Genomic DNA, 288,358 nt, shown 5'->3' with positions numbered 1-288,358 from the left:
ATCTTGGAGAAACCTTCAATCCAAATGTCACAACATATCAAGCCGTTGTATGTCAAAGCACAGATGAATGGTAGGCCGATTGATAGAGTTTTGGTAGACAACGGTTCTGCAGTCAATACCATCCTACGATAAGTTCTCAAGCTGTTGGATAAGAAAGAAGATGATTTAATTCCAACTGATGTGACTATGGCAGGCTTTATAGGAGAAGTTACTAAGGCAGTTGGTATACTGTCAGTGGAGCTGACTGTCGGGCAAAAATCTTCTGTGACTGTCTTCTTTGTCATTGACAGTCAGGCCAAATACCAAGCTTTATTGGGAAGAGATTGGATTCATTCCAATTGGTGCATTCCATCTGCACTACATCAACTTTTGGTGTGCTGGAGAGGAAATGATATAGAAATCATTTGGGCAGACAACCAGCCATTCAAGACTACATCAGACCAGGTGGAAGCTCGCTATTACCATGTCCAATGTGGAACAATCCAGTTCGAAACCAAGAAAGAAGAGATGCAGAAAATTACAAGACAATTATTGCAACCAACGACCATTGTTCCTTATAGGCCGAGGAGGTCAGAACCAATCATTGAAGAAGTCCCATGATGTTGTCGAAGAAAGAAGAGAAGATAGTGGTGGGTGCAATAAATAAGATTATAGTACAAGATGCCATTGATAGAATTGTAACAGAAGAAATTAGTGAAAAAGAGATGATAGTAGAAGATGATGGTTGTTTAGCCACGAATAATAAAGAGGAGTTGAATTGGAATGATTTGCAAATAGTACCAGGAAAATTAGATGATTTGAAGGCCGAAACCCAAGATCCTTTAGAGGAAGTGAACTTGGGGGGGCAAGAAGAGTCCAGAGTTACTTACATAAGTTCTACCTTGGATCCATCTATCAAGGTAAAACTAATAGCTTTACTTCACGAGTTTCATGATTGTTTTGCTTGGGATTATCAGGAAATGTCAAGATTGAATAGAAAGGTGGTAGAACACAGACTGCCTATCAAGCCAGGATACAAACCATACCAGCAACCATCTAGAAGAATGTCTTCAAAAGTGGAGTTGCGTGTCAAAGAAGAAATATAGAAGTTGGTTAAGGCCGGCTTCATACGGCCAACTAGGTATGCTGAATGGTTATTTAATATTGTACCGTTAGTTAAGAAAAATGGTAAAATTCGTATCTGTGTCGATTTTCGTGATTTAAACACTGCTACACCTAAAGATGTGTATATTATGTCAATTGCTGATATGCTAATAGATAGTGTGTCTCAACATGAGCTACTATCTATGATGGATGGTTATTCTGGATACAACCAGATATTTATTGCAGCAGAAGATGTTTCAAAAACAGCATTTAGATGTCCAGAAGCATTGGGTACCTATGAGTGGGTAATGATGCCCTTTGGCCTAAAAAATGCCGGAGCCACCTACCAACGGGCAGTGAATGCTATCTTCTATGACATGATAGGCAGGAAACTGGATGTTTATATTGATGATATCATTGTCAAGTCAGTCAAGGCCAATGACCATGTGGCCGATCTCAAACTTGCATTTGAAAGGATGAGGCAGTACCAACTAAAGCTCAATCCTTTGAAATGTGCATTTAGAGTTAAAGCTGGAAACTTTCCGGGATTTTTGGTCCATCAAAGAGGCATGGAGGTTGACCAAAATAAAGCCAAACCTATATGCCAAGATCAACCACCGAATAACAAACAACAGCTCCAAAGTTTCCTTGGTCAGGTAAATTACCTTAGAAGATTTATTTCTAATCTTGCAGGTAAGACCAAGGTATTCTCAGAATTGTTGAAGTTAATGAAGGAGAAGACATTCAGATGGGAGTCAAAACACGAAGAGGCCTTTCAAACCATCAAGGCCTACCTAAGCAAACATCCAGTTCTCATGCCACCCATGAGACACAAACCATTGAAGTTGTATATATCAGCTACTGATGATTCCATTGGGTGCTTACTGGCCCAGGATGATGATGTTGGAAGAGAAAGAGCAGTCTACTACTTGAGTAGATTACCGACAGATACTGAGGACGATATTCTGTGGTGGAGAAGCTCTGCCTTGCATTATATTTTGCATGTACCAAGTTGAGGCATTAATTGCTTCAAACTATGGTGTACGTGATCTCAAAAATGGATTTGATCAAGCACATGCTGACCAAGTCATTGCTAACAGGAAGGATAGGTCGATGGTCATTGGCCTTGACAGAATTCAACCTCAAATGGAGACCACAACAGACAGTCAAAGGGCAAGCACTTGCTGATTTCCTTGCTGACCACCCATGCCTGGAAATTCCTGAGACCTTACAAGGCATGATAGATTCGCACACTACACCAATCTTTGAAGATGAAGGTGAATGGGTGCTAAAATTTGATGGGTCTAGTACAGAGATGGCTGCTGGAGCTAGGGTAGTCATTCAATCACCAAGAGGTACAAAAACCACCTTAGCTTTTAATTTGGATTTTGATTGTACTAATAACCAGGCAGAATATGAAGCACTGATTATTGGCTTGGAGATTTCGCTTGAACTAAAAGCCAAAAATATTCTAGTGGTTGGACATTCTCAATTGGTGCTAAAACAACTAGCTGGAGAATACAAATGTGCTAGTTTCACATTGGCGCCATACAACAGTACAGTCTTGCAATTGCTTGATGATTTCCAGGAGGTGGAGTTGAAGCACATTCCACGAGAACAAAATCATGAGGCCAACGGATTGGCCCAACTAGTTTCTGGTTTAATACTTCCAGAAAGTTTGATACAACAAATCATCACGGTGGAAAGACGATCTCATCCATCTATCAGAGAAAGAGGCATGGCAGTTGAATGCCTAGCTCTTGACGATCAGATGGAAGATTGGAGGAGAGATATCATTAACCATTTGTCATATCCCAATGATCCAGCATCCAGAAAGGTCAAAGTGATGGCACAAAGCTATGTAATGATCGAGGGTGAACTCTTCAGAAAAGGAGCTGATGGTTTGTTACTCCGATGCCCTATTTTTATTGAAAGTATGAAAATAATGCAACAGGTACACGAAGGTATCTATGGTGCACATCAAGCCGGTCCAAAGATGAGATGGTTAATCAGGAGGCACGGCTATTATTGGCCAACCATCTTGAAAGATTGTATTAAATATGCAAAAGGCTTCATATTCTGCCTGGTTATTAGTACAATCAAAATCCAAATTAAAAGCTATGGTGGTTTTTGTACCTCTTGGTGATTGAATGACTACCCCAGCTCCAGCAGCCATCTCTGTACTAGACCCATCAAATTTTAGCACCCATTCACCTTCATCTTCAAAGATTGGTGTAGTGTGCGCATCTATCATGCCTTGTAAGGTCTCAGGAATTTCCAGACATGGGTGGTCAGCAAGGAAATCAGCAAGTGCTTGCCCTTTGACTACCTGTTGTGGTCTCCATTTGAGGTTGAATTCTGTCAAGGCCAATGCAGCCTATCAAAAAGCACCAGGAGTGGACATGCAGCCTATCATTAAACCATGGCCATTCAGAGGATGGGCACTTGATATCATTGGAAAAATCTTTCCTGCCTCATCTAAGGGTCATCATTTTATCTTGGTGGCTACTGACTATTTTACAAAATGGGTAGAGACAATACCCCTGAAAAAGGTCGAACAGGCTGAGGTGGTAAATTTCATCAAAGAACACCTTATTTTGAGGTTTGGCATTCCAGAAACCATCACAACTGATCAGGGGACAATGTTCACTGGAGGGGAGGTCAAAGCATGTCTGGAAGACTATGGAGTCAAATTGCTCACATCTACTCCATACTATGCTCAGGCCAATGGGCAGGCAGAGGCTTCAAATAAGGTGATCATTTCTATCTTGCAGAAAACTATTGAGGATAATCCTAGAGCATGGCACAAGATACTACCAGAGATATTATGGGTTTACCGCATATCCAAGAGAACAAATACAGCAACCAGTCCTTTTGCTCTCACTTATGAGCATGATGCAGTACTACCTATCGAGCTGGTAGTTCCATCTTTGAGGATCATGAAACAACATGGTCTATCTGCTGGAGAATATTCAGAAACCATGAACATGGAGCTGGAACAGTTGGATGAAAGCAGGATGGAGGCTCTGAACAGAATGATAATTCAAAAGAAGAAGATATCAAAGGCCTACAACAAAAAAGTAAAGAATAAAGTGTTCCATGAAGGCCAAATGGTGTGGAAGGTGATCCTACCACCAGGAATCAAAGATAGAGAGTTGGACAAATGGTCTCCAAATTGGGAAGGACCCTTCAAGGTCCACAGAATTCTCAAAGGCAATGCATATAGGTTGACAGACCTAGATGGTCAGCCACATAAAAGATTTATCAATGGCAAATACTTAAAGCCATATTTCCCAAGCATTTGGGAATCTACATCTGTAATGGTATAAAGAATGTAAAAGCAGGCTATTCCGCCGCAGCCATGAGCTGGCCTTAGCGGGCGGAGATTATGAATAAAAACAGTAGATGGCCACAGGCCACACAAAAGAAAATGTGAGAGCTTTCTCAAACTATTGTAGGAATGAAAAGGCTTGCGGGAGTTAGAGAAGCCCTAGAAGCAGCAGCTAATCAAATTAAATGAGGTAAGAGAAGAGTTTGAATTTTAAATGGATTTTATTTGGTGGTAACTAACATTTGAGAAGGAGGCGCGACAAATTAGCTTGAAATCCAACTTTGAACAGTTGAAATTCAAGCTAGGGGGCAATTGTTGGCACCAAAAATATTATGGGCTAAGCCTAGTTCATGCACAAGGCTCATTGTGCTACCTATTATGATTTGGATTGTCACAACCCATAAGCCCATATTGTTGTCGAAGAGAAGCCCAGTTGTAGTAACTGCCCATGTGGAGTTATGCTGGAAGTGGCCCATGAAAAGAGGAAGAAGTGGTGGTAGTTATAACAAGATGGTCCAGGTGACAGCACATGAGAGAAATGAGGAAAATTATTGTGAGAAGATGGCAGTAACTTCCAACTTACAGAACATGGAGTAAATCAAGGATAACTGCAGTAGGATCATGGTTTATGGAGGAGGATTTCGTGCAAAGCAAAAGGTATAAAAGATGGTAGACAGACAGAGATCGGGACACACACACACACAACCAGTCAAACAGACAACAAAAACTCAAGCCTAAAGGCAATTTCAAGCTTTCTAGCATTTTGGCATTTCAATTACATTTCCAAATTCGTGTCAATTTCAAGCAAGTATTATGTCATTCATTCCAAATTCTCTTGTATTTGTTTCTTGTCAAGTTTCAATGCCAACCATCGTCGTGTAAATTGTTCTTAGTGTCTATTTATGTTTCTTCATTTCAATCTCAACAAAGCGCACTTCAGTGGAGTTGGGGAACCTAGAACTATTGAGGTCCCAAGATAGTTCGTTCAATTGTCTAGATAGAAGTCTTATTTACATTTGGTGCATTTTATTCAAATTAGTGTAGGAAACTATAAGCTTTGGCACACCTACAAATCATCATCACCTTGGGTCACTTTTTGGTGACAACAATTATATATGACTGTGTAGGTAATATTTACATTTATTTACTCTTATGTGACTTTCATGGAAGAGTTGTTTTTACAGTTTATAATAATTATTCATTTCTTAAATTAATTTTTAATGCATATATATATATATATGTATGTATGTATTTATTTATTTATATGAATTCTTTACCCGCACTTAAAATGACGGCCACTTCTTGAGAGTGTTGAAAAGTGAAATGATAAATGTGACCTACTGCATGCATTAGGCCCCACTTGTTTACATAAACAACCGAGCACTTTTAATTCCGCACTAGAGAATTCTTGTATATATATATATATATATAGAATAATTCTCCTATGTGAACCAAAAGTGTGAACCAACTTTGTGAACCTACTTTTCAACCATATATGTGATGGGTCCCACAAAAAATTTATGATCCCCACTTTTGTTTTGTTTTATTACAACCATTGGATTTGAAGTTCACAAAGTTGGTGCACACTTTTGGTTCACATAGGAGAATTATTCTATATATATATATATATATATATATATATATATATAACAACAATTGTTAACAATTTCAACAAAATAATTTGATAACATTCAAATCCATGACAAAGACGTAACACAAGTTTTTTCCAATATCCAAATTCATCATTTGTAATTATCCAATATCTAATTTCAAGCATATAAAACATAACACATAAGTTTTTTCCAATATCCAAATTCAAGCAAACCAAGCATAGCACATAAGTTTTTTTCAAACATCCAAATTTAAGCAAATTAAATGTAGCACATAAGTTTTTCCTCCAGAGAATCACTAAATCAAACCCAGCACCATTTTCACATAAAGGGTTTTCTCCTCCACAGAATCCATAGCATAGAAGTTTTCAATATCTTCAAGAGTCATCTTCTTCATTGCCTGCACCACTTGCAATGTCTGTAGACCTGGTAATTGTCCAATATCATATTTCAATTGTGCCCTATCTACAGGTTTTGAACCAGTAGTAATGGCAGCTAGAATTTGAGAGAGCTGCTCATTCCCAGTAGAAAAGGCCGCCTCCACCTTGGTAGAAAGTTCAGCTTGTGAACTTTCTATCTCTTCTAACTTTCTCTTGTAAGCTGGTTTTCTTGTTGAACTAGAAGTTGTAGTGGTTGCGGAAACTTCTTCATTGGGTGTAGCAATAGATTGAGAAACACGATCAGTAGCAGTGGCTGCATTAGTCCCTATAGCCCTATCTTTGGCAAAAATCTCCTCAAACTTATCATACAATGGCCATGATTTCATATACAACCCCTTTGCAAAAGGATGACTCTACAAAGAACAAAAATCAACATTATTCTAAACAATTCCCTGCAAAATTACAAAAGAAAGCACTGCTAAACAAATTAATCGTGTGTAATCACGAATACTATTATCAAACCACTATAACCAAGCTTTTTCAAACAACTATAAATAATTATAACCAAAGAATAGAAGTGTACTCAATTATCAAATAATGAACTTCAAACAAAGACCAAAATTATAGAACTCAAGACAAAAATTAATAAAGGAAGTACCTTGACCCATTCATCAAAACAGTCTTATCACAGGTCACCATCTTCCTTTCATCATTCCACCCAAGCCACTTCCCTTTTCTTTGATTTCATGTATAGTAGTAAATTGTCTTTTTAAGTAGCCTAGTCTAGAATCAATGTTCTTCTCTGTAACATCGATGCTAGAAATTTTCTTCCTCATCTCTTGAAGCAAGTAAGCTGGATACCCATTCTTGAACCCGCCTTCCCCCTTTGAACTTGTTTTCTAGATGCATGGTGATCAATGCATTAGTCAAACATTGATCCTCTTCTGAATTTCATCTTTTCTTTGATCCTTTATCCGCACTCCTGGTGGCCATTCTTTGATCAATTAATTGAATGAATGAAGAAAGCAATAATAAAAGAAGCCATTGACTAACAAATTATAAACTAAAACAATGAAAATTGAAAACTACTCCACAAAGACTCTAGTGCATGTGAAAAGAGTCTCTTTATGTTTTTCCCACTTCGGATTAGTTGAAACAAGATAACATGTGGAATGGAACACATATATAAGAGCATCTCCAATGGGTTACCTAAACCTTATTTATTTTTGATTTTTGCTTTTTGCTTTTCGATAACTCAAATCTAAAATATGACTCATGTTACCCAAATCAACTTTATTAAGTTTATATTCATTATTTCTCTCCTCTCTTCCTTGATTGATTAAATAGGTTAAAATTGAAGGTAGTTAAAGATAATTATGTTAAAAGGTATCAAAATATTTAACGTGACGTTTAAAGGGATATATGGTTGAAGTGGTGTATAAAAATTGGTAACCTAAAATAGATTTTTACTTAAAACAGGAAAAACTACGTACTCAAAATAGGATACAAGGTTGGACATACTCCCATCCAAGAGTAGTCTCACATACAGAAATAATGCACGGCAAGTCATTGGGAACGAGTGCTGCAGATGTGGAGACTAGAGACTAAGTATAAAGAGGGGTTTCCCTCATGTAAAGAGGCTGTTTACATACATTGAACATGTAATCTTTAAATTGCATCCGTAAAATTCTACCACTATGTCACTTATTCACCCATAAAGAGAGTAAGGAAAAAAAATACCAGAAAAGAAGCGGTCTAAAATTGTACTTCAATACCTCTCTTGCTAATCATTTCCATGGATTTGCATCCAACATTTAAGTTAATCAACTGTAATATACATTACGGCAAAAATAAGAGCCACTCTTGCTTATCAAAAAAAAAAAAAAACAGAGCCACTCATACAACAATATATCAAAAATGAGAAATCTCATTGTCTAGTATGAGCAGCATATGACAAAATTGATTTGATGTGAAAAAAAGGCTCTTTAAGTGTGTCCATTTGGTCTCTCTACACTCCGAGACGATCTCTTCTGCAAGTCTGCATCATGGTGTTGGATAGCAGCATCTAGTGCCTGCACCAAAGCAGTTTTTCTCCATCAGTCCCAGCCACAACCAACAAATATACCCAAAATAATCATTTGAGAACTCAAAGAGAATCACAAACCATGACCACAAGGCTTTGGACTGTACAAGACCTGGGGGTTGAAGGGGGATGAAGATTAAGGGGTTCAACAATAGCACAAGTCATAATAAGACTCTGAATAAATGAATAAACATCAGTCTGCAACCATGATACGTTACCTACAATATTGTTTTTTGAGAAGAGAGAAATTTGCTGAAAAAGGCACCAGGGGGATTCCACCCAACAGCACACAAAAAAGGATAGACTATAGCAGTAAATGATATAACATACAATATTACCGAACTCAATTCCCCCTGCTAAGTATTGCATTAAAATATCTGTAGTACACATACATAAGGACTAGATGCGTATCTATGATTAAAACAAGAGTAGATCCTTAAGAGGCTACACACCAAACAGACTGGGTGAAGTTTAGGGTTGAAGTGGCCATGGATGCATAAGAAACCTAAAATCTAAGCTGAGTACTAAAACAGTTACGGACTGTTGACAGTTTTTGAGTTTTGGTTAGGCACAAAGTTGCGAATTAAGCAAGCAAGATTGGCTGCAGAGAAATCAAAACAAAAACCAAAGCAAACATTCTTAAACAATCAATGAAAAACATACTGAACTTACTCGGTTCGGTTCAGGTTGGTTAGTTTAGAATGGAGTAAATGTTTTGCATAAACTGTATCCATTGTTCAGAAAAATAGGTGGTTAAATTGTTCAGTCAAACCTAACCCAACTAAACACCCCATTTATTTCCAAATCATAAGAAATAAAAAATAACAAACCAAAGAAACCAATATAAACTGAACAGTACTTGCTGCATTGGACGAACTAGTAGGGAAACCTGATGCCTGAGATCTGACTGCACAGATTTCTTCATATCCTGCAATTTCATAACAAGAAAAAAGGTACATAGAAAAGATTGATATGCAAAAGTAGTAGCCAAAAGCCTTGGGCAACTGCCTGGGCAGAGAATAAATGACATGACCATCAAGAACATGAATCCCAGCCAAAGTTGATAAAATAAATGCACAAAGATGCCATTAAAAATCAAAAGAAACAATTTGAATACACGAAAAAATTAGTATATTTTCTCCACATAGTACTTTTTTTCGGGATTCTAACCTCATTCCAATAATCTACCGACACAAAAGCTCCATGAGACAAAAATATCATGTATTAATAAGCTTCCCCACAGAACAGAGGCCAACTGTTTTGTTATGTAAAATTTGAATGCTTCTAACCTTTAAAATATCATTTATTTTCCCATTCAAAATATTTTAGATACAGATTCACCAATTCTGATGACATTAAGGTGAGTAAAGCGTGAAACACAGTTATCAGTGGCTGAATTAGTCGAACTCAGTATTATTCTCGAATTGCTTCAATTTGACAATCTAAAAGAGATACAAGGAGTTCTATTAACAACATTAGCTGCTCCAAGTCAAGTAGCAGCAAACGGATACAGAAACCTCAGAAAGCATATATGGAAATAAAAGTCATAAACAAATGCTGGGGAAAGGAAACTTTAGTTGAAAACATACCTCAAGCTGTGAATATATTTGGGACATAGCATCCTTCAATCTGCTTACCTGCATACCATAAATGGATGGGAAATTAGGAAGCAATATTCAAAAAATCAAAGAGGAGGCCCATAAAAGACTCAATCCTTAATAGGAAAATTAAACAAAAAAGGAAAAAGATTAAAGTCATGTTGCAACATCTATTGTCACTTTGAACATTAATGTATTTTCACCAATATCTTAATTTTTCAAGAACACAAAGTTGTTAACCAGGGTTGCACATTGACAGAGCTTCTTTCTTGGAAATTGATTCATTGCTCATTCTTTACGTTCCTGGTGTGCCATCAAGACAAGGTAGAGTGGTACAGACTCCAGGGGCTGTCCTGAGCTCAGCCAATCCCTTCAACTAATAGACACTAGTTGGGGGCAATAAATTCAAAAAACAATGTGAAAATAATCATTATTTTCAACCACAAAGAACAGACCCTAGCGTACACCTAGAAACAAAGCTTCCCCTCTTCCAAATAATGCAAAATTTTCACCAATTTGGGAGAAGTATGTTTCCTTGAGAAATGAACCCTTCAGAAAAAAAGGATTTTATAAAACTAACAAATTACACCAACCTGTAATTTCAATAACTGGACATGAAAGGAACTCACTATAAAAGAAGAGTGGCAATACCTTATTAAATAGATACGAAGTTGTTATAGGATATGATGACCAGAAATGCTTCAGTAACTCTTGAATACACGTCGATTGCTGGAGAAAATAAAAGTTTTGCTGACAACATGACAAAAATGAAAGTAGCCAAAATCTACGAAATAAAATAACATAATTAAGGGAAAAGGAAAAAATAAAATTCAGTTTAATCTGCAGTAATATTGATTGAATTTTGTGCTCCATCCACAATCAGATAAACAAAGATGTGACACAGCTAAAATTCTTTTTCTTTTTCTCTAAAACAGCAGTAATTTATGTGACAAAAACTAATTCAACTCACATGAAGCAGTTCCTCCTTAGTTGAGTTTGGCAACATGTCTAAAACACTCCCTCCGGGATTTTTCCCCATATGATACTTGGTACTTGAGATATTATGGGTCAATGCATTGAACACCTATATCATGAAATCAAATGCAGTTAAGATCCACACTGACAACTAATACCTGTGATCTATTCCACTCAAAGACAAGAAACACCATGGACTAAAGTCATAACTACCTTTGCAGCGACTTCAGAATTCACTATGGGAATACTCAATCCCACAGACTTGAAGTTAGAGATAGAGTCTCTGAGAGATCCATACGCGTCCTGAGTGCTCAAGCTACATTTCAGTGGTTCAGTTCCACCCAGTGTATCTCTGGAAGTTCGTAGCAGGCTAGCTTGTTGAGAATCAAAGTAGTCTCTAGGATCCTGCTCCCACGAACACATCATCAGTTATCTACAGCTGAAAACTAGTAGCAGCACATTCAAAATCAGAAAGTCGACCTTAATGCAAAGTGGTGCTAAAGGAAGATCTTTTGGTGGTTGAAGATCCTCTATTTCTGTTGTTGGGTAGATTCTGTTCAATTTTTCCTTGCTTGTATCAGCTTTCCCATAAGCTACATCGAGTGTCAACAAATCAAACCTGAGTAAACATTTTATTCCAGAGTTGGCAGAATGAGGAGAAACTGAAACGGATATTGGAGTGAATAAAATGCTTCTTTTTACTGATCGCAAAAAGAGAAAAGAAAAAGTAATAAGAAACAACATCTAACCCTGCTTTGACTGAGCAAGAGCCTCTGCTAGGGTCCGTGCATCATCCAACTCCACATCTACATCAAATGTAAAAAAGCGGGAAGGAAAAAATAAAAATTAATGATAATAATCACCTGAAATTTTTTATAAATGTAAAAGGGAGCAGTACCTATAGGTCTTCCCTCAAGAACAACAGAAGCATGCCGGTTGAGATCCTGCGCTAGAGTTCTTTTGTACAGTTCATCTTGCTGTTCAGTTACATGTAAGCTGTCATCATGCAAAATCCCATGACCCTGCATAGTCACGGAAGCAAGCACAATTAATAATTCATACATACAACTTTCATTGGGATAAAATATCTGACATGCACGTACATAAGAAGTTATTGCACCTCTCAAGCACAGCTTCATAGACAAAAGCAAGCAAAATATGCACCAAAAAAGTGTTAAATACAGAAGGAACTACGGATTTTAGTAAAACAAATTATCACATCAATCCAAAGTATCCATGTTAATTACCAAGAATCACCTAAATTTCTTTTCTTTTTTTCTTCTTCTTGTTTTTTTTTTTTTTGAATGTGAAAGAAACTTTATTAAGGGGAACAAAGGGCGTGCAACCCAAGGAAACAAGAAGCAAAAGAAACATTACAGGACAAAAAAAAAACATGAAGCCAAAAAAAGAGAGATCCAACAAACTAAGAATATACAAGAATAAACACCCTTGCATAAGGTGCAGGGTCCGACTCTCCCTCCCTCAAAAAAAATAAGAATATAAATCCATAAATTATCAAGCAAAAAATAGAGATCTCAACATAAACTCCAAGGACCTAGAATCAGGCCACCCCTAAACTGATGTCATGAAAGAAATAATTACAATTCCCAGATAACCAAAGTTTTACAGTAACAAGCCAATTTTCCGCAAAGTGGTTTTCCAAAAAATACTCTGTTGTTCCATTCCACCATTTAAGGCAGCGGTGATTATATGTCAGCTTTGTAGAAATCTTCTTGTAGCTATTTTTATAACAAGAGAAGCTTTGCCTAATGATAAGATTTGCTTCCCCGTAACTTAGAGGTCACGGGTCCAAATCCTGGAAACAGCCTCTCACAATGCTGAGTAAGATAGGGTATACCTTGCCTTCCCTAGCCCAGCCTCCATTGCGGACCATTGTGTATGGAAGTTGTTTACCCTCTTACGCATGACTCACATCTATCTGACATCTGGTAAAGAGCCATGAGTCATCTCAGAGAAGAGACATCAATATCATCCTATGTCCTTATACCCTTGGAAGCTCATCAAAAGGTACATATTGGCAAAGTGAGATTTGCAAATTGGAGTTCAAGACTAAAAACTAAGTCGTCTTATTGCATTCTCGGAACCTAAAGAACGCCCAACTCAAATATTGCACAACAATTCAGTTTGGCTTCTACACAACTCTGCAAAATCTAGAGAGATTATTTTCGAATCAATAAAAATTTGCCTTCTCCAGAACTGCTACAAAACCTATAGGTATTTTCTCAAAACCTATAGTTTGGCTTCTCAACTGCAATCTAGGGGTCTTTTTTTCGAATTGATACAAATTTGGTTTCCACCATCAGGGAGCACAAGGAAGCTAAACTAATTGCCTCCTCAAGCAGATTTTTATAAGAATGGGACACCAAAGAGGTTATAAGTGAGAAAATATATTGTAGAATCCATTTTTTCGAAAAGTTCTACTAACCCTGTTTCCATATGGTCCAAAGACTCAACGAGTAACCATATTGACCATTGGTAGAGCCGGCTCTTTGCGTCGTTACTAGGAAGGTAACTCAAGGCTATTAACTAATCTTTCAAAGAACAGTGGGTAGCCCTACAAGGCTACAACCAACAAGGTTCAGGATAATACTGCCTCGAGAACAAGGCCAGTACAGCAGGATATAATTTATAGATTCAGAATTTGAAATGTAGGTTTACAATGTGAATTCGATTCCGCAGATTATCGTAAGCTAATTTCCCAAAACAACTTCCTAGTGGAAAAAAACCACCATTAGAGGGACTTTACACTCCTAAATATAAGACCAGGGGTAGTTTGGGTTTCCATGGAGGCCGTTTGCCAAAAGGAGGGAGATGTTTAGAGAAGGATTTGATATTGCAGCATTTATCCTTTGTCAGCAATCTGTCTTCCACATTGGGGTTGAACTTGAATCTGTAAATTGGTTCCCAGATTTTGAAAAAACAGTATCAAGGATTCCCTTGACATTCATGTGAAACAAAATGTTCCAACCGCTACCTGTATTAGATAAGTTGATCAAATCTATAATGCCTGCTCCTCTTTGAAAGTGTGAAGGCTAAAAATGTTAGAGAAATGCCTTTTCAGAGGAAAATTACAAATCCAAAGAACCTCCCAGAACTAATGAAATTAATCTTCCTGGTCTGATTAAGAGAACCAAATTTCATCCTTTTCTAATATACTTTCATAGCCCACAACTGTCAGTATCTTGGTGAGTCAGAAATCCACCTTCTCCAACCAAGCCATACTTGACAAAGATTAATTTTCTCCACGGATGGTCTATGAAGGAGCTGACTCTCCATCACTTTCTCATATGCGTCCTTTTTTATGGCCAAGTAAGTGCCTCGTTGAAGATGAACAGAGAGATAATGGCCAAACAACCTCCCGGCTCCCTAGGAAGTTTGATGGCGTCTGACTGTACCAAATAGACTATTATAATGGGTGGGGTCTTTGAATTTAGCACCTAAAGTAAACCCACATAACGAATAGGAAAAGGACTAAGCCCACAGCCTAATCTAGCAGCAAAAGACTTCAAAGTTGTTGACAGGACTACTTGGAATGATGCTACTCTTCCTAAGGTTTACTTTCAACCTGGGGACAGCTTCAAATCCAAAAAGAATAGCTCTAGGACATCTTAAGCAAAATTAATGAATATTATCTATCCCACTTACTGGAAGGTGCATGTAATCATCCGCTTCGGTAGCCAGGATGTCCAAAGTTGGATGAACCTGTTTGATCTGAGTAGAAAAGCCACATATTACACAGAGGATATGAATGACAACAGCAGGAAAAAAAAATATTAAAGAAGTAAAAAAATGCATCATGCAAGAAGACCTTCTTCGAAGCTTCGCTAGCAACTATATCGTCCTGCTTCAAAAAAATAGCGAGCTCCTCATCCTCAGCAGCCTCTGCTGCTGCTGCGATGGTGTTTTTGGTACTGTGGAGGTATCCAGCCCTAAAATATTTGGTCCAGAAATCCATTTCTGTCATCTGAAATTCAAGAGTTCAGCAAAGTAATACACAAATTAAAAACCCTTTATATCAATGACACTTAAAGATAATGGTAATAACAGACATGACAACCAATGTAGAGCAAGTTGTTTCAGTATTCTTAGTACCTTATTTGGAACCAAGTTCAAAAATGCCCGATGAACTGCTGGTTTCTCTGCAAAAATCTGAACAAAAGTTTTACCATCACTTGAAAGATAACTAGAAGGCTAGAAGGGAATGAATGCAAAAAACCAACAAACAAACACTTTTTATGGAGCCTGATACCATGCATATACATCCTTTTAATTTTGTCATGTTAAACACTACAGTTCCATACAGTTTCTGTATTAATATTCCATCACAGATGGAAATTTGTGTTGCCATTTCAGCAGAAAGTACTCAAAGAAGTCAATAACATAAGTGACAAGCTCAGGAAAGCAAACCGCCTTTTCTTTCAAAAAAATTTGTGAGGGAATCAACAAGTGTATGGATGAGGAAACACTAGACCTGAAATATGATCTCCCGATTCAAATTAAACTTGACCCTGTTTGTCTGTAAATACAACAAAATAATGCCAATAAATTTTAATCAGATCAATACCCAATGAAAAATCACCGTAGAACATATCAACAATAAAGGCCATAATACACAAACTCTCGCTTTGAAAATACACACACAGATGACAATAATTTTACTCTATACCCGGCCATCAGTAGATGGTTTGATGTCCGAAATCATTACACTGTTAAACCCTACTCGTTGTTTTGACTTACTGCGGGAGTCTGTGTCAAGTAACTTCTGCAATTAGAATCAAACAACAGAGAACAGTTACCATGCAGATCACATCACTAGAGAACATAGAAAAGTTTCATCGAATCGGAAATTTGATCAACAAATAATGTCGCAGTGAGCAACTTCTCAAGTGTCCAAACAAACCAACCTTTCGATTCGCCCAAAATTCAGCTTCTGTCAAAACACGACCTATCACCAATTGCTTATGAAGCCTCTGCAACTCACTGCGAGAGAATATTATGCAATATGCATCAATGTTAGAACAGCCTATGACTGAGAAACTACTGACTTCATGAAAGGACAGGAAAAATATATACTGTATACATATAAAAACACATCTGCTCTTGTTCTGGGATGCGAATTAATCAATTGTCCTCCAAAGATGTATAAACTTTGTACAAATTCAACTAGAAGTAGGAAAATGCTGGCAGCTCAAGTGACTGGCCAGTTTACATACCTTTAACCCCTTGCCGTAAAGCTGGTTGAAATTTTTTTTTATAATTTCTGTAATAAATTCTCATTTGAACGCAAACTTTAACGAATTTTTTATATTAAGGTGTTCCTAAAATCATTATCGTATACAGTTTAATAATAGAATCCCATTACACTTGAAGTATTTGCTTTGTTTAATGGACACAAGATTGAAACACAAGAATCCAAAGAAATATAAGATCAAAAAACTGGCAAATTAGGTGAAGCATTTGTACACAAAAAAAAAGTTAAAAAAGCACAACGCACTCGTAAAAACCACACAGGATCCAAGCATGCAACCTTTTATCCAAGTACAGTATATTTTAAGCATACTTGAAAATGAGTTGAAACCACACAAAAATTAACTTAGATGACCATTAGTGTGTTCTTCTCCTTACACAGATAGATTATGATTTAGTTTTGAGCACTACGGATGTAGATTTTGTTGAGGATTGAGAAAACCGGAAACCCTAACCCCAAAATCAAGAACCCTAGAACAGAAATTCCCCATTCCTCGATTTCTTAAAACTGAAAACAAAATAATCACCATGAAACTCTCAGGCGGGGTTGGATAAACTCACCTTCAGCCTGTCACCGAGCGTGCATAAGGAATGTATCCTTTTGTAACTTTGCATAAAAACTCTCAATATTATTCATTCCTCATCCTTGATAAATTACATACATATATATAGACATCTAGTAATCCACTAATCCTAATTATACAAAACTTCCTTCAAATAATACTAGGATTCCTAAAAGTAAACTAATAGGACTCCAACAATAACTATGACTTGACTTAGGTCAAAAACCTAACGAAAAACTAACAGAAATATTTTAAATTTGAAATTCCCACCCCCGAAATTCCGACAAAACCCTTACTCTAAAAGAAACAGAGTTAAAATTAGACCACCAATAAACCAACTTATGAAAACATGAAATTAGATAAATATTAGACAGAACTAATGGCTTCCTGCATCAGATTAAAGTGGTAATATACCCATTCTCCCTCAGTAGCTTAATCCTTAATTCCATTTCTGCTGTACTTAGTTGTTCTTCAGGACGTGTGGTAACACTAGGTGTTTCTTTCTCAGGAGCAGGTTTTGAAGCCTCTACAGCCTTCGTGAGGGCTTGGCCTGTTCACAGGACATCAGGGAAAACAATTGACATCTGTATCAAATAAGAATACATATATCGAAACAAAGCAACTAGTAGTAAGGGTATCTAGCAGCAAACACCACAATAATAAGTAAAACATAATCTGCCTAAGCACCCATTAAACACATTTTTAAAAAAAATAGTAAGCAAACTACAGAATCAATGCATATAGGGTATTAGGTCAATGACCACCGGACTCAATCCTCAAAGAAGACATTAGAGATATATTTTCACATTCTTAGTGTTGGAAAACAAAAGAAAAAGACTCAAAACAAAGTTAATTTCTTTCATCTTCTTAAATTGAAGGCTCTGTAATCATTATCTTCCTCGTCTTTAAATCACTCATCGCATGAAGCAAGGAATAGCATATTGCATTTGAATCATGTCAAAAGTTTCACCTCTATTTTTAAAGAAACTAAAAAAAATTCAGACCAGTCAAAAACAAATACAACCATGCAACACAATAAATAAAAGTGGTAGGTACCAATGAGAATACGTTAAATTTCAATATGACGCCATTCACAATGAACAACATATCAAAAAACTGTGCCTTATGAGCAATTGCACTATCTAACACATTAGCGATGGAGTAGCATTTTTATGCAATTAAAGCAAAAGTAATGATCCAATGTATTTCATGACAAAGCAATGCCCAAAACTTACTCAAATACTCTCGACAAACATGGAGATCAGAGTAATTATCAAATTCGAAAATGTGGCTTCCACCCTATTCAACCAAGAAAACAAGCCATATTATAATATAAAAAAAAGGGGCAAACAAAAGGTTATAGTGCAATCATAATAAAATGCAAATACATACTAACCTGATCAAGGGATAGATTGAGCCATGGTGGTTTATTGGATCCATCTTTAGTGTACTTATGAGCTGCATATTTATGATGTCCAAATACATAATTGCAAAGTAAAAAGAAAAGAACAAATGTGCCCACCAACAAACCAAACTACTTAATATCATCAAAAAGCAGAAGAAAGATGCACCTTTAATGAATTGAAAATCTATGTTCATCTTTGAAGAAGCTGACTGAGGGTTATTAGGCATGAATATAAACTTCTCTTCCTGTATTAAAAAAAAACCAAATATTCATCAAAACAATATATCAAACTTTGTGATGCTACATTCAATTCTATCAATCATTTTTTTTTTAAATGACATTTTTACCAATTTTAGGACACCGGGAGTGCCAGGGTCTTTCGTGGTAGACTTGTGCTTTGCTCGCAGAACAACACTCCCACTCGCCATTGATAACAAGTACTCAAAAGCTACGTTGCTGGTATGGGATCTGTGTCCGATCCGGCAAAATTCATCTGGACACGGCTGCGGTTGAGACGACGTTGTAGGAGTTACGAACTTCGCTGCATCTCCGCCATTATTTCTCAGTAGCTTCGCGTCTGATGGGTCTTCGCCGTGCCTTTGCTGGTTCTTCGTCGTTCGTCTTCGTCGTCTCTGTATTTGGGTTTGACCTAGTCAGGCAATTTGGGGATGTTTCGTGTACCTTGCTTGACTCAAGTGAAGAAATTGACTTGTTAAGCTATGAAGGCTTGAAGGTCGTCGTCTTCAGCAGCCTGGTTGTCTTCTTCAGATTTGATTTCTTCGCTTTGGTTCGGAGTTTATCTCGTGCAGTCGTGCTCGAATAATATGAGGCTTCTTTGGTGGGCTTTGGATTGTCGCAGCCTTAGCTTGTTACTGGATCTCTCAGATTGAATATTATTTCATGTGGCCCAATTGGTCTAATGAATGAAACGGCACCGCTTTGTAAACATAAACAAATTACATTATTATTTTATTATTCAAAACAAATGATAAATTGATAAGTCAAAAGTTAGTAGAGTTTTCACTTTTCACTTATGATTTGTTTCAATATTATCAATTTGTGGATCTTGAATGTCGACTATAAAAGTATTTTCTATATTTGTCTCCTGCTACACTTCCATGAATTTTTTTATTCAAATAAAACAAGAAAAAAATTACACATTAATCCATGAATCAAATCAAATTAAATGTGTGAATATTAACGTGCAAAATTTTAATTGTTGTTATCAACATTGCATTATTTTTTTATAATCCTAATCCATTATTGTTTTCATGTATTTGAAGCCTTAATTAAGAAATTTACTTCGTAATTTGAATTTCGAAAACAGAAACTATGGATTAAAAGAGCAATAAGTGACAGATTTGAATGATTTAATGTGGATTTAATATAGATATATATATATATAAATTCTCCTATAAAGTACACAAAGTAAGGACATAAAATAAATACAGCTTTTTGACCATTGATTTAAGTGAAATGATTAGTGGAGCCTACTGTTTTGATCCCACATATCAATCTATATATATATAACTGAGGATCCACAAGGCTTCTCCTTAATTTATGGTGCCACGTGGACGTCTTTACAAAAAAGCCAACATAGACAAAAGAAAACTTAAAAATATATTAGAAAACTTTAAGACTCACAACCACACACATAAATATATTGCAAAACTTTAATACTCACAACCATATTCATACACTTTAAGACCTGTAACCACACTCATACAGTTAATAGTATTCAAATAATTTTAAAATTATATTGAATTGTATGGGAATTTAATGTTTCATAAGAGTGGTTTGATGTTGTTTTGGTTTCTCAAAGGTCATGTATTGCTAATTATGAGAGTCTTTTGATATTACTCAATTAATGAAATTCATTTGTAGTATTTAGTTTGAAAACATTTTGTGTGTTTTTTGCATTAATTACCATCATTTTGTGGGAATTTTTGTGTGTTTTTATCATTTTGTGTGTTTTTCATGTATTTTGTGTGTTTTTGTAGTATTTAGTTGATGTATTGTGCATGTTTAGAATTTGGTCAGGTTTAGTAGTCTGTTTGGATTGCAACATACACAACATGAGAGGCTTTTCTCATGCTATATTGTTCTAATGTGTAAGTAAATTCAGCCCATTTGGTATTGGAACATGTAAGTGGTGACAGGAAAGCATAGTAGAATTCAATGAGTTGTTGAAGGTCAAAGTGATTATAGGCACAAATCTACCAGTCATACATAACATTTCAAAAATATAAATTCAAAAATCTTATTCTAAAAATATTAAGAATTTTATTCCAAAAATATCATTTCAAAAAAACTACTTATGCTACATTGTACTTCTCGATATTAAATGTCACTTTGTAGAGATTGTTGTACTAACCATACAATATTGTCTCATAAACATGTCTTTGGTGACCTATAACACTTTGTATATACTAGCGACGCAAATAAAAATTGATAAACTCTTAGCATACTTATTCCTTATGCATCAAATTTCTTACACCCTATTAGAAAAAAATTTTCTTAGCAAATTAAAAAACAAGTATTGTACATATTTTATCTTCATCTCACAATCATCTCTATTTTTTACAATTAAAGCTCTACTGCTCTTCATGTTAACAAATTATCGAAAAACTTCCACACATCTCTATTTTCCAATCAAAATATGTATCGCGCGAGCCGCGCGAAGCGCGGGCATGCAACTAGTTTTAAATCAATTGTGAAAACATGTGTACTTATTTTATGTCCTTACTTTGTGTACTTTTATATAAATTCTCCTATGTGAACTAAAAGTGTGAACCAACTCTATGATAGAGTTTATAGTTTTTGAGTATAGACTTATATGATTCATTTGGTAAATCAATCCAACCTAACTTATAAGATGGCGCATACAATTTACCAAATAGACCCATTATGATTAAAAAAACAAAAAACAAAATATGTTATGTGCATGGAGAGTCCTTATCAAATACGTCGGATAACTTTAACTACAAGTAGGATAACTTTATCACATGCCTTATTATCTATCTATCTATATTATATATATATAATTATATAACTATAGGAGAGGAAAGATCACATGTCCACATTTATCTATTTAAAACATTCCCATCAGAATCTCTAAACTCATGTCGATAGCTATAATAGAGATCAAATATACGCATCTAAGCAAAAAAGTCATATGCACCAATGTCTCTTAACGTATAGAGACTGAAAAAGTGAGTCCTACTCAAATAATAAAATATTTTATTTATATTTTTATAAAAATATTATATATTAATTAACATATATATTTTATTGAGATGTGGTTTATTATTGGTTAATATATTTTATTAAATTATTTAAGGGTAATATTAATTTTATAAATATATTATGGTACATTATATTCCAAAAGTATTTGTTAAGCTTGATCTTTCAACTTAATGAATGCAACGATCAGTAGCGATTCGAAGGGGTAGTGGAGAAGATTCTGACTACGAAGCTTTGTCTGAATGAGGATGATAATGCAATTTGATAAATTAGAAGCTCACGGGAGATCTTATATAACCTTATGTTTCATTATTCTTCTTAGACTTCTAATAGTGTTGCCTATTGCGTTGCAAAGTTTGCTCTCAGTTGTCCTAACCTACTTGTATAGACCGACCAAGTCTTTTGAGCCTTCTTAGCTTCAAGAGTTGTATGAGCACATTATTTGCTCACTAATTCTTAATAATATGCAATTTTAAAAAATATTCGTTAACATACTATGTTAATTAATTTTTATAATATATAGCTATAATGTGTGTCGTAAATATTTATTTTTACTTAAAATTAATTAATATATACAAGTAATAATAAAATAATATGAAACTATTATTTCGATGATGTACAAATTAGAATAGAGACTCGGATGCATTTGTTATTGGCTAAAGATGTTTTCAATTGTGAAAGGTGGTATCTTAGTAGGTAAAATAGAGGCTCGATTAAGAGACTAATGTGAATACTCTTAGATGTGATATGGTTTACTACCATCAATCTCATTTGTTTCACTCGGCGAGTATGATGATATAATTTTATAATCGTTAGTTCGGGGAGTTCAACATATTTTGTAGATGAGGTTGTTGTAGTAATTTCACAGTGTGTGAATGTGTTGGTTAAACATGTTATCTTTAGTGAAAATGCTATGATTTGGGATTCAAAATTGTGGGCTAGATTTTGGGGAGAGGATTCCATTTTGTCTATAAGAAGTTTTCTCCATGTTAATATCTTCATCGTCTTTCTCTCTGTTATGAACTAGTTCGAAGTCTAAGATTTACGAACAAGAGCTGAACAACAAAACAAACTCTTTCTCCTACCACGAGTCCGTGGAGTAATGAACCTCTTCCTTGTACGAGGTGGAGGAGAACTCTAGAGCTCGTCATCAGCATGTGCAACATATTCTGGATCAGTGGAGTCGTCAACTTGCGAGAACTTGAGATCATCGATACCTACATGTCCTTGTGCTGGAGGCTATGATTCAGCAATCACTTGATCAGGAGGTGCACTAGCTGTTGGACTGATCGAATGCGTAAAGGCCCGTGGCTCTCTCACCTCCAAAAAGGAATTGAAATGCCTCTGTATTATCCAAGCCCTAGTTGCGGAATCTTGCAAATCTCTTATCTTGCTGAAAAAAAAACCATGTAAAGAAGGGTTATGTTAGTGAAAACATTTTGAAAATAATTCATATACCTGCACAAATCATGCTCCTAGCTCATCTGATGTAATTTGATGCTGAAAATAAATTCAGATAATGAAAATCACCCCACACATACCTAATCAGATACTAAAAGATTTAAAAGGACTAATGTTTACCTTAATTTTCCTTTCTCACCATTCATTCTTCGCAAGCACAGTTCCACGAGTATTATCCTAGCCAAGCCCCATGTCTCCAATCACCATCTTCTCCCACAGATGCCATTCTTTCCATAGATCATTCCGTTTGTTCTTCAACTCAAGTGCAATCAATTCTCCACATGGAGTTTATTAAAACCTCACTCCAACTACATACTTTATCCTTGTAAGCCACATTAGTTGGAAAATCAAAGCCACGCATTAGAATTCAAGCTATCCGATATTATTCACCTGCATACAATGCTTCAAGCACAAGGTAATTCTTGGTGCAACAAGATGTCATGTTATTTCGGTGTTGTTATGACTCAAACCATCCCGCATGGGTTGGGACAAGAACCACCATGTGATTTATATGGGCAAAGGCCCACCCTCAACATGCAACAATGTCTTTTTCCAAGCCTAGTGAGTTGGGCTTTGTCCCATTAGTAGTTGGTCTTTGACTCAATGAGTTTGTGGCTTTGGCCTATAGTAGTTGGATTTGGGAGAAAAAAAGTTGTGTGAGCCCGATGTATCCTCAGGAACCGGACAACCCAAAGCGGACAATATTTTCTAATAGGCGTGAAATGGCAAGATAGCATGCTCATGTATACGAACCAACGATGCAATTATGGACATTGAAAGCATTGGTGGATTTGAAGCCAAAGCAATGAGTGACCAGTGAAAGCAATGGTGCACTTATGTAGCCCCCAATGGCAAAACTTTAACAATGAAGATTCCTCCCCATAAGCAAATATTATCAAAGTTTTCACCATATAGCCCAAGATGGTGCTGCCTTCGACCCATGGAAATAATTTTATATGATTGTATTTTATAGCATGGCTTATGAAAAGCCTATGAACCCATTTGAGATGTTGTTCTTGTTGTCGATCCCAGCCCTCTCCCCCAACACACCACAAAACCCCATAATCCCCTCGGCCCGTGACCAAAAGAAAGAAAAGAAAAGAAGACGGCAATAGTTCTGTAGGAAAAGTCACGCATAAAGAAGACATCTACTTAAAAGAACCCATTTAGGCCTTTACCAATTACAAAACAACCCAGGTTCTAACAAAAAAATTCGGGGTTGGGGTTGGGGTTGGGGTGGAGTGGGAAAGAGGGGGAAGAAGAAAAAGGCAGTTCAACATTTGGTCACTAAATTTGAGTTCACTGATATACCTAATTTTTCCTCACCATGGAACAAAGAAATCAAAGACATCCTAAAAGTTTAAAACGAAAAATCGTGGAGTTCTGAAGTTCTTTTCCATATTTCAAGCAAATTAAGGTATGAAAAAAGCAATTAAGAATTTTATGGAGTCACAAATTGTCAAATGTTTAAAGAAATGTTCTTCAATCGGAACACTCTGTGTTTTCTGTCTTGCAATCATCATTGACCCTCTCAAATTCCATGCCAGTTTATTCATTATAAGAAGAGACAAATTTTCTAAGAGTATTAATTTATTACTGCTATTGCTAGGTAAATATCAAAAGTAAGACGACTAAAATTATTGGACTGGTACCTATCACCCCCAATGTGTTTGATATAATGCCTGAAAGATGTCATTCCTCGTTGAGGTTGAGCACAGAACGTTAAACAGTAGCACAGAATGAAAGAACAAAATAAAAGCCATTCTCCATTTTTAACATTCATGGTTCTACTGCGAAAATCAAAAGCCTAAACACATTGTTTTCTACTAGACAGTCCTCAATCTTTATCCTCCCCTTCTTCATCGTCGCCCGCACCATCATTACCATCGCCTTCAAACCCACCACCGAGTTCGCAGACCCTCTCCCAAATCTCCGTTGGAACCGGCACCACCGACAGCCTAGGCTGCCTAAAGAGCACAAAACCTTTCATATTCTCATCGCCCTTCATCTCCTTCAAGTCCACCTGCCTCCTCATCTCCCCAACCGCCTTCACATCCACCGACACGCCATCTGCATCCTCGTAGCACTCACGAATTACTGTGACCACGCCTACGATACGGCGGGCCGAAGCGCCGGAGCCGGAGTGGTAGAAGAGGCAAAGATCGTTGAGTGACATTGCCTTGAGGTTCTTCTGGGCCTGCTTGTTCTTGACGCCGTCCCACTTGCTGATGCCTCCATTGGCTTCCTGGTCGTTCCAAGACCACTCTCCTGGCTCTGTTTTCAAAAGCCAGAATCTTCTTTCCTTCCCCATTTTTTTACGCCTCGAAATTTTGCGAGTTGCGTCGGTTAGGTTACGATGACAGTTTAGCGCCAAATAAACTGATTAGCATTGCTTTCTGTTCTGATTTTTGTGGGTAAGAAAAGCTGGGCTGAAGCCCACAAATCACATATTTGCCCTAATTTCTTCTTAAAAATATCCTGCCCCAATTTATTGATAGAAAAGCATCTTGACAGCCTAAGAATAAGGAAACATGTATCAAAGGCTCATTTAAACTCTAGGTATGTTTCTACTTCCCTAAAGATTTTTAACAAGTCGTAATAATGGTTTCGTTTGGTAGAATTTATTTGTTGTCAAAATAAATTAGTTTATAAGTTATGAAAAATAAGCTAACTGATAAGTTGTTTATAGGTGACAGTTGTTTATAAACTTTGAAATATTCTATAAACTGTGAAAAATATCTTTTTAAGTTTAGTTTAAAAGATATTTTTATATAAATAAAGTTAATATTAATATTTAAAAAGTTTATAATATTATACATACAATATTATCTTAATATAAGAAATGAAGAAATGAAAAGAAAAAAAAAGAGAAAAGAAAAGAAAACAAACATAAACTTCAATTTGAAACTTTTTTTGGAACTTATTAGAGTTATAAGCTACCTTATATAAAGTGTTTGGAACATGTTATTTTGAAACTTATAAGCTAGACAAGCACATTGACATGGAAAGTGGAATTTAAATCTTCCCATTTAAAAACTGAAGTGGAACTTTGTAGTTTGTACTGTGGATATGCTATTTCTGACATTAGGTATAGTCCACTCTTTTTTTTTTAACTTATTAGAGTTTAAAAGCCACATATAAAGTGTTTTGGAATAGGTTATTTTGAAACTTATAAGCTAGACAAGCACATTGACGTGAAAAGTGAAATTTAAATCTTCCCATTAAATTTATATCTTCCCATTAAAAAATTGAAGTGGAACTATGTAGTTTGTACTGTGGATATGCTATTTCCGACATTTAAACATTCTACTCTAAGGAATCTCTACAAGAGTTATTACCCTCCCTTCATGGTTTTATTTGAAAAATATTCTTATTTTTCTTATTTTCTTGTCTCCCTCACTACTAAAACCTATAATCTCTTTAGTTATGGAAAGTGAGCACACATCTTACTATTAGACTAGATGGTAAGATGTGTTCTCACTTTCCATAATTGTTGGATATTGGTTTAGTAATGGGCCTACATTGGACACAATTAAATATGGAACCCACACATCCATTGGGACGGGTTCAAGGTTGAGTATGTATTTCTCCGAGTGTAGATGAGCATAGTGCATTTGCATTACAAAAATCAATATCAGGTGAATGAAAAATTGATCTCAAAAATGTGTACATAAAATGATGTGAGTTGGTGTTTGCGAACCTAATCCCACATTGGAAAATTATGAACTCAAGAGTGAGTTTATGAACTTAAGCCCAAGAACATTCGAGATTTTGTGGTAGAAAGTCATACATAGGCTTTGATTTGGGTTGGGCCAAAACACACGTGTGGTTCGCTTGGCCCATTGACCTTTTGGGTCAACTTTTGACCAACTTTGTTTTGTGAAAGAAAGTCATACATAGACTTTGATTTGGGTTGAGTCAAAACACACATGTGGGGTTCGCTAGGTCCATTGACGGGTGGCAGGGGTCTGTTGTAGTAAAGACTACAGCAGACCCCGTTGTAGGTGATTTGGATCACAAAATTTTTTTATTTTATTTTGAAAAAATTATAGATGTGTAGTTTATGTTCTAACAAATCCAATGATATATTTTTTGTTCAAAACAAAAATCAAATTCATCATGATCCAGACACCGAATGTTTTGAGTTTATATATGATGGTCTAAAATTGTTAAGCATTTTTCATGTAGCATATGATTTTTGTTTTGAACAAAAAATATATCGTTGAATTCGTTAGACCATAAACTACACACCTATAATTTTTTTAAAATAAAATAAAAAAAATTTCACCCTCAAATAGGTATTACAGCAGAGCCTGCTATAATTTTATTATAGCAGAGCCCCGACACTCGTCCATTGACCTTTTGGATCAACTTTTGATCAACTTTGTTTTTTGAAACAGGGATTTGGGGAGGGTAAGATTTGAACCCAATACCTAATGGGTGAGTGATCTCTTATATGTAATGTGATTGTCGTTTCATTAACGTGCAACTTTGTTAGACAAATGTGTTCAGATTATTTGGTGTACGAAGTCAAGTCCATGATTTATAGGAAATCATGAAAATATGGTTCAGTTATATGAGCCAGTACGTAACTGAACCCAATTCTTGCTAACAGCCGTATTCTTTACCCACTAATTTTTACTTGGTGGATGTCTCTTTATAAAGAATTTTCTACTGGGAAAAAAAGAAAAGACTTTTCTTCCTTAGTTCCTCGTCCTTTCTAGAAGCTTTTAATTTTCTCTAATCTGTCTTGTCTTCCTCCCTTTCTTCTTCTTCAATTTTCGTGTCAAATTCGGAGAGAGAGAGTCCTCGATTCTTTCACCGTTATGTTAACGATGTGCTTATGTTAACGTGTTATCCGTGACGGATCCAGGAATTGAAATTATCGGGGGCACAAAAGTGTTGCAGGGGTCTGAGGACAGAAAAACACAATAATAATAATTCAAAGCAATAAAAAACTATATTGTAATTAACACAATTATTCTTTATGAATTTTCATATTTTGAAAACACGATATTACAACATCATTAATAATAGTTCCAAGCAACTTTTTTTCTATATTATGGACTTAGGGATTAGGGCTCTGTTAAATATTGAGAGAGGGAGAGAGATGGTTGAGAAATTGAGAGGATTTGGGGGACTTGGCATTGACAAGTGGGCTTGACAACTTAGGAGTGTTGGCTTGGACTTTACAATTTATGAGTGTTATTTAGTGGGCTTGATTACAATTAGTTGATTGGGGCCTAATTTTTTTTGGTTGGGGGCCTTAATCTCAATTTGTCAAGTGCATCTAGAATATTTAAGTGTAAAAAAAAAATTGACTGGGGGCCCGTGGCCCCAGTGCGTATACGCTCAATCCGTCACTGCATGTTATCAAGGAGGTCTGGGAGGTGAAATTGTTGGGACTGCAAGTACAGAGGCATAACAATTAATCACTTTAAGGTCAGAGGTGAACACCTCGACTTGGTTTGTTTTTCGTTATTGGTTCTTGTCTCTGATTTATATATTTATATTGTCTCAACATTGCTAACGTGTTTATTTTCTTGAGCACATAAAATAGGTTATCTGAAGTACCGATCCAACTTGTACACATGGTAATTAAGAAGAATATACTCTTGTGGTTACGCATTGGATTTTGGCCTAATTTATCCCGTTGTTAGGTAGAGAATTTTTATACGAACAGGTTTGTCGGCCTGAGTTTAGACGCATATCAAATGTGCAAAATTAAAAGACAAATTTATATGATGTCATTATCGGTTATAAAAAAACTGATAATAGGACAAAATCTTAGACACCCTTATTAATATATATTAATTAAATGGCCCAACTTGTACGGTACGCGGTATGCTCGATGTCAAACCAACCTGGAAGCATTTGTAGAATTGTAGATAAAGTCATATACCCATTCACACGTTTTATCCAACCAAATTAAGAAAGAAGCCAAGTGATGATATATATATATACATACATTCTGGTCTTAGTGACTTGGTCAGAGATATATAGTAATGGCATCATGTACACACACCAAACTTCCAAACCCAACAACACTCAAAACTTCAAGAAAAAAAAAAAGGGTCCAAAATTGAGTGCCATTCTTTATCACACATTAGAATATTGGAAAACATTGACTACCCCCAAAACCAGTATATACGTATGGTCATTGGGGTTTGAACATTGATAACTAGGTTGACAATTCTTCATATGTAAGTGGCCCACTACTTTGAATAATGTTACAATGCTAGATTGTCTTTTGTGGAATAATATTATGAGTTTGAGGTGGGTTTGGTACGACATGAAAGTACAATACACTTGGTTATAGTCAACACATATGATCATGCAAGAGCATAATTAAGTAATTAAACATTATACGAAATTCTCATATGCGGACGTCTGTATATGGAATTCCGCATCCAACGACTGTAAAAATGGGTTAAAATTGTGGGTTCGGTCTTATATTAAAGTAGTAGTCCTTGATTTGTTATGAAAAAAGGAGTCTTATGGACGTCCCATGTGTGAAACCCTATATATATATATATATATATATAGGGTTTCACATGTATGAAGAAAGTCATTATTAGAAGTTTCTAATTGGGAATAATATAATGTTTTGCCAAGTCAACTTGCTTTCAAATATTGTAAATGTTGTGAAAGCTTTCAAACACACATCAAATAACCAATTTCATGAATTTAATTATTATAATCACCATCAAGATCTCATTGAACTGATGATGTCAGGCTCATATAAGGGAAGATTTTTTTGTTGATCATCTGTATCTGAAAGAAACACCATCTCTTAACTTGATTCAGATAATTTCAAAGTCAAAATTGTTTCCAATTTCTAATCTTTTTATTTATAAAAGGATTAAGACCTTGGATCAATTAATTTATTGATTGATTGAATCAAACTCCAAATCAAACCTTTATTAATTAAATCTATAGGACACATATACAAATAAATTGTGTCTAAAAATCCACCCAGAACACACACACACACATATGTGTATATGTTCTACAAGAAATTAAGAGGAAATAATTAATAGTAGGATATATCTCTTACAAAATCAGAGAAAATATAATTAACTACAAAAAAGAAAGCAACATAAGATAATAAGATATGCTAAGGATAGCATTTATATGTATGAATAGATATCTATATATATATGTATATGTATATATATATTATAAGATTTTTATGGCTTGTGTTTCTGGGTGTAGATGTAATCAATGTGAGCTGCAAGTGTTCTTCTCATCAGGCAATCCTCTTCTCCAATTCCTTCACAACTCTCTTCTATATCTACTTTCTCCACATCTATATTCTTCTGTAAGAAAACAGAAAGAAAGAATGAATACATTTGGAGAAAATTAAAAAAACAAATTAAAGAGGATTACATTCAAGATCGTTTGATGTACAGTTACCTCATGCTGTTGGGTTTTCATTGGCGTAATATCAGCGAATTCAGGCTCCGGCCGGCCTGCAGTACTGGTTATGGTGAAGAAGAAGAGGAGGAGAGCCACCATGCAGAGGGTGCTGACCTTAATAGAAGACATTTTTCTAAGTGTCAATATAGAAGCTTTAAGACATGAATGCATAGGAGATGACTTTTATAGAAGACTGCAGGGGCAAATATGGAATTATGTTACATATAGTCGATGACATGAACAATATTTAATTAAGCAAGCACAAAATTGGTGGAAAAGTTTACAGGTGAAGAAGTTCTAGAACGTAGTAGTTTTAACTTTTAATAGTTTGCGCCCGGTTGCAATAAACTTTTGCTTCTCTTTTCGGATAAGTATCACAGGAATCTTAAACTTAATAAAAATTGTCCATTCAGTCCTCATGATTAAATTGCAAGGCTTAATTGAACTATAACGAATACTTTAAGGGCTTCATAGATTCTAACATAACATTTCAAAAATTAATGAAAATGATTAAACTCACTAATTGTATATAAATTTAATTTTGACAGGTGGCGTCTTTTCATTGGATATTTTTCACGTGTCTGCCTTGTGGAAATTGTCAGCAGTTGATTGCCACGTCTGTCACGTTATGACGAAATAGTGCTCCAAGGGTTTTTTTGGACCGTTTGTTGAAATCAAGGGATTGATTTGACATGAATAAAAGTACAAGGGCTGAATTGACCCCTTTTTGATAAGTTTAAGGGCTTTTATGATACTTAACCTTTTTTTTTTGTGTGAGTATTTAGTCCATATAAATTTGGAAAATTGAACTTGAATTTTCCAAATGGAAGAATTCATTCTGAACCGATCCATTGGATTTAAATTGTAAACTCTAGCTCCTATTCTAAATAAATTGCGGAGCTCCAGGATCTCCTTCAATACTTGTACAGATATACTTACTTAATTACATGGTTTTAGCACCACTTTAAAAAAGATATTCAATTTAAAGAGAAATTAAAAACTTGTGTTTTATGTCCTTATATTAGGAGACAAAAATCTTCACGTAAATACGTAATAATAATAAAATTAACTATAAGCATTTGGCAGCAAAGGAAGTTGCTGAGAATTTACATGTTCCAATGGCAGTCATTGTCAACGGGTGTTAAAAAAAATCAATTAAGTCTCTGCAAAACACACGGCTGTATAATTGTGATTTCACATGGAGGATACATCCTCCATGCATGCTAGCATATGGTATTTGTTAATCATCAGTTGACCATAAATCTTAATTAGTCATAATTATGACCTAATATAACTTTTCTCCATTGAATGAACCATATTTACGACTTGTCAACACCGAATTACACTAACATCGGACAATACCGAATTATAACGTACTACATCAGAATATACCGAAATATACCTTGTAAAATAGTTATATATATGTGGGAATCCTTTTATTATCTAATTAAATAAGTCACTAAATTTCTTAACCACCAAAACCTGGTTGAGTAGGTTGGAACAAATCCTTCAAGTTGAAAGAAAAAAGTCTATAGACTTTTCATAATTGACATCCTACCAAGCAAGTACTATCAAATAATGGAGTACTTGGAAAGAATGAGATGATTCAAGTACACGATTTTCTTTTTCCTTTTCTTTTAATTTGCAAACTCATAGAGAATAATTTTAATATTCATTTGTGAGTAGGTTGCAGGAATGCTTGATAGTATTTAGTTGAAATTTTATTGGTAACATTTATGCTTATAGGGGTATTATGCATTTTAGTTATAACATAGGCATAGAAATGTATATATAAAAAATTAAGTTATAAAATGAAGATAATTAATTAAAATAAAATGAAGATAATTAATTAAAATAAAATAAAGATAATTTATTTTTTATAAAATAAAGGCAATTAATTAATTTATAAAATAAAGATTATTAATTAAAGATAATTAATCAAGTAATGGAGTGAGGAATAGAATGAAAGTCCAAATATCGATATATGAAGAATAAGGAAGCCGGCCTCTAGAGACACTATTATAAATAGGTTAGGTCCAAACTAATTACTCATCAAAAATGGTTGTTGGAAGGTTGAAAAGTTGGAATATCTAATCTTTAAGTAATTAATGAAGGAAGGAGGATAAGCTTCTTCTTCTATATATGGTCAGCGTTTGAAGTTGCAAACTGACCTCTCAATGTCCACTTCACGGGTTTCTTGTTTCGTTGCAAACGATAATAATAACTGTGCATTGCATTGCCATCCACAGTTACATAATTACACAGTTGGTGGTTATATATATATATATATATATATATATATATATGTCATCCAGCACGTCAGGCTTATCACAATCTCATTGAATTTTAACCACCTCATTGCATTTCCACCAACAATACTCTTTTATGCATCCCTCTACGTTTTGTTATTTTGTTAGATAAAGTGGTTGATATTAGAAGAATTACTTAATACTTAAAAACTCTAGAAAATTAGAAGTTGTGCGAGATGGGAGCTAAACGTACCAATAGTAGTTAAATAGTTCGTTTCTATTAGTGGGGACCCGGGGTATGGTACGGTGTTACTGATGAGTGTCGATTATTTTTAGTATGAGTGTATATATAGTTATATTTTGGGATAAATATCACAAGAGCCCCTAAACTTATCAAAAAGGGTCAATTGAGCCCTCAAGCTTTTTTTCGTACCAAATGAACCCCTCGACTTCAACAGATGGTTCACGTTTGCCCTTCCATCCATTAACCGTTAAAAATCGCTGACATGGACATTATTTTCTGACGTGTCATTTAATTTATTAAATACTATTAATATGTGGACTTATTGACATGGATTTTGATAAACCAAATTTTCAAAAAAACAAAATTTAAAAAATAAAAATCAAACAAAAAATCCCCTTGAGATCTACAACCTTGGTCGATTAGGTCATTCTTCAAAGATCCTTCTTCTCCTTGATGAAGCCACGAGTTCTCTGTCTCCACTTCTTCCACCATTCACAAGTTTTTTGTCTCCACTTCTTCCACCATCGAATTCCTCCTCTTTGCTCATTAACTTTTCTCTCTGTCTCCACTTCTTCCACCATTCACAAGTTTTTTGTCTCCACTTCTTCCACCATCGAATTCCTCCTCTTTGCTCATTAACTTTTCTCTCTGTCTCCACTTCTTCCACTCGCCGATTTCTTCATCTTTTTGGGCAATTTTGTGGGCATCTCCCCTGAAGTCGGCTTGGTGTCTGAGTGATTCATGTGCCCCTTCAGCTTGCTGTTTATCTCGTCAATGGTGAGCTGAGGCTGCGGTGGTGTTTCTTGAAATGGCAAAATGGGTCTCAGTTTCTTGATGGGTTTGGTTATGGAAGGTACGAGTTGTGGATTCTGTTATCTTTCCGAGCAAAGTCCATCTTCGGCAATGAAGGACGACCAACGTTGTTGCGGTATAGAGATTCCGGCCTTGGATCCTAACCCGCCTTGGGTCGTACTCGATTGCGATGGAAATTAGGGATTTTTTATAATTGATTTTGTTTTAGTTTTAGTTTTAGTTTTAGTTTTGATTTTCTGTTTTTTTTAAATATTTTTTATGGCACGTGGCATCTTTTTATTGGACATTTTTACAAGTGGAATTTGATTTAAAAATAAAAAAATTACACCTCAGCAGTTAACTACCACATCAACCACGTTATGACGGAATAGTGCTTCAAGGGCTTGTTTGAACCGCCTATTGAAATCGAAGGGTTCATTTGACACGAAAAAAAGCTTAAGGGCTGAGTTGATCCTTTTTGGTTAGTTGAAGGGCTTTTCTGATACTTATCCCTTATATTTTTGGGTACCCAAGTAGTTTGTTCTAAAAGGGGAAAACCCTAACTCAATTGTACTACTATGACTCTTATAGTGAAAATAGCCATAGACTCCGTGGACGTAGACACTCTTATCAAACCATATAAATATTGTGTTTTTCTTTTTTTCTCTCTGTTTCGATTGTTTTGTTAATCTATTTTCTGTGTGTTGTATGCAAGGTTTATTTACAACCATGATTACAAGGGTTGTTTAATAATCTCTTACTAGTCTTGCTGCTTCTAGAATTGCTGATTAATTAAGATAGGTTAAATTAGTTCAACAAAAAAAAGAGTCCACTTTGATTAATTAGTCAATTACGGAAACATTACAATCATAATAATAATAATAATAATAATAAAACACAAAAAGGAGGAAAAAATACTATGCATAAGCTTCTGGTCGAAGCAGTTTCCTTGGTAATGTTTTTTTATTTAATATGATGTTGAATTTTTTTTTTGGTGCAAGATGGTTGGATTTCTCTTTGTTGGAAAATCTATTTCTCAAAAACTTACACCAGTTGAATAACATCCTATTAATTGTAAGAGGATGTATGCATCAAAATTGTTAACACAAGCTGAATTTCACTAACAAGCCCAAAATTACACACTCTTTGGTCTTAGGTTTTGGAAACTCTCACTTTGAGGGAAGAAGCTTTCTCTCTTAAAAATTCTTTTTTCGTATTGGGGACAGAAGCTTTCTCTAAGAAATTCTTTTTCATCCGTTTTTGTTCTAGAGTGCTGTTGAATTCAAGAGTGTCCGAAAGAAACCTGAATCCACGTAGTGCTGCACCGATCATGTTAAAGATGTTGTATCTTGGAAGATGAAGCTCAGAAACCCGCTAAGCACTATATATTACAGAAGCTATTGCCTTAAGGAGATCATTCAGATTCCACATACATCACCTTATAAAATCAGATTATAGGATTTGTTTCTGTTATGCTTCTGTTTTATGTCATCTAAAATTTCTTCTTTACATCGTTTTTATCTTCTGCAACAACTTCTTTTTGTATTACAACAACATAAAGGTACATCAAATTTTTTTAATGTAAGTTGATGCCCACAGATTAATTGTTGCCTTACAATCTCACAACTGATGAAAAATCACAACTGATGAAAATTGCATCAAAGAAGTAAAAGTCGGGTGAAAGTTGAAACCTTGACTTTGGGGAATAGGAGCAGTAACAGGCTTCTTGTCAATATTAGGCTTCCCATCTTGAGCGCTTGAGTCTTTCTTACAGACAAGAAGTGTTGATTCTTTTACACAGAGAATTAGCTAACCAATTCAAAAAAATTAAAACTCACAAGAAAGTAAGAGGTATAATACCAATAGTAGATGTTACTGATAAATTCTTGTGAAAAAATGACACCAAATTTAGGGGTTGTAAAACTCTGTCCGACTATTCGGTCCGAATGACAAAAATTGTTCCACCAGAATTAAATTAAGTTTAGAATAAGTTACATGTCTAAAATCCAAGTCCAAACATAAAATTTGTGTCTTTACACATATATATGATATGTATTGCATATATATATATTTTTTAATTAAAAAAACTCAAAACGGTTAATCCGATTAATCCCCGACTAGCCCCGATTAATCCCTAGTCCCTGAGAACCGCCTCATGGTCGACTGGCGATTTTTGCAACCATGCTCTACCAAAAGACAAACAAATTAACATAAGAATTGAAGGAAGGAATTTACAATGCATGGGAATCTAAAAAACCAACACAATCTTATTCCCCGAGATCTCTCTTTTCAATTCAAAAATACGTGAAAGAATTCAAACGACTAAGAGTGCGTTTGGTTTAGAAAATATTTTCTATTTTATGTTTCCTGTTTTCTATTTTCTATTTTCTATTTTCATTTTCAGTTTCTATTTTCTAAGAATAAAAAACATGTTTGGTTTGAATAGAAAATATTGACGTTTCCGAATAGGGATGGCAATTCGTGCCCGACCCGCCCCAATCTACCCTGACCCACACGGATTTTCCTCGATCCGAGAATTGTGCAAGGCGGGGACGGGGGCAAAAATTTTCAACCAGCACGAGGGCGGGTATGCCTCCCGCTCCAACCCGACCCGCCCCGCAATACATGTTTATATACATAATATATATATAAGATTTCTTTTATAATATATTTGTTTATCTAAACATATATTAATTTGATATTATTATTAAAATCAAAGTAACCCTTAAACTTCTTTAATAAGTCTTAAACCTAAGTACTTAAACATTAAAATCCTATACATAATATTACAATACTCCTATACACTTAATTAGATTGATTATTGAATAAGACCTTAAATCTTAAATCTTAAATTAAATATAGTCTACTCCTAATTCAATTGAAATACTTAAATTTAAGATCCCTAAACCCTAACTTAAATTGACCTGATTTGAAGACATTGATTCTAATATAGTAATAAACTAATAATGTCAAAATAGAGATTTGAATGCTTAGTTTTAATCCAATATAATAATCCATGAACCCTAAACCTAAGTACTAAATAATTCATAAACCCTAATCCCTAAACTTGAGCGCTAAACCCTAAACCCTATAATTAATCACTAGACCTTAAGCACTAAATAATCCATGAACCCTAAACTCTAAACCTAAGCCCTAAATAATCCATAAACCCTAAACCCTAAACCTAAGCACTAAACCCTAAATCCTAGTTTTAATCTTTTTAAATCCAATATAAATAATCCCTAACGGTCTAAACCCTAAGAGCTAAATAATCCATAAATCCTAAACTCTAAACCTAAGCACTAAATCCTAAACTCTAGTTTTAATCCAATATAAATAAATAAATAATCCCTAAACCCTAAAACACTAAGCCCTAAGCACTAAATAATCCATAAACCCTAAACCTAAGCACTAAACCCTAAATAGTAAACCCTAATTTTAATCCAATATAAATAATCCTTAATCCCTGAGCCCTAAGTCATTAATTCATATATTAAAATTATAAATCAAAACATTACTCACCTAAGTGGTAAGTATAAAATAAAAAATCAAACCTTATTAAGTCATTATTAAATAATATTAATCCAATGATGAATTTATTGAATTCATTCAATTAAATCAAAACATTAAAAAAAAAAAACCCATACTGGCCAGCTCACCTATGAACTGACACCTAAGTGGCTAAGGCATTAAGAGAGTAAGAGACTAAAGAAGTAAGAACCCTAAACCTTAAGTACCCAAACCGTCTCTCACTCTCTCTTGGTCTCTCACCAGTCTCACGCCGCTGCCGCTGCCGCTTCATCACGTCGACTCACCTGCGGGCTGCGGGTTATGATGTGATTAGCTCTCTCTTGCACACATATCGTCTACTACTACACGCCTACGGGTCAGTTTTATCGTTGTTTTCCTTGTTGTTTGAGTTCTTGTTCAAGCATTTGAATTCATGTTCATATATAAACTCCTGCTTATAGATGATTTCTGTAGTTCATTGCACCTTACCACAATACCTTTAATATGGATCCGTACACATTTGTTTCAAACAATTGAACTCTTTTTTCATTAAAACCCTTTAAAAATCTAATACCTGGAATCCATGCAATTAATAATGAATCTACTTGCAAACATTTTTTCTTTGCTTCATTTGTGGAACAGCGATAATGCCATTTTCAGAGAACATTGAAGTGAGGGATGGAATCAAAATCCAATGAATTCAAACTAACTGGTAACTTTAATCTACATAAGTTTTGTACTTTAATCTTTATCATTATTCTTGTTGTATTGTTTGCTGATGTCTTTGAAATGTCCGGCTACGCGTTGCTGCAGCTCCTCCTTTATAAATGTCCTGCTACATGTTACTAATATATGTACTATATTTTGTGTTTAAATGTCTGAGATCATTTATATATATAATATATTTGTCTTACTTATCATGTTTTTAATAATTGATTGCAGGTAGTGTGAAGAAAATGTCTTCAGCATCTTCTCATGGAATTATTGAACTTTGGATGATTATAGTAGTTTTGTTTGAATGTTTATTTTGGATGTTTGGATTAAGTAAATGATTATTTTGGATGTTTCAATTATAGTAACTTTGATTGTATGTTTATTGAGGATTTTAAGTGTTTATTTCATTATTTGAATATGTTAAATCGGGTCGGGTCGGGTCGGGTTCGATCGAATTTGTGTGGCCTTTAATGGGGGCGGAGGCCCGCGGATTATAACGGGGCAGGGACAGGTGGAAAAAGTTCCCCCGATGTGCGGGGCGGGGCGGGGGCTCCCATTGAGGTGCGGGGAGGGGGCGGGGCAGCCATGATCCGCCCCCGCCCCGCCCCATTGACATCCCTGTTTCCGAAATTTGTTTTGAGTCTTTTAACAAGTCAATTTTGCTTGATTAGGTAAAAACCGTAAAATACATAGAGTCAACGAATTACTAAACTACCCATAAAATCTATCAGAGTTTCCTGCCTTGCTCCCTCTCCCATTTTCCCTTCCCTCAAATTTCTCGCTTTCCAATCAACAATCATATACCAGCGAATTAGGGTTTAATAGTTTGCATCACCCCTGATCGGTCGACATCAAAGCCGCCTAATCTTTGGTTTCCACTCGATTGCATAGGTAAAAATTTGTGTATACACTTGGATTACCAATTATTCTTTGTCGTTTGCCAATGGAATTAGGGCTTTAGATTTCCTGATTTTCTTTATTAGGACGGTTTTGATTCGGTTCTTATTACATGAAATTGAAAACCATCTCTTATTTCCGATGCAGGATGGCTACTGGAAATGAAGATTTATCTCAAGTTGATCTGTCTACAGAGATATCTATTTTTTCTATGGTGGAAGATTTTGTATGATTTAGTTCATAATTTGTGGAGTTTTTTTAATTTTATTTTATTTTTGTAACAGGAGAAAGACAAGCTTGTGGCAGAAGCAATCCATTATGTAATTGTAATTATAAGGTTAGTTTGGAGACCATACTGCCCTTCCGGCAATTTATGATTAGTTTTACAAGTCATTCTTACAAAATATAGGACTGTTTGTTCTCTGTATGCATTATGTGATGGAATCTATTCAGTATTCACCTCACGGGCATAGTGCATGCATCCCTAGATAGCGCATCCCTAGATAGCATATCCCTTGATAAAATTGGACAAGCATCAAATCAAGAGAAGCATGATAGATAATGTTGAGGTCGAAAGCTGCCCTTTCTTTTGGGGAAAGATCTCCAGTGAATTTGCTTAGGCAGGAGACCTACTTGGTCAGTTGGCCACGGCTTTTGTGATTGCTTTACCTAGTCTCTCCTAAGCTCCTCCTGTTATTTGCCCAATTTGTTTGGAGACGGCGATCACTTGCAAGCGCCAAAATCACTTTCAGGGTGGAGCAATGAATGCTAGAGTATGGGCGTCAAAATCACTTGCAAGTTGCAACAAACAGTCTCTATTGGGGATGCAAGCGCTGGTAGGTCTGGACCGGTAGATGAATGTTCTTTACAACCTTTCAGGAAATGGGAACAAATTATTTAGATAATCCTTTGAAAGGTTTTGATGAATATTTCTTTTCAATGTATGTAGTTTGCTTTTAGAATCATCTGTGAGGTATAACATGAAATTGCATTCTATGTAGCAAAGTGAAATGTTACTTTGTTCTCAACTGTAGTAATCCATTTCCTTCTTGTTCATACATAATTGGACTCAATTTGAATTTGTTCCAAGCTTTTCGATTTCCTTCATCGTCCAAGTGGTTTAAACTACTCCATAGCTATTTATGGGCTGTACTTTGTGCTGCATGTTATGAACGCAACTTATATTTTATAAGGTTCTCTCCCTCTCTGCAATTAAGGGGACGTTAGTTGGTGCATGAAAACTCAAAATCACATTATCTTTAACGCTCATATTTACACAACACTGGTCAAGAGATCCATAGATAGCCACCGACCCAGGCAATTGATACACATGACAATCTACTGTGCGTAGCTAGGCGTCTTGCAAAAATAAGTACATGATCTGATGTTGGCAATGTCTATTATTGCCATGCACAATCGGCTTCCGGCAAATAATGTCACGCACAGGACCACTCCCTTGTATACTGCTAATCGATATCCACAGCAGCAACATCTTTCTTGACAACCTGCCAATAAAAAATTCCTTCACATCTCAGGTGCCATGTTGTGAAAATGTTAATCAGCTTCAATTCAATGAATATATGGAAAGAATGAGTTACATATCAGTAGCAGTTTGCAGTTGAATACAATACCACCGATAGGGAACAATTTTTTACGGTTTACAAGGGAATGGGATGGAGTGGGAGCTAGATTTTCCGGTGACATGTCTGCTACCAAAAAGGTTCAAAAGAAAATTTTCTATTAAGATATTTTCAAACAGTTGAATGTAGCAAACTGAATATTCTACTTTGGGCTAGGAGCTGAAAATCTAGAAAGTGTAATGGCTCTAAGAGTTGGGTTCATAATCATTTAATAGCCAAATGTGAAGAATTTTGTTAACATATTTTCTTTCTCATCAAGCAGACGATATAATACCTTTCATGAGAAAATATAGCCATAAGAAGGAAACAAAAACACAAAACCATGGACACCGAAAGTTCTAAACAATACCTTTGATACATAATCTTTAATTCTGTCACTAACTGGCCCATCTAGAGCTCTCTCGGCTAGCTCATAACCAGAAGTATTGCCTTCAGGACCACTAAGTTTGCCTTTCTGTAAATATCTATATACGGAAATTTAAGACTGGGGATGAGTAAAAATAATCGTGCACAGGGCAACTGATATTCACAACTCCGAGCACTACATAGAACACGTCCTAGAGAAAATTCTAACCTTTGCTGCACCAGGGTCTCCAATGCCTGCTTGATGTTTCCTAGAACTGGATGACTTTCATCAGTTTCATGCAATCCCATCCTATGCAGATGACGCCAAAGAGTTTCTGTATAATGGAAGAATTGTATAAGCATTAAAAGACATGCCAAGATGGTATGGCTTCAAATAAAATATCTGGCTCTCATAAATTGCTTTAATTTAATGCAAAAGCCAACCTCCTCCAGTGGTTGTAAGACAGATTTGTAATACTTATATTAAATAATTAAAATTACGAGTTGAAAGTTTGAAAGAGCAGACAGAAAACGTTAAGATATGGAAGTTGACAACAAGTTTATTTTCTGGCTCCAATCTAAAATCATTTACCATCTGTTGGGTACTCTACATATTGTCCACTAAATGGTGGTTGCTAAACAATTCAACTATGGACTGTACCTTCCAGGATTTTTCCACCAGAAAGGTGCACAATACTAATTACAACAAAAGTAAATCCAGTCAGATGAGCTGTATTTACATCCTCAACATATTTCCCGTATATTTCAGCAGGGAGTTGACTTATGATAACATAAGATTTTGCATCAGCATTACCTGGAAAAGTCAGAAGAACTACTGTTAAGTCAAAAGAAAAAAGAGTAGATCAGTAATTATGAGTTCCAAGATGCGTTTCCACATTTTGTGTGAATATTACGTTAAAGTAAATGACATAGTAGTTTCTTCAATGGTTTATGAGTGACTAGCTACGAAATGGTGACTAAGTGATGTGGGATGGAAAGGAGCACATACAAAGAAGTAGATAGTTTAATTTGCGCCAGAATAAAAGGTGAGTCAAAGGAAAACTATGTGCAAGAAGCCACAAATTGGAGCAATCAGCAGTCGTTTGGAATTTCGCTAAATGGTCTGAAGCTCACAAGCTTCAATCGAATATGTCAGAAATCAAAACATTTTATTAGTTGTGCATCAGGTGCATAAGTAGATATGTACTTAATATGCTCAACACTGGGATGTAACAAAGGCAGAAGATAGATGATCTAGCCTATGCATGACAGGCTCTATTATTCCTTGTGCTAAACAATCCATCACAATAGAATTCAGAAGAAAAACAATTGATCAAACAATAGAAATGAACCAATATCTTAAATCCATCAAATAAATGTTCAATCATACTATGAACAAGTTCACAAGAAAAATAGTCAATGCTTAAAACAAAAGAAAGAATCCAATATCTTAAAATCCCTCAAAACCATGATTGATCACAGATTTGAACTTCAATAACCCGATGTGATTCAGGTCAAATAAATATGAACCACAAGCCTTTGTGACATGGAAGCATGTAAATAATTCTTTCTTAAAAGATACTGTCATTAATTTGACATGTTTAATTCTGAAGGATTCCTGCCAATTGTGCAACAATAATAGTCAACAGAATTTAACAAGTAAACCAATTAAAAACCATGAATCCTCAAAGTTGATGTTAAATCAATCCATAAAAATATTGATGTATCATACAATAGCAGTTCACACATCATGTCAAAACCTTTTTCTAGAGCGGACAAAAAAGGGTTCATGATCAATTTGGTGTTAGTCAGCACACTTAAGACATACTCTACAACAAGCTTAAAGCTATTCACAAATTGAAAAGCAGCAACTGCTTACTTTGTTGGGAAGAGTGACCCTGAGCCGCAGTGGAAGGGCGGGACCTTTGAAGCTCCCTCATTTCATAGCCAAAGATGCTGGAGAGTTTCTTTATGGCCTCATTTATCACAAGAGCAGGAAGACTCCGCTGACGGTAGTTTTTGGTAACAATCTGAGTAAGCTCCTCTCTTTTAATTGGACAACCCGAATTCTGGTGAGTCTTAAAAAGAACATAACGGATTACTTCGGCCACAAGCTTGTCTTTCTCCTGTTACATAAAAAAAAAAAAAACAAAACTCCACAAATTATGAACTAAATCATACAAAATCTTCCACTGTAGAAAGAATAGATACCTCTGTAGACAGATCAACTTGAGATAAATCTTCATTTCCAGTAGCCATCCTACATCAGAAACAAGAGATGGTTTCCAATTTCATGTAATACGAACCGAATCAAAACCGCCCTGATCAAGAAAATCAAAAAATCTAAAGCCCCAATTCCATCGGCGCAAACGACAAAGAACAATTGGTAATCCAAGCATATACACAAATTTTTACCTACGCAGTCACGCGGAAAACAAAGATTAGGCGGCTTTGATGTTTTTGTCGGCCGATCAGGGGTAACGCGATTGTTAAACCTTAATTCGCTGGTATATGATTGTTGATTGGAAAGCGATAAATTTGAGGGAAGGGAAAATGGGAGAGGGAGCAAGGCCGGAAACTCGGATAGATTTTACGGGTAGTTTAGTAATTTCGTCAACTTTAGTAATTTCGTCGACTTTATATAAGATGTAGATGGCGACCATTTGAGGGCGCCATTGAATACATTTTCTTCTATTTCATATTATTCTATCCAAGTAAGTGCGAGAGTGAAGCAGAGGCTAAGGCCTTGTAAAAAGAAAAAACCATATAAAAATACCAAGGCCTTATTATGCGATAAAATTGCTTTCTAATAGATAAGAGTGTTGAAACACCAAGCACTGGTGTGACCATATTTGGCTCTGCTGTTGAATTAACACGGTAGACAGGTGTTAAAATTAATTTTAACCCAAATGGGACATCACTGTAGGTTAATGCCCTAAAACAGTTGTTATAGGATGATGAGATGAAAGGCTACACAAGCATCCTCCGTCGTTGATTGGGTATACAAAACACAGAAATACCAACAACTATAACAATCATAGATCTGCCATGTCAGTTTTCATGGCATATACTACAGTCTATAGAGACTGGATTATTCCAAGATATAAAATAAAAAATATTAACATGATTAATTCACCAACCCCCACCACATACTTCAAATATAAATTCACACAAACCCTGTTTACATAGCCTCAAAACTATGACACAGAGCCCACAAAACAAAAGCTGCTGTCTTCCACGACAACCCTATTTAAAACAGTGACTTGTACAATGCAAACCATGTTACTATATATCTGCAATTGTAAAAATGTGAGAATCACTAAGTAATGAACAGAAAAATACATTATATTCGACATGATGCATTAAGCTTACAGGACTGTGAGTTATGCAAAAATCTGAACCTAGGTTTATTCAAAGTTCAAGAGAAAAGTTGCAAAAAAAGTATAGATATGCATGCCAAGTAAAACTGTAGCCCATCATTAATTGTGCATTTAAATAAAAGTTTGTGAATACTACTAGCTTTCCTTGAATGAGAGTCTGATTGCCAGTTATATTGCAATAGTTTTTGTAACATAGGCTTTAGGAGACACCAGCTTTGAACTTAAGGAGAGTCAAACAATATGACTCTCAGTAAGCATGTGCATAAGCAAAGCATTTTGTTCAAGAACTGGGAAATTAAATGGATGTGCATAAAGTTTGGAACTAAGTAGGCAAGAGTAAAGAGCTACAACACATAATGAAAGCCTTATTTCTGTTGGAATCATATCAGATGTATCCACTTTTTTTTTAAAAAAAAATCCAAGTAGAATGAGACTTAGTTGCAGCTGCTTTTCATTCAAGAACACCAAAAACTCTAACCAATGACATTTAAATGAATAAAGAGAAATTTAATCGTAGGAGATGATCATACTTGTAGCATACAAGAGATCCCAAAATTAATGAACCCACTGGCTTATTTACAATATGTAATTCTGCACCCCCCCCTCAGGAACCTCATTTGACCTTAGCATTGCACCTGGTTAGATTTCTTGGGTTGTTGGTGGACCAATCTTTCTTCGATTGTCCTTTTATTTGACACTTAACTAATTAACAACTCAATAACAAGATTCCGCGGCAACATGTTGATGTGGGATTATCCCACATCGTTAAAACTGGAGTACCAAATCTAGCTTATAAATAGATCCCTGAGCAAGTTGTGAGATTATACTCGCGAGTCTCAAGCAGCAAACAATTCAACCAAAATCATGCTGTAAAATAGGCAATGGTACAAACCAAAACCCCAATATCACCAGACAATTCAACCAAAACCCCTCTATCAACCCTGTCTACCATCTCTTAAACCCAACAGAATCAATGTCAAATTTCACTTATGCAAACATTCAAAAACCTAATTCGAGTTCATAAACAAAAAAACCTAGGACCGAAGATAAGGACCAATACGTTCAAGTTAGAGCCTCAATTGCAACGCAAATACATATCATGCCTGAAGGAAGGGCAAAATCAGAGAGCGGAACCGCATACCAGTAGTGGAGTAGTTAGGTTAACCAGAGAAACAGGAACGAACCGAACAATCGAATTTCTACCAGTCTCTACTTCGTAGCTCTCTGCTCTCCAACATGATTTTAACAACAAACAAAGAAGGAGTATCTTACCTATCGTAGATGATGACAGGTTGCTGCAGGAGTAGGGTTTGCTGCAGGAGGAATCGAAATAGCACAAGGAGTCTCACAGCAGACTGAGAAGAGAGGAGAAGAGAGGATACGATTGTGTCCGTCTCGTCTGTCTCGTAGATGATGATGGAGTGGTCTGTGGTTTTAGAAAACGTCTTTTTATTCTTTTCTATATTTTCAGAAAATGAAAATTGAAAAGGGTAAACCAAACATCATCTCTATATTTTGAGAAAAGGAAAACAGAAAATCTTTACAAAAGGCCTAAACCAAACGCATCCTAAGAAATTCTATGGAGGGAGCGTAAGATAATACAGTAAAATACTATCCACGAATAGTGTCGCTTATAACAAAGCTGTCCTATTTTCTGCTCATTTTTCTGTCTTCATCAGTTCAGTGCATAATCGAGTGAAAGAATTTAAAGGACAAAAAAAACTCCACATAAGAACCTAAAGCTAGTAAGAAGCAAAACTACTGACGAGAACATCTCCTCTCCTCCCCAAACAATCCAAAACCGATCTAAAGCCAATAACTGCAACAGAGACCCAGAAACAAAATAGAAAATCCATCACAAAACCAACCGCCTCAAACATATCAGGCACACAGTTTGAGAGCAAAGGAAAAATACATGACTGAACCCGAAACCGATGTGAGGAAAAACAAGCCGCTGGCGCTGGAAGAGAACCGATCAGAGAGGAGATCAAACGAGAATTTTCGAGACCGATATCTACGAGGTTAGGCTGCCAAAAAAATCGACAGAGAGAGAACCGCCCTTCAATTCTTTGATTGAAGAATTATCAACCAGTAGAAATGGAGCCAAAACAACACTACTGGTGAAACACGGATGGCAAAATACAACCTCCCCCCTCCAAAAAAAAATGCAGAAAAATCCCAGTTCCTAATCCTGACATCAGGTACGGTAAAATGTTGACCAATAAAAACTGATAAGTCCATGTTTTTTCATCATACATAAACCGAAATTTCATAACTCAAGAGAGACATTGTCCGTGTTTAGGAAGTTCGTAAAAAAGAAAGAAACTTACCGCTCGTAGAGAGGCCTGGTGATGAGGACGGACGAGAGAGTCTGAGATTTGCAGCAGAGAATGACTGTTCGCGAGAGAGAAAGACTGTCGTCGCTCTCAGAACAAAAGAGGGATTGGCTGAGTGAGGGTTATATATTATTTTTGTTTACAAAATAACTTTCTTTTTTAAGGGAAAAAATTCATTAACAGAAATAAGATTACAAATCCATCCCTCCCAAGTCCCAAGAAGGGATTGAATTTTCATCGGATACTCACCCCTCTAAAATCTAAATTGTCTTTCTAACCCCCCAATCATGGCCATACGAGCTAAGGAATGACAATAGAATTATCAGAGCAAAATACATGTTGACAATGAGAAACATTCAACTAAACCATTAGAAATTTAACCGCTCTAATGAAATGACTCATCCTGAATTCTAAATAATTATATGATACCAGGGCTTGAACAGTAGTGGTTCAGTACAATTCAATAGCAAAATCATAATACCCCTTCGTTTGTAAGCACCGCAGGGCGTAATTGATTGCTAATAGCTGGACAAAAGTAAGATCAACACTCACACTAATCATTTCAGACAAACAAATAAGAGGATCTCCATGACAATTTCACATGGCCTAAAAAATGTCCTTTTTAAATTCCCCTTATTTGGCTATGTCAATTTTATGAAATTCAATGTTCTTTTTCCTTAACAAAATCAAAATTGAACCCAAATGTCCTAAATTCTAAATTCAATGTGTATTAGTAACATAGTTTTTAAAATTGACCCGTGTATCTATCCGTCAAGATTGAAGGTTCAAGATTTTCAAGATTCAACCGTAGCGATGAAGGTTGAACCACATGTTTTTAATAAATAATAAAATAATAAATATTTAGCTATATAGTGTATAGTATATATAAGGTCCGTTTTGTAGACAATTTAGAATCTATTTGGTATCACTTTTGTTTGTTTTTTGTTTTAGTTTTCAAAAAATAGAAAACAAAAACAAGAAATATTGTTTGTTTGTATTTTCTGTTTTGGTTTTTATGAAAACCAAAAACAGGTTTTCAAAATTTTTGAAAACAAGAAAAAAAATGTTTTTAAAAGTTTTGAAAACATAACTAGTTACACTTATTATAGATTTCACTTTCTTTAAAATTTCAGATTGCAAATTGCATAGAGATATGAAGACAATGATCAAATATACTTTGGGTTATTGTTTTATTTCTTTTTTTTTTCTTTCTGCTGATGTTTTCAATGGTGAAACACGACAAATGCTGCAGTTATAAAAAATATAGTGGTGTGGATATATTCCATTATTATAAAAATAAAAACATACACACATTTTTTTTTTAATTTTATGCTTTCAGTTTTTGTTTTTAGTTTTTGTTTTTAGTTTTAAGTGTTCAACCAAACAAGTTTCAATTTTATGTTTTCATTTTATGTTTTTTGTTTTATGTTTTTGTTTTCTATTTTTGTTTTCAAAATTTTTGGAAGTGATACCAAACACAACCTTAGCATATATATTTTCTGAAATGCTGGCAAGTGTTTGGTTGTACTTTTACTGGTAGTACATATGCTCCTAAAATTGTGTTGTAAATTACATGTAGTAATAGTATACATTTAGTAACAGATTTAAGTAAATAGTTGGATAAATTGTAAATAATTTATAATATTAATAAAAGCAATTTTAAATAAATTACATAAGATAAAAAAAACAAAATTATATATATTTTTAATGCTTAAAATATTGTACAATATATCATTATTCATGCTTAAATAAATTAATACATACTTTTTAGTGATTAAAACATTATACACCTACACTTTTAATGCATAAATAAACTCGTTCATAAATAAATTAGTGACATAAGCGTATGTATAAGTAATATTTGAAGGTAATTCAGTAATCTTGAGCCATATATGGTTTTAATATTAAAGGTAATTCACTTTTAATGCACAATTGCCCTGTCTGCACACATATATGTGTGTGTGTATACAAATTATGTCGGGCTTCAGACAGGGCCTGGCCTCAGAAATGGAGCTCAGGCCCAATATAATTTTGGGTTTGGTCAGGCTTAGCCCACGGGCCAAATGATAACCCCACTTATATTTGAGAGAGAGAAACAAACAAGTAAAAGATAAACCTAATATTTGGGATAAAGATGAAATATCATTTTTAAAGAAATTTAAATTTAATTTAATTTAATTTAATTACTACCATTCAGATCTATCTAAAATGATCGGAGGGTCCTCATTCTGAACAACTTAATAGTCGGTGCACTAGTGCACCGGCTCTCCCCGCAATCCCAATGAAGTCAGTCCCTCGATCTTTTCGTTTTTTATATATTTTTTCTATTATTGGTCCATTATTCTTCACCCTCAAAATAAATAATTGCACAGAAACAAATAAATAAATAATGGCAATTTATTGCAATTAATAGAAAAGAAACACCTACTTGCTAATTTTTACTAATTGTTATCCCCTACCAGAGAAAAGTGCAAACTTGGGGTTTTCACTTTTTCTCTCCCATAGTCCCTCTTTCTATCTTTCTCTCAATTATTTCATTCATTTTCAGGTTCGCCAATTTTTCTTTTAAAAAAAAAGGACACAGAGGACACGGTTTCTGAGTAGGGAAGAATGAATATTGAGGAAGAAACAAATGAAAAATAAAAATCCAATTTGGATTCTCTCGTCTTCGTGAAGTCATTAGCCCCTATCTAAGTCCCAGCCCAATATCACCCAAAAAATATTCAAAAATGACATGTAACTCATACAAGTCCAACAGATTTATAACATCAATTGAATAATTTTTTACACTCTTTTATCCTATAATTCATTGCTCAAAATTTATTGTTTTAAACACATTCGTTTGTTTTTGAAATTCCATTGAAAAAAATAATGAAATTAAGAAATTTCATCGAAGAAAAATAATGAAATTAATATTTACCCTATAAAACTCATCAATAATGGATCTTGTTAGAAAGACTTTTATGTGTTGATTCAGAATATGCAATTTTTTAAAAATAATTTAACATGCAGTTTGAAAGTTAAAACGTTTTAAAATTGTGTTTAAGAGACTTGTGCTCTCATGGGCTACCTAGCACTACTGTTAAATATTTTATGCCACGTCAACAGGGGATTTTGTTGAACTGATGTGCCAGAGTTTTAATGGCACCATCTGTTTTAACTTTTGGATTTTTTTAAAAAAATAACACCCATAAATTAAATAGCAATGAGCAAGGTTGTCCAAATCCCGATCTAGATCGTATGATCTTACGATCCTAGAGAAGCAAAATGACCTTGACCGGTTCAAAAATCATATTTTGATACAATCTTACAAATTTTACAAAAAATGTATTTCTTTATATATTTTTTCGTATAGGTGGTGACAATTTTGATAGATGGAGGAGAAGATAATAAATTACTAAAGGTAGTGTTAGAATAGTGGTGGTGGAGATTGGAGAGCATCCTATGGCTAGAGAAATTTGAATTTTAGTGAATATTTTTTTGATGATATTGATTTTAATCACAATGTTAATAAAGACACTGATAAAAATAACGAAAAGGATAATACTGAAAACGAAGACATTCTTGATGTAAAAGGTGTCATTGGGGTGGATGTGGGAACATATGCAAATGGTTTTCTAATCTTCCTTTTATCTTGGACTTTTGATAACATATGTAATTGGAAGTATAAAATATAAGCTTCAACTTACAACATAATTATTGTAGTTTAGATTTTGTATCGTACTTTTGGTTTTAGAAAATTACAATTTTGTGTCGTATTAACATGTCTATATTTAAATAATAATTATATTTTTATTTTTTAATTACGTATAGAATGTTATATTGTGTAACTTATTTGTATAAAAATAATTTATTGTATTATTTCTCCTCAAAAAAACTTTTATTGTATTATTTTTCAAAATTTTGTACAATCTTATGATTTTACGATTTGATGTTTTCTGTCTTCCATCGATCTTATGTAAGATCCCGATTTAGACAATTTTGATAACCTTGGCAATGAGATTTAAGTCTATACATAACCTAGAAATCATTTTTTTAGCAACAACAAGATATATACCAACAAAAAACAAAAATATATCTCGGTCTTAGTGACATTGAGGAAAGATAGAAGCAAATCATGAAAATAGGGGACTACTCTAGTCCAGATAAAGCAAATGAGTAAATTATGGAATGGTGGGAAAAAGAAAGGAAGGTTTTACATTGACTGACGTATATGCAAACAAGTGTTTTGCTTCGTGGAACATCAATCTAATCTTGACTCATCTTGCCAGCATAAGTCAACTAAACTTTAATCACGAGCCACATTTCGAATTCTCGGACGGTTCTTCATGTTTTTCTACAATTCATCTTTCTTTCTCTTTTTCTTACCTTTTAGTAAACCCATTTTGCTATTAATGATACAAAGAATGACACTCATATTCTTCCTCTCTCCCATAGCAGCTTTTACATCCAATATCTTCCTAAGCTTCTCATAAGGCTTGACATCTGGCACTTGGACAGTCGTTAACATAATTTAAACATAAATATGAAAAAAGTTATATGTACCGTACTTGTTTTTGCCCAAAAAAGCATGCGGAATGAGGTCATCGATGATCCAATTGGAGGAGAGGATAGTTGGATGACGATTGTAGATATCGACGATAGATCTTGTTTAACAAATGTCAATATAAATAAAAGAAACTCAGGTTAATAGAAAAGAAAAAAAAAATGAGTGTTAGATCGGTGGGTATGAGTTTGTATATAAAGATAACATCTTTGTATATTGAAAACTTAAATCGAGGGTATTGTAGGGTTAACAATAATAATTTGGTGTAAATTTAGATAAAAATGATGTAATATTATATGAAGAAAATTATTGGTGTAAAGATAACAAATCTTGGTATGCAAATAAAATCACTCAATAACAATATAATGCCAACAACAATTAATTAGCAAAATAACATTTGATACTACTCCTAGCATTAGTACTAAAATTTAACAACAATGTTATTGAGATTAGCATCATTAATTTTTCTTTTTCAAATTGACTACATCTAATAAATTTTTTTACCAGTGTCGCTAGTATCAATGAATGACATTGTAGCGAAAAGCATCATTCAAAATCGTAACGAATGACACAGTTCGTAACAATGTCGTTGATTACATATATAAAGATGCTTACAACATTATTAATCTATTCTCAGTGAAAATAAGAAATAAGGCTCCGAAGTCCCTCTTCCATAGCATAGCATGGTTCCACCTAAACTATGATCGGTCTTATTCCCCACCAACCACCGCTGCCTTCAATCTCCGTTGCCACTGCTTTCGTGAGTACGGGCATCTGGTTTCACTTATTGATTTCATTACTATAAAATAATTGATTATTTTAATAATTTAATTTTTTAGGGATTTGAATGGATATAATATTTAGAGGATTATCTAGAAGAGTAATGCTACATTTACTCAAAATAAAACTCTTATGTTACCCTCAAATAAATGTGGCATGTGAAATAATCATTGATTATAAACACACATATATGACTCACTTAACATTTAACACTCCACCATTAATTAAGAGTTAAATGGAGGTTACGTTTTGGGTTGATGATGCATTATCCTATCTAGAATTGTTTGGGGTATTTATTTGATTGATTATTTAATTGAATTGTTTAATACTTTATCATTGGTATAATTGTTTGGATTATTTGATTATCTTTATATGAAATCTGAAGATGATAATGACATCAATATGTAATTGGTACGCTAGTTGGGAATGTGGTATATTTTGAAGAGTTGTTTGGGTCACCACTAAATATTGAATGAATTATAAAGTATTGGGATTGAAAAAAAACAACAAATTAATCATTTCCTTCATATTAAAAATAAGAGATATTACAACTCACTTAGTTACTAACTTTTAACCTCCATAAAACAAATAATAAAGTAAAATGAATGAAATTACAATGGTTCGATTGAATCATTTACTTTATTCAAGGATGACCATTTCATTAAGTAATGACATTAATTTTGAATTTGAAGTTTCATATAAGAATATATGTTGGCTAATTTATAAAAAGTTATATCTTTTAGTTTAAATCAATTGCATTTTTTGTAGCATGTGTGAGATATACATACAATTTTACTTTCATTATGCATTAAAGCTTAATGTAAAAATGGCTTACATATACTAATCCTCTGAAGTATATATAACCAAATATTAAATGGAACCTATAAAACCATAATTATAATTTATAAACATTAGTTATTGTCATCATTTTGTATAATTTGTGATTGTTTGCTTAGTATGGGTGTGTTCACTTAGGGTTTATGGTTGATTAGTGATTGTTGGCTTTGCATCGGTGTGTTCACTTAGGGTTTAGGGTTGATTTGTGATTGTTGGCTTAGTATGTGTGTGTTCACTAAAGGTTTAGGGTTGATTGTGATTGTTGACTTAATATGGGTGTGTTCACTTAAGGTTTAGGGTTTATGGTTGGATTGTGATTGTTAGCTTAGTGGGGGGTTTGTTCACTTAGTATTTAGGGTTAATTTGTGATTATTGGCTTAGTATGAGTGTGTTCATTGAAATTGACCTTCCCAGTCCCAAGGGCTTACCGGCCTCCTTGGTTTCATATGTGTTGGGATTGTTAGTCAGGTGTTTTTTTCTTTGTTGTTCCCATTGATTGATCAAATTTAATTGTCTCCATCTTATATTATAGTGCATACATTAATTTTATGATCACAAGATTATTAATATTTCATTCTCACTCATTCACAAGATTTTTAATATTTTAGAGTAACACAATATTTTTAAAATTTGAAAAATGATAGATAAATATTGAATGAAAATGTTGCACAAAATTGTTGATAGTCCCTCAGTCTTTATTATATTAGAGTTAATATGGTAGATGTATTCTTGTTAAGTGTAAATAAAATTTTATTGGGATTGTTGGAATTCCAATAGGTATAGAATATTAATTGAATGTAATGAGTCTAAAATATTAATGAATAAATTTTAAAGATTTAAATTTTTGTCTCTGTTCTTTATTCAGAATGTCCTTTGAAATTTTTTGATGGCATTTATTAAACAAAATAAATAATAATCCATTTATATATATCTGTGTGTGTGTGTGTGTGGGCAATCACAAAGGATGTGGGCTCAATGATAAATATAGGATGTGGACAATCACATTGCATGTAAGGATCATCCGATCATTAGGTCGTGGGTTCAAATCCTACCATTTCCCCAAAACCCTTTTTAAAAAACAAAATGCTAACCTAGACTAAAAAAATCAAAATGGGCTTATATATTGCTGATTACTTTATTTGGGCTTATATTGAGTAACACATACAAGCTCACAAATAAATAGGCTAAAGATAAGGACAATGATGTGGGCTCAATGCTAAATATAGGATTTGAACTCAAGATAAGTGCAAAGAAAACAACAATATTATCACCAAACCAACTACATTATTTTGTAGTACTTATAAACTACAAAATATATATATATATATATATATATATATATATATATATATATAATATTGTTTACATAATATGGTGCCCTTTGGGCCTTGAGCCGGCATGGTGCCCAAAGCCCCAGCTTTGGTTGCTTTGGGCTTGGGCCTGACCCTGCGTGTATCCATTTGTATAAAGAACATGAGTCTCTCATGAAGACAGATATCGAAGAAATTACAAGATCTTATCTCGTCTTCAAAGTTATTGTTTCATGTTTGTACTCTCTCGTATTTTTGAGTATTAGATCAAATGTATAAATAAGTAAGAGAGTATTTGAGTGTGAGTGAAATACACCAACATCCTTGTGATATTTTTTGGTGGACTTCAGAACTCAAAACCGTCACCCGAAAACCCTTGATGGAAAAGCTAAATGATGTCAATGAGCAATCCTCAAACGAAAACAAACAACTAGTTCCTCTTAAAATATATAGACCCAAAAAGAAGACAGACTTATCGATTACGTATTAACAGTTGTAGTAGCAAACTCTCCCGACTATAGATATGCAAAAGGAGATCGAAAAAAGTCTATTGAGGTAAGGACGAGGTAGGAGAACTTTTTGGAAATTCTGATAGAAGATTAGGGCTTTTGAGATATATTAATTACATGACTTTAATATACTAAACTACCTTATTCCTTTTTCCATGTATTTCTATCATCTCAGAAATCCCACACAGTGCTTTTGCGGAGGGGTTTCTTTGAAAAGTGTTTTAGGCTAATAGGGTTTTGGGCTTCAATCTTCCTTCTCATCCGATGCTTAACGTTCTCATTAATTAATGAATTATGTTTAAGATCTCAAATACCCTGACAATGTCATTCCAACTCCCCACACAACTTGTTACACATAAAAATACGCCAATACCAGTGGCACAACGATATTATTTGATTTGTGAGTGGTCAGGTTTGGGCAAAAGTTGATTAAGTGGCCGAGCCTTACTGAAGATTTGTCTGAGCAAAAAGAAGACCGACCAGTCAATTATTAAATGACTGCAATGTACGGGAGCAGTTATTCGGGTATTCCAACATATAGGAGATAGTGGGCAGCACAGAAGTAACTATCAATAGAAGTCTAGCAATAATAGGACGTGGTAGACACGTGTAAATCAGGGAAAAGACAATTACTCCACACTACTCTATAACTGAAGAAAATGTGGGACATGTGACAACAATCTAGTGGGTCCAAGTGTAAATATTAGTGTTGACAATTTTTTAGAACATGTATATAAGCCTAGATTTTACATTTTATAAGGTCTGATCAATCAAAGACTCTAATCAAGCATGTAATTTTTAGTTCATAACTTTTAATCGTATTCCCTTTTCCTAGTTCCTTACTCGTGTGCTTGTGCCCCTTGGAGGCCAATCTCTTTCTCGCTTTTGTACCCCTTTTTGGGACTTTGTTCCAAGAGGTTTGCTCCTGCACACATCGTCTGATCTCATTTGTTTGGAACACTCAAATTCCATCACGAACAAATTGGCACACTTGGTGGGACATTTGGTGTAAGACGTGAGAGATGCCTCCGAAATCAAGCACCGAAGCTGCGGTTACTTCCGGAGAATCAGAGCAGAGCCGATATGGTAATATGCAAGTGCTCAACCCTGGAGTGGTATGCTGCCTCCTCAGTGATACAACTAATGATATGGTTGAACAGTTACGGACCCAAAATTTACACAATGTTGATAGAATTATGCGTAATAATACTGTGCATTTTGATGGATTAGCCAAGCATTTAAGTACATTAAATGAAGGGGTGGCTAAGTTAGTGAATGCGTTCGATAGATTTGCTGAGAATATACCTTTGGGAGGTATGAGAGGTATAGGTTATCAAAACAGAGGAATAGACTCACCTGTAAGCTTCCTACCACCAAGTACAATAGGAGTTGTGTTTGAACATGGCCAAGCTAGTAATCAGGTTGCTGCAGGCCAAAATACAGGTAATGTAGGTCAAAACGAAATAGACCCTATGGTCAGAACTGGCCAACCTAAGAATGACCGTAATGTGAGTAATCAGATAAGGAATGACCCAAACATAATCAAACAAAAAATAGGCAATCTAGGCTTGGTTAGTCAAATTGGACAAGTTGGGGGAAGCCATGTTGGGGCTGATCGAATTGGCCAAGCCAGAGAGGGGCAAAACATGATCGGCCAAAATGGAAATAACCAAGTTACAAATGGTCAAAATGTTAGAAACAATAATGGCCAAGGATACGGTCAAAATAACTATGGCCAGAACAATTACGGCCAAGGGCTCGGCCAGAATAAGTATGGCCAAGGAGTTGGTCAAAATCACTATGGTCAATATAATTACGGCCCTGGGTTTGGCTAAGGCAACTACGGTCAAACTTTCGGCCAGAATAATTATGGCCCAAATAACAACGGCCAGGGGTACGACCAAGGTAATAATGCGCAAGGATTCGGCCAAGCTAACAATGGACAGGGATTTAATGGTACCAACATTCGTCCATTCAACTTAGGGAACCAAAATCAAGGTGCACCATTATGTCCGCCCATAGGAATCCCATACCATAAAGATGATATTAGACAATAGTAACAAAAATTCTTCAGGAACAGATTTTCTACATCTAGAAAATCACTATTCACTTCCCTAAAAATAAAATAATATTTTTATTACTTTACTCTCTCTTCTCACTCCTCTCTCTCTCTCCTCAATCCCCTTTCTCTCTCCTCACTTTTTCTCGCTTTCACTCCTTTCTTTCTCTCTCATCTCTTGCTCTCTCCTTTCTTTCTTTCTCCTCACTCTCTCCTCACTCCTTTCCTTCTCTCTCCTCACTCATCTCACTTTTCTCTCTCTCCTCACAATTTTTTCTCTCTCCTCACTTTTTCTCTCTCCTCATCTCTCATCGACTACATCTCTTCTTTCCAGATATTGAAATCAAGCAAAAAAAAATAGTTAAACTTCTCCAATTTTTAATAACATAAATTTAATATTTTGAACAACATCAATTGATTAATATTAAATATAATTAATCTATTGTTTTAAATGGAATTAATTTATTATTTTAAATAGAAGTAATTTATATGAATAGAACAAACTAAGGAAAGAGAAAGAAATATTATTTTAATGCAGTAGAGAATATGATAGGTATCTGATGCAGTGTTGGTTGGATAGAGAATATGTAAAATAGGAGAAAGTGACATTTTGTCTGTATTTTAGGGAAACTAATGCAGGTGCTCTAACACACTTTATATCATCTCTTATCTCAAGCATCTCTCCTTTCTCTCCTTAAACTCATGTCTCTATCATCTCATCAATTTGGGAGAGCAGCTGCTCACACATTGTCTGAGACAGTCTAAGAGCCTCAATATCAGCTGTTGTTAGGGGTTGACGACCACGACTGCCCAAGATAGGAATGCTCCCAGAGGCAGCACCTCCCTGGGTTTCTTGACCACCACCACCACTGCCCAAGAGAGGCAGCGCCTCCTTACCAGTATTCTCAAGCTCTCCTCCACGCGATATACCTATCTCAATATCATATTGATATTCTCCTAAGTGGTGTTCTTCTTCTATCCCACCAGAACCACGCCCATGTTCTTCTCTCTCAGTAGTGCCCGAGAGAGCAGGGTTTGAGATAGCTTCTTCAGCAGGACGTGTGATCAAATGTTGACACTCGTCAATCATATCCCTAACAATGGGCAAGAAGTCTGCAAGAATAATTCTACATCCTTCAATCTGGATATTCACAACCTTCAAACGTTTTGTGCAGTTGAAGGTTGGGGCAACCAGTATGATGGTGAAGATGGGGGGCAGAAGGACTGAACCGAGCTAGAAAGGCATCCTGAAAAAATGCAAAATGAAGTAAAGTAATGTTGCGCAGGCAGCGGCAACCGCCCAATTGATGGGCAGGTACGACCGGACTTCGGATATCGCATCGTCTCCTTCTTTGAGCATCGAGGACAAGGTTTTCCAGTTGTTCGAGATTTCAAAAGCAATGGACTGAATGTGAGCAACAACTGGTCCTATATCGCGACTTAGACTCGTCGAAATTGCTGTAAAAAAATAACAGAAAGAAAATAAATACAAAGCAAGAGACATGGAGATGGTAGGATTTTGAAAACTTAAATAAACTACGTATATGTTTGGTTTGATTGCAGATAGATTAGAAAGCGGAAGTGGATAGAAGAAGCATGAAGAACATGAAACCCAGAGAATGGATAGAACACATTGAACACATTACAGTGAAACGGTGTGCAACACCACTCATTGAAACAATGAAATGGTGCTTTAGAGCTTGACTCAAGTTCTCATTCGCCCCAAAGCAAGACATAAAACCCTAACCGCGAATGTAGAAGACAAAGCAAGGACAGAAAACCCTAACCACGAATGTAAAAGACAAAGCAAGGAGGTATTGTTTTATCAAAAACCAGCAGGTCAACATTTCACTAACAACAACCAATACATCAGAACTTCACTAACATCAACCAATACATCAGAACCATAGAAGAACACGCGCATAACTGGGAGAAGAAACACATTAATTTCAAAAACTCACAAGAGATGCATCAGAAAGCAGAAAGGAGCAACCAAACATTTTATTTTATTTTGTTTGAAAAATGAAGAGCAACTAAAGGTAAGTCGATCAAAAAAGAAAGAAGTATACCTGCTGATCGTACTTGCAGTGGTTGGTCATCCATTGCTGGTTGTATTTCTTGCGCCATTAGAGGATGTAAACAGAAAGAAACAGGAGCAATGGTGGTAGTGAGGGTGGGAGAATGAGGAATAAATGATGCGATAGGTAATAAACAGTGAATATTTTTTCTTTCCCTATTTTACCCTTTTCTCTCTCCCTCCTCCCTTACTCAAATAGGGCAATACAAATAAAAAAACCGTAAAAGTGAACCAAGAATATTCCAAAACAGCGTCAGAAAACCAAGAGCATATTGAAATTTTTGTACATGTATATTGCCTCTATATATGTGTGTGTATATATATATCTCTATATCTATACAGCAAATGGATTTTTGTGGGTCCCACTATAATGTCCATTTTGTTCAACAATATTTTTGTTTTTAAATATCATAAAAAACCACTTTACTATGAGATTTATTGGATTGGTGGAGTGTGATTATTTAAGGGAAAGAGGCGTTATTAACGATTGCAAATTTAGTTTACTGTTTGGCTTTCCAGGAGGAAGAGAGAGAGAGAGCCCTTGATTTGGGGGGCTGAGGGTCTTTTCATTTCAATGCGAAAGAAGAGAGAGAGTTATTTGATACAGCCACCTGACAGACTACACTTGACCCAGAATCATCCTTCCCGATCGATTATGCCTGCCCCTGACATAATGCCACCGATATCATGGCAAATCTCCTCCCCAGATATTTTGACTACATAATAAATTATATATACAAATATTTATTAATTTTAATAAAAAAACTATATTATTAGACTAAATTTCATAACAAAACTAGGTAGGAGCCCACGCGTTGCGGTGGGTATTATCATTTCCAGCAGGAGAATATAACATAGATAAGTATGAAGAAGAATGCATACTTTGAAGCAACAAACCAAATAACCCATAGGAACTACAAATTGCGTGTTGTACGACATACAGATAAATATATAGGATATGTGACATTGCATTGCTAAATGTAAGCCTTATATCCTCTGCAAATACGCTTGGTAAGTTATACTAATTGTTATCTAGCTACGACTTCCGTGTGCCCAAGTCCATTGGATGCTTAATAATAGTGAAATCGTCATGCAACTCCAGAGACTTGCACATCCATAGGTGTGTTAAACAACCAACTATGCTTATGCTTCATCAATCTCTCAAGCAAAGCACTACAACTCTTAAAAACCTTACTACCAGGCCTAAAAGAAAAATACCTACAAAAACAATTTAATTATAATACTCATCAAAAGGAAAATAATTTAATTGTTTAGATGGAATAACAAAGGAGTTGTCAGAACTCTAATCATGAGATTGCAAACAAAAGCCTATTTCACTCAAAGATAACAACAACAAAACATACACATGGAGAACATTAGAAATACTAACCAAACAAATGAGCAACTAATCAAATTGCTTAATTATCCTCAATGGCACTTTGAATTTCAATTGGAACGAAAATAATCCCAACTACCCCATATCAAATTAATCACGAGATTGTGAACGAAAGCCTTGTTCACTCAAAGATAACAACAGTACAACCTTTTGGATAATGCGATAGACAAAAGAAAATATAAGTGAAAATACCATCATGATGAAATGATAAATAAAATGGCAACAATCCAAAAGAATTTAGAACCCCAAACTTCAAAGACAATAATGACAAAACCCACAAACAACATAACTAACGGAGGGGTCTTCTTTAATGACATGAAGGGATTTACCTTTTACAATGGTACGATGTGTTAAGCCATACTCCACCCATGCAACTTGTATACTCACTTCAACTTGCTGAGGTAGTGCAGCCAACTAATATGGAAAATAAAGTAAAATGTTAGGCTTTAATTCCTTTGACTTCCTCAATTATTAAAAGCATATGATGTATATAATGTTACAAGTAATATCAAGGTATGAAACCCAAATTAGAAAAGAAGAATAAGTAAAGATTGTATTAGTTTCCTCATCTCTATCCCTATTCTGTAGTGCCATAGGACCATTATATAGTATTATAGGGATTCAATTTTTGTACTATGCACCCAACAGATTCCTTATACATGTTCCCTATATCATAAAATTTGAATATTTCTGCAATTCATTAATTTTTATCTCCCCTAGTGATAGACATATTTTTCCTGATAATTAAAGGATTTGGTGAATACTGATAATGAAAGAATGGAAATTGATAATTGACAAACACAATCTAGTTATTGATCACCCAAAGAGTATGTACTCATCATATTATTATATCTTTGTAAAATTGAAAAAATTCAGCCAAAATCAAAAATAAAAATCAAAACCAAATGAAGAACATTGAACCCTAGATTTTATGTTTCGACAAAATACCTTCAAATCGGATTATTTCAAAAATCTTATATATGAGATGAAGGCAAAAAACTAGTAGAGGAGAGTTGTATTTGTTGATTTCTTCGATTTGGCACCCATGGAGAGCATACGAAAGCTCTAGAGAAGAAGAGTTCTCGTTTCTCGCAAATAATTTCATGCATGCTCTATCCCTGCTAGGGACTGACGAGTCAATGTTAGTGAGGTGTAAAATGTAATTTGACACACATAGGAAGCACTTTTTCACTCTCTCACCCAAAGGAAGGAAATCAGATATAGAGAATAAAATAGAGAGTTATACTAAGGATAGGGAAACTGTTGCATCATTATTTTTTGACGTGTTCTTCAAATATGAGGATAGAGAGTTGGATAAGGAGACTATTGAGAATGCTCTTATCTCACGCCTTTCTTTTTTCTCTACCTCATGCGACTCTCTCTCTTCCTCTTCAATATTCGACTCTCGCACTCTCGTTAATCTCTATTTTACTTTGCCATCACGAATCTCTCTCTTTGTTTTTTTATTTTCTTTAAGATTTTAGGTTCATTTTTCTATATCTGCATGCTTAGACGAAATTGAATATATTGTAGACGGTTTGGATGTGTATAGGGATGACAAAAAAAATCGATCCGAACACTATCTATAGGATACCCGATCCATTTAAAACCCGAAAACCGATCCTATAGAGTTTGAAAATGGTTTTGGTTTTGATTTTCAAACCTGTTATGGTTTAGGGTCGGGTTTGGTTTTTGATGCCGGGTTTAGGGTACCCGAACCATTTAATTAAAAAAGTGAGTTATAGTAATAACATTATAAATAATCTATATAAAGGTATATTATTTGGATGCTAAATTTTAATATGATGAAGCATATTAAATAAAATAATATAATAGAATTATAGATTTACATTCAAACTATAACAACATGATAAGTCAGATTATTTTTTAAGAAATTGAATAATACATTTATAGAAAAATAAAAAAAATTAAAAGTTAAATGGTAAACGGGTACTCGATGGTAAATGGTTATGGAACAGTTCCGATTTTGAAAATTTAAATAATTTTTTAAACGGTTTTGGTATTGGGTATCTTAAATGGAAACAGTTTTAGTATTCACTAATTGGAAGGGTATCTGACCCATTACCATCCCTAGATGTGTAATGTGTGGTAGTTGTGGAAGAAAAACGAATGATTATTTTTTTGAAATCTTTATTTTTGTCTGATTTAAAAGGAAACAAGTCCTTTTTTTGGGTAAAAAAGTGAGATATCAACAAAAAAAAATGCAAAAAAACTGTGAAAATTAGACCAACGGGGGAAATTTCATTGTTATGAGAATAACAAAATTTTTTGTCTGAGTGATCATATGTACTCCATTTGATATAAATTTCGTATGAAAATTCTTACATGTTTAATATGATTTATCATAATTGAAACTAAAGAAATTTCCTTGTTATGATTGAAAATCCATTGATTTAAAAAAATTTTACTATATATTAATTTTTGAGTGATCATGCGTACTCCGTTTGTAATGAAATTTTTAATGAATATTCTTACATACTTAAAATGATTTATCATGATTGAAACTTAAAGAAATTTGATTGAAAATTTCACTGATAAAAATAAATTTCACAGTTCTGAGAACGAATATATTACTTGTTTGAGTGAATATTTGTACTTCGTTTGCTATGAAATTTCATATGAACATTATTACATGCCTAACATGATTTATTATGATTAAAACTTAAATAAATTGCATTGTTATGTTTGAAAATCCCATTGAATTATTATCAGTGAAATTGATTTTTCAATTATAAAATTATTATTATTTTCAAAACAAACAATATCATTATTTTTTGTTTTCTTTGAGTTTTTTCTATGTTTTTTTTCTAGATATGCACTTTTGAATAAATTTAGACATATTGTAGAAGGACTGAACGTATTATTTGATTTGTGGTTGCGGGTGTTGTGGAAGAAAAAAAAATTAAAATATCAGTTTTTGTCAGATTTGAAAGGTAAAAAGTCAGGGTTAAAAACATTGAGTCTCTAATCTCATATTACTCAAATCGAAATTAATAATTTTTAGGTGATTTGAGTTCCCGTTACGCCTCCAAAGATCCACAAACCCCCAGATTCTAATTAGGTTTGAATCTTGAAATGAGAAAAAAGAGAGAAATAGAACCGTAGTGAGTCAAAGAAAGATAATCTCTTAATCATCTTGAAATCAACCAAGGTTTGAAAAATATTATCTTGCTAGATGATCTTAGGGGTTGGAAGAAGAAATTTGACACTTAATGAGAGTTTGGATTGAAGGTTTGAAGAAAAAATCACGAAATGACTGTTTTAAAAGCTGACTCGTGCCTTCGTTTTGGATAGCTCGAATGATTTTTGGTTTGTTAATTTTTTTAAATGCTTAATGGTTTGGTCAATCGATCTATCAACTCTCATGATTGATCGATTGACTCTCTTGATTGATCGATTGTCTATGACTTGATTCCTATAAATAGTTTCCTTGGCTAAAATATTCTTCATTTGATACGGATATATTTCTAACTAATTTTAACCACCTCAAATACATCTTAAATACGTTTAATCAACCCCGAATCACTCGGTATGAATTGTTAAAATTTTCAACCCCAAGTTTGACTATTCAAACTTGTTTATCCGGCTTAAATGGATACATATTCATCATGTTTTGGCCCTAAAAGTACCATAAAAGTATGAAACTTTACAGAATTATGAGTAAATTTCTATTCAAATTTTTCTTTTTTTATTATTTCTTTTTATTTATTTTAACATGACGTTATATTTATATAAAAGGAAAATGGAGAGATAAGGATAAACATAAACTAGAATAAACATGATGATTAGAAAAAAAATGTTTTAATATATTTAAAGTAATATTCTATTGTTAAATTTAAAATGGCAGAATTTTAATTGATTTTAGTCAATTTTTTTATTGGATGTTTATTAATTATAATTTCTAAGGTGATTTTGTATTTAAACAAAAGAAAAAAAAGAAGAGATGAGGATAAACATAAAATACAATAACATGATGCTTATAAAAAATTTAGGGATAAACATAATGGCTTACGGTAGCACTACATATCCCAACAAAAAATGTTCCAAAAATATCCCAGTCTATGTGGCAATGACACATAACCATGTCGCATGGAAAGTTTATTTTTTGGGACAAAAATACCCTTCTTTATTGGTCTAATTTCTTTTCCTACAAAGATGCTGACATCATTAATGACATCATTGAATTTTACTTTTTCTTTTTTTAAACGAAAATTCAAAACTATTTATCTCTCAAAATACAAGTTAGATTTAAAAAAAAATTATAAATTCAGAATTAGCATGTAATCCTCTTTAAAACGAGATCCATTGTCGATATGTTTTATCGAGCCGTTCTTAATTACATTGTTTTTGACAAGAATGTAATAACAATTTGGAACACTAAAAAACAATGTAAAAATTTTGAAAATTTAAAAACGATGTAATATTAAAAAAGTGGAATTACAATGTTATTCAAAAATAATGAAAATTATTAAAACATTGAAATTAGTCTTAAAATGAAAATTTTAGACTAAATTGACATTCCAAAGAATCATAAATAATTGTTTCTATATTCTTGTTGAAATTACATTGTTTTTAAAAACAATGTAATGAAATGAAAGACATGAGAAATGTCATTGTTTTCTTTTAATATTAAAATTTAATAGTTTAACATATAATATATTGACAAACAACTAGACTTAACCAATTTTATTACATAATACATTGTGTCACGTATTTTTGTTGTAATTACATTGTTTTCTAAAAGATAATGTAATAATTATCTTGAACATAGAAAAACAATGTAATACGACCTGCAATACTAAAAAAACAATGTAAGAACGATTTGGATTTTATGTATATCTAATTATCTATAAAAAAAATTAAAAAAGGAAAAAAAGTCGTCACCCAACTCACTCTATATTCGGAAGACATCTTCATTGCCTCATCTACTTTGTATTGGATTCCTTCTCATAGTTTCTCTCCTTACACACACTTTCTCTCATACAAATACGTCACAGAGCTTCCTAATATCACCTTCAATTTCACCAAATTAATTTTAAGGAAAAAAAAATTCAGATTTCCTCGTCCTCCAAACAATGTGTTAGGGATTGAGAAATAAGAAAAATTGGGAGTTATGTACCTGGAGCAAAAAAGGCGTGGAAGCTCCCGAGTGGAGATGGAGTATCACATTCGGATGCAGTCGAAAAAAACAATGTTGTAGTTGACGGCGAAGAGGTTCTTTGATTTGGAGAAGGTGTGGATCTGATTCTGCCCTAAAATCATATCAGTAGGAAATGGGTATATACAAATAAAAGGGCAAGTTAGTCATAAAAAGGAGAGAGAAAATTCTTTTAAAAAATCTTGTCATGTTGACATGCTGACTCATCCTGACACCTAGACTGGGAAAGCGTTGGGCCACTTTATTGCTGGGATACATATAGTTTTCGAATGGCTTAAGCTGTAACCTATCATTTTACTTCAAAGACTAAAACAACTCATTGACATTATTAAGTTCTTTTCTAAGAAAAAAAAAATCAATGACGGTGCTCGCAACAACGTCAAATACTATTCCAGTAAAAAAAAAGTGAGTACTATTCAAGTATTTAAATATGATTCGTGTAGTCGTGTGCTATTTTGGAGGAAAAAAAACTCGTATTTAAATATACATTTTGTTTGGGGACCACAAAATATATTGTGATACATGTTTTACTAATGAAATGTTGGACTAGAAGTTTTAGGGTTTGCTAATGCATTCTTTGGGTATAATATAACAAAAACAACTTTCTGCTTTGGCACATTTTGGTGGTAGCTAGGTGCCATCAACTTTCAATGTTTAGCTTAATTTATGCAGCTGTCTCTTCTTAAAGATGTGTTGGCATAGTTGGTGAAGAGAGATGCATATCTGAGCCTTGAGCAACAATTCCAGTCATAATACACTGTTGTAGAAAAACATCTTTCATAGAACAAGAATTAAAGCCAATAAGAAAAGAGAAAATGACAACATAGCACCAAATTATTGAAAGTCAGTAATAAATGGCGTTTACAAATGAGTAGCCATTGCTAGTACCATATTTGTGACTGAAGACAAGAAGCATAAGAATCAGGAAACAGAATGTAAAGGCTTGTAGTGATCGAGACTTTGGACGAGGCCCTGAATGGATGCAATAGAAGCAGCGAGCGAGACAAGGAAGCAAAACCCACTCAGAACCCTCAGCCCTACCCAGGGCATGCTAAATCGACCAATCTTGTTCTTCGATATGTGCATCTCTATCGGGAAATGCACGGTCAGTGGCCAAAATGATATGGCGCCAATCAGAGCAAGAACATCATTGAATAATGGGAATATCATGGCGATCAAAGTTATAATTACGACGTATGTTGTCCTCCATATTAACCTGAAGAAACTAAACTTGTAGACACCACCAAATGGAATGTTAATAAGACGTTCTTTTGTAAAGAATGCAGTCAATGCACTCTTCGGCCATCCATCGCTGCAACATTTCTCCACAAAGTCATAGAATGGCTGGCAAAATACCTGAACATACAAAATAACAAAGGAACATCACCTAAATAAACTCTTATTCCTATATATATAAAAAAAAATGGTATTAATTTCTCAGCTTTACCTGGTATGCACATATAAGATGAATGGCAATGCACAGGTTGCCGATGTCAATAAGCCAAAAGGGTTCATAAAACCCGAATCCTGTCAAAAGATTTCCTGGTGCAAGGTTCCCAAATGCCGCATAGCCCAAAACACCACATGACAAGTAGAATAAAGTGGTTATGGAAACTCCAACATTGATTGCCTTCTTCATGGCTCTGTACTCTGGAGGATGTGATCTCAGTGTATCCTGTTGTACATAAATTCATCTTAATCTTCATGTGGTGGAGATAACAGAAGCAATCAAGCACATAATAGAGTTGGATTCTACGTCAAGCTGTTTGTGTCTTGCCTGTATCTCAACGAGGACTGCAGAGAAAGAGTAGGCAAATGCAATGTCTCCAATGGCTTGTAAGGCTTTCCAACCCTTTTCGGAGCTTGTCAAGTCTACGCCAATGGATGTACCTGTGATGCTCGTCCTTGGATGATTCCCTCCTTCAATATTCAAAAACATCCATGTTATTCTAGTTTACTGCTTATTGTTTCACTTTCTAATCCTCAAAATTAAATTTCATTTCGTCAGTCAATCGAAGAATTAGTATTATTTCATAGTTACTTACTGACCTGCGATTTTAGCAATTGCAAGACCGATGCCAATGAGCGAGTAAGAAAAAGACATGACAGCAGCAACAATAGAAAGGCCATCAAGCTTTGCAAAGCTTGGTATCTGGCTCAGAACAATCTGTATAACCCCAAAGATTATCATGAACATATTGTTTGATGTGTGACATCCTGCTTTATGGCCTTGAGAGTGAAAGCAGTGAGATCTTTTAATGGCCCTGCATTCATATTCATCACCACAAAACCACTCAACAACAATTTCAAGAACTAAACATTCAAAAGAAAGAAAAACAAAAAAACTTCACACGAGAATTCATTAGAAGAGCGCGCTTACACCATGCTAATAGATGCAGTGATTGTGTATCCAATTGTGGTTCCTACCATATTGAGATATTGAGCAATCCCACAAAATATTGACTGAGTTCCACCTGTTAAAATGTAAGGAAAACCACATATATATATATATGCTAGTGAGATTGATTCAAATCCAGTCTTCAATATAAATCATGACAAGAGACGGGGACTATCTTTCAGGTTTTCCTAACAATCCAAAATTCTGAACAATTTTCGTGGTGTTAGATTTTCACTTATCTTCCATCTCCCCATGGAGATTTTGGGCATAGAAACATTAACAAAATGCATCTTAATTGGTTTCATTGTCAAAACCGACGGGGTGTCTCGGTCCAAATTGAAAAGGTCAGGGGCGTGTTTTGTAAAAGTCAAAAAAGAGGGGGGGTCGTAGTAAATTTGTTACTGAATAATGAAGGGTAAACATAACAAAAATTGCAGATGAAAGAATATATTTGTGTTTACCCAAGTGAACTTTAACGACAGCAGAATAAATATAGTTTCTGGTCCCAGTAACCCTGTCTGGGTACCTATAACAGTTTGCAAGCAAGGAAGATGAATAGGTAGTGACCACAGAGAAGAGAACCAGAGCCATGGGCCCGGCAATCCAGCCCAACTGAGCGTTGCACCATGGCAGCGATAACACTCCAGATCCAATAACAGCAGTAATGATATGTGCACTTGCAGTAAGCCAGGTTCCTTCAAAAAAAAAAAAACCATACAAATCAATCAAGCAAACAAGATGTTTTAGAAGAAACATAAACGGAGAAATTCTATTGCAAACTAGAGCAAAAAATTGATGCAACACCAGTTCGTCTTGGCCGTCCATCATCGTCAAATAAAGGGTCATTTTCGGTTGCTTCTATTGAAAAACCAGGCCGTCTCTCCACAACTGAAGCCATTTCTCTTCTGTATATGTATACGTGTATCTACGTGCAAATTATGGCTGAGAGAGGATGCTAACTTTAATGGGTCTTAGAGATGGCACTAGAGGCTCCATTTCTAGTTCTTGAAAAACCAAAGTTTAGTTGCTATCTAAATAAATGACTTGTTTGACAAATCAATCTGTCCTGTGGTGTATAGGAGGTGAAACTGGAGGAGAGCAAAGGAAGAATGGAATGGTTGTTTTTGTGTTTTGGAGATAAGTCATAAGGCAGAGTCTCTCTTTTGGTAAGTAAAAATTTCCATATGAATTCAATTTTATATCTTGTATTTAAATGCTCTAACATAATTATTTCATGAAACTCACAATTTTGATTAGTCATTATTTACCTTTTCATTTCCAATAATGTGGTAGGTGAGGAGGTGCATAATCATATTTAGTAAATAGTTTTAGTGGGAATAGGTCATAACTCTTGCTATATCCGCAAATTCCATTTTAATACCAACGATAGGTGGCTCGGTTGGTAATCGGTTGGGTTAAGTCTATTTGTGTCTAATATTTGATTCCAACTATAAGTATATTTCTCAGTGGTATTTCAAAAAAAAAAAAAAAGGTCGCAACTCTTGCTATATCGGCAAATTCCATTTTAATACCTCGTACATATCTGTTAGACATATAGATGTACATGTTTTTCTTATTTCCTTTTAAGTCCGGTTTTATTTTTTAAAATTCAATAAAAGAATTAAAATAGACATCGATAATCTGAAATTGTTTACCAGTCTATCAAAACATAGAGACATTGATCTCACGTACATGGAAACATTCAAGCACAACTAGCTAACAACATGCCTAACTATTTAACAAGCCCATAATCCAATTGATCTCATTACACTAAAGAAGAATCATAAAATAATGAATGAAGCTTTGCTTGCAATTTAATTGACTTTAGAAAGGATAAAAGAAACTTAGAATTTTTGCTAATATATACTTGGTCCCTGGAGAAAATTATTATTAGCTTGAGAAAGAAAACGCATCCACACAATTCACATCAATCGATCACAAAATAGTCTCTTTCAGCTATGTTCTCAGGAGTCAAATCAATCAGCATTGATCTATCCAAGGTAGTTAAAATCGCGATTTTAATCATAGACTCGTACGATTCTACGATTACAACTATAGATACCTAGTAGAATCTCAATAAGATTGAAAGTCACTCAAAATCGTACTGACTACGCTGAAAATAGGTAGAATCGCGCTTCCCCTACCGATTTTAAGACACGCTGTTTAATGGGTCAAAATTTAAGAAAAACATATTTTTGGGCCAAAATTGATGGGCTCGCTTAAGTTTTAAAAGTCCAATACTGCAATATTTCTACACAAAGTCAAAATCACTTAAATTTTAAAGTCCCAAAATTGCATATCTTTACCCAAATTCAAAGAAAGCTCAATCCACAATGTCTTAAAACCCTAAAATTTCTAGCAGTTCGTCAACTTGAGACTTAGAGTGTGTTTGGGTTGAAGAATTTGGGGGGAAGGGAAAGAAAATTTTCTTTCAATTCCCTTATTTAGATTGTTTGTAAAAAATTAAGGGGAGTGATTTGAAGGGAATATTTCATTAAATTTTTGTCAAAATTCTTCCTTCCAAAATGGAGTCATTTGGAGAGAAGGGATGACTAATTAAGTTATTTATATGGTAAAAGCCTATTTTACCCTTATACATAACATTTTAATATAAAAATAAGGACAAACTAGTAAATTAAACTAATTTTCTTTCATTCCTTTTTTTTTTCTATCCAAAAATGAGAGAGGAAAAAGTATTATTCTTTTCCTTCTCTCCTCTTCCCTTTCCTTCTCCCCAAATCCCTCAATCCAAACACACTCTTAGAGTATTGCAGTCATTGAGTGATGATGGTGGCTTGAGAGTTGAGTGGCTTGATCTTTCTTCACCATTCGGAAGGCTAAAGCATACCAATAGAACTATAGAAGAGCTCTACTTCAGGTATGTTTTATGTTCTATGACATGTCTTGGTATTTGAGATTATGCTTATTTTTTCATAGTATGTAAAATCTTATAATTTTACGATCCGATTTACACCCCTTCTCCGATTCTAATCCGATCTTACGTTTTCATGACCACGACGACAGGTAATCATGAAACAAAATGAATATAAGAAACAAATTTCACTGAGAGGTAACATATGCTTCTTACTATAAAGACTAGATAGCATGCTAACAAATTGTGCTGAATAATTTATTCAGAAAAGTTTCCTGACGATTAAAACAAATAAAGCAACAAAAAAAATAGAGCAAACAACATGACTTAAAAGTTGCAGACGAAATTAGTGAAAATGAAATCATGCATGGATAGTATATAATATGAACAAGTAAAGACATGGCCTTCACCTCAAGGCCTTCCATGGAACGCTCTCTTTGAATGGTTAAGTTTCCCACACATTCAGTAGAGACTGCATTTCTTTTCTTTTTTTTAAATCCTTTGTCATCTTCCCCCAATTAATTTCATCGTCCAGCCCACTGTTGCTCCTTTTTGTATCCTCAAACAATGAAGTTGGTGTCATACCCCTCCTCCTGAATTCCTTCATAAATAAAGACTCAGAAGGTTCTTCACCTGAAAGCAATGTAGAAATAAGGGAACGAAATGATCAATAAAAGTACATTTGAATCATACCAAATCATGGTGTTTAGGAGCAATTAGAAATGCATGGTTTCAATATGTGATCGATTAAATGACTTCAAAACTCAATCCCTTATGAAAGTATTTATGATCACCAAAATACTCAAAAAAAAAAAAGAAAACCACGACTTATGATTTTATGGAGATTTGAGGGGTAAATATTGTACCTACAATAATTGTAGCCCGGCCCCTATAACATAAACATTCTCATGATACAATGTTAGAATTAATTAATATGTAAATGAAATGATTATTTATTTAGCCAATAATGGTAGCATCAATCCTTTCTCTTCTTGACAATCTAAAAAGGTCAGAAATCTAGAGAAAAAAAACAGAGAAAGTATTTGGTGAAATGGAAAATTTTCTTTTTTTGCAATATTAGATGAATGTAGATTAGGCAAAGTAAGAAACAAGAAAACTACCCAAAATGTTTTGTTTCACTGGCTACACATATTTGCTTACTCATGACAATTGTTTTACAATTAATTACCTATATAGCATCACAAGATACATGAGGCTGTGCTTCTTAATTATATTGCAGAATTTCCACCAAATTCAGTCAATGTATCTTGTCAATATCTCATTATGTTCTTACCAATAAACTATAGCTGCCAAAACTAGTAATTAAATAAATTCTTTGAAACAACCCCTAATTCATCTTAATCTCTGGACAGATCTCTTTTTGTCCCAATCCAATCCTTTATATATGCTCCTATAAATTAAGATCTCTTATTGTTTATATAGTTGTTAGTGTTTCATCATATTTTTTGAATTCATATACTGTTGGGGTGGGTAGGGTAGCAATGGTGAGAATGAGTAGGGGTCGTCAGAAGGTGGAGATGAAGAAGATGGAAAATGAAAGCAATCTCCAAGTAACCTTCTCGAAGAGAAGGACAGGCCTTTTCAAAAAGGCCTGTGAACTTTGCACTCTTTGCGGTGCTGATGTCGCGATCATTGTCTTCTCTCCCGGGAACAAGGTGTTCTCGTTTGGTCACCCTGACGTTGAGACAATGATCGATCGGTTCTTCACCCGTCACACTCCTTCTACTTCAGGCGCTTTGCAGCTCGTCGAAGCCCATCGCAACGCTGCTCTTCGTGATCTTAATTTTCAGCTTACTCATGTATGCTAATGATTAATTAATTAAAATTTAAATCATTTTATCCTTTTTTTTTTGTGAAGGGTAAAGATCTTTGTTTACTTCTTCAGGTGCTTGATCAATTGGAGGCGGAGAGAAAACGAGGCGAGGAGCTTGCGAAGATCAGGAGGGCTAGCCGCGCACATTGCTGGTGGGAGACTCCTGTTGAGGAGATGAGCAAGCCACAACTTGAACAGATGAAGAGCGCTCTGGAGGATCTCAAGAAGAATGCGGCACATCATGCTGAGAAACTCATGATTATTCACAATTCAAAGCCATCTCATAACTATTTTGCATCAACTGCTGCTGGTCCAAGTGTTCCTTCCGGTGCATCCATCGCTTCTTTTGATCCGAATAATGCTTCATTTCATCCAAATATGATGCCTTCGTCATACAATCGCCTTGGATTCGGTCGCGGGTTTTACTAGGTTTGCTGGTCTCTGTGTCAAAGGGGGTTGTTGTAGTAATCTTTATGTTTTTAAAAATTATGTTACATATGCTTCTTTCCTTGTTATCGTTTGTATCAGCCTTGGAACTGTCTGAACTTAAAATATATTGTGAGAACAATAAAAGTCATGTTGTTTGCCTAATTTAGGTCCTGTTGGTTGTTCATGTTTTTCTGAATCATTTGTCATGAATTTTCTCATTTAGATATCCTTGAAGTTGGTATTATCAGTTATTTTGTAATAGACCATCATGGAGATTGGAGGACTAAAAGGTGGTAACACCAATAGCCGAATTACTAGACAGATCGCGTTCCCGAGCCCGTTCTGGGACATGCATCCCAGTTCAGGGTACGAGGGATATCAAATTTATTGCACAAACACGTTGTGCAAACCTAACTAATTAACATATATGTTAGGTCCTTAAACACATTGGTCGAAAGGAATAGAAACGTAGACAATCTTAACAGACAACTCATAATCTAAAATCCTTTTACCATTTTTCATGGTTATAATGCATCCAATAATTGTTTCTTGGATAGTATAAAATGCTAAAAAAAAGTATGGATGAAATTAGTTTTAATGCTATATATCCCTCTAGTTTTCATAGAAGATGAAATGAAATGTTATTAGTAATTATTTATTTTGAGTTTTTAGACAACTTTACTTTATGACAAAAGTGTCTACCTCTCACTTTCATGAATAAATATGGTAAAAATAAGCAAGTTTTAAAGTTACATTCATGCATGAGAAACTCTCTCAAAATTTGTTGTGGCTTAACCAAAGAAGAATGTAGTAATTATACATAATATCTTGGAGAAGTTGTCATGATGAATGTGTTAATATACCCCGAATGAAAATCTTAACCTTGATCCCATAAAATATTAACGTAGTGAAAAACAATAACTAACACCGATCTCTCTCATATTCATATTTAGCTTTAGAATTTACTAACAATAATATAGGGATCTCAACAGCTGGTATCCCAGTCAGTTATCCAATCTGTTGAGTTTTATGCACATGATATCATATGGGATTTTTATCATTTTCTTTTTATTAAATTTAACCTTTCGGGTGGTCACAAAATTATCAATCCGGCTAAAAAAAATGAAAGATAAATAAATTGGTGCGTTTTGAAAATATGGTTGGTAAAGTTACTTGATCTTGCAAAAGGTAGATTTTCTTTGGGCTAGGAATCATGTATCAATTGTAATAGTACTTTTAATTATAGGATCCTAACCTAAAAAAACATTTTCAAGTGCTCGAACAAGTCGAAGAAAAGAGTGACGGCGAAAGCGAAATGAAGAAAGAATAACTGAGACAATTGAAGCTTAATTGTGTCGGAGGTGCTTCAGAAAAATGAGACACGACAATCTCAAGCTCAAAGAGGGCGGTAAAAAAATCCCGAGATTATCGACCCGACCGATTCTAATAATAAATTTTATTCAAAAATGATTGTTCGGTTTTTATGCAAATTTTTAAAAATAGTTATCGGTTTTCAAAAATTTTAAAAGGATTCGGTTAAACCTGAACCGTCAGAATTAAATTATATTTATTCAATAAATATTATAATTTACATATTGTTTTTGTTAACTTATATTAAATATGATTAATAGGTTAATCTTAATAACATAATAACATATTATTTAGTATTTAAGTATAATTATTAAATTATATATTTCTATTTTAAATAATATACTATTATGAATTTGGACCATTGATTTTTTGAATCGATGGCCCAAAATATTATTCTTGTTCGGGGAGTATCTCTAGTTTCAATTCCATTTAGAAATTATAAATGCAAGATTATAGTAGCTCAATAAGACTTCCCTTCTTTTCTTTTTCCTAGGCACCAAAGGATGTTGTCAATTGAAAAATGGTGAGCTTTTATTTGTACGCACTATTTTCAAACTACATCCTACAAAAATTTAAAAATATCTAACACGCTAATTAACCAAAAATTTACACATTTATGAAATACGCCCCAAATGCAAAAAATATAACAAACAAAGATCTCAACATACGCTTCTTGCGGCTCACTTTCATCACCTTCTGATTCACTCTCATCAGTGTATGGATCAGACATAATGTTATTTAATGTGAAAAAAATGCCACAACTTTCTTATTTCCTTCTTCATCTAAATCATATGATTCCGCTCCAGATTCTTTTTCAGATCCATCATTCCAAGTCATTTTCAAGGCTTTTGGTTTCTTCTTCTTGTTTGCACATTCATGTGCCATGTGACTAAAACTGGGACATTCAAAGCACTTAGTGGATTTAGTATTCTTACCTTTCTTTTCCTGCCTTTTCTTGTTTGATGAGTAAGTCCCTTGATCATTGAGGTCAACTGTCTTCCTACTTTTCATAAATTTCTTGAAGTTTTTGATCATTGGCAGAAGCTCATCATAAGAATAATCATCCATAGAATTTAAAGTAATACTCTTTTTTAGGTGTTTTAAGAAAATTTATCTCATAAGTCTGTAGAGAACCTATCAATTCTTCAACTTGAATCTCATCAAAGTTCTTACTTTCCTCAACGGCCGCTACCTTCATGAGAAAACGTTCAGGAAGGAATTTTGAGATTTTTCCGACTACCTTGGTATATGGTATAGGTTCACCCATATTGTATGCTGAGTTCACGATATCACCAAGTTTAGCATAAAAATCATCAAAATATTTGTTCTCTTCCATTATGAGATTTTCAAAAATAATGGTGAGTTGTTGTAGTTTTGCACATTTCACAATTGAAGTTTCTTCATACGTCACATTTAGACTATTCCATGCAATCTTTGTAGCTCAAAATGAGATATTCTATGAAACTCATCAATTGATACGGCACTAAAGAGAGCATTTACAGCCTTATTGCTCCAACCTACCTTCTTATAGTCCAGTTTTTCCATTCACTTTAAGGTTTAGGGGTGACCACACCATTAGTGTTTGTAATTGTTGAATTTGTGCGTCCATGTGCAATTGCTAGCCAGACTCGTTCATCAATCATCTTAATTGGCCCTCATTCATGCCTTCCATTAGGAATATTTTGTACCATCAAATTGTGGAACTCGGTAATCTTTGGTTGATGACCTGCTCCAATACCATTTGAAAACGCATGTGCTCACACACTAGTTAATCAACAGTTTAGAAAAAATTACGAAATAATAAACAAAGACCAAACACCATAAATTTTATGAGGAAATTCAAATGGGAAGAACCTCGAGTCTATGAAGAGATCAACCTTCGAAACAATCCACTATAATGAACAAATATTACAAAGGATTTACTCAACCTCACTTAACACCTTTATACAACTTAGATTCAGCGTATACTTTGATGCAACAAGAGTCCACCAAAGCTACAATTGTTTTGGAGTGTGTAAACCTTATCTTGGAATCTCCAAATTAATATGAACTAGCTCTCCACCATGAGCTCTCCACGGCTACGATCTCCACCTGCAAATCTCATAATAGTTATTTCTCACAAATATGTTAAAACTACTTCTCTCTTGATTCTAATGTATTTAATGACTCATCAATTAGTACAAGAAAGATCAAATAGACATACAAAGCGACTATGAAGTTATTTCAGATTTTGTTGCCAATAGTTTTGATATTTGTATTTGAGTGTCGTGTGTTCTTTACATGAAACATGTCTCAAGGGATAAGATCACTATAGAATATTAGAATAACATGTTTATCACTAAATCATATTTGATTAATCTTTAGAATTTCATCATTCATTAAATATCTAAATGATAAGAGTTTTATCAAGGATAAAACATATTATCATTAAGAGATTAAATCAAGTATGTCACGACATATCCATATAACCACCACGCCTCCTATCAGCTTTTATTCATATGATAATTTAGATAACACATAACAGATAATATTAATCCAATCCAACTATCTAAATAACTATTCTAATTACATGGATAACAAAGTTTTGAATATATTCAATCTGACCTATTTTATTGGAAGTAACCTACCTCAAGATTACGTACAGAAAGAAAAACATCATAATTGTGCACTTGTCATACACAATTACATATACTAGGATTAAAAAATCCTACATGGTTCCCAACCAAATGTGTTTAACAAGTTTTGAATATTTCTCCAAGTAGTTGAAATTTTAGAAAAGGGAAAAGGTTGAAGAATCACCTATAGTAAATCATATATGCCCAGTACCATCCTTCTCCGAACCAAATTTGAACTATCACACATGGAGTTAAACCAACAAACTTCCAAATCCATTTGAAGAGCATAACTTTATTTTTTCTATAATGAAACCCACACTAGCCCCGCCTTTAATCTTTGGTTTGATGATGAAGTCTCGACCAATGTTATGAAACTTCTTTTGACTTTTTGAATCTCCCTAGAGGAAACTTCTTTGGATTTTCTCTATTCTATTCGCCAACCGTTCATGAATTTTGACAATGGGTATGTAATAAACAAAAAAGACTTGACAAAACAGATTTAATCAAAGTCAGTCTCTCTTATTGAGAACTGCTTAGATTCTCACATAAAGAGTCTAGACTCCACTTTTTAACAACATGATCCCACTTTTTTCTTCTTCATGTTTCCTCCTAAAAGCATCCCCAAATAAATCAAAGGTAGTGAATCTGCCTGACAATTAAGACATTAGCCAGCTATTTCACCTTGTCCAGCTTGATACCAACCCCCTCTAAGGAAGATTTGTGAGAGTTCACCTTCAAACTAGAGAGAAGTTCAAACTATATAAGAAGCCTCTTTTGATTCTTCAAAGATTTATTACTATTTGGATAAAACAAAATGGTATCATCAGCATATTGTAGACGAGAAAAATTTGTCCCTCCATCATTGACAGATGCCTTGAATCAAACCCAGTCTTCTAACATTACAAATCAACTAATAAAGTTTCTTTGCAGCAATAATGAAAAAGAAAAGGAGAAAGTGATGCAGCGTAGTGTGGTGGAAAGAACACCTACTTAGACCTATTGATTTGACACATGAATACCAGGAACAAGTCTACCTAAATCTATTGATTCGGCACATGAATACATATTTAAGGCTTCAATACTTTGTTGATTTGAATGAATACTAAAGAATTGGAAAAAGAAAGTTGTCTCTTAATTTTTTTTATAAAATCAAAACTCAAAACTGAAATTCCTTATTGAGGTTACGACCTTAAATAATAAACTAAACGAAACCCTAGTCAAACCCTAAACACTTCTAACGAGAAACAAATACCTAAAAAGATACTAAACTCCTAGAAAAATAATACTAATTGATTTACTAAAATACTAAATTTAAGAGAAATATCTCGATCTCAATCTGTATCATTCTCCCTTTATTGGAGAAAACTCGACCTCGAGTTTTGAAGAATTGCAATAGAAAAACTCTTGACTTCTTGATCACCACCCGTGTACCCAACATACAAAACCACAGTGAATTCTTGAATAAGTTTAGAAACAACATCAACAAAAAGTTCACTCCATGTGGTTCAAGTATTTATGGAATAACAAGTCAACGAATTTAACAGGCACCAAAAGATTATCGGGATTTGGTACTTAAATGATGTCAAATTTATCCTCCATTAGTCCTTCTTTAATCTCCTATTGTATCAAAAAATCTGATTCGACTCACCTTGTTCATCTGCAAACTCCAAGAAGGGTATGGTTAACCTATCACTTCTTGTTCCTCTTCATTAAAGATTGGTATTGATGGTGCATCCAACCCTTCTTTGATCTCCAAATAATTGTCATGGACTGGTAATCTTGCTTCCCACTGCCTTGGATCAGGATTTTTGACTTGTCTCTTTTCCCTTGCACACTCGTCTCTAAAAAGAGTTAACGACGACTTCGTCAGATTCGGCCTCGTCTGCCTTCTATAGATTCGGTGGCGGGTGTGTTGGTGAAGATGCAGTGAGGCCTCTAGTTGTTGCGCATACAACTCTAACTATCTCATAAATCGACCTTCCAACTGCTCGAAGCGTTGAACCAAATCTGCATCCTCCCTTGCATACACCTTTGTCAAAGTCATGTACTTTCCGAGAACTTTTTTCCTTGGCGACATGACTAGAAACGTGCAAAGCTCCGAAACCAATTGGTGTAGTGCGGCGTGGTGAAAAGAACACTTACTTGGACCTGTTGATTCGACACACCTACCAGGAACAAGTTTACCTAAATCTATTGATTCGACACATGAATACCAGATTAAGGTTTCAATACTTTGTTGATTCGAATGAATACTAAAGAATTGGAAAAAAACTGTCGTCTCTTTTTTTTATAAAATAAAAACTAGAAAAAAGAATATTAATTTATTTACAAACAATTGATTTCCTAAAATATCAAAATAAAATATTTCTCAATCTACACTAGAAAGAGAGTAATCTTGCCTAAAGCCTCAACCTAGCTTTACCTCCTCAGTTGGAGATCCATTAACCAAAACTGCAACTTGAGTAGTTTGCACATGTTCCATCATCCAACTAATCCATTTAAGCCCAAACCCCATCTTGGAGATAAAACCTTTTAGAAAATCACAATGAATAGAATCAAAGAGCTTTTTAAGGTCAATTTTAAAAAGGAGGACTTGTTTTCTTCTTTTCTTCAGATAATCAACCACTTCATTGGCCATAAAAATAGAATCCATGATTTGTCTGCCCTTCATAAAGCCTTATTGCTCTCCACTTTTCACCATATTCAGAGTCTGCTTCAATTTGATTGATAAAGTTTTAGAGATGATTTTGTAAAGACTGTTGATAAGACTGATAATAACAGCATCATAGGGACAACCGGACAAGAGTGGTGGAAGAAGAATTATTTCCCTTAGGAAGTTTGCCAGTAATAAAGAATATTTCCATCATATTTGTAGTAACCCATTTTTGTCCGGACCGAATTACCACCCTATAAGCTCGTACCTCGTTGAGGTCCCACAGGTGCAACTTTGTACGAGCTAGTAATGTTGCAGCCTCTTGATGATCAAACAATCGGTAATTTATCCTCAAATCAATAGCGCAGGACAAAGAGAAAATAAAATGGAAATTGTAATTTTATTGAATAAAGTTACGATTACAAAAGTTGCGAAACTAGTCACGTGTGGGCCCGTATTTATATCAAAATGAATTGTGTTAAATGGATCCCGTACTTTAAATAAAGTGTCGCACTGAAGAATGGACACATATACATATATTGGGATTTGATGATAATAGTCGATAAAGTTTATGCTTCATTGTTAGAAAGAAAATTAACCTTCCTTCAACAAGAAAAAGTTCGATTTGTGATTAGCTTACTTTACAACGACTTTTTGTTTGTCTTTCCTATCTGGATATGAATATTATATCTATTAACATATCCTAGACGGCTAGACCACCTTGTATTCTCAGTTTAACGAATATATAGACAAAAGGTAGATAAGCCAATGAAGGCTTTGATTTATTTATTGCAATATTTCTGGTGCAAGACCAGCTAGCCGATTTAGTTGTATGACTAATTTGCTGTTTTAGTCCTTTGTACAGAGATGGTTTCAGTCTGTAAAGAGACAGCTATTACTATTTTGACACGTCATGAAGTGTCAAAAGATGCCCATGTCTATAAGGAGACAACTATTATTATTTATGAAAATTTTGACTCGTCAAAATAATAATAGTTGTCTCCTTACAGACTGAGACCATCTTTGTACAAGGACTAACAGCAAATTTGGGCAAGAAAGTACCATGTGAAGCAATCCAAATTGCTACTGTTGATGCTAAGGGGTTAGGGGATTCCAATTCTCTCTCAAATTTCATCAATTAAAATGTATTTTAAAGTATTTTGATGTTTATAATGTTGGAATATATATAATAGATTTTGGAAAATATTCAAAATCCTAAACTTTTTTTTTAGAATCTGCTACCCATAAGACAACTGGCTGGTAAATCCCGATCACATGAAAGATTCTGCAACTCCCATGGACCAGTTGAGAACTGGACCGACATCTATTGCGGGAAGATAACACAAGAATCACACTCGTTGGACTGAGCAAGGTGCCCATTTCACAAATGGTGATTCCATGGGACTTGAACTCATGAGCTCCCGCTTGCGCAAAGTGTTTTCGCGGGCAAATTCACCATCTCAAGCTCTCTGCCAATGACCTATTGTTCTTAAACCCTTTTTTTGTTAAGTTCCTAAACCCTAAACACAAAAATCTAAACCTTAAATTTTAAACCCTAAACAATAAAATCTTAATCTTAAACTCTAAACTTTAAACATTATTCATAACTCCTAAACTCTAATATGTCATTTTCAAAACAAAAAATCATGATTTAACATATTTTAGGGAGAAAATTGTAGCTTTAATTATAACAAAAATTGGAGTCTCTCCCAGCTCCAGCTAAGGACTAGCTCATACTCCATATTTAGAGTATAGCTCTTAGGGAGAGAAAAATGACACAACCAATAGGGGAAGAGAGATGATGGAAATGGAGGGAGAATGATGGACGAAATGAGTATGAAGTGTTGGCTCAAGTATGCCCACTATGGGTGTATTAGAATGTAGCACTTGTAAAATGGATAGTCACGGGATTGAGATGTTTAGAGTGCGAGCACAAGTGAACCAACTGTGGATGCTCGCCATGGATTTTTAATTGTCTATGTATCTGTTCAACTAGTTCTGGTTAATTATAATGTAATTTTAATCGTTTAGCTCTCCCTCTATATTTTATGGTTTACCAATAACTCCCGAAAATTGGAAATACAGAATTTATGAGCTATGGGTATTTTAATTGAGCGAATTTAGAGCTAACGTGGTGCGGAATTATGGATCGATTAGCTAGTTCACGACTAAGTCAGCATTACTTGGAATCCACCAAGAAAGTTAAGAGAAACCTCAATAAAATATAGATTTATTTTATTTCAAATATAGTATAGTCGAACAAGTTACAACCCTATTCAAATAAAAATAAGAAACCCTAACAAAATTTAAAATACTACTTGGACTAGAATTCCTATTGACTACTAAAACTCCTAATAATTCTATAAAAATATGGTTCTAATAAGAAAAAAAAATTAAATTCTCTCCTAATGAATAAAGAAAACTAGTAAATCTTGTCCTACATCAAGAACACCGCATTGGTATCTCTTATCAGATTCTCTATTTTACCTACTCAAATACTTTTTTTTGAAAATTTACAGATTCTTTATTCAACAACAACTACATCAAATCTTTATTTTAAATCTCTACAGCATTAAAATAATAATTTGTTCTGATTTTATTATTAATTATTTATATTATTTAAGAACAAATAAAAATTATGTTATTTGCTCATTTGCGTCGTGTTCTTCCTTCCTTCCTTACCGCCATGATCATCCTCCTGTTTACTCTTCAAATTAAGTTTAAAGAAGTTAATTTCAACTTAAAATTGGTTCATCAAATAAAAGTATATGAAAAAAGAAGATCTAATGAAATATTAATTTTTCAATATACTAATCGTGGTAGAGATGGGATGGGAGAGGCTCTAATTCTTGGCTGCAATTCCCCCTCAAAACTCATGTTAAATCAGAATTTTTTTTTTTTGAAAATGACATATTAGAGTTTAGGAGTTAGGAATTAGGGTTTAGAGTTTAGGGTTTAGGGTTCATGGCTTAATGTTTAATTTTTAGGGTTTACAATTTAGGATTTAGGGTTTATAGTTTAGAATTTACTATATTATAACATTATAAACACCAAAATACTCAATCACACATTTTAAATTCATGATTTAACATGGTTTTGATAGATAATTGGAATAAGAATTGGAGCTCCCCTATCCCGGTAGAGATGCAACAACTCTGACGTAAAAAATTGATTGGTCGGTGTTATACAGACTTTTTACAGATATCAATATTATAGAGTCATTTTTTAACAAATCTATCAGTTTTATTATATAAAATAGAGACTCACACTGGTTTAGAGATACTAATATGAGTGCTCTTGTATGGTGGTGAGGTGTGGAAGCATAACTACCAATACGCCCTCGCGATCCCGAACCAAGTACAAATACCACTGCTTTGAAGCTTTCGGGTAGCATTTCCATGTATTTTCTTTCGGATTTCCAATGTTGGATGCATAGTGGTCATGATCCACCAAATCATTTTTTTTTTTGGTCTGTCATGGTGTGGTGTGTAATGTGTGTTGGTGTGCTTGATAAAAAAAATTACAAATAGAGAATGAGAGATAACCTGGTTGATCAGGTTGTCTATCCAGGACCTTGAGGTCCAGGGTTCTATTCTCAATAGGGGGTTTGTAATTTGGATAATTTTCCATCCATTGTGATGGCCTTCATGCCCCTTGGGCATGGCTTAACTTGTGTGTGGCATGGGGCCTTTTAAAAAAAAAAATTACAAATATCAGCCGGATTTTTTAATTAGTGGGCTATTCTGGAAAATGGGACCCATCAAGAACTGTAGAGATTACGTTATTGTCGAAGACGGACCACCCGTCCAACTATGGTCTTAAGTGGTCACAGCTATGCAACCACTCTCCCAAAGTTTTCTTTCTTTATTTTAAATCTTTCAAACATTTTAAATACTTTATATACCTGATGTCCCTTTCATCTTATCTATTTATTTATTTATTTATTTTCTTTATAGGCTTGGAGCATTACATCGGTCTATGAATCACGTGTGGTCCACAATTTCATATGAATTATGCGTATTCATTTTAATATTTGGGATTATTGCAAGAAAGAACACATGAATTAGCATTTGCAATGGTGTACATTTAAGGGGGCATGGATGGTGAAAAAATGATTTTTGATGGGCCAACAAAAAGTAAATGATGCTACAACAATACTTTTATGTTGGTCCATTTGGTATGGCATGGGAGTTGTCATATTGGCTTGCTTGGGTCCTACTCTACTTTACAACACATTTACACCAAAATCAATATTAGGTCTCACATCTATTGTACCACAAATCAGATCAGTAAATTTATTTCATTGTACCAATATATTTTATTGGGTCCAATAAAATCACACCATTGTGATTGTGATTGCTCTTACAGTCTTACTAATAGCAAAGTGAATGATTTCTTACTAAACTTAATTCAAAATATTTAGGCATTTTTATAAATTCAGTATGTAAGACAATAATAGATTGGGATTAACAATGATAAATCTTTGGAAGATCCTCCACGATACATGACATGAGACAAAGAGTTCGTTTGATAGAGCGATTGAATTGATTTTCAATGTAAACAGAAAAATTATGAAAAAAAAAATTCAACTTAAATTGTGAAATATATTATAAAGTATTTTGCTTTTAAAAACTTCTTGTAAGAGCTTTTGAAACTACAACGAAACCGCTGTCATGTGTGCAACGATTATGTTGCAGCCAGTATATCGTTTGGCAGAACGGATCCGTTCGGAAAGGCTTTTAAAAGAATCCGTACTGGAATTCTCCTTCCCAATAATTTTCTTATCCCCCAATAATATTAAATGACATTATCAAAGAATCCGTACGTGCGTGGAAGGAGAAAAACGACAAAATCATAGAATAATTACATTTGTTTGGACCAGAGATGCGTCCGGCTGTCAATTAATGCACAATGGTGCATTGTGATCCAGCTCATGATCCACGCACGCACGTACCCTATGCATCTTATTTTTATTTTTTTAAATTGGGAAAAAAATGATCGCCTGCGCCAACCTTGCTGTGAGACTCCATGAGCTCGTTCTTATGCCGGCTTAATCTACATTTTGTTTTAAGATAGACAAAACTCTATTTACATTTATGTAACCTATGCAGTCAATGTTGATGATTTTGTACTAATATATGTCGGCAAAGTAAAAAATAATTTTAATTCTTCAAGTCGAGTGGATCCTCAAAAGAAAAGGTTTGAATTGTATAAAATATATACTTGGGAGATTTGATTCATTCCAAATGAAAGAATTCGGATTGAAAGTGTTCGTTTTGATCGTTAAGATTAGGTAACTCGTTCTCTCCGTCTTTATTTTTATTGAATTTTTTTTTCTCATTGTATTGCAATCTGCTTTGCTATATTTGAGAATCACTGTCGATACCTCAATGTAAGTAAGTTCAGGATAATCTTTTGTTACTTAGTCTGGGTCTATCGACAATTAGCCAATTAAGAATTCTATGATTTATTAGGTAATAAGATAATTAAAAAAAGTGAGCCCATATCTACAACACTTAAAATAATGTAATTACGTACATAAAAGTGTAATAAGAGATTGTGTTAATTAGAAACAATGTAATAAGAGACAATGCTAGTAAGAAATAATATAATAAGAGATTGTGTTAAAACAATCTAATTGCCACATTATTATGAACAGTCATGTATGAAAAATATTATGAATGCATATCATTTTTCGATAAAAGTATGTTAAGACAAATTTTTCAATGATATATTTAATTAAAATATTTTGTGCATTATAATTTTTGGTACACCAAAACAATACGCATGATAACTTACCCTCAACTCCAATGCGTGGTTTTTATCAAGATTTTAGATTCGGGTTAACACTAGAATCAATCGGTGCACTATTTTGGTGTGAAAAAATTATAAAATATGTAATATTTAGAATGACGAATCTAACAATATATATATTTTCGAAATAAAAATCAAATTCAATATGAAAAATATATGACAATTATAGATCATCGGATAAATACTACACATTTATAATTTTTTTAAATTTTTTTACTTTTTGGGTCCAGTATTTTACAAGATTGAATCTCCCCCACTCTGGGTGTCTAGGTGTCATCAGGCTTATACAGCGGTGAAATAAAAAATAGTAGATAAATGAGAATGGAAGGAAACAATGAGTATCAGGACAAAAAACAGAGATCAAGACAAATTTCACATCAACTGTTGTTCCTAAACCCAGATCATACATAAAAGGAAACAATGAGTATCATAAAAACAATGTCCACAGCTGTAAACTACACTCGCCCCACATCACACAGTCTCTGAAATCACCAGCTATGCAACAGCCTGTTTAATTATAGCTATCCCTCTGTCTTCCAAACACAGTGTTTTATGACTTTATACATAAAACTGGGTTGCTCTGAATTCTGAATTTTGAGTCTCCTTTTGTTTCTGTTAAAGCCGACTTCACTTATCTGTGAATCAAGAAGAACTAGTAGTAGTAGTACAAGAACAGACCCAGATGGATCCGTGCCTGTTTTTGAGGATCCTGGTGGGCAATTTTGCTATCAAGTTTCCGGCGAATTCAAAACAGTCCTCCTCCACCGCTAGCCACACCTCCACGTCCCCTTACTACTGCAAAATCAGACTTAGCAACCGGAGCAATAACCAATTTCCTGTTCACTTGGCTAAGATTCCTCTATTATCTCCACAACAACAAGAACCACAACATGGATCTTTATCAAATTCACTCGCCGCCTGCTTTACTCTCAATGAAACCCAGATCAAAAACTACTCTGTTCCATCGGAAAACCCACCTAAGTTGAAGATTGACATCTTCAAGGGCAGCCAAGGTATGAGTTGTGGGTTGCTTACAGGAGGGAAGTTGTTGGGTAGGGTTTCGGTGACGTTGGGGGATTTGGGAGAGTCGGAGACAAGGAAGCGGGTAATTCACAGTGGATGGGTCTCGGTCGGTGGGGGCAAGAAGGGGTCGTCGGCGGAATTTCATTTAAGAGTTCGGGCTGAACCCGACCCGAGATTCGTGTTCCAGTTCGGTGGAGAACCGGAATGTAGCCCGCAGATTTTTCAGGTTCAAGGGAATACTAGGCAGGCCGTTTTCACTTCCAAGTTCAGTGGTTGCAGGAATGCCGGCGACCGGAATCTCGGAACCATGTGAGTATTTTTTAAATTTTCTGTTTTGTGTTTCGTTTCTCAGAAAATCGAATTGAATCGTTGAATTTGCGTGTCTAAATGAATCAAGGTTTTAGTTTTAATTACAAATCAAGATAGTTTTGACTGAAACATTTCTAATTCTGTGTATTTGACAAAACAGGACATCAATGTCAGAACCTGGAACTCCAAGAAATTGGTTACCATCTTTAGGATCCAATAAAGACCAATCGTTGAAAGAACGAAAAGGATGGTCAATTACAATCCACGACCTCTCCGGTTCACCAGTAGCAATGGCGTCAATGGTGACCCCATTCGTTCCATCCCCAAGATCCGACCAGGTCAGTAAATCCAACCCAGGTGCGTGGCTAATTCTCCGACCGGGCCACGGCACTTGGAACCCCTGGGGCCGCCTCGAGGCCTGGCGCGATAACTCTCATTCCGATGCAGTTTCTTACCGCTTCGACTTGCTCCACGACACCGCCACACCGACCACCGTCGCCAATTCCACCATCAGTGGGAAAACCGGTGGGAAATTCACCATCGACATGTCCTCCAGTGAAGCCACCCCAGTTAATAGCCCACACAGCAGCTGCGATTTTGGATCCGGGTCCGCATCCGGATCGTGGTCCAGCTCCGATTTCGGGTCCTTGCCGCAAGTTTTGTACAGAGGGTTTGTGATGTCATCGAGTGTGGAAGGCGCGGGGAAGTGTAGCAAGCCGGAGGTGGAGGTTGGGGTGCAGCACGTGACGTGCACGGAGGATGCGGCGGCTTTTGTGGCGTTAGGTGCAGCGATGGATCTAAGCATGGATGCTTGCAAGTCGTTCTCTCATAGGCTAAGGAAGGAATTGCGACAGCAGAGTCAGGGTTCTGTCGTTTGACGCCAATATGGTGTGTCGTTTTGATTAGTTTGGTTAGGATTTTTTGGATTCTTTGGGCCATGTGAGCTGACAGCAGTTTTGAGGCTGGTTTTGAGGCTGGATGTGATTGAATTGTGTACAGTGATTAAATTTTTATTATCTATTTTTTTTGGGCAGTTTTGGATTCTTTTTATATTTTCTGTGGTTGCCAAAATTGAAGTTCACGTTGGTCGTTGGTACCGATAATTTTGTTTCCATCTGTTGTATTCCAACTATGTTAAAACCTAGGGATGTTCGAATTTGTCTGAGTCAGATTAAATCAAGTTTGGATGTTCAAAATTTGGTTTCAAAAATAAAATTTTTATTCGGTTTATTTGTTTAGATTTAATCAAATCTAGATTTGGTCAATAAAATATTTAGAGAAAATTGATGATATGCAGTTCAATTGCAAAACGTCTTAGGTGCGCTATCTATCCTTAAAGGTAGATTTCACCCCTCGAAAAGAACTTGGCGCAACCGGCTGTAGTTCCTACCTCCCAGGATACAACAAACCTTCTTAGTCTTTGTGCACTCAAAGACTCAAGGTAAAACAAGAACAACAAAGCTTTTATTCTAATAACCCAGATTTCTCAAAGATAACATTGATATTGTTGAAAAAGTGGAGATGTTTGAGATATATTAGGGGATAATTTCTTGAAAATAATGGTGGTTTAGAAATATGTAGGAAGTGGTTTAGATAATGGAGATGTTAGGTAGTTTTTTTTATTATTATTATTATCTGGATACACACATGCAACCTACACACTCACATAATTCACACAAACACACACACAAATCCTACCCACGAGGATTGAACCCTTGACCACAAGGTAGAAATACAAGAATGGAAACTAGTTAGGCTGACACCCGGCTTGTGAGATGTTAGGTAGTTGAGATCAAGTAAGGTACTCTTTGTGAAATAATAATAATAAACGTACAACATTAAGTACTTTCAAAATTCAATCCGTGTTAGGGTCTTGACAAATAAATATTTCACAAATACATGTTGTTGTCCGACTCGAAATCCACTAGCCCTTATTAAAACCTGTGTGTATGACTTAATTGGTAAATTTGACTTTTCTTAGATTGTGATATCTAATGAAATCAGATGTTCTTAACTATTGATTTTCCGACAATAAGAGGTGGGTTAACGTTGATTGATGGTTAAGAACTACTTCAACTAAATATGGTCGTCTAGTTGAGGATCTTTTTTCAAAATAATAGCCTTTCTGCTTGCGTTCTATCGAGAGAAAAGAAGAAAATAACATTTTAAAAGTGATCTTATCCCCTCTAATTTATGTTCTTTGACATGAGAATGAGATGTTGCTATGCCTAAGCTTCACGTGTGGACAACTAAAAGATTAGTTCTATCTGTGTAAAACATAGCTACATGGTTGTCATATAGTTACGTGAGTATAAATATTTGTTATGACTACACTGTACAGTACGTTGGATCAATACAAAATTCATTTTATCAATTTATCTCTTAATTTACAAGAGTTCTTCATTTTCTTCTCTTTGTGAGTGAGATGAAGCAGAGGAAATGCATTATTGGGAATTAGTCACCACCCAACCCAACAAATGTTAACGCTTTCTTTTTTGGTAAAAAGTAGGTATATCTTGACCTTTCTTTTGATTGTATGAATACATATGCCATTGACAAACCTATAACAAAACTCGAATAGAATTAGTGTCAAAGCTAGGGTTAATTATATTTTTCATCGCGAAATATAGGAGTTGGTTGCTAAAAGTGTAACAACTTCTATATTTCGATGACGAAAAGTATAATTAGCCCTTAAGACTATGACAAATAATAAAAAGAAAGAATTCTCACCAATATTTGATGGTGAGTAGGAGAAGTTATCACAAGATGTAATGCTATTGATACCAAATCTCACTAGTTACTTGCACACGTAAAAGAGTGCCTTAAGGATAAAAAGAAGACAATGTCAAAAGCAAAATCAACAAGAACATGATGGGAAAGTTGACATAAAGATAGTACAAATTTTGTTAAATAAAGTAGTTCATATTAGAAAAAATTACTTTACAGTTTACACATGTTAGCTCTAAAAAAGTGGAATTGTATGGGGGTAAAATGGATGAGTGTTGGTTATTTTTAGTATGGGGTACAATTTTATTTTTTGGGTACTTAGGTAGTCGGCTATAAAAGGGAAAACGCTAGCTCAATTGTACAATTGGATTTCTTATAGTGAAAATAAGCTATAACTCTGTGGACGTAAGCACTCTTATCAAACCACGTAAAATCTCATGTTCTTCTTTTCTCTTTGTTTTCGATTGCTTTGAATACATATGCCTTTGTGAGGAAAACCTATACCAAAACTCGAGAAGAAATAGTGTGAAAGCTGATTTTTTTGCTTAAATGGTTGGAGACACAGAGCAAGTAACAAAGACAAATAAGCTGAAACACATCGTTCAAGACAACATATGATAGATATTAAAAAGAAAGAATTCTCACTAGTTGATTTAACATCAATATTTGATAATGAGAAGGAGAAGTTATCATAAGATGTAATGCCATTACCAAATCTCACTAGTTTCTCAGTTTAATTAAACCGAAAGGGTTTCTTTTCCAAATTACAACATTACAGACTCGGTAGCCTGCAGGGGTTTTAACAAAAGGGCTTTTCGACATGGATAATATTTGAGACCCTCAAAAAGTGACCCCCATTTTAATGTGGAGTGTTGGATGTGAAGTGGGTCCTACATGTGTGTTTTTAATCAATGATTATTTTAATGCCACATAGATTTGAGAGACTTTTGAGGGTCTCTAACATTGTCCTTTCGACATAGAAAAAAGCTCAGCATTTTTCCTTCAACCAGTTGCAACTTTATTTGAAAGACAGAAAAAATGTAACTTGAAATAGATTAGATAGGGGCCATGCAGACGCAGGCCCCCACTTTCACAAATTATGACATAGGCTCCCACATTGGGGGAGACCTTAGGGCAGCGCCCCTCCAAAGTGCAATAGAAGTCATTTACCTAGGCCATGGGCTGATGTGAATCCCACATCGGTGGTTTCAGGTGCCAAGTTGCAGTATATAGGTGTGGGCAAACCTAACACTAGCAAGCCGGTTTTCTAGTGGGTTAGTTAGGCTTGGATCCTATTGTTGGGCTTGGGCCTGGGTTTACATCTGAGCAGGTTTCGAAAACTCGTGTCAACCAGGGCCCGGAGGGGTAGCAGTGGCGTGTCGTAGTGGTGAGAATGATGTGAATCCCACATCGATGGTTTCAGGTGCCAAGTTGCAGTATGTAGGTGTGGGCAAACCTAACACTAGCAAGCCGGTTTTCTAGTTCGTTAGTTAGGCTTGGATCCCATTGCTGGGCTTGGGCCTGGGTTTACATTAGATTACATCAGAGCAGGTTTCGAAAACACGTGTCAGTCGAGGCTCGGAGGGGTAGCAGTGGCGTGTCGTAGTGGGTGAGAATGATGTGAACCCCACATCAGTGGTTTCAGGTGCCAAGTTACAGTATATAGGTGTGGGCAAACCTAACACTAGCAAGCTGATTTTCTAGTGGGTTAGTTAGGCCTGAATCCTATTGCTGGACTTGGGCCTGGGTTTACATCATGGGCCTTCTTGATCACCCATTGACCTTGTCCAGATAAGTATGTTTCACAAAAGTCCCAAGGCCCAATTGGTATCTCGCTTCTCTTTCGAACATGCATGTTTAGCCGATGTGGGATCATAAAATAAGCTCGCTGTACAAATTGATTTCCTTGCTAACATTTCCAACATCGACAGAAGAACAAGTACAAAAAATATGGCTTACAAACAAAACAAACAAGCAGGAAAGGAAAAAAAAGTTCATCTTTGTTCCAAAGAAGGATTTAATGCTGCAATGATGGCACAATTTCTGGAGACCTGGATTCTCAAATATGCACATCCATGAATTGTTCCGCCACAACGAGAAATTGGGGCGCCCTGATGCCAAGTTGGGGTCAAAACATCAACCAGGCACCTAGGGTGGCGAAGTCTCCTTGGAATTCTGAGGCAGTTGGTATTTTCCTGTAGGGTTCTCATTCTGATGCAACATCTTCAACGTTATTTTCTCCTGTCGTACTATCTGGCAACAAGTCCAAATTTACACGTATGTCTTTAATATCTTCGGCAAGCGAAGAATCAACGGCCTCATGTTGAATAGAATCTGCAGTCCCATTTACAGCAGAAGAGCCAGAGTCTTCATCATATTCCTTCTTCTTATCATGGGAGGGCTTCGTTTGGTAGATCAACCAGAAGGAGAGACCAAGCAACAACAGAATCTACAGAACAAGTTTTACCTTGACGACTTCTGATCTTCAGGTTCTACTCGGTGACCATATCAACATGATTGTTTTATTGAAATTGCCAAACCTTACATTTTCCTAAGAGTGTGTTTGGATTGAGGATTTGGGGGGAAGGGAAGAGAAGGGGGGGAGGGGAGGGAAGAGAATGAAAGGAATAATAATTTTTCCTCTCTCATGTTTGGATAGATAAAAATGGAAGGAAAGAAAATTAGTTTAATTTACTAATTTATCCTTATTTTTTATGATAGACAGTTAGAGTGTTATGTACAAAGGTAAAATAAGTTTTTGACATATAAATAGCTTGACAAGTCATCCCTTCCCTGCAAATGACTCCATTTTGAGAAAGAAGAATTTTGACAAAAAATTTAATAAAATCTTCCCTCCAATTCCTTCTAAATCCCTCTCCTTAATTTTTTTCTAAACTATTCAAACAAGAGAATTGGAAGGAAGCTTCATTTCTTTTCTCTTCTCTTCCATTCCCTCGAAATCCCTCAATCCAAACACACTTTAAATGTATCTCAAGTGTCAAAAACAAGTAATGAATTCATAAATCTGAAAAAATCATTACGCATGCTTCCTAGAAAATAATAAATATTGTGAGCTACCAACTGGCATTGAGATGCCAATGAGAGGTGGCTTGGTTGATAATCGACTCAATTAGACATATGTGTCAAAGGTTCAATTCCAATGTGAAGCATATTTCTCAACGTCAACGGTATTTCATAAAAAAAATGGCATTAAGATGACATAACACATCAAAAAGTCCATCAAAGTTAGGGCATTGAAAATGTTAACTACAGTACAGGGTGAAAAATGCAACATTTTGAGCATGTTCCAGCTAAATTAACACCACAAATTTTGAAACCACAATACAGAAAAAGAATGTATAACATTGTTGGAAGTTGATTCCAAATGTGTTTGCAATCCTATACAACTCCTTCCTTAGTTTCTGAGGGCTACCAAACTAAGGCTTAATGATCTAATTAGTGGAGAATCTCATAGTAACAATTCCTACAATCAAGCAGCTCCATTGCATCAAATTTACATTCATTTCCTCCTAGTCGAGGAAATCAATCATATCGTCAGAAAATTTGGGACTAATTTCTCATATAATTACAAAGAGTTATCGAATTGGGAAAAAAAGAAAATTATTTAAAGGAAATCGAACAAAAAAGAAAAAGATGAAAAGGTAAAGCGAAAATAAAATGGGAACTAGTTATAAAATGAATAGAATGAGCACTGAACGACACCGTTCCGTATCAATAGTGCCAAATAGTCTATATAGTGGTAGTTCATGATATATAATCCAAGTATCTTAAACGAAATTTCAAAATATTTTAACTATCAAAATACATATTAAATTTTTTAAAAAAATTACATATTCGAAATTAGTGCATAAAACTCTTTCTAAGAAGATCCATTGTCAACGAATTTTATCGGATGAATCTTAATTCCATTGTATTTTTCAATAGAATTTCAAAAACAATGAATTCAGAACTAAATTAATAAATTATAAACTTTACTTTAAAAATAATAAAATATATATTAAAATAATAAATTTTGAACAATAAAAATAGAATAAAGTTATCATGAGTTAAATGTCATTTTCTGTTCCGTATTGCTTCAGAAAGTGCTTCTGTCGAAAATATATTTTGATATTTTCTTTTAGTTGGTAATTCAGTAATTGTACAAACGAAAGGGAATCGTTTTAGGTCTACCCTTTCGATCCTTGGATCACAGACTCGGTTTAAGGTTTGTGCTCTCCTGGGATAACCCTGCTCACTCGGACAGACGGGGAGTAGCAGATGGGGCGTACAAGCAAGGACCTGCTCTCCTTCGAGCACAAGAATTTATCAGCAGCATCTACTATTGGTATTCTACCTCTTACTTTATTGTGGGTTTTAATTTTTTTGAATTGGTTAGCTAATTCTCTGTATAAATTTTTTATCTTTGTGAAGAATCAACACTTCTTGTCTGTAAGAAAGACTGCGCTCAAGATGGGAAGCCTAATCTTGACAAGAAGCCAGTTACTGCTCCTGTTCCCCAAAGCCAAGGTTTCAACTTTCGCCCGACTTTGACTTCTTTGATGCAATTTTCATCAGTTACGATTTTTCGACTTTTAAATTCTGTTTTTTATCATATGAAGTGGAAAATTCTTTCTGGGTTTTTTTTTTTAATGTTTGCTTTGAAGATCATTTCTAATGCTACCTTTTTTATGAAGTTGAACAAATTGGGGTGTGTAAAGAATGAAGTTTCTGAGAAAGGAGACAGATTTTGGAAGATGCGTATTTGTATGTCTAATTAATGTGTTATTTGAGTGACTTTGAGATTGATTTCATAATTCTCTGCTTTGATTCTCATGTCAAGGGCTAGATTGTTTTATCCGAATTTTTGCTATGCGTAATTCTAGTGCTTCTGTGCAATTGGTTAATCTGGTCACCAAGACTCTTCTTAGAGAGTTGGACTTAGAGGCTGACATGTTGGCTACATAGTGTTTTTTTTTGGCTTATGGTTGCCGTAAAAGAGAATATATGACATGGGTTATGCAATGGAAGTATATTGAAATACATTAGAATGTTAAAAAGAGGGGATTTGTAAACATATACTCATATATTGATTGGTGGATTGGAAAACCTTGGAAATTCTTGTCTCAAATGTTCACTTGTTCCGATTGTTTTTGCTGGGATTGTTATCGAGTTCTCGTGGAGTTATTATTTGATATAATATAAAGTTACAAGCTGTAGTGTGTGCTTGGCCAGCCTGTAATTGAACTCGTTTCAAGGAGTTGGCTTTGCTGTCCTCTGATCTCTCATATTAACAGCTGTTACTTCAAGTATTTGGTTTGGAGGATGATTGAAAATCCTGTAAATGAAAGGAAAATCAATGTGTCATACAATGTCTTTAGTGGTTATTATCGTTTTTACATGTATAATTGTTGTCTTTGATTAGAGTATGACAATGTGTTTCATACGATAATGGAAAGTAATGAAACTTTTGTTTATTTTGTAACTGTTGCTGACTTTGTTTCATAATGCAGTTTTGGGGAAAGTAAAAGATTTCTTAGGAGTAATATCAGAAGCTAATAGAAGTTTGGAGCTAAATGCTCAGGTTTGGATATTCATCATTTAATAAAACCTAGTTTGTGTATCCAAATCCCTACATTTTTTGTCCGTCTCTGAACTTGGTTCACTCTTATGGACATATAGGATAAATCTGTGGACTATGATATAGAAGCGCTGACCGGGAATGAGTCTGAAATCATAGAAATGGTAATCTAGGGTCTCTCTTTATCTCCATTATTAGGATAGAAAATAATTATAGCTCAAGTAGCCATTGCCAACTAATGATTTTGGATGCAACTTAATGACAGGATTTGATGCTGGGTATAGCTGATCTCCACAACCCTGATGCTGTAGCAGCTGCCGAGTCTGCAATTTCTGGTAATCAACCGGTGATTACTTTGCCTGATAGTAGTGAAACAGAATCAGATGATAGTAGTAGCGAGGATGACAGTGACAATGATGATGATGATGAAAAAACATGCTTTCCTGACGAGCGCAAAAAAATCGATTCTATAGAAAATGAAGTGAATGAAACAATGGGCAAGAAGAAGTCCAAGAAGCGGCCAAGGATTGTTGAACTTTCATGAAAAGCTAGTCAGGTTCTGCTTGCGAGTAAGGCGATAAATTGAGGTGCAGTTGTGGGAAACCAAGTGTGTGGTTTCTACCAAATGTTTAACCGTCCCTAGAAGAGTCTAAAGTCCTTTATTTTTTCCCGTTCAGACAACTTCTATATAATTTTGTAACGCCAATGTTGTATGTATTATATATTCCTTTTGTCGGTATTTTCTTGATTACTTTTTGCCTATGAGAGAGGGACTTACGGTGATAAAGAGTTGTTTGTGACTGCATTTTGAAGGGTAACTTGTGTTAATAGTTCAACTTATCAGGTATGCTTCACTTTTGACTCTAAAAGATAGACTATTAGCATTTAGGCATTGTTTGGATTGAAAAATGAAGAGTAGTGTAAAGTTGATGGAGGGAGAGTTAAGTGAGGGGGAATTATTGGAGAGGGACTATTTTGATTTACCCTCACTTGGATAGAAAGTAGAATTAAAGAGTTAAAAGATATTTGAGTTAGAAAAAATACACTTATTAAAGTTGAAATGTGAAAAACTTTTATGGATAATTGTGGAAATAATAAATAAATTTTTTTCTCACCTTACAAACTCTTTAAATTGAGGCATTATAAAATGTATAGTCGGAGAGTTAAGGCTTTGTTTGGATTTAAAAATGAAGAGTAGAGTAGAATTCATAAAGGGCGAGTTATGGGAGGAGACTATCTTAACTCACCTTTACTTGGATAGAAGTTAGTTTTGATAAGAGTTAAGGGGAGTTTAAGAGATTTAGTTTTGATGAGAGTTAAAGAGAGTTTAAGATGTGTGAGTTACAAAAATGCCCTTATTAAAGTTGAAATGTATGAAAAAAATTTTATGGATGATTTAGGAAATAATAAACAAACTTTTCTCTTATCTCACAACCCTCTAAATTGGGAGGTTACAAAATGTTGAGTTGGAGAGTAAAGGGAGGGGGAACTTCCTGTTTCTTCACTCCACTTAACTCTCTCTTTAACAATTCAAGCAAGGTGAAGTTTCTCATCACTCCTTAACCCTCCTCACTTAGCTCTCTAAAATTTTAATCCAAGCAAGCCCCAAGTGGGGGGAACTCTCCCTTCTTCACCCCACTTAACTCTCTCCTACAATTCAAGTAATGTGAAGGTACACTTCCCTCCTTATTTCTAAAATATCAATCCAAGCAAACCCTTAGAGTTACATGTAGAGTTTACCTTTATCATCAGTGTTATAACTTAACATAAAAGCTTAGAGGGTGCAATATGAGTTTTCTCTGAGGCCACGTAAGCATTCTCCTTCCTTCCACTCATGACAAGTGTGTACTATTCACTGATTAATTTATTAAAAACTAAGCATCTATTAATTAGTTTATTAAAAATCAAGCATACACCATTGAGATTAGTGTATCTCAAACATGAATACAAGGTTTCAACTGAGAAGGAAACATATTTCTTGTGGAAACTTATACTAGTCATTGTTGAATGTTTAGAGTAAAAAAGTCTCATTATGAGCTTGCTCTCTAATATTTAGTGGTTTAAACTCCTAAAGAGTGGCGGACCCAAGAATTGAGGTCATTAGGGACACAAAAAGTGATACGAGGTCAAGGGGTAGCACTTCTGAATTTTTTTTGTTCTTTATATCATGAGTTCACGAATAAGCTGCAAATACAGAAATACATTAATAATACTTCAAATCAATAATACAAAATGATGCAGCGTGTAGCAAAATATAGGATTCTAACACAATCAAATCCTTGAAAGACGACAAGATTGAAGACTAGAATCTTTAAATTCAAAGAGTTTGGCAAAGCTAATAGCCGTACTTTGTATAGAAGTATGAATAAAGGTGCCCAGAAACAACCGTAACATATCCTATTTATAGGCATAGGTTCATAATGGCAAAATCGTAATAAAATAAACTAAAACAATCACAGCCTAATTGAAATAAAGCTAACGCTCAATTCAATCCCATGTTGATTATGATGCCTCATCACAAAAACACCAAAAAAAATCAGGGTTTGTTATATCATAGGTTCATGATTCACAAATATAGACCGCAAATATAAAAACACATTAATAATACTTCAAAACAATAATATAAAAACACAAAAAATTATGATTCTTTATGTCATGAGTTCACGATTTACAAATATAGACCGCAAACACAAACATACATTCATGGTACTTCAAAGTAATAAACAATTCATTGGGCAATCTTTTTTTTTTTGGAAAGATGTAACAGTAACAAGCAAGGGGTTATAAGAATTGATAAATTTATCAATTATCAGTTTACCGTTACCGATCGGTCGGTATATCAACTTATCGATAACTATAACAGTATCATTTTTTTAGTTACTATCGTAATCGGTATAATAATGGTAACCATTACAATAACAACCCTTTTCAAAACTTATAAGATGACGTGATTCAATAGCATATAACTTTTATACTAGATTTATACATAAATGCCAATAAGAGAGAGGTCAAAGAAAAGTTTTTAGAGAGAGGATCAATTCGATATTTGTAATGGCAAAAAACAGCACAAGCCTAGCAACAGTAGAAGCCCAGTTCAGATTCAACCAGAGCGATGTTGTCGAAGACACGTGTCTTCGATAATCGAAGACCTGAAAGAACGTCAAAACCTAGAAGGATGCTACCTTCTCTTCGACTTGAGATTACCATGATCTAGTTCTTTAACCTTCCGACTTTCACGTTGTGTAAACGCATGTACGTATTTGGAGTGTTGTAGGAAGCGATCTGAGTGACTTGACTTTGACACAAGAAGATATCCTCAACTTACCTGCTGGCACAACGGGTGTAGCTTTTGACACTTAGAGCCATCCCGTGTCCCATCATAGAGTAGCGCCATAAGGGTCAAAGCAAAGTCATAAGAAAAGCTGGGTTTGTTTCTAACGGGAACCTAGCAAAGATCGAAGGGGGAGGGCCCAGATGTGTGTCTGGAGTAGGAGGATATAAATAACAAAAGCCGGCCAAGACAGGCGATCTCTCTCTTCTTTGGGCTAATTCTGATTCTTCCTAAGCTTCGAGCGTGTTTCCCAGAAGATAGTCAGTGGCTTCTTTTTCGAGCGACCTTTTCCTCATTGGCATTCTATTTTTGATACGATCTTGATCCCCATCTTTGAACCACAGTCCGGGCTCATTTACATTCATTGCGTTAATATTTGATTATTGCTCAAAAAGGGCCTTGGATTATCATTCTAACTTGAGCGTCGGAGTGTCCTTGGCAAGTACCACACCGGTGCAACGTTCTTATCTTGATTCTTCTGTCCAGAATATAAGTTACTGGTGGCTCAATGATATAAATCGTTGATTGTAGATTCTATCCTCTACAATATTCCACGATAATATTAAATTAGAGTTTATCTCCCCACCTAATAAGATACATTAAATAGTGTTTATCTCCCTAATTAATATAAATATAATGGGTTCATAAGTAATATGTCCCTCAAATCAAACCTTTATTCCAATAGATCCACTCTAATTTTTTTCATCCCATAAGATGCATAAGTGGATAAGATTTATTCTATTAAGGACAAATTATTTAAGAATTTTTTTTATTGATCATATTATCCTCACCCCTTGTTTTATTTCTTAATTTCAAGAAACCATCATTATTTGGAATGTGTATAATTGATCTGACAAATGATGATGACTAAATTAATTCATAAGTACTACATGTCGTAATTAGTAAATTAGTTTGTCACATACAAGCTAATAAATTTTCATAAGTACTGTCTACATGTCGTAATAAACTTCTTGATCATGGAATATACGACACATAGTACTATAGATGACAAATGATGACTAAATTAGTTCATAAGTACGACAGGTAAAGGATGACTAATTTAGTTAGTCTGTTATATATCATAATTATCAAGTTACTCTCATTTAAACTCTCCAATACATGCGAGGATACGAGAAGGGGATGTAAGGGACTCCAATTCCTGGCTTCAATTTTAACTCTAATTCTCTATCAAAAATCATGTTAAATCATGAAAAAAATGACATGCTAGAGTTTAAGAGTTAGGAATTGCTGTTTAGGGTTTAGAGTTTAGAGTTTAGGGTTTAGGGCTTAATTTTTAGCATTTAGGATTTAGAGGTTAGAATCTAGGGTTTATGATTTAGAATTTAATGTTTAAATTTTTTTTCCAAAATCTATTTTATTCTAATATTATGAACACCAAAATATCAATCACACTTTTTAATTCATGATTTTGATAAAGAATTGAAGCTAAAATTGGAGCTCCTACCATCCCTATCAGAAGTTGGTAATTGCATGCCTAGACAAATGACTGCCATGTGTCGCCTCCGTGACAGCCGATGATGTAGCACGTGTCAACCATGTGGAATTCATGAACTCATGTGCATCTTCTGGAACTACTACTAATGCGGTCCTTATTAACACTTATATATATATACTGCTGCTTCTTTCTCCCTCTCATGAAAGTTGGCATAGAAGGAAGAAAAATAAAAAATGGCGTCTGAACAAAAATCACACAGAGAGAACACCTCCACTGACCAAATACAGGTAATCCACATAGCAGAACCGAGAACACCTAAAATGGGTTTGAGAGAGAAAGCAAAAGATTCAGATGGAAGAGCAGATAGAGAAGAGTCGGCCTCGTCGTCGTCATCATCATCATATGTTTATGAAACAAGAACATCCCTACAAGTAGAAGAGGATGTTTTATTGTTGACAGACGATTTAATAACCCTGTCTTCCTTGGCGGTGGTGCTTTTTTGTACACCTTGATTAGTTTCCTCTGGCTCTCTGTAGCTTATAAATTATATATATATATATAGGTTTGAGCTGCTGCTTCATAGTTCTTGATGGTTTTGTTTGTGTTCTCCTTACTCTCATTTTGTTTGTAGTTCCACTAAATCAATACTACTATTAGTTTAGCTTATTAAAAAAAATAAATACAACTATTAGTTTACTGAAATTCCAAGCATAAATAAAAATTACAACTTTAGTTTTTATTCTGTGTTTTACTTATAGTTTTTATCTTTGTAGTACAAGAACAAGCTTATTAGACTGTGTAGTAGGGACGCATGTCAATGCAAGTTCCCTGGTGGATCATCATATATATATATATATATATATATAGTTGCAAGTAACGAACCACCACCCATTTTTGCGCTGAACCCTAGTTGGACTGCTCAGCTGCGCTAAACCACTTGCTGAGTGGTAAACGTAGGAGGCGTGCCCGAAGGGCAGCGGCAGCCGTGTGCAAGCAAACTGGTTGCATTGTGGACAAGCTATGGCCTGTCCAGATTTATTGAGCTTCTGTCTCTTGTACTAGGCCATCGTTTTCGGATACCGACCTCAGAGTATTTGGAAAATCATATATGGTGACCAGGGGTGGAGCCAATGTTAGCCTAGCCCACCCTGAAATTTTGAAAAAAAATTACTAGTATATCATGACATATCCATATCTAAGAGTAATCCCATTTAAATTTAACATAATATAAGCCCTAATTGACTCAATTCTTTCCTCTAAACCAGCTCATACAAAGTAAAGAATATACCGTATCTCGTAAAGAGAAGAAATCAGTTTTACGCCTCTTCCCCAGTTCCCCTAAACCTTATACGATAAAGAGTTGAATCACAAGAACTTGCGGCATCTAGTCTAGTAATCTCCATCTGAATTTAATGATCTCTATTTTTATTCAGGTAATTTTTTTCTATTGTTATATTCTTTTAATAAATTATAAATTTCTGTCATTCTTCGTCGGATCTCTATTGGGGGACAAAAGGAGAGATGGCATCATGGCAACTAAAGTGGAAAGCATGAAATCCATTATTTGGAGTTGAATTGAGAAAGGTGTACTAGTAGGTACACTCTTTTTTTTAGGGGGGAAAAAAACTGAATTGAAGTTAATTGATTGGTTGTGTTATTTTAGGGTTTTTTTTTTAAAATTTTTTTTTGGGATCTCAGATAGCATGAATTGCCTAGTTTGTTTATTGTAAAAGATATAAATTTATTTGGGAATGAATTTTAGTTAAAAAGGCATCTCGATTATAGTTTGCAGTTGCAGGGCATTGTATATTTTAAATTTTACTTACATCTTTATATCTTTCACTCTCAGAATCTTGTTTGTGGAATTGCTGAATTGTAAATTGTGTCTTGGCACTTTAGGTATGTCTTGAGTTGTTTGATTCCATCTAATTCATTCTCTCATTTTGATAAGAAAAGACTACTCCGGCGAGCTGAATATTATTCAAAAGAATTCTCCCATTTTGACATGTGAATGCTTAGTGATCAACTTGATACTTACATTGTTGATATGCGCTTCAGTATTTATTTTGCAAACTTGAGTGGGATTGGTGAGCTTGCTAGCAAAATGATAGAAATTGGAAGAAACAAAGTTTATCCTTTGGTATATTTGCTCTTGACAATGGCTTTGATCTTACCAGTTGCTACTGCTTCGATCGAAAGAGCATTTTCGACCATGAATATCATCAAGAATAGATTGCACAATCGAATGAATGATCAATGATAGCTTTGTTATCTTTATTGAGAGCAATTTTTGATGAAATTGATAAAGAAACAATCATGGAAAATTTTCAAAAGATGAGAACTCAACGAGATCAATTGTAAACACTTTATTTAGTAGTTTTTTTGTATGTATGATTGGAGTCTTAGAGACGTGGTCTCTTGGAGTTGGAAATTAAATTATAATACTTCATCCTCATATTAATAAATGGATTTCTTTTGACTATTTTTTGTTACCATATCAATATTAAGCACTAAAAAAAAGCCCCCGAACCCCCGTCAATTTTTTCTCCCTCCTATTAATTTGTCACTCCACCATCAACCATGCCCCCCTCAAACCATTTTCTGGATCCACCCTGGACTCAAAGCTACATCTTACTGTCATAATATTTCAAGCTCAACAGAAGCATATGAGGATTATACACAACATACAAATCTTTCTGCCATCAAATTAGGCCTATCATAAACTGTTGACATCACAGATTCCCCACAAATACTAAAAAGCTAAGACTTGAAAAGTTTTTCCAAATTATAAACTAAAAAAATAGATTAAAAACATAAGTAGATAAACTAATGCCAGCAGCTTCCATCCCACAAACTCAAGGACCATAGTTTCCCTTCCCCATCTCAAGGCCTCCATTGGCGTAATTCGTCAGCATTGTCCACAAAACGCAACCAATACCAATGTTTCTTCCATACGCGATTCATTTCTTCAATTGGGATCCCCTGGGTGCTATTTGGATCCACATCATACGATATACCCAACTTTTAGTGGCAAATGATTCAAGGAGGTATTATTTGGGGACTGTAAGGCCTAAACGAAATAAGGCCATATTCTGCTCTTTCAACTGGATGGAAATATGCCCAAGGCATCGAAGTAATGAACAGTAGTGAGGCCATCAACATTTGCAAACCAAACTAAGCAACAACTACTACAATCAATCAGATACCAATTTCGGAGGTAAATCAATCCAAATACATCATCAATTTCTGACCTTAAGATTCAGATGAGCTATGAACAAGTCATTCCAAGTATCAGTGACTCCAGGTAAGCACCAGTGCATGCAATCATCGTGTTTCTTTCCACCAGCTGTTGATGGATGAGCATCAGCTCTCAACTCACTCATGCGGGTTATGTCTAAAATATGAAAATTCGAGCCTTCAAGGGCTTTGTAAAGGTGTTGGTTCACAATACGCGCCTCCACATTCGTTCCATTATTCTTTAGAGAGAATAGTTCTTCAACCTGAAGGGGAAATAAAATCAAGAGGTGATTCCTAACCAAAATATGCAGCAGAAGTTAAGCAGCATTCATGAGGCTGCTCAGATTTGATTATTTAAAGCAGTTCATGTATAAGAAAACACATGTATCATAAAACACAACGCACTTGCTCAGGCAATAACGGCTGCAGCTGTTGGCAAGAACCACCTTGGTCCCAATCACCTCCTTCGAAATGTCTTGGTGATTGTGTGCGGAAAAATTTGACTGTACTTGGTCGAGCTCTTTTTTCTACATATGTTACCTATCATGAAATCACAGATGAAATGGGAGCAAATACACATGATTAACTAGTCAGTACAGGAAAAAAAAAACAAGGCAGAATCAGTTGACATTTTATTATTTTGCTTCAACCCAACACTAGTTTTGTCTAAGTCACAATTCAGTGTAGTTCCACTCAACTTTTCAGAGTGCCAATGAAGTATAACAGGATTCGCTTGTCAAATACCAATCTAAATCCTGGAGTACTTATTCCCTAAAACAAATAATTACTTCCAAGTTGATCCTAGAGACAATTCTATCCTACCCCTGGATTGATGATTGTATCATCGAGTTGAAAAAAGTAGATAAAAAGTAAATATAATGGAAATGGTTCCAGATCTCTAATCAATTCCTTAGAAATTCAGTTTATCATAATATACAGAATATTTTAGACTGAAAAGTCTGTCATTCAATGTTTATGAGCCAGTACAATTTTCTTGCCTACATGGATGGACACACAAGCATCATTCCCTACCAAATCCTTTACATGGTATAATTCCAGTTGTAAATGAGTACTTTGCATAACATTACCAATTAATTTTAAATTAACATAGAAGTCTGTCATCAGTGTATGATTATTATGACTTTTGAGCTCGAAACAGAACTGGGAGCACCATCTGTTGAACCTCTTTCTTTAATACACAGCTTACAGCTAAAGCACGAAGACTATAAATTCTTGAATGACCTGTATTCTCCACATTAAATAGAGAAGTACAGAAAATCCACATGTGCAACAGCGCAAAGTACTAAGGCATATGGACTAAGGTGAACAAGCAAGTTTTCTTCTCGAATTCAACATATTTCAGGCTTACAAAGTGTCGCAGGATCACAAGTTCAAAGGTCCTCTCATTATGCTATTCAGAGTTTTTAGAGAGCAAAATGTTCAATGTCATACCATGTGCATCAAAACTTTATCCAGGCCTGCATGAGGATGCAATGGAGGGATAACAGGATGACCATTTTCAAAGAAAAGCATGGGAGACTTTAAAGGGTCAAATTTTGAAGGAGCCCACCACCTACCAACAAGACATAGAAGCCAGATAAAGAGTCAAAATATGCTCTCGTTAATTACAATTTGTCCAAGTTAAAAGAGGAAACCAAAGACAAGATCCAATGAAAAAGAGACCAGAAACAACAGCATTTGCAAACATTGATTGTATTGTAAATTAAACATAATCATGTCACTTGGCAGAGACAAAAGCAGCTAACCTAACATCACTTCTGATATCTATTCAGCATTTGAGAAAATCATGTGAACAACATACGTCAGCCATCGAGAAAATTTTAATCAGCAGTCTTCATGAAAACAAAAGATGGTCTCTACTGCATTAGAAAAGAAGATGTTTTTACCAGTGTCCTGTATTGAAGATTAAAATGTCATGGAAGCTTGGAGCCTCTGCCCATGTGCCTTCAGCAACATCAATGTCAACTCTAAAACCCTCCTTATATCCAAGAGACTCCAACTCCGCATCGTTACTGTTAGCGGACCACCTGCATTAAGCATGATTGAACCAAGCCCACATTAAATGCAACTTAAGTACGGGAATATCTTAATTCATGTAGTAAATGTGGAACCTAATCATAAAAAATTCGAACAGTATCCAAGAACATGAGTGGATTACAAATATCTGTTTGCCATATTATGCCTCTATGACCCCTGGCAAGACGATAATATATACGGACAAAATCTATGAACAAAAAGAAAAGTAAATTGTTGCTATACCAGACCTAGATGCCTTACTGGTTAAGATTTTAAGCACACATCAAGTGATAATCATAATAAAACCCTAGCCTTCTGGCTCAGAATTGAAGCACATACAAAAGATAACACAAGAGCCATCATGGATAGTTTCACCCAAGCTAACTCGTGAAACGGAATCTAAGGAGGAAATATCAGTCCATCAATACTACAAAACAATCAGCCTCTTGTCTTTTGTAATTTGGTAAGATATAATTTGTAAAAGAAACTGATTTATTAGCCCATCCAATATAAATATATAATGTTACTGTTGTTCACAACTTCACATGATAGGCCAAATGCATAATATCTCATTACCATCACATTTATTTTCTTTAATGCAAAGTTCCTCTTGAAAATAAAACAAAGATCCATCATCTGTCACACTAAAGGCTCCCAGAAAAGATAGTTGTATATCCTTCTTTTTGATATGGAGAGAAAACGGAAGTATCTGTGAAGGGCTACCTCAAAAGCTGTATTTGTTAATCAATGAGTCAAACCAAGCTTGATCCTTGAAAGCTCAAGTGCTCAACCCAGGGGCTCAAAAGTCTTGAACTCTTGATATACTTCATACATATTGATCTTACCTATGAAACTATACATAAGATATAAATTATGCATGTTATAGCAATATATATTTTGGCTTCTTTATACAATTATACTAAGTCAACTAAATTGGTTCATAAAACCTCATATTAGATCTTCATCTAGCTTTCAGTAGAGCCATAGCTCAAACTTATGCTTGATCTCTGGCTCAGATATTTTTTCATGAACTAGCTAGATTTTTAAAGCAGAAAAAGCTCAGCCTAAACCTACAAAGCTAGACTCGATCTGCCCACTGATGCCCTACTTCCATTGCAGGAGGATGGATATAACAAGTAGCCAGCATATGGCAATCTATGAATAATTAGCAGGTTTCCTAAGCTCCCCCAGTTGTAGATCTTCGGTATAGAAACAGGTTGATAAACTCGAAAAAGATACCGCATAGAATTAATATCTTGCATATAACAAAAGAAAGCAGCAAATTTTCCCACAAGTAAAAATCATCAGCATTTTTCAATGCCAATCCCACAGGAGACAAAGCTTACCTACCATATCGCACCAATAGATTTGTCCGATGATATGCAATAGTGAGGTTATAATGAAGAAATGTAAACCCATGGTCAGAGCCAGCTGGACGCCACTTTTTCACTTCACTGGTCACACGTTTCAGAGTACAGAAGAGAGAGACAAACATATTTCTGTTCAGGGAATCGCCAATAAACCCTGCACTATTGAAATTCATAAGGTCTACATATAACATGAAATTTCAAACTGAATGATCATGCAAACAGATTTTGCTCCGGAAAAATTATAAGTAAAAAGGATTCACTTGAGATTTCTAACTAGCAGGGAAAGGGAGACATGAGACAGAGCGAGTAAGGAGCTGAGCCCTCCCCCAAAAAGAAGTTTTAGACAAATGGAAACAATATCTCTATATTTTTTACCATATTTTCTACGGCCTTCCCAGGTGTTGAAAGGGCATGTGCTGCTGGGCTCAAAATTTACTATATTTTACAAGAGACATCCTTCTAAATCATTTTATTTTGATGAACAAAGACTTTACTCTTCTACAGTTTTTGAGAATGATCAACTTCCAATATCAAAGCAATCATAACATTTTTGAACACTAAGCACGCATAACTTTTGAAAAACTGAGAAAAATTCAGACAAAAGTTGTCAGTTCGGCTAAGTTCATTGCAAGTCCCATATTACAAATTATCTATAAGAAAATTTTGGTTTTCCATATACATTTTCTCAGCAAAGATATCAGTCCTTAACTTTTACGGTATCTCCATAAATTTTCAGGGTATACGCTTGCCTTAACTTTCTGACAGCTCCTCAGCAAGAAAACGACGGCTAATTACACAATTCACTTGCACTAACACAGTCATTTATATAAACACATAAAAATTCGGAAGAGAAGAGAAAATACCAATGCTAGTGTCTCTATATTTCTCCAAAAACATAACGGGATCAAAAGGATGAAGATCACATTGCTTTGGCTTCCACTTCCACTTGATAAGTTCTCTAGCGTTAGATTTGTTACTGGCAATGCAATTCCATCCCTTGAAAATCTCCTTGCAAGTGTTGTCGTACCTCTGGGGAGTGGCGTCCGGATCGTAGATCCACGTCCCATCCGAGAAATCGCAGGACTGGAGCGCGGCATTTGGGTCGGATCTGAAGCGGGAGATTCCCCGGGAGTGGGAAGGGATTGAGGCTTTTCTGAAGAGAGAGAGGGCGAGGAATATGGAGGCGAAGCAGAGGAGAGAGAGTAAGGGTACGAGTGAGAACTTTCTTTTGGAATTCTGGTGGTGAAGAAGGCGGTGATCTTTGCCGGTGGCCATGGAGGATGCCGGTGGTGAGTTCCGGCGCATCTTAGCATTCCTTCTCCTCTATTGGGTCCTCCTCTGCTGCCATGATTCAATGAGCCACATCTATACTATTGTACTCTTCCCTCTCATTTTTGCTTGTCCCATCGCACTCAGGACACTTTGGAATGGTGATCTGTTATTGGGCCACAAAGATATTGTTTTTGTTGATGTGATTGTATTGTAAAATGTGTTTTGTTCTGTTTATGTGATTGTATTGAGAGAAGTGTTTTGCTGATGTGAATGTATTGATATTTGGTGTTTTGATGTAGTTTTGTTGTGGATAATATGGAGGAATGAAATGTTATTGGCCTCCATCTTAGGTGGAAAGAGAAAGTGTATAGAAATTTGTGTTTTACTGATGTGGTTGTATTAAAAGATGTGTTTTACTGATGTAGTTGTATTAAAATACGTATTTGACTTGATTTTTTATGTAATAGAGGTGGGATCAAGTCAACATTTTTGCTGACCTAGTAAATAAGCCCTCCAAATGGTGGAGGGGAGATTGGGCCAACAAAAAACCTAGGGATATGTGCATATATGATATGACAAGGAAGGGATATTGAATCTCTACAATGATGGAAAACAATGGTTTCAATTTTTTTTTTTTTTTTTTGAAAGGCCCATAGGCCACATGTTGGGTGTAAAATACACCTACTTTTACGGGCTTAAAATTACTATTTTTCTATGATATTTAGTGCAAACATACTGCCCATATTGGTATTTTTATGACAGGTTTTACAGAAGGATAAAGCTGGCATTAGACGGAATTTGTGACCTGTTTGGCAACTTGTTGCGGCCGCAGATCGCGGGAATCAGACTTGTGTGATTAAGTTGCTGACGTGGCAAGGATAGATGGGCCAGTTTAGGGCTTGCTGAAGACTATATAAGGCGTGTTAAGCTGAGAAAAAAAGGGGCGGACTCTCTTTCGGTGCGCAGCTGAAGACTTAATATTGAAGAGAGGGCGGCGGCAAGAAGGAGAAGAAGCAATATCAAGCTGGGCATATCAATTTCTTCAGCAGATTTCAACAAAACTTCAATTTCTCATTGATTTGAACATTGTCTATGAGTATTTATACTGTTTTAATTATGAGCATGTGTAGCTAAACTCTTTTCTAGCTAGGGTTTGGTAATTCTTCTATCATAAACCTTGTGCACAAATTTAATTGACAATCAGACTAAGTTTAATTCTTTGTTCTCTGGATTGATTGTTTATTTCCTATTGTTATGCATGCCTGATCAACATCATAATTTTAGGAATTGTTAGTTAAACATATTCGGCTGACCATGACCCGGTGTTTGACGAAGTAACAAGAACTTGCGTAAGATCCAAGTTTTGGGAACATAGGGCATAATTGATTGGGTAATAGACCATTATCCTAGATTGTGCAACTGTCGATTTCCTAGTGCTTATGCTTGTCTTAGGAAACTCTTAGGATAGACCAACCAAGACTCCTTTGATAAGAAAAGATCTTGCAACTGGACCAAAGTCAGGATCGTTGTTTAGGGAAATCTAATTGACTGCAGCTGGACCAAGGCCTTTCAATTGACATTGTTAAACTTTTAAATTGTGTGATTGCATATTAATCTGTGTGCATAGGTGGAGGTAGTTGGCAAGCCAAACCCAAGCTAGTTTTTCATCCATTGATATTTATCTAAATTTTATTGCTAGTTAATATTAGAAGCATCTGAATTTAATTTACATTATTGTTAGTAGTTATAGTTGGTAATTAATACAGTCCTCGTGGATTCGACCCCATTCACTATTATACTGTCATTGGCACGTACACTTGCGATTGGGATAAACCCGTCGGTATTGAGTTGCAAGTATTTCTTGCAATAAAAAGTATCGATCACCACACACACGCAAAGCCTTTTTTTTTGAAAGGCCCACAGGCCACACACACGCTAAGCCATGCCCGAAGTGCATGAAAGCCACCACAGCAGATGAAAAATTACCCAAATCCCAAACCCCCTGATGAGAATAGAACCCTGGACCTCAAGGTCTTGGGCAGACAACCTGACCAATCAGGCTATCTCCCATTCTCAATAATGGTTTCAATTGTAATCATATATATGCATATAATTAGGGGTCACCATTTGGCCCGTGGGTCCAGACCCAGCCCGACTTGAAATTAGACCGAGCCTGAATTCCTTTTTTGGGGCTAGTCTCAGCCCGAAGCCTGACACCTCGATCTAATTTTGGCCCGGTCCAGGCCCGAGCCCGACTAGACAATATACATATTATATATATATATATATATAATATGTATATATTTACATATTTATACACACACACAGACAGTACAGTGTGCACTGTCTGTGTGTGTATATATATAAACACATATGCAGACAGTGCATGCACTGTCTGCGTATATAAAATTCGGGACCGGTCCGACCCTAAGGCTCGAGGCCCAACTCGCCCAGACCAAAGACCTGAGTCTTAGGGGGCCCGGGCCTCATTTTGAGAGCCAAGCCCGGCCCGAAACCCGATTATCAAAATAGGGCCCAGGCCAAGCTTGGGCTTAGATTTCTGGGCCGACCCTGACCGATGCCGAGCCCTACATATAATAAGTGGAGGGAAACGTTAACCATGTAGACTTTATATACATATACATATATATATATGAGGAATTCTCCTATGTGGACCAAAAAGTGTGGACTAACTTTGTGGACCAAAATCCAATGGTTGTAATAAAACACAACATAAGTGGGGGCCACACATTTATTATGGGACCCACCACATCTATGGTTGAAAAACAAGTCCACAAAGTTGGTCCACATAGGAGAATTTTTGATATATATATATATATATATATATATGAATAATGCTTGAGACCCCCAAAAAGTGACCCTCAAAAGACCCTCATTTAATGTGGAGTGTTAGATGTGAAGTGGGCCCTACATGTGTGTTTTTAATCAATGGTTATTTTAATGCCACATAGATTTGGGGGACTTTTGGGGGTCAAATTTTGGGGGTCTCTAGCATTGTCCTATATATATATATACACACTATAATACTGATGCATTCTTGACCAAAGGTAATACTATTTAAATATAAGAAATGAAACACAAGTGCATAGTTTTACAATTTATATCTATACATGCTATATAAATATAAGAAATGAAACACAAGTGCACAGTTGAATTGTTCAATTATTTATGCAAGACAAACAACATTCAGACCTATGCATATGCACAAGGAAAGGTGGACGGTTCACGGGATTCAAGTACATGCATACACTCTTATACATATATATATATATATATATATATATATGTATGTATGTATACACATATATGTTCATCATCTGCCCAATTTGTTTTACACACAAAAATATCCGATTAACTTCCCTTCATTCCAGAAATGGCGGACAACTCCTTTAGGAGACGATGGAGGCTAGCCCATTGAAGACGCAAGAATCATGAAGCCGATGAAATTGATGAAGGATTGGCAGTCTTGCATGCATATGCGCTTCAAGATCATCAACATATTAGCGAGATGCTTTCCGCACTTGTGGCTGCCGCATCAATTCAACCAAGGTCACGCATCACAATCCACAGAAACCGAGAAACATCTCACGAAGATCTTGTGCGTGATTACTTTACACCTGATTGCACTTATCCACCACATTTCTTTCGACGAAGATTTCGTATGCGCCGTGAGTTATTTCTCATAATCGAAGATGATCTAGCCATAAATGATACATATTTTCATCGTCGACCTGATTGCACGGGACTGCTTGGTTTTTCAGCCAAACAAAAAATGACAGCAGCCTTTTGATTATTGGTATATGGTGGTATATGGTGGTCCAGTGAATAGATTGGATGAATTCATAAAGATTGAAGAGTCCACTGCAAAAGAAGCATTGTTAAAGTTTTGCAAGAACACTATACAACTTTACACGGAGCAGTATCTAAGAACACCAAATATGTATGACACTCAACGACTTATGAACGAAAATGCACTTCACGATTTCCCCGGAATGTTGGGCTCCCTCGATTGTATGCACTGGGAATGGCGCGGTTGCCCGGTGGGATGGCAAGGGCAATTCACAGGACACGTGGGTATACCTACGTTGATTTTAGAAGCTATGGCATCTTATGACTTATGGATTTGGCATGCTTTTTTCGATATAGCTGGATCACATAACGATCTCACTGTTCTGCGTCATTCACATATTTTTAATGAATTCATCCGAGGCCATACGCCCACCGAGCAATTCATCATCAACGGCCATGTTCATCATACACCGTACTATCTAACCGGTGGAATATACCCACAATATGCGACACTAATGCGATCTATAAGCCACCCGCATACTGCACAGGAGAAAGTCTTCGCGAAAGCACAAGAATGCGTTCATAAGGATGTCGAACGTGCTTTTGGTGTCTTACAGGCAAGGTGGGGCATCACCCGAGGACCAGTTACGTTCTACGACACAGCAGATCTCAGAAGAATTATGATGACATGCATTATTCTTCATAATATGACCATTGAGGACGAGAGGCACATTGACATTGATCCATGGGTACCTCCCCTCGATGACAATGTGTCCTCGATCAATCAGATCACATCCCCTACTGTTCTCTCACACTACATTCATATGCGCGTGGAACAAATAAGCGACCAACAAAGTAATACAAAGTTGAGAAAAGATTTAATGGCTCACATAAGGCAAATGTATGGTAGCATTGACGTATAATGACCCATCAATTAGTGAATCCTACATAAGAGGATTGTAATGTAATTTCCTTTAACGTTGTCCACGTTGAATCTCAGTTTCTTGTAATATACCTCATCCACTCTTAGAAGCAAGGTGCAAATGTGTTTAAACTGTCATCGCTCCAAACGTTTTAAATATAGAAGGTTAATTGTAGTATACTGGATAGCTTCATCATGTATGCGGCATGTAGGAAAAATTTAAGCAAATGTAAGAACATAGTGGTACAATATAATCTTAAACATGTCCCATGTCCCATACATTACCTCTAAATCAATCCAAATGAAACTACAATATTTTAAATAAAATAAACAGATATCCATCATTGATAAGAAATCCTAAACATAACAATCATAACCTACTTATTATTTTAGCAAACAACAGGTACAGAAAACCAACTTCAATAGTGAAGTACCCATCCACTTGATCAACAAGCATAGCCAAATCAGCCACTTGATAAATCCAGCCAATCTTCATCGTTGAACCTACATGAACATTTTTTTTAATAAAGCTTGTGTGTAATATTTAACAAAATCATAGTAGATTTGTACTATCATGTTTGCAAACTATGTACCTCCTGCGTGCAACGTCTGATGTAGCAGCACGCTTTCCACACCCACCAGCAACACGCGAAGGACTCACAGGCTCGATCGTATCCACTTGTTGAAGTTCTTACAATACACAATTATGAAAGAAAAAGAAAAAAATTGAAAGATTTGCACAACCAAGTAATCACATATAAATTATTATATGATAATTTGTACCTTCAAGCTGAGATTCTAGATCTTGAACAAGCTGTTTAAGTTGTTCGTACTCCTCGAGCTCATCAGAATTCATGGGATTAGATTGATTGAATGCTCGAAGTTGTCTTCATGTATTGATTAGCGTTGAACTGATGGTTGCCCTGTTTTTATAAATCATGGACTTCTTAGCAACCATAGACAATAACCTATCCTCATCATATTTCTCCCTCTCTTCAGCATCCCAACGTCGGTCCTCTTCCTCTTTTTTAAGCCTATGATTTTCCATGCTTCGCATATAGCTGCTCCAGTTACGGTGGTGGTTCTCCATCATCCCCTTAAATCCAACATTGATACTATCACTCATAGAACCAGAAGAGTCAGTCTTTCCACCCCTCTTCCGTAGCCAAGCACTCTTAGCAGATTTGGAGCCAGTTGGTCTTTCAATTACATTAGCATCATCGCCATTGGATGCTTGGAAAGGAGAATCATCATCATTTACAGTAGTGCCATGAGGGATACTCACTGGTGTCTCAAACAGGGGGGGTTTGATTTACATTCAACCCAGACGAACCCCCTGGTTAACGCCAAAATCATTCATTGCCATAGGATCCTCACATGTGGCATTCTTCTTCATACCTAGTTCATGACCAGCTTTACTATCTGCGTTATACATCTGCCATTTGTAGCAGTCCCTGAGAATCAGCCAACAATGCTCATACTTGAAGTTTTGCTTATATGTACGTAGGAACAGTGATCTAGCAGACTGCTCATGAAAATTTCATATAATCAAATAAGTGCATCAAATAAAATGCAGGACATCACATTCAGAAGGTGTATTATAGAATTGAGTAACATAGAAATTACAACAAATCCCGAACATAACATTCACAATGTATATTAAAGAATTGAGTAACATAAGAAATTTCAAAATCCTAAACATAAAATTCACAATGTAGATTATAGCATTGACTAACATATATATTTGAATAATCCAGCACGTAACATACACAATGTATATCATAGCATTGACTAAAATAGGAAAAAAAAATATCCAGCACATCACATTAACAATCTATATTATATTATGGAAGAACATAAGGAATACAAAAAAGCATCACATAACAGGAACACTTTCGATAAAGTAATTGAAACTGGCAACACCCTAAATAAGAAAATCATTACCTGATCTTGTATGGTGAACCCACTAGGTTTGAACTCCATGCTTTGTTTCCATATGGCTGTCCATTTAGTAACCCAAGGGTGAAAGAGACCCCATCTACTTTTACAAGCTTGCTCATTTCTAGACATATCCCCATCTCTTCTGCTCACAAAAGCCTCCCAAACTCTCAACCAAAATGAAACCTTGTCTTGACTTGTCCCAACAGTTGGGTCAGTACTAATCTTGACCCAAGATTTGCACAAATCAATATCCTCCTCCATCTTCCAGTTAGGAGGCCGCGGAGTTCTTTCATCATTCTGAGTCCTACTTTTTTTTGTACGTTTCGATGGCCCTGATACGGTTTGAACTGAAGGTGTGGATTTGACTTGAGAAGGGATTGTGGTAGGCTGACTTTGAGTACTAATTGGGGTAGGTGTTGGTGCGGATAGTTCAACAAGTGGGGGATTTAGATAATGTTGTTAATTGTGTAGCAAGGTTTGTACCATTGCTGGATTGCTAGCAAAAACCCTTAGGTCTATGCCCGATTGTACCATTTGGAAAATGGAATTCCAAATTGGGGTTGGGTCTGGTGCTGGGTGGTTTGGAGGAGTTTGTGAGTTGGAATCGTTATTGTTGTTCATCTTAAATTAATATAAGAGTACCTGAAGATCTGGGGTGAGACAAAAATGACATAAAATGAAACCTAATTTCATATAGAGTTACAGAAAATGAACATAAAAGTGTGATGAGATTACTTGGCAAGGCAACGAAAATGGTAGAGTTGATTACAATCACAGAAAGAAAAAGCTCCACATATCCAGCTCTAATGAAATAGATATTTACCACTTTGCTTTCATAATATAACCTGATAAATAGACAAATATATACATAGTAAAAAAAATAGATAAATTAAATGATTTCAATATGTAATAAAAGAAAACAATTGCTCTTAAAGGGACTCGAAATTCCCAAAATCATATTATGAGATGAACAAAATATGGTTATGGAGTTAAGGATGATCTCTTTGATTTGAAGTAAAATGATACAAATGTATCTTAACTTCTTCCTTATTCAGTTATATCTAAAAATGTTAAGAAGATCACATACCCACAATATTCGAAACCAAATTATCAATATATCTTGCATTTACACCACATGCAAAGATATAGAACAATACTGCTTGCAACAGAGCAAGTTTTGAAAGGCAACTTTTACTGCATCCATAAAACGGAGGCAATACTCACAAATCACAACGAGAAATAAAATTCTCATTTCAATTTATAAACCAGAAAAACAAAAAATAAGCGCATATGAGTATTTTATCTAAAATGCTCTGCAACTAGTTCAGGTACCACATTCTCGACCAATAAATTCACACCAAAATTATATCAACATCGAGTATCTTGCCATTTGGTTTACCACATCACTCAGCGATGCAAAACTACTTTGCTTTCCCGTTCAAGTTTATTTCATTCAATCACTCAAAAAACCTATCTGAGAGCAATAAATGAAACAATGGCAGATAAGTCGCAAATTTTGCATACAATCACACACAAATACACAATTGACATTGGTAGAACGATGATCCAATATCATCCTAGCTAGATTCACGATCTAACATCAATGAATTCGAAATTCAATAAAGCAAATCACATATCATGAATCAAAATCGCACGAATCAAGCGTCGTGAATGAAGCCTGATGACCAAATTCAAGCATATGTACAAAACGCAGAGAGAAAAAGAGAAGGAAGAAACCTGATGAAAGAAGCAAGACAACAAAACTCACAGAATGGAAGCGCCGCGTATTGTGGTTAAAGATCCAGAAAAGATATACAAACCCTATTAAGCGAGTTCGTGTATTGAGTGACCGGAACGGTAGACGGCGATCGTTCGATCGGAGATGCCAGATCAGTTGTACATGGAGAGCGGCGGATTCGAACGCGATTCACTTTCACGATTACCTTCTCTCTCGTGTTTTAACTTTACGATGGAGGAAAAGTCGTTTGTCACGCCCCGTCCCAGGAACGTGACTTATTGGCTACATGTGTGTGCACCCACGTGCCACCACTTAAAACAGGGACTCAAATAACATTTATTCACCATTAAACCAACACAATGTTAAATAAAAATTCGGCAGCACCTCCCCGTATATCAGAGAATGCCTCCTACATAAAACATAGCAATTTAAAACCAACAAATGCCCATACCACCAAACTAATCATCAAGGGCCTCAGGCCATAACCATCCACAAATCCATATTCATACACATACTAAGGCCTCAGGCCAAAACTATCCATACCCATACATACTAATATGTATCTTAATACATATGTAAACAAAAGACCAATTAAACATCACCACATAAACACCACACCAAACAAACCATAACAAGTGCAGGTCATCAGCGTCACGCTCCTCCCTGCTGATCCGTAGTCGGAGCACTAACGCTAGTACCTATATCACCTGAGGAGGGGAAAAATAAAACGGTGAGCAGGAGGCTCAGTAGGGATATCGAATAGGAGTATTAAGTAAGAAAACAGTCCGGAATATTATAAAGAAATAATGCAATGCAACAATATGCCATGTTGTCAAACAAATGCAATTCCGTACATCTAACCGAGCCATGTCGCTAGAGCCAATTAGCCAGAACCACTAGCACATGCTCTCACAAATACTCCATACCATGCCACTAGAGCCAATTAACCGGAACCACTAGTGCATGTTCATACAAGTACCATCAACCGTGTCACTAGAGCCAAATAACCGGAACCACTAGTACACGTTAACGTACATACCACGATCCAATCCTCCATTTCTACCATGCAACCAATGCAATATCACACATTAATATTATGCAACTAAATTCATTTGCGTGCGATTTCATTCAAACATATGATAAAGAGCATTGACTACTCGATAGGTGATCGAGAGTCCAAGGGTAATGCCTCACACACAATCATTTAACAACAAGGGTATTTCACGCACCATAGTATACATGCAAAGGTTTGTTTCCCCTTGGACAATAAGGCGGAAACGAATGAAATTAATCATAATTCGGGTAGCCAAAGTGTTCGAAATTGAGAGTTAAGAAAACCCCTACCTCGTTTGAGCAAAAACCTCACCACAACTCTAGCAACCACTTCTCCAAGTTCAAGTAACCTAATTTATAACATTTACAATCATTTCCCTTCCAACAATATCAATTTCAACCCATACATTCACAATAAAGACACTTACCTTAGTCAATTCTTCAAACCCAAGCTCAAATCTAGCATCAATATCCATAAATTGTGATTAAACAACAAACTTTTACCCCCCAAACCTCCAATTCCACAAAATCAACCCAAACCCATAAACCCTAGTTCAAAACCCATGAAAATCTTACCTCAATCTTGTGAAGATCTTGCAATCCAAGCTTTAGAAAATCCAAAAGCTTCAATTCAAGCTCCTTTCTCCTTGATTCACACCAAAATCCTTCTTCTCTCTCTAGTTCTCTCTCTCTCTCTCTTTGCGTTCTCTCTGTCAAATGTGTGAGAAAATGAACCCAGAAATTGTTAGAAGTGTTTTTAAACCCAATTTCCCGATAAGTGTCCGGACGGCTCTAAAGGGTGTCCGGACACTTTGTGAAGAAAATGAGTCAGAGTGTATAACTGCTCAAAATTTGCTCGAAGTGTCTGGACACTTGTTTGGGTGTCCGGACACTCCATCATTTTTTTTTCTCTTTTTTTTTTTTAATTTGGGTTTTCACATCGTTGGTGTGGGCCAGGTTCCAGTAAAAGCACTCCAACATGGGGGCAATCCAAACACCCTTCCCCCATGCTTGTCCCAACAAATTTAAGCCAATATAATTGTATTGTTGGAGAGTGAAGTTTGTCCATGGGCCAATAGATTGCTAAAATATATGATCCATGGGCCAACAAATGTATATTATTGCAATTGCTCTAAACGGATCGGTTGCACTATTCAAATCCCCGTATAACTCTATACAAACCCACTTATTCCATCTCATCAATCAATAATACATTTTACATGTGATACAAGAGTCTCCTATCACCTTTGAGAATAACAATGACATTGTACCCTAATCATAGATACTAGTCTAATATGTCAAATGCAGCGGGTGGTCTGAGGAGTGCAGTCTGACGTTACAGGTGACAACGTGAGAAACAATTTATTAGTAATTCTTTTTATTTTTGATTTTTGATGATGTTTGGATGTGACAAAATCCTAGCTAGTTTTCAAACGACATTACTTTGTGCCTCATGTGACTCATGTACAAAAGTTTTAAAAAAACTCGTTGATTACTATTCATGAGCATGCCTAAACCCTAAACCCTGATTTATACTATTCATGAGCATATCTATTAGAATCTTGGCAGTCACTCCTCTCTCTCATATTCAACTATATATATCTCTTTCTTTCTATGTGTATATCCACCAGTAAAGAATTGAACTAAAAGAAGGGACAACGACAGCTTATAGAGCCTCACACAACATCCGGAAGAAGCGCAGCCAAGATCTATTGTGGATATGGATTACTTGAGCGATCTTTTCGACTACCACTTGCCAAGCAGTTCAAGTGAACATGTAAATACAAATACTGATTTAATATTTTTAAGTAAATATTTTTTATTTAGTGCATTTTAAGTAAATATTTTTATTTAGTGTTTTTCTACACATACTCAGTGTAAATTATATTGTTGGTGGCGTGATTTTATCTCAGCCGGAGTAAAGCAAGAAGACGAACATGCGGACGAGATGACAGATAATATCAAAGTTGACTATAGATGTGAATTTGAAACTGATATGGTATAATGTCTTAGTCAATCAAAATATGAGTTCTTTTGTTATGTTGAATGAATATTAGTAAATTTCTAATAAGAACTAACACATTATCAGGTGTTCAAATCACGACAATCGTTGATCGATTGGGTTCAACAAACCAGACGTAAATTAGGATATATCATCGTCATCTATATATCAGATATTGGTGGGTTCAGTAAAAAACACAGATTACAAGTCAAATGTGATCGCGATGGCAATTACCAAAGCAAGAAACCCTCAACGAAGCAGACTAGCACCAAAAAAATAGAATGTTCGTTCAAATTGAGAGGGAGGAAAATAAAGTTACACGATGATTGGGTGGTGGAGGTGGTGTGTCCAGAGCATAATCATGATCCTGCATCACATATGAAGGGACATCCACATGTCGATCGGCTTTATGAATCTGAAATTCAAATTATGGTTGACATGTCTGCGCAAAATGCCAAGTCACGGGACATATTGACGGAGTTGAAAAAGCGAGATCCAAACAACGTCAGCACCATCAGAACCATATACAATGCATACAAGAAGCACAAGACCACTGAGAGATCGGGTCAATCACAGATGCAAGTTGTGTTCTCATTCCTCAACGATCATGAACCAATGAGCTCGAAGATTTGTTCTTCCCACATCCTGGCTCGCTAGATTGATTGCGTGCATTCCCGCACGTGTTGTTGATGGATGCGACATATCAGACCAACAGGTACGGGTTGCCTCTCCTTGAAATTGTCGGTGTTACTTCAACTAGTCAGACTTTTTGCATAGCCTACGCATATTTACACTTAGAAAAAGAGGCCAGGTATACTTGGGCTTTGGAATGTTTGCGATTTGCGATTTGCAATGCATGGATGTTCTAGCCCACGAGTTATCATTACGGATAGAGAGTTAGGGCTGATGAAGGCGTGTGCTCAAGTATTTCTCGAGGCTTCGAAACTACTCTGTAGATGACACATCTATCAAAGTATTTTAACCAAATGCAAGCCATTAATGCAAGACAAAAGATCCTAGAATGCATTCTACCGCATGTGGACTACGGTGCTCGAGTCTGAAAATGAGAACACGTACATGAGTAATATGGCATGCCTTGAAGTAGTCTTATAGAAGTTTCCGACAGTGATGAAATATCTGAAAGATGTAAGGCTGACACCATATAAGGAGATGTTTTTATCTCCTAGACCGACATATATCTGCATTTCGGGAACCACATGACTAATAGGGTCGAGAGTCAGCATGCTAAGTTGAAAAGGTATTTGTGCTCATCACAGTCAGACTTAGAGAGATCCATGTCATGGATTCATCAGGTTATCTTGTCTCAGGACACAGCTATCAAAGCTAACTTTGAGAAAAGACGAACCATCGTCCAACACCGATTTAAAATACAACACCTTCGGGATTTATGTGGTTTCATTATAATTGAGGCGTTGAATATGATGTTGATCAAGTTTGAGCAGTCGAAATATGTTGGACAGATTGCTAACAAATGCGGATGTCACCTTCGTAAGAGCTACGGACTATCGTGTGCTCACTAACAAGCCATGTACATGAGCAAAGGTCATACTGTAACGCTTGATGCCATTGATAAATTTTGGAGAAAGTTTGATCTAATGCAATGTCAATCGCTTGAAGAGGATGACATCGATTGTAACGCTGATGTATAAATGTTCACAGAACAGTTCAAGCAGCTGCCAAGACATGTTAAAGTTAGTTGGCTAAGGAAATTGAGGGAAATATTCAGACCTTCAACAAGTTCTCTCCGTGAACCGACTGTGAAGAACAACACTAGAGGGCGTCCGTCCACAAAGAAAAAGGTAGCCACCACCACCCGTAGCAATCCAACTGCATCTGCTGTTGATGGGAGTGATTTTGTTCAGCCTCGGGAGCCTCACAGACACAATTCCTCATCCGAACGCTCCAAATCAAAGATTTTTTAATATGATTTTTTCCAATCTTATGAACCAGCGAGACACAGTTGCTCCTCAATTTACAATACTCAGTCTCTCTCTACCCAAGGAAGTTCGATGCTGAGAAAGGAAAACTACTCTTTACGATCCTCTATTGAGTAGTTTTCAGCTATACTGCATCCTTACATTAGGGACGTACAAGATGTAAAAGCTGATAGAAATTGCGGCTTTCGATCGATAGCTGTGTGTCTTGGTCATGGGGAAGATGAATGGCCCAATGTTCGGTATAACCTGATGACAGAGTTGGATGCATTTTGAAAACAATATGTTGAAATACTTGGTGGTGAAAAAATGGCATATAGTGTTAAACACTCACCGAATTTTTTTCGAGATGATGTTGTAGCACCATTTGAGCATTTGATGACAATACCAAACATGGGTCTATTGATTGGCTCTGCATACAATGTGATATTGCATGTTCTTCATTATGTAGAGAGTTTGACATATCTACCACTACGTACAGCTCCTCCACCACCCTATTAGCATGTTGCCATCGCTATAGGGCACGTAAATGGTAATCACTACGTCAAAGTTGGTTTGACAAGGGATTATCCAATGCCTCCCATCACACCTGAATGGGTTCACTGTAGGCATACTTGCGCAGCTGCATGAACTACTCTGGAATGATTCGATACGTACATGCACTCATATGGATTCATCAAATCTTCTTTCGAAACTTTTGTTCATGTGCTTGAATAAATTATTGTCTGTCTTGAAAAATTATCAAATTAATATCAAAAAATATAATTTATCTTTTATTTATAGGAAAATTAAAAAGCAAAATAATAATTTAAAAAATTAATAAAAACCTAAAATATTAGTCAAAATCAAAGCATTTTAATTAATAAAAAAAATTGGGTGAAAAAATATGAAAAAAAAAATACAATTAAGAACGGGCTAAATCAACTTTTATACTCTCTAAGTTACACGCGTTTCTCGTTTCTGTTCTTGAAGTTTAAATTTTACCTCAAATGTCCTTGATGTTTTAAAAAACCACCCAAATCTATCCTGATCCTCATTTTCTGGCTAACTACTCGACAAAAATTGCAGGATCGGTACAGTGATTTCGGGACACAAATGACTAGCGTTTTGAAACTTCAAGGACATTTGGGGTAAAATTTAAACTTCAAGGATAGAAACGAGAAACAAATGCAACTTTGAGGGTATAAAAGTTGGTTTAGACATTAAGAATGTAATCTTTTTCTTTAATATATATATATGTATATATATATATATAGGTATATATATATGTGTATATACACACACACACACACACATGTTATAGTCTAGGGAGTTAGGGAGACATGACATGACAGTCTAGGGTTTAGGAGAGAAGGGTTCAAATATCCAAATCCATTACGGATTGAGGGATTTGAAAGAAAGAGAAGAGAAGGAAAAGGGAACTTCCTTCCAATTCCTTGTTTGGATAGTTTAAAAAAATTAGGGGGAGAGATTTGGAAGGAATTGAAGGGAAGATTTCATTAAATTTTTATCAAAATTCTTCCTCCCAAAATGGAGTCATTTGGAGGGAAGGAATGACTTATTAAGATATTTATATGTTAAAAACCTATTTTACCCTTGTACACAACACTCTAACATATAGAAATAAGGATAAATTAGTCAATTAAATTAATTTTCTTTCATTTCTTTTTTTATCTATCCAAACATGAGGGAGAGAAAATTATTATTCCTTCCCTTCCCTCCCCTTCCCTTCCCTCCCATTCTCTTCTTTTCCCTTCCCGTCCCTCCAAATCCCTCAATCCAAACACACTCTTAAACTCTATACCCTATCCTTCTTGATTGTCCATCTCACTCAATTACCTTAAACTCTATGGCCTAGTTTGTTAAATTTTTTTGAAAGTAGCAGATATACTAGCAGAAATGCTGGAGAATTTTAGTAGCAGATATGTTGCATGAATGCTGGGTAGGTGTTTGATTGTACTTTTACAGGTAACAATTATTTTGTGTAGCATATTGTGACAAATTATGCACAGGGCTATTAAGCATTCTAGTTGTATGCAAGACGTATAAATGTATCTAAACATCAAAGTTAAATATATAAATTAAAGAAAATTAATGAAAATAAAATAAATATAATTAATTAAAAAAACATAATTATAAATAATAATTTCGGTTAATACTATTAATTAATTAATTATATAAAGTGTAAAAATTGTGATATTTAATAAACGTAGCCCTAATAAGTGGAAATACATCAATTGAACATCTTTTTGTCTTACAAATACATATAAATGTATCCAAATAAATTCATACATGTTTTCATTACGTAATAAGTAACATACATCACATGCTCATTAGTTGTTGCACCACAAAATCACGAAACTGAGCCACGTTAGCGTCGTCAATAACCAAATTTTCCTCACCTTCTACCACCGCATTGCCTGCCATCCCATCACCATGTTGTCCTCCGCTACCGTAGACGTAGACCCAACTTCATTAAAAGCAATGTCAACTGCAGCATTCAGTTTGATGAAGTTGTCAAGAGCCATGCAAGCAACCACAATCCTCGCCTGTATCTTTGTCTTGTATGAAGTCATCGACCCCAATATTCACCACTTCTTCTTTGTGACTCCAAATGTCCTTTCGATAACATTTCTTAGCTTCGCGTGAGCCTTGTTGAAGACTTCACAAGGTCCTGATGCAGGTGCTCCATTATGAAAAACAGGGACATGATACCTTTCCCTCTTGTACGGTGCCAAGAAACCCGTCTTCTTTACGTACCCCGCGTCTACCAAATAACATTTACCTACTTGCAAAATTGTATTACCATCAATGTATATATAATGATATGCTTATTTTGGAAATTCGTAATTTTCATTTTGTAAATGTACCTGGAGGTGGTTTTGGGAACTCTAGATGCTCAACGTGTAACGCTACCCTATTGTCATGTGTCGATCCCTCCCAACCAACTGACACATATGTATAAAACATGTCCTGTACTACCAGCTTCTTGCAATGGAGTTGTACGTCTAGTAGGAGAAAAGCCAGTGGAAAGGTCATCGCCATTGTTCTCAGCATCAACCTGTGCTCCTGGTACTGGTTCTTGGCAAGTCATTATTACCATCAGCTTGTGATATTATCTCATCTCCAGTAGCAGTGTTCCCCCCATAGCTTGTTCATCTCCTCACGAAGTGGAAGTCCATTTGTCTTAAACTTCTTGAAGTTTTCATTCTCCTGAAACAAATTAAATAAAGTAAATACAATGTCAAATGAAATTAGTAATATAAGTTGGAAAAGTAATAGAAGTTGGAAAAGTAATAGAGATCAAATTTGGAACCTGAATCCTCACGGCCCACCAGTCATCACTAGCCTCAATCAATCCAGTCGCTGAGTCAAAACCCAGTCCTGTTTTAGAGTTCCTAAGTCTATTGAACAATTGTCAATTCTGCTTCATGTTGTCATGCTTAGATTTTAATTTCACAGGCGAGCATGCTAACCCACTAACCTTCTTGAATTCTTCAGCAACCTTATCCCATTTGACTACCCCAATATTTTTCTTCATCCAAACAGTCAACACCTCAATAAAAGTTTTTGTATTGTGTGTATCCCACTTACATTTGTCACTTCCCACCTCTACCAACAGGTCTTTTCCTTTTGAAGACATCTTGCGTAAACTAAATTCATAACATATGCATATGATCAGTTATGAAGTAGTAAATATACATGGAGTTGCACACTACATAACAGATGCATATGAAGGCAGAGTATCCATGTATGAAGTTCACAATGATATAAGGAATGCACAGTATAAAATTGTGGATCAAATTGATAGTTCAAGTCCATATAAGTATAAAAGTATAGATCAAATTGTACGTTCAGGTGCATAAAAGTATGGATCAAATGAAAAAAGTATGCAATCCAATATATATAAATCTTACTCAAACAGTTCCACTAGATTAACTTTAAGGAAAAAAAATGCAGCAGAAAATTAGCTTCGCAATCCAAAAAACCTATCCAAAGCACCTATGCAATCCTAAATATCAAAATCACCCATAACAGATAAAACCTAAAATATATACCAAATACACAATGCATTCTCTAACCAGTATGTTCACTAGAATAAAATATATGTTTACACAGAATAAGCAATGAAACAGAGGAACATGAACACCAACATCAAATATCATAGCAGTATCAAGGCCCAAATAGCATAAACGTGAAACTTCTTAATTGATACCAGAATATGATCCCAAATTCTAATACCAAGTCATATATTCATTCAACATTGAAAACCTTTCTTAGAATAAGCAAACAAAATCTGATACGAGAATCACCAAGGTTAGAATATGCTAAATTCATCCCAGAATCACACAAACATTCCAGACATCATAAACCAGAATCACCAAGGTTAGTCCTTTTCCTTAATTGATCACAGAATGACACAAACATTCCAGACATCTGATACCATAATCACCAAGGTTAGAATATGTTAAATTGCTCCAATCTAAGGAGGGTAGTATGTCTTTCGATAAACCATAAACAAGTGCACAAATTACAACATATAAATTGTAAACATAACCCATAAACCCAGATATATCGATGAAGAAACCCAGATAAGTGTAATAGAACACATTCGAACATGAACCCTAAAATATCGATCGATTTATCCACGATGAGGAGAATATGAGAGATGGAAGGACGTTACCTATGTCAAAATAGAGTGATTTCTGGCCAGTTGCAGTTGTCATCGATGGCTAGTGGACTTTTTCGATGAAACGCGGCGATGCAACTCACAGTCGAACTGTACGGAGCAAATCAGAGGTGACCTAGCGCTTTTTGATGTTAACGAGTGGCGGGGGTATAAATGAAATTACGTAAAACTAATGGGGACAAAGGACAAAATAGACAAGTGATATGCAAATGCTGGTGAAATGGTCCTTTATTCTAGCATTGTAAAAGTAGTATAAAATGCCCCAAAAAATCCCTCGAATTATGTGCACCAAAATTATTGTTTGGTTGGCCACAAGCATTTATACTAGTAAGTGGTATAAACGCTGGATAAAAATCCTTACCAAACGCAACCTATACCCTATCCTATGCCCTAAATTCAATATTGTCTACCGATCTCTGTATAATTTCCATTAGGGGTGGATGTTTGATTTTTCGGTTCGGTTTGGAATTGAAATCCAAAAAATAAAAAATTTCGGTTTGATTTTTAAGAAAACCGAACCAAACCGTTTTACAAGTGAAAACTAAAATAAATTGAATCGAACATTTAAAAACACTTAATTCTGAAACTGTAACCGAACCGCAAACTGAAAATCCAAACCAAATAAATATTTTTGATTTGGTTTTCGATACGGATTGCGATTGCGTTTGGTTTTTTACATCCCTATAATTTCTTACAAGTAGACCAAATTTCACTTTGTGATCAAGATGCCATCATGCCAAGGAACTTATCTAAATGTGCATATTGTTGGGGCTGCAGTTACGGACTCGCCCTAATACAATAGCTATGGCTTAGATGGGACATTTCACAATGAATCTAATACTCTCATGATCACGCCCAAGAAGGATTGTTATAACAATCACTCGTGTTAAAATATGGGTTTCCAAGTCATACTATATGACCGTTGGATAGCCTTGGCTATTATAATTGTGAATTTAACTTGAATGAAAACTCCTCTCCTACTCTCTATCTACTTCTTCTTTATCTTCTTCAATACACTTCCGCAATATATACAAAGTATTACATCTTGCCCCATCCTTTTGCCATAAAAAATTGCAGTTATAAAACTTGTAACTAAAATATAAAAAACATTAACTAGATCTCCATCATCTTGGAAAATCTAGTCAAAATATTTAAAAACTTTACTTTTTTTTATTACTTCAATCATATCTAATTCAATGGTTTGTTCGTTCTCTTGTCTACTGTTACTAAACCTACCTTTCATATATTTTGTTTTAGTTCAACTTAATTGAAATCTTTTAAACTCAACACATGGTACCAATTGTTATACAATGCACTGGGTCTCCCCCACCCCCCCAACATCCCTTAAAACGCACACACAGTAATTAGAATTTTTGTGGATTAAGGATCACATTATTTCTATTGACACATTTGATGGCTCAACTAGAATGAGGGTATAGTCGTACAGATAATTATGAAATATCCATGATTTCTAAACATTTGAAAGGGTCAAATTTTGTTAGGTCAAGATTATGTTGACAAGATGAAATACCTGCGAAGAATGTTAGCAAATGGAGGATCCTTAGGTACCTTGTATAAATTAAGAAATTTTGTAATTGTTTATACTTTTTTTTTGAAAAAAAAAAAATTGTGGCTGAGAAGATAAGCCTACTCATTCGCTCCGGAAGAACAATATGCAAGACTCATTTGACCAACGATTGGGGCCGACCTCTCATTTCATAAGTCACAGCATTTTAGGGTTACCTGGAATTTATCCAGGGAAGGGAGATTGAGGGAGGAGTGATTGCATCATTAACCATCTTTCAACAACTACTTTTGAGCAGAAAGTGATGGGCTACATCCAAATTGCTTGGCTATGTATTGCTTTCTCAGGTTTGCCTGTGATGCATGACAAGTAGTTTTTGTTTGTTTATCTAAATCAAATAAGATGCACAACAAATAAGATGCACAACCAAATTGTTCTCACTCAATCCAGTTGCCATAGCTTTTCCATCCCCAGTTTTTAGCACCTTTTGATGGCTTTGCATGTGCCTTTCCATCCACTTGCAACCCTAATTTCTACACAAGCAGCAGTGGGTCAAGCTGCCCCCGGGAACCTGAATCTGTGATCCCTGAATCAGTACAAAATATGCTTTAAGACAGACAAAAATAATCAGCTTCCATGACAAGGTACTCCTATCCTAACAGCCATAACCAACTTGGTAGAAAACTATGCAGGGATTGAAAGTTCAGGGCGATCATTATAGAGCTACCGATATCTAGGAGTGAACTCAGAAGAATCACAAATCAAAGGGAAATAATTGCACGTAGAAATAAACTAGCATGAACATAGAAGGCCTTAATTATTTCCAAAGTCTTTTGTTTTTGTAAAAGAGCTCCGAGAAATAAATAAAACCATCTCTTTGCAAGAAGAATCATCATACAGATTTCACTTAGCACAGCTCTCAGATACACCAGAGGGAGAAAAGTGCGCTTAAAAGACTTCACTTGTGGTGCCTCCTCTTTTCCTTTCTCTTCTTTTCCTTTTCCCTCGACTTATGTTTAGACTTGTGCTTTCTACAGTGCTTCTTGTTCGACCTGCTAGAGAGGTCCCTTTTAGCCCTCTTCCTCCTCTTTTCAAGCTCGTCCTCCGATGATTCATATGAGTTCAGTGAAGACGGCTTATCTGGACCGTATATAGCACGTTCCCTCAAATATGGGCTTGTTGACATATTGTCATTGGAGTCTGAAAAAGGCGGAAGGTAAGGACCAGTTTCGTCCATCCTGGAACCTACAGCACCCCGACCACGCTTAACCCTGCCATAAACAAAGTATGGGTGTCAGGCCATCGAAAATTTCCCCTCACACTTACTGTGCCTCCATATTTATCCAAACAAAAGCACTCCCCATAAGTTCAAGTAACTTCCAACATCAAACTAAAGCAATTGCAAAATCCTTTTATACTTCTATGCACCCAATTATTTGCCATCATTGCAGATAATCAGCAGCACTAATCAACAATTAGACTTTTAGGCTCCGTTTGGTACTCCGTATAGGATAGTATAATATTGCTATCCAATGTATAATTTAATCATCGTATAAGTTGATGTATAATTTAATCCAATCCAGTGTTTGGAAAAAATCTAATATTAGGCTTGAATAGTATAAGATTTGTGGTAATGTGTCTGGATTATCCCCAATTAAAGTGAGAGTGAGGGTTTTTTTTGTCATTTGACATGTTATTTCTTATACTAAGTGTTCCATATAAAATAAAAACGAGTTGGAGGTGTTTTAATATTATACTGCCGGCATCGTATAAGAATCACTTTTGTATAAAGTTATACTATCCAGAGTATTTTAAAAATCATCCAAACACCCGATAATTTCATTAAAGGATAATTTTATACCATACGGAGTTTTATCCTTCCGGCCAAACGGAGCCTTATTTTGTCATTTGTCTCAAGTGACAAATAAAAAATAAAAAATATTATAAGTTTATAAGTACAAATTTAGACAAATACCAAGGAACGTATTCTTCTATGTAAAAACGTAAACAACTCCAGTGCACAAAGCTGCCACAGTGGGAGGGATCGGGCAAAGGCAGGATGTACACAGACTTTACCTCCACATAATATGTGGAGATGTTGTTTTCATGAATTGAACTTGTGACCTCTAGGTTGCACTCTTGCAACTTTACCACTAGGTCACATGTTCGTCTGTAAAAGGAAAACAACACCCATGCACAAGGCTTCCGCAGTGAGCAAGGTTGGGGACAGACAAGATGTACGCAGACCTTACCCCACATAATATGTGGAGAGGCTGTTTCCAGAAATAGAACCTATTGACCTTTAGATTGCACCCTTGCAACTCTACCATGGGGCCACATGTGCAAATAGGCCATGAACGTTTTCTTCCAAAGTGTTTTTTTTATTTGATCCTCATGGAACTTAAGATTCCAGAGCTAAATTTCTAAACCACTCAAATGACTTATAAACCAAAGGCTAGAAATGAAGATTTACAAATTATTGGAACGTTAAGAGAGATAAGAGAGAAGGGAGGAAAAATACCATCTAGACTCGAGTGAAGTAAAGGATTTCAAAGAAATTCTTTTTCCAACACAAATACATAGAGATAACAACTTCAAAAGTAAAACATAGAAAATCAAAATGCACCAGCCACAAATGCACACAAGCAACATGCGAGCATGAGCATACACGTGCAGACAGAGATAGGGAATTTAATGACCTTGAGTGTAAAAATTCTTCAATCTCCTTGTCCCTTAGACCGTCATCCTCCCTCGAATAGCAGTACTCAACTACTTCATGGCCCGATGAACACGAAGCACTTGCATTCTCATCAACTACAGCATGCCTCTTACTTTCACTTCTCAGATAGTTACCAATATCCTTTTGCTTCCTGTCACTGCAGCTCTCATTTCTTGGTTTCCCTTTATGCTTATCATTCAACTCACGCTCCTTCTGCCTGACACGCCACATCTCATTCATTTCTACAGCTCGATTAGCTGTAAATAGAAGACAAAAAACCAAGCAGAGATGAGCAATCAATACATTCATAGCATTAGAAGGGGAAGAAAATTTACCCAAACGGACTCTATCAGAGACACAGTGGCCCCAAATCAACTCTGACAAACAGAATAAGATCATCTTGTCACGCATGGAAAGTCAGGACAGCACTGTGGCCAAAGTTCTTATATATCAGCATTACTAAAAAGTGGAAAAATTACATAAACAAAAACAAGCAGCCCAAATTCTGAAACCAATCAAAGAGACGAAGTTTAACCATCCTTAGCTATTATTTACTTTTAAAAAGTTCGCTAATATAATATCTTAAGATTTCAGCACATTTTAATGTTTCTATATACTTTAAGTGGTCAGGAGAACAAGCTACAAAAGACCTTAAAGCCACCCCTTATGCATACACATACATCAACTTCAAGCCACCAGTAAAAGGGAAAAGCTGGCTGATAAATTATTCTCAATCAGTCTTTTCACCGAATAAAAATCGTTCAAAAAATTTTGTTTCTCACCTTCTACATCAAATGAAACAGGACGCAATATGAGTACAATAAAGCGATAAAAGAACTGACCTTGCTGCACACCAAGAACAGTTGCTGTGAGAAATCGAGAATTTGGCTTGGTCCTTACATTAGGCTGTCGAAGATAAGCCAATACACCTTCCTTTTCTGCTTCTCGACGCAGTTCTGCAGCTTCTCTTAAAAGAATTGCAGCTATTTTATTTTCTGTGTCAAGATCCATCTAACCCTGGAAGGGTAAACACCATAGCTCAGACATAAAGTGAAGCAATGGTATTGGAATGTAAAGGCGAAGAAATCCGGCATAGGGTAATAAAACCATTGCTCATTTATTTAATACTGGCAATTTATAAATCCCTTTCGAATGTAGCACAATTTTTAAATCATAGAATGATCAAAATCCAAAAAATAAAAAATAAAAAGACTCCCATAATGAAAGAGAAAATTCCCAATATCTAACATCCAGATTTGTCCATTGCGGAACCTAAGCCTAATAAAAAAGCTTAATTTGCCAAGTCCATTGCTTTTCCTGACACCTATAAAACATGTAGTTCATTTTCTGTAATTGAAGGAAGGAATTTAAAATGCAAGGGAATCTAAAAAACCAACACAATCTCCCTTTCCCAAGTTCTCTCTGTTTTCCTTGTTCAAGTTTCTCTCTTCTTTAGCTCAATTCAAAATCATGTGAAAGAATTCAAACAACTAAGAAGTTCTATAAAAGAAGCTCAAGATAATAAAGAAAGTAAAGCACTATCCACGAATTATGTCGCTTATAACAAAGCTATCCTATTTTCGGCTAATTTTTCTGTCTTCATGTTCAGTGCATAATCGAGTGAGAGAATTTAAAGGACAAAAAAACTCCACATAAGAACCTAAAGCTAGTAAGAAGAAAAACTACTAACGACCAAACAATCCAAAACCCAGCCAAAGCCAATAACTGCAACAGCGACCCAGAAACACAATAGAAAATCCATCACAAAACCAACCGCCTCAAACATATCAGGTACACAGTCTGAGGGCAAAGGAAAAATACCTGACTGAAACCGAAACCGAAACCGAAACCGATGTGAGAAAAGACAAGCCGCTGGCGCTGGAAGAGAACCGATCAGAGAGAGATCAAAAGAGAATTTTGGAGAGCGAGATCTACGAGGTTAGGCTGCCACAAAGATCGACAGAGAGAGCCTTACAAAAAAAAAAAAAAGACACAGGCGACACGGTTTCTGTGTAAGGAAGAATGAAGATTGAGGAAGAAAGGAATGAAAAATAAAAATCCAATTTGGGTTCTCTCTTCTTCGCGAAGTCACTGGGCCCCTAACTGAGGCCCAGCCCAACTATCACCCAAAAAAATATTTTATGCCATGTCAGCAATGGATTTTGTTGAGCTGACGTGGTAGAGTTTTAATGGCACCATCCGTTTAACTTTGAATTATTTTTTAACACCCATAAATAAAATGATATGGATAGGTTCAAAAATCATATTTTGATATGATCTTACGATCCGATTTTACAATCTTATGATTTTTTTTAATAAAAGTGTTTCTTTGTATATTTTTCAGTTTAGGTGGTGACGATTTTGATATATGGAGGAGAAGACAATAAATTACTAAAGGTAGTGTTAAGAATAGTGGTGGTGGAGATTTGAGAGCATCCCACAGCTCAGAAATTTGAATTTTAGTGACTATTTTTTTTTGATAATATTGATTTTAGTAACTATGTTAATAAAGACACTGATGGAAATAATGAAAAGGATAATGCTAAAAACGAGGACATTCTTGATGTAAAAGGTGTCAGAGGGGTGCATACGGGAACATATGCAAATGATTTTCTTATCTTCCATTTATCTTGGACTTTTGATAACATATGTAATTGGAAGTATAAAATATAAGTTCTAACTTGCAACATAATTATTGTAGTTTAGAATTTGTATCTTACTTTTCATAAATTTTTGGAGGTCTTAGAAAATTACAATTTTGTGTCATATTAACGTGTCATATTTAAATAATAATTATATTTTTATTTTTAATTATCGAATGTTATATTTGTTACTTATTTGTATATAAATAATTTATTGTATTATTTCTCCTCAAAAAATTATTGTATTATTTTACATTTTTTTTCAAAATTTTGTAAAATCTTATGATTTTACGATTCGATCTTCCTTGTCTTCCATTGATCTCATGTAAGATCCCGATTTTGACAACCTTGATAACCCTTGGCAATGAGATATATCTATACGTAACCTAAAAATCATTTTTTTAATAAAGAGTAGGATATATACCAACATAAAGCAAAAATATATCTCAATCTAAGTGACTTTGAGGAAACATAAAAGCATATCATGAAAATAGGGGACTACTCTAGTCAAGATAAAGCAAATGAGGAAACGATAGACTGGTGGGAGGAAAGGAAGGTTTTGCATTAACGTATATGCAAACACTGTTTTGCTTCTTGGAACATACATCTAATCTTGACTATATTGTCAACATAAGCCAACTAAACTTTAATGAGTTTCGAATGTTACTTCCCATCACGAGCCACATTTCGAATTCTTAAGCCGTTCTTCTTGTTTTTCCACAATTCATCGTTCTTTCTCTTTTTCTTTGCTTTCAGTAAACCCATTTTACTATTAATGATACTAAGAATGGCACTCCTATCCTTCCTCTCTCTCGTAGCAGCTTTTACGTCCAATATCTTCCTAAGCTTCTCATAAGACTTGATAGTTGGCACTTGGACAATCATTAGCATAATTTAAACACAAATAAAAAAAGTTGTATGTACAGTACCTGTTTCTGCCCAGAAAAGCAAGCGGAATGAGGTCGTCGATGATCCAATTGGAGAAAAGGATGGTTGGATGCCGATCGTAGATATTGACGATAGATCCCGTTCAGCAAGTGTCACTATATATAAAAGAAACTCAGGTTTATAGAAAAGAAAAAACAAGTATTAGATCGGTGGGTATGAGTTTGTGTGTAAAGATGACATCTTTGTATATTGAAAACTTAAATCAAGGGTATTGTAGGGTTAACAATAATCATTTGGTGTAAACTTATTTGGAGAAAATTATTGGTGTAAAGATAACAACGTCATTGTTTACATATATAAATATACTTACAACATTATTAATCTATTCTTAGTCAAAATAAGAAATAAGGCTTCGAAGTCCCTTTTCCATAGCAAAGCATGGTTCCACCTCAACTATGATCATCTTATTCTCCACCTTCCACCACTGCCTTCATCCTCCATTGTCACCGCTTTTGTAAGTATAGGCATCTGGTTTCACTTCCTGATTTCATTATTATAAACACACATATAACACTCCACCATAATTAGGAGTTAAATGGAGGTCACGTTTTGGGTAGACAAAACATTCTCCTATCTAAAATTATTTGGAGTTTTTATTTGATCGATTATTTAGTTTAATTGTTTAATAGTTTATCATTGGTATAATTGTTTGATCATTTAATTATCTTTATCTTTATCTGAAAATTATAATGACATCAACATGTAATTTTTTCTTCATGTCATCAACAAGAGTATAAAATGGATTTTCAATTGCAACCTTATCTACACTAACAAACCAAGCATTAGGGCATTCAAATCAATAAAAGCATTTCTTCAAGAACCTCATCTCATTCACTTTGCTTATAAATTCAAGAATTGATGCACATAATGGATTTCACTTGATATTTGGCTTCAAAGTGACATAAACAATGGCCATGTAGTCTTCCAAGAACAATAAGAATCAAAGAGCAAATACAATGAGTATTTATTCAAACTTCATTCTTATTCACATTTTTTTTCTTCTCACAGGTGACTTGTGCAATGCTCAATCTCCTTAAGCTTTCTAAATGACCCATGTAACAAGCTTTCGACCAATGACTCCCAATTCAGTTGGCTTAGGGCACTAGGTGTTAAGACACCCCAACGGATCTAATTGCCCGAGTCAAAAAGGCTACGAGGTTAAACTAGTCATCAAGATACTCTAACATTCATTTCCTACCTTTTTACGCGAAACTCACTGCTTGCTAGGCAAGAGGCCCGATTACTCAGCAGAAAACTTGTGAAAGAAACCTTTTATTTATAAACACAAATTTGTTTTTCTATATTTTTTTTCTTTTTTTTTCATTGCTCAAGTAGTGCTACTTAGAATCAAATTGATCTCAAACAACCACAAATGCCAAAGTCAAGTCATATTTCATACCCCACAATCAAGTGTTCCATATCACAAAAGCACAATGGACAAAACAATTTTCAAGATAGGAACAACTCAATTGGAAAGAATGTCCATAGCAAGATCCATCCATGCTTCAAAGATCATAAAATTCATCCAAATACACTCAAGAATGACATGACATAAGGCATTTGAAGTAAAAAAATTTTATTTCAAGCAAAAACTAGAAGAACCTAAATTTCCACCCCCATACTTAAAATATGCAATATCCTCAATGCATGGAATAGGTGAAAATAGAAATAAACAGATAGAGATAGAACAATAAAACCTGGATTGCCTCCCAAAAGCGTTTGATTTAAAGTCTTCAGCCCGACTTCTCTTTGTGAATTCAACTGGGATCCTTTAGGGTTGTGGTGTATACTCCCCTTGATGGCTTCTTGAGATTGACATTTGATTGCTTAGGTGCCACGCAAGGAGCACAAGCCTTCATCACCACCGTTTTCTTAGGAAAGACATTTTTTTTCATTTTCTTGGTCTTCCTCTTCTTCTTTTTATTCTACTTGGGAACTTCAACTTGAGACTTTTGAACTTCAATTTCAGCTTGGGAGGTTGCCTTGGGAACTTCATGCTCAATCTTAGAATTTTGGCATAGGAAAACTTCCACCGGCATAAATGGAGCTTCCTTCTCAAGAGTGTCGAGGATGACCATGTCATGTCAATATGCTCCACTTGGAGACATTGTTGAGAAATCTCTTCTTGCCTCCTAGTTCCAAACACTTTAAAAATGATTTGGTTACCTCCCACACCTCTCAAAGTAAGCTTCCCTTTTTCAACATCAATTAAGGCTCTCCCGGTGCTCAACAATGGTCTTCCCAAGATTATGGGAGTTGTAGGATTGGCCTCCATATCCAAGATAAGAAAATCCACTGGGAACATGAGCTCACACACCTTTACTAACACATCCTCCATTATGCCAAGAGGGTACTTTATAGATCTATCCGCCTTTTGCAAAGACACCGTGGTTGGACTAACTCCTTCATCCTAATTTGCTTTGTAACTGACAATGGCATCAAATTTATGCTAGCTCCAAGATCACACAACGATTTCTCAATCAAGGTGTTACCTATAATGCATGGGACTGTGAAACTTCCCAAATCATCTTGCTTAATTGGGAGCTTCCTTTGTACAATGACAGTACACTCTTCAATTAATTGTATCTTTTTATGCTCATTCAACCTCCGCTTTTTGGATAAGATCTCTTTCATGAATTTGGCATAGCAAGGATTTGCTCTAAGGCCTCAACAAAAGGGATGTTCACTTGAAGCTTCTTGAGTACCTCTAAGAACTTGGAGAATTGATCATCCTTCTTCTTGTTGCTCTTTAACCTTTGAGGAAATGGAATTGGAGGCATATAAGCCTTGGTTGGAGGTGCAGGAAGAGAACTATCAGGCCAATCAGGCTCAAATGCATATCGTGGCTGTGCATCTTTCACTTTCACAGGAACTGGAATAGGCTGATCAATTGGTTGGGGCTCCGATCGATCAGAAATAGCCTCGGGTAAAATTTTACCAAAGAGGCCCGATCGATCGAGAACCCCCTCCGATCGATCAAAAATTTTCTCTAGACATTTTAAGCTCTTTCTCCCCTGTTTTCCTACACTTCTCCTCCTGTAAAATTTTTGCCTTTTCAGCATCTAGATCAAAATCATTTTTAACCACCTCACCAGTCCTGAGAGTGATTGCCATGCATTGCTCCTTTTCATTCCCTTTTGGATTCACCTTCGATTGGCTTGGCAATGTACTTTTTTCTCTATATGACAAAGTGTTAGCTATTTGCTCAATTTGTACCTCAAGATTCCGGATGGAAGCTCCATAGTTTTGCATCAAATTTGTTTGAGCTTGTAGATTGGCATCGGTTTTGCTCATATATTGCTCCGTCCTTGTCATAAATTGGGAGGTATGAGTTGTAAGTGTATCTAGGCCTCCGGCTAGCTTTGAGAACATTTCATCAATATCCCTCTTCTTCTCTTGGGGTTGCACTAGATGTTGTGGATTTTTCACATTTTGAGTATTGCTCCAAGAGAAGTTGGTGTGATTCTTAAATCCCAAATTGTAGAAGTTGGAATAAGGATCATTGGGTCCAATGGTATTCACTTGCTCACTAGAGTTAGAAGAAGAAGAAGCAATAAGACACTCCCCCGTAGGATGACGTCCACAACAATAATCACAAGAAATGTAGGAAGGTGTGCTTTGCATAGCATGCACTCCTTGAGCTTGATTTAGCGTCAATGCCTCAATCTTCTTTGCCATAAAAGCCAAGGTAGACATAACTTCATCATCTCTACAACTTCCCCCTTGCTTTGGATTCCCCCTCACCGAGGACCAAGAGTTAGTGGTCTTGGCCACTTTATCAAGCAATTCCCGAGCCTCCTCTTGATTCTTCGTCATGAATGAACCTCCCGCGACTGCATCAATAGTCTCTTTAGTATGCATACTCAAACCATTATAAAAGGCTTGATATACCACCCATTCCGAAAGTCCATGGTTTGGAAAACTTCGAATAATGCCTTTAAAGTGCTCCAAAGCCTCATAAAATGATTCAAGATCCTTTTGAGCAAAGGACATGATATCTGCCCTAATTTGCACTGCCTTGGCCGAAGGAAAGAATTTCGTCAAGAATTGCTCTGCCATCTCATCCCAAGGGTGATAGAATTGGGAGTCAAGGACATCAACCATCCCTTAGCCTTGTCCCTCAAAGAGAATAGGAATAACCTCAACAAGATAGCATCCTTAGAAGCTCCGTTAATCTCAAAAGTAGTGCACACATGCAAGAAAGAGCAAAGATGGACATTGGGCTCTTCATTATGAAGACCATAGAAATTCATCGAGTTAGAGATAATGTTGATGATAACCGACTTGATCTCAAAATTAGTAGCATTGATAAAAGGATAGCGGATGCTTGAAGGATTTGTATCCCAAGTAGGCCTAGCCCAATCCTCAAAAGAGCAAGGATCAAATTGCCTAGGAGGTTTTTCAACCTCTTCACCACCATTTCTTCCATTTGGCACGTCTACCATTACCATAGCCAACATTAGCATTTAAACCTTCACTGGGCTCACCAACATTCCTCCTTGCTATATTGTCTCCCATACCATCCAGGATATTATTAGTATGCTCTCGCCTAAGATTGCGAAGTGTCCTCTCAATTTCCAAATCAATATCAATCAATTTCGAATTAAGAGTACACCTTCCCAAGCTCGTACAAGAGAAAAAAATTTATGCAAAAAAATTAAAAACCAATTAGCACAATTGAAAACCTAATTTGACACAAAAACAATTGCCTCAATCCTCAGCAACGGCGCCAAAAAATTGATGTGAATTTAATTGCAAGCGCACAAATAGCACAAGTAAAAAAGAGATGAGTAAATTATCGTTTCCACGAGGATATGTTGACAATTAAAATCAATGTCAAACAAGCAACAACTATATAAATTGGGTGAAAAGGATTCGTGATTGGTTTTGTTTTTAACTAACTAATCAAAGAGCAATTAAGAAATCACAAATGTAATCAAAGATGGGAAGCGCTAGGGTACTTAATTTCACCTCACCTTATCCGATTTAACTCACTTGGTTCCTTAATCCCTAATTACTATCCCTCAATTGACAACCGATTTCTCAACTTATTCAATGTTCTATTCCTAGATACATTGAAAGTATTTTCAATATAAATCCCTGTTATTCCTAACAATCGGATTAATATATCAAAACCCATTAAGAGCGGTGGAAATCATTTAGCATTGCATAGGTCATGCCTCTATATTCCTATGGTTCATGCAACCTATGTCGTCTATGGCAAGAGGCAAACCCTAGATATCTCCTTCCGGTCTCAATCTAGAAAACGAATCAATTGAATGATGGCCAAACATCCAAAAGCATAAAGCACACCCATAGACAATCAATAAGATAGAGAAATCAAGAAATAAGTAAACCAAGTTTATTGAATCTTCAAGGTTTGGTTACATTAAGACCTTAGTAAAGAAATCTAGCCACTCATAGAGTCAAGATACATCATCAAGAAATGGAAATCAACCATAAAAACTAAGATAAAAGAGGAGAGAGAAAACTCCCTTGTGAACCTTCTTTTTCTCCAAGCTCCAATGGTGGCCTCCAAGGTAGAGAATGAATCCCAACTCCAAGAACACCCCCAAAACCCTATTTTATGCCCTTTTATACTTCCTCAAACTCTTATGTCGTTTCTCAAACAAATTGGAGTAGTTTTGGCTCAAAAACAAGTGAATTCAGAATTTTTTCGTAAAACTACGGGTGTTGTGAATAGTAACTCCGATGGATCAGGCACTGTTCAGATCGATCGGAAATGCAATCTGGTATTCATGAATTCAAGGTTGTTTTCGCAGGTCCGATCGATCGGGAATGGCTTCGATCGATAGGAAATCCCCTCTGGAATTCAAATCTTCATTTTTGCACTATTTTCCTTCATTTCTTGCCTTGACACTTACAATATGTAAATATAGCTTTCTTAGGCAATATCAACTCTTAATCAACTAAAAATGGGATGAACTTATGTGTAAAAGATGTATAAATGTTTTTATATATTTGGCACATCACAATGGTATTGGTATAATCTACACTTAATACAATACCTATATTCAAGGTTGATCTTTGATATATAGAGTTACATATATATGTGGTTAATTATCTTTGTTTCTATATTGTACCAAGTTTAGATAAGTGAATATTGAATTATAATACATGCTTATGCTTTTCGATATACATATGACTTATTGGTGAATAGTGCTATTCAAAATAGTGATATTTGAAATAAATTGAAGATAGTGAGCTTGAGCTACAAGCAAGAGTAGACAGAGCATAGTTACCAGGAACTCGATATGCTTCAAGTCATGGTATGGGTACGAGTATGAAGTACACCACTTGATTAATTGGTATGCTAGTTGGGAACGTGGTACGGTTTGAAGAGTTGTTTAGGTTACCTCTAAATATTGAATGAAATATAAAATAATGGGATATTACAACTCACTTAGTTACTAACTTTTAACCTTCATAAAACAAATAACAAAATAAAAATAACGAAATTACAATGATTTGGTCGAATCATACACTTTATTCAAGGATGACCATTTCATCTCTTCTAATCTTCACATTATGAATGTAAGAATATGTACTCCAATTTCTTTCAGTGGAAGAACTGCTAATTGGTTGAGATAATACATTTTTTGCCACTTCAGCCAATTCTGAAGTTTCAGACCCATATGTTGACCACCAATCAATTGCATCCATTGTTATTACATCAAGTTGAGCTGCTCTCATTGCATAAACATCTTTCCTCATGTTAAATATTGCAAACTATTCATCCAATAATTTATTTTCTGTGACATTTTTTGTGATCCTTTCAAAAGTTTCCATGACATCCATAACAACTTCCTCATCAACATATGGAGCCCTTCTAGCAATTCCTCTAGGAGCTGGTGTTTCAAGGTAATGTGGATCATAAAATCTTGGAGTAAGTACAAAACCAAGACAATGCATAATAATATTCATCTTTTCCCACCTTGCTAACACAATGCTCTCTATTTTAGGATAACAACCAGCATATTTGTTGTTCCTTATATTATCTTTTATTTTCCAAGCATACTATCAATTCTTTCATAAATTTTCCTCATATTTGGAACTTCACCATCAAAAAATTTAATCAAATAATAAATGAGTTTTGTGATATTAATTACGTCTTCAACCTCATCCCAAAAGTTTTCACTACCAATAGTTTCAACAACTCAAGCACCAATTTTTCTAATATGCTCATCTCCTTATTTCCCCCACTCCTTCCATGTTCTAAGCACAATGGCGATGGCTAGAGCCTCTCTACAATCAATCAGCCTTTTCAATAATATATTATGCGAGGCAAACATTGTCTTTGCCACTTTCAACAACTCTAATTTCGATTGACCTAAAAAATTTGATAAGGCATGGATATAGTTGATAAGTATTTAACAATATTTTTTCCTTCTATATGTATCCCTCAACCAATCAAATGCATTGTTTTGCCCTTTGCTACACCACTAATAACTTCATTGAGTAATGACTTTAATTTTGAATTTGACATTTCATATAAAAAATATGTTGGCTAATTTATAAAATAGTTATATCTTTTAGTTTAAATCAATTGCATTTTTTGTAGCATGTATAATATATACATGCAATTTTACTTTCATTATGCATGAAAGCTTAATGTAAAAATGACTTACATATACTAATCCTCTACAGTATATGTAACCAAATATTAAATGGAAGCTATAAAACCATACTTTCATCATTTTGTATGATTTGTGATTGTTTGCTTAGTTTGGGTGTGTTCACTTATGGTTTAGGGTTGATTAGTGATTGTTGGTTTTGCATCGGTATATTCACTTAGGGTTTAAGGTTGATTTGTGATTGTTGGCTTAATATACGTGTGTTCACTAAAGGTTTAGGGTTGATTTGTGATTGTTGGCTTAATATGGGTGTGTTGACTTAAGGTTTAGGGTTTATGGTCGGATTGTGATTGTTGGCTTAATGAGGGTTTGTTCACTTAGGGTTGATTTGTGATTATTGGTTTAGTACACGTGTGTTCAATGAAACTGACCTTCCCAGTCTCAAGGGACTTATCAGCCCCTCGGTTATATATGTGTTGGGATTGTTAGTCAGGTGTTTTTTTCTTTGTTATTCCCCATTGATTGATCAAATTTAACTGTGTTTATATTATATTATAGTGTATACATTAATTTTATGATGACATGATTATTGATATTTCCTTCTCAATCATTCACAATATTTTTAATATTTTAATGCAACGCAATTTTTTTAAAATTTGAAAAATGATAGATAAACGTTGGATAAAAATGTTGCACAAAATTGTTGATAATCCCGCAGTCTTTATTATATTAGAGTTAATATGGTAGTTGTATTCTTGTTAAGTGTAAGTAAAGTTTTATTGGGATTGTTGAAATTCCAATTTGTATAAAATATTAATTGAATGCAATGAGTCCAAAATCTCAATGAATAAATTAAAAAAAAAGATTCAAATTTTTATCTCTGTTCTTTATTCAGAAATCCCACACAGTGTTTTTGTGGAGGGATTCTTTGAAAAGGGTTTAGGGTTAATAGGGTTTTGGGCTTCCATCAATCTTCCTTCTCATCTTATGCTTAAGGGTGTTCTCATTAATTAATGGATTATGTTTAAGATCTCAAATACCCTGACAATGTCATTCCAACTCCTCACACAACCTAATTAAAGAACTCCAGATCTTACTTCAGAAACAACAAACCTCTCCTCCTATGATCTAGACGATTCTTCACTTTCGGATCTCCCATCGCTTGAAGGATTCTAATTAAATGGTGGGACAAGTTCGAATTCAGGAAAGAGCATGACTTATCTCAGGTATTAACCCAAAAGGAGAAAATACCTCCGAAGACATCTTTAAAAGATCTCTTCAAAGACTTGCTATCTACTACGTCTAAAGAGGACGTCAAGCAAACTCTGCTAGGAATTTGAATGAGGATTCTACTACAGTAACCTCTCTATCACATGTTTTTCAAGACTCACAAGACCCTAATATGGCTCTGGATGGTGATGCCTACATGATGCAAGACTTCTACATCACTTGGGAGATTGACAAAAGGATGTCACATAATATCTTACGGGTAGAAAAAATTATTAAGTAGTTTTGTCAGTTTGTAAAATTATTAAAATACTTTATTGGTTTGTAAACTTATTAAAGGTAGTTTGTCGGTTTGTAGTTTTAATATCTACTTTAGAAAAGTGGCGATGCCGCCTCATGTGAAAAACGTATTTTTAAAAGTGGTTTTCAAAAATTCAATTATGATTATGAGAGCTACATTATTAGAGTTTATATCAGTTTCTTGATTCTTTCCTTTATAAGGAGACCATCTTCTCTAACAGCATCCAAAAATTTGAGCGAATTTTTTCAAGTTTGTAACAAAGTCTCGTCTTCCACTTTCTCAATTGGAAATTTCCATGTAAGTTTCCCTTTGATTTGAATTTGTTAAACTATACTTTGTGTCCAAGTTGTACCTTTTACCTTATATTTCAAGTTTGCAACTTTTCTACGCCTTTCCTTCCTATTGTGTATTTTCTTGGCTTTGTTCCACTTTCTCTCGTCTTATCAGTTCTCATCATTGTTGTGCTCTTGTAATAATCCTACTATATGATACAATCGGATTGGGAATAATCCACTTGGCATCTTCTTGTGAGCCTATCAGGAAGTTCCACTAGAGTCTGGCCTAAAAAACTACACAAAAAGCACTTAAAAAACCTTCCCGGGAAAATCTATTGGCCCAATTTTCTCCCTTGCCAAACAACTTTCCAAAGCGACTATATTCTCAATGGAATCATCCCCACGCCACATCCTAGGGCTCCGTCCCCTAGGGAACACGGGCCTGAAGCTTAGCTGCGTCGGATTCGGAGCCTCTCCCCTCGGCAACGTCTTTGGCCTCGTCTCCGAGCACGATGCCATTGCCTCCGTCCGCCATGCCTTCAATCGCGGCATCAACTTCTTCGACACCTCACCGTGAGTTTATATATAGCGTCCTCGTTTTCAATTACGCATTTTGGTTGTGTTCTGTTTGTTTTGTTGATGAGAAAATGTAGGAAGGGAGGGGAGAATTTTGAGATGAACTTTGATTATTGTGATGCTTTTCACATTTAGTTGTGAGCAATTCAAGGACATCTGGAACACCTCTCAATTCTCCATACATGACTGTTTATCGTTAGACTTTTGTACTAATTCTTCATATGTTTGGTTGCTGGGAAAATGAGGGGAAAGTAAAGTTTGAATAATTAGGCTTGTTTTCGGTTTCTTGCTCCCATCATTTGGTGCTCTTTTGTTCACGTCAATCATGAAATTTAAAGGCTCTCAAGTACTTAAGAAGCCCATTTGATGACTGTCTACCGTTGGCCAGAAAAGAGAATTAATTTCATAGTCTTAGATCAAATTGTGATTGGAGATGAGGATGATCATATGAATAACCATGTGAGACAGTTTTGTTGATATTTATCATTCTTGATATTTGAAAAAGCTGCATCCATAATTTGCAATTATTATATATTATGTAGCCATCGAAAATACCGTGATGCATTTCTTTGTTGTTACTAGCTCCCGTTGATTTCTTTCTAATATTGTGCTTACTTACTATCATTTCTTGAATCCATTTCTTTTTCCGCGCCTGATTATTAGTCTGTATGAAGTACATCATGAGCAGCTAACTCTCAAAACCTACTTTTTCTGTATTTATTTTTGTTCTCTAAAAGCTATTATGGAGGTACATTGTCAGAAAAGATGCTTGGTAAGGCACTCAAAACCTTAGAAGCTCCGAGAGATAAGTACATTGTTTCAACAAAGTGTGGGCGCTATGTTGAGGGTTTTGATTTCAGTGCTGAAAGAGTAACTAAGAGCATAGATGAGAGCTTGGCAAGACTGCAGCTAGATTATGTTGACATATTGCAATGCCATGACATTGAATTTGGATCTCTGGACCAGGTGCTCAATTAGTATATGTATATTTTATTTTCTTATCAACAGTCTGTATATTTTTACCTAAGATCATCTACAATTGGTTTGTTCTCATGTGATAACTTGATGTTTTTATTTATGAGCATATGATATTTCTCGGGTTGTTTTGACTTGGTTTTCATCACAGATAGTGAATGAGACAATTCCTGCTCTACAAAAACTTAAGGAAGCAGGGAAGATCCGTTTCATCGGCATTACTGGACTTCCACTGGATGTCTTTTCATATGTGCTTGATCGGGTTCCACCTGGTGCAGTTGATGTGATTCTGTCATATTGCCACTACTCTATAAACGATTCAACATTGGAAGATTTCTTGCCTTACTTGAAGAGCAAAGGTGTTGGTGTAATCAGTGCCTCTCCTCTTGCAATGGGGCTGCTTACAGAAAGTGGTCCTCCAGATTGGCATCCAGCGTCACCTGAACTTAAGGCATGCTCTGTTTTTCTTTTTTTTATGAGTAAATATACTCTTTTCTCCTCAGCTAATCTGTACTGTTTTATTATATATTTTCCTCTTATTCTTTGTGGACAAACTTACAACTAGGTTGATCTAGCAACTTTTTCTAGTTAAAATACATCACCAAGTAATATCTTTTCATCATGTGTTTAATGTGGAAGGCAAATGCATATGCCAGACCTTTCAGTGCACAAATTTTAATGTCAGAAAGATGGATATATCTTCAAGCTATATGGTCTAACGTTATGTGTTCTTTTCAAAGAAAATTATGGCAATTCTGATTGTCAAGATTGATCTTCTCCTTGACTTGTATAATTGTATGTCTGTCAAACAATGCGCCATCAAATAAAAATTTCCCGTTGCTCAGCACTTAGCATTAAAGTTTTGTGACAGACGGTGCCTGGGTCTGGAATGATATTTCTTCCTGTGAATTTTCTGCCAGACAGTTATTTTGATACTCTTACAGCTGAGAGGGAACATGTTTGAGATATTGGTCAGCCATTTTGTAAATTTAATTTGGAACTTCGCAAAAATTGGAGTCCTGCTTAGCTCCTTCACAAGGTTCATCATTATCATCGTCATCATCGAAGCCTTTATCCCAAAAGTTTGAAACTGGCTACATGAGTTATTGAGTTTATGAGAACATCAATAGGAATCAACCACGTGTATTCATTTTCTCCTTTCATTTCTATCATAGATCATATATTCATCCACTCCCATTAACTTCATATCATTAAGTCTTTCTCGTCGCCTCCTACTCTCTCTTATACAAATTCACTTGTTCCTTCTTCACAGGGTTAAGCCTACAAATTTTTTTCTTTTTTTAATTTCTTCCAGTAGGAGGCCATTTATTATCATCAGAACACCGGCTTGTTTACATTTCAATATAGTTTTCCCAATGTTGGTTTTAAGCATGGATGGATTGGTTCTTTTTCAAATTTTAATGTAGCTAATCATGTGCTTTCTTTTTCCCACAGGCTGCATGCCAAGCTGCCGCAACCTATTGCAAAGAGAAGGGCAAGAATATATCAAAATTAGCTATGGAATACAGCTTGTCGAATAAGGATATTTCATCAGTGCTGGTCGGCATGAACTCTGTTAGACAGGTTCCAATTCTTGCCAATGATTGCCACATTTTCTCTAATATCCATGTGTTAATGTATCTCGACAAGTCTTGGCATATTCATTTCTCTTTTTAACTTATCAAGAACAAACTTTTGGTCTATTCAATAGATCCTCAAAGTTGTGCGTGTGTATTTTTTCCCTTCTTTTTTTTTTCCTGAGGCTTGGGCCAAGTTGTCCTTCAAGTGCAGTTTACCATATCTAGGACTTGGAAGGTTCAATCATACCAAGGGCATATGGCTTTACCTCTATGGCAGAGTCACTGAGGGAAAATGTATATTGCCTTAATCTTACTACACATTGCAATAGAGCAGCTTCTAACACTGTGTGTGCTCAGAACTGCAGGTCGATGTCAAATAAGAATTTTAAGGCTTTTTCTTTCAGCGAGCCGTTCAGAAACATAAGCTTTATTCTTAGAGTTCTTCAATAATATTGGCATGATACTCCCTAACAATAAAATATTTTTTTATGAGTTAACAACCATTATGAGATTAATTTTTTTTAAAGAAGCAAAAATAATTTTATTAGAAAAAGGATCCAACGGGGTGCCCTCTGACATTCCTCAAAGAGGACTAGTTACAGCAGAAAATTTTAGATACATGGGAGAGCTGCTCATTTGCACTTTATGAACCTTAACTCCAAAAGCTTAGTTTGTTTTACAGTTACGTGATTATGACTTTTCTTTTCCTCAAAGGCTCTAAGATTTCTATTTTTCCAAATAGGTCTTATGATGGCTAAAGGGATGGGAGAGAGTGAATTCCTAATTCTTATACATTTACAGTTACGTGATCATGACTTTCCTCTTCCCTGTGTTTGTATTAGTAGCATCTGCTGACCATGGTAAGGCCCCTATTTGGGAGGTTGTCTATCATCATCATCCTTCCCTGGACTATGTTGTGTGAGACTGCACAAATTTTGACGTTGAGGGCAACTGGGTGGGATAGAAGCAATCTTGATTCAATGGCACACTAAATCGTGTTACAAGGATGTGTTATCCCAACTTGCCCTGTGAAAATAATTGCAGTGGTGAGTACAAAACGATGCAAATGTTGTTGCCTAGTAAAATATGGTGTACTGCTTCTAAAAATCGACGTGTTGGAAAATTTTGCTATTGTAGAAATGCGCAATTGAGAGATGTTGCAGACAGTTTACGATTGAAAACTATACTAGCATTGGAGGTAGCTTTGGTTTTAGATTGTATTTTAGCAGTCAATGGGAAGGTAAATGTTCTTGCTATGTTTTAACTGATCAAGCAGTGGAGTTCTATAAATGCTGTTCAAGAAATTTTTTTTATGGCAATTACCAAATTCAGTCACCATATCTACAATACTCCAAACATTTCTAGTTTGCTTTGGATTGAGGTTGTAGCATCCAGGCGCATAATGCATCTACAGGGACCAAGTTCTACTATTATGGGGTGGATTGTGATTTGTGAACAATGTTTGTTGGTGATTCTTTCTGGTTCAAGCAGTTCGCTAAGAGAAATGAGAAAGAAAAAAAACTATAAAAAGAAATATAATCAAGGGAATGACAAAATGAATGGCCACAATATGTGTTCATTGACTTTGCAGGATTATGTAGATTCTGACTGTTTTCTTGTTTCTCTTTAGTTTTTAACGCGCGATTGTGTTTCCTTAGGGAATTTTCTCCCTTCTGTCACTATAGCTTATGTTGATCATCTCTTAAAACTGGAAGAATGATTATTTGTTTTGTTTTGTTCTTTGTTTGTTCTTATTTAATGCTTACTGGTACGTAGCCTTTTTTCCCTTGTATAGCCAGTCATGACTAGTTGTATTTTTGCTCGTGTTCTTCCTATTATCTAAGTGTGCATGTCCACCTTGGGGTTTCTGTTCAACAGTTTGATTATTTCTTTTAAAATCCATACCAGCTTAGTAGTGTTTGTAAAAAAAGGATAAGGTCATACAGACATATTACTTGTGCAATCGAATGGAGTAACCTAAGATCTGATTGCACAAACTCCAGTTTAATTAATTCTTTTTCTTTCAATCTTTTACTGTGTAATATCGAAAATCTGTTACTATTACAATAGACCAACAATTCTTTCTATGATTGAGGAAGGAGTTCACGAAACTTCACATTTTCTTGAAGATGTTGAATGTATTTCACATTAGCATGCTCATTGGCCCTTCATTGACATACCAACAAATTGATTATCAGGTTGAGGCCAATGTTGCTGCTGCTATGGAAATTGCAACTTTTGGGAAGGATCGCGAATCTCTCTCAAAGGTTGAGGCGATCCTTGCACCTGTGAAAAATCAGACATGGCCTAGTGGAATCCAGCAGAGTTGAAGCTCTTCTGCTCTCTGACAAATTCGCAAATGAACTTATGTAAGTAAACATAATTGCATGCCCCGCCACTCCCTGCCCAAAACCCATATTAGTATACTTGTATGCTGTATCTATTTGTATGTTGCTTTCTACCTTAGATAGGGATGTATCCCTAACTGCGTATGGGTTGGACATGAGGTCAATAAGTTGCATGCATAATTATTATGCCCAACAACAATGGTTTAAGTTTTTTCATATGTTTACATTATTGAATGGCCGTAAGATTTCATCCCTATCTGCCTATGGGTTGGACATGAGGTCAATAAGTTGCATGCATAATTGTTTTGCCTAATAACAATGGTTTAAGTTTTTCAGGATGTTGTTTACATTATAGAATGACTGTAGGATTAAGAAGTAACAAACAAAAGTTGTTCTTGGTGTCTCTCTCAGTCTCTCATAATGCTGTAAGTTAATAATTAGATTCATTGTTTTGCAGGTCGGGATAGAAATCTTACCATTTCGCTAGATCACTTTGGATTGTGAAATTTATACATTGCATGTATTGTGATGTATGTTGGTCTTGTATAAACTAAGAAATAATTGTTTTTTTTCTTTTTGGTTTCCAAGAACCTCGGTTATAGTGCTAACGAGGGCGTTGCCCTGCTTTAATATTGCTGGATGTATCATGGATTTGTCTTAGAAAGGCAAAACCCCAATTACTGTTCCTATTTAAATGTCAATAAAAATGGGATTTTTTTTCTGGGTCAATGAAAATTGATCGTATAGACATGATTGATGCTGATTATGTGCTTATGACAACGTGGGCAGGTGAGGGATCTTGCTCTGATTCTATATGTAGTCCTAATATGTATGAAAGCTTTTGAGACCGTCAAATAGTTGAACAATGTTGCAAATTATGTAGACTGGTATGAAAAGATGGTTTATGCCTTGAGTCTCATAGAAATACATGGCGAAATGCTCATGGACAAACATGGAGATTTGCCCTTGTCATGGTAGCCGTAGGTGCAAGAATTTGCAGGCCCCTACCAGAATTTATGGTAGTTTTTTGAACTTATTTAGACTTTCTTATCCCCAGGATGTCCAAAAGCTCTTGATGGATTGGATTTCGTCTATGTTGGGATGTTGTGATATATTTGGTTTCGTCTCTTCATTTTTCTTTCTGCTGAAAAACAGAAATTAAGTTATCATCAACCACATTGACAAGTGATTAGATCAAATAGAATTACAGAATCAGTATCATTTTCCTTTTCCATTTCATGGTTTCGAATTGCATGTGTATAACATATCAACAAAATGAAATTTTGCATATAACTTGCGTCAGTTTATACAATAACAACTTCAAAGGAACCTGGTATAAAACAAAACAAGCAATATTCAATTTCCCTCGCCCACTAACGATGGAACATACAAGTTTGATGTAAATGAGAGCTTCTCATCGCAGTAACTCTAGTGGGCAACCTGCTGCAGTGGAGGCCAAGCAATTTCATTATCCTCTGTGTAGCCACGAATGAGGAAATCTGCACAATTTTTTTTGCAGCCATGGTTGTATGGATTACGAAAACGCCCATCTGGACTACGGAGATAATTGTAACGAATGGCGTTTGCCAATTCATTGGTGGTGATGTTCCGAGCTATCTGCATTCACAAGTGAGGATTCTATGGTTTAAAAACAGTTAATAAATAGCAAAAAGAAAAACAAAGACACACACACAAGCACCATAGTAAATCAATGATTACAGGAAGAAAAATGCACCAATATTGGAAAGTGCACACATTAAGCACGTATCTAAAGGGAGTCACAGATAACTAGGTTTTTAAGTTTACGCCAATTCAGTGTCAAAGGACAGGTTAGTCAAGGCCCTAGACCGATGCAACAAGAGGCAAGGAGATGGCTGCTAAATATTGACAGCCATCAGTGTTGTCAAGGTCGCAAAGGCATCCTATCATCTGGAAGTGCAGAGCGCCCACGATTGGGGAAAGTGAGACGCAAAATTAAGAAAGTCAATAATCATAATAAAAGTGTGCATTAACCAAGAAACAAAATGCAAGGCTAGAATGATGAATCATCAAAAGAAAAGTATATTAGTAAAGCCTCCAAAGCAAACTAAGTAACAATATCATGCCAAATATTCAAACCTAACAAAGGAGCAACTGACCAACCAAACTAACAAAGTCGAACAATTTTGATTAGGTGATGGCTTCCCTCCTCTCAGTACGTCTTTCTTCTCAATTTCTCTCCACGGCACCTTGCTGGCTGCTGCACCTCTATTTTGCTTGACAGATAGATGCATTTTACTTCTCATGTTCTCTTTTTAACCATAAAAAGGGGATTTCGATCTTAGGTCATTTCTTGCAAACCAGCCGTTATCCTCAAAAAAAAAATTAAAAAAAAATCTAGCACCAATAGTGGCAATGAGTGGCCAGAGATTGATTAAAAAGGCAGCCTAGCCAGCCCACCCCTTTAGTAAGACCTAACCCACTAATCATCATCTCATCTGGCACAAAGCGAAAAGAAGGGTCCCCCCTTTCTTTCCAATCCTGCGGCCCCTCCCCCCAGCCACCTGCCTACTTGCGCTTGTAGCTCGATCGGATGTCAAAAGTGTGGTCAGGCAGAAAAACAGAAGAAGTCCGTATCAAGTGATAGTGAATTGCTAACCCCAGCCATATCAGTTTAATTGAAAGCCCAATACACTCAGTTAATCCCAGGATAAAGAGACCCAATTGAAGTTCTTCAGGTGTCCAAGGGGTTTTTGCGGTTTTGCCTTGCTGCACCTCTCTGAAGGCGTGCACACCTCAACACCTTTTGACAACACAATTTAGTTGCCCCAAACTGATAGACCATCCTTTAATATACAGTTAGTCCTGACACTACGTACATAGCCAATATCTATTCTATTTTGGTCTCTCCTCCCTTCTGAGTCCTCCCGAAACTTTGTAGGTAAAGCATTCATAAACAACCGTGAATAATTTAGTCTGTGTCAGTGTCCTAAACAATAAGGATAGTCCTCTATTAGTAATCTGGTTAATCATGAAATGATGGAGTTCAGCTAGCCCGTAATTTGCCCATGCCAAAAGAGTATAATGAGAGAGATGAAAGTTGAAAAGGTCACAACAAACCCAAAGTTGAAAAGGACACACCAAACCCGTAGCATAATAGTTAACTAAAGAAAATGAAGCAGTTCCTTTGATCTCACAAACACAGAGTTAATAGAATTAGCCAGAGATCTATGTTGCATGTCATCATTTCGCTAGCCATAATCAGTGAAAGAAAATTCTAAAAAGGAACAGGAAAATAATGTTTTGGCCAAATTACCTGCGATGCCTGAGATATAGTCAACGTTGTACCAGCAATAAAAACAACAATGTCCAAAACCAAAAATACAACAACACCAGGATGCCGAACTATGACATAATGAATCCACGTTTCTTGAGTAGGAACTTCTGGTATCCCTGTCCATATTCCTGCAGTAAAGCATCATATCTCCTTTAACTAAACACGAGTGATAAAACCATGAAATAAAAGGAAAGTTGAAGATTTATTTTCTCCAACCCATAAGACATAGTTGTAGCCAACCCACTTACTTTGAACTGCAACGACAGCAGCAAGGAATGGTGTCAAACTTGCGACACTAATGAAAATAAAGAAGTCCCTTTTGTTCCTCTGCAAGATGTGCAACAAGTACCATGAGTAAACCAACAAGAAGAAAAGAAGATTAATATTTCTATATTTGCAAGTCCCATTCAAAAAAAAAATAAACATTCCAATATAAATTAAACATGTGGCCCAGTGGTAAAGTTGCAGGGTTGCAACCTAGAGGTCACACGTTCAATTCCTGAAGACAGCCTCTCCACATATTATGTGGGAGTAAGGTCTGTGTAGATCTTTCCTATCCCCGACCCCGCCTACTACGGGAGCCTTCTGCATAGAAGTTGTTTAGCGTCAAAAATATTTAATGTTAAAAAAATTGAGATTGAATATGTCATATTTAGAGGCGGATAATCAAATTCCCAAACAAAGGAAAAAAATGAGAGGAAGATAACAAGTAGTTTTATCACTCCAAGTGAGAAACCAGAAAATCATGGTGACATTACACTGATCTAAAGCCCTAGAGCGAAGTACTGGCAAAGACCTCCATGGTATTAAATTTTACAGAGATGAAAGTCAAAATGGTGCAGCGATAGCTTTAAACCAGATTGATTGGTGAAAGAAAATCCAAGTAATGTACTTCTATCAGTTTTTGTTAAGAATTCATGTAGCTGACCCCTGACCACACATTGGGAACTAACATGTTTATAATGATGATGATGCTAAAAACATAATGTCAAGTTACCTAATTGCTTACCTTCCCCACACAGTTGGATATCCATGGGCAGTGGTGGTCAAACTGTTCAACGCAGCGCTTACATGCTGGGCAGTGCTTTGAGCGAACAGGTCTGATTATCTGACAACAAATTTGAGAATGTAAACACAATTCAGTCAAGAAAGGATGTCAAGCCTAGTGGAGAACTACAAAGGAAAACTCCTGCATTTTACGCATCAATGAGAGAAAAGGATGAAAAAGTAGACCTTGCATGTAGGGCAAAGTTGAGACCAATTCCCCATCCATACAGTGGAATTGTTCAAATCAATATTCAACAAGGGATCCTGCAAATGTCGACTTATCTTAGAAAATTAAATGAGAAAACGATCAAGTTAAAAAATCCATGTATCTGGACAGCCATCATCTTTTCTCCTCTATGGGAAAACTCTATTAAAAAAAAACTAGAAAAATCCACCTGCAACTGCCTATCCAGATATCAAAAGAATAGGACTAAAACAACAATAAAGCATTATTGAAGATCATCTATTGTGGTCAATAATAAACACCAGCACTAAAATAACATTGCAGAAATCCACAATCCAAAATTTGCACCTCTTTCTTGAAGCATTCAAAACAAGAACGGTTGCGAGAAAAAAAAAGAAAGTAAGACTGCATAACGATTAACCTTTAAATCTTTGAATACCACATTGTTCATGCACTAAAGGCACAACCTTTTTTTTCCAAACATCAACAAATGAGAAGAAAAATAGAAAATTGCACTTTCAGAAAAAAAATCATCACGAGGCCACTCAACAGACATATGGACAAACATCCTAGCTTATCATGACTTCCAAGCCCAAGAAAGCTTGAGGAGAAAAAGAACAGTGAGATGATCACACCTTACAGGCACGCATGTTTGAGTACTACAAATACTTCTTCCTTACAGCACTGATAAAATCTTAATAAGACTCACTTTTACCATCCTTTCAATTCGTTTCTTGTCTCTTTGTTTCGATTTATTTATTTGATAGGAAGTTCTTTCAGTATTTACGGGTGTATTCTCTATTAACATTGCAGGATACAACACACTTCACTACAAAGCATGGCAACTGCTTACCTTACACACATCCAGCCATTCAGTCACATCACACCTACCCATGGGCAACTGAATAGAACCAGAATTCCTCACGCATAGAATGAAATATTTTATTACATTCAAAAATATAGATACACTACATGAATTTGAAATTTATCTTTAATTTGTCGGGTTACATGTCATTAGCAAGAGGAAAAAAAGATAAAGGCTTTGGCTTCGACTCTAGTGGAAAATTTTCAAATTGATAGGATCAAAAGAACTGCCGTCAGTCATGGAAGCCTTCAAGTCCAATTTGATCATAGATTTAGTTAGCTCCATTGTTTGAACATATTTTTTCACTTTGTTCTTTTTATGTTATCCAGCATGTATGTAATTCTACACATTTTGTGCAATGAATGGTCCTTTGCTAAAACAGGCATCAAATACAAATGCTTAAATGAACCAAATGAAATAGACATATTACACACCTCTGTATCTCCATCACTTCCCAAATCTCCAGTTCTTTTGACATAACCTGGGTCTTTACTGCAGCCAATTGTCGGAGAACCATTAAGGACGGGAGGTCACAAATAAAATTGAAAAATGCTACTGGCAGTAAAGATCCGTGTAAGTGAAATAGACATGAAAATATAAATATTTTTAAATAACTTGGTGACAACGTCAATGACTAAAATCAGAAATGAACTTATCTCTAGTGAACTTTAAGCCAATGATACATGCAAACATATTTTGGAATTATTTGTAGACATAACGCAAGGATTCTGACAGGTGAAATCGGAAAGGTATCGAACATCATGCTCTAATATAGATAATTTTTTATACAATAGTTCCATGTTGTTTGGTCCTGCTAATATTTGTGGAGAACACGAGACATAAAATACCAGGAATGGTTTCAACATCCAATGGATGATACCCTATTTTTCCTCTCCCTTAAACAACTGAATTCCTCAAAAAGTAAATCATATGCATAGGAAAAGCGAATTTTGCAGTACATTAGTATGATAATCTGAAAGGTTTCAAAGACTCAGGAACATTAGCTCATGCAAGAAATGTAACATGCCAAAGAGAATTAACAGTTGCAAAGAGAATATGAAGACAACTGAGAGATGGATAGTGAAACAGAACAGTTGATTAATTTTATGACTGGCTTTTCGATTAAATGGGAAATGAGTCGGAGGCTTTCTCTCTCCGAAGCCATTCTTTTAATTTCTTCAAGGAAAACATTTTTTTCCATCAGCAAATTTTGATAGACAACCTTCACGCAGACTGTAAATGGAAGGCGAGATGCCAATTTTTAGGGTATGTAATGTCCCAAGTTCCCAAGCCCCAAGTACATTATTTGGACCAGCCACATAAGCAGCCTAAAAGTCTGTGTGCAGCTCACTACTTATTTACAGCTTTGTCCAAGTAGCTTCTGGCTGTCTATCAATGCAGAAAACTAAGCAGGCAAGCAGCGTACAAGCAGCAATTCAGAAAAGCAGCACAAATGTTATAAGGCTGCCTTGCATTGGCCATTACCCATTGACGTAAAAAATTGCTCTTAGCGGAGGAATTGATCCTTTTTCAATTATAATCATAATTTTGTAGATAGACACATTTCAGTCTGTGAAGCAATCACTACTTAATGGTTCTGATTGTTGCAACCCCACTTAAAAACCACAAATCGGTCGCCAAGCTACAAAATATAAAGAATAAAATGAAAAGAAATCCTCAAAAAAATTTCCATTTGAAAGTTGAAACAAAAAGATACAATTGAGAAAAAAAAAGAACTTTATATCTTCAACGTTCAATCACTTGTAAGAAACAAGATTAAACACCAAGATGATAAGAAAATGTAATAGCAGACCCACTTGATTATCCACAAAAAATAATTCTAATTATCCACTTTCCTAAATAGTAAATACAAACATCACCACCAGACGAAGGGATACAGAAAACGTCCAGTTTCATATTGGAATAAATACACAAAATGATGATTGATGCAGATAACAAAAACGCCACATAACACTAAGAAACCACAACCATAGAGCAAGAAATTTACCTGCTACATTTGAAGAGCATCATCAATGAAACAAAAGCTAGTGAAAGAACAGTCCAACCCCAAAGTCCAACAGCAGCAGTTACCTTAGGAAGATTGGGGGCTAGCATAAGTTGTAACTTGTAAGGAGTGAGACATGATTTTATTTTTAAGGGACTATTCCCACTAAGCTATATTAAGAAACATTCAAACACAATAGCATACTTACCTGCAAGAACAGAATTAACGAAGAGGAAAATGAGTAAGAGCATTATAGACAGCAAAATGGGAGCATATCCAATGTCCGCCATCTTCCCACCGCAAAATTTGTCTCCCCAACGATTATTGTGTGCCCGTTGTGCATTGGACTGAATTCAAACAAATGCACCTCTTATAAATACTTGTAAAGACACAGATGATCCTAGGAGAACTTCAAAGTTGCGAAATTTATCATCACAATAAAATAAACAACTCTGAGTTAAGTTTCACAGGTAAAATCCAAATGTACACATTACAAGTCTAGGACACTACACATACTAACTATACATTGGTTTGGTTAGATCGTTCAAAAGATCAAATTTCAGTGTCATTAATCAAAAAAATGATAAAAACTATATTGCATGCATGCCCAAAAACTGAACTAATAAAATTCTATAATCTTATCAGCAAATTTTCTGCCCCATAGGGGGGTGAAGACTATCGCCCTGCTAACCTCCCATAAGTAAAAAATCATCTACACTAAACAAATAAAATGATTCATAAAATTTTAAGAAAGGCATTACATAACTTAAAGAAACTTTTAAGTATTTTTAGACATCCTACTGCAGTTAGACCAAAACAGGAAATGGATACTCAATACATCAGGACTGAGTTAGGTCTAAATAAAGCTGAACATGCGATTTCAATACCTGTTTACCTTACATCACATGCATGGACTAAAAAAATGTTATGCTTTGGCAGCTAATAAAATTGCAAGAGCACATGTAACAAAAATCTCTGCAAATCAGTTACTGCACATAATAGAGACCTCTCTCTTTTCATTACTTTCTTGAGGAATGGGTTAAAAAATAGTAGGAAGTGTCTGAGAGCAGTATTCCTTGAAACTGAGAAGAGGAAAAATGCAAATAGAGAAAAGCAACCTGAAGAAATAAGAATATCGTTGTCGTGAATAAAATATCTAGTTGAAGAAGGTATTGTATTTTATAGATGGCATCCACATAATGTCGGTAAACTTGTTTGTCCACATTTATAATTCTATGGCAACACAAACACAAAAGGTTACCTACAAGGAAAAGGGCGACAGGCCGATGACCTTTATCAGAAGCAAGTTGAAAAGGAGTAAATCCCGCTCTATCTTTCACCATTAGCTCCTGTTTTTTACCAACATGTACAAGCACAGTACATCCCTCAACATTTCCTCTTAATGCAGCCCAGTGCAAGGGAGTACAACCTAACATCATTGCATATGCAACCACATTATCATATAGCGCTGAAATTTACAAAATTGCTAAATAAACCAACCAAAAATTTTTTAATGTTAAACTGATATATGAAATCAAATTTGTCCAATAATTCAAATTTCTTCAAAATCATAACATATAACATTTTGAATTTTTCTGTTAGAGTAGGTAATCAGAGAAGTTGGGGGGGGGGGGGGGGGGGGGGGGGCGGGTATTGGAACGATAAATTGATAGAGATGGCTCCCTTTTTAAGTCTCAATTCCAGCGGTAAGGATGCATGTGACTATAAACATAAACATTAGGGGGCTTTCATGGGATATCATCTTTCCTAGAAATGCTATGGATTGGGAGTTTGAAACCATCAACACTTGTTAATTTTGATATGGAGGATAAGTTAATTTGGAAGGCCCTGAAAAGAGCACTTTTCGAAGTTAAGATTTAAGGGTTCTCTCTAGAGGATTTGATAGTTGAGGCAAGGAGTGTTTCCCTGGAAACAGGGGCGGACCCAAGTCTGCTACTGTGGTTTTTGACACCACTCAACTTTTTATTTTGACCCCACTCTTATTACTTCTTAAAGACTTAGAATTAGAATGTTAATAATAATTGGGCCATAAGTCCATAACCCATAAGAAATTTAAAAGGCCCAATAAGATGGATTTAGTTTTATAAATTATTGTATTAATTTTAAAGGCCCAATAAATGGATTTAATCTAGTCTTATAAATTATTAGTATTGTATTTTAAATGGCCATAACTTATCATTTGATAGAGTCCTTTGTATTATAAAGTCCCGTAACTTATTCTTTGATAGAGTCATAGTAGAGTCCTGATCAAAAGACCTGATAATTCACTCTTCAATTATTAGTTACTTCTATCCTATAATATTTTGACTTTTAGTGTTATTTTCCATACTTTTGAATAAATAATTAATAAATAACCCAAAAAAATTACCGAGGGCAGCACCCCCGCAAATTTGTTTTCAATTCCTATATAAACCCGACCCCATACACTAGAGAAGCTGGGTCCACCCCTGCCTGGAAAAGCATGTGGAAGCCAAAAGCCTGACCCAGGTTTTTTGTTCTTTTACACTTGGGACTTGTAATGTGCAAGAAGCACTAGCAATTATTTAGAGACTTCTAGATCCTTTCGAGTGGCAACCCCTTGACCATTGTTGACTTTCTTAATAAATTCTTCTTGCATTCCGAAAAAAAATTTGTACATAAAATCAAAACACCAATGCATTGACTCGTGCATGCTAATGGTAATAAGACTCCAACTTGCTGGTTATAGTTTTCATCTTCAAGATAAATGAACCTTTATAACAATGCACCAGAGATGGACAAAACAAGAAAATGCACCTACGACACTTAATAAAAAGTACATAAAGTACGGTAATGTGTTTCAGTAACATGGGTATGTAAAGAAGTAAACAACTCCCGTGCACAAGGCTCCCGCAATGGGCAGGGTCGGTAACATGGGTATGGCGATCTTCATAATCATATAGATTTTTTGTCAAAAAATAATTGATAAAAGAAATAGAGGATATCACAGCACACCTTCTTTATCTTGTCTTCCTTGGTTTGCATCTCTAAACAGAAGTAATCTAATTGTATCAGCATCCCCCTTATATGCAGCCCTGGTAGATAGCATCACAAGCATAAGCTTTCCAATGAATAATTTCATACTACTCCCAATTTAAAATATTCCTTCAGCATGTTGTCAGAAATTTACCAAAAATAGTGTTTCCAAGCATTTTACGCTGACATAATACATTAATAGCATAAAAATGGAAAGAACAAATTTAGTACCCTTGGTTATTTGTAATGAATATCGTTTCACTCCTTTCAAGGCATAACTTTATTGTTCCAGGCATCTGATAAGTTCAAAATTACTCTATCACAAACTTCATCCAAGATTCAAGTAAAACTCAGAGTCTTTTAACACTCAAAATGGACCTATTTTTCTCACCATGAAGTTTCAGCCTGCACAACAACGTATGCATTAACTAGGTCATGGCTGTAGTTTAGTTATCCGTCATCTCCACACTGCTACCAAGTCCCAAACATGCATTCCAAATATGCTGGTGGGAAAACAGGTGGCATATCCCTGAACACACGAACTATGAATAAGTAACTTAAGAATGTCTTGTAAGTTAAAACTGCTTAACCAGTGAAAGTGAAGCAGCTGTCCGCAACACAATTTTATCCACCATCTTCTTGGGCCCTCTACTTCGAGCAAATATCAAAGAAACAAGAATTTGGGATCTGGCAGTGGAATAAATTAAGAACAGACTTTCAGGGTGGAAGACAAATCTCCTTTGAAAGTGGAGCAATATTCATATTCAAGTTAAAATGACACTTTTTCCTAGGCCTCTATTTTAATCCTTTATATCAAACCTAGGTCTCCTAAAGGCCCTTACTCTTCCTCATACCATATGGAAACTGAAAGTTACCATGAAGGTGGGAAGAAAGGAGCAATATCACTGATAATATAAAAAAAAGAGATCCTTCAAGATGGCTAACCACTTTTTTTTTTATTTGTAAATAAAATAATGAAGAGGGGATTCATGTTATGCCTCAGTGAACACAGGTAAGCATGTCTCCTCAATTCCTCTTGCTATTTTTTAGACTGCTGGGAAGGAATGAAGGAAACAAAAGGGCCTTTCATGGAGTTGAAATACCACTTGAGTTTGTTAATGATTGTTGGTTTGTACCCCTCTACACTTAGTTTAACAAGCATTGGAATGTTAATAAAAGCATCTTTTTGATGTAATCTTATTAATTTCCAGTAGATTATCTTCCAGGGCTGAATTTGGGCAGAAGCCATTTTTGCCTCTTCAATACAATTCTTGTTTGGCCAAAAAATGTTCTTTGGCCAAAGTCATCCCCATTTTAGGGATTGTTTCCAGAATGGTAAATAAGATCTTATTGAGAAAGGGAAGACACCAACTCTTGAAGTAAGTTTCTACACTCCATTTTCTCTATCAATAACACAATCAAGCATTCATCAACCAATCTATGCCTATTATAGTAGGTATGTAAGTAAACAAGTCCCATGCAAAAGGTTTCTGCGGTCGTGGGATCGGGGACATGCATGATGTACGCAGATCTTACCCCCACATAATATATGGAGAGGCTGTTTCCAGAAGTTGAACTTGTGAGTTTTGACCTCTAAATTGTGCCACTACAACTCTACTCTACCAATCTACGCCCTATTGTACCAAACAAAAAAAGTGTAAGCAGCAATCTTTTACAATATTCAAACAAGTTTATGCCCCATCTTTAAAGTTTTCAGTAGTGAACCCATTTTGATCTATTTACCCCATAATCTTTTGAACCTAGTATCAACAAAAATAATAAATTATAACCCCTTAATACGATAACTGTTTCAACAAATATTGATATCAGTAGCACCAAAACTAAAGTACATCATATCCAGCTCCGCCTCCACATCTTCTCCTCCATCCCCCTCTCTCCCTACCCTACGCTGTTGAAGCTAGGTTTTGCAGCAAAGAAAACAAAACAGAACAAGTTGATTATCCAAGTCTTTCAATTTTATACACATTATGAACTACCCGCAATGGTGGCATGGTGGTGCACTTGTTCTCTCCACTCCCTCAATGGTTAGATTCAATTGTCCCACCCATGCTCATGACAAGGGGATTTACTATCAGAAACTATATTGACAAATAAAAATATAATAGACATAAGTCAATCTCCAAATTGGTACATCGTTTTTCTTCCTTAGCGATGAGGTCATTTGAGTTGGAGATTTTTCACCAAAACCAAAGCTTGGCTCACCTGTGAAACCACCAAAATATAACACAGAAGTGGTGATTCCTTTGGTATTTGTTTTCTCAGCAAAACTTGTTAGCCACACCTGATATCTTTCAAGTCCAACTTGAAACCTTGCCCTAACTCCCCAATATCATCTTCCTAGATTTTCTCATACTTCTGTGATGTCAAACGGCTTCACTCTGTTTATATAACATTTTTTTTCTTTGGGGACGAGACAACAGTTCCAAATTTCAGGTTAAACACCCTAAAAAATTGATGCATGGTAATGTCCTAAACATATTTTTATTTAACAGATGCTAACTGAAAGAAACGAAGGGTTATAAAGATTGAAATCTCACAACATAGTGGCTTTGAATAACATTATCCTAATCAGTTTTTAAAATATTAACTTTTTTTTCGCATATTTCCCTAACTTATAACCACCATCATTATTAAAAATGAACAGTAAATATACATGATTCTATATTAAATTCACTAGAAGTGCATCGACTTTCTTGGAATAACTTGCATAGCAACACACCAAATGTGAACAACAATGCACAAATATCCATGAGCTGTCTAAGATTTCACATACCAATGAAGAGGACTCCTCCCTCCATTATCTAGAGCATCATAATCAGCTTGATAGCTTGCAACAATGTGGTTTAGGAAAGCTGTTTGTCCATATTGAGCAGCAACATGAACTGCCTGCACAAAATAATTCAAATCAATGTACATGGTGTCAGATAATTATCACCATTCACCACCATAAGCACGAAATAAAATTATAGAGGCAGTATTTAAACCAAGCCAAGACATTAGTTAGAATTTAGAAATAAGGCTTTTTAGATGAGAAATATAATTGTAGAATAATTTCTTTTCTTTTTTTTAAAAAAAGGAAATATTACTAACCGGCAAAAAAGGCAATCACACATATACTGAAAAATGAAAAGCATAAAAGAGCACATGTAACACGCGGCTCGAGTGGGCGGGGCCACATGCCTCTGTAGCACAAGCTTGGTGGTGCTAGGCGAGCTACCGAGTGGTGAAGGGTTAAGTCGCTTGTCAGTTTTCCCACATCACACATGGGAAGATATGAAGTGCAGTATTTAATAGGCCAAATTTCCTAACAAGTAGCAAGCGTTTTTCTTGAGCTCAAACTAGTATGGGCTAACGTTGGGCCTGGGAAGACAAAGCTATGCGGGCCAGTATGGACTGGCCCAAAGCGGACAAAGTATTACTAGTGCGGAGGGACCGGCTATTACAGATGGTATTGGAGCTGAGGCCCCAGGGTTTAAGGTATGGACACCAATGGGCATCTGTGGGCGTGTGGGCCGCACAGGGATATGGGCCCTTAAAAGGGGAGTCTGCAACACCCGGCTTGAGTAGGCGGGGCCACAAGCCTCTGCAATGCAAGCTTGGTGGTGTTAGGCGAGCTACGGAGTGGTGAAGGAGTTAAGTCCCTTGTCCCACATCGCCCAGGGGAAGATGTGAAGTGTAGTATATAATAGGACAAACTTCTTAGCTAGTAACAATTGTTTTTCCTAGGCTCAAACTAATAGGGGCTGGGGCTGGGCCTGGGCCTGGGAAGACAAAGCCATGCGGGCCAGTATGGACAAACCCAAAGCTTACAAAGTGTGACTAGTGCAGAGGGACGGGCTGTTACAACGCAGACTATTATTCATTCATGACATGATATTTGATAGTGGTCACATATGCTGTGGAGATTTAACATTTGAGAAAATAAAACGTTAAAATATTATGATAAAGTTCAAGACAATGAAGTACTTTTCTATCTATTGAAGGGAAGATTATGGTTAAGTAGTCCATAATCTCAAGATTCATTTACATTCAGAATGGAAAAAATTCTACCAAGTTGTTACAACTACCCAAACAAACCTCATACTTATGGATTTGAACTGGTAGTGCAAAGAGATTAGGGAAATACCACAGAACACATAAAGCACAGAATAGAAAAAGAGCACTTATGTTTCTTGGAAATTTTAGGACATTATACTTCTATAAATAATCAACTAAAGCAATTAAGAAATCAACACTTCAATTCAATGCCACAAGAAATTCCACAACCTTTAACATTCACTACCCCACATTCACGAAAAGGGAGAACCAACATGCAAAGACTTTTGCAATTGTATAGATGAGTAATATAACATAGCACAATCTAGCATGGATTTTCATTTCAGAACCAGCACATGAATCCACCGTCCACACACCAACTTAATCAAACACTCATCATATTTCCGTTTTGCGGAATCAACATGTTTACAAACTGTGTAACAAAACGAATGGACAAATATGCAATCTTTACCCGATATCCATTTACATCAGCAGCCTCCACCCGTGCTCCATTCTGCAAGAGCACATCCGCCACCACAATGGAGCCCCTAACTGCTGCCCAATGCAACGCTGTCTGCTGTATGTTGTCTGATGCATTGACATCACCACCATGCTTCAACAGCAACCAGAGATTTAGCCATACAACCCATCACTTCGTTTGATATAATAATTACATACACAAAAGAACATATGACACATTTATCCATGTAAACAGAAATCGAGCAGATTCACAATCCACCTCTTGCATATTAAGAAGTATGACTGATATGCTATCCATGTCACATAGAGACTTAATTACGAAAAATAATATGTTAGATTTTTTCTTTCACAGGTATCATACACACAAGCCTAGGTACGATTGCAGCAGCTCCAAATCCTTGCACCTTCTTACCATAGATTTCTCATTTAACTTAAGGAGCACGTATCTTTCACTTCACATTTAAACTTTAAAAGAAAGTTTATGATGCATTATGGCATTACTGACACAGATGGCATTTTCTCATAAAATTACAATTTACGAGTTAATGTATTATCCATTGAAACCAAGCAATGGATTCTGTGGAAATTAAATTTTAAATTATTTAATGACGTATTTTCCATTTGTAACCTAATTGCTTCAAAGTGAAGTCCAAATGCTAACCCACGGAGCACATGTCAACAAAACCAAACACAACTCATTGAACCGCAACAAATCCCAGAGACTCCACCAGAAGTTAGTTAAGTCCAAATATCTGTTAAAGTTATTTCTTTACTACATCTACGCCTGTGCCTGCACCATTCACACATCAAACGATGCAAATAAAGTTCAAATTATAAGCAATGAATTTCCTGAAACATACAATGTATAAGAGAAGAAATGTGACAGGAACAATACCTCGATTATGTACTGGGCGATATCAGGGAAGTTGTTGAGAGCGGCCCAATGAAGAGCGTAGTAGCCGTTGCCGTCGGGACTAGAGAGGGAAACTCCGTCGACTTCGACAAAGTTCCTCAATTTATCGAGATCCCCATAGGCAGCGGCGGAGAAAACGTCAATCACATTGGCTCCCGCCTCCTGGTTGTTGTCTAGGTGCGTCGTAGCTTCTGATGACGAAACCACCTCAATCTCTGAAGATGCCATAGATGCTAGATGGTATCACCAAAACATGCGGTGTACGGAAGGATCAGAGGGTTTTGCTAAGATTGCGAGTTCGGGGTTTTAGTATTACTCCGAGAATTCGAATCAGAATTCAGAAGTTTCAGCGATTCTTCTTTGTTTTATTTATTTGGCTGTTTTATTTATTTTTTATTTTTATTGTTTCTGATTAAAGATTTAATCGTTATAAAAGAAATTTGTGATTGGCTTTAGAAAGTTTAAATTAAAAGCGATTCTACAACAATAGGGAGAAGTATGAAAATGGTCCCTGTACTTTGTTTTTTTGTTCAAAAAAGTCTCTCAATTTTGTTTTGGATCAAAAAAGTCCACGTACTTACAAGAAACAAAAACGTTAACCCTTCTGTTAAAGTTATGTTAAAATCTGCTTATTTGGCATTTCAGTGATTTTTTCTTTATTTTTCAACTAATGACGTGACGTACGTGTGGACTTAACTTATTAGATGTTGATACGTTTCATTTTTAAAAAGTAATTCACGTGTTGTTGTCTATGAATCACAAATTGTATTAAGTACAAAAATGACTCAATTAAGCCCCTATCCTATTGGGAAAGGGACATTTAAGACCCTTTACTTCACATAAATGACTCAATTTAGCCCTTTTTAAATATAACAATGATAACAGCTACTTTTAACATACTTACAATCCATTATCTAAACTGATTTCAAATGAAGCAAATAGGTCTAATTCAACATAGAAAGATCCAACACAAAGACAAATATGTCTATTACAACATAAAGAAATCCAACGTAAAGATAGATAGGTCTATTACAACATTAACAGACTTAACAATGTTTGATTCAACAAAACAACTCCCTCATTGTCACCAGAATCTTCATCATTCATAAATAAAGTTTCTCCCTGATTGTCACCAGCATCTTGTTCATTGTCACTATCATTCAGCAAAGCAACACCTCTCCAACCCCTCCTATTCACCTTAATTTTTTCTCGTGCAACAATCACTTCTTCATCATCTTCAAATGATGAGTCCTCTGGCAGAAACTCTTCTTCTATGTCTTCACTACCAACCTCATTATCAGAACTGGTATAGTCCTGCAACAACTAAATTCGAAATCCCTATGAAAATCACTACCATAACATCACATTGGTTAAACCTAAATTCGAAAGTTACAAAATAACCCACCTCAATCTGGGTTAGACAATGTCGATTAGCTCTAGTCTTCACCATTTTGTTCACTTGTACAAAATCTGGACATATAATTCAAAAACAAAGTTAATGATTGAAGAAAACCCTAAAACAGTAACAGATTGAATCCATCCCCAAATTCGAAGATCTCAACAAAATCGAAACCCTAAATCCAAATACTAGTAACAAATTGAAACCCTAAACAAATTGTAACCCCAAATTCGTTTGTCACAAACTTATCAAATTGTAAACCCAGAATCGCTACCCAAGATCGAAGTTGAAAATCAAATAGGCGGAACACACCCAAGATCCAGATCGCATACCTATGTTCCAGATCGCGCACCTATGTTCTTCATAAATAGCTCCTGTAACGGCCCATCCCGCAGGATCTAGCCGGGCCCATGGACCGCTACCCCCAACCCATCCCGTCCACGCATGGCACGGAGGTTGTTGCGAGAATCGATCCATTGACCTCGCCTTTAACATAGCCCCCCTAAGGCAGACTATGCTACCAGCTAAGCCAACAACTTCCGTGCCATGCGTGGACGGGATGGGTTGGGGGTAGCGATCAATGGGCCTGGCTGGATCCTGCGGGATGGGCCGTTACATAAAAACTGCCTTTTTATAAATTTCCCAGCCGACACGCATGCCCCAGGTACTCTCCAGGATCCATGGTCCAGACAACCCAACCCATCCCCAAGTCCGTCTGAGAGGTTGTTGGTGAGAGTCGAACATGCGACCTCCCACCCTTTAACATAGCGCCCATGGCAACCTATGTTACCAACTAAGCCAGCATAGTTTGCCTTAGGGGGCTATGTTAAAGGCGAGGTCAATGGATCGATTCTCGCAACAACCTCAGTGCCATGCGTGGACGGGATGGGTTGGGGTAGCGATCCATGGGCCCAGCTGGATCCTGCGGGATGGGCCGTTACAGCTCCACAATCGCAACTTCGATTTTTTCGTCTCTCCGTCTTAGGTTTTCTTTAAGGCCGAGAAGATGGTATACTCATAGGTGACCCATCATTTGCAATTGTTTTTTTTAATGCCATGTCATTAGTTGAAAAATAAAGAAAAAATCACTTAAATGCCAAATAAGCAGATTTTAACGGAATGTTAACAGAAGAGCTAACGTTTTCGTTTCTTGTAAGTACGAGGGCTTTTTTGATCCAAAACAAAGTTGAGGGGCTTTTTTGAACCAAAAAGCAGATCACATGTAAGTGTTTTTTTAAAAAAAATTCATGTATTTTCGAAAAGGGTCTATCAAGTCCTTAATACTTTGTTTTGGGCTAAAGAAGCCTTATGCTTTAGAGGTTGGGCAAAACAAGTCCCTCTTGCTCATTTCCATTATGACGGCACTGACATGACAGTTAACTCTATGACATGTATGTTTTATTTATTTTTTTATTATTGACATGGTAAACATGTGGCATTGACCAATAAACGAAGGGCGACGGTATTGACACGCCCCTAGAATAAAGAAATTAATAGAAAATTAAAGATGAACAAAGTTTTGAGTGATCCGAAGAAAATAGTGACTTTGAGTAGAGATTCAGACATTGTTGAGGCAAAGGATGAGTTTGCGTGAGAGTGCCCTAATTTTGGCATGACCTCTCTTTGTGGTTGACAAAGAGACATGGATGACGCAATCTCAATTCTGTTGGGAAATTTAGACCACGATCCTCCTTGATAGATAAATCAACACGATAATAGAGAAATTGAAATAGAAAGTGCAACAATCACAACACAAGATTTACGTGGAAAACCTCGGAGTCCGGAGGAAAAACACGATTGTTGTCAAAAGACAACGAAGAAAAAACTTCACTATGTAGAAATATTTGTACAACCACATATCGATAATTTTCTCTCACCAAAAAACCCAAGAATACCCAAGAGCCCAATAGACTACATAAGCCCCAATATAGCCTATATCTCTAACACCCTACATCTTGAATCTCTAACCGACAGAAACCTAGGTTAAACATGAGAGATACACCATAAAGTTATCATCCTTTGCTCTCTCTCAACACAAACCTTTGATTTCTCTCTCTATTAAAACACTAATAAACCACTAATATTTATAGTAGTACAAAATCTCCTAGTTCAATTCTAAAGATATTTCTAATTACAAATATAATTTCCTTCACATTTCTATAGAGACCAACTTGAAAAACAAGTTTCATTATAATTGGGACTCTTCAGTAACATTAAACACCTAATTTTTAATCAAAATTCCACAAGTTCATCCTTCATTAGGAAAATGTTGAATATAAAAAAATATACAAATGCCACGTGGTACAATGATGCTATTTAATCGACTAAATGAAGGTTGAGTGAACAGTCAGGTTTGGACAGTAATTGGACGAGCTGGAAACTTGAGCGAGGTAGATCGATCAAACAGTTAACATATGACTAAAACAAGTGGCAGTAAAGGACAGTTATCCAAACATCCCACCGTGTAAGGAAAAGTGACCAACATGGAAGTTATGCCCCAAAAGAAGTGGAGTAACACCAGGATTTGGAGAACACGTGACAGTTAAGGAGAAACCAATTATTCAACACTACTGAGCGGTTGAAAGAACATGGGATACTTGGCAACAATCCAACGGATTCAACTGTAAATATTGTTGTTAGCAATTTTGTAGAACATGTATATAAACTTAGATTTTAGATTTTACAAGGTCTGATCAATCAAAGACTCAAAAAGAGCATGTAATTTCCGTTTCATAGCATTTTAATTCAATCATCACTTTTTTACAATTTCTTTCTCATGTGCTTGCGCCCTTTGGAGGCCATTTTATTTCTCGCGTTTGCACCCCTTTTTGGGACTTTGTTCCAAGAGGTTTGTTCCTTCACATATCGTTTGATCTCATTTGTTCGAAACACTCAAATTCCACTGCAAACAGAAATGTAATGGGACTTCACTGAGATTCCACTTCTTTGGTGTTTTCGATGGTCATGGTTGCTCTCATGTACGTGGTCTCCTCCCATGAATTTGGTGAAGACTAAACCAGTAAATATTTAATAATGTACACACGTCATCTCAAAGAATTTAGGGTGCAAATATCAATTATAGGGTTGTCAATACCGTCGTTCCCAATAAATTGATGATACTTGTCATTTTTAATTTGTGCTTTTTAAAAATAGAAAATAATGATTAAAAAAATCTTAACAAATAAAAGGATAATCTCCATCTCTAGCGACAATACAGATGTAAACTTTCATCTCCGTCGACAACACTAATTTTTATCTAACCCTCAATAGGTCTAACATAGTCGCCAATCTTGATCTTACACATGGTGCTACAAGGATAGCACTATCAAACCCTTTTGGATCTGCAAAATGGGTCAACCAAGTCTAAGACCTACCATGGCCTTCAAGGTGATAGATTTGTCATGGCCTCAAATCTACCATAAAAGTGGATTCACTTCTAAAAGTAGCAAAATGGGTCAATCAACCCTGAGATCTATCATGGCCTTAAAAAAAAGTCAAGTAACATATTTGAGTCCACATAAGCAAAATTTAATGTTTGTTTTGATGAAGGGGTAATGGAGACCTATCTCTAAAGTATAAGGGCTTGTTTAGCTCAAAACAAAGTATAGGACTTGATCTACCTCTTTTTCAAAAGTACATGGGCCTTTTTTGTGCTCATCCTTTTCTTAGACAAATCTATCTATATACAATACTCAATAAATGGTTTAGGTAACATTTGCTACTCCGTAATGATAGCATAATATTACTATGAAATGTATAAGTTAATTTATAATTTAATATTTGGAAAGAATATAGTATTATTCTTATACAATACACTATTTGGTTGGTTGTTAGATAAAATAATAGTATGAGATATTTGGTAATATGTCTGAACTATCTCCAGCTAAAACAATAATTATTTTTCATAAAACAAAATAAACTAGATGTAAGAGAATCATTAAATTTAACCTTCATCAGCATTATACATTAAAAATTATTTTAAAATGAGTTAAAGACTTAGAGGTGTTTTTATATCATACAGTCTGCAATGTATAAGAGTCACATTTTGCATAAAGTTATATTATGGGTCCGTTTGATCGACAATTTTGATAGTAGCATATATTGTAATATATGCTGGTAAAAAATGGTAGCAGATATGGTTTCCTAAACTGTTGGTAGGTGTTTGGTTGTACTTTTGTTGGTAGTATATTGGTGTTAAAATTGTTGTGATAAATTAAGTGTAGGGGTATTATGCATTTAAGTTGTTATTGATGCAAATAAATAGTAAAATAAATAACAAATTATTTCTAAAATAAAGATAAATTATTAAAACCAATACAAATAAAAATAATCTCTCTCTCTTCTTCTCCAACCACACCCATCTCTAGACTCAATAGGAACCCCTCTCCAGATCATCATCGTCAATCACCATGACCAATGGGTCAAGCTTTGAAATTACGAACAACAACCCATCTTCCCCTTCTAATAATCCTTGGCCTCTCTCCATTTTCTCGTTTGATTTTAACAACCTCATGAGTCCTAGCTCCAATTCTTCGTGTTCTTATGCAAGTATGGTTAATGTTGATCCAAGACTTGAACTAGGTGAATAGTCCAGCTGGTTACAATGACACCCACTTGCACAAGCGAAGCTATTCTGTTCCTGGTGTCTGTTTTCGAGTCTGAAGATGCCAGCTCCACATTCGAATGGAAGCCATGCTCGTTGGTAATGAGAGATGGAGTAATGAGAGTGGAGGGGTGAGATTGGGGTATTTTTGACACTTCAATAAAAAATGGAAGGTAATTTAGGCATGAAAACCAATATTGCTCCAAAATGGTCCTCAAAGTAACAATTCCAGATTTGTCAAAAAATGGTGTATTTATTGTCTAGGAATTTGAGCATTTATATTGCTATTTGGTGTGCAACTATAATATATGCTACAACTGCAATATATTGCCCACCAAAATGGTGTGCCAAACGGGCACTATGCATAAAGTTATATTATCCTGAGTTTCTTAAAAACCATCCAAACATTTGATAACATCATTAAATGATTTTTTAAAAAATTTAATTTTATATAAAATATTTTCTAAAACTTAAAATTTTTATTTTTATCTACACTTTCCGCCCATTAGTGAAACTATTATAAAGAAAATTAAGGTGCAAACCACCACCATCCCTCTACAACATTTATTTATTATATTCTCCTCTTTAATTCTTTTAAAATCGTTAATTTGTTTTATACAACCAGGCAAGCGAGGCAGGCCGGCTTGTTTAGGTCCGGGCTCAGAACGATAAGCACACTTTCGTGGGCCGTAAATCTCGACGCAACCCTCTAGGAGTTACTGGGTCAGGCCAACGGGTCGTCAACTTATTTAACACCTCTGGGTTTTCGACATTTAAATATTGAAGTTAAGAAGGTTTTTTTATCCCATCTCATAAGTTCCAAGGCTTATTTTCACCGATTGGCTTATTTAACAAATACATGTAATAAAAAAATCACATAATCAAATTAACCGCATAAAATAACACCGAATATAGTATGGTTGCTCAAATCGGTTTTGGAGAGGTCTCAATACCAACGAACAATATGAACAAGAGTTCTAATTGTGACTAAGTTAAGATCCCACTATGGAGAGTGATAATGGCCAAGTCACCACACTGGTTGGCAAACACCAAGAAAATAGAGTTAAATCCCTTAAGATATTCGTACCAATGAGAAAGAGACATCACAAAGTTAACGAAAAATTGAACTATTATTCTAAATGAATCACTAACTATACAAGAGGTCTATTTAAAAACATTCAAGATGAAAGAATCCTTAACTAACTAGGAATAAAACTCACCCAAATACATAAAACTCAATTAAATAAATAACTCCTAAATAAATAAAACTTGAACTTAACAGTAGTGATAATAATTGACCCAACTTTTGGTAGCCCAATGTAACCCAAGTCTATATGACATGACCATGTTAATAATCTAGTTGACAATAATTTAAAATTCAAAAAATTTCACTCTCTCGTCTCTTATCTTTTAGGAATCTCTCTCACACTCATACTCTCTCTCTCCTATCCCTCTCTTCTCCTCATGATGAAAGCAAAAGTCAACTGTTCGGCCACCGATAATGGCTGTCGACTCACCAAACTGAACCGTCGGAGTGCCATAACTCATCCCCAGCCTTTATTTGCCACCAACATCCACCTATTTTGCTAGAATCTAGCTTTAAAGCCGTAGCAAAATGAAGCCTTTTGGAGCCCGATCTGGCCACCGTGGGCCACCACTAACCCCTTCACGAACCAGCACCACAGTTGGCATTGCCTTGACAAGCTCTACAAGTTTCAGCCCTTGGACGGCGGAATAGTCGTCGGAATAGTTATTTCATTGATTTAATATGTCATTCCATTGGTTTTTTCATAGACATGTATTGATATGTCATAATGATGTAACGATGGTTTTGCACTTCCAATCCATTCTCATTTCCTCGTCTTACTACATTAAATTGTGAGTTTTGATTGTTTAATTTCACTATATACATCTTTGGATGAAGGATCTCCATATATATAACTGGAATTAGTTGTTTCATTGTTTTAATAAGTGGAATGACTAAAAATCCATTATTTTAAGTTCTATAATCAATCTTAGAACGTTATTCCATTGTATTAATAAGTGGAATCACTAAAAATCCATTATTTTAAGTTCAAGAATCAATCTTATAACATTATTCCATTATTTTAATAAGTAGAATTGCTAAAAACCCATTATTTTAAGTTCAAAAATCAATCTCAGAACGTTATTCCATTGTTTTAATAAGTGGAATATCTAAAAAACCATTATTTTAAGTTCAAGAATCAATCTAGGAACAACAAAAATGACAAAAAATATAGAATAAATAAGTACAATATGAAGATATTAATCTAGCTCAAAATCCATCAAATTTACAACAACTTTTGTACAAAAATAGTTAAACAACAACCCCAATATTACCCACTTGAGCAAAAGGTCTCAACATTCAATGTATACCCACTTGAAATTAGCGTTCAAAAATCAATGGCATAACATAAAAAGATCAAGGAAATAAATATGTCGATGACTATTCCGGTCGTTCAAGCGCTGGGACATGTAGTGCTCGTCAAAGAAATTTCCACAGTGGTGGAGGTTCGTAGAGGGGTGGCCTACGGTGGTCGGATCGGGCTCCAAAAATTTCGGTTAGCCGTAACTTCAAGATGAGATTCCGACAAAATAAGCGATTATTGGCGGCAAATGAAAGTTGGGGTGGTCGACCTCGTTCGGTGGTCGGACGGTCGACCTTGAGCTCCGATAGTGATGGGAAGAGAGAATGATAGGAAAGAGGAAAGAAAGAGATAGAGAGAGAGTGTGGGTATGAGAGAGTTTCTTGAAAGATAAGAGAGTGAAGCTTTTGAATTTTAAAATTTGTCTAGCTTGGATGATTACATAGACATGCCATGTAGACTTGGGTTATCAGTTTAAACAGTAGTGCTATATAATCCAAAAAGTAGTGGCCAAAAGAACCCAAATCTATGTGGCAGTGTGACTCGGATATTGACTGGACATATGAGACAAAATAGTTGCCTAAAACACGTGAGACAAATTTTGAATTTGAAAATTTCAAACAAATACCTACACTCTCTCCTTTCCATCTCACTCTCACGTGCTCTCTCTTTCTTTTTATCTCTCTTTTCTCTCACTGTCGGAACCCAAAGTCCACCATCCGACCACCGATCTGAGACACCGACCCACCAAACTGAAGTGCCAGAGCGTTATGACTCACCTCCAGCCTTTGTCTGTTGCCAACAATCACTTATTTCGTCAGAATCTCAGCTTGAAGCCGAGGCCAAATGAAACTTTGGGAGCCCAATCCGGCCACCATAAGTCATCTCTCCGTGAACCACCACCACCGTTGGACTTCTCTTGCTGAATCTATAATTTCAGCCCTTCGACTGCCAAAATAATTTTCGGAATAGTTATTCCATTGATTTCGTATGTCGTTCCATTATTTTTTTTGAGACATCTGGTTATTCAGTCGATATAAACCAATGTATTTACTCATTCCATTGATTTGGATGTTATCCCATTGATTTTATTGTAAAATATATAGTTACTGAACAAAAACTTTTTACTTTTGTAGAATTAGGAGTGGGTGTGCTTGGGTGAAGTAAACATACATCCTAACTGAATCAGGAGTGGTGTTGTTGGGATAGCTAAATTCATTGTTTTGAACCGATAGAACAACTAAATTCATTTGTTTGAACAAGTGGAACATCTAAATTTATTGTTTTAAACCAGTGGAACAACTAAATTCATTATTTTGAACCAGTAGGATAGCTAAATTCATTGTTTTGAACGAATGGAATAGCTAAATCCATTTGTTAGAACCAATGAGACAGCTAAATTCATTGTTTTGAACCAGTGGAACAATTAAATTCATTGTTTAAAATCAGTATAATATATATCTATTTAAAAGCTGAAATGCAATCAAGAACACACTTCTAGTTTATGTGCAAAGGAAATAAAGCTCATGAAGTCACGTCATGTACATACAATAAAAAAAAAGAAGACCACATAATCTCTTGAAGTGGCTTGCTTATTGCCACAAGAAATGGGTTTTACATAACTATTGTTCTCTTGTTGAAAAGCTACTTTTGAAAGTAATACCACTAATAAAAATCAATTGAATTAGTTAAACCATGTATAAAAATATTGATTTAAATAAGCTGAATTAGTTATTCCATTGAATTAAATCAGTGGAATAGGTAATTTCACTGATTTTTATCAATAGAATAACTTATTCCTTTAAATTTCGTTCCAAACTTGTGTTCATTCCATTAAATTGAATCAATGAAATAGCAAAATTAATTATTTTAAATAAATGAAAGCTTGCAACTGCAGGTATCACAACATCAAAAGTTTAGAAAAAAATTAAGATAACCACATCATTAAAGCATTAAAGATAGCAATCAGTATGATTACAACATCTAATAAACACAAGTGATTTCCTTCCACTAGTTTTGCACAATCTCGTGGATGTTGTGCCGACCCACAAAATCAATGGAATAATTATCCGACGACTATTCCGGCCATCCAAAGGTTAAAACCTGTAGAGCTCATGAAGACAAGTCCAATGATGGTGGTGGTTCGTGGAGGGGTGGTCTACGATGGTCTGATCGAGGCCCAAAAGCTTTGATTAGCCTCGCAAGATTCCAGTGAAGTAAGTGACTATTGACGGAGAACAAAGGCCGGGCATGATTCATGACGCTCCTATGCTTCATTTCGATGGGTCGGCCGCCCTCATCGGTGGCTAGACGATGGATCTTGGATTCCGACAATGAGGGAAAAAGAGAGAGGAAAGAGAGAGAAAAGAGAGAAGGAGAGTGTGAGGATAGGGGAGAGAGTGAGTATTTGTGAGAGGCTTTCAAATTTTGAATTTTAAAAATTATCCACCTTAGATGATGACATGATATGCCATGTAGACTTGAGCTCTTTAGGTTGTCAAATTTTTGAGTTCTATGTCTTTTTCCATAACCATAAGAAAAAAGTCCAAGGGCTCATCCTCCCCTTTAGGCTACACAGAGACTAGAGGGGTCATTTTGAATATTCTCTCCAAAACTATGTTCCTACAATTATAATCATATCCACGCATTAATTGCCTTATACTCCTCAAATTTATAAGGAAAATCAGATTTCCTTTTTATTTAATATAAGATTGTGGATATAAGTTTTGGAAATAAGATTATTTTTCATATAAAAAATATTTAAGCTCAATTTAATTGTATTATTAATATTGTTTTTTTGTCTAAACAAAACAAACAAAGACATCGAGCCTCTAATTGGAAATGATAAACAAAGACACTAAACCACTAATTTTTTTTAATACATGGAAAAGAGTGGGGAGATTCGAATTTGAGACCTTTATGAGATAGCACATATGAGTGTCATCTAAGATACTCATTGTCGTGTTTATCGAGCTATTAGTTAAAAAACAGAATAAACCAAGACGACAGCCTATAAGGACTGTCCACTTGTGTTCTATGTGGCTCAAACTCGAAAAAACAGTCTGATAAGAGTCTGTCTCACAGCTTCAATGGCGGCCACTAGAGTGATAGCGGGAGCAGGAAGCGCCACCTCTTGTTTGCTGCTAAAGACGCCGTTCAGTTTCAAGCAAAGACTGTCTCGCAATGCTCTCCGATTCAACTATGAGAAAGTCTTGCCGTCAAAGAGACTTTTCGCTTGTAACGCTCTATACAGACCAGAAGTCCAGGTCAAAGAGGATGGCCAACCCGAAACCCTAGATTACAGGGTGTTCTTCGTTGACAATTCTGGCAAAAAGGTCTTCTCACCATCCCTTCTTCACGAATCATGTGTCTTTGATCTTCGTTCTCTTTTCCTTTTGTTGTGTGGATTTAGTTAAGTTCTATTTGGTGATTGATGCAATGTTGGATACTAAATAGGCTATGTGAATGATGATCTCGATGTTGATAAGAGTCTGCTTCCTTCTCTGTCTTTTTTTTTTGTGTGATTCTTCCGGGTATGTGTTAATTTCTGATTTTCTGCTTGTTTTAGTGTAAGAAAGTAAAAGACATGGAAAATTGAAGGGGAATCTATGGTATTCAGTTGGAAAAGTAAAATTGAGGACTTGTGAATAGTTTTTTTTGCCAAGATCGAACTAAATGTCTTGTAAAAACGAACATTGAACTCTTAATGAACTCAGGAAATCCTAGTAGGATGATGAACAAAACATTTGATAGAGAAAAAGTGACTAGGAAGAGACCTGAGTGCAATGAAAAGTAAGGCCGTTTCCCCTAGTAGAAGCATAGTTTAATGAAGAAGGCATAAGTAGTGGCCAGCCTTCCACTAGCATCAGAAAGTTTTTTTGTCCATAAGTGAATAGAAATGGAATGATAGAAAACGATAATTGACTATGTCAAATTTATTCATGTTATCTTTCCATTGCTTCACTTTATTTTCCTTTTACCACACTAGGATCAGAAAAAAGGTTTACATTCTCGTATCTACCCTTTCTATCCTCCAAACACAAAACTATGGCTATTCTCCCCAACAAAGTGGAGTTCAAATATTGATTATTGAGGCAAAAATATAATTTCTTTATGCATAACAGTGTGATGCTATAGTTACATATAATTTTGTGGACACCAATGATTGAGGAGTGAATTACATAGTCACTTACCCACCATCTTGTGTCTTCATACTAAAATAAATTATTTGCTGTGCAGGTTTCCCCTTGGCATGACATACCATTGTATGCAGCTGATGGGTTGCTCAACTTTATTGTGGAAATACCAAAGGAATCCAGTGCAAAGATGGAGGTTGCTACAGATGAGCCATACACCCCCATTAAGCAGGACACAAAGAAAGGAAAACTAAGATACTATCCGTAAGATTTGCATTCGCATCAATAATCCTTTTTTGTAGTTTATTATTTTTTATTTTCCAGATGCTTCGATCAGTATTAAAATATTTGATGACACTAAGATTATCCAAGTTTAGCATGCAAATGATTTAACTATCTCAGTTTGTTATTGTAAGAAAGGAACTGTAACTTACTGGTCTCAAAATAGGATTTTATAACGGTGAAAAATTAATTAATGATACCCTGTCCATATGTGTGGCATGTAATTCTAACACTGATGGGACTTGCACATTTCAAAAGTCTAATTCTTGGTTCTGCGGTTGTATTACCATCAGCATTAAAAGCTAACTACTAGTTATAGGATGTACTTTTGCTTGATAATCTTTCAGAAATGTGTCTTTTTTTGTTAGTTTTATTTGTTATTGAACGAGCCAGCAGCATTAAGCCTTCTAAAAATTCGGCGAATTTCTCCTAGACTGAAAGTTGAACCAGCTCAGTTTTAACTTATAATTCTTACTTGATCAGTTTAATCTACTGGCCTTTTATACGCATTGTCTTTTTGGCCTCAGTCCATCTATTCTAAATTTCTCTCTTCTGAAAAGTTGTGCAAGGAGCATGACTTACTGTATTTTTTGAGCATATGGCTTGAAGTAGTAAGAAATGATATGGATTCAATAGGAGTTGATGAAAGTATGATCATTGATAGAAATGAATTTTCTCATAGACTCATATAGCTTACTCTAAACTTTCGGGATAAAAGCTCGGATGACGATGATGATAGCTAACTGTCGAGCTATCTTATAGCTATAACTTGTGTGGATAGGTATTCGTCGCTAGATATTTTCGAAGTTCTTATGGTCATCTTTTTTAATTGATTTAATATATTTTCCCTCCTATTATATTTATCTATCTTCTATTTCATTTTTTATTGCATATAACAATTTTCCTTAAATATTGGATTAGAATCGTATTCCACCTGTTTGTATTTGATTTTGTTCAAGTTAATCAATAGAACTCTCTTATAAAATAAGGAAGTTATTTTGATTATTCAAAAATAAAATACAAGGGAGTTCTTTTGATTGTTCAGATGCACCAAGTATTTATGCCTTTCCATTGATAGCCTCTACTTGCCTCCTAGCACATCTGAGAACGTTATCTGCCTCAATTGTTTGCCTCTTGCCTTCAGCTTTCTCTAGTTATTACCTTGAGAATTCTTATCCACTTGTAAGTGTTTTTGTATCAATAACATTTTTCAGCAGCCTAATCCTAATCAATGCATATATTCTAACAAGAAACTGCAATGATCAAAAAGCCTTATCACAATATCTCATAAGTCTGGCTTCACTGAGAGCTATAAATCAATTTGCCTTTGATATGATAGATTGTAGTTAAGCTCTTTTGTTCCACCACTTGATGCTACCAAATAATATCCCTTAATTCTCTGAGTTGAATATCTAGTCTTGAAATTTTATTTGTGTACTAATTCAACATTTGCCTGCAGTTACAATATCAATTGGAACTATGGATTGCTCCCACAAACATGGGAAGACCCATCTCTCGCAAACTCTGATGTTGAAGGGGCTCTTGGGGATAATGATCCAGGTAATCAGATGTTGCTTTTCCATATTTCTTCTTATGTAAAATTTCATCTTATTTTCTGAAGTCTTTTGATTTTTGGCTGATACCCTCAATGCTTTCTTCTTCTTCTTCTTCTTTTTTAATTTGTAGTCGATGTTGTTGAGATTGGTGAAAGACAAAGAAAGATAGGTGAAGTCCTTAAGGTCAAGCCCCTGGCTGCTCTAGCCATGATTGATGAGGGAGAACTTGACTGGAAAATTGTTACGATCTCAGTGGATGATCCGAAGGCTTCTCTTGTGAATGGCATTGATGATGTCGAAAAGCATTTCCCGGTAAGTGCCTCTACATTTTTCTCACCATGATTCATATTACTGTCTCTGAATGCTATGGAAAGTTTAACAGAAATCAGACATATGTGCTAATTCTTGTATTATCTGCAAGTTTGTGAGGAGTGTAACATCATCAACGCCATGTGAGATGGTAGAACAGAAAAATCGGGATGAATGATAATGTAGAAGTGTCATTAGAGATTAAGTGGGATGTCTTGAATGCGAAGTCTTGAACAGACGGAAAAATTGAGGTCAATAATTACTACAAAGGGCTCTCTTAGAAGAATTGCTTGTGGATTATATTGATTTGAGTTCTTTGTGTTGATTGAAGAAAGTATATGATCATTAACACAGAATGTGTAATTTGATTTATGTTGATTAAGTAATCATTAGAAGCATATCAGTTTTTACAGATTGTTTCATCATGAAACTTTTGCTCTAAACGTAAGACGAGAAAAGTTCATTCTGGTCAGAATGATATGATTAATCAATAGTGTATACATAGACTTGTGAACTTTAAAGTCTTATAGTGTCAACTGATAATTGTCTTTAAGTAGAAAAGATTGCTTTAGATAAGAGTATCGTGATTTGTTAAAACTTTCAGACCTTATGGGGACTAATATGACTGTCACTTTCAGGGCACTCTTACTGCAATCAGAGATTGGTTTAGAGACTACAAGATTCCTGATGGGAAGCCTGCGAACAAGTTTGGCCTTGGCAACAAGGCAGCAAATGAGGTCATTTTTTTTCATTTGTTGTAGTGGTTTGTTTATATCAATCTCCACAAGGTCTTTCTACCAGCCTTTGTTTTTGTTTAAGGAAGTATTCGAAATTCTGTCCTACAATTTCAAAATTAACGGGTTAGCCATATTGAAGCATCATAATTTGAGGAAGTAGATTCCTTTATGATTCTGGTAATTTCGTGGTTGTGCAGTAGTCAAATTAATGTTTCACATGCAACTATGCAAACATCAATGCATGCTTTATATACATTTATCTATAATATGTTGCATTTTTTAACTTGATGTTGAACTACTAGTGGTAATTATTTGTGTCAAAACATGGGGGTTAGATTCCTTTATGATTCTGGTATGTTCATGGTTGTGCAGTGTTCCACATTAATGTTTCACATGCAACTATTCATACATCAATGCATGCTTTATATACATATATCTATAGTTTGTTGCATTTTTTAACATGATGTTGAGCAACTAGTGGTAAAGATTTCTGTTAAAGCATGGATGGGGGTTAAAGACTTAAGAGGGAAATTTTTTTGAAGCTCTCAGTGGACTTGAATCTGTCACCATAATCTGTGTTACCTGGATACAGCATGGAAGGGATTGATTGCTAACTTCTTGGGGGTTGGATTATCCTTTGAAATAACACCATACTTATCTGCTAGGGTCTCCATGTTTAAGTGCACCATACAGGATTACCCTTCACTCAGAGCTCTTGTCGTGTTGTGCGTTGCTCAGTTTTTTATCAATCTAATTGACAATTTGAGGGTTGTGCTCAGTTTTCTCTATTTATTGAGTATAACATAGATTCGGGTGATGTGTCTGCCTGAACGAGCTCGATAATCTTCATACACTCTCCCTCTCTGCCAGTCTGCACTCAAATATGTTATAGTCACCAACTCACCACCCCTTTAAGGACAAACATGTGTTGGGTGTTTTTATTCGGTTGATTTGTAATTGTTTTCAATTTTACATTGTATGTGCAGGAATATGCTCGAAAGGTCATCAAGGAGACCCACGAGTCGTGGAGCAAACTTGTTTTGAGAAAGATACCCGGTGTAGAGCTTTCTCTGGCATAGATTCCGAGTCTTGAACAGAGTTGGGCCTGTCAGTACTCCTGTTTGTATTTTCTAGAGTTGTCAAAGCTCTCCATTGTGGGGGAGCAAGGCAATATTTATTATGTTTATACATATATTTAAACATTTTTTGCCCCCCATTTCATAAAGAATGTTCAAATATTCCGAAGATTCGATGACAAAATGATTTAGAGTTGATGGGTTTAGTACTCTGATGGATTTTTCCGTTGGCTGAGGAGCCCTGCCTAATACTGTTTTGATGTTTTTCTTAATAAATGGCCCGCTGAATGTAAATGTGAACAGTCGAGTTGAACTTGGGTTCTAAAGTATCCATGCTAACCATCTCTGAGAGGCTGACTACTGTTTTGATGTTGGTCTTGGTATGTTCATGAATACTGTCATTATTGGGGGGTCAACCAATTTTTGTTTGTAATTTGGCAGCTCAGATTTCTGTTTATTTCAGAAAGAGACTTTGCAATGAAGGAAAAATGAAAAATATGGTCACCATTAAAAAAAATCTTGTGGGTTGAACCTCAGCTTTAGCTATGCACAGTTCATTAGTATAGAAATCTATGGACAATACAAGCTTATACCAACCTACTTAGCATAAAGGACATGCTATCTCTCACTCTTCTTAGATCACAAATTTTGTAGACGCCACAATTTATGCAGACCTCTTCTTAGATCACAAATCTTCTTAGATCACAAATTTTGCAGACCCCACAATTTATGCAGACTTGCAATAACTGGAGAAAAGTTAAGAGAGAAATGTTTTAAAATAGAATTGTGTGGGCCTATAACCACAATGGTCAGTCCCTCCAAAAATTGGCGTATGCCACTATTTGCGACGCACACACAGTATTCTTTAGTAAAAGGCGAAAGAATAATTCGCTTTGTGTGCATCTCGTGGCTGTGTGAATTTCAATTTTCTCTCACATCTCATTTTATATACTTCATTCAAAACATCTTTTCCTTGTATTAGCGATGTGGGATTTGGAAACAAAAAACTACACTGGATGACTGGATGTAAATGGGTCTTATTCATCTGTGAGCTATTCTCAGGCAACCTGTTAAGGGTTCAATGTTATATATGTCATAGTCTACTCCACCGTTGACAGCATTTCGTAATTCACAATCATCTCTGAAATAGATGCAATTGCTCTTGAAGGTGTACTTCTCATCCGATGAAGATAAACAAACAGAGGAATTAGCACCCAAGAATAAGGCCTCGTTACCCAAACCATCAGCATTTTCCCAACTTTTCTCCTGTTGGAGGAACCTAAACTAAATCAAACCATAATTAAAATCAAACCTAAACTAAAATCAAACCAAAATTAAAAAAGCATGTTGTCCTCCCAAACTCACAGAGACGGAGAAACCCCTAGTTCTTCCTGCTGTCCACCTGTTTTTTTTTTCCTCCACCTCTCATTCCATGCTAGCGGACTCCCTATTAACTGAATTATGAGAACAGTGGCGAAGCCACAGTATGGTGACCCCCTCAAAAAAAAAAAAATATATCCTAATTATATAGTGATTTATGTAAACGACCCCATGAATTTTCAATTTAGACCTTGTTTGTTGTAAAAAATCATGTTCATGGTTGAAACAATAAGACATAAGACAAATATTACTTATTATGTTTTATAAATTTTTGATTTTTAGTTTTATTTTTTGTATTTTCGAATGCATAATTAATAGATAACCCAAAAAAATTTCTAGGAGCACTGGCCCTAGACCCCCACTTAGCTTTGCCTACCATGACATAAAATCCTCTGTCCGTCATTACGACCCCTCTCATTTTCAGTCCTGGCTTCGCCCCTGGATGAGAAATTAAAATATTACACTATTGGATTCCTGTCTTTCTCCTTCTAAGGGTTGTGTGTATATCCTAGATAATTTGTTCTCTTGATTTTCCTTGATAATATTAAGATAAAAATTAATGAGAAATTTTATTTGTACACACCGTAATGACTAAGTTTACACCACTAACTTCAACCATATAAATTTACACAATATTTTCAAAGTTTACACCTAAATTTTAATGAGTAACCTAAAATACCCTTTACTTCCTATTTACCGCTTTCGCTACTATACTTGCTTCAATTTCACTATCTACCAGATGATTCTCTTGAATTGCTTTGTCCAATTCTTGACTTTTCTCAAGTGTACAGTATCTGTAGCTCGACCTCCCTCTTCAATAGAAGAGCTTGTTGAATCAAGTTCTGGTTCTTCTAAGCTTTTAATTCTCCCATTCACCGCATTCTCCCTCAATTTAGATCATCCATTGATTCGAGACTTCTTCAACCTGGTATAAACAATGAAACCAGTTACCTCAGTGACTTTAAATCTCTTAGGGCAAACACTCTCCGTTTCTGTACAACAAGTAGGTTGAGTTTCAGGCTACGGCTGAGGTATGCATGAATGATTCTGGCCGAGTGAACCAACGATCTGAGATTGAACCTCCAACAGATGAGCTAGCTCTCGCTTCATGCCTCTCTAGCAAGTAATCAACGAACCATGTCTATTTTTTGTTTAAAAAAAGATACAGTCATGTGACTTTCTGTTACAAAAATCAAGAAGGTCGTGTTGATTATTGATGACAAAATCGGGTCGGTTGAGTTGATTATTGTGAATAAAATCGGAATGGTTGTGTTGATTTATTTTCATTTAAGGACATTAGACATTTCATACATGGATATAGATGTAAATAAAAAAAGTGTAAAAGTGGAGTAAACTTAACACTTTTTCCTTGTGTAAATAAAATTTCACAAAGATAGTTCACCCTGATCCATCTGATAAAATCTGATGCAGCTAGTATTGTATTTTGCATTTTTCAGTCCCATCTCTATGTCCATCTGAAATTGACGTAAGTTACATATAACAACACTACATTCAATTTTGCAATGTTCCTCATACCATGTAGAAGATCATTATAGTTTGATATGCTGCTACACTTCTTACAGTTTTCCGACTCCGAATGCTTTCTGTGTTTTAGTAAGCTTTTAAATATTCCAGCCTCTACTAAGTCTATCAGATGCAAGAGAAAATCAGTATCATAAGTTTTGCTCGGGGATCCTAAGAAAAGGATGGAGGAACAAACGGAAAGAAAATTCTGGGGAGGAGAAAATTATACCATTCTGGTGACAAGTCATGGTCCCTGGGAAGTTGCCGTTCCTTCCGTTATGTTACATCCGAGTAAAGGTGCTGTGATTGAGCTGTCCATTCCGATGACTTGATGCTCGGTGTCCTCGTAAGATTTATCCACACTGTGCAGAAATATTCCTAGGATGGCAAGAAAGGAGGGCAAAAATTTCATCATCCATCTATCTGGAATATATATATATATATATATATAAGGGAAAAAATCATGTGCTCAAAGGTTGTTGACCTTATGTTGTTAGTTAGTACAATATTAACGTCCCTATACTTTCCCTATGTTGAGTACCCCTTTCTATTTTGCTATGCTGAAGACCTTTCTCATGGCTAGAAACCCGGGAAAAGGGAAAACGGGGTGGGGGGAATAGGTGATGAAAATTGATACCAGTCACCAGAAGCTATTCCTCACTACAAAACCCAAGCCAATTGCCATTTTTCTAACTGCTTTTGCATAAATGTATGTTCTATCTCACAGTTACAATTTGCATGCACAACCGTCAGAAACAACTGGAGTAAAATGAGAGTTGTTACCTATGAACACAGGTACAATTTGCATGCACAACCGTCTGAAACAAATGGAGTAAAATGAGAGTTTTACCTATGAACCAAATTCCGGCTGCTAAAACCAGAATAGATGTTAAAATGAGAGCAGTCTCCCTCCAGCTGTTAACGTAGTCCTGCATGTATTTCCATGTGAAGCCATTTAAATTATTGTGAAAATGCATATAGAACAAAGTATAAATACCAGGAACTAAGTATCCAAAAAAGATTAAGGTTCAGAATTTTTCTTAAACGAATCCATGTAGGGCTTCATATTATGATTACTGAATCCATCTATTAAATGTTTGGTCTCTAATCTAGTGCCAAAGGTAAAAGAGGAGCAATTCATGAATGCCAGACTAACTTCACTCCACGGTAAATGGTGCAGCAAGCAGCTTAAGCTTAGGGATAACTATCCCAGAGGCTAGTAAAAGAGACAGCATATTTGCAAGAAAAAAAAAGACGGAGTACCGATAAACAACTCATCTTGCTTCTACGTGACATAGAAACGAACAGATGTTTTATACAGAAAATATTATCTAGCATCAATATTTTCTATTGATTCGAGTATATGTATGACCTGATTAAATTCTGTTGCTGCTCGATCATGTACAAATATGTCCAAAAATTTAAATATGACTCATATCGTTATCATTGGTAGTCCTCTAATTGCTCCCTCAAAAAGAACTGATGATCGAACATCTTATAATAAATTATCCAAACTTTTCTTTCCTCTTAGTTTCTAGTACAAACTAAAAACCAGGCACTAACCTAAAAACAAATTCTTTGTTTGAAAAAGAAAATAACCTCTTTCTTTGGAAGTTTTTATGATCATGAACAATCCAAATGAAAGGAAGTAGGTATTGCTTCCAAAGTTATTAGACATTAAGCAATGTGCACCACAGTGGGTTGGTCGGGCATCAATTATATTTTACGAGCTTTCATTAAATTTGTAAGAAGTGCAACAACAGGAAATAACAAGCAGAAGTAAACATAAGCAACAGCAAAACAACCGATAAAAAATATTGTAAGAAGAATTTCAAAATTATAAACAAACTCAGTATCACTAATGTCTAATTGCAAATATATTCTTTAAAAGGATACAAGATTGAACCTCCAAAACTCCAACAAGTGGCGGGGAAGGCACATCACCAAAGATGTGAATTGAAACAGTTGTGACAGCCATGGATAGTGGTCTCATTCTTGGTTCAACACAGTGAAGACATACGTAACTTACTGGACCCTGCATGGAGAACGAAGAAAGTTGAGATGAACTACTATAAATCGTCAAGTAATGAAATGCTTCCAAAGTTTATTAAGTACAAGTGAAGAATTGTTTCATGGAAATACTTTTTTTTTCATTGTTTCATGGAAATACTTTTATTCAGGACGTGTGTGGAATGGCACACACTGGTTAGTGCATGACTTCCATATTTACATATGATTAACTAATTAAACTTACAAGTTGCTGAGAAAAATGTACTATCCGAGCCGAAGCTGATATAGAGAAAGGATGTGGGAAGACAACTAAATAAGTTGAAGGAGAAAAAACTAACCAAAGGAAACAGAACAGCAGCTCAAGAAGAAGCTGGAAGTTCTTTCATATTCATAAAAATATTCTTCACATCATAATCTACCTCAGAGACATGGAAGCGCAAATAATTCCCATGACTAAGTAAGATACCAAGACTGATAGATATTCTTGTTAAGACTTGATCATTTATACAATTATACATATTCTAAAACTTCCCCTCTCGTGTGGGCTGGGCAATCCAACGGCCTAATACGTGCACAACAAATGAGGCCCAACATGTGCACAAGAAACAAGACCCAATACTAGAGCTACTCTCACAAAGGCCCACACTTAAGGAAACAAAAACCTAACATAAAGGCCCACGCTTGGGGCAACAATAAATGGGGGATTAAATTGTGGAAGCTAAGGTTTGAAGCCAAGACCTCTCACTATGAGACCATGTTAATATTTGTTACTTTGCCATTCAAGCCAATAAGTTAACTTGTAGGGTTGGAGCATTTCACATCATTTATACATATTCTAACAAACTAAAATAATACGGCTTCACCCACTAAGGCAACGTCATCAGCAAACAACATACACCAACGGACCTCATATTGTATAGGTCTTGTGCGCTCATCCAAGGCTCAGTGACAATCTGTTATGTAACCCTAATATAATTGCAATTCCTTCACTTGTTCTTCACATTAGTTGCTATCCCTTTGTGATGTCTTCAATTATTCTAAAGTTTTAAGTAGCTACTCAGGACCCTTCTTTACATTACCTCTCTCGGAACCCTATCATAGGCCTTTTCTAAATTGATAAAACTAGTTGAAAGTCTCTTTCTTTCTCTCGAAACTCCTCCATAAGAACACTTATTAAGAAGACAGCATCCATTGTGTACCACCCCAAACTGAAATTCACCAAGGGCCGAACAAACAAAAACAAACTCATTTAGCTTCTAAGAACACCACCAGTTTACTTGACTCCTATTACATTTAGAACTTGAGATCAAAGCAATGAGAGAAACACATGCAAAGCTGAGAGAGTAATAAAAGTTCTTTTTTTCTTTTATGAAGACGTGTTATTTCACATCATGACTAAGAAATTCTCTCACAACAATTCCTGATGTTTTAGAAGTTAATAATATTTCTCCACCACAAGCATGCAATGTTTACAATTGGGAAAAACAATTTAAAAGGAATTCCATACTTCAGACAGGAAAATACCCCAGTGGCAAAGATAAGTAGTTCACCAATTGCAAAAAGGACCAGGAACCAGTACATGCTCTTAAAACAGAAGGCAGTGAAGCAAAATATTCCACCAACAAATGTTGCCACCGAAAGAAGCTGAAAAAAATTCAATGGTGGGGTTAGCAATAAAAAAAAAACTATCTTTTAAAAATGCCATGTAAAAGAAGCTGGATGGACAACAAGAATTCCTTTCATGAAGATGATGATTACTCTTTGGGTAGCCAAGCATTAATCTCAACCATCTGAATAATAAATAGTAGCCAAAGAGAGTGGGGAGGGGAGGGATGGAGAGGAGAGAAGAAAAGGTCAGCGACCCAAAAGTTGAGAATATTACTGCTAATGTTTAGCAAATGTGTAGCAGCATCAATTGACCAGAAACATAACAAGAAAAATAGATCATGCAAATAAATTAAATTAACTTTGGTAGAACTTGTCTATGCGTACACTAGATTGCACCATCTGCATGAAGAAATTAATACATCTTATACAAAAACCCAAAATAGTCACCTCACAAAGAACGAGTTCTACCTATTCTATAAACCAATAGTTAAATTAGTTATTTTCATATGAAAAACAGCTTGAATATAACAAAGATAATGCATGAAGCAAATAATACATCTGCACCAAGAAATCCAAAATACTTCCTCTTAAGTGCAAGAGCATCTACCTTAAAAGCATTAGAAATTGTAGACGTCATGAAATCTAGAATACAGCCTCCAGCTACTGTGCCCACTATGCCACACACAACTGTAAGTCCTCCAAATATTAAGTCTGCATCACTCTGCCAAAAAAAAATGCATCCATGTCACCATTTTTTCTGTATTTCTTTTGCAATTTCATGTGCATTGATAGCCACCTCTAACGTTCTTGTATTCCAAGATTAAAAGGGACAGAATAACATATTATGAGAGATATACACGTGTACTAAGATGGCATCAGAGTAAAGCTTACCATTTTATAAATAGCATAACCGGCCTTGGGTCCCCAATATGAATATGCACCAAGAACAAAGTTATATGCGATATAACCTGGAAAAGCTCAATTAAAGTTTAGAAGATCAGAAAGTAGTGAATGGCGAAGAAAATTGGGTGCTGAAATAGTTTTGTGCTATTGTCCCACAATAATTATCAAGAAAAAACAGAAAGCAGAAAAAACATACAAGTGCATAGTAAGAAACTTCCTAGTGATTGTGCTTCTAAGAAAAGAGACTAGCATAACATTATTAGGAAAATCTGGGTGGAAAAAGTACCAAGAAGATTCACAACATAAACCTTATCCAGCAGAAGCACTTTAATGTCTTCCACTAATCTTGAGATTATATTCAAATCTATAAATGTGCAATTTGACCTGCAATTAATATCAAATTGTTATATTTGTGTGAAGTTTATATATTCTAATCAAAGCTCAAAAGATTGATCCCAGCAATTCAGATAACATATGCAAGAGCCTGAGTAATGTTACATAAGAAATAGATGCAGTATAAAGGCATATTCTTCCACATGCAAAATGTAATAGCCATCACACATCACCGTATTAGGATCACTACTCTCACTTGGAATATTTATCTGAAAATTTATCATTGATGTCTTCCTTCACAGCCGCTGTGCTACTTTTACCAATCGAAACTTCTGTATCTGCGTGGAGGATTATAATTAGAGTTGTGCCAGGGATAGAAACCTGTCACACAAAAGAAACATATCGTACATAACAAAAAAACCATGGCACCATAGCAAAAAAACCACAGCTTATATCTATAATTAACAGATATATGATTAGTTAGCACACAACCATATGATTAGGAGTACTGATATTTGTCAACCAATAGTACACAACTTTGTACATAAAAGCAATTTACTGCAAGCAGCTGCACTATCAGACATCATACACTGTCTCCTCTCCCAGTAGTGTAAATACATCTCATAGTTTAAAAAGAAACATTGTATCAAGCAATCAATCAGAAGCTTCCATTGATGCCTAACCAACGGTCAAGTGTCTGACTACAATATTAAACTTAGATGAGAGTACTCAATGACTTGCTATTTCCCGTTATTATCATTAAATTCAATCTAAGGTAACATTAAGGCAATGCATTTATGTTGCTGTAAATGGCAAGAAACTAAGCTGTTCTCTGATAGCTCTGAAATATCAGCATTCTCATAGAACATATATATCTTGTGAACTGCTCCATATCTAATCCATAAAGTCATAGTAAACTATTTTCAACAGAGAAGAGCAGTGGTGCAGATTACACTGTATTATCATAATAAGAAGCACCTTGAACTCTTAAGATCCCTGTTTCTGGGAATGTTTGTACTTGTCTTGATTCAGCAGGACCAGAACCTGTTTCTGGAAATGTTTGTGCTTGTCTTGATTCAGCAGGACCAAAACCTGTATCAATAATCCTTTAGAAATAGCTACAAATTGGCTTCAGGATCACAACAAACTAATTTTAACAAGCTCAGACCTTTCAACTGCAAAGGCTTCATAACAAAACCCAATATTGCAAATGGAAGCATCAAAATCGCCTCCCCCCAGAATGCATATCGCCAATTAAAATGGCTTCCAACCTGAGAAGGAAAGGAAGATAATTGATACTCACACCAAATAAATCCAAGAAATCAAGGGCTAACAGCAATTGAGCATGACAGCATAAAGATAAATGGTTGTGCAGAGAAACTTAATAGACACTGCCACGTAGGAAAAGTAAAAATTCCACAAAAAATCTTAATGACAATGGAAAATCCATAAGTTAACTTACTTACCAATCCACCATATATGTAGCCAAGAGCATATCCAGTTGGTATACACATTGAAAATATTGCAAGCCACGCTGTTTTCTGCTACGAAAGCAGGTTTATAAATGTCTTATTGCGGCAGAAGAAGTATGAAACAACCAGATAACAGGTACAATGGAAAATTGACCAGAAAAAGCTCATCAAATACAAATATCTGATCCAATGCAAAGATCTCTATGGCAGAGAGTAGTAAAGATAAAAACATTAGGTTAGAATTAGATTCAATAGACTATTATTACCATAGAAAAGTTTTAGTTCCAAAATCTGTAGGTGCATAGGGGCATATCAACTTGCCAAGTAGCAAAGGTGTTAGATAGAACGATTGAGGCTCTCTGGCATATAGACATTCATTTCAATACAGGTGTATTCTGGAAACAACCTCTCCACATGTTATGTGGGGATAAGATCTGCGTACATCTTGCATACCCTCAACCCCACTCACTGCAGAGCCTTGTACATGGGTGGTTGTTTACCTTTTTTATACTCAGTTGAAGACATGTCCATACGTTTATTGAAGAGAAATTTGTTAATTAATACCCTGCATGCTGGACATCTAGTAATACCATTTAAAGTCTCCCACAGATAGGGCTGAGGGAAAGAGCAAAAGAATGCCAAAGATACGATGACACCACCCAAAGAGTACTAATATCGGTGCACTTAGATATTAAATCGCTAAATTGAAGATCAAGTCATCATCAATAGAATCTGCAAATACTAATAAATTTGCAACTAATCACTATCTTGACGACTCAAAAAAATCACTATGTTGATTGTCTCCAGTTTCCAAGCTCAAGAGACCAACAAACTGCAACTTAATGCTCCCTCAGAAATTACATCCATTTTCACGTTTTTTGGGAAGCGTGTGTTTCAGAAAGAAGTACGCACGTCAAAAATCTTTGAACTTCTATGGCAACCATCTGTGGAAATGTACAAAAACTGTTGTTTCATGTATGGTTACCAAATTTGAGCAACAGGAGAACATACTTCTATCCAACCTGACATTGAGAAATCCTCAAAGTCAATAAATACCCTTATAATGCACACCTTAAATCTACTGTAAACCCATAACATTTTACTCATACCTAACACTCACTGTGGCCACAGTTTTAAGGCGGGTAATGCAGTCAAAAGATTGTGGAGTTTGTTGCTAAAAAGACGGAAATATTTGAGAATATCTCAACATCCACACTAATTAATTAGAAATCCATGAAACAATACTTTCAAAAAAATTCTGGCAAAAAAATTCTGGCAAATCCATGAAAGCATTGGACCTATTGTGATAGTTATGAACATGTGTGACCAAACAATTTGGAAACATTCGACACTCTACTATACTTCCATGGTATTTCCACCTCTATATATACAAATAACTACAACTATCAAACTTTCATGAAGTGATCCTCGCATCATTAAAATGACTGAAAGAGGAATCATTGAACTGCGAATACTCAACCTCGCAAACAAAGTCCAGAAGAAAATAAACAAACCTGAGAAACAGGGGCATTATCATCAATAAATGGTGCTGCGAGACTTATAAAAGAAGCCTCACCAACGCCAACAAACCTACAAAACAAGAAGAAAAGCACCATGACTAGTGAATTCATCAAAAGACATCTCATTGGAGCATTCAAAGGCCAACAAACACAAGAAAGTTACAAAAAAAAAAAAAAAAGGAATACAAAAGGGGATCAACTCACATACGGCAGATTGAGATGGACCAGAAATTAATTGAACAAGCACAGCCAATTACAGCCAAAGTCCAAACGGATAATCCAATTCCAATAAGCCTAAAGGGATTAATGCTGCAAAATTTATATAACGAAAAAAACATTATAAGTCACTCAAAGTGATGATCTACCTCTAAAAATTTTCACCAGGCCAGAAAAGAAAGAGCAGGAAACGTAGAAACAAAGAGAAAGACAACTTTTTAATGCATTTCTTTGGTTCTTGGTTCTTGATATGGAAAATTACAAAACCTAGAAGAAGAAGAAGAAGCATCATAGTTATTGCTGCATTTCAGATGCAAGACGCCCTAACACCCTAACTCCACTTCAGATTTACATGACTTAAGACGAGTTAAAAGTTATTTTACAAAAATTCTAAAAAGTAGCCTGCCATGAAAACATGAAACTGTATTGACACCTGCCTCAAGCTTTTTTGAACCTTGATTGATTTATATGAAACACTTTTATGGGGTTACTACAAGAAAATCTTTTCCTTATCAGATAATACATATATGCAGGATACACCACTTAACAGTTCTTTTATTACATGCTTGCATGCACACATGCACAAACTCAGAATTAAGTACTAAAATCAGCATGATGCACTTAGAAGTTAAATTTGTGATTTGCTGGCATCTTGAGAAGACCCTACCACTTTGCTAATGATGCAAAAACTGGAGAAGCCACAAGCAGTCCAACCATGAAAGCAGATGATAGAAGTCCATCTTCAAAATTGTTTAAATTGAACTCTCCCCTGCATGCATGAAGACCAAAAGTGAATTACAAAGTCTGAGGTTCTGTGAAATTGAAAGATGGACGTTCATTCAGCATGGAAGTAACTTTCCATCTGTATGGGAGATTTTTAAAAGAAGATAACTCATGAAGGGTAGGAATTATAGTACAGAGTACAGACGGTACATTGCATGCCAGACAACATTACATGTAGTAGCATGCAACAGGGATAACAGACACAACAAAACAAATGTGTGTATATATATATATATATATGAGCACGCCCGAACAGCTCAAACTTAATCAAAGAACTCTAGCTATTTATTCACCAAAAAAGAAAAACAAAATGAATGAAGTGAAAAAGAGGTTTCGCTGCATTACAAACTTAAATCCCCATTAACAAGAGAATGTATTCACCTACATCACACATTATTTGGATCAACCGCATAGGATATATCACAGTAATGATTTTTCTTTCTTTTTTCAGGGGAGAGCAGGCATAGAAACAGAGGAGCTGGAGAATCACTTATTGACTTTAAAAAATAACCTCCAAGGTCCAATCTGTTCTGGAGATAGGTAATAATTTAGCATGGGTGTGGAAAAAAAAAAGGAAATAAGGAAAGCACTCAGAAGAAAATCAAGCACTTGAGAAGCAGTCAAAAGTTTCACAGATTCAAGTAAGAGGGTGAATGTGAGTCATACTGGATTCCGCTTCCAGAAGTGCATGTACCACTCTCTGTGCACGTTCCTCGACTCCCATTAACACCATTGCTTGCTATTGCACCTCGATCCACATAAGTAATCAAGCTGATAACACAAAAGATGACAAGTAGCCTGCAACACCACGTTATGAGTGCTATTACATACCAAGGTACAACAAAAGGTTCAAATTCGAATTAGAGTATTTGAACAAGCTTCAAGGGGCACAAAAATCCTAACTGTAGATTTGATTTACTCGTATAAGACCTATGCATAACGTTCTCAAGATATTCACAGAAAAGGCAGCAAAAGAGGAGACTGTGGTACTGCTTCAAGACATGTAATACTAATTCACCAGTATAATCTTGAGAGCTACCATAAAATCTAAGAAACTAGGCAGTGAAAATCATATCTACTACAAAAATTTCGCTTCCGATTCGCTGCTATTGAATGCCCGCATATGGAAGTAGCTTAGTGCTGATTGTGGATCTTCTTCACATTAACATGGTACAAACTTTAGTTTTATTCCAATTTAACGAAGGGTCACAGTCACACTACCACCACTAATTTCCTTAGGATGCACTAAAATTTTCACTACAGCCCTCGCATATTATCTACTCAAGACTTCTGTAAATTCCTTGATCTCATTGTACAACTCTGTTCAAGTAAACTCACCATTAACAAGTCAGTAAAGCTTCAAGAGACTAGGTTAAACGTACAATAACTTCATTCATCCCAAATTGACGATGAGCATTCATAATCACAATCATTCATGAAAGCAAATGCGGAAGAAACTAATTTATACGAGTTATCTGAAAAATGGTTCTGAAACCGAAGTAAATTATCATAACTATCCGTAGGTTTTTAAAAAGAATTATCAACGATACAGTGAAGCATGCAGACTGTATCAAATCGAAAACAGAACCTTTTTGGAGTGAACCACGAAGGCGACGGAGCTGACATTGGGACTGAGTTGCTCGCCATTCCCGTCTATGCCAGAAGGCGTTGCTTTTCTTCTCTATTAATGACTCCGACTGGTAGGTGAAGAAGGAACAACACGATCTCTCGCTGTCTCAGTTTTTTAACGTTCTCTTTACGTTTCTTGGATAAAAAATTGGAGGATATTTTATTTTTTTTGTTTTTTAATGAAAACAAATATCTAAATGACTCTTATGGTTCGAGAGTTAAGTACGGCCACAATTTTATCACATCAGCACTTGAAGTCTAGAATTACTAGTCAACCACGTGTCGTGACAGAGGTTCAATTAATTTTTGTAAGAGAAATGGTATCTCACCCCCATTTTAGTAATCATACCCCCATTGGTTTGTATTTTTTTATACTATTTTATGTTTGATTTGATATTTAATTATTTTAAATTACATGCGATTTGACATTAGATTCACAATCTTATAATTGAGACCCGAAGGACGTACGGTGCTTATCATCCGATAATAACTCCGTTACTTATTTCAGTCGTTGGATTTTAAAACTTAAATCCAACGACTGATCTCAATTATCCCAAATGGGGTGCAAATTTCCCAAATCACAAGACAAAAGCTTGTTGACCAGACCTCCTCTCAAGCTTTTTGCAGAGATATTTTCTCCCAAATCACATCTTCTTAGACATGTTCGATACTTCTCTCTTTATGTTTTTGACTAGATACCTTCTATCAAATTTGTTGTAGAGAATACCAAATAGGTGAAGCAGGAAAACGCTGCCTTCGTCATCGGCAACGCCTGTGATAACTCAACCAATGAAAAAAAAAGAGAGAAAACTTCAAAAATTGGTGTAAGTGCCCGGACACTTTGAATAGGTGTCTGGACACCTAGAGCAGCTGTGCAATCTGTCTCAGTTTGTTCACAAAGTGTCCGGACACTCTTTGAGCTGTCCGGACACCTCGAGCAGAGCAGCACCTCTGTCTCATTTTCTTCACAAAGTTTTCGGACACCCTTTAGAGCTGTCTGGACACTTATCGGGAAATTGGGTTTTAAAAACACGTTGGACAGTTTCTGGGTTCATTTCTCATTATTTTGACAGAGAGATAGAGGAGAGAGAGAGAATCAGAGAGAGAAGAAGGATTTTGGTGGGAATCAAGAAGAAAGGAGCTTGAATTGAAGCCTTAGGACTTTCTAAAGTTTGGATTGCAAAATCTTCACAAGATTGAGGTAAGATTTTCATGGGTTTGAAACTAGGGTTTATGGGTTTGGTTTGATTTCGTGAAATTGGAGGTTTTGGGGTAAAAGCTTGTCGATTAACCAAAGTTTATGCATATTGTTATTAGATTTGAGCTTGGTTTGAGATTGAGTGTTGGCTAAGAAGTGATTAAGCAAGGGTTTGACAAATTGGCTAAGGTAAGTGCCTTGTTGTGAATTTATGTGTTGAAATTGATATTGTTGGAAGGGAAATGAGTTGTTAATGTTATGAATTAGGTTATTTGAACTTGGAGGATTGGTTGCTAGAGTTGTGGTGAGGTTTTACTCAAATGAGGTAGGGATTTTCTTAACCCTCAATTTCGAAACACTCTTGGCTACTCGGATTGTGATTAAACTAATTCGTTTTCGTCTTATTGTTCAAGGGGAAACAAACCTTTGTATGTATACTATTGTGTGTGAAATACCCATGTTGTGGATGGTTGTGTTTAATGCATTTACCCTTTGACGCTTGATCTTCTATCTAGTGGTCGGTAGTCTTGGCATGTACTTTGCATGGAATTGCACAATTCAGTTTTTGCATAGTTTGTATGTAGCATGATATTCATTAGTTGCATGATATGCATTAGTGACACAGTGTTGGAGATATGGGAGAATGACTCGGTACTAGAGAACCGTGTGGCTGCTCTAGTGGGGTCTTATGTGTAACACCTACCTCCCATATTACTTGTAAAACATTTAACAAAACATAATAATTAACTAATATCGGCAAAGCTTCCTTTATATTTGGAATAACTTGCCTGCTATATTGAACATTAGCCTTTGGCTGCTATCAATATATTTAGCGCATTAATCATGCACATTGCATCCATAATTACAGTCACATAAGTATTTGATTATACAAACCTTTCTTTATGTCTAGTACAAACCATTATATGTGTAATTCAAAAGATATTTAAACAAAATATATACATCCTAATGGCTTCAAGTGGACAACCAGTCAACAGTGCTCCTTGACCTCTAACGAGACGAACCAACTTGTATAGCTATGTATCTGAAAGTAGATTTACAAATAAAACGAAAACACATGAGCTTACAAAGCCCAATGAGAGATACGGTTTAAAAGTAAACTTTGTAAGAATGCCGATAAAGATTAATATAAATATAAGTTAATAAACTTTTCGTAACACCATTTTAAATAAACCATCGCTTAGCCATGGACAACTCATATCAATCTCTCGCATCTGGGTTGACGGATCAGAAACCAGAGTGATAATCATTCCATAAATCTCGTCATACGCGCGTAGACAACATAAACACTCACTGCACGCCTCAAAGGCTATGTGTACAGTAAATGCGGTCCCAATGACCTCTGTAATCCATACTCTCTCCGTCATAAAATGCCATACTTGAATATAAATGTCACATATGCCAAAACATTTCATATTAACTCACACCATAAAATGCTTAACTATTAAGTAATAGCCATGAACTTCCATTCAGTGAAAAATAAGAGTTTAAGTATCACTCACAACAAGCCAACCACGCTTAGTTCCGCTAAATTCTGTCCTGACATTTACTTTATTACCGTTCCTCTCTTGAAAACCCAAAACGTGAAGAACTTTTAAATTTATACACTACTACACATTGAACACATTATTATGTTGATACAGAGACTTAGTGCAACTTCTAGTCTTGCCACAAAGGCTCTACCTCCAGAGCCTCCATATTTGGATTTAGCATACCCAAGAGATGATCTCGGTGGAGTTACTAATTTAGTATAACACACTTGGTACTTTGCATATATAAATCAATACCCACCTCTAGGTTTTACAGAAATCAACCTATATTCGACTAAACAAATTATGGATCTCAGTGGAGTTTTGGTAATGCCCGAACCTTTTAACAGTTGTAGTGTCTCTTTGCTTGCTTTGCACTACCTCAACTCCTTCCAAAGGGTCTCCTCTGTATCTTGCAGTTCACCAACCTCTCTGTTTTTCGTTCAAACCAGTGGAAATAACAAGAAAATCTATTGCCTTGATAACTACCAAGAGAGAGACAGTGCTCTTTACACTTACTTTTACACAATGTTAACCAGTGAAATTACAATACTATCCTCTCTTACTTTCTTTAATTACACATATTACATCTTAATAAAACTTAAGCTAGAATCTGGGTGTTACAACTCTCCCCTCCTTATGGAATTTCGTCCTTGAAATTCATACATACCGTGTCATACAAATAAAGAAGGGTATCGAGCTTGCATCTAATCTTTTCTTTCTCATGTTGCTTCCTCTGTTTTTTGATTACGCCATAAAACTTTAACTAATGGAATGACTTTGGACCGAAGTGCTTGTTCCCTTTCATCTAGGATTTTCACTGGAGTTTCTTCATAAGACAAGTCTTCTTTCAATTCTACTGGAGGCAATTTCAAAACATGCGATGGATCTGGTACGTACTTTCTCAGCAAAGAAACATGGAACACATCATGAATTCTTGACAAGTCTGGAGGTAAAGCTAGTTAATACGCCACTGGACCTATACGAGAAAGAATTTCAAAGGGTCGAATATACCGCGGACTTAACTTACCACGCTTACCAAATCTCATTACACCTTTCTAGGGGGATATTTTAAGGAATACATGATCACCAGTATTAAATTCTATACCGCGTCGTCCACGGTTAGCATAACTCTTTTGTCGATCTCTTGATGCCCCCAATTTTTCTTTGACTACTTTAATTTTATCAGTGGTAAGCTGTACAATCTCAGGACCCCATAGTTGTCGCTCTCCTTCTTCATCCCAACATACTGGAGTTCTACACCTCCGACTATACAATGCTAGAAGCCATATCAATGCTTGAATGATAACCATTGTGATAAGCAGACTCCATCAATACTAGATATCTATCCCAACTACCAACAGACACAAGCGAACAAGATCTCAACATATCTTCCAATGTTTGAATTGTTCTCTCTAATTGCCCATTTGTTTGAGGATGAAACGCAGTACTAAATTTTAGTTTAGTTCCCATGGCATCTTGTAAGCTGGACCAAAAACGAGAAGTAAATCTTGAATCTCTATCTGATATAATAGATACTGGCACACCATGAAGTCTTATCACCTCATTCACATACAAGTCAGCCAATTGCTCCATTGAATAAGTGTTTTTAATAGCCAAGAAATGAGCTGATTTAGTCAACCGATCAACAATTACCCATATAGCATCTTTACTGCTTGTAGTACGTGGTAAACCAGTTACAAAATCCATTGTAATATGTTCCCATTTCCATTCAGGTACTGGAAGAGATTGTAATAGTCGTTCAGGTGCTTGATGTTCTGCTTTAACTTGTTGGCACACTAAACAACGAGAAAAAAATTCTACAATGTCCCGCTTCATTCCTTGCCACCAATAACTTTCTTTAAGAGTCCGATACATTTTTGTACTACCGGGATGCATAGCATAAGCTGAACAATGAGGTTCTTCTAACTTTCTCTTCTAAAATCTCCTTCAGGAACACACGTACGACCATTAAATAACAAGACTTCATCGCTACTATAAGAAAAATTTGGTCGAATTCCTTTCTGAACTTCTTCTTTCATCTTGATCAAGTGAGGATCATGACTTTGCCCTTCTCTAATACTATGTACAAGAAAAATAGCTCCAGAACTATTCACAGAAAATTCCACTTGCATTGATCGAAACTTTAATAATGAAGGAAGATAAATAGTTTTTACATGGGCAAGCAAAGAAGTTTTTCTACTAAGTGCATCAACAACAATATTTGCCTTCCCTGGATGATAATTTATAGTCAGATCATAATCTTTGAGAAGTTCAATCCACTTTCTTTGTCTCATGTTCAAATCTTTCTGCTCCATGATATATTTCAGACTTTTATGATCAATGAACACTTGAAATGTCTCTCCATAAAGGTAATGCCTCCAAATTTTAAGTGTAAACACCACAGCAACGAACTCTAAATCATGAGTAGGATAATTAAGTTCATGCTTCTTTAATTGCCTGGAAGCATAAGCTATCACCCTTTCATGTTGCATTAGAACACATCCTAAACCGTGTAATGAGGCATCACAATACACAACAAACCCACCATTATCTGTAGGCAAAGCCAATACTGGTGCATTAGTCAATCGAGATTTAAGTTCTTGGAAACTTTTCTCACACTTCTCAGACCACACAAACTTCTCTCCTTTCCGAGTTAGCTTGGTGAGTGGCTCAGCTATTAAAGAAAAATCTTCCACAAATCGTCGATAATATCCTGCCAATCCAAGAAAACTTCTAACTTCAGTAACACTAGTAGGGGCTTCCCATTTAAGAACTGCATCTACCTTACTCAGATCAACTTGTATACCATCACCGCATATCACATGGCCAAGAAACATAACATGATCTAACCAGAATTCACATTTACTGAACTTCGCATACAACCCTTTCTCCCACATAATTTGAAGGACAATTCGTATATGTTCTTCGTGTTCTTCTCGACTTTTGGAATACAACAAAATGTCATCAATAAATACTACCACAAAGAAATCCAAATACGGTTTAAATAATTTGTTCATCATGTCCATAAAAGCTGTAGGAGCATTTGTCAAACCAAAAGACATCACTAAAAATTCATAATGGCCATAACGAGTTCTAAAAGCTGTTTTTGAAATATCGGATTCTCTAACTCGTAGTTGGTGATAACCTGATCGCAAATCTATCTTCGAAAAGATTATGGCGCCTTGCAACTGATCAAAAAGATCATCAATTCTAGGTATTGGATACTTAATTCGAATTGTAACTTTATTTATTTGCCTGTAATCAATACACAACCTCATTGACCCATCTTTCTTCTTCACAAATAACGCAGGAGCACCCCACGATGATACACTAGGTTGTATAAATTCCTTATCAAGCAGTTTTTGCAATTGTGTTTTCAATTCTCTCAGCTTCATTGGTGCCATACGATAAGGTGCCATGGAAATAGGTGTTGTGTCAGGTAACAGTTCAATACCAAACTCTACTTCTCGTTCAGGGGGCAAACCTGGTAAGCCGTCCTAAAATACATCAGGAAATTCACAAACAATAGGAATATCTTCTATTTTGGCACTAGAACATGAGTATCCACAACATGTGCTAGAAAAGCTTACCTCCCTTTATCAACAGTCGTTGGGCCGTCATGGCAGAAATCATACATATAGGTAAAATTTGACGCACATCTTGAACTGTAAATTCATGTTCTCTAGACAATCTGAAAGTCACTTCCTTTTGAAAACAATCTATTGAGGCATGATATGTCGCCAACCAATCCATACCCATTATCACATCAAAGTCATGTATATTCAAACGAATCAAATCAACTGTTAGTTCATGACTCCCTATTGTAACAACACACCCCTTATATACCCAATTAACTTGTACTGATATACCGACCGACGTATTCACTATCAATCCATCCACTAAAGGACAACAATTTCTATCAGCATGTTGCATAAATGCATGGGAAATATATGAGTGCGTAGATCCAGGATCAATTAGCACATGTGCTTTACGTTGAAAAATAGATAACATACCTTCCACCACGTCTGGTGTGGCTTGGGCATCCTCCCTCTTCATAGTGAACACCCTGGCTTGCGTTGTCCTTCCTGACAAACCTCCTCGTCCACCACCTCTAGTTTGTCCCATACTACTATCTTGAGTGCTGGAAGTAGGTATATCACTGCTACTTTGTGACCTTCTAGCAAGCTGAGGACAAAACCTACGAATGTGTCCTGGTTTGGAACATAAATAACACACATTCGTCCCCATACGACACTCCCCCCGATGTTGTCGACCACATGTCACACAAGTTGGAATGTGACTCTGACTAACTGAACCAGAACTACCCCTGTTGTCAGATTGTGTCCAGCCCCTTTAGCCTCTATCTCCACTTGATCTCATCTGAAACCATGAGGAACTGCTCCCTCCACCTCTTTTATATGGCTTGTCATCAAAAGTAGTTGGATACGAACTTGGTTCATACCCCCTCCTACTCTGTTCTAGTTACAATCTCCCTTATACTATACTTCCTTCAATTCGGGTGGCAGCCCGCACCAAATTCCCATGAGCATCTCAAATAAATGTTTGTAGTGGAGTTCTAATTTTCGTACGCAACCCTCTTAGAAATCTCTTGCATTTGTTTCGCTCATTACAAGCAGTATCTGGATCAAAGCGGATCAACTCATTAAATCGTTCATCATATTGTGCCACGGTGAGTGAACCCTGGATCAGTCACAAAAATTCTTCTTTTCTTGCATCTTTGTAAGTCTCAGGAAAGAATTGATCTTCAAACTCTCTTTTAAAATCAACCCAACTAATTCTAGTTTGTTCACCATACCGTCGAAGAACCGACTCCCACCAACGCAAAGCACTCTTTTCAAATAAAAATGCCGCATATGCAACTTTTTGCGCATCAATAATAACCATTAGATTCAAAACACGTTCAGTTTTTTGCATCCACGCCTCAACCTCAATGGGATTTATAGTTCCAGCAAACGATGTGGCTCCCAATTGCCGACCAACATAAATGGAAACTGATTTGATTGTGGTGCCCCTGGTTGTGCATTAGCATTTAATGATCGAGTCCACAACTCTAATATCTTATTAGCTGTTGGTGCCTCCACATTTGGAGCTACTGCTGGTATAGGTTGTTGTACATACTCTTGTCCTGGAGGTAGGTTTACATGTACCTCTGGTTGTTCAAATGCATAAGCTCTATCAGTTGGAATTTCCACTATAGTAGAAGACTCTGCTACATCTGCTACTTGTGGGGCACGTTTAATTACCTCCTCAAGTGGGGCATACATTGGAGGGCGACCTCTAACACTATTAGAGTCACCTTCGTGTTGTCCACATTCAGCCATATCTATCTACATCAAATACCATAAGTGAACAAGTTTAGAATCAAATCATTTATTTTTTTTATAATCGTTTTATGTTATTGTTTTACCCCGCATCTCCACAAAAATGTCAAATCTACCTCCCGTATTACTTGTAAAACATTTAACAAAACATTTAACAAAACATAATAATTAACTAATCTCGGCAAAGCTTCCTTTATATTATTGGAATAACTCGCCTGCTATATTGAACATTAGCCTTTGGCTGCTATCAATATATTTAGCAAATTAACCATGCACATTGCATCCATAATTATGGTCACATAAATATTTGATCATACAAATCTTTCTTTATGTCTAGTACAAACCATTCTGTCTGTAATTCAGAAGATATTTAAACAAAATATATACATCCTAAGGGCTTCAAGTGGACAACCAATCAACGATGCTCCTTGACCTCTAACGAGATGAACCAACTTGTATAGCTATGTATTTGAAAGTAGATTTACAAATAAAATGAAAACGCGTGAGCTTACAAGGCCCAATGAGAGATACGGTTTAAAAGTAAACTTTATAAGAATGCCGATAAAGATTAATATAAATATAAGTTGATAAACTTTTCGTAACACCATTTTAAATAGACCATCGCTTAGCCATGGACAACTCATATCAATCTCTCGCATCTGCGTTGATGGATCAGAAACCAGAGCGATAATCATTCCATAAATCTCGTCATACGAGCGTACACAACATAAACACTCACTGCACGCCTCAAAGGCAATGTGTACAGTAAATGTGGTCCTAAAGACCTCTGTAATCCATACTCTCTCTGTCATAAAATGTCATACTTGAATATAATGTCACATAGGCCAAAACATTTCATATTAACTCACACCATAAAATGCTTAAGTATTAAGTAATAGCCATGAACTTCCATTCAGTGAAAAATAAGAGTTTAAGTATCACTCACAACAAGCCAACCACGCTTAGTTCCGCTAAATTCTGTCCTGGCATTTACTTGATAACCGATCCTCTCCTGAAAACCCAAAACGTGAAGAACTTTTAAATTTATACACTACTACACATTGAACACATTATTATGTTGATACAGAGACTTAGTGCAACTTCTAGTCTTGCCACAAAGGCTCTACCTCCAGAGCCTCCATATTTGGATTTAGCATACCCAAGAGATGATCTCGATGGAGTTACTAATTTAGTATAGCACACTTGGTACTTTACATATATAAATCAATACCCACCTCTAAGTTTTACAGAAATCAACCTATATTCGACTAAACAAATTATGGATCTCGGTGGAGTTTTGGTAATACCCGAACCTTTGAACAGCTGTAGTGTCTCTTTGCTTGCTTTGCACTGCCTCAACTCCTTCCAAAGGGTCTCCTCTGTATCTTGCGGTTCACTAACCTCTCTGTTTTTCGTTCAAACCAGTGGAAATAACAAGAAAATCTATTGCCTTGATAACTACCAAGAGAGAGGCGGTGCTCTTTACACTTACTTTTACACAATGTTAACCAGCGAAATTACAATATTATCCTCTCTTACTTTCTTGAATTACACATATTACATCTTCTTAATAAAACTTAAGCTAGAATCTGGGTGTTACATTATGAGATAGCCAGGTACTAGAGAACTATGCGGCGGCCCTAGTGTGGCTTGTTGTGATGGCTCGGTACTAGAGAACTGTGTGACGACTCTAGTGGGGCTTTATGTGATTGCTAGGTACTAGAGAACCGTGTGGCGGTGCTAGTGGGCATTATGTAATTGGTATGGTAATATAGTGATGATGAATGAGAATTCATTGGAGGTGGGAGGTATGGCAGGACTGACCGGGTGCATTGTGTGATTCATCGTGGCATTTTGATGCACTGTTATACTTTTATTCCTATTTAGCCATTATTCTTACATTTATGCTCCTTATTTTCGTATCCCTACTGGGCCTCCGGCTCACTGTCTATTTTTCCCCCTCCTCAGGTGATGTAGGTACTAGTGCTAGTGCTCCGACTACGGATCAGCAGGGAGGTGCGTGATGCGGATGGCCTGGACTCGTGTGGGTGTGATGGTTTGTTTTTGTGTGGTGATTATGTTGCGATGTTTGATTTGTCTTTTGTTTAGTTATGTATTGAATACATACGAGTACGTATTGTTAGGGATGAATGATGATTTTGGATTGTTTTGGCCTGAGGCCTTGGTATATATATGCATATGGGATTGATGATGGACATGGCCTGAGGCCCTGGTTGATTGGTTTTATTGTATTGGAGGTTGTTGATGTAATTTAGTATATTTGATGTAGGGGGCATTCTCCGATATACGGGGAGATGCTGCCGGATTTTTGTTTAATTATGTTTTGATATAATTGTGAGTTAATGGTATTTGAGTCTTGGTTTTAGGTGGCAGCATGTGGATGCACACAAGTGTTGCCAATAAGTCATGTTTCGGGGACGGGGCGTGACAAGTTGGTATCGAAGCCAGGTTGGCTCTGTTTGGGGCTCCGTAAAGCTTGTGGATTTTGGCTTGGCTATGCCGATCGGAGACCAGTTTGAAGACAACAGGAATGCTCCAATATCAGGGACAGTAGAACGACATGTTTTCAAATTTCTATTCATACTCTCTCACACAGAGATATACGCAAAAGTTATAAATTCTAACCTGAAATTAAGTTGAGGTGGGGGTTTGCTGCCAGAGGTATGAAAGGGCGACGGAGCAGCTTTGGCAGAGCCACCTTGGGAGGTGAGGCGCACCGCAGCGCTACGAGTTGAGACAGAGCGAAGAGTGGATCTGGCGGTAGTGAAGGTGACCATTACGACAACAAATACAGTTGGCAGCATCGAAGCCCATTTGTCTCCATCAAAACTGCTATAGGTCACCAAGGAAGAAGAACGAGTATGATTTTAGGGCTCAAAATGGTAGGGTCACTTGGGGTGGTATTAGATTGTTGTTTTTTTTAGTTTTTGGGGTGTATTTAGTTAACTCGGAGTTGCAAATAGTCCTATCTTCCCCTCTCTCTCTCTCTCTCTCTCTCTCTCTCTATATATATATATATATATATATATATATATATATATATATTCTGCAGCTAAGCAATTCCATTTTAGCTAGCACAAAAAAACTATTTTCTTCATACAATGAATATTTTTTTATGCAGTAAGGACTTGGTCATTGACTCATTGATTTATTGACCAACTTTTCTTGGTCTCTGTATCTTGAGTATTGACAAATAGTTTCGTAGTTAGTTATTGATGTTTAGTGCTCTAGTTGTGAAACCAAGCTCTATAATGCATATCAGAAACATTTTTTTAATGGAGTAAGGACTTTGTCATTGACTCATTGATTTATTGACTGACTTTTCTTGGTCTCTATATCTTGAGTCTTGACAAATAGTTTTAGTTATTGATGTTTAGTGCTCTAGTTGTGCAACCAAGTTGTAATGCATATTGAAAACTTTTACTATAAATAGTCTCCTCCACTTGTTCCGATAATTGCATCATTCATCTCTAAAACTTCATTTACTATACCAAATTGTAATATTGATGGGGCAGTACAGGTCGAATCCTCTATTTCCTCTTCTTGTTTTTGAGTCTTAAGTTTTGTTCCTCTTTGTCATTTCCCTCCTTTTCAGCCAACAGGTCGCTGCAGCTGTGCTCCCATTATGACAGACTTGCCTTGATCGAATTCAATAACACCTTTTCATTATACAATCTTGTTCATGACGATTGTACGACTTCTTATCCAAAGACAAAGTCATGGAGGAAAGGAAAGAATTGTTGTTCTTGGGATGGTATTACTTGTGATACTGTCATTGGTCGATTAATTGGCCTCGACCTCAGTTGCTGTTGGCTTTATGACTCTCTATATTCCAATAATAGCCTCTTCCGACTTTCACACCTCCAAAAACTCAATCTTGCTTAGAACTCTTTATATCCTTCTGAGTTTCCTTCCAAATTTGGTAAGTTTGAGAGTTTGACACATCTTAACCTCTCTCATTCAGGGATTTCAGGAGAGGTCCCATATGAATTCTCTTACCTGTCCAAATTGATTCTCTTCATATCTCTGATGCGGTGATTGAAAAAGCTACAATGAGAGGATTTCTTCAAAATTGGACTGTTGTGCAAGAACTTTTTTTTACGAAGTGGACATTTTTTCAGTAAATCCAGGTTGGTTGATGAATCTTTCATCATCTTTGACATCTTTGCATCTTGATTCTTGTTATTTGGGTGGGAAGTTACCAAAGAAGGTTCTCCTCCTACCAAACCTCCAGTTATTGTATTTAAGAGACTTGAGTATTGATTTGCCAATGTCTAATTGGAGCACACCTCTGAGGCACCTACAACTTTCTTTATTAGATTCCACGAGAGAGCTTTCATTTCCTGAATCAATATGCAATCTGACATCCTTGCAGTTTTTGGATTTTTTTGCTATTTTTTATTTCTCAAAATCAGTAATTCCTACCTGCATTGGAAGTCTAACACACCTCATCCATCTGAGGATGGATTATATCAACCTCTGGTAGGATACCATCTTCAATTTCAAACCTCACAGAACTTGAATTCTTATCTCTTCCTGAAAATCAACTGGTAAGCTCATTTCCTGACTTGTCAAATCTTTCAAAACTAGCTTTTTTAGACTTATCTGACAACTCATTTAGTGGAACCATACCATCCTCCTCCTTTTCATTCCCAACATTGCAATATTTGTTCCTTTAGTATAACCAGTTCACTGGAGGAATCAAAGACTTTCAATCCAAATCATTGAGGAAAATCATTGTGAGTAATAATAAACTACAAGGTCCTATTCCAAGCTCAATCTTTGATCTCACTACATCATTAGAGATAATTGATATGAGTAATAATAAGCTGCAAGGTCCTATTCCCAGTTCTGTCTTTTGTCAAATTAACCTTACCAGACTTTTTATGTCATCAAATAACTTGACTAGTGTGGTTGGGGTAGACGAGTTCTTGAAGCTCAAAAATTCTAAAAAGCTTGACCTCTCATCTAATAGTCTCTCACTGTTGAACACCAAAGCAAACCACAAAAACACTGTGTTGCACAATCTACAAGAGGTAAACTTGCGTTCTTGCAGCCAAGTCAAATTTCCCAATTTCTTACGAGGCTCAAGAAACTTGGAAGCTTTAGACCTTTCCAATAATAAGATACAAGGGCATGTTCATGACCGGATGTGGGACGTGGGGAGGGAAACATTGGTTACCCTAAATCTTTCGTACAACTATTTGGATGGCAGTATAGAAAGGATTCCATGAAAGAATCTAGAAGATCTTGACCTTCACTCCAACTTGCTTCAAGGACAGATACCAGTTCCACCATTTAAATTGGAATTCTTCCTAATCTCTGCCAATAATTTGACTGGAAAGATTCCTACTTCATTTTGCAATATGTATAAGATCAAGCTCCTTGATATTTCGAAAAATGCTTTGTCCGGTATTATTCCCGAGTGCATTGAAAGCTTAACCAACAGTCTTGAACTTCTACATCTACAAAATAATTCATTTCATGGAAAAATTCCAAGCATGGCGAGATTCTGTCACTTGGGGAGTCTCAACATCAATGACAATCAATTCGAAGGGCCTTTACCAAGATCTCTTGCAACTTGCAAAGATTTGGAAATTTTGAATCTTGGGAACAACATGATAAACGAGACATTCCCTCACTGGTTGCAAACTCTCCCAAAATTGCAACTTCTTGTTTTAAAATCCAATCAATTTCGTGGTCCAATTCTTGATTATAAGGCCATTGATTTGTCTAATAACAAATTTGAAGGAGAAGTTTCGGAAGTCATTGGGAATCTTTCTTTCCTCAAAGGCCTCAACTTTTCACACAACCTCCTCAGTGGCCACATTCCATCGTCAATGGGAAATTTGATAGAGCTTGAATGGTTAGACTTTTCCTGCAACATGCTCGTAGGCAAGATTCTTGAGTAATTGGCAGGTCTCACATTTCTTTCACACTTAAACCTCTCCCATAACAAGCTCGTTGGACCATACCCCAGGGCAAGCAGTTCAACACCTTTGATAGTAATTCCTACAAAGGGAACTCAGGGTTGTGTAGATTTCCATTATCAAAAACTTATGGCGATGATGGTGCTTCACCACAATCACAACCATTGCCTGGTGAAGAGGATGATTCTGGAAGTGGATTTGATTGGAAGATCATAATGATGGGTTACAGTTGTGGATTGGTTTTGGGATTGTATATGGGATATATCGTGTTCATAACAGGAAAACCACAATGGTTAGTGAGGCTTGTTGAAGGAAGCTGACTTAAGAAGGTGAAGATGCCAAATCAAAGACAAAGAAGAGGAGGAGGAAGAAGAAACTAGAATGTGGAAGCTATGATCGGTGAGTATTTCTTCTTCTATTTATATTAAACTATGCACCTTCTCTAATGGTTAGATCATTAGCATGTCTTTATGTGTATTCTACAATTTCTAGAGTTTTTAATAAATTCTCTCCTTTTGTTTTGTACTTTTAGGAAAATAAAGTAGCTGATCGGATTGGAATAGAGAGGAAGTCATTTTCAGCAGGAAAAGGCTGTATGAAAACTGCTTTGGCTTTGTTATGTCAAAAAGAGAAATCATTTTCTGTGTGAAATAAAATGCTACTTGTCCTTCAGTTTAATCTTTCACTTTTCTTGTAATAGCTATGGTGTAATAATTTTAGTGTAAGTGAATTTTAGTGTGTTTACTTACTTACGAAATTATTTAGAGTTCGTTCGTCACTTACTTTGCCTTCTTTATTTTGTTATTGATGCAATAAATCAATCGATAATTCCGAATCATTTGATTCTTGAATCTTGGTCAATTTATGTTTTTCACTCTACATATGTGAAAATTTGGTGATCTTTTTGAATATTTCTCTTCCCCTGAAAACACTCTATTAGGTGCATTGAAGACTTGCTTCTTCATTTTTTCCTTACATATATATATACACACTCACACACTATATGCACAAAGATTGTCCTTCACTTTGAAATGATGTACAATATTTTTTTTTTGAGAAGAAAAAAAGAATTTCATTAATGAATATCAACTTCTAGTCTTCTACGAAAGGTAGAATCAAATGAGGAGATTCCTCCAGCAAATTATGTGCCACACAATTGGCAGAACACTTAGCATGAACAAACAAGCAACTATGGAAACTTTGTGCTTTAGCCTAAATGTCTTGAAGAACTACACCACATGGATGCAATGAGAAATCTGCATTTTCAATAGCTGAAATCACCTCAAGGGATCACTCTCCACCTGGATATCCCTCACTCCAACAGATAGAGCAAACTCTAAGCCAAAAAGAATAGCTCCGACCTCAGCATGAAAAACCCTCAATCCCACATGTCTTCTGCCATAACCTAATCCAATCACACCCCCAAAAGAATCACGAATAATCACCCCATATCCATATGATTATGAGGACAGCGTCGCATCACAATTGAGCTTGGAAACTCCCTGAGGCGGTGGACACCAGGTAGTACCAACCGATCCAATAGAGCCCATGTGAGGTCTTGTAGATCGAGCCACCATATGATACTCCTTTCTTGAATCCTCCACCATTTGCACCACCTTCATTGGCAAAAAACAAGTATCGTCCCAGCTAATTTTTCCATATCATACGTGTTGCAGACATGCCAACATAACTCCAAGAAAGACCCTACATCACCAACCGTCCATTGTGCTCCAAAACCCAACCTATTCCAACATGGCTTAGCCACTGAACAATTCACCAGAACATGATGTACGATATTCACCAGTAATAATCTAGCAAACTAATACAGCTCTTTTAATGTTCTTCGCTTTCTTAAAGTAAGTGAAATTATCACTCACTTCTTCTTTGCTTGTGCTCAGTAGAATTCCATTCTTCCTGGTGTATTCTGTATCGAAGTTAGATTGAACAATCCTGCGAGATTTGGGTTGTTGACTTTTCACTGAAACAAATAATAGAATCTCAATAATTCATTTCCATCTACAATGCTTGTTGGGTGTGTTTTATATAGTTCATAAGAAGCTTTATTCTTCACCTTCTCTCTGTACATCTCGACTTTATCGAACGTCTCAATTGAATTCTTCTTCATCAAGGCTACATCTGCACTAGGAATTGAATTCCTGAAACACATGGTTCTATAGTTTATTCTTATCGTAAACAATTTTTTTTGGCATTGTCCTTTTCTATTCCTCATATTGATATTGTTTAGGAGGTTACAATCACACATGGTGTAACACTTTTACAAAGTAAGGAGTGTTAAATGGTGTATTTCGCCACTAAAGAGACACAAAAGACAACAAAAAAATAACTTTAAAGAATGACAAGACTTTTCTGTAATCCCAAATTTGGGTAAGAATTTGGGAAAACTTTTTTATAACCCCAAGTTTGGACTCATTAATTTATGTCTTTGAAGTCATTTGCTTTGGATATACGGCTGTATAATACAAGCCTTATGAAATGTCTATTTTCAAGAATTGAACCGTATCACTCTATCATTGAGTAACATGTTTGCCTTTTGAAATGTGAAATACTAATCAGGGGCGGACCCACCCCCGGCAAAGATTTCAATATGGAATCTTGCCGATCAGCATGAGTTCTATTCAGTCCATGATATCATATTTCCTGGAGATGGCAGTACTACATCATCCTTCATGATTATATCTAGTTTGTAAATGAAACCCAACAATAGAAAACCAAAGGAACCTGCAGAGATAGAAGAGGACCTGCAATATTGGCTAGGTTCATAGTTTCCAACTCCCAAAAGAGCGGTCGAACACGCATGCTACCCAATGTCACCATAGTCCTTGCACACTGCGATAAAATCAATCAACCATCACAAAACTTGCAACGAACAGTGAATTCAATAAAAGAGATTAAGAGATAAGTTGTAGGGTTATTTTGATTTCTATCCAACAGTATTCACAGTTGATGCAAGATCATCTGCATGATCAGTCAGTAAACTCAGTCATCACATACTAAGACGCGCAATACCATTCTCCAAAGAGTTCCTCGAGTAATATCAGCTTTGTAATGATCTGATCCAAATTCTATCAGGCTGGAGATCAAAAAACTACAACAAACCAGTAAGGAAGTTAATCTTTCATTTCAGTGTGAGTGAATTTCAGACTTTCAGTGTCTACTTAATCACAAAATCATTAATAGTTCATGTATTTGCTTGTTAGTAACTTCCTTTGCCTTCTTTTTTCGATCTTGATGCACTAAATCAATCGATATTTCAAATGTGAAGCGCGAACCCAGAAAATGCAGTTGCAGATTGACCGGCACCAAAGTGTGTGTGTGTACTTACCCCAAGTGTAGGGTATCGTCAAGTAATAAACCGGTGAGTCCGGTATCGATCCACGAGGAAGCAATGCAAATTTGAAGTGAATGATATGCAAATGACTAGCTAACACTAATAAACACAATGAATATCAAATACAAGCAAGTAAAAGAAATGGGCCGAATGACTCGGTAGCATGAGCGATTTTGGAATCAAAGTAAGCACAAATTGGATTTAAAACAATTAATTAAAAACCTAGTCTCTAGTCCGTCCCGGTGGTTACTCGGTTCTCATACTCAAGGTATTATTGCAAACACACACAACCATACACAATGCATTGTGTGATACTATCAATCATGCATATGCAAAGAGAATTGGGATATAAGACTTCAATTCATACATGTAGGCCATCGGGTCTCTTAATCTACGATGAACGCAAAGGGATAAGCACCTAATATTATGGATTAATGTTCCCCTTTGGGGCTTGGCTTGGCTAACACCCTAGTTTCACACTCAAAGATCAATTAACCATAACTCTCTCATGCACATTCCTAAATTAACCCAAAACTCCATCATCAATACACATAATTAATAGCTATGCTATGGAAAACTCAATTAATTAAGAAAATCATGCAATGGGTTTAACAATTCTCAATCAAACACATTAGATGCAATCCCTAGACTAGACAATCCAAAGATACAATCAAATATGTCATCTCCATAGATCCAATCACACAACCACGAAATTAAAAGAGCAAAATCAAAACTACAATTCCATGAACATACCTTGAGTAATTGAAACCAAGCACCCACCGTTTGGGACTAGAAACTAGAAAGAGAACTTAGCCACTCATCATAATGGGTATAAACATCAATTTTATAGATGAAAATCAATGTTTACAAACAAAATCACGAAAAACCAAGAAAAACTTAGAGAGAGAAGTAGAGAGAAAACAATGGAGGCAAGAACTTGGAGAAGATGAATTGTGTGAAGGAAGAAGAAATCTTAGGGTTTTCTCCTCCTTTTACCATTGAAAATACCTAACTGCCCTTATACAAACGTTCCCCATTGGTTATATACATGATTTACCCCAAATGCCCTTGAAATGTTGTGCAGAAAAGTTGCAGTTCCGCGGTGGTGTCCGGACAGGTGTCCGGACGGGTGTCCGGACACTTCATGCTTCCATCAACTTTGAAGCCTCTGTCTCAATTTGTGAAGAAAGTGTCCGGACGGCACTTGAGGCGTCCGGACACACTGTCCGGACAGGTGTCCGGACAGTGTGTCCCAGCTTCTTCTTTCAGCTCTAAAGGTGCCCAATTCAGTCATTTAAGCCCGATTTCCTGCAAAACCAACGGGAAACATGTATAAGGGTAAAATTACTTTATTTAAACACAAATGAATTACTATAAACACTAGAACCTCCTAATTAGATAGTATTAGGACCTCAAAATAGAGGTCCGGTCACACCCCCCAACTTAGACGTTGCTAGTCCCTAGCAATGCAAACACTTCTAAAAATAAAATCCTAACTCACTGACGTAGGCATCACGGTTGCATTTAGCATATGCAACAAGCCTTTAAACCCCTAGGTCACCCTAGTGGACGAGTTGTAGTCTCGTGAGGGCTTATCAGAGCGATACCCACAAACACTTGCCAAGGGATCCACTATTACTTTGAAAGCACCATAAATGATTCTTAAGTTCTTACATGCAAGAAATAGAGCTAATCCCCCAATTTCCCCGCTAGTTGAAGGCATGCAAAATCTTTAGAAAATCAATCTCAAATCCCCTCAAAGATGACTAAGAACATTTTTATACTATGAAAAATATAAGTGCAATCAAGCAAGACAACTCAATACATTCACACAAGTAAAACCTTGTTACGGAACCTTTTGGTGTTCATAAATCTCCAATCCCAAATGTACACAAAAACATAAAAACATTGTGCTAAGTAAATGACTTACACAATTGAATTAAATATATGTGTTTATAAAAGATAATTTGGATGGGCATAGCTTTGAGAAAGAAATCACCTACAAGAGCAATTAATGCATCCGCCAACTCACTTGCTTACCTTGAATCAAATTCATCAAAAGGTTAAATGGTTTGTAATGTGGCTAAGGGACAAGGTAGGAAGAATTTGGAACTAGGTAACAAGTTGTAAGGTTAAGTTCAAACATGTGAGCTAAATTCTCATTTTGTCACCCCTTCCATTGCACCACAAATTCAAACACTTCTCATCCTTTACACACAAAGGATTAACTTTATTGCATACACCTCTTTTTGATTATTTTTTCTATGCGGTTATTTTTTTTTTTTTTTTTTTTATTTATTTTTTAATGGCTACAACCACCCTCAATTTTTTTTTTTTTTTTTTTTTTTTTTTCAGAATAAGGAGGGATAATATCACTGCCGACTTATTTTTGAAGCTCCTACCCAACCTTGCAACCAAAGGTGGGAAATATTTGGGAAAATGGTTCACACAAGGCTTGTAAGTGAAATAAAAGGCTTAAAGAAATATAGGCTTATGATCACTCACAAATAAATAGGCTAGGCTCAAATCTCTCAACCTAATGAATCCATCAATCCTAAGTTCATAAGCAAGTGGCACATACAAAAATCACACTTCTCAGTAATCAAATGTAATGAATGCAAAGCTATTGAAGAACACGCTTATAAGATGTCAAATGAATAATTGGTGAAAAGAATCACCCAAAAACCCCATATATATCACGAAGAATGGCTCAAAAGAATGAGAAGGGTAAAAAGGTAATTCTATTTTCAGACAAAAGGATCCAAAAACGCAGTCATACAATTGCTTCAATGCCAAGATGCCCACTTAATCACAGTTTTGATATCAAACTAGGTCCCAATCATCCCAAGAAAGATTGATCATAGTCATCCTACTCAATCACATGCTTCGACTTCACAAAAGAAATCAAGAAACCTACTCTACACTTGCACGTTCGAACAAGAATAAGAAATTAACGTTGAAATTGGTAGTGAATCCCAAAAGCATCTACCCTTCCCTTCCTAAAGTCCATTTGGCATGTATGAACAACAAAGCACAACACAATAGGATAGAGGGTAGGAAATCATACCATACTCTTCAAAAGTGATCGGAATCGTGAGAAACGAAGCGTATCCTGAAAAAGTTAATACCAACCACACTATCCAAGCATGACACAACAAGATTTTTTATTTTTTATTTTTTATTTTTTTTTTATTTTTTTTTTTTTATATTCACAAAAGCACACCAAAATAAAGCAAGTTTCACAATGAATTCACAATTCTCTCACCCCCCAACTTAAATGAGACATTGTCCTCAATGTCAAGCATGATAAACAAGGCAAGAACAAATTGTAAAATGCATTGTGAACATACAAAAACACACCAAAAATGAATTAAAAATAATCTAACACTACATATTTACAAGAGAGCTCTTTTCACGCACACTAGGAAGGGGTGGGATCCACAAGGTCCCATTCTTCGGCCAATTCATTAAAATTTTCCAAGTATGGTTTCAATCGTTGGCCATTAACCTTAAAAGTTTTTCCACTCCTAGGATCATCAATGTCAATGCTTCCATATGGGGAAACCTTGCGGACAATAAAAGGTCCGGTCCATTTGGTACGTAACTTCCCGGGAAACAAGTGTAACCGGGAGTTGTATAAAAGAACCTTTTGTCCCTCATGAAAAACTTTCCTCACAATGTGCTTGTCATGGTATCTTTTCATTTTGAGCTTAGCAATTTTGGCATTTTCGAAAGCATCATTCCTCAACTCCTCAATCTCTTGGATTTGGAGTTTGCGATGCCCCCCAACTTGATCGGTGGAGTCATTCAAAGTGCGAATGGCCCAATAGGCCTTGTGCTCCAATTCCACCGGCAAGTGGCAAGCCTTGCCATAGACAAGTCTATAAGGAGACATTCCAAGGGCAGTCTTATATGCAGTACGGTAAGCCCACAAAGCATCAATCAATTTGGAAGACCAATCTTTTCTATTGGGACCAACCGTTTTTTCAAGAATACGTTTAATCTCCCTATTTGCCAATTCCGCTTGGCCACTTGTTTGTGGATGATATGGGGTGCCAACTTTGTGCAAAATGCCATATCGTTTCATCAAAGTTCTAACCGGGGCATTGCAAAAGTGAGACCCACCATCACTTATGATGGCTCGAGGCATCCCAAATCTTGAGAAAATGTTTTCTTTTAAAAATTTTATCACAACTTGGTGATCATTTGTTCGAGAAGGGATAGCCTCTACCCACTTTGACACATAATCCACACCAACCAAGATATACAAATAACCAAATGAATTAGGGAAAGGTCCCATGAAATCAATGGCCCAACAATCAAAAATTTCCAAGATGTTAATAGGTTGGAGGGGCATCATCTCACGTTTTCCTAAATTACCTAACCTTTGGCAATTGTCACAAGATAGGCAATAAGCATGGACATCTTTGTGCAAAGAAGGCCAATATAAGCCACTTTGAAGAATTTTGGCCGCGGTCTTTTTGGAGGAAAAATGGCCTCCACAAGCATATTTATGGCAAAAGGCCATGACACTTTCAAATTCATTATTGGGGATGCATCTCCGAATCACTTGATCGGAACAATACTTGAACAAATATGGGTCATCCCAAAAGAAGTTTCGCACATTGCGAAGGAATTTGGATCTATCAATCTTGCTCCAATGAGATGGCATTTTTCCGGACACCAAAAAGTTGGCGATGTCCGCATACCATGGAGTCAATTTGGATGAGATGGCATTGGTGAGGAAGAGTTGTTCATCCGGGAAATGTTCATTGATGGGTATGCCATGTGAAATCAAATTTTGTCCGGGAAGTCTAGATAAATGGTCGGCTACTACATTCTCCACTCCTTTTTTATCTTTAATTTCAAGGTCAAATTCTTGAAGTAAGAGAATCCATCTTAACAACCTAGGCTTGGCATTCGCTTTTGAAAGCAAATACTTCAAAGCCGCATGGTCGGTGAAGATGATGACTTTCGAGCCAACCAAATAAGATCTAAACTTGTCCAAAGCAAAGACTATAGCTAGTAATTCCTTTTCAGTGGTGGTATAATTCACTTGAGCATCATTCAAAGTCTTACTAGCATAGTATATAACATGAGCATTTTTTTCTTTTCTTTGTCCTAGGACCGCCCCAACCGCCACATCACTTGCATCACACATGAGTTCAAAGGGCATACTCCAATCGGGAGTTTGCATAATGGGTGCGGTGGTTAGGGCACCTTTCAAATCATCAAAGGCTTTTTGACATTGTGGTGTCCATTCAAAAGAGACATCTTGAGCAAGCAAGTTACTTAAAGGTTTGACAATGGCACTAAAAGAATTAATGAACCTTCTATAGAAACCCGCATGACCCAAAAAAGATCTCACATCTTTAACACATGTAGGGGGAGGTAACTTTTGAATTAATTCAATTTTTGCCTTGTCAACCTCTATCCCTTTGGATGACACAATGTGTCCCAATACAATTCCATGTGTCACCATGAAATGACACTTTTCCCAATTGAGAACCAATTGGCTCTCCTCACATCTTTTTAACACACTTGCCAAATTAGCAAGGCATTGATCATAGGTATCTCCATAAACCGAGAAATCATCCATAAAGACCTCCACAATTTTCTCAACCATGTCACTAAAGATACTCATCATGCACCTTTGAAAGGTAGCCGGAGCATTGCATAACCCAAAAGGCATGCGTCTATAAGCAAAAGTTCCAAATGGACATGTAAATGTGGTCTTGTCTTGGTCTTCTAAGGCTATCTCTATTTGATTATATCCGGAATACCCATCAAGGAAGCAATAATAGGCTCTACCCGCTACTCTCTCAAGGACTTGATCAAGGAAGGGTAAGGGGAAATGGTCTTTTCGAGTAACCATATTGAGTCTACGGTAGTCAATGCACATGCGCCACCCGGTTTGAATTCGAGTGGGAACCAATTCGTTCTTGTCATTCTTAACTACCGTAATTCCGGACTTTTTGGGGACCACTTGGGTAGGAGATACCCATTTGGAATCCGCAATGGGATAAACTATCCCCGCATCAAGCAATTTTAGCACCTCCCCCCTAACTACCTCCTTCATGTTCGGATTTAAACGTCTTTGCATTTGTCTAATGGGCTTAGCTTCCTCTTCCATGTAAATCCTATGAGTACAAACCAAAGGACTAATACCCTTCAAATCAGCAATTGTCCAACCTATTGCCCTTCTATACCTTTGCAACACTTGCACAAGTTTCATTTCTTGGGAAGAAGTAAGTAGGGAAGATATCACAACGGGGTATGACTCATTCTCTCCCAAAAATACATATTTCAGCTCACTTGGTAAGGGTTTCCTTTCCGGCGTTGGTGGATGCTCTAGAGATGATTCAAGCTTAGTCTTGGAAGGTTCTAATTCCTCAATGGGTGGGTTGAATCGTCCTATGCTATGGATAGCTAAAGACTCCAAAACCTCATTAATTTCCTCTTCCTCAACTAAAAATTGACTACCTTTTTCGCTCAAAGCTAGCACACCTTCCACCGAATCCCTAGCAAGAGTTTTCTCTAAGTTCTCCTCAACATATGAATGGATCCAATCTACTTCCCTAATGTCTTCAAACTCTCCCATTTGCTTAGACACATTAAAAATGTTCATCTCCGCGGTCATATTCCCAAAAGATAGCACCATGACACCATTCCTACAATTGATCAAAGCATTTGAAGTTGCTAGGAAGGGTCTACCTAGAAGGACCGAGATTGGTTTGCTAAAACTAGGGAGGGGCTGAGTATCTAAAACCACAAAGTCAACCGGGAAGTAGAATTCATCCACTTGAACTAGCACATCTTCAACTATTCCTCTAGGAATCTTGACGGATCTATCGGCTAGTTGCAAGGTAATTCTTGTAGGCTTAAGCTCACCTAACCCCAATTGTTGATAGACCGAGTATGGAAGGAGATTAACACTAGCACCTAGATCCAACAATGCTTGCTCAATCCTATGGTTCCCTATGACTATTGGAATGGTAGGGCAACCGGGATCCTTATATTTAGGTGGAGTGGTGGCTTGTAAGATGGAGCTTGCTTGCTCCGTAAGAAAAGCCTTCTCCTTCACATTCAATTTGCGTTTCACGGTACACAAATCCTTGAGGAACTTTGCGTACGAGGGAACTTGTTTGATGGCATCTAAAAGAGGTATGTTCACTTTCACTTGTTTGAAAAGTTCAAACATCTCTTTGTGTAGAGCCTCATTGGTTTTCTTCCCTAATCGGTGAGGAAATGGTGGCCTTGGGATACACTCTCTATCCTTAGACGTGTCTACCCTTGTCCTATGTGATTGCCCCTCACTCTCCTCTTCTCCTCTTGGTATTTTCTCACATTTTTCTGAGTTTCTGGATGAAGTGTCCGGGCAATCCAAAATAGGTGTCCGAACACTTGCACCTAGTGAATCATTTTCCTGCACAAATTTCTCCAAACTCTCTTCCTTTCCACTATTTCCTTTGTCCTTTTTCCCCACTCTATCACCAAAATTCTGCACATCGTCATTTTGATCAACATTCTCATTTGGTATGGGTCTATCCACAATGCGTCCATTCCTCAAAGTGAGGATGGATTGGGCTTGTTCATGTCCACTCACCCCCCCACTAGTAGATTCTAGCAAATTGGCTTGTTTGGATGGATTGGGGTATGGTTGAGCTGGGAATTTACCCTTCTCATATGTGGTGAGAGCTTGGGTGACCTTAGTGATTTGACTCTTAATATCCTCAATGGCCCTATTGGTTTGTTCTTGGAATTTGGTGGCCTTTTGATTCTCCCCTATTTGAGCTTGCATGAAAATGTTAAGAGTGTCTTCAAGAGACCTCTTAGGAGGTGGAATGTAAGGTTGTGGAGGTGGTTGTGTAACACTTGGAGGAGGCAATTGTTGTTGGGGTGGATTGGGGAGTGATTGGGATTGAACATTCCCATCATTCCTCCACCCAAAGTTTGGATGATTCCTCCAAGGGTAATTCTCATTGTACGAATTGTTACCTTGGTGATTGGTAGGGTAGGGCTTCCTAAAGTTCTGAGAATTGTTCCCATTGTAACCTTGCCCAAATAGGACTTCCTTACAAGCCGGTAAGGCATTACACTCATCCGTCCTATGATCCCTACTTTCACACAAAGTACAAGCAACTTGGTCGTCAACACCAACCACATTTATAGGGGCCTTTTGTGACTCTAAGGACTCCAATTTCTTGGACAACAAAGCAAGTTTAGCATGCACATCATCATTTTCATTCAACACAAACTTGCCACTAGAGCTTGGCACAACATCATGTCGGGTTAGGGGAGGAGCTTCCCAAGATCGGGATTCCTCCGCCAACCCATCAAAGAAAGTAAATGCTTCATTGGCATCCCTATTCAAAAAGTCACCTTGAGTCATAGTGGAAACCAATTTCTTCAAAGATGGAGTCAAAGATTTGTGGAAGAAATTCACAATTTGAAATTTTTGAAATCCATGGTGAGGACACATAAACAACAAATCCTTAAACCTCTCCCAAGCTTGGAAGAAAGTTTCATGTTCTTTGCAATGAAAATTCATGATTTGTGTTTGATAAGAAATGGTACGGTGGGAAGGAAAATATTTGTTGAGAAATTCTTCTTGCATTGCCGCCCAAGTCGCAATGGATTGGGGGCGCAAGTTCTCAAACCATTGTTTTGCATGATCCTTCAAAGAGAATGGAAAAAGTTTGAGTCTCAAAATTTCTTGTGTGCATGTAACATCACCAAAAGTAGTACACACCGATTCAAAATCACGCACATGTGAATATGGTCGTTCCGATTCCATTCCATGGAATTTGGGAATCATTTGGAACATTGATGGTTTAAGGCTCACATTTTGTTGGTTCGGTGGCATGATGATGCAAGAAGGTTGAGTTTGCCTTGCGGGATGCGTGAGCTCCCTCAAAGTGCGATGCTCTTGGGCATGAATGTACTCCAAAGGAGGAGGTGCATGTAAATTTTGTCCGAAGGGAGCATATTGTGGCACTTGTGGCATTGGATAATACATGGGATGCACATAATTGTATGGGGGAGGTATATGATATGCGGGAGGCATATTGGGAGGTTGGTAGACATTTTGTGGGGCAATTTGTGCCGCATTGTCTTGTTGAAGTGGTTGAGGTGCATTTTGCAAAGCATGCTCAACTTGAACATTTGGTAAATTTTGGGCATTTGGCACATTTTGGGCATCTTGCCCTTGCGCCGGATTCATCAATTCATCAATGTTCACACGTTGTAAAAGACGACGTAATGCATCAAGATTGATATCACCCCCACGTACACTCCCCGCATCACTCGCATTTATGTCACCACCTCTCCCATCTCTATTAGACCCATGCCCACTAACACTATCTCTAAGATGAGACATGATGGCAAACAAAACTATCAAATAACACGAAAGATGGCAACCAACCAAGTCAAGTAACACCAGATTTTTCAATCAACAAACAACCAAGAACAATGTCAAGCAAGAACAGGAGCAAAGATAGGAATAGAATGACAATCAACCTCAGGAACAATTACACACCAAGATGTAGCAAGTAGTGATAGAAAGAAAAATGCGCAAAGCTCTCTCAAACAACGTATCACTACCAAGCAGCAAACAAGGTGGCATCCATCGCCCACAGGAATCTAAGTTAGCCCCATCCGCCAAGTTCTCCTCACAATTTTTTTTTTTTTTCTCTTTGCAGCAACTACACTAAATCAACTACACTAGAAAGCAAGTAAAAGGGAGGAACGAAGTTACCCTTGAAGCGTGACCGTGCTCCTTCCTTATTTGATGGCGTTTAATAGCATAAAGCTAGCATCTACAAGCCACCCAGCTCCGTCTTTGACACTCGCTTCCCCGGCAACGGCGCCAAAAACTTGACCGGCACCAAAGTGTGTGTGTGTACTTACCCCAAGTGTAGGGTATCGTCAAGTAATAAACCGGTGAGTCCGGTATCGATCCACGAGGAAGCAATGCAAATTTGAAGTGAATGATATGCAAATGACTAGCTAACACTAATAAACACAATGAATATCAAATACAAGCAAGTAAAAGAAATGGGCCGAATGACTCGGTAGCATGAGCGATTTTGGAATCAAAGTAAGCACAAATTGGATTTAAAACAATTAATTAAAAACCTAGTCTCTAGTCCGTCCCGGTGGTTACTCGGTTCTCATACTCAAGGTATTATTGCAAACACACACAACCATACACAATGCATTGTGTGATACTATCAATCATGCATATGCAAAGAGAATTGGGATATAAGACTTCAATTCATACATGTAGGCCATCGGGTCTCTTAATCTACGATGAACGCAAAGGGATAAGCACCTAATATTATGGATTAATGTTCCCCTTTGGGGCTTGGCTTGGCTAACACCCTAGTTTCACACTCAAAGATCAATTAACCATAACTCTCTCATGCACATTCCTAAATTAACCCAAAACTCCATCATCAATACACATAATTAATAGCTATGCTATGGAAAACTCAATTAATTAAGAAAATCATGCAATGGGTTTAACAATTCTCAATCAAACACATTAGATGCAATCCCTAGACTAGACAATCCAAAGATACAATCAAATATGTCATCTCCATAGATCCAATCACACAACCACGAAATTAAAAGAGCAAAATCAAAACTACAATTCCATGAACATACCTTGAGTAATTGAAACCAAGCACCCACCGTTTGGGACTAGAAACTAGAAAGAGAACTTAGCCACTCATCATAATGGGTATAAACATCAATTTTATAGATGAAAATCAATGTTTACAAACAAAATCACGAAAAACCAAGAAAAACTTAGAGAGAGAAGTAGAGAGAAAACAATGGAGGCAAGAACTTGGAGAAGATGAATTGTGTGAAGGAAGAAGAAATCTTAGGGTTTTCTCCTCCTTTTACCATTGAAAATACCTAACTGCCCTTATACAAACGTTCCCCATTGGTTATATACATGATTTACCCCAAATGCCCTTGAAATGTTGTGCAGAAAAGTTGCAGTTCCGCGGTGGTGTCCGGACAGGTGTCCGGACGGGTGTCCGGACACTTCATGCTTCCATCAACTTTGAAGCCTCTGTCTCAATTTGTGAAGAAAGTGTCCGGACGGCACTTGAGGCGTCCGGACACACTGTCCGGACAGGTGTCCGGACAGTGTGTCCCAGCTTCTTCTTTCAGCTCTAAAGGTGCCCAATTCAGTCATTTAAGCCCGATTTCCTGCAAAACCAACGGGAAACATGTATAAGGGTAAAATTACTTTATTTAAACACAAATGAATTACTATAAACACTAGAACCTCCTAATTAGATAGTATTAGGACCTCAAAATAGAGGTCCGGTCACAGATCCAAATTCAGAGGGTGGAGCTTCAGCGTTGCAGCGGAACAACAGAAAAGCTGATTAGAGGAGCTTCAGCAGGTGCAGCAGCAACAACCATCTCCATTAATTGTCGCTGGATTAGAAATGGTGTGTGCCTTTTTCTTTGATAACAAAAAAGAAAAATTAAGGTCATATGAAAACCAAAAAAAAATTAATTTCTTAATTGTCATGCTTAGTCTTTAACATCTTCAATAATTTGGTGCCTATTTCGACCATAATTTCACACATTTTCCAACAATATTTATTCACTTGCACCAGCAAGAACACTAAACCGCACCAGAAATCAATAGTGATGAAGAACACACACCATAAACCCTTGTTCTCATTCAACTTGACCTAACATTACAAGGTTACAAGCTACTTAAGCCTAGACACACATGAAGACCATTCTCCACCACACAACAACATAACAGTATGATATTCAGCTTAGTCAAAGCTTATAAGTTATAAGTGAACTTTGACCAAGACATACATAAAGACAAATACGCCATACTGGTCCATAAACTAAGGAGCACCGATACAGGTGCGGAGATATGAGATACGAGGATTCGCCATTTCTTCAACAAATTAGGATACGGGTGTGGCAGGATACAGCAGATATAAATATATAAAAATAAATATATTTATGTACATATATTCAATAAAATAACTATATAAACCAAATTCCATCACATATTAATATCATCAACATACTTTCATCTTCATTATCTACAGAAGGAGTAGGTCCAGTAGGAGCTGTAGAGTTTATACTATGACTTGAGTTCATTCTAAATACTTTGAGAATGGAGTAGAGTCGGCGTGGGAGATGAGTAGATGATAAAGCAGTGTTGCGTCGGCCTTCAGTGAGAGCACAATGAAGTATCTCGTCGGCTTCCAAGGAGAGAACAGAGCATTGTCACCGTCGTGGTATCTCAGTCTCTCACAATCTCACATATCATGAATGAATAATGAAGCAACCTGATGCCCTAATGCCCTTATTTCAATGGGCTTGGGCTAATAGGCATGTAATAAAAGAGTTATCTAATGGGCTTTTAATACTTTTAAGAAGTTTCAGCCCAACTTTTATTAAACAATGTTGAGAATTTGGCTCAGGAGTATCCCAACCGAATCCAAACCGTATCCCAGTCGAATCCGAAAAAACGAAAAATTTATAAAAAAAAAATGAAGGTGGGGAAACATCCGCACCCAAAACAAATCCTACCGCACCCGCACTCAAAACGAACTTGGTGTGGGTAGCTAAGGGAAATCAAGGTACTAGTGCTTCCTAGACCATACATATAAGAACATTACAAACGTAACACTTGTGCATGCAGTAGCAATGCGCTGTCCATGCTAACAATAGGAAGAGCCTTACAAACCTTAACACTTACTAGTCTTATCTTTGTGCTCTTCTCTTTGTATTTCAAATAAGGCTAGTAGCCGTTACAAGTTTTATATGCATTGTTTATGAGAATCAATGAAAACTCTGAGTATTCTTCTCTCAATTCTTGTTCTTCTTCTATCTCAAGTGGAAGTGCATGATGGGGGTGATCGCCAGAGGGGACTTGAAAGATGCTCTCTATGCTTGTGCAAACGGTATAGCAAACAATGATATGTTGGAAGGGCTTCTTGCAAAGTTGGCGTCTTCAGGAAGTGCAATCTACAAGGCCCTTAGATGCATAGAGCCTGCTGCTGCTGAGCTCCTTTCCTACATGCACATACTGTATGAACTCTGTCCATACTTCCAGTTCGGGTATTTGGTCAGTGTGTCTTTTGTGTAGGAGTCCTGTTATGTTCCTTGAGCTATTATGCATGTTCCTTGAGCTATTATGCACTGGATCATTTTACTTGAGAGTGAGAAAGGAAACGTAAATCGTGGGGAAAAAGTTGATTCTTTGGCACTTCATCTGTTGTTGAATAAGCTTTTGTGTAGTAGAATGATAGGTTTTCTACTACTGATGAAACAAACATTTATTTGTAATAATACTATTGCCGAGTCTCCGCCATAAGCTTATCTATACTTCTTTGGCACTCCGATGTATCAATCGGAGAGTCTACTTTCAAACTTACATTATGAAACCTTAAATGTATTCCAGGACAAGTTGTTATTTAAGAGCAATTTTACTTTCTCTATATATAAGAAGTGATAAATTCGAAGTTCCTTGCCCATTAGTTTAATTATTGTTCTTTTTCCTTCACAGAAGCTTGTTATTGATTTTTCAGCAGTGGAGCTTAGTTCCTTTGAAGATGCATTTGACTGCACTGTTAAGACGCAAAAATTGTAATCCTCCAAGTCTCAAGCAGTAATTGATTAAGTGTGCAGTGAAATTGAGCAGGCATTGGCAAAAGTTCATGTAATCAGCGACTCCACACCTCCTATTGATCAGCGATCCATCCGCACAGAATTGAAACAGAAAATTGAGGCAATTGTTCCGCTCAACCAGTTAGAAGGGTTGCAGAAGGAACTGAACGTAAAGCTGAGCAAGTACTCAAAACTTCTTGATAAATTGTTTAATCCTGACATAGTGAAGGGATACATGAATGTTGACTCTGACGTCCACTCGCTGAATCATACAGTTGCAAACCATCTGTTCCGACGAGGAATGTTTGACATTGGAGATTGTTTCATAATTGAGGTTGGGCAACCACATTTAATTGCACTAAGATCTCAATTCTGGGAAATGTATCAAATTCTTGAGGCTTTGTGGGTAAGGAACATTGAGCCTGCTTTGAAATGGGTTTCTACCAACAGCGAAAAAAAAACAGCCAAAATGACTCAAATCTTGAGCTAAAACTTCACAAGCTGAAGTTTGTGGACGTTTGACAGAGTGGAAGTCGAACTGATGCCCTTAACTATGCTAAAAGTTACCTTGCTCCCTTGGCTTCCCTTTACATGGATGAGATTCAAAAGCTGATGGCTTACAAGTTACATCTTGTGGGCAAGAAGGCTTGATAGGCCTCCTTATTCTGAGTTGACATCATCAATGCACTGGGAAAAATTAGCTGAGGAGTTGATCAATGAGTTCTGCAGTCTCTTGGGGCAGTCCTTTGAGAGCCCATTAAGTGTGCCAATGGCTGCTGGTTTTGAAGGGTTGCGAACCTTGTTGAAGTTAGCAAGAGTAGCAGGAAATGGAACAGTTCCCAGTACCCTGGAATTGGGAAGCAAATTGCATTTCCACTCGATATTGGTCTGTCCAGTGAGTAGGGAACAATGCAGTTACCACGAATCCCCCGATGCTTATGCCGTGTCAGCATGTTCTTAGCAAGCAGTCAATCATGAAGCTTCAAAAAGCAACTCGCGAGTATTTAAGTGTTCTTACTGTCCTGCAGACGTATCAGTTGCACACTGCAGGCTGCTTTGTTTCTGATTTTAGTTGTTTATAGAGTCGTAACATTGGCGGCTGGTGGTGATTACATGGGTGCATTACTTTTTTGAGGATCCTGAGTATAGTTTTTTTTACATAATTTATCATTTGTTACAAAACATTGTGGCATAAATTTCCATGAATTTTGTTATGCATACCAACAAGGTGTTGGTCTTGAATGATAAATTACATCATTGTTTTTCTTGCATTTGAGTTGGCTGTGAGGGCCGAGAAGGACCTAATAATGAAGTCACAGAACTCTCATAAGACTTTTTGGCTGATCAAAGGTTGCCAGGTTTCACCACCCCATTAAATTTTCAATAGATGACTCTCTGCTGGGGTGTTGTGTTGAGCTTCAGAGTTCAGCCTTCATTTTTTGGTCTTTGAAGACTATATGCCTTCATTAATCAGAATATAATAGATGACTCTCTCTTCTTTAATGCTTATCATACTGACTGGAAAGTTTCTTATTATCATGGTCTCGAGATGGCCATAAAATGATAAGAATGTCTGTCATCTTTGGATATTGAGAAGCTCCCCTCCAGAGCGATTGTTAGTCAAAAACCCTTTGACCTTGCAAGTGATTGTTTTCCAGAGGTTACATCCATTTATTGCAATTTGCAGAAAACCAAAACTTTGGAGTATAAGTCAAGTGTGCATGGTTTTTCTAATAGAAGATTGGCCATTATCGAAATCCCCTTTGTTTCTTTCCTACCAAACCAGCCCAAAACATAATACTGTTTCAGACACCATAAAATGTTAAAAGATCACATCCTTTCTCAACTCAGCTTAATAGTAGAATCAAATTGTTGTTTACACAGTGGTGATATACCAGATTGAGGAAGACATTGTCATCACACCAGCAATTTCTTCATTGTTTTATACTCATCTGGTACTGAAGCTGTGAACTTTGAAGTCACAAATTGTGAAGACTAGCCCTTTCTCCACTTGTCCTGCTTTACTCAAGATAGAAAAGGAGATTTGACAATTCCAGGAAGGAAAAAAAGAGAGAGAGAGAGAGAATGAAACTACTGATCAGAAATTGCATTTGAGACTCAAATTGCATCTAAATTCATAAGAAATCTTCAATTTAAACCTTAAAATGCAGTCCATGATATTGAACACAATGAATGATATATATATTATCAAGAAATAAATCATCATCCAATGCAAGTCAATTGTTTTATGAAAATCCCATTATTTTCTTCAAACCAGAAAACAATACAGGAGAAGAAGAATCTGGAGACTGCTTCTCTTCATTCAGCTGTTCTTCCACCATCTCCTTCACATGCTTTCTAGATAGGGGATAAAAATTAACACCCCACTCAGAGACAAAACCATTCACCAATACCCACTTCTCTTCTTCGTCCATTCTCTTCCATCTCTTCTTCACTTCCTCTTCTTTCAGGTCCAGATACTGGACCAACTCAGAGAACAGAAGCTCTCTGCTCTTCTTCATCGCCTCCTCTCTCTGAGCCAAATGGGTGTTCATCTTTTCCACCTCCGCAGACAATTCCAATGCAAGATCTGCATCACTGATGCCCTTATTCATGCACGGGATTTGGGTTCTGGATCTGTTTGGGAAAGAAATGTCGGCGGGGATTGGATGGAATTGCGAATTTTGACAGCGATGGAGGGCATGTGGGGAAAAGAAATGGATTCTTAATGCCATTGAGAGAATTTTCTTTCCGGAAGGCCAAGGATTCTCGTGTTGATGATGGGATTGTTGTTAGGGTTTGGCACATTTAGGTGTTTTATTGGACCGGTGGAGCTTTAGCCCAACTTTATAAATAATTGTTTATGTCATCAATCTTTCAACAATTTCTCAATTATAAAATTTCTTGATTATATTATTAGGATACATCTAATTACACATTATTTTTTACTAAATACACATAAATATTGATTTGATCTCATTGTGTTTATTTTTGTGCTATAATATCTGTGTTTCATTATTTTTTGGGCTTAAAGAAAGATTAAAACCATTGTGGTGTATCTGACACCTTCACGTGATCACTGCATCTATCACATGCACATGCCACGGGATTGGGGGGCCTGTAGTCTAGTTAATTTTTTTTGGTTAACTTTCCTAACAATTTTCTGGCAGATTTTGCGATCCAAGAGTGGGGATTGGGTCCTGGGATGGGGAGATGGGTCTTGTAGGGAGTCCAAGGAAGGAGAGCAGTCACCTGTCATGAGAACTCTCAATCTCAAGCTTGATTATGAAATTCAGCAAAAGATGAGGAAGATGGTGCTTCATAAGCTCTATACATTATTTGGGGGTTTTGATGAAGATAATTATGCTCTGAGACTAGACAAGGTTACAGATACTGAGATGTTCTTTTTGACATCCATATATTTCTGCTTCCCTCACGGACAAAAGGTCCTAGTAAGTGTTTTGCTTCAACCAAGCATTTTTTTAACAAAAAGATTAAATGAGGTTTCTTTATAAAGTGTGAATGATTAAATGGGTCGTACTTGTTAATTTTGGGCAAATGTGCAGATTGGATTAAGTTTATAAATTATTGGGTTTGTTTTATTTGAGTATGATAGTCTTAATAGGGTAATCAAAAAAAAAAGATAATCTAAATGGGTGTTTTCTAGTTCAGTGGGCCTAATAAGTTTAATTGGTTTTAAGGATAACCAAAACAAAATTCAGTTAGCCTTTGATTAAGTTTGGTAACCATTTTTAAATGGATGTTGTAGGGTGGTAACATCTTTCCTACACTCAACCGACCTCCGGACTCAATTTTTATTTTTGCGGATATAGACCATTTGGAAGAAATGAGAGCTTGGGCCAAAGATCTACAATTGTCAAGTAGTAGTTCTACTGATCAGGTAAATATAGATATTAAAGACATTTTTTATTTGTTTTATAAAATTTTTGATTAATTACAGAAAATCAAGTGAAATTTGTTGTTGATAGGATTATACTATCAGAAACGAAATGAAAAAGAAGAAGAGCTTGCGGATGATTGTGAAGAGAAAATTGAAGTTGATGTAACAAATGCATTTTTAATCGAGATAGTATAACAACCAAGGAAATAATGTCTTCTATTTTGAACATCTTTAGCAAACCTATTTTAATTTATAACATGTATAAATTATTTTCAGGTGTTCGATTCATGTCAATCGTTGAGTGCTATGTGGAATGCACAACCATGTCTCTGCATCATATATGGAGGGGCATCCATACGCCAGTCGCCTTTCTGACTCTGAAATTGAGATAATGGTAGATATGTCTAGCAATCGTGTGACGTGTGACGTGTGACATGTGCTATTGTGCTTAAATAAATTGATGCATACATGCAACATACTCGTTGTAGGTTTCCTCCTGAAACCATTGTGGTAGAAGATTAATAATGTAACATGTGCTATTGTGCTTAAATAAATTTACATAAGGTAATTAAATCATATGTATCATATCTTATTGAGATCATATATATATATATATATAACATTCTTTTTAATAAAATTGAAGTCAATTTATTGGGAGATGTGTTCAAACATGTCCATTGTTTTTGCTAAGTAATATTTTAGTTTACAACTTGACATATAGAAATAGTTTTAATTAGACGGTCCTAAGTTGAATAGACTATATAAACTCAAATAATAAATAAACCAATATTCTTAAAAAATTAATATTGATATATTTTTATGAACAAAAAAGTTGGCTCTCTTTTGAAATGATTGATTGAAATGTTGTATGTGAGTATTTGAGTTTTTTGTCAATCTAACACTCTGACACAAATTATATCCCAGTATAACACTGGGACAAAAATATTTCTCAATCTAGCACTACACGCCACTTAGAGTGGCATGTTTTTGACAAAATTTATACGATCATGCCATCATAGATGGCGTGATCCATTTTTTACCATTCACGCCACCCATTGTGGCGTGAATAATGTAATTTTTCATTCATGCCATCAAAGATGACATGAAAAATAGGTAAAAAGATCATCACGCCTACACTAACAAAACGTTGATAAAATTGAAACCCACCTGATAAAAATTGAAATCCATGAGACAAATAATTATAATCCAACATCAACGTAGAATGAAAATAAAACATCAATGGCAACGTAAAATGAAAACAATCTCATCGAAATAGTTAAAATGAACACATAAAATGTCATATGGTCCTGTGCCTACTCCATGTTGCGGGAGTAGTGGATGGACCAATCTCATCCTACGTTAGCTGAGATGGATGCATAGTAAAGTTAGTTGCACAGGGAATGTGACCACATCGGTATGATGGACCTACAGGATATCTACGATCATGTTGGGGCGTAACTTCAACATCATGCCCTATAATCTCTTCAAATCGGTGTCCCTCACCAACCTCATCCAGAATGTCAAGGCAATTTCCTAACCAATTATTTACAATGGATACAGTAAAGTCATTAATTGCAGCACGCAATGCTGCAGCAGCTTTTATTGCTCCCCCGAGGCACATACTCCAAAACTGTTTGTGGTCTAAATGTCGATGGAGCACTAATAATCCATCGGGTGATAGAGTTATACTAGTGCATATACTCGCCAACACTCGTGCGAGGGAATCGCTCCCGCGCGATGTGAGATAGTCTATCATCCCAATATGCCAATCATGTCGCGTTCTTCACCACCCAATCCACATTATCCCGCCCTCTCCTATTCAGACCATGTAATTTTGAGTTTGTATCCATTGGAGTCAGTATATATTGGGATATACCAAAATGTCTCATAACAAGATCTGGGAATTGGAACTCCACAATCTCAAAACAAATCAATGGAATTATAGCTCTCCAGATTCTACTACCATCAATACATACTACGGGTGCATCCGTCAATCTCCCAGTTGTATATGGCATCCACTGTACCTGATTTGGTTCTTGCTGATCCAGTTCATCTCTAGAAAATATAAGAACTTGCATTGGATTCCTTCTATATGTACGTCGTCCACACCAGCTATAAAGATAAAACATACGAATAAAGTTAGTATTATTTAATTTATAGTCATGAATTAATATATATATTTATTGTCATGCTTATTACCTAGCACCAAGTGGGTGGGGTGGCTCATCTGGACCAAATGTAGGTGGAGCACTTGTATGCAACTGTGGTCGACATATGTGCAACCTCTCCCAAGACAACAACTAAAACGGACAAACATATATAAGTTTAGATGAATATGCAGTACATGCTTATAAAGTTCAAGTATTGTAATATTAGAATTTTAGTAGCAATAACTAACATGCAGTAAGGTTCAATTCCTTCACCCACGACATCCAAAAGTCGAACTTCTCCTTAGATTCTTCGTTAGCCATTGTAACAACTGCATGCTTCAAATCTTTATCTTTAAAATGGGTGTTGAAATTACTCACAAAATGTCTTGAACAGTACCTATGATAAGCAAATGGTTTAGGCCAACCATCTTGCATTGCTGCCAAAATTCCAACATATTGAAAAGATAATACACAAATGCCTCTTTGATCGGTTACATAAGAACAAATGCATGCTATGAACCATCCCCAATTATCAACACTTTCTTCACCTACAATGGCAAAACATAACGAAAAAAGACCATTTTCTGCATCAAACCCAACTGCGATCAACAATTTTTCTTTGTATTTTTCGTACAAATGAGTGCCATCAATACTTATCAAAGGACGACAAGATTGAAATCCAATAATAGAAGGCCCGAATGCCCAAAACACACGACCAAACATTGTCGTATTGTTGACAATGTCCTTATAGTTGAAATTGACAATCGACCCTGGATTTGAAGATTGAATTGCTTGCAACAATCTAGAGAGAACATTGTATGAGGCTTCAAATGTCCCAAATAATTTCTCAATAACTTTTTGTTTAGCCCTCTATGCTTTCTTGTTCGACACCGGGTACTGTAGGGTACTGTAGCTGAGAACTAGCAAATGCCTTAATAACTGCGATATTTAGCTTCAAATCAGCTCTAACAACAGGTAGCACTTCCTCTGCAATAAACTCTGAATTCAATTGACGATGCCCTTGGTGCAAAGATGTATTTGTGCCTGTATGCCGACCTTTAATTATTGTTATCTTCCACATATTGAGCTTTTCCTTCTTCATAGCTCGAAGATACCAATTGCAAACTGACTCTTTCACACATTTCAATTGTATAATGCCTGAATTTAAGCGTTGTGTCTTATACTAGCAGTTGTTTTGAATGTGTCACATCTTCACAGCTCGTAGTAATTGTTTCTTGTTATCAAATATTTCATTTACTACCATTGTATCAAATGTATTATTCTCGTGCATATCTCAGTCTCAACATACAACATAATCAGATTGACTAACATCGTCAAATTTTGGTACCCGATCACAAAAATTTAGGTACCTATGCTCATCCACGATGGTTGACTCAATATTTACCCCAGTGTTACCATCATCCTCCTCGTCGTCACTATTATCAAACTCTCTTTTCTACTCTTCTTCTACGAACTTAGAATCATTATTAGCAAGTGCTCCCTCGAAGTGACTGTCATTTTCATTACTCCATATTTCTGGTATTAGATTCAGATTCACGGATGTTGATACTTACTGATATGAACTACCAACATATGTTTCAGTACCATGGCTCCACGAAATTAATGTATTACTATTTTCCTTTATAAAACTGATCATGAAATCCAAAGTTTGTATTTCAATACCTCATGAAATCCAAAGTCTGTATTACTATTTCAATACCGATGTGACGTTATTAGATTCTCCAATCTACATCATACCATACGACAACCATATTATTTCCTCCATATTAGTAACACCTAAGAAATCATTTGTAAACATGTTATTCTAAGCATATACACTTACCAACAATTTTAATTGCTAACCAAAAACATATAAACAATATGTATCACTAAAATTACAAACAATACCATATCAATTAAACTACAAACAATCTCAAATAACAACACAAATATCATATTTTTCCTACAATAAAAGCAAACAAATTTAACAAACAATCTCAAATAACCTCATAAAAACCATTTTTTCTCTACATAAAAAATTTAAATAACATATGGTTTACCATCAATTTTAAACATTAAAAGCAAACAAATTTAACTAATAATACCATAAAACAACACTAGATCCCTTTTGTGCAATCAATTAAACTGCAATCAAATAAAAAAAAATTAACCCACAACCTCTCTCACCTCTTGCTACATGGGAGTAGAAGGGAGTGTATTGGATGGGAAAGTCACGAATCGGTGACACTGAAGACTGATCGTGGTTGCTTCATCGATGGGAGAAGCTTCGATCGATGGCTAACGGTTGGTGTGTGCGTCGGTGTGGGTGGGGGAGAGAGTGGAGAGATAAGGTTGTTTGTGTTTTTATGGCTCGCATTTGTTGATAGGGACATGTGACTAATTTATTTTTTTTAAAATTTAAGGTCACGCCAAACCAATTGGCTTGATTGTCATTTTTTAGATAGTCACGCCAACTAGGTTGGCGTGACTAGTTTTTTCTTATATTCAAGCCACAATGGGTGGCATGAATGGTAAAAAATGGATCACGTCATTGTATAAATTTTGTAAAAAACACGTTACTCTAGGTGGCGTGTAGTGCTAAATTGGAAAATATTTTTGTCCCAGTGTTATACTGGGATATAATTTGTGTCAGAGTGTTAAATTGACAAAAAAATTTGAGTATTTAGTAAAAAGTTATTGAAATGTGATATGTGAAATGATTGATTAAAATGTAATATGTGTGTATTTAGTAAAAAGTTATGTGTATTTAGCAATTGCCATGTCACTAATGTTTCTGACATTTCTCTATTTTGTCTAGATTTTGAAATTTTAGGATGTCGATGGTCGGAGTTTGCTTATGAGGCACTGAATATATTGTAGTCTGTTTTCACGTCATATAATTTTTTAAAAACAAAAGTCATGTCAGTAAATCATTCCAATTTAATAGTAAACTGAAACAAGATTTAGGGCTTGCGCTTGCAAACCAAATTGATCGACGCTCCAACTCCTAACCTCCGGCGCTCCAATCTTCCTCTCCGATCGACGCTCTATTCTTTGAACCATGTATGATTTTCAATGAACGCAATTGTTTCTTCAATTTCTTTGCTTTCTATCTAATCGACGATTCACTTTCGTTGCTTGCATATTTTGTTTTCTATTAGGGTTTAACATGGGAACTAATTTAGTTACAAGCCAGATTGCGTTCAACATCCTAACATTCTAACTCCTTGTATAACCATGAACAATGTTAGCAGATTTCAATTGCCAAGTTTCCTCATTTGTAATCTTCAAAGCATATAGCGTAAACATGCATGAAGAATAATAAATTACTCTAGCCCTAGTATGGTCCAACTTGTCCCACTTCATTCTCCTTCCACAATAAACTGTATATGTCAACACAACTTCAACAAATTGTTGTCTGGAGATAAAAACCATGCCAATTTCCAGTTGAAATTACCCATGTCTTTAAGAGGGATGTATGCAGGAAAGGGATTGGCTCCATCTAGGTCACTTACATCATTATCAACTTCACTAGGTATACTTCTCAAATCATCCTCATCGAATTCATCATCATCACTTAGTCCCCTTACTGAGTCAATGATAGGATCATATAACTCTTCATCTTGATTTTGACCACTAATATATGTATTCATTGATGGATTTGCCTCAACACCAACATCAATGAATGCTTCAACTTCAACTTTGTCAACAACATCATCTTCAATAAGGACATGACAATATCAAAATCAACATCATTGCCATCAGAAGTCTCACTAGCATTGTCTTCTTTGACAGTTTCTTAAAGAGGAGACCCACTCATTCTCACAAATTCAACAAGAACGCAAATCAAGTTGATGAAAACATATTAGATCAAGAGAAAGTTCTTTATCAAGCATAAGATATGGAATTACAACGTGCGCGCCTACCCCTCACTGATCGACGAACTACATCTTCGAGAATGGACAAACTGGATTTTTCGATTTTAGAAGATAAAACAATAATATCGGGTTTTTTTTACTAATTTAAGTAGTATATGCATTAAGTGATGTAGCTTTTGTTTTTTTTTTTAAATTATATGACATTGAAATAGATTACAGTATATCAGGTGCCACATAAGCAAGTTCCAACCATCAATAATCGAAAATTTTAAATTTTGGATAAAATTGAGAAATTTTGGAAACATCAATGATATAATCAATAAATTTTATACTTCGAGGACATAATCGAGAAATTGTGGAAACATTGAGGATCTAAAGATGGTGAGACTTCATCTTTGCACTAAGCAAATGAATGGTGAAGCTCTTGAAGTGTAGGCTCGGGTGAAACCCAAAATTTCAATACTAAATAAGACTTGAACAATCAGGTAGAAGCTTGTGTAGCAATAGCAAGATAGCTTGAAGATGGTAGTGAACTTTCCTCTCAAGGATTTTCTCAAGAGTTTCTCCAAATCTTCCAAGTGGGGGAGACACTCTCTAAGACCAATCAATCTCCTTAATCACAGCCCTCGAATCAATCATAAGCTTCAATCTTGACCCTCCAATCTTCAATAAAGCTCAACCCTTGAATAATTTGAACAAACAAATCCGAGCCCTTCATTTTTGTACTGTTGGAGCATACTTGAGAAGAGGTGCAAGCTTACTTTAATGTGTTGTCATGAGTTCAGCCCTTCGATTAAAAGCAAGATCAAATCTGGACCATCACTCCTCTCTTTAAATATGAACCGTGAGATGAACTCGTACTTGCTTGATCTCAACCTTTCAATTTGGCTCCAAGACTTAAAATGAAAACCCCAAGAAGGGTCTTGTTTGGTTGCACCAAATTAATCTTCTTTGTAGCACAAGTCTTGTATATAGAAAACTAAACAAAGAATATGATAATTATGAATTGTAGCACAAAGTAGGTCTCACATGTTTGTCCTTTAAAGAGACAGCCTTGTTGGCTTAATTTCTTCGAAGTATTTTTGTTCCACTCTTTCCCTCTTCAATTCAAATGGTGTAGAGACAATTCCAAATTCCAAGTCTTCTAAAAGTTTTAATCTATTAAATCCAGCACAATATTATTTTCTATAACCAATCCACATTTAATCATGCACATAAAATATCAATCTTGAATATCTTGCATAAACGACAACATGCTTGCACAAATAAATCCATGTATGATTTCTTACTTCTCTATTTGAGTTTGCAGCTCTAATATGTTTATGATGTCTAGTTCTAAGGCTTGTTCCAAATATCTCTTCTGAAATGAAATTGATTAAAAAAATGTTTATAAGAATAGAAAAGATAAATATGAATATTTTAAAGATTTAATTAATTAAAATATTGAGAAAAAAACAAAATAAGTAAGAGAAAAAGGCAAAATGACACACAAAAAGTGGTTTTTTTTTTTTCTTTTTTGGTCTTGTGCCTTGAAGAGACCTGAAGCTCAATAAAATGGGTGTAAAGCCTACTTTAGTGGGTGTCAATATCTTCTCTTTTTTTTTAAATTTATCTTTACCTTATTAATTTTTAAGGATAAATAACGGATAAGCTCATATATTTTTAAGAAAGGATCAATTGAGTTTCTGTATGTTTTAGCCAAACAAACCCCTCACCTTCAAGTAACGGTTCAAAGTAGTCTTTAGGAGTAGCTCATAAATGTTAAATTAATATTATCTATATGATAAGGTTAATTATTTTATTAAATAATCATTGAAATTTACTAATTATCAATAGTAAATAGAAAAAAAAATATTTATAAAGTTTTGGAATTCATTATACGACGTCGTTATAAGTAGACCGAGTTCACCAACATGTTGGCTGTCAGACCCTCATTCCCTCAGTTGGTCACAGTAAGATCAGCAGACTGTCACCCGCCTCTCTCTCGCTATCTCTTTCCTTATTCTGCCGCGGCCGCTGCGTCTGCCTCGTTCTCGCGCTGGTAACGACTCTTCTTTGTTTTTATTGAATTTGGGATTAGGGTTATGATTTTGTTGATTAGAGATTGGGGATTTAAATTCTACAGGGAATCGTTGTGCATCCAATGACTTTTGATCGATTCAAGAAACAATCAGTGCTTTTTCTCGTGTGCGATTCTGGTTTCATGAGCCGCGGCAGATTGTGGTCGAAGATCAAATTTCGACATTGGACTTGACTGATTTGCTATTTCTTTTCTCTATTTTTTTTTTTGCGTTTATTGTCTCGATTTTTTTAATAAAACCGCATAGATTTCGTTAAATCCCTAGTTAACGAAATCATCTAAATCGTTTTGTCATATACTGTGGGATTCATGGGCAAGTTATCTCCTGGTTTTCGGTTTCACCCGACTGATGTTGAGCTAGTGAAGTACTATCTGAAAAGGAAGGTATTGGGGAAGAAACTCCATTTCAATGCCATAGCAGAGGTAGATATTTACAAGTTTGCCCCATGGGATCTTCCAGGTATTTTAACAAATTGCACCTATTGCCTTTTTATTTGCTTATATGTCATTGCGATTTTGTTGATTTGCGGTTTCTTCATTCTTATTTTAGTTTGGTGGCATTCGTTGCTTCCTTTTGAAACCTTAAATGGACAATCAAGATTTTATGCCACTCTATTGTATGGGTTTTATTCTATTGCATAACTCTGCAGATCCTAGAGAACTTAAACCTGGTATTTGTCTATTATGTACTATTGTTTCTTTTGTATATGTTTTTTACTCTGTGCTTCATGTTTTCCTTTGCCTTTCTGAAGCCCTAAACCCCGGTTTCCTTTGCCTTGTACACTGCATCTATGCTTAAATTTGTCTTGGTAACTATCAATTTTTAATTCTGAAATGGCTGCAGTACAAAAATGTTATTCCTGTGCTCTGATGTCCTTTACTTCAAGTGTATTTTTTCCCCTACAACTCCCTTATGCTTGCTGCATTTCTTTTCTCATATGGGTGGTATGTTGAATTAAAATTTATTTGAAAAAAAGGCTGATGGGCTGATGGCCCTCTTTCTTTCACCTTGTGCTAATGAAAATTTCTGTTGTTTTTCAGATATGTCTCCTATGAGATACGGGGACCTGAAATGGTACTTCTTCTGCCCATCTGAGAAGAAGTATGCAAGTGGGGCCAGACTTAATCGTTCTACAGAATTTGGATACTGGAAAACAACAGGAAGGGACAGGCCTGTTCACTACAATAGCGAACTTGTGGGGATGATCAAAACGCTGGTTTTTCACCGAGGTAAGGCGCCAAAAGGGGACCGTACAGGTTGGGTTATGCATGAGTATCGCCTCGAGGATAGGGAACTGGCTGACAATGGAGTTATTCAGCTTGCGTATGTTCTGTGTAAAGTTTTTCAAAAAGATGGCTTGGGTCCCCGAAATGGTGCGCAGTATGGAGCTCCATTTAGGGAGGAAGATTGGAGCGATGATGAGGAGGAAGTTAATATTGGTGGAGCTGTCTCTCCTGGTGAAACCTCTACACCGGCCTTGTCATTGCCTTTTAACCAGACCAGCTTCATTGAAACAAGTTCACATGGCCTTCAAAGCATGTTTGCTGGGCCATCTTATGTTCCATGTCCTCAAATTGCTGGTTATTCTGCTTGCGAAATGCTTCTCCCGGTCTCTGGGAGCGACATGGTCTTGATGGAGTCTGAAAGCCAGTGCACTGGGTCACTTAGTGCTCCACGTCTTACCGGCGGTGTTTCTTCTGGTTATGAGATGCTTCCCCCAGTCTCTGGGAGCGAAATGGTCTTGACGAAGTCTGTGCAGCCTTGGGATGATGAGATTCCTTCACTGTTGGCTTCCTTCGCAGGACAACATGATTTATTTTTCAATGAGAATGACATTGAGGTGTGTAGTCTGCTGTACCCTTTCTAACCATCTAAATGCCTATGGATGTCTACTCTGCTGCTGATCTGATTGCTTATCTGAACTTGAATATCAATAATAGTTTCATCTCTTAATTGCTCGTCAATGTTTTTGGGACATTTATTTAACCATATTTTCTTGTATGTTTTTTCGGGTTTTAGTTTGTTTGGTGTCTACTTTACCTTACCAGTTAACATCCTAATCATTAATTACCTCGCAGCTCACAGTTTTTCTTTTGAGCTGTGAGTTCATCGGGGTTTCTCATCCTTTATATAACTAAAATTGTTCCCTTCATTTCCTGTTGTGGTTTTGATCTTGATTTCCCACCATCTGTTTCCCCAGCAATTACTTACATTTGAAAGCGCAACTCTTCCTTCCCTCCACCATATTTGCATATTTGCTTTAATTTTCCTTGATGTCCAACACTGATTTCGTTGATGATTTGCAGAAACTGGATTCCTGCTATAATACTGGAATTGTTGAAGCTGCACCTTGTTCAGAAGGAAATTATATTTATAACGGATTAGCTGACTTGATCAATTTTGAAGGGCAAAGCTCTATTGGCTATGGTAATGTCTATGCTGATTATGAAACTGGGTTCAGTGTCCCTTGTAACAATGAAGAACCATATGTGGAGCTGATTGATCTGGATAGGCCCTTTGGGGCTACTGAGTCTGAGTTAGGTAACTTGGGCAGTTTGTATGGGCAAAGTTGTCATGGCGATAATATTAGTGCCCCTGGTGGTGAAGAATCATATTTGGAGTTACTTGATCTGGATCCGCCATTAAGGCCAGCGCCACTATCCAAAAAAGAAATCAACGATATTTTGATTAATTATGTTTGATTTATTTGGACACAAGTAAAGGTCTGCTTCAAAATCTATTACTATTCTTGAGTTGTTCAACAATAACACTTTGACTCATTGTTGATTATCAACGTTTCAATTATTTGATTACAAATAAAGGTCTACTTTAGAGGATGTTTATTTATTACTGTTATTGAGGAGTTAACACTTCAGTTCGTAGATAGGGTAGTAGCCAGTTGGATTTGCTTCTCCTCAAGAGATTGCAGGTTCAAGGCTCATGATTTGCTCATATTTCGTCTGTGCATGGATTGTGCGTCATAGACATTTTGTGTATCATAGACATTTATGCTTCAGACAATTTATTACATATCAGTGGATTGTTTCTTAGTTATGGAGAAGAGTTAATTGTCAATTTTGAATGCTACTACCACATTATCACGTTGAACGATTATATGGAAGTTCACTTTTCAATTGGTATGTGTTTTAAAAACAGTTCTTTGATTTCTTGAAACAATAGGGTAGGGAGCATCCATAATAGTCTTTTAGGGGTGATGTAACTTTTGACCATTGATATATTTGATCAAGTCGATCTCGGTCTACCTTGTGTTCTGATCATTTGTAACACCTTTATTTCACCTTCTTATTACATATTACTTGTGTTTGTTTTCTGATAAATTATAAGTACCTTTGTTTCCCTGCTATTATTGCATGTCAGTGGTTTTTATATGCACATCAACACTCAAAAGAAAGAGATCCTGGACTTGTGTTTCAAACAAAAACATCAATACATCATTTGTTGACAAGTTATTTGAAACTGACAGACTAGTGTAAGCCATCGGGCAAGTAACGATTATTGTGACGATCGTAACGCACACAACCATGCACAGAGACCTGATGAGGCCACAAGTAAGCAGCTTTATTTCAGTTCCATCTTCAAAACGTCGTAAAATGATGCAGGCTGCTTCTTCGGCTTTCCACAGAGTTCCTGAAAGCATTTAAAGACACTTGTGTAGGAGTTCACAGCATTTTGACATTTTCCTTTTGAAGTAAGAAAAATTTGTACCTCTACTGCAGAAGCCAAACGCAAAATGGTAGATTCAGCCCATGGACGACCAAGTAACTGCAGCCCTATAGGGAGCCCTTGCTTATCATAACCAATCTGTATATTCAACATGTTAGCCAAATCCCAAAAGTATAACTGACATCAACAAATTTAGCAAACAGCACAAAGAAAGTCATAAAAAAAAACACAACAAAGTTCTTCATTTCCCCGTCAAGTTTTTGTCAGAAAATAAGACTATCTAATGAAGCCATTCTCACGTATTATAGAAATGCAGGAGCAAATAGACATTCTAAAATGGAATAAAAGTAAGAAAATCCATTGCCTGGCTTGTTTGGTCTTGGTTGAGCAGGAGTTGCGAACATTAATTACCCCACACATTTTATAATGCTGCTTCTGACAAGTCTATTTATCAGGAAAGAGAATATTACTTCAAGCGGACATTGATGGAACCCTTTTGCCCAATCTTTTTGCAACCAGAATAAAAAATAGAAGTGGCAATGATTTTGTTTTCATTCTTCCTCTTTTTTTAAACCCCTTATCCTAATGGAATATTTCATACTATGCATTTCTTAGAAAAGCTATTAATTACTCACAGGAACAGAAATGGCAGGGAGACCGAGAAGATTTGCTGCAATGACAAATCGCATCAGATAACCTGAAACAAAGAGCTCGCATCAGTACTTAGTTGGATGGCAAAATATGCAATACCAAACATACAGGGGTGACTTCAGAATCAGGCAAAACTTCTGATGTATACTAAAGAAAGAAAAAAAACAAGCAGGAGGTTATCCCAAGGTTTCTATGGAGGAGAAAGAAATCAAGTAGGACTGTAGAAGCCTGGAGGTTATCCCATAGTCGTTTGAAATACATTCATGTTTCTAACAATCACACTTTATAACACCAGCAAGAGTACACTGCTGCATTTGAAAGGTGTACGGGTTTGCAGAAACTCTCAGACAGACCATTATATCAAGATTAATGTACCAAGTAGAGAACAACAACTTGCTATCATATTTAAAGTTCATATTTACATCTTAGGGTAAAATGCATCAACACCCCCTCAGTTTAATCAACATTGGTAACTGACCCCCTTAGTTTTCAAATTTAACTGTCAAACCCCCTGAACTAATCAAAATTCATCTCAAGTCCCTTTTGTCAGTTGACTAACAAAGTAGGCATATGAGATGGTATTCACATTGCTAAGAGACCCCTTTAGTTGTTTTTTTCTAATTTGACACTCAAGCCCCTTCAGTTTTTCTAATTTGACACTCAGACCCCCTAAATAAATGTGAAAACATGTGTCTCACATGCTTAATCCATTAGTCAACCACCAAATGGGACTTAAGAGGAATTTTTATTTGGTCAGAGTTCTTGACTGTCAAATTTAGAAACTGAGGGGATCTGTTGGCAAAAGCAATAAAATTCTTCCAAATTGTGAAGGGATATATGCAATCCTTTGTAGAACTACAATATCTTAATTGAATGATCAAAAACTTACGATGACAATAAATTTCTATTGTAACTTGTAAGTAATTAAATACAAGGGCAACACACCGGTAACTTGCAAGTCTGTCTCCCCAAATTTAAGAGCACTGGGAGGTATAACAGGCGCCGTCATGCTGCAATGCATTGGGATAACAATCAATGAAACATGAACTTGTAGATGGCAGGTAACAGTTACTATTTTCTGCTTGCAAAAGTTAAGAACTTGAAGAAATAAGACATTAAAGACATTTAGCTTCTATCAGAAGGGATTGCCGCTCTGTCTTTTTAAGTAAGCATGTAGCAAGTTAAAGTGCAAATAGATAAAAAGTCTCCACAAATCAAACTCTAAAGAAATCATTACAAGTAATCAAATATGTCATTCCAATATTTTCTAATAGCAAATGCCGGCATTACTTATGATATACTTTAAATTATATTTTAGATAAAACTCATAACACATATGAGAATAGCTAATTCAGACATGAACTGAATTTACAGCAGATAATGGGAAAATCATTACAGAACTGCATCTCTGCTAAGTGCTAACAGTTGCTTACATACCCAGTAGTCGGGGTCACTATGATATCAACCTTCTTGAAAATCTCCATGTGATGGTACATTATTCTTCGCCTGGAATAAGTCAAATAAAAGAAAATGGTAAAAAATATTTCCGAATATATTCCAGAAATAAGATTCTTATCACTTGATAGAACAAATTGTGTATGTGTTCAAGGCTCTGTGCAATATTCAGAATTGCGCCAGCACTCAGCTCAGGCAAAAAGTTCGAGGGCACGGAAATTCTATTCATGTTATTAATGATAAATGGTTGTGCATATCTGACTATTGAACCAGGTAGAAAGATGGGATGACTATCTATCATTAACTAGATGTGTGGTCAAACGAGGAAAGATAGGATAAGAACTGAAAGATTAAAAAAAAAAAAGTATGCTTAATATCTTTAGTTTGATATGGATCTGTTTAACTCGGGATTTAATCCCATATAGATGATAGCTCTTTCGTCTGTAAGAGATTATTAGATCTAAGGTACTAGTAGCCCCAATTGAAGCTAAGTTGCCAGAGCTATTTAAGATAGTATGGGGATGTTCAACATAGAGATAGCGCTGCGTTGATGAGAAGAATCGAGAGGATTTGTATGGGAGAGAGTGGGAAGCGAAGAGGAAGACCTAAAAATGACATGATTTTAAGTAGTAAGAAAATTATATGGATTCAATAGGAGTTGATGAAAGTATGATCCTAGATAGAAATGAATAGTGGAAACGACTACATGTATTCCCGCTTATTTTGTCGTAAACTCGTGTATTCGACCCCAAACTTTTGGGATAAAGGCTCGGATAATAATGATGATAATAATTTAGAAATACGAGTATATTGAATATAAGGTAAAGGTAACTAATGTGCATAAGGCTAGCATATTTGACACAGAGTTGAGGAATGGTAAGACCGATCTAGCCTTACCACTGGATTAACAAAGAAAGGTTGTTTGTGGGATTTGAATCCATGACCTCTAGAAGGTTAAAGTTACCACTGGGACATGGATTTGCCCAGAATAAGAGTACTATATGTTTCATAAATTTTAGTACGCGACCTTGGATCTATTGCAATATTCATAATTGTGCCACCACAAGCAGGAAATACTGTAACTACTAGTACCCTACGATTGCAATCGTTAAATCTATTGAAGTTATACAACCACTTTTGCTGTTGGTTTTTGCCAGATAGAAAAGAATGTATGTGTTCTCCCTACACCCTATAAACCTGTTTCACAAACTACGAATTCATTGAGTGTCATTGAAGAATTACCATAGATAATACACTTGAATTCTTATCCACCCCCCAACCATAGTATGCATGAATCACGATTAGTGAATCAGTATTTTGGTTTTAAACTAACATTCAGAAAGAGAGCACTATAATTGTAAATGCATAGAAGAAAACAAATTGAAGCAAGCAAACCCTATCTAAAGAAGCAATTCATGAAATAATGGAGACAAACCTTACAAAAGAAATTTATGAATTCCATTACTCTCTCACCTAAGACACTGGGCAGCAACATAGTCGGATCCAGTGAATGATCGAAAGAGTGCAACATTTGTACGTGTATCATGAGTTAACCTCATCCCTTTTCTACAAAGGAGTACGAGAAAACATCTTCAATAAAAAATATCAATCTATAAATTTACCTTTCAAATGGCAAAGAAAGATTAGATACCCATCCTCGCAATCAGGGTTTAATGAACATTGTGTTTCAACACCAAACGAAACAAGATGAGCAGTGCGCATCTCATGCAGCTCAGGTATAACAATTTCTATCACCTTGAACCACATTAAGAGAAATTGCAGTTTGTAAGTATGGTGTGAGTAAGATTGATATATTTCTTTCAAATCATATCATCAGAATGAATTCTTGAACGAAAATCAAGCACTTTAAGCTACAGATGGACTTACTTCACACCCATGGGTTTTTGACAGAAGGTTAAGGACATCCTCGCACTTATCAGAGATTTCAGGTGAGTGAACATCATTAAACCACTGCAGGGAAATAATCAGTAACCAGAAACTATAACTTAATTCCCAAAAGTACTAAATACAGTCCACTTCAGTAAAAGAAGTGATCACCGCTGTATATTTTCCTAGCTGCAGTGATCCCAAACCATCTGCAGTGACAGGTGATGACAAAATCGGTAAACATGGGGGAGCCTACAAGACAAGCAGTAAAAATATCAAAAAGATAATCCATTGCAAGGACAGAGATGCCTACTATATATTTATAGCTAACCAGCTAGAATTGGAAAAAATATGCAAATTTAAAAGAGGAGATATATCTAATTAAGTCCAAATTATATTCACAGATATATAAATCTTACATCGAAAAGGGTATGTTAACAATTATCCTAGAGCTAAGACTTAAAACCGCAGAAAAATTATAGTGAAGCAGAGTCAAAAACTTGATGAAGATTTCCCTGAGTTAAAAATCATACATGATAAAATATGATGCAGACAACAATCACCATGAAATTTATACCCAAATTAACTTCTAAACCAAGTGATTTGAAGTCAATGAGAAATCTAATCAAAGTTATGGCACAACTAAATATTTTGTAGATAACATGGGTGTGCGAGCTTTTATTTCTGTTTCTTTCTTTTCTTCCATCAATAAACTTCATCAACAAATCGAAACATTGTTATTTATTAAAAAAAAAATTCCAAGCAATTTTAGACAAGTGATAAGATGTAGATGCTTACAGGCTTCAAAGCAATTCTATCAACAGGAGATGAACCCAGTATTGCAGCATACCTGATAAGACATCACAACAGTCAACAAGAATCATCCAATTCAGTCGCACTACAACAATCAATAAGAATCATCAAATTTGGTTTTGTCACAACAATCATCAAATTTCAGTCGCATCACAACAACCAAAAAGAATCATCAAATTCAGTTGTACACAATCTCAAGCGTCCAATGTTGACCAACATCCAAAAACAATAATTTAGTAGTACTCCTAAAATGGTTAAGCCTGCCAACAGTGAGGTTTTCTGGATTCAACACATAAATGAACCAAATATCAACGTCCAGTTTCCATTTCAAGAGAACAAGGGATTTATATCCCAACTTATGAAATAGCATTTGGAACTTAGAAAGTTACAGTAGAAGCGACAATAAAAAAATGACACTGCATAAACGTGCAGGTGAAGCTCAGCAATGAAGAGTTGACAAGGTTATCATTCAATTATTTCTCACAGGGAAAAATGTACAGAAAAAATAAAAACTAGAGAATACATTAACCTGCTACTAGAAACGCATCAATTGCCTATATATCTAAATGGAGATTCAAAGTAAAAAAAAAAAAAAAAAAAAACCTTCCAATTTAATCTAATGTCATCAATTTATCATTTCTAAATTGAAAAGAAGTGGACGAAGAGAGGAAAACTATTCATGAAGTTATACTTCCATTGAAAACAAATGTCAAATTGCCTATTGGGTCAAATTAAATTTCTAAAGATTTAATAGTAAAATACTTCCAAAATATACAGTACAAACCTATAATAACGCTCATATTCTTACTGTATTATAGAATCTAACAGTTTATTCACAAGTATAATTCACCAGCTTGAGGTGCTTACACTAGCATGGCATCCTCCACTGACGATGCAATCGGTCCAATAATTTCAACAGTACCAGAACCACACAAGGACCTGCACAGGTAAAATTTTAAACACATCAAACATAGTACGTCCAATGGAGAAAGCTATATTATCCTATGTATTTATCATATAGTGGATTGGAACTTGACAATCACACATGTCAATAATAGAGAAGTTCCATTATTATAACCATAGGGATAGCTCAACCCTGAACAAACTATTCAGATGAGTTCTTAAGGTGACATTTTCCCCTTTTTCCATTGGCTTATACTAACAAGGCTTGCAAAAACAAAATCATCAAATAATTGGATGTCATACTCTAAAGACAGACTTCTGATAAAAAGCACGAATCTATGAAACACATTTATCCTTTGTTTACAGTATGTTGAACTAGGGGTGTAAACAAACCGAGCCGAATATTAGGGTGTTTGTATTCGGTTCGTTAAGTTTTTAATGAGTTCAAGCTAGGGCTGAGCTTTTAATGAGTTTCAAAATTGTTGTTTGAGCTCGGCTCATTTAATTCCCTTAATGTTCAAGCTCAAGTTTTGTTCATGAACGAGTTTTGTTTGATACAACTTAGACGAATGTGTTCACCAGCTCATTCGCGAGTAGTTAACAGAAAGAACATGTTCATGAACAATATAATAAACAAAAAATATAGAAAACAAACACTTAAACGAGCTTCTTAGAAAGCTTGTTCGCGAATGTAAACGAGCCGAACATCTCCATGTTCGAGCTCGGCTCGTCTATAAAAGGAATTTAGAAAAACTGCTCAAACTCAATTCATTCATCTAATCGAACGAGCACGACGAATGCTCGGATAATTTAAACCCCTATGTTGAACATGAGATGAGATGTATGATATACTATCGAGCAACTACAATGTCAAATAAGGACAATAATATCATTAGCACTGTTCAATCACATAGTCAACAGAGCAAGGATTCATTCGATCAAATTAAGCATTGAATTCTCATGCCTCATAAATACCAGTAGTTTAAAACTCTATTAATATATTCTTGGTGGAAGTAGAAGGGAATTAGATGCAAGGGCATGGAGGTACACTGACCCAGGAGAATTGCATCTATTGAGGTTGAGTTTCATCCAATCTTCCTGACCAGGCACACTATTTATGTTTCATCAATAATGTGTGGCATCACAATATCTTAAGAAGCTCTTCCCCAACAATAATTGACTATGCGGCTATGCCTAAACATCTAGAGGGGTTATCATGCAGCATTGGAGTGTTAATTCCAATAATTCTACCAGAAGCTATCTCTGCTACAACCACAGACAAGACCACCAACATGACACAGGTAAGGACACTTCCCTCTTCATTTTGTTGCTAGAGGAAGCTGCTCCGGGATGAAGCATATGCTTCTCTAAAGCAATGGATCACAAGGTCCCTGACCCTAGGGAAACATGTCATTCTTGGTGTTATCCACGTCCAAGGAAACTACCATATTTCTCCTGTGTCTTCTGCAAAGTTTTCCAACTTGTTGAGGTTGCACAAATGTCATGCTTCTTTAAGGATTAAAAGGCTCAAGACTATCCCTCCCCATACTCTTTAAGATTTTGCTCTTCATCAAGCCCATATTGTATTTACTTGTATGAATCCTTTCACCAAATTTATCAAAGACTAATCCCAAGGATTAAATTTTACTTAAATTCCCAGCCACCAAATGTACCTACAATTTACATAATAAAACAGTTTGATAGTTAATTTTACAACAACATCTTATGAGTTTCTTTTCTCAAATTTAAAAATAGAACAACCCTTCATACTGTACAACTGTCATCGTTACCATGTGATTTACAGAAAACCTGTCATCAACAGCTAGCTTAGCAAAGTGCACTATACGGAGAATATATTGCCCTCACAAATTCACAGGAGAACCTTCAAGAAATGCAACATATTGATTTTTCAAAATGAACCTAACTTAAAAAGAATATTATTACTCGTCAAGACGTTACAAGAACACATAACATAAGAATCAGAGTACCTATTCACCAAAAAAAGACCAGAATATCTAGTGGAAATTGACGGAACCTATGATTAAATAATTACCCTTCCATACTTGTCCGTCCAAATGTTGTTTTCAGGCCCACTACACCACAAAGAGAAGAAGGGATACGAACAGAACCTGCGACCCCATTAAATACCACAAAACATTAACATATAATAAGCACCAGTCAAGATTTACAGTAGCATAGATATTTGAAGAACCTCCTCCATCTGTTCCCAAGGCAGCTGAACATAATCCAGAAGCTACAATTGCTGCAGGGCCTGAAGAAGAACCCCCAGTATACCTTTCATGAGCATGTGGGTTTCTTGTTGTTCTACGCATCAATATAAGAAATTAGATATTCATTAGAATTTAGAACATGGACTGGATTTCTTAGGTTAACACAAATCAACTGATCTAGGTAATATTTATGAAAATAGAAGAGTAGCATTCTTGAAGAAATCTTACTGAACACCTAAATGTTAACAATAATGTCCATGCCCATTGGGTAGATCATTTTTTAAATGCCAATGCCAATACTCATATCCATTATGTAGATTCTTCATGGCCCACAAATTGAAACCTACTGAAGAACGTAAATGATTCTAAGATAGAAACTGACCCATAATTTGGATTGTTTCCAGTGGTACCCATGCCCAACTCATGCATGTTTGCCTTTCCAATGAGAATCACACCACAGCTACGCAATCTAGAAACACAAACTGCATCTTTTTCCACAGAGCGAACTTCGTGCATCCATGTTGTTGCACCTTTCATTCAATATGATAACCTCATCTTACCGCTACCACAGCAAAAAATTTTAATGAAGCTTTATTAATAGAAAAGGTTCATCTTTGTTACCCTTTGATGGATGAGGGTAGCAATCTATATCATCTTTGATTGCCATAAAGATTCCATCCAGGATGGAAATTGGATTGCCTACATAACCAACACCAAGGGGTCTCTCAAGATAAAAATGGAATTTACTGCAATTAATCCATAAATACATATCATATCATTCAAAAATACCTTCCTCAAACCTCAATGTAGAAGCTTCAGCTTGCTTCCTTACTTCCTCCGCATTGAAAGAAATCACTAATGGACAAGGGGGGCTTTTATTGTTATACTCTTCTACCACTGAGATGATGCGCTCGGCAACCTATATGCTGAAAGTGAGACTCATCCCTTGTGATTTATTCGAACACGAAAAGGAGTCCTAGGGTTAATCACTACCGTAGATGGTGTTACAATTCGAGATCGATAAGCATATGCATAATCACGAATCTTCCAGTACTGAAATGTTGACGCCAAATCCCCCAAAGAACAGCTAACAGGATCATAATGAGGAAGACATTTTAAGGCTGACTCAACCCGGTCTTCAGGTTTCCCATCTTCATCAACAACAATAACACCCTGTTCTGGTTCTAAAATTTAAATTTTGCTCAGTGGTCAACTTCGTGTACTACACAAGACCATTACCAAGTAAGTGCAAGTTCAAGCAATATTCTAAAACAAGAGAATTGTTTACATTCTCAAACTATCCTTCAGTCTTTATAAGATTAATAGGAAGGAAGTAAACAAAAAAGGCCATCTAAATGTTTGAAAATGGTTTCTTTCATAAAGCTATCATTAAGCTTTTTCTCATTGATGGCGGCATAACAAAACAACAAGAGTTAAAAAAAATAACCAATAGTCATCATTGTCCTAATGATAGGTTTAGGGTCAATGCATGAAGCCCAAAAAAAAAACCATAGACATAAGAACAAACCTTGAGGAGGGAATTCAGGTTTAAACATAGGCCCCTCCGGTATCTCAGTATACTGCAAGGTCTATCAATGCACATATATCCATTTAGTCACCCAAAATTGCTGCCATAAACAATAAGCAAAACCAGTTGGAGCGTGAATCGAACCAACAGAATTTGCAGAAAAAACATACCTCGACCATCTTATTCTGCTTCTTTAAGTGATATATGATCAAAGAACCAATGAAAGGCGCTTCAATCATCTTAACGAATAACTTGAACAGCAATCCAGTCAAATGAGGAGCTGCAATTCCCACAGACAAGTCAAAGCAAGCATCAACACTGTCCCTCCTCCTCACATAAACTCTCATATTGTCAATCCAGTACAAAAATCCACTATGCATAAAACACATAAACAAATATGTTCATGTTCAAGAGTAAAGAAGCGTACCCTCAAGGACTTGGGGCTCGTATTTGACGGCGGACAAGTCTATCCTCTCGGCCGGCAACATTACACGCTTCTTCCCCATTCTTTTCACACAAACTAGAATTCAAACTGCAGACGAATCAGAGAAGAGAAACAGAAATTCTCAAGGGACAACGTAAACTCTTAACAGATATTTAATCAAACAGTTGATTTGCTAATTTGCTTTCAACAATTATTCACCGAGTAAATCAATTCGTGCTAAATCATGCACCTGACACAGTGGCTCGAGTGAAAGAAATCAGGAATGTGAACAGGAAGAAATGGAGGATCGGAATATCAGACACTGATACGCAGAGATTTTCGATAGTTGAAGCAGAAAAGGACGCCTTTTGTTCCCAGCTCGTTAGAATTGACGAATGAAAGAGAGAGTTGCTGAAATTGCGGGTCGCGTACGTTGGCACCAAATTTATTTAATATTTTTGAAGACGACGACCTTTTGGTTTATGGCGCCGCGCGTCGTGTACGTTGGCTTGCAGACAGTTGTGGATAAATACTTCTTTCGTTGTTGTCCCTGATACGCCTTTGAGTAATAGCTATGGCTGAAACAGGAAATTTACAGGAAATGAGTATCGCGCCCAGACGATTTTACTATGCTGGTCGACCTACTCATAGGGCTCGGCATCGGGCCCGGCCCGGCCCGGCCCTACTTTTTTGGGCCCAGGCCCGGTTTAGTGAAGGCATTCAAACTGCGGACGAATGAAAGAGAGAGTTGTTGAAATTGTGTGTTTTAGTATAATTTTACTCTTATAAGTGTTCCCATTGATTTTGTGGGAAACAGGAACAAAGTGGCTATTTTTTAAGCGAATTCTACAATTGTCAAGTGAACAGTAGAATAGTCCATCCAAACGACCATGTAGGTTGTCCCAACGGATGACGGATGAACAAGTGCATAATGAAGCTTAACTGAAGAGTCTGTCCGGATGACCAATTTACCCATCCAAATAGCAAAACAAGTTTGAAGTTTAATGAAGAGGTCGTCCGTCCAGACAACTATCATACCCAACCGGATGGGCATCGGTTGTTCGAACAACCAGAGAACCCATTTAGATGGACATGCAGATTTTGAAGACACATTATAGGAGGTTGTTCGAACGACAAACTTACCTGTCCAGACGGGTTATCATGAACAGCAAACCCGCGAACAGTGTTTTAAAAATGAAACTTGGGAAATAAAACATAGAACCTTTGTGACTCGTTTTGTGTGGGTAGTTAGGACTTATTAGGGTGAGGAGACAGTATATAATCCTATTGTAAGGGTTATTATGGATATTTTTTGATATTTGCTACATTTTCTTCGTTGTTAGCCCTGCAAAAGTAAAACAGTTTTCTCTCAATCTTTCCATAGATCTTTCTTATTTATTCTCATTGATTCTTGTGTAAGCACTGATTTTAATCAATAAAATTATTGTTTATCACAAAATCATAAGTGGTTAATCTCTTTATCTAGTCTCTAATCTCTAAACGGTAGTTGCAAAATTGGATTGTTCAAGGTATGATTTGTAGTTCTAAATCTTTTGATGCTTTTGCGTGATTGGCTGCTAGTTTTGATTTTGATAATTATAAACGAGCATGTTAATGTTATGATTAGGATATTTGGAGTGTGAAACGAGATTCACAACTAAGCCAAGTCGTTGGGAACCTTAATTCATAAAATTCGGTGTATTGTCTTCTACGTTTTCATCGATAATCTTGCGATCCGATGTCTTAGCATGTTTGTATCAAAGTCTTCAAAGCCCAATTCTTAATTTTGTTGATTTGCATGTTTTGTGATTATATGGGTCTTGATTGAAAGTAGTTTGGTACCTATGGAATGGATGTGGTAATGATATGATGCATTGATTTTTGAGTGTGGAACTAGGATACTGGCTAAGGTAGGTCTTTTGATTGAAAATTAAGTGCACTACTCTCAAGTTTTCATCGTAAATCAATGAACTCGATGTCTTGTCATGTTTTAATTGAGGTTGTCAAAATCAATTTTCCAATTGAGCTTGTGTGATTGCGTGCTTTTTACCTTGAACATGAAAATTGCGTATCTATCGGGATGGATTAGGGACTAGGTTATTTTCATTCATAGTTTTCTAAAATCATTAGTTTTGATATAATTTCTCATGCTATCGAGTCATTCAACCTTTTTAATTTTCTACACAAATTTCTTTGTTCTTTGTGATAAGCTCTCCTACTGGTTTTTGCATTAAATCCATTCAACTCAACTTTGTTTCCTAGTGGTTCAACTCCAGACTTTCAAATTTATTAATTAATGACTGCCCTACACTTGGGGTAGTTTTTTTTTGTCACTTTTTGGTGTAGGTCTAGTTTTTGGCACTATTGTTGGGAAAGCATAATTGAAGTTAGAGGGTGGCTTATAGACGCTAGCTTGTACATAAGGAAGGTGCTCGGTCACACGACTAGGGTAACTTTGTTCCATCTTTTATTGATTTCATAGTTTAGGTTAGCGTAATTGAAAAGTAAGAAATTTTTAGAAAAAAAAAAGAGTGAAAAACTTGACAGAAGGACGGGTTAACTTAGATTCCTTTGGGCGATGGATGTCACCTTGTTTCTTTGATTGATAGTAGAACGTAGAAACATTGTTTAAGAGAGACTTGCACACTTTTCAATTTTCACCGACTAGTTTTTCATTCTTGGTGTCATTGTTACTTTGGATTCTTCCTTTACCTGGTTGATATCTTGTTTTGATTGACTTCCTGTGAGATCTCCTTGATTGTTATATTCGTGCTCTTCTTAACTACTTACAAATTGTGAAAATATGTCTTTGCCAAGAGGGAATGCTAGTAGACATCGTTCTAATATGCATGGTAGAGGGGGTAATGAAAATGCTAATGATAATGAGCGTAGTTGGGGAACATTAATGTGAATGCATTGCTTAATTTGTTGCGAAATGTGAATTTATAGGATTTGTAAAATGTTTAAGTTGACAACATGGTTCTAAATGTTCAACAAAAACTTTTTCGTCATCCCAATGTGTCTCAACATGTCAACCATGGACATGACATGTATGCTCCTTCCTTGAACTACATTCATGCTCAAGAGAACCGCACCTTTGTGTTCTCAGACTGCACATAGTTTGTTTGGTGACATATTAGATTTGGTGCAATCTAATATCAAAATCTATGAATGAATAACAAGTCCTGACACACTTAAACACATACATCATCAACAAATCAAACACTCTTATCCCAGCGGTCAAAAGTTGAAGATCTCATTTCCAGCATAGAAGAGAGCAAGCAATATTACATGTATTAATATATGATACGATATGCATTTTCAGATATTTTAACGGGGCGGCAGCTCATTATCTCCTAAACACGCAACTAGCAACGAACTCGTTGACATGACCCAACTCTATTCAACACCGATAGGGCCCTAAGGACCAAGACTTTTGCTCACAAATCATATTAAACAAACAAAAAAAATTGTCACACCGTTAACAAATAGCGAATTCTTTTTTTAAAAAAAATGTACTGAAATCCTACTCAATCATAGCTGTAATAAAGATGAATTACTATTTTCCCATAATTTCACACTTCTTATTTTCTCATTAAGTATTAATTTTTTTTGGATAAATTAAAATGAGGGTATTAGAGTGTGCGTAGGGTTAGCATATATTTTTGACATCTATCTAAACATAAAACCTAAAAGGCAATAGGTTTTGGGCTCTTTTGTGTATTTTAAGAGCAATTTCAATGGTTTAATGATGTTGGGTACATGGGTGGAGGGAGGGGGGACTACACTAGGCTGTAGTCCCCCAACCCCACACCCCCAATACTAAATATATATAAACAGCATAAATATGTACACATATATATATGTTTGTATCTTTAGATTATAATATTTTATTACCTAATAGTAATGAATGATACATAACAATAGTTACTTTCATTATCTTATTATTTATATTAAACAATAATACATAACAATACTTATGTGTTCTAGTTGTATCTTACATGGTCTTTAATTAATTTTCATCAATTTTAATATGTATTTATGTTAAACTATTGGGTTACTTTATGATACAAAACATTAAGATGAATTTTCATCCATAATATCATTTTAATAAGTTGTATTGTTGTAAAATAGTCCAAAATTTTTTTTTCAGGGGCGCTGCCCTTGAACCCCAATAGAAATTTTATGAACAAACCAAAATGCTTCATGATCAATTCCTAGTAGGGCTGTTACTGGTACGGTAAATTATCCATTGGTATACCATTACCGACGTATTGGTTACTGAAAATAGTAGAAGACTGGTATACAATTACCAATTGTTCGGTACGGTAAATTTATCGATGACTTCGGTAACGGTAACGGTAAGCAAAGTTCAAAACCGGTAAATTTCCCGATTACCGACATATATATTAATATTATTTTTAGTTTTAGTTTTAGTTTTAGTTTTATTTAATTATGACCATTAGATTGATATAATTTAATCTAGACTATTGATTATTTTTAGGGTTATCATTTATATATCCCTCGTAGCAATTTCATAAACTTTAAAGCAGTGTTTGTTACATAACAAAATGATTTGTTGGTATTAATTACAGCTTTTCTTCTCCCTTTCCATTATGGTCTTTTATCTTTTATTTATCTTGTTTCATCTAACTTTCCTACTGTGGAGTTTAAAACACTTCGGATACTAAAAATATTAGAAATTAATGAAATGAAAGATTTTTCGTTATAGATTGTTGGAATAATGTTATGTGAATTCTCCTTTCTTTTTTTCTCCGATTGATAGGTCTTTTCTCTGATTCACATGTAGCACAATGATCATTCTCATTAATCTATCAATTTTATTATTGGTATTGTAGGCAAGATGAAAATGTTGTAGTCTCATACAATGACTATTAAGCACAATGCTACTTGATGCATTTTTTATTGTCTTTTTTAAATAGGTTTTAAGAATTGGTAAATTTACCAATTACCGACTTACCATTACCGATTGATCGGTATACCGACCATCGGTATACCAATTCTTCCGGTAACGGTAACGGTAACGGTAACTGTAACGGTAATATTTTTTGAGTTACCAAAAGAATCGGTATGGTAACGGTATTCCGTATTTGGTAACGGTAACCGTACCAATAACAGCCCTAATTCCTGGCTCCACCCCTGGTTGGGTACAATAGAAGTCATTGTGAATGTATAATGTGGCATGAGAAATGGAGTATAGCACTGTATAAAGATAATGTTTATTTGATAACTTCTCTATGCCAATCGAGAATGTATGATGTGGCCCAACTATCAGCAAAAGCAATTGAGCATGGAGGCAAGCCAAACATCATGTCGCCATGATTGGCACATAAAAAAAATGAGGCAATAAAATTGTCTTGTTGTGCCCAACTTTGTGTTGACGGGCCAACAAACACTTTTAAGTGCCCTACAATATTAGACCACACGACGATTTTTTTGATCAACGTGTGCTCTCCGTCATTCTTGATGATCCAACATGATTTGTCTCTCATGTGGTTTTTCTCCTTTCATTAATCTCCCGAGTCACGTTGTATTTGTTCTCATGCGTTCTCACTCACACCGGTACCCGAGTGGAACAAAGAAGTCCTACTATGAGCTGTACATGTGTTCGTCCTTATAAATAAGTTATGAGTCATTCTACGTATATTAACCACTTAATTTTCTCATACCACAAATATAAGTCTAGAATCTATCAATAAAAAGACTTGAGATTGGATAGGATTTGATGAGATTGGATGATATAATTACATTGCTTAACTCATCAAACCAAATCCCTACTAACCAATACCTTTCATTACCATCTAAAAATAAGATAATTATGTGATGACCTGAAAGGGACACATTACATGTTAATTAGGTTTGATTACATTAATTAACAATTATCCCATGTATGATAGTGATGCACAAATTGGACTTTTGGCTATTATTACATTAATTAACAATTATCCAATGTACGACATTGATGCACAAATTGGAAATTTTGGCTATCGACTGATACCGCATGTTTGCGCCTTTTTTTCCCACTTTTCGCGCGCGATCATCGCGGTCGTTATATTTTACCTTTTATTTCTCTTTTGGGACTGGCCTACCATCCAAAATTAGGCCAATTGAAATGTCAAAAATGGGGCGCAATATTGGTTCATGTGGCAGGTCACATACCGTCATATTTCAAGGACAATTTGGTCTTTCCACACAATGATTTCTCTCTGAGAAATGACACCAGTGTGGGGTGACAAAACTTCGTCCGGTTCAGATGATCAAATTTGTCTGACCCATATTAAACTAAGTTTGGATATAAATTATATCTCCGATATTCGGATCCAAACACAAAATTTTGTCCGGTTCAAAATTGAGTTCAGGTCTAAACACATAAATTTTATCTAATTTACTAATTCAAACCTTAACTCAGATTATATTATTAGTCAATTTACTTATTTATATTTAAATCAATTCGAATTTGATCAATTAATTTCATTCAAAATCCAATTTAAATTCGGATCGAACATATAAATATTTGATAAACAAGGGAAATTATCCCACCTGAAACCGGCCCACAACCGGATTTTTTGCCATACCTACACAGGAGTTACGATTCACGTCGGTACTGTAGGGCGCAGTGTTGTTTAAGGGGTTTTAATTACAAGTGGCAGTACAGGTGTGGCGTCTCTCTCACTCTTCGTTTTCATAGTCCAATTGCAGTCAACACATGACTCTTATCCTCTCTTCTCTCAATCAATGATCCAACTGGACCCCACCACCTCATTCAACTAACTCCAGCTATTCCAAGAGTCTTCTCTAAAAAAACCTGCACTATCACCATATCACCCTCACCCCAATACCTACACACTTCCACCTGTCCCGTAACCTTCCAATCTACTAATATTTTACACAAACTGCCATGCCTCAGCCGGTTAGACTATCCCACCCCAATCCCTCCAAGCATTCTATTCTGTGACAAGAAAAATATCTCTTTTACGTCTTCTCTTAAATTCTCACCATTTTGTTCCATGGAATACGAAATACAGTGAATATCCAGAACATACCCGAATTCGATTCATCCATTCTTTGTGATTCCATGGATAACTACTCCTACAACTCATATGCGGAATCCGGTGAATCGTCTCCTCGGTCACGGGAGGTCGATTTCGAGAACCCGCCGCCATCGCCATGGGAGGACCAGCAAAACGCTTACAAGGCCAAGTTCATGTGCAGCTATGGCGGCAAGATTCACCCCCGGCCTAACGACAATCAGCTGTCTTACATCGGCGGCGATACTAAGATACTCGCCGTTGACCGTAACATCAAATTCTCCGCCATGATTAACAAGCTCTCCGCTCTCTATGGGGACACCGACGTATCATTTAAGTATCAGCTTCCAGGGGAGGATCTTGATGCCTTGATTTCGGTAACCAGTGATGATGATCTCGAGCATATGATGCATGAATACGATCGTCTTTTCCGCGCCTTGGCTAAGCCCGCAAGGATGCGCTTGTTCTTGTTCACGGCTAACCCTTCTCACTCCAGTTTTGGGTCCGATTTATCTAATTCGGACCGGGAAAGGTTCGTTGAAGCGTTGAATTCGGGTCCCACGCAACCTACGGAGAAGACTGCTTCACCGCACAACGTTGCTGATTTCTTGTTCGGGTTAGAGAAGGGGGTCCCTGTAGTGCCTCCTCCGGGAGTTAAAATTCACGATCCGGTGCCCGAACCCGTGGTTCCGCCACCGGAAATGCATGTTGTGGATGATAGAGTCATGGGGCCCGATCGCGCAATCCGGCCGGATCCGGGTGTGGAGATACAGAGGCAGTTGCATGAGTTGCAGAGGTTGCAATTAAGAGAGCAAGAGCAAGCTATGTATGGGAGGAAAATCGAGGATAATAATTTCGGGAACGAATACTACGTCCAGAAGATGCCGGAGAAGGCTCCGGCACCGAATATGCCAGTAACAGCTCCGCCTCCGGGCACAGCCCCGCCGGGATATTGGTCGGAGAAGCATATCGGAGGTTATTCTGCACCGGTGACTACACCTGCACAACCGGAGCAGCCTGTGTACATGATTTCAGCTCCAGGCCCTGTCTACACCTCTCCAGTTATGGGACCGGCGACCACCCAAACCAGTCACGGGTACTACGCGATGCAGCGTGTGAACCCCGAGGTCTCTCGGGAGCAACAGATGTACAATGTGCACCTGCAGCAGCCGCAGCATCAGCCTCAGCCTCATTTGCCGCAACCTAATATTCAAGCTCAACCGCTGATGGGAGTGATGCGGCCACCAAGTGGAGGCGGGATGGGAGTGACAGATACGGGGTACGCACCAGTGGCAGTGTACGATAGCAATGGTGGGAGACAAGTATATTATGCTGCGCCGGGAGGTGTGATGACGCATCCTCCTCCGTATCACGGTGGTGTTGGTGCGACTGATATGAGACACCCTGTCCCTGTTGGGTTGGGCCAGGAGGGTAAGGTTGTCACCAAGGTCTCACAAGCTTAGTTTTAAAATATTTATGCATAATAATTACTGTTCGATATCTATATATGTATATCATCATATATGCAGCATACTCATAGTGGATGGATGTTAAAAACGTTGTTTGGTGTTGGGTGAATCTGTGTTAGTTCAATTTGGTCGTGTATACATATGATAATTAGTGTATATTTGATGAATAATGAATTTATTTAACTAATTAACCATGTTAAAGGGCATACAATTTCTTGCAAATGATGAGCTTTCTAGTGTACTGGGTTTGTGGACTAGGCCTCTCATACGAGTGTTTTTGGGACTCTGCAATTCTCGTGTAATGGTCGGAAAAAAATCAAGCATGGTTCAAAAATGAAAAAATAAAAATATGACGTGATGTGATACACTGTTAAAATATTTAAAAACTAATTGCAAAGCTTCAAATCGGTTTCTACTATGTTTTTGTTTCTTCATGTACATTTGTAGCCTAAATGAGCCATTTAGAGCAGCACAGGTCCATGAGTCATTTGAGTAGGACAGATATTTTTGTTTGATAAGATAAAATATCTTCTTTTCTTTTTTTTTTTTGTACATCACTCTGGCTTTATTGACAATGCATGATGATTCTCATCCAAAATGGGAGTACACTCAGAGTCAGTCTTAATTAGTTGTCATTGGATACGAAAATGAGGGGCGGCTGTGGTGGTTATGCAAGTAGTAGTATTAAATTGAAGATAATTAAGGTAATCCCATTATGAACAATTGGACACACTACTCCTTAACTGTTCTGATCATTACTGCTATGAAGCAGCAAACTAATATTCAATATATATATATATAAACTAACATGTATAAGTATTTGACAATGTCAAACTTCTTCTTTTGAGTTGAATAATAAGATATTTTGGGTATGTCAACTTCATTGATAGTTTTGGTTTATACTGTTTACTAGAAAATAAGAAATTATATGATAATTATATTTGAACTATACTTTATTGTTTATCAAATCATGCAGGCTTAAGGTTGAAGGTAGGCTCAGGCTCACAGCTCACTATTGGGCTTGGTAATTCCGGCTTGATGAAAATGTCAAGCCCAACCAGATTTTAGCAAGCAAGAGTTATAGAAATTTATGATGAGTGACAGAGAATTTTTTTTAATTTATATTAAACGGTATCAAATTTTTATGTTCAATTTGATTTTTATTTGAGACAATAAAATATATTTGTTGAATTCGTGAAACGATCAAAATAGATATATGATTTAAAAAAAAAAATTGTATGGTCCAACTATTAAAGCTGCTGCAACATTGCCGACTTTGGTTTGCGATGATTTACATTCTGAAGAGAGAAAAACTGTATTAAAAGTAACCAAATTTTGGTGACAAAAAAAAAGCTTAAATAATTAGGTTGATGATGATATAATCAGAACTGAACCAGATAAAGACGGACCCCCTGATGGTGTGAACAGACTGATGATAGCTTTTACAGGAAAACAACAATTTCTACTCAACAACACAAGACAAACAGGAAAAAGCTAGGAAAGTGCAGGGAAATGAAATAAAGAGTCAAAATGGAATTACTAGCTTGCAAACACATGAGATCATATATCACAGAATCATAAAGGATATTTTTGAGGATGTGTACAATTGAAATGACAAATCGAGTTCATTGTTTTGGGTCTCATATATTTCAAATCGATAGTGGAAACATGTCTTCCTTTTAGGTCCTTATATAAGAAGTTATATGCATACACATATATATATTTGAATTCTCCTATGAGGTCCTAACTTTTAGGATTCAAAACATTTTCTTAAAATTTAGAAAAAAAATATATTTATATTTTTGATCGGTTTTATGAATGCGATGATATATTTTCTGTTTGAAACAAAAATTAAATACTATCTAAAAAATGTATGAAACAGGGGCGGAGGGAGGGGGGGACTACACTAGGCTGTAGTCCCCCCAACCCCCACACCCAAATACTAACTAAATATATATATACACACAGTATATATATGTACACATATATATACTATATATATATATATATATCCTACAACATATATATACAGCATATATATATATACATATATATACTACACATATATATCCTACAACATATATATACTACATATATACATTACTATATATATATACACTATATATATATGTTTGCATATATCTTTTATGTGTATTTTTTAGTAAGAATATATATATATATATATGTTTGTATCTTTAGACTATGATGTTTTATTACCTAATAGTAATGAATGATATATAACAATAGTAACTTTCATTCTATTATTATTTATATTAAACAATAATACATAACAATACTTACGTATTCTAGTTGTATCTTACATGATCTTTAATTAATTTTCATCAATTTTAATATATATTTATGTTAAACTATTGAGTTACTTTATGATACCAAACATTAAGATGAATTTTCATCCATAATATCATTTTAATAAGTTGTATTGTTGTAAAATAACCCTAAATTTTTTTTGGCGTGGTGGTAGTGTCTCCTAAAAATTTTTTGGTGTGGTGGTAGTGTCTCAACCCAGCATCATCGAGATCACGGGTTCGAGACTCGGAGGTCCAATCTCTATGCTGATGACGACCGGGGCCACATCACCTCATGTCATCAACAAAAAGGACACTACCACCACACCAATTGGTGTGGTGGTCATGTCTCAACCCAGCATCATCGAGATCACGGGTTTGAGACGCGGAGGTCCAAACTCTATGCTGATGACGGCCGGGGCCACATCACCTCACGTCATCAACACATGTGATGTGAGCATAAAACCAAGCCAACTCAAGATTGGGCTTGATTATGTGAATAAATTATTGTTGTAGACACAAGTCACACAGGCCTCCAAATCTTGAACAGCTGTTTTTGACTTGAATAAGAAAACTTGGAATCCAAAGACGAGTAAAATAAAGTAGAGCTGTTGCTTTCCACTTTCTACCCATTTCTTCTGACAGAATAAAACCCCAATTAATGAGATTAAAATTCTGCATTTTTTTTTCTCGTCACATACAAAAGGGATAAAGATGGATTCGATGCCCAAAGTTTAATACTTGGAATGTGAAAATTTGTCTCTGGAGTCTGGAGTTTCCTCCCTCCCCTACACAATATTTCTTCTACTTTCCTTCCAAGTTTTCCTGATAGATATATATGTGTGTGTATATATATATGTATGTATATGTATGTATGTATCAACTTCATATGCATAAACCCACAAATCCTATCTTCAAACCAGTCATATCTGCCTCTTCTCTGGTTTTGTTCTGGTTCGTTTTAAGAACATGGGTGAACCCAAATATAGTTGTCCAGGAAAATCTTTTTATGCTTCATCCTCCAACAAGTAGTTTTTTTTTGGTATAAACATGTAGAGTGATACTTCTGTCAATATTAGTTTCTTACTGGGTTTGTAGAGTGATACACAAGAGGAGATCTGTCAGTTATTTCAATCAGGCTTGTGAATATTAGTAGTGGAGTAAGCATATAAGTAAAAGTTCAGATAGGATCATATATGCTTTTCCCACTTAAGACCTTTAATTAATTTTGTTCTTTATTCTGTTTTTGACTTGATTAAGTACATTAATTTTGACATATACAGGCACTTATCAAGGCCCTATACTAGTGATGGCACCTCCCCAGTAACTATGCAGCTCGTCCACCACAGGAGTCGAGTTTTCTCGAAAGGATGGTATGTGCTTTCTCTACAATTTTCAATCTACAAACTTGCTATCAAACTATATATAGAGCATTGTAGTTTGATTAATGCACAATTTATTCTGCACAGAATGCAATTGTTTATGCAATTTGCAGCCTTGCAGCTTTATGTCGAGTTTGATTTGTCTTTGAAACCGGAAAGTAGGCTCTCATTTAGGATGAAAAACGGAGAGAACTTTCGTCGTTCGTTCGCTGCTGAACGATTAGCTGAAGAAAGGCTCTAGCTAGGTTGATCTGCAGATGAATGTATAAATGATACTATACTACATGAAGATTCCAGGACTAGTATTGATGTTAGAAATTTGAACAATTGCAATGAAATGCCAAAAAAAAGTGAGTGAAATGGAGTCCTAGTAATCTATCAGGCTTGAAATAGCCCATTTTTTCAACTGAAGTAAATCTGTTTGTTTTCATAAAACTGTCACATTTACTGTTCCATTGAAAATGGCAGCAGAACTAACCTGGAAAAGGTAAAGCAACAAATGATGGGATCCCAAACTAAAAAGATCCACATGTCATCTATATATATATATATGATATGATGAGGGTTTACCAAATGAGACAACTTATGGCACCATGTGAGGTCTTGTTCACTCTTATGATTGAAGAAACAGTAACAAATAGGCCCACAAAACTACACTAGATTGTTAAATGCATATTGTAGTTCAGTCTAAATATGCAAGAATTTGGGGATTTGATGTCATGTTTGAGATCTCTCATAAAGACCAAGATGTCCCAAAGCAAAGGAAAGGAAATAGCCATATTTTTAAAAAAGGAAAGTGATTATATCAGATGGTATAATTAAGGTTAAATATGGGGGTTATATATGTCATTGCAGATGAAAAATCGCAAGGGAAGATTCACAGAGCAATGTTTTTAAAACCAATACGGACATCAACCCAGACAATGGATCGACTCACTGGTGATCTGATCCAATCAGTGGGTTATTGGTTGAATTGCTCGTTCAATTAAAAAATAAAAATATTATAATTAAATTTAATACTAAAAAATAAAAATAAAAACTAAAATAATTAAATATGATCAGAATAATATTAACATTTGACAATATAATAAGATTATATTATATTGACATATTGATATATTATGATAAGTGATGATTGATATTATCATATCATAGGTAAAAAAATGAATACATAAATGAAATTACAAAAAAAATCCCAAAAAAAGACCTCTCTGGCTCATATAAAATCGGCTGGGTTCCAATCCGACCGCCCGATTTTATCGGTTTTCATCAAATCACATGCTTAAACGATTATATCAACAGAATCGTGCCGACTTGATGATCGGGTCATCGAGTTTCCAATCCAGTCCGATTTTTAAAACAGTGTCACAGAGAGTCAGAGACAAGGTTGATTTTGTAATTTAACAGTCCGAAAGCTGATTCAAACTCCAATCATTGCTTCACATTGACTATATTACCCCTAAAATTGACACCTCACGCGTTTTGGCAACACCGCCCTCCGCGCGCGTTATCTTCCCCGCTCACGTTGGCTATCAAGTTGGCTTTCCACCACGTCATCTTGCCACGGGACCCCACATACCGAAAGTTTCAAAGTACCCCTAAATCCGAGCCAAATTCACACCAAACCCAAATCTCCAAACCGCCAATCCAAACCTAAAATCATCACCATCCGTCCAACGATAAGAAGCAGCCACGTGCCAACATATCAAGATCTGAACCGTCCATGCCAGATCATCTGGGCAGTTCGTTGGGCAGCACCAAAACGAATTCCATCGTACGATTAAGAGAGAAAGCCAAATGAACAGTCCAGATCTTTCCCCGATTTTTAACGGGCAGGTCTAATCGCCTTTAAGTAGCCACCATAGCCTTCATCTCTTCCTCGCTCTCAACGGGGTGGTCTCTCAAACCCTAACTTTTGATTACGCTTTCATTTTGCGATTCCGATTCCACGCCTCTTTATTTTGGCGGCGCGTGGGCATGTTTTAGTGGCTCGTGGTGGTCACGCCTTGTGTGATTAATGGTTTTTAGTTCACCTGCATTGGATAATCGTTGCCGGAACTCTGCCGGGAGCTGGTCGGGCTGCCCCGAGCTCCTTCCTACATGGCTTCTGCCGTCTCAGCCAATCGGAACGAATCTGATTGGACGCAGCCGAGAGGTGGCGCTAAATTCATAGGAAAAATCGATTTCTCTAACCCTAACCCTAAATGCTCTAAGAGGAAACAATTCCAAGCAGCACCTGTAGTTGACATCGATGAATCGCCACCCGTTACTCAATCCGTTACATCTGATAACGCTTCTTCCATAAATCGGAGGCCGGGCGTTGTCAATTCCGGTGGATACGTCACTTTCAACGTAGCCTCGTATTCGAAGAAGGAACTCACCGAGCTCAAAAGCCGCCTGCTCTCGGATCTCGAGCAGATTCGGCAGCTGAAAAACCGCATCGAAGACAACGATTTCCTTATCAGATCCAGCTCAAACGTTTTGCCCCGAAAAAAATCTGCAAACAAAAATATTTCCGGCAACAAGCGTCCCTTGCCGTCTAGCTTCGGAAATGATATTAAGAAATCGACTCCAAATCCGAAGATTGCTCCATTGATGAAGGGTTGTGGCCAAATTTTGTCAAAGTTGATGAAGACCAAGCATGGCTACCTCTTCAACAACCCCGTCGACGTGGTAGGGCTGGGTCTTCACGATTACCATGGCATTATAAAGCACCCGATGGATCTAGGGACCGTGAAGTTAAAGCTGGGTCAGAACTCGTACGAATCCCCTCTCGATTTTGCTGCTGACGTGAGGCTGACCTTCAACAATGCGATGACATACAACCCTAAGGGCCACGATGTGTATGTAATTGCCGATCAGCTTCTGGGGAGATTTGAGGAGTTGATTCGTCCGCTTAATGTGAAATTGGGTGATAAGAAGCGGCAACAGCGGGATTACCATGAAGAGTTTCGGTCATCTTCTTGTAATCGTAGTGAGCCAGAGAAGGTGAGAGAAAATAGAGACGACAATGCTGCTCAAAAAGCTTCTCCTGAGCTACAAATTAGGAATCCACAGAGCCTGTCAAACCCAAATCCGAATGAGAATGCACAATCGACTATGCAGATGCCTGAGAGGATTTCATCTCCGATGCGGGCTCCACCTGTTAAGCCGGTGAAGCAGGCCAAGCCAAAGGCAAAGGACCCGAACAAGAGGGAAATGAGCATGGAAGAAAAGCACAAGCTGGGTCTTGGGTTGCAGAGTTTGCCGCCGGAGAAGATGGAACAGGTTGTTCAGATTATAAGAAAGAGGAATGGGCATTTGACGCAGGACGGTGATGAGATTGAGCTCGATATTGAGGCTATGGACACAGAGACTCTTTGGGAGCTTGATCGGTTTGTGACCTATTATAAGAAGATGGTTAGCAAGATTAAACGGCAAGCTCTAATGGGTATCATTGTACCTGCCAATGAAGTCCACGAGGTAAATTCCATGCTTAGTTCCACATTGCATTTGCTTAAAGTTTTCTGTTGAGTGATATTGATTATGGGTGCATAATATTTATAGGAGGATGTACCTGCAAATGAGAGGATTGAAGTTGCAGCAGAGGCTAAGAAGCCGAAGAAAGGGGATGCAGCTGGGGATGAAGATGTGGACATTGGTGATGAGATGCCAATGAGCAACTTCCCACCAGTGGAGATTGAGAAAGACAATGGCCATGCCAGCAGTGATTCAAGCAGCTCCAGCAGTTCAAGCAGTGATTCATCCTCATCAAGTGGTATAACCCAAATCTAAGTATTGGATTGTGGTGGGTTGATGGCACTGAAATTATGTGCGAGAAAAATGTATTGATTGTAAGAGGTTGCAATTGCAGATTCAGATTCAGGGAGCTCATCAGGGAGCGATTCTGATGATGCACAATCTTGACATTTCAGATTGTGAAGAATGAGGAATGAGGTTGAGGGACGCTTCGAAGTTTGGGTGATATGTATGAGGTATATAAACTTGTGTAATATAGTTTTCTTCTCTGGCATCTTTTGATTACATGTTTCTGCTTTAACTGGCTGGCTTACTAGGATAATCCTCTTTTCTACAGGAAGTGTGTGTGTATTCTTGTGCTGAACTGCGTTTGGAGGAATTGGTTGATGGTTTTGTGGCTGGAAGTGTGGTTGAATTGTTGCTTTATGTTGGAGAGGAAGGCTTGGAAAGCTAAGGGAAGAAGCCCCGGTGTGTGTTTTCTTGTGCTGAACTGGCTTTGGAGGAGTTGGTTGATGGCTTTGTGGCTGGAAGTGTGGTTGAATTGTTGCTTTATGTGGGAGAGCAAGGCTTGGAAAGCCGAGGGAAGAAGTCCCCGGTAGGTTTTAGACTTGAGAGATAGTAGGGAAAATTAGTGAACAGAGTTGGTTAAGTAGTCAGAGAGAATTAGAAGGCATGAAATACTTTGTACACATTACAACACCTATAATACATGAGTTTCATCTCTGCATTGTGAAAGATTCTTTTGCAATTCAATCCTGCCTTTTACCAAAATCATTTTTAGTCTACAGACCCGTTTAGAATTGTGAAGATAAAGATTCTTTCAAATTTCAATAAATGGCTCCATTTGGTTTAGTGACGACTCCTGTACAATATTGGCAGATCGATAACAATGATGGTGATTATACAGCTTGTCGACAATAGTGTACCCCCATAAAAGGCATCCTCTGTTCTAAACCAGGTAAAAGAAGAGGAATACAAGGAATGAAGATTTCTCTAGGCATGACGAGTGAAATCGACTCTCAAGGGAGAAATAGAGTCAAAGATCCATTCCACAGAAGGAAATCATGTAGGCGTTCAAAAGGGAAATGTGCTGCATTGGGACTCTCTCAAAGCCGAAGGTAACCCCTCTCTTGAGGAATGATTTCCTTTTGAGAGACCAGCTTTTTTTCAATTCCCACCTCCTTTGCCAAGCAGATGCTCGGTATAAATAGTTGGGAAGGAAAAGCACAGAAGCAAGAGCAGCAGCATTGCCGCATAGAGATACGATGTTGAACCCATCTTTTAGCGCCGGGTTATTTTGCCCTGTCCATGGAACTCCTTCCACATTCATGCCAAACACTGCGCCAAGCACCCCAAAACAAAAAAATCACATAAAAAAAAATGCACAAAAAATACTTCCTCAACTCAATTAAAATAAATTAAAAATTACCAGTCACCTCCAGTAATGAAAGTCAGAGGAAGTAATATTAGTGATGCGAATGAGAGATAATATAGTTTCCTGTTTATTTACTCTGATTGCCTGCTTTCTAAACCAGCCTGAATTGCAGTGACGATTTACTATGAATCCTACACTCTCCTTTAGTCTCTCCTCAAACGACCAATTAACTCTTCTAGTGGGAAACCAATGTTTCGTAGAACATTTTTCTTTAACTCGAGGAAATACTTGCTATCCATGCGCAATCACCTTATCAGGATTGAAGGTTTATGGCATGTCATCCAAAAGACCAAAATTCAACATGGTTCTACTTATACCAAAACTTAATTATGTCAAGTTATCATTTACACACCTGCTTAACTAAGAAACCAAATTTACTCATTACACTTCCTTCATAAGATGGAAAAGTAAATGAGAAATATAAATCACCTGCAGGAGGCGCTGCAAATTAAGATGCATCTTGGGGAATCTTCTTTCATCTAGCATTTGTTTTGTCAAAGCAAAACCACCTACAATATACCAGAAAACCTGATGTCATAGTTCTCTTCAAAAAATGAGAACATACCACACAAATCCAAATAGAGAACCACAATAACTAGCTGAAAAACAACATATACAAGAAAAGTGGGAAAGAAGAAGACAATATTTCAGAAAGTGATAACAATCATCTCCAACTCTTTTCCTCTTTTAACGAACGATCTCATAGATAGGAAAAAGATTGTCCTTACTAAGCTATCTTGAATTCTTGACACCATAAACATAAAATACTGACGTATTAACCATAAAAAAATCAGAAGAATTGTGAAATATTTATGCGAAATTACTTGCAAGGACAAACTTTTGGGCAACAGTGAAATTTTGAAGTATAAAAAATTTCCCGAATGAAGGAAAATGGAATTTACTATACTGAAAATCAGCGGCTCAACTGCTGAAAATATCTTCCTTATATTTATCAGCACATATTCCTTAAGGACATGACATTGAGTACTGCTATTGATGACAAATCTACTTAAGCTCGATCAGTCAGGTGAACAACTTCAGAGGAGAAAGAATGGATAGCTGTAGAGTTTGATTTTGAAAGAGATCCTTGAATATAGTCAGAACTTCAAGAAATCACAAAAAATGTAACCATTTCATGGACACCCCAAAACCTTATTCTTGATTCACAAGATGCTTTGATAAACATTCCTTTATCAATCAACAGGTTTTAAGTTCTGAGAACAAGGCAACACAGGAGTCTCATCAATTTGTTTCAGGTTACTTGGATTCTCCAGACATCCTGACAATTGCTAAAAAATGTGTTCGATAATTCCATTGAGAATATATGCCAATATATATTCTCCCCCATGACAGTCCTTGGACATGCCCAGGCGAACGAGTATTCTTCGATGCATCTGTCATTTGGGGTGGACCTATGCAGATCTTTGGAACTCTTGGCAACTATGGGGAAATGAATTGGTTTTTCCTTGGTGGAGCATTAGGACCAGTTATAGTTTGGCTGCTGCATAAGGCCTTCCCAAAGAAATCTTGGATTCCCCTTGTTAACTTTCCAGTCCTTGGTGCAACTGCAATATAATGCCTAGATTATTGTAGGGACAATTTTCAATTTCTTCATCTTTCCTTACCGGAAGCAGTGGTGGCAACGACACAATTATGTACTTTCAGCGGCACTGGATGCTGGGGTGGCTTTCATGGCTGTGCTATTGTATTTCTCAGTAGGCATAGAGGATAAAGGTTTGACATGGTGGGGCACAATTGGTGAACACCGTGACTTGGCAACTTGTCCAACAGCTAAGGGCATAGTGGCAGATGGTTGGTCAGTGAAATAATGCTTGCACTCCTCCATTGCATGCTTTTCCTCCAACATTGTACAAATATAAAGATTCATGATTGCAACAACAGAGGTTCAAAACTGAACAAAACAGTTCGAGCTATGGTGAGGATTTGGTGTTGAGGTGTTCTATAGAAAATTATCACTTTACAAAGCTCATAAAGAAATCATTTTACATTTAAGTGCACAATTTCCAACTTGGAAGTCAGAACCTTCGAAAACCTCATTATCCATTTCTAGCCAGCATTTGCAACTCGAATGTCGAATGACTTTGCATATAAGTTTTCCCATTTGCATTATGATATTTAATGGAGGGAAAGCCATGATGGATGCACACTACATTTTGGCGACTGAAGAAATGGGTGGATTTTTTTTTGCTATGCTAGTGGATGGGAGATACAGGCAAACATGTGGTCTAGTGCTAGATTTATGAAGGTGCAACCTCACAGGTTCAATTTCTGGAAATAGCCAATATGTGGTAAGCTATGAGTATATCTTACTTGTCCCTAACCCTGTACACTATGTGTACGGGTGCTGTTTACTTTTTTACCACAATTCTAACGAAGCCTTTGGTCTTCCCCTTAAAACCAGTCCACCACATGTTGTGTAATGAACCAAACATGAATTTCTTTCCTCCCAGCACCCATCCTATCCCTTATTGGTTAGATTTGAACTTTAAAACTCGTATAATCCCTAACCATTTCTTTCCACCATCGCTAAATCCAGAAGCAGAGATTTTCTTTCCTCTAGCAGCAGAGAAGAATATCATATCAGTACCTTATTTCAGGCATTTGTCAAAGTTAGAACTGAGAAAAACATTCTTTGTGATGTAACATACTACAGAATTCATGACCACTGCCCTCATAATACAACCCAAAAGTAAATAATATTAAAACATACTTTTTACCATCTCATGATCTAAAATGACATGTCAAAGCAGGAAATGATTTAGTAATTTAACCATGTAGATTAAACTATAAATCAAGTATATATTAATGACAGCGTTTCATACCTTTTATGCGTATTATGAAAGCCACTGGTCAACATGCATTAACTGAAAGCCACTGATTAAACTCATCCATTCGTATTATGAAAGAGCTGGTACTAGGCGAGCCGCCTCCACCGTACGCCTGCATGTTTCCAGGAGGCACATCAAAGTTTTTTTGATCTTTCACAACATAAAATGTGAGTATAAGTACCAAGAATCATAATATTAGCAGCGAGAAACACCTTTGCAATTTCAGAGGTATCAGTAGCACTATCAGTACTTCTCAAGCACATCTTAAGATTATTTCGCTGCATGTATATAACAGCTCCAATGGGCCTGAAATCATCAAATAAAGCACTATTATCATCATCCTCATCATCATAAGAGATGAATCCATTAGAGAGGTCAGGTCTGTTTGAATCCACTACTTGGATTCTCTTTTGATATTCTTACATATCCAGCCTATATTCTTCACTAATCTTACTGAGAAATTCATGCATGATAAGATGAAGATAAACAATGGTTCACTTAGCCAATACCAAGGATAATTTTTTGTTGACTAGAAACTAGGAATGATCTAAATAGCAATTGAAAAACAAACACCAAAAAAGACAGTCAAAGACATCATGATGAAAACAAATGGAAGAGAACCACCCAAAAAAGATTGTGAAAGAAGCAATGGGAAAATGAGGACGTGACAAATGCTCAAACAACAACCAGCACATTTTATTAACGGGACAATCATCAATAACCTACATAATGAACCAGTGTTAGGAGAATCCTTTCAAATGGAAACATAGCCAAGCATAACAAATTAGTGGTGGCCTGCTCCTTATAACTTGCATGAGATGCAAGGTTTGATACCCCACCAACCCCACCCCCACCCCCACACAAAGCAATTAAAATGTAGACAAAACTACAGTTGAACAAGGGTCAAAAGCAAAGAGTACATTCCAATTCCAGCTGCATATACCAGCCAAATATATATAACTCTTCATAACAATTTGTTTGAGGCTATTTGTCTTGCCTCCTTGAAAAAAAACTCTTCTTGGTGTCTTAACAAAATTATTTTCCATTCACCCAAAAAAAAACTCCTTATTACTCGTGATCTAACAATGTTGAAATCTAAGAGATAATGCAAACTCTAATTGATGCGATTTGCACTGTAATTTGGGCTATTTAAACATGTTGTGACCAAGGAATTGACTGAACTAATTTCCTAGTTTCCAAATGAATTTGAAAATTCTATAGAAAACCTCTGCAGGAAAAAAAATAAAGGAAAAGAGATTAACGCATAAAATGCCTAATCCAGAGAAAAAAAAAAGTGTCAGGGTACATGGGTTACTTGTAAGAAGACACTTGTTTTTATATCATCAAGCAAATAAAGCAAAAATAAATTTCAGTTGACTGGAAGGAAACACTAAGCCAGAGTCCTGTACAGCGTAGAGTCATAACATCACATGATTAAGTCAAAGTCCATAGTCACCTAAAAGGTAGCCAATGTATTTGGACTGTGATGGGATGGCTGATCATATGTATACAGTGTCAGACAAAGATACATTCATATGATAGCATTATCTAGGAGAGGGGTCAAAGGGATATGCATTTAGAGAATTAACACCTTAGGCCAGCTGCAGCACTTTTTACACTAAGCTGCTTGCCAATTTCACCACTTAAGTTGGAATTGCCATCTGCTCTAACTCCCTGATCTCAAAATGGAGGAATGAAAAATTATTAGAATATTTAAGATAGTGGGTTATATATATGTTTACAGAAGGAAAAAAGACTGGGACGAAATATGTGGCATAACGACTACAAAATGCTGCACCAATAATTTACCTTGCGAAAATAGATTAGAAGAGGCAGATAAGTTGCAGATGATTATGGCAAGAGGGACTTGCCAAAGAAAAGAATTAGGGAAAGAGGAACTAGAAAGCAAGTAAAAAGTTGTTGGGGGAGAGCGTGAGAAGAGGAGACCAATGTATTATGTATCAGAGGGAATAATTTAAGAGATATCCAAGTTTTAAATTACCAGGCACTCCCCATAAAATCCTCTGCCCAAATGAACTTTGAAAACCTTGTCCAGTAACTTGCTTGCAGCATTCTGACAAGATGAGATTTTTACATTTCCCTTGGCAATTAACTCCGCAGAATTTATCCCAAGCAACTGCATCGCAAGACACGCAGACATGTTAAGAGAAACTTTTGCATTGCTGTGCAAATACGATAATAAGAATGGCTAGCGCACCAGTTTTTTTGTAAGATGAAAGCAGAACAAATCACTAAAAATAATCCAGCTTTCAACATTAATAGAAGATAGGCCCCACTTCTAAACCATTGGCTGAGCTATATTGAGATTAACTAGAAAACCCCCTCTAAATCCACTGAGGAACGGTACAAGTTTACGTAACTCACTCAATGTGTAAGAACATTTTGATATAAAAAAAGTACAAGCAAGTAGTGCACAGGATTATTCCACGAATATACTAGAAAGACAAAGGAACTGACAAGTGAGGATATTTTCATTGGGGGATACAGGACTTATTGCATGTAGGTTAAATTAAAGGCCATTTAAAAGTGTAAACAATTTTATGTAAAAACTAAAACCAGAGCTAATAAGTTTTCTAAAGTTCAACCTTTATGACGAGATTGCGAATGAAGCCGTTAAAAACTAGAAGGAACAACATAAGAAAATACTAGCTTATATTTAAAATACCAAGAAATACTGTAATCAATTTCAAATTAGGCATCCCTGCAGATATCAAGCAGACCAATGATAACACTAACACAGAAGATTTCCAAACAATTAAGGATACACAGCTGAAATAAGTCAAAAATAGTTCCAAGAATTCAAATATAAGGTCTTGACACTGAAATATGTCGCCTACGTCTTAAATATTGCTAGTAATCTTATCCTGTGATGCCATGTGTCAATAATAATAAGTTTTAGCTTCAATTTTACAAATTCTTTATCACAGAAAACAACGATGATACATCAGTTTAGACAAACTGCGAGAAACAGAAGGAGAAAAAAAAAGGCCTAATGATTGCATACTACTTTTTTAGTTCTATGGCCAGATCCGCACAAATCCACACAATTACCTATCCAGAAACCTCATACCCCTATCTACTGATATAGTTAATTAATTACTCGTCCCGAGTTCCACATAAATCCCAAACTTTTGGATACAAAAACCACAGCCATTAGAGGATATCTCAAGATCAACAATTATTACAAAAGTATTACCAAGGACCAGTCACTGTAACTACTAAAAGCCTTTCGCCTTTCAAAACAGCAACCACAATATCTCCAATAAACAGAAGATATAGAACAAAAATTATAATCTCACAGTCTCACATTTTCTCAGCAACAGTACAAAGTAAAAGTTACATTCAATGAAAAATACATAATGCAAGATCATAAGGTCAAAAATTTTGAGTTTCCAAAGGCAATCCAAAAAATCCTAAAAAAATCAAACAACTATAAAAAAGAAAGAAAGTAAACAACTTTCGTGCACAAAGCTCCCGCAGTGAACGGGGTCGGAGACAAGCAGGATGTACACATACCTTACTCCCACATAATATGTGGATAGGTTGTTTCCACGAATTGAACATTTGACCTTTAGGTTGCACCATCGCAACTCTACCACTAAGCCACATGACTTCAGGGTAATCTCATTATTCTCATCTTTGGAAACCGGTGTGTGAGACATAGATATGAGGAAATAAATTTTAATTTTTAAAGCGTTGAACCTGTTCAAACATATAGTGATTAGTAGAGCAATTTAATTTTGAGCGCCATTCACCAAGTCCAACACTAAAAGCTCTAGAGTCTGGTGACCTCCACTTTCGAAGATCTATGTCTTCAATGTATTGTAGAATCGTTTCCACACGACCTTGGTCCTCCGAGTTTAATAGACTGGTAACCACCTCCTTATTCTGATCAGAAAAAATTACATTCCATCATAACATTATATCTCCAGAAGAAGAAAGTCATTGCAGTAAAGCACATTGCAGTATCATCACCGTCCCACTTACATCATGTGATATCACATCTGCAAACTTTTCTGAGAAGTATGAATATACAGCACGAGAACTACTCTTCTCGGGATCAACATGCAAGCTTAAGTTCTGGGGAAAATCTTCTGGTGAGGGAATTTGTGAAGACACTGATTTTCGATGATCAAAAGCTATTACCCTAAATGAAACAAAAGTTACAAAGAAAGCTTGTTTTGAATCTTTAAGACAAAAGGAGAAACCGAAAAGATAATAAGTTTCACTACACATGGAAATATGTCAAAAGGAATTATAGTCTGACAAGATGAATTCAGCATACTCGCACATTGATCTCTGTAAAAGCTTATCAGCAAATCCTTTTGGACCAAGAAAATCAAGAAGGTAGCATCTCTCAAGCCCTTCGACATAAAAATCTTCAACCCTGTAATAAGACAAAAATACTGGCTTGGTGATTCCTGAATATAGTTCTTTATTTTTTGAAGAAAAAGGAAGCCCAAGTTCGATTCATTTTAAAGTTCCTACTTTGGGATTTGAGCCCATTTGTTTATCTGTTTTTCGGTTGCTTCTTTCAGTCTTAGTCTTCTGGACAATTGAACTCCCAGTACTCAAATTTGATTGTTGTCTTTTTTGCCAGTCCTTCATAATCATACTCAAAAGCATAATTAATAATACAAATCCAAAATAGAATCCTTTTATTTTCTGATTGATTCATGCAGGTATTAAGGCTGATGATGATGATTAATGAAAAGCCCAAATATAAAAAATGACTGAATAAAAAAGGGGGTTGAATAAAAGACAAACAGTTCCAATGATGCACGTATGTGTGGAATCACATTGTTGATTCCGACTAATTTGCTTTAAGGAATGGTGAAGGCAAAGGGTAAACAACTCCCATGCACAAGGCTCCCATAATGGGCAAGGTCGGGGACAGGCACCTTACCTCTCCACATATGTAGAGAAGCGGTTTCCAGGTTGCACCCGTGCAACTCTTCCATGGAGCCAAATGGTGAACCTACCTCAAAATGTTTGGGATTGAAGCGATATTGATGATGACGATGTCTGCATGTGTATACAGAAGGATTAAACATACTAAGAATTTACCTTCATAACTCTCTGTGGACTAAACGATTAACAAGATTAAGCCCTTCTAAGTATGTACACATCATTACAGTGAAGAATTCAATAACCAGAATTTCAAATCTCTTTCTTTCCTTTTTCCATATTTTCTATCATAACACTTTCTAAACAACAAAAACCTAGTAACTCAAACGACACCTACAAACCACAAGCCCAATTTCGTTTACAAATCATATACAGAAGGAGATAAACATAAGGTGAGTGAATCAGTACGTACCTGAATGGTACAACAGAGGAGAAAGGCAAAATGAGGCAGGGAAGTTTGAGGCGGGAGTGGAAGAGATGCGCGAAGAGAGAGGAGAATGCGCCGGAGAAAGAAGGGTAGTTGTAGAGCACCATATTTGGTACCTTCTCTTCGCGTGCTTTTGCGATCGCATCGAGAGCCGCGTCTGATCGAAAGCCTCGAGCTCCCAATAGCGGTGCTATGGACGCAGAAGACGTAATGGTCCTCCATATGGTGATCCTTGTAAGCGCCATCCCACAGTTCTGGTTTTCACACTCGTAAAATGATATTCAGAGACAGACACTGTGAAGAGTTTTGCTTCGGAGAGGACGGCGAACTGCGGGTATGGATTTTGGGGAAATTCACTTTTTCTTTAGAGTGTCTTTGGTTAGAGCATCTCCATTTCCCTTAACAGATTCTTTAAAATACAGACAAAATACCACTTTCCCTTATTTTACGGATTCCCTATCCAACCAACACTACATTAGATTACCTATCATATTCTCTATTACATTAAAATAATATTTATTTCTCTCTTTTATTTATTCTATTAATAAAATTAATTAATTTTTCCACTCTCTACCTTCTCTTTCCTTTCACTCTCAAACTCTCTCTCTGTGCACCTATGGGCACGTTAAAACTCTCCATTTTCTCTCCTCCAACTCCTCCCCTCTCTGTTAATAGTCCCAATTGGTAAAATCGAAATTTTACATAACTCAAAAAGAAAAAAAATCCATACCAAATTTGAACCCATATCACAATGGTTTGCAGCCCCAGAGATGAACATGATACTATCAAATCCCCTATCATTTGGTGTTGTGATACGTAATGGCGAGAACTGTGTAAATTGGGGAGATGCTTTGCAGTTCAAAGGCACAAAATTATGGAAGTACCACTGCTATGGCACTCCGTTCCTACTGGTGATTTTCAAGGTCTCACTTCGTTACAAGCCGTTGATTCTTCACCGGAATCATTGTCTATTTCTCCGTCCTCTCTTCAACGCCGCCCTCTTCGTCGTATCAAGTGACAGGTCCTGCCAGACCGATCCGATTGGTCTACTACGATGAGTTGGTATAGATTGGTCTTCTTCTCCGTCGTATCGAGAGAGAGAAAGCCATGAAAGAGAATATGTGACGAAAAGATAAAACGAGACAGAGAAGCAAGAAATATTATTATTTTAATCTTAAGTAATGCTACAGTGGTTCCCTAGATGTAGGGAACCACTGTAGCAAATCTTTAAAGTTTTTAAAATAGGGGGAAATTTAGGGAATCTGATGCAGGGTGTTTTTTGATAAATTTTCTATAATTGTTACTTATTTTACAGACAGACTCATGTTTAGGTAATCTGATGTGGATGCTCTTAGAGGAATTTGTAGGCAATGAAAAAGAGAGAAATGACTTACCTTTCAATTCATTGTTTGTTTGGATAATTTAGGAAAAATTAAGAGGAGGAATTTAAAAGGAATTGTAAAAAAAAATTTTTAAAATTTTTGTCAAATTTCAATATGGAGTCATTTTGGAGGAAAATTCAATATGGAGTCATTTTGGAGGAGAGGGATGAGTTATTAAGTTATAAACTAGTTGCATGCGCGGCACATATTTTGATAGGAAAATAGAGATGTGTAAGAATTTTTCAATACTTTGTTAACATGAAGATCAGTAGAGTAGAGTTTTAATTGTAGAAAATAGAGATGTTTGTGAGATGAAGATGAAGATGAAATATGTACAATACCTTTTTTTTAGTTTGCTAAGAAAAAAAAATTTCTAATAGGGTGTAAGAAATTTGATTCATAAGAAATAAGTATGTTAAGAGTTTATCAATTTTTATTTGTGTCGTTAGTATCTACAAAGTGTTATAGGTCACCAAAGTATGTTTATGAGACAATATTGTATGGTTGGTACAACATTCTCTATAAAGTGGCATTCAATATCGAGAAATACAATGTAGCATAAGTAATATTTTTGAAATTATATTTTTAGAATAAGATTCTTAATATTTTTAGAATAAGATTTTTGAATTTATATTTTTGAAATGTTATGTATGACTGGTAGATTTATGCCTATAATCACTTTGACCTTCAACAATTCACTGAATTCTATCATGCTTTCCTGTCACCACTTACATGTTCCAATACCAAATGGGCTGAATTTACTTACACATTAGAACAATATAACGTGAGAAAAACCTCTCATGTTGTGTATATTGCAATCCAAACAGACTACTAAACCTGACCAAACTCTAAACATACACAATACATCAATTAAATACTAAAAAACACACAAAATACATCAAAAACACATAAAATGATAAAAACACACAAAAATTCTCAGAAAATGATGATAATTAATGCCAAAAACATACAAAATGTTTTCAAATTAAATACTACAAAGGAATTTCATTAATTGAGTAATATCAAAAGACTCTCATAATTAATAATACATGACCTTAGTGAAGCTGAAACAACATCAAACTACTTCCATGAAACATTAAATCCCCATTATGGGTCTTAAAGTTTTTCAATATATTTTAATTTTTTCTTTTGTCCTTTACATTTTTGTTTTTTTAAATTAATTCTCATCACTCAAGTTGTCAATCATTCCTTTTTATCAAGTTTAATTAGAATGTGTAAGCTTTTTGTAGAGGCGTCCACGTGGCACCAAGAATTAAGGAGAAGCCTTGTGGATCCTTAGTTATATATATATAAACCAGTTGCATGCCCGCGCTTCGCGCGGTATATTTTTGGATTGGAAAATAGAGATGTGTGAAAGTTTTTCGATACTTTGTTAACATGAAGAGCAGTAGAGCTTTAATTGTAGAAAATAGAGATGATTGTGAGATGAAGATAAAATATGTACAATACTTGTTTTTCAATTTGCCAAGAAATTTTTTTTCTAATAGGGTGTAAGAAATTTGATGTTATAGGTCACCAAAGACATGTTTATGAGACAATATTGTATGGTTAGTACAACAATCTCTACAAAGTGACATTTAATATCGAGAAGTACAATGTAGCATAAGTAGTATTTTTGAAATGATATTTTTGGAATAAAATTCTTAATATTTTTAGAATAAGATTTTTGAATTTATATATTTGAAATGTTATGTATAACTGGTAGATTTATGCCTATAATCACTTTGACCTTCAACAACTCATTGAATTCTACCGTGCTTTTCTGTTACCACTTACATGTTCCAATACCAAATGTGCTGAATTTACTTACACATTAGAACAATATAGCATGAGAAAAGCCTCTCATGTTGTGTATGTTGCAATCCAAACAGACTACTAAACCTGACCAAACTCTAAACATGCACAATACATCAACTAAATACTACAAAAACACACAAAATACAGCAAAAACACACTAAATGATAAAAACACACAAAAATTCCCACAAAATGATGGTAATTAATGCCAAAAACACACAAAATGTTTTCAAACTAAATACTACAAATGAATTTCATTAATTGAGTAATATCAAAAGACTCTCATAATTAGCAATACATGACCTTTGAGAAACCAAAACAACATCAAACCACTCCTATGAAACATTAAATTCCCATATAATTCAATATAATTTTAAAATTATTTGAATACTATTAACTGTATGAGTGTGGTTGTGGGTCTTAAAGTGTATGAATGTGGTTGTGGGTATTAAAGTTTTGCAATATATTTATGTGTGTGGTTGTGGGTCTTAAAGTTTTCTATTATATTTTAAAATTTTCTTTTGTCTATGTAGGCTTTTTTGTAAAGACGTCCACGTGGCACCATGAATCAAGGAGAAGCCTTGTGGATCCTCAGTTATATGTATATAGATTGATTGATTAGTTGTATGCTCGCGCTTCGCGAGACACATAATTAATTTGAAAAATAAAGATTTTTGACAAATTTTCGATACTTTGTTACCATGATGAACAACAGAGCTTGAATTGTAGAAAATCAAGATAATTGTAAGATGAACAAATAACTATAATACATTTTTCTTAATATGCTAAGAAATAATTTTTTAAGAGGAAGCGAGAAATTTGATGCATAAGGAAAAAATATACTTAGAGTTTAGCAATTCTTGTTTGCGTTGCTTTATTCTCCAAAGTGACAAAGGTCACCAAGAACATGTGTATGAACAATATTCTATGCATAGTAGTAAATGGAAAAATCATGAATCTCATTCTAAATCTGAATACTCAATAGCGTCAATAAAGCAAAAATATGTGTCCCCATTTATTCACACGACTAAAAGGTAAAACTATAAGATTTTTAAAAGTGGTCAAGTTTGAAGTGCAATACACTTCACAAAGATTTTAATTATAATGCGAGTACATTCAGTAGCAAGATAATAGCACTGTTATATATAACATGTTATTATTGAATTGTAACATATGGTTGATCACATGAAATGGAAAAGGCGTGATGATTGAAAGTCTTTCTTAACACAACTTCAATTTTATTTTATTTTATTTTATTACAGGGGCAAGAGTTTGAGCCATACATAAGCATATGTGACAGCTTCTAAAACACTTCAATATTTTGTAATACACTTATCTTAATTATATGATTATTATTATGATTTTTCAATTACTTAGCAGTTACTTTTCATTATTTTACCTTTTTTAATCATTTTTTGTTGTTCTCAATAGTATTTATGCACATTTAATTGGTGCTTAGCCGTTACTTTTCATTATTTTACCTCTTTTATTACTTTTTATTGTTGCTAATAGTATTTATGCACATTTAATTGGTTGATCACACGATGGGTTTAAAGTAATTATTATAATTTTTTAAATGTATTTATTATTTATTATTGCTTCTTATGTTAGCAAGTCACAATTCTTCATATTATGTCAGTAAGCATATATAATATATAATATAAATTGTTGTACTCCGTATTTCACAAGTGAGCATTTTCACTTCTTTTGTGGTCTTCTCCGCAATTCACGGGTAAAGAGATTTGGTCATTCGTTTTACATATATAAATTGATGATTGATATGTTAAAAACCTATTTTATCATTGTAAATAAGGCTCTAACATAAAAAGTTAGTAAATTAGTAAATTAAATTAATTTTCTTTTTATTCTTTCTTTATCTATCCAAACATCAAATAAAACTATTATTCATCCCCTTCTCTTTCCTCCAAATCTCTCAATCCAAGCACACTCTTAATATGAAGAGGTGACTATTTACTATTTAGTATCCTCAAAAATAAAATAAAACCAAAAAACCCTTTAAATTGTTCACTTTAGGATATGATCGGATAATAATTTTGAGGGTTAAGCAGGGACAATGATACTATCTTAGAGTTTAGTAAGATATGCTTTGGGCAGCTGCAAATGCACCCAAGAAATTAGTATATACACCCCACTTTTTCTTGAAATGGGTGCAAATACCACCTTTTTTGTGTTTGATTGAGTTTAATAATTACGTCTAATTAAAGTCACATATCAACGTTGAATTTTGAAAAACAAATCCAACGACTCACCTTTTTGACATGCATATTCTCTCTAAAGAGTTTGTGTAAAATTGTGTTGTCTTTCATGGACGTTGAACACTACAATATATAGTGATACATTGTACAAGACTACTGTAATATCCTGATTGATTATACATTGTTTATAGTACTTTGACACCTTGATCAAGGTGGAGTGAATCACAGTGATTGTGAATCGGGATTTGGGGAGAATAAAAATTAAATTAAGATAAAACATGGAATATATTTCATAAATGGGGGATTTAAAAAGAAAATTTTTGGCGCAAGAATCACTCAAATCGGATTTATTATGAATTTTTGAAGTTAATTAAACATTTCATTAATGAGTGTTTTGAAAGAGGGGTGTTCTTTTTTTTTTTTGAGTACAAGTACAAACACAATATACGACACACCACCAGATCAAACCTATGAAAGTACAGGTGTCAACAGGCCCCACGCAGGAGGCACAAATCAAGCCCACGAAGGGGCAGACGAAGCCCACACACCTCCTTGTAAATATTCGGAGGAGGTGAGACTAGAACCCATGACCTCAGTCAGGGACATGCAAAGTCATTGCCACTCAACCAATGGCTCATTTGCGAAAGAGGGGTGTTCTTGAAAGTGAAAGATTATATAAAAAGTGGAAAAAGAAAAAAGAAAATTACAAAAATACCCTCACTCTCACGCGACTCTCTCTCTCTCTCTCCCCTATTTCTCTCTCTACATCGTGGGTTACTAGCGGTTACAGTGATTTCGACGACGGTGACAATCGAGCTTGGTACCAAAAGGAGCGTACGGACGAGACGAGCATAACCCAACTTGAATCAAGTTGAACGGAGCTCCGGTTTGGGATAAATCGTTGATTGAAGCTCCAGCCACCGTGAGCTTTTCATGGTCGATCCGATCGATTTTGATGACGGTGTGACCCGATTTTAGTATGTATGAGTTCATCTCTCTGAGCTCTTCAATTTGGTGTAAGATTTTGTGGGTTTGGGTGGCCAAATAGCCGGCGGTGATGTTGGCCAAGTTTCGCTGAGTTTGGCCAAGTCTGGCCAAGCTGACTCATTTTGACTCTGCCTTATCAGGTTTGACCCGGTTTGACTCGGTTTGACCCACTTTGACCATTGGCTTTGATCGACTTAGCTTATTTTGACCATATTTCCGTATATTGTATTTTTGCAGCGTAAACGATAGATTCGGTGATTCGGAGTACGATTTGGAACGGGTTGACTTTCGGGATTAGGAGATTGTTGGGGACGCGAGCGTGACTTTCGCATTTTGATTTCCAGGTAGGTGTTTTTCCTACTCTCTTGTGTTGATTCGAGAGTTTCGGTTTTTGAACTGTCAGTGTGTGTGCTGCTGTTGGTTCCCAGGGGTAGGAAACAATCGTTCAATACTTTCTTTAATTCTGGTTGTATATTATTAATATTTATCTATTTATTATTATTCTTGGATGTGATCCTTGATCGGTTGCACCATTGTGGAACTGTACTATTTATGGAGTGTGCATTTTCTAGAGTTATTGGGATTGTTGGTTCGTCATGTTTCCAAGAGCTGGTGTGGTATATATGGACTGTAGGACCCACATAGGGACTCGGTCTACTTGATTTATGGTGTATACTCAATTTGAACGAGTACGTACCTGTAGATCATCTGAGATGAGGTGCATTACAGGGGACGCTATCTGGTGTAGGCTATGCTATATGGATATCCGATCCTCATCCAGTTTCGGTGTGGACCTGGACTGGGAGACACCCTACGGAGATTAGGGTGGGTCCAGGGGTGGATTATGGATTATGGTGTACAGATTATGGATTACTGGAGACCGGTGTTTGTGGTTACGGTGTTGTATAGCCTTATCGGCTACCATGTTACTTGGTTGGATTACTGATGGTTATATATTTATTGTACTTCATATTACGCATCATATTTCTTGATTTCTTTATTCTGGATATCGGTGTTCCCTTTCTATGCCTACCGAGCTTCTTGGCTCACCCCTCTTCTTATTTCCCTTTTAGGTGAGTTGGATATAGGTGACGACGGTCAGCGGCGGGACGCATGAGCTGGTGTGTAGCCTCGAGCTGTTTCTTTAGTTGGGTGTGGGGACTTTGGGTATTGTACTTTGGATATGTTACTTATTTACTCAGTCTGATCTCGGGTAGATATGTCTTCTTATTTCCGCTATTGTATAGATACTCCGATGATTTTGGTGGGTGTATATATGGTATTTTGGAGAGACTGTTTCCACATCATGTTTCAGAAGTTATTATCATTTTATATATTTTATTCGGTTTATGTATTGGATTAAGGGTTGGATCGGGGGATGGGGTCCCCTACCAGTCACGTTCTTGTGGGTATAGGTACACTTCGGTATACCTTAGGAGAGAGGGACGTGACAACTCTAATACACAAAAGGTAACTAAATCTGTCTAAGATGGAAACTGAATAATCATAGGAGACATAATTACAATCAATGTGCTTCTTGACTTTTGTGAGGGATTACGGAATCCCTAGGATTTCTCTCTATCATGCCCCCGCAAATGCAAGGATCCGGGAAGGATACTTAGCTTGGATTGATGTGCCTCAAAGGGCTTCTTTGCTAGAGGTTTGGTCAAGGAGTCCACCAACTAGTCGAAGGTGTGCGCATGAGAGATGCGAAGCTGTTTGCGAGCAATCTGATCTTAGACAAAATGGAAGTCTATAGCAATGTGCTTCATGCGTGAGTGAAATACAAGATTGGAACAAAGATACGTGGCTCCAAGATTGTCACAGTAGATGGTAGGAGGGAGAGTGGAAGATATGTCCAAGTACAGCCAACAAGTGAGTCACCCAGTTGACCTCAACTGTGGTGGAGGCAACAACTCTATACTCGACTTCAGTCGACGATCGGGCAATAGTTGATTGCTTTTTAGAACTCCAACTAATAGGATTGGCACCAAGAAAAACAACATATGCAAAAGTGGAGTTGTATGTGTCGACATTATCACCCAATCTGCATCCGCAAAGACATGAAGTTTCAATGGAGAAGATGCAGATAGATATAGGCCATAATGAGTAGTCCCTTTGAGAGCGCGCTTAATAGTAGTATAGTGTTTAGTGGACGGACTATGCATGTATTGAGCTAACTTAACTTATTGACGGCGAAGCTAACATCAGGTTTAGTAAGAGAGAGATATTGAAGAGAACTGAGAATCTGGAGGTATGTTGTTGGATCATGTGGTGGTGATCCATCATTGAGTTGGAGAGATTCAGTGGAGGACAGCGGAGTGCTTGTTTCTTTGGCATCAAGCATGTTGCTTTTGCGTAAAAGGTAAAGGATGTACTTCCTTTGGGACAGATGCATGCCAACCGTGGAGCGGTAAGTCTCAATTCCCAGAAAATAGTGGAGATTCCCAGAAAATAGTGGAGATTGCCAAGATCTTTGAGAGAGAAGCATTGAGAGAGCTTGGCTGTGAACTGTTGAATAGTTTTTGAATTGTTGCCGGTCACGATAATGTCGTCAACGTATAGCAAGAGATACATCATACTCGTGGTAGTTTGAAAAATGAAGAGAGATGCGTCACTTTTGGATATAAGAAAGCCATAAGCAACCAGATAATTTTTTAGCTCAGTGTACCATGCACGGAGAGCCTGACGAAGGCCGTAGATAGCCTTCTTGAGTAAGCAGACATGTGTGGGCCGTAGATACCCAAAACTGCCAAGAGCTCTTATCCTTGATCTATGTGTATATTTGTCTCCATTTGTTGTGTCAAAAATTTCAATTATCACTAACTTTCAAAAAACAAAGCTTTATGTCACCTTAACCATCATTTCAAATATGTCAGTCTAACATACATTAAAGTGGTCTCAATTATTTTGAAAGGCCCAAGTATTTCCCAAGGCTCCTGACCGTTTCAACATACGTTAAAGTGATAGAGAGCAGATAGCAGAAAACACTACATAATGAATTTAGGGCTCCTGTAAGTGTCATTCCTCTTATCATTTATTATTCTCTTTTTTCTCTTCCTTTTTGTTCATCATACTATATTATCTCTCAGTATATTAATGAATCATGAAACTCTTGGCTGAAAATCTAAGATTATCAAGTGGTTCTAGTGAGGTAAATATATCTCTACATGGAATTCTCTCCCCGTTTATATTGAATTTTTGCCAGGATAAAACTATTAGGAATGAAATACAACAAGAAGACGAAATTGATCTGATACAAGAAAGTAAAGAACATATTGAAATTGATGTTACACATGAAATAATTTATATTATGTTAATTTTGAACAAAAATAATTCGATTATATTTTATTAATTTATTTATATGCATTTTGTGAATTGAATTTTTCAGGTATTCAATTCGTGTGAATCGTTAATTGAATGAGTTCAAAATATTAGACGTAATCTGAGATTTGTTATTGTTACTAAAAAATCAAATATTTATGTATTTGGGAGGATGCTGAGATTACTGTAACAACATAAACGTGGTGACACATTCAAAAGTAAGAAGATTTCTACAAGGATAACCGACACAAAAAAAATAAAACTGTCCATTCAGAGTGAAATGAATGAAATTGAAGACATATGATGATTGGATGGTAAGAGTGATATGTGGAACACATAATTATTCTTAGGTACTATATATGGAGGCACATTCATATGTCGGTAGGTTTTCTCCCGTTGAAAATGATGTATTGTTAGATATGTCTAAGAAGATGGTGAAGCCACGCAACATCTTGTATACGTTAAAGAAGAGGGATCTGAACAACTCTTCAACCATAGGCTACATCGTGTATGGAACAACTTGCAACATACATTTAGCACAATCGTTCTATATTTCCTTCTAAAGTCATTGTCTTATAATTTACATAACATATAATATATGATTTTTATACTAAATATGTGCCTCTTTAATTTTATTATCATAACAGTATGTATCTTTTTAATCTTTTGTTTCTCGTCTCATGAAAATTGAATATATACCCAACTTATGACATTTGTCCGTACAATGACTTTGGCATGCCCGGACATATACAACTCTATCTTCAAAAAAATTCCATGTCACGCGCCGAAACCCATGTTAAATTAAGACCAAGCAATAATATATTTCCTTATGAAATAAATGAGAGAATGACATCTTTGAAATGATAGAAAGAATGACATAAAACTTTATTTTTTTGGAAGTTTGTGATAATTGAAATTTGAGAGAAGTATACATGCACATGAAGGTTTTACTTTATTGGGGGTATATTGTCTGCATGACTTGACAATGAGACCCATAATAAAACTCAGTCAGACACAAAAAATAATGTGGTTTTTGCACCCATCCCAAAAATATGTGGATGTTGTTATGGGATAGGGGCTTTAATTGTTTGTTACAATTCTCCTTCAAAACTATCTTAAATCATAGATTAAAATGTGTTTTTGTTTATTTTGGTGTTGATAATATTGGAATATGATAGAGTTTGAAAAAGAAACTCAAAATCTAAATTCTAAAACTAAATTCTAAACTCTAAACCATGAGAATTAAAATCTAATTCATAAACTCTAAACCCTACTTCCTAATTTTTAAGCTCTAATATATAATTTTCAAACAAACTAATTCCTAATTTCTAAAATCTAATATATAATTTTAAAACAAACAAAACCATAATTTAAGATGGTTTTGGTAATAATTGTACCTAAAAATTGGAGCCCCTCCCTCTCTCTTATTTTTGTAACAAGTGTTCGACTCCAATATACTTCTTCCGTCTCCATTTGTTTGTCATCCTTTGAAAATCTAACTTTTAAGGGGATATCATTTATACAATTCAACTACATAAAATTATCATGTTATTCTAAATTTACCTTTATTTATGGTGGTATTTTTTCCCCTTGAAATAAGGGTAATTTTAAAATACAACAACATAATTGTTAATTAATGAAAAAACAACATAATTACTAATTAATGAAAAAAAGTTATATTAGTTTTGAGACATCCCAAAATAGAAAGAAGAACCACCAAAATGGAACGGAGGGAGTATTAAACTATTGTTGTTTGCATGTTTAGCATTACCATTTCCTCTCGATTTATTATATTTAAATTATGTACGTAAAATGTTGGCAGAGACATTCTATGATGAGCACTATTTACACTCCTAATTTAACCAAACACCTTATTAACCCTCCAAAAACTAAACAAATAAAAAAAATAAAAAACCCTCCAAAAACACTTATCTATGACCACCACAATTGATGAATCTTATTTGCACCCATCATTTACTAAATACACCCCAAAAACTTGTAAAGAACCTAATCTATCAACCACCCCATTGACCCTACTGTTCTCATCCCCAAATCCTTTCATGTACCTTATCTGTTGCGCAGAAAAAAGCACCCATCACTCCATCGGTTCATCCGTCCATCGTCGTCACTTCGAAATTACCACGATTTCCCATCACGGACACACACCTTACTTAGCTCGGATTCCGCATTTCTATAAATGGGCACTGAATCAAATCCAACTTCTAAACCAGCGTCTGCAATAATTTCAACACCAACTTCATCGCCGAGTGGGAAGCGAAGTAGAGATCCGGAAGAT

General features: G+C 36.1%; 24 protein-coding genes, 2 non-coding genes and 2 pseudogenes across 41 annotated transcripts; 13 read left to right on the top strand and 15 right to left on the bottom strand.

Annotated features, from left to right (window-relative positions):
- Positions 1-8,156: 8,156 nt before the first annotated feature.
- Positions 8,157-19,135, bottom strand: LOC120004134 (general transcription and DNA repair factor IIH subunit TFB1-1-like). 2 transcript variants are annotated; one of them, XM_038853395.1, is made up of 20 exons: positions 18,644-19,135; positions 18,463-18,541; positions 18,288-18,349; positions 18,127-18,190; positions 17,306-17,441; positions 15,986-16,061; positions 15,748-15,843; positions 15,553-15,597; positions 15,174-15,230; positions 14,890-15,045; positions 14,727-14,792; positions 11,959-12,082; positions 11,810-11,866; positions 11,541-11,653; positions 11,274-11,465; positions 11,056-11,169; positions 10,737-10,814; positions 10,077-10,124; positions 9,377-9,415; positions 8,157-8,476 (listed from the first exon to the last, which is right to left on the bottom strand). In XM_038853395.1, exons 1-20 carry the CDS (start codon positions 18,722-18,724, stop codon positions 8,390-8,392), a joined length of 1,770 nt encoding a protein of 589 aa, XP_038709323.1. In that variant the 5' UTR covers positions 18,725-19,135; the 3' UTR covers positions 8,157-8,389. The 2 variants fall into 2 exon arrangements, with proteins under 2 accessions (XP_038709323.1, XP_038709322.1); XM_038853394.1 differs by having other exon boundaries at positions 9,347-9,415; positions 18,644-19,132.
- Positions 19,136-24,748: 5,613 nt separating this feature from the next.
- LOC120004473 (thymocyte nuclear protein 1-like) lies at positions 24,749-25,432 on the bottom strand. The gene has a single exon (XM_038853831.1). It carries the CDS (start codon positions 25,309-25,311, stop codon positions 24,838-24,840), a length of 474 nt encoding a protein of 157 aa, XP_038709759.1. The 5' UTR covers positions 25,312-25,432; the 3' UTR covers positions 24,749-24,837.
- A 4,468-nt stretch (positions 25,433-29,900) lies between these two features.
- Positions 29,901-30,579, bottom strand: LOC120004487 (phytosulfokines-like). Its single transcript, XM_038853843.1, has 2 exons — positions 30,417-30,579; positions 29,901-30,319 (listed from the first exon to the last, which is right to left on the bottom strand). The coding sequence occupies exons 1-2, from the start codon at positions 30,546-30,548 to the stop codon at positions 30,191-30,193; spliced, it is 261 nt and encodes an 86-aa protein (XP_038709771.1). The 5' UTR covers positions 30,549-30,579; the 3' UTR covers positions 29,901-30,190.
- Positions 30,580-39,996: 9,417 nt separating this feature from the next.
- Positions 39,997-46,616, bottom strand: LOC120003218 (melanoma-associated antigen 1-like). 4 transcript variants are annotated; one of them, XM_038852098.1, is made up of 8 exons: positions 46,521-46,616; positions 46,106-46,217; positions 43,022-43,070; positions 42,690-42,936; positions 41,472-41,624; positions 41,040-41,145; positions 40,815-40,929; positions 39,997-40,330 (listed from the first exon to the last, which is right to left on the bottom strand). In XM_038852098.1, coding segments are annotated over exons 2-8 (711 nt in total). In that variant the 5' UTR covers positions 46,108-46,217; positions 46,521-46,616; the 3' UTR covers positions 39,997-40,291. The 4 variants fall into 4 exon arrangements, with proteins under 4 accessions (XP_038708026.1, XP_038708025.1, XP_038708029.1 ...); XM_038852097.1 differs by having other exon boundaries at positions 46,106-46,381; positions 46,521-46,615; XM_038852101.1 differs by lacking the exons at positions 46,106-46,217; positions 46,521-46,616 and adding an exon at positions 45,463-45,662 and having other exon boundaries at positions 43,022-43,131.
- Positions 46,617-66,140: 19,524 nt separating this feature from the next.
- Positions 66,141-68,515, bottom strand: LOC120003558 (amino acid permease 6-like). The gene is made up of 7 exons (XM_038852576.1): positions 68,422-68,515; positions 68,079-68,312; positions 67,600-67,693; positions 67,269-67,483; positions 66,997-67,139; positions 66,667-66,894; positions 66,141-66,575 (listed from the first exon to the last, which is right to left on the bottom strand). The coding sequence occupies exons 1-7, from the start codon at positions 68,513-68,515 to the stop codon at positions 66,141-66,143; spliced, it is 1,443 nt and encodes a 480-aa protein (XP_038708504.1).
- Positions 68,516-71,991: 3,476 nt separating this feature from the next.
- LOC120003556 (agamous-like MADS-box protein AGL62) lies at positions 71,992-72,752 on the top strand. The gene is made up of 2 exons (XM_038852574.1): positions 71,992-72,309; positions 72,396-72,752. Exons 1-2 carry the CDS (start codon positions 71,992-71,994, stop codon positions 72,750-72,752), a joined length of 675 nt encoding a protein of 224 aa, XP_038708502.1.
- A 12,918-nt stretch (positions 72,753-85,670) lies between these two features.
- Positions 85,671-87,649, top strand: LOC120004462. The gene is made up of 2 exons (XM_038853819.1): positions 85,671-86,537; positions 86,698-87,649. Exons 1-2 carry the CDS (start codon positions 85,888-85,890, stop codon positions 87,413-87,415), a joined length of 1,368 nt encoding a protein of 455 aa, XP_038709747.1. The 5' UTR covers positions 85,671-85,887; the 3' UTR covers positions 87,416-87,649.
- Positions 87,650-90,323: 2,674 nt separating this feature from the next.
- Positions 90,324-90,493, bottom strand: LOC120004688. The gene has a single exon (XR_005469605.1). It is a non-coding gene; the product is annotated as a U1 spliceosomal RNA (small nuclear RNA).
- A 2,894-nt stretch (positions 90,494-93,387) lies between these two features.
- LOC120004132 lies at positions 93,388-95,647 on the top strand. The gene is made up of 5 exons (XM_038853389.1): positions 93,388-93,609; positions 93,696-93,791; positions 94,775-94,845; positions 94,944-95,006; positions 95,108-95,647. The coding sequence occupies exons 1-5, from the start codon at positions 93,543-93,545 to the stop codon at positions 95,384-95,386; spliced, it is 576 nt and encodes a 191-aa protein (XP_038709317.1). The 5' UTR covers positions 93,388-93,542; the 3' UTR covers positions 95,387-95,647.
- Positions 95,648-102,302: 6,655 nt separating this feature from the next.
- Positions 102,303-107,661, bottom strand: LOC120004131 (protein trichome birefringence-like 13). The gene is made up of 6 exons (XM_038853388.1): positions 107,137-107,661; positions 106,250-106,427; positions 104,774-104,914; positions 104,319-104,439; positions 103,272-103,406; positions 102,303-103,129 (listed from the first exon to the last, which is right to left on the bottom strand). The coding sequence occupies exons 1-6, from the start codon at positions 107,576-107,578 to the stop codon at positions 102,869-102,871; spliced, it is 1,278 nt and encodes a 425-aa protein (XP_038709316.1). The 5' UTR covers positions 107,579-107,661; the 3' UTR covers positions 102,303-102,868.
- Positions 107,662-111,366: 3,705 nt separating this feature from the next.
- LOC120003555 (putative nuclease HARBI1) lies at positions 111,367-112,278 on the top strand. Its single transcript, XM_038852573.1, has one exon. It carries the CDS (start codon positions 111,367-111,369, stop codon positions 112,276-112,278), a length of 912 nt encoding a protein of 303 aa, XP_038708501.1.
- A 463-nt stretch (positions 112,279-112,741) lies between these two features.
- On the bottom strand, positions 112,742-114,479 carry LOC120003554 (glutathione S-transferase T3-like). Its single transcript, XM_038852572.1, has 6 exons — positions 114,222-114,479; positions 113,611-113,802; positions 113,246-113,568; positions 113,061-113,164; positions 112,871-112,967; positions 112,742-112,781 (listed from the first exon to the last, which is right to left on the bottom strand). The coding sequence occupies exons 1-6, from the start codon at positions 114,477-114,479 to the stop codon at positions 112,742-112,744; spliced, it is 1,014 nt and encodes a 337-aa protein (XP_038708500.1).
- Positions 114,480-118,729: 4,250 nt separating this feature from the next.
- On the top strand, positions 118,730-119,668 carry LOC120003553. Its single transcript, XM_038852571.1, has 2 exons — positions 118,730-118,786; positions 119,099-119,668. The coding sequence occupies exons 1-2, from the start codon at positions 118,730-118,732 to the stop codon at positions 119,666-119,668; spliced, it is 627 nt and encodes a 208-aa protein (XP_038708499.1).
- Positions 119,669-127,940: 8,272 nt separating this feature from the next.
- Positions 127,941-131,904, bottom strand: LOC120003353 (WD repeat-containing protein 87). Of its 2 annotated transcripts, none has more exons than XM_038852305.1 (4): positions 131,722-131,904; positions 130,743-130,917; positions 129,881-130,157; positions 127,941-128,452 (listed from the first exon to the last, which is right to left on the bottom strand). In XM_038852305.1, the coding sequence occupies exons 2-4, from the start codon at positions 130,909-130,911 to the stop codon at positions 128,140-128,142; spliced, it is 759 nt and encodes a 252-aa protein (XP_038708233.1). In that variant the 5' UTR covers positions 130,912-130,917; positions 131,722-131,904; the 3' UTR covers positions 127,941-128,139. The 2 variants fall into 2 exon arrangements, with proteins under 2 accessions (XP_038708233.1, XP_038708234.1); XM_038852306.1 differs by lacking the exon at positions 131,722-131,904 and adding an exon at positions 130,236-130,328 and having other exon boundaries at positions 130,743-130,882.
- A 10,999-nt stretch (positions 131,905-142,903) lies between these two features.
- LOC120004024 (L-galactose dehydrogenase) lies at positions 142,904-149,102 on the top strand. Its single transcript, XM_038853232.1, has 6 exons — positions 142,904-143,461; positions 144,202-144,430; positions 144,591-144,890; positions 145,895-146,023; positions 148,218-148,388; positions 148,825-149,102. Exons 1-5 carry the CDS (start codon positions 143,277-143,279, stop codon positions 148,347-148,349), a joined length of 975 nt encoding a protein of 324 aa, XP_038709160.1. The 5' UTR covers positions 142,904-143,276; the 3' UTR covers positions 148,350-148,388; positions 148,825-149,102.
- Positions 149,103-149,571: 469 nt separating this feature from the next.
- Positions 149,572-164,607, bottom strand: LOC120004022 (probable protein S-acyltransferase 23). 2 transcript variants are annotated; one of them, XM_038853230.1, is made up of 14 exons: positions 164,231-164,607; positions 163,328-163,468; positions 161,594-161,706; positions 158,779-158,858; positions 157,050-157,213; positions 155,993-156,131; positions 155,788-155,887; positions 154,214-154,271; positions 153,768-153,815; positions 152,917-152,994; positions 152,693-152,791; positions 151,932-152,010; positions 151,663-151,811; positions 149,572-149,984 (listed from the first exon to the last, which is right to left on the bottom strand). In XM_038853230.1, exons 1-14 carry the CDS (start codon positions 164,474-164,476, stop codon positions 149,796-149,798), a joined length of 1,683 nt encoding a protein of 560 aa, XP_038709158.1. In that variant the 5' UTR covers positions 164,477-164,607; the 3' UTR covers positions 149,572-149,795. The 2 variants fall into 2 exon arrangements, with proteins under 2 accessions (XP_038709158.1, XP_038709159.1); XM_038853231.1 differs by lacking the exon at positions 153,768-153,815 and having other exon boundaries at positions 164,231-164,606.
- Positions 164,608-175,653: 11,046 nt separating this feature from the next.
- On the top strand, positions 175,654-180,982 carry LOC120003385 (soluble inorganic pyrophosphatase 6, chloroplastic-like). The gene is made up of 6 exons (XM_038852352.1): positions 175,654-175,972; positions 176,877-177,037; positions 178,515-178,615; positions 178,742-178,923; positions 179,559-179,657; positions 180,644-180,982. Exons 1-6 carry the CDS (start codon positions 175,727-175,729, stop codon positions 180,734-180,736), a joined length of 882 nt encoding a protein of 293 aa, XP_038708280.1. The 5' UTR covers positions 175,654-175,726; the 3' UTR covers positions 180,737-180,982.
- Positions 180,983-181,529: 547 nt separating this feature from the next.
- Positions 181,530-181,645, bottom strand: LOC120004690. The gene has a single exon (XR_005469607.1). It is a non-coding gene; the product is annotated as a U5 spliceosomal RNA (small nuclear RNA).
- Positions 181,646-181,920: 275 nt separating this feature from the next.
- LOC120003288 (probable sphingolipid transporter spinster homolog 2) lies at positions 181,921-194,259 on the bottom strand. Of its 6 annotated transcripts, none has more exons than XM_038852206.1 (17): positions 194,071-194,256; positions 193,149-193,280; positions 192,367-192,468; positions 191,688-191,792; positions 191,478-191,553; positions 189,958-190,032; positions 189,660-189,762; positions 189,470-189,583; positions 188,748-188,829; positions 188,445-188,542; positions 188,147-188,223; positions 187,863-187,976; positions 187,172-187,291; positions 185,544-185,672; positions 184,488-184,566; positions 183,865-184,015; positions 181,921-182,007 (listed from the first exon to the last, which is right to left on the bottom strand). In XM_038852206.1, exons 1-16 carry the CDS (start codon positions 194,127-194,129, stop codon positions 183,882-183,884), a joined length of 1,599 nt encoding a protein of 532 aa, XP_038708134.1. In that variant the 5' UTR covers positions 194,130-194,256; the 3' UTR covers positions 181,921-182,007; positions 183,865-183,881. The 6 variants fall into 6 exon arrangements, 4 of the variants coding, with proteins under 4 accessions (XP_038708134.1, XP_038708132.1, XP_038708135.1 ...); XM_038852204.1 differs by lacking the exon at positions 181,921-182,007 and adding an exon at positions 182,710-183,038 and having other exon boundaries at positions 183,867-184,015; XM_038852207.1 differs by lacking the exon at positions 181,921-182,007 and adding an exon at positions 183,457-183,760 and having other exon boundaries at positions 183,867-184,015; positions 188,748-188,823.
- Positions 194,260-203,480: 9,221 nt separating this feature from the next.
- LOC120003552 (receptor-like protein Cf-9 homolog) lies at positions 203,481-208,472 on the top strand. The gene is made up of 13 exons (XM_038852570.1): positions 203,481-203,501; positions 203,814-203,917; positions 204,311-204,386; positions 204,589-204,735; positions 204,893-205,015; positions 205,656-205,719; positions 205,818-205,976; positions 206,065-206,144; positions 206,421-206,596; positions 206,709-206,772; positions 206,902-207,258; positions 207,505-208,113; positions 208,203-208,472. The coding sequence occupies exons 1-13, from the start codon at positions 203,481-203,483 to the stop codon at positions 208,470-208,472; spliced, it is 2,250 nt and encodes a 749-aa protein (XP_038708498.1).
- An 11,491-nt stretch (positions 208,473-219,963) lies between these two features.
- On the top strand, positions 219,964-220,063 carry LOC120004710 (annotated as a pseudogene).
- A 4,342-nt stretch (positions 220,064-224,405) lies between these two features.
- LOC120003551 lies at positions 224,406-226,232 on the top strand (annotated as a pseudogene).
- A 1,114-nt stretch (positions 226,233-227,346) lies between these two features.
- On the bottom strand, positions 227,347-228,003 carry LOC120004355. The gene has a single exon (XM_038853684.1). The coding sequence runs from the start codon at positions 227,899-227,901 to the stop codon at positions 227,413-227,415; it is 489 nt and encodes a 162-aa protein (XP_038709612.1). The 5' UTR covers positions 227,902-228,003; the 3' UTR covers positions 227,347-227,412.
- An 8,997-nt stretch (positions 228,004-237,000) lies between these two features.
- Positions 237,001-240,013, top strand: LOC120003848 (NAC domain-containing protein 82-like). Its single transcript, XM_038852976.1, has 4 exons — positions 237,001-237,136; positions 237,221-237,635; positions 238,217-239,016; positions 239,483-240,013. The coding sequence occupies exons 2-4, from the start codon at positions 237,485-237,487 to the stop codon at positions 239,876-239,878; spliced, it is 1,347 nt and encodes a 448-aa protein (XP_038708904.1). The 5' UTR covers positions 237,001-237,136; positions 237,221-237,484; the 3' UTR covers positions 239,879-240,013.
- A 565-nt stretch (positions 240,014-240,578) lies between these two features.
- Positions 240,579-251,362, bottom strand: LOC120003847 (fatty acid amide hydrolase-like). Of its 3 annotated transcripts, none has more exons than XM_038852973.1 (21): positions 251,003-251,362; positions 250,756-250,860; positions 250,499-250,608; positions 250,329-250,389; positions 249,794-249,984; positions 249,590-249,719; positions 249,422-249,499; positions 249,183-249,330; positions 248,782-248,894; positions 248,623-248,698; positions 246,534-246,605; positions 245,652-245,703; positions 245,025-245,105; positions 244,854-244,937; positions 244,618-244,721; positions 244,440-244,532; positions 242,949-243,017; positions 242,457-242,521; positions 241,496-241,557; positions 240,903-240,998; positions 240,579-240,824 (listed from the first exon to the last, which is right to left on the bottom strand). In XM_038852973.1, the coding sequence occupies exons 2-21, from the start codon at positions 250,832-250,834 to the stop codon at positions 240,756-240,758; spliced, it is 1,833 nt and encodes a 610-aa protein (XP_038708901.1). In that variant the 5' UTR covers positions 250,835-250,860; positions 251,003-251,362; the 3' UTR covers positions 240,579-240,755. The 3 variants fall into 3 exon arrangements, with proteins under 3 accessions (XP_038708901.1, XP_038708902.1, XP_038708903.1); XM_038852974.1 differs by having other exon boundaries at positions 250,756-250,848; XM_038852975.1 differs by lacking the exon at positions 251,003-251,362 and having other exon boundaries at positions 250,329-250,428; positions 250,756-250,770.
- Positions 251,363-257,739: 6,377 nt separating this feature from the next.
- On the top strand, positions 257,740-259,464 carry LOC120004150 (protein ALEX-like). Its single transcript, XM_038853418.1, has one exon. It carries the CDS (start codon positions 257,849-257,851, stop codon positions 259,262-259,264), a length of 1,416 nt encoding a protein of 471 aa, XP_038709346.1. The 5' UTR covers positions 257,740-257,848; the 3' UTR covers positions 259,265-259,464.
- Positions 259,465-264,836: 5,372 nt separating this feature from the next.
- On the top strand, positions 264,837-267,431 carry LOC120003371 (transcription factor GTE7-like). Its single transcript, XM_038852333.1, has 4 exons — positions 264,837-266,420; positions 266,505-266,715; positions 266,812-266,932; positions 267,034-267,431. Exons 1-3 carry the CDS (start codon positions 265,059-265,061, stop codon positions 266,862-266,864), a joined length of 1,626 nt encoding a protein of 541 aa, XP_038708261.1. The 5' UTR covers positions 264,837-265,058; the 3' UTR covers positions 266,865-266,932; positions 267,034-267,431.
- LOC120003372 lies at positions 267,118-276,715 on the bottom strand. 3 transcript variants are annotated; one of them, XM_038852334.1, is made up of 10 exons: positions 276,322-276,715; positions 275,287-275,388; positions 274,989-275,148; positions 274,704-274,889; positions 272,983-273,117; positions 272,572-272,654; positions 271,193-271,286; positions 270,975-271,092; positions 268,561-268,640; positions 267,118-268,034 (listed from the first exon to the last, which is right to left on the bottom strand). In XM_038852334.1, the coding sequence occupies exons 1-8, from the start codon at positions 276,579-276,581 to the stop codon at positions 271,003-271,005; spliced, it is 1,110 nt and encodes a 369-aa protein (XP_038708262.1). In that variant the 5' UTR covers positions 276,582-276,715; the 3' UTR covers positions 267,118-268,034; positions 268,561-268,640; positions 270,975-271,002. The 3 variants fall into 3 exon arrangements, with proteins under 3 accessions (XP_038708262.1, XP_038708264.1, XP_038708263.1); XM_038852336.1 differs by having other exon boundaries at positions 275,293-275,388; XM_038852335.1 differs by lacking the exons at positions 267,118-268,034; positions 268,561-268,640 and adding exons at positions 270,506-270,610; positions 270,655-270,708.
- Positions 276,716-288,358: the final 11,643 nt, after the last annotated feature.

The sequence above is a fragment of the Tripterygium wilfordii genome, chromosome 8 (genome assembly GCF_013401445.1).
Source record: "Tripterygium wilfordii isolate XIE 37 chromosome 8, ASM1340144v1, whole genome shotgun sequence".
Taxonomy (NCBI): Eukaryota; Viridiplantae; Streptophyta; class Magnoliopsida; order Celastrales; family Celastraceae; genus Tripterygium; species Tripterygium wilfordii.
The sequence above is the reverse complement of the archived record's forward strand: the minus strand, read 5'-3'. Positions and strand labels throughout refer to the sequence as shown.

Bases quoted from the DNA above. Each gene is read 5' to 3' on its own strand.
- LOC120004462 (XM_038853819.1), top strand. From the start codon at position 85,888: ATGGATCCGTGCCTGTTTTTGAGGATCCTGGTGGGCAATTTTGCTATC. The intron at 86,538-86,697 runs GTGAGTATTTTT...TTGACAAAACAG, and splicing joins GACCGGAATCTCGGAACCAT to GACATCAATGTCAGAACCTG.
- LOC120004134 (XM_038853394.1), bottom strand. From the start codon at position 18,724: ATGGCGAGTGGGAGTGTTGTTCTGCGAGCAAAGCACAAGTCTACCACG. The intron at 15,231-15,552 runs GTCTAGTGTTTC...ACTTTTGTTCAG, and splicing joins ATCGGGAGATCATATTTCAG to ATTTTTGCAGAGAAACCAGC. The intron at 10,125-10,736 runs GTATTGCCACTC...TATGGTATGCAG, and splicing joins CTTCGTATCTATTTAATAAG to GTAAGCAGATTGAAGGATGC.
- LOC120004473 (XM_038853831.1), bottom strand. From the start codon at position 25,311: ATGGGGAAGGAAAGAAGATTCTGGCTTTTGAAAACAGAGCCAGGAGAG.
- LOC120003288 (XM_038852206.1), bottom strand. From the start codon at position 194,129: ATGGCGAGCAACTCAGTCCCAATGTCAGCTCCGTCGCCTTCGTGGTTC. The intron at 188,224-188,444 runs GTACTTTTTCCA...GAGCTTTTCCAG, and splicing joins TTATGTTGTGAATCTTCTTG to GTTATATCGCATATAACTTT. The intron at 185,673-187,171 runs GTATTTTCCTGT...TTCTCCATGCAG, and splicing joins TACTTATCTTTGCCACTGGG to GGTCCAGTAAGTTACGTATG.
- LOC120003556 (XM_038852574.1), top strand. From the start codon at position 71,992: ATGGTGAGAATGAGTAGGGGTCGTCAGAAGGTGGAGATGAAGAAGATG. The intron at 72,310-72,395 runs GTATGCTAATGA...TTACTTCTTCAG, and splicing joins TTAATTTTCAGCTTACTCAT to GTGCTTGATCAATTGGAGGC.
- LOC120003385 (XM_038852352.1), top strand. From the start codon at position 175,727: ATGGCGGCCACTAGAGTGATAGCGGGAGCAGGAAGCGCCACCTCTTGT. The intron at 177,038-178,514 runs GTAAGATTTGCA...ATTTGCCTGCAG, and splicing joins GGAAAACTAAGATACTATCC to TTACAATATCAATTGGAACT. The intron at 178,616-178,741 runs GTAATCAGATGT...TTTAATTTGTAG, and splicing joins TCTTGGGGATAATGATCCAG to TCGATGTTGTTGAGATTGGT.
- LOC120003553 (XM_038852571.1), top strand. From the start codon at position 118,730: ATGGATTACTTGAGCGATCTTTTCGACTACCACTTGCCAAGCAGTTCA. The intron at 118,787-119,098 runs GTAAATACAAAT...ACACATTATCAG, and splicing joins CAAGCAGTTCAAGTGAACAT to GTGTTCAAATCACGACAATC.
- LOC120004150 (XM_038853418.1), top strand. From the start codon at position 257,849: ATGGATAACTACTCCTACAACTCATATGCGGAATCCGGTGAATCGTCT.
- LOC120004132 (XM_038853389.1), top strand. From the start codon at position 93,543: ATGGGGCGTACAAGCAAGGACCTGCTCTCCTTCGAGCACAAGAATTTA. The intron at 93,792-94,774 runs GTTTCAACTTTC...TTCATAATGCAG, and splicing joins TCCTGTTCCCCAAAGCCAAG to TTTTGGGGAAAGTAAAAGAT. The intron at 94,846-94,943 runs GTTTGGATATTC...ATGGACATATAG, and splicing joins GTTTGGAGCTAAATGCTCAG to GATAAATCTGTGGACTATGA.
- LOC120003218 (XM_038852098.1), bottom strand. The intron at 41,625-42,689 runs GTAAGCAGTTGC...TGACTTTTCCAG, and splicing joins GGGTCACTCTTCCCAACAAA to GTAATGCTGATGCAAAATCT. The intron at 40,331-40,814 runs GTATTGTTTAGA...TTTTATTGGCAG, and splicing joins TTAAAGATTATGTATCAAAG to GTTGTCAAGAAAGATGTTGC.
- LOC120003558 (XM_038852576.1), bottom strand. From the start codon at position 68,515: ATGGCTTCAGTTGTGGAGAGACGGCCTGGTTTTTCAATAGAAGCAACC. The intron at 68,313-68,421 runs GTGTTGCATCAA...TTTTTTTTGAAG, and splicing joins TGGACGGCCAAGACGAACTG to GAACCTGGCTTACTGCAAGT. The intron at 67,140-67,268 runs GTCAGTAAGTAA...TGAATATTGAAG, and splicing joins TGCAATTGCTAAAATCGCAG to GAGGGAATCATCCAAGGACG.
- LOC120003372 (XM_038852334.1), bottom strand. From the start codon at position 276,581: ATGGCGCTTACAAGGATCACCATATGGAGGACCATTACGTCTTCTGCG. The intron at 275,149-275,286 runs GTATGCTGAATT...TGTTTCATTTAG, and splicing joins TTACAGAGATCAATGTGCGA to GGTAATAGCTTTTGATCATC. The intron at 274,890-274,988 runs GTAAGTGGGACG...TTTTCTGATCAG, and splicing joins CAGATGTGATATCACATGAT to AATAAGGAGGTGGTTACCAG.
- LOC120004487 (XM_038853843.1), bottom strand. From the start codon at position 30,548: ATGTCTTCTATTAAGGTCAGCACCCTCTGCATGGTGGCTCTCCTCCTC. The intron at 30,320-30,416 runs GTAACTGTACAT...GTTTTCTTACAG, and splicing joins TGAAAACCCAACAGCATGAG to AAGAATATAGATGTGGAGAA.
- LOC120003554 (XM_038852572.1), bottom strand. From the start codon at position 114,479: ATGGAGGAGGATATTGATTTGTGCAAATCTTGGGTCAAGATTAGTACT. The intron at 113,569-113,610 runs GTTCGTCTGGGT...CCCCTGTTTGAG, and splicing joins ATTTTGGCGTTAACCAGGGG to ACACCAGTGAGTATCCCTCA. The intron at 112,782-112,870 runs GTACATAGTTTG...ATGTTCATGTAG, and splicing joins TCAGACGTTGCACGCAGGAG to GTTCAACGATGAAGATTGGC.
- LOC120004131 (XM_038853388.1), bottom strand. From the start codon at position 107,578: ATGCGCCGGAACTCACCACCGGCATCCTCCATGGCCACCGGCAAAGAT. The intron at 106,428-107,136 runs GTATTTTCTCTT...TCAATAGTGCAG, and splicing joins ATATAGAGACACTAGCATTG to GGTTTATTGGCGATTCCCTG. The intron at 104,440-104,773 runs GTAAAAACATCT...TCTTGTTGGTAG, and splicing joins ATCTTCAATACAGGACACTG to GTGGTGGGCTCCTTCAAAAT.
- LOC120004022 (XM_038853230.1), bottom strand. From the start codon at position 164,476: ATGGCATCTTCAGAGATTGAGGTGGTTTCGTCATCAGAAGCTACGACG. The intron at 161,707-163,327 runs GTAAAGATTGCA...TATTTTGTGCAG, and splicing joins CTGATGTAAATGGATATCGG to GCAGTTCATGTTGCTGCTCA. The intron at 151,812-151,931 runs GTAAGTGGGTTG...GCTTTACTGCAG, and splicing joins TGCTGTCGTTGCAGTTCAAA to GAATATGGACAGGGATACCA.
- LOC120003371 (XM_038852333.1), top strand. From the start codon at position 265,059: ATGGCTTCTGCCGTCTCAGCCAATCGGAACGAATCTGATTGGACGCAG. The intron at 266,421-266,504 runs GTAAATTCCATG...TAATATTTATAG, and splicing joins CTGCCAATGAAGTCCACGAG to GAGGATGTACCTGCAAATGA. The intron at 266,716-266,811 runs GTATAACCCAAA...TTGCAATTGCAG, and splicing joins TGATTCATCCTCATCAAGTG to ATTCAGATTCAGGGAGCTCA.
- LOC120003552 (XM_038852570.1), top strand. From the start codon at position 203,481: ATGGATCTCGGTGGAGTTTTG. The intron at 204,387-204,588 runs GTATATATATGC...TCTTGGTTTTAG, and splicing joins TGTTTTGGCCTGAGGCCTTG to GTGGCAGCATGTGGATGCAC. The intron at 206,145-206,420 runs GTAAGTTTGAGA...TTGGGTGGGAAG, and splicing joins TGAGTTTCCTTCCAAATTTG to TTACCAAAGAAGGTTCTCCT.
- LOC120003353 (XM_038852305.1), bottom strand. From the start codon at position 130,911: ATGGATCTTGACACAGAAAATAAAATAGCTGCAATTCTTTTAAGAGAA. The intron at 130,158-130,742 runs GTCAGTTCTTTT...TTCTATTTACAG, and splicing joins TGTTCTTGGTGTGCAGCAAG to CTAATCGAGCTGTAGAAATG. The intron at 128,453-129,880 runs GTCATTAAATTC...TGTTTATGGCAG, and splicing joins GAAGAATTTTTACACTCAAG to GGTTAAGCGTGGTCGGGGTG.
- LOC120003847 (XM_038852973.1), bottom strand. From the start codon at position 250,834: ATGGGGAAGAAGCGTGTAATGTTGCCGGCCGAGAGGATAGACTTGTCC. The intron at 249,985-250,328 runs GTTTGTTCTTAT...TTTAAATTTTAG, and splicing joins ACCTGAATTCCCTCCTCAAG to AACCAGAACAGGGTGTTATT. The intron at 245,106-245,651 runs GTAAGCATCTAC...CTTGTCTTGTAG, and splicing joins ATAGAATTGCTTTGAAGCCT to GCTCCCCCATGTTTACCGAT.
- LOC120004355 (XM_038853684.1), bottom strand. From the start codon at position 227,901: ATGGCATTAAGAATCCATTTCTTTTCCCCACATGCCCTCCATCGCTGT.
- LOC120003848 (XM_038852976.1), top strand. From the start codon at position 237,485: ATGGGCAAGTTATCTCCTGGTTTTCGGTTTCACCCGACTGATGTTGAG. The intron at 237,636-238,216 runs GTATTTTAACAA...GTTGTTTTTCAG, and splicing joins TGCCCCATGGGATCTTCCAG to ATATGTCTCCTATGAGATAC. The intron at 239,017-239,482 runs GTGTGTAGTCTG...GATGATTTGCAG, and splicing joins TCAATGAGAATGACATTGAG to AAACTGGATTCCTGCTATAA.
- LOC120003555 (XM_038852573.1), top strand. From the start codon at position 111,367: ATGGTGGTATATGGTGGTCCAGTGAATAGATTGGATGAATTCATAAAG.
- LOC120004024 (XM_038853232.1), top strand. From the start codon at position 143,277: ATGGAATCATCCCCACGCCACATCCTAGGGCTCCGTCCCCTAGGGAAC. The intron at 143,462-144,201 runs GTGAGTTTATAT...GTTCTCTAAAAG, and splicing joins AACTTCTTCGACACCTCACC to CTATTATGGAGGTACATTGT. The intron at 144,891-145,894 runs GCATGCTCTGTT...TTTTTCCCACAG, and splicing joins CAGCGTCACCTGAACTTAAG to GCTGCATGCCAAGCTGCCGC.